General features: G+C 40.7%; 17 protein-coding genes across 27 annotated transcripts; 13 read left to right on the forward strand and 4 right to left on the reverse strand.

The window, feature by feature from the left end:
- The first annotated feature begins 24,844 nt into the window (after positions 1 to 24,844).
- On the forward strand, positions 24,845 to 34,395 carry hao2 (hydroxyacid oxidase 2 (long chain)). 2 transcript variants are annotated; one of them, XM_041057088.1, is made up of 9 exons: positions 24,845 to 24,898; positions 26,404 to 26,462; positions 30,205 to 30,357; positions 31,300 to 31,451; positions 31,849 to 32,132; positions 32,406 to 32,624; positions 33,152 to 33,310; positions 33,693 to 33,762; positions 33,880 to 34,395. In XM_041057088.1, exons 2-9 carry the CDS (start codon positions 26,446 to 26,448, stop codon positions 33,933 to 33,935), a joined length of 1,110 nt encoding a protein of 369 aa, XP_040913022.1. In that variant the 5' UTR covers positions 24,845 to 24,898; positions 26,404 to 26,445; the 3' UTR covers positions 33,936 to 34,395. The 2 variants fall into 2 exon arrangements, with proteins under 2 accessions (XP_040913022.1, XP_040913021.1); XM_041057087.1 differs by having other exon boundaries at positions 24,848 to 24,898; positions 32,403 to 32,624.
- A 567-nt stretch (positions 34,396 to 34,962) lies between these two features.
- On the forward strand, positions 34,963 to 44,531 carry si:rp71-68n21.9 (kelch-like protein 9). Its single transcript, XM_041057086.1, has 11 exons — positions 34,963 to 35,129; positions 36,496 to 36,549; positions 37,176 to 37,318; positions 37,639 to 37,832; positions 38,247 to 38,379; positions 39,000 to 39,196; positions 39,377 to 39,452; positions 39,735 to 40,286; positions 40,720 to 40,899; positions 41,203 to 41,316; positions 42,469 to 44,531. The coding sequence occupies exons 2-11, from the start codon at positions 36,545 to 36,547 to the stop codon at positions 42,963 to 42,965; spliced, it is 2,091 nt and encodes a 696-aa protein (XP_040913020.1). The 5' UTR covers positions 34,963 to 35,129; positions 36,496 to 36,544; the 3' UTR covers positions 42,966 to 44,531.
- A 2,315-nt stretch (positions 44,532 to 46,846) lies between these two features.
- Positions 46,847 to 48,449, forward strand: hsd3b1 (hydroxy-delta-5-steroid dehydrogenase, 3 beta- and steroid delta-isomerase 1). Its single transcript, XM_041057593.1, has 3 exons — positions 46,847 to 46,997; positions 47,355 to 47,519; positions 47,635 to 48,449. Exons 1-3 carry the CDS (start codon positions 46,847 to 46,849, stop codon positions 48,447 to 48,449), a joined length of 1,131 nt encoding a protein of 376 aa, XP_040913527.1.
- A 1,446-nt stretch (positions 48,450 to 49,895) lies between these two features.
- On the forward strand, positions 49,896 to 58,817 carry pla1a (phospholipase A1 member A). Of its 2 annotated transcripts, none has more exons than XM_041057704.1 (11): positions 49,896 to 50,363; positions 51,241 to 51,457; positions 52,078 to 52,255; positions 52,480 to 52,588; positions 53,713 to 53,814; positions 54,391 to 54,483; positions 54,738 to 54,920; positions 55,808 to 55,897; positions 56,232 to 56,337; positions 57,550 to 57,705; positions 58,320 to 58,817. In XM_041057704.1, exons 1-11 carry the CDS (start codon positions 50,297 to 50,299, stop codon positions 58,408 to 58,410), a joined length of 1,392 nt encoding a protein of 463 aa, XP_040913638.1. In that variant the 5' UTR covers positions 49,896 to 50,296; the 3' UTR covers positions 58,411 to 58,817. The 2 variants fall into 2 exon arrangements, with proteins under 2 accessions (XP_040913638.1, XP_040913639.1); XM_041057705.1 differs by having other exon boundaries at positions 49,897 to 50,363; positions 54,756 to 54,920.
- Positions 58,818 to 59,026: 209 nt separating this feature from the next.
- On the reverse strand, positions 59,027 to 67,963 carry popdc2 (popeye domain containing 2). 2 transcript variants are annotated; one of them, XM_041057707.1, is made up of 4 exons: positions 67,177 to 67,963; positions 64,305 to 64,413; positions 63,187 to 63,640; positions 59,027 to 60,694 (listed from the first exon to the last, which is right to left on the reverse strand). In XM_041057707.1, exons 1-4 carry the CDS (start codon positions 67,668 to 67,670, stop codon positions 60,612 to 60,614), a joined length of 1,140 nt encoding a protein of 379 aa, XP_040913641.1. In that variant the 5' UTR covers positions 67,671 to 67,963; the 3' UTR covers positions 59,027 to 60,611. The 2 variants fall into 2 exon arrangements, with proteins under 2 accessions (XP_040913641.1, XP_040913640.1); XM_041057706.1 differs by having other exon boundaries at positions 63,046 to 63,640.
- A 1,557-nt stretch (positions 67,964 to 69,520) lies between these two features.
- LOC121193959 (cytochrome c oxidase copper chaperone) lies at positions 69,521 to 72,444 on the reverse strand. Its single transcript, XM_041056394.1, has 4 exons — positions 72,354 to 72,444; positions 71,257 to 71,382; positions 71,056 to 71,165; positions 69,521 to 69,755 (listed from the first exon to the last, which is right to left on the reverse strand). Exons 2-3 carry the CDS (start codon positions 71,373 to 71,375, stop codon positions 71,081 to 71,083), a joined length of 204 nt encoding a protein of 67 aa, XP_040912328.1. The 5' UTR covers positions 71,376 to 71,382; positions 72,354 to 72,444; the 3' UTR covers positions 69,521 to 69,755; positions 71,056 to 71,080.
- Positions 72,445 to 75,518: 3,074 nt separating this feature from the next.
- On the forward strand, positions 75,519 to 82,800 carry hcn5 (hyperpolarization activated cyclic nucleotide-gated potassium channel 5). The gene is made up of 10 exons (XM_041057598.1): positions 75,519 to 75,667; positions 76,646 to 76,832; positions 77,457 to 77,561; positions 77,867 to 78,004; positions 79,049 to 79,210; positions 79,554 to 79,647; positions 79,764 to 79,891; positions 80,367 to 80,513; positions 80,701 to 80,938; positions 82,433 to 82,800. Exons 1-10 carry the CDS (start codon positions 75,519 to 75,521, stop codon positions 82,603 to 82,605), a joined length of 1,521 nt encoding a protein of 506 aa, XP_040913532.1. The 3' UTR covers positions 82,606 to 82,800.
- Positions 76,229 to 95,422, forward strand: ska3 (spindle and kinetochore associated complex subunit 3). 3 transcript variants are annotated; one of them, XM_041057456.1, is made up of 13 exons: positions 76,229 to 76,239; positions 85,200 to 85,202; positions 90,156 to 90,361; positions 90,467 to 90,528; positions 90,779 to 90,938; positions 91,145 to 91,592; positions 91,717 to 91,778; positions 92,228 to 92,427; positions 92,557 to 92,763; positions 92,857 to 93,048; positions 93,221 to 93,300; positions 93,619 to 93,746; positions 94,669 to 95,422. In XM_041057456.1, the coding sequence occupies exons 3-13, from the start codon at positions 90,247 to 90,249 to the stop codon at positions 94,824 to 94,826; spliced, it is 1,812 nt and encodes a 603-aa protein (XP_040913390.1). In that variant the 5' UTR covers positions 76,229 to 76,239; positions 85,200 to 85,202; positions 90,156 to 90,246; the 3' UTR covers positions 94,827 to 95,422. The 3 variants fall into 3 exon arrangements, with proteins under 3 accessions (XP_040913390.1, XP_040913391.1, XP_040913389.1); XM_041057457.1 differs by having other exon boundaries at positions 91,142 to 91,592; positions 92,231 to 92,427; positions 94,669 to 95,421; XM_041057455.1 differs by having other exon boundaries at positions 91,142 to 91,592; positions 94,669 to 95,419.
- Positions 95,423 to 96,436: 1,014 nt separating this feature from the next.
- LOC121193953 lies at positions 96,437 to 102,105 on the forward strand. Of its 2 annotated transcripts, none has more exons than XM_041056386.1 (2): positions 96,437 to 96,655; positions 97,463 to 102,105. In XM_041056386.1, exons 1-2 carry the CDS (start codon positions 96,478 to 96,480, stop codon positions 98,818 to 98,820), a joined length of 1,536 nt encoding a protein of 511 aa, XP_040912320.1. In that variant the 5' UTR covers positions 96,437 to 96,477; the 3' UTR covers positions 98,821 to 102,105. The 2 variants fall into 2 exon arrangements, with proteins under 2 accessions (XP_040912320.1, XP_040912321.1); XM_041056387.1 differs by having other exon boundaries at positions 97,535 to 102,105.
- A 1,119-nt stretch (positions 102,106 to 103,224) lies between these two features.
- On the forward strand, positions 103,225 to 128,931 carry lats2 (large tumor suppressor kinase 2). The gene is made up of 9 exons (XM_041056944.1): positions 103,225 to 103,417; positions 109,883 to 110,638; positions 120,169 to 120,301; positions 120,431 to 122,031; positions 122,613 to 122,840; positions 122,993 to 123,347; positions 123,892 to 124,074; positions 124,577 to 124,683; positions 124,952 to 128,931. Exons 2-9 carry the CDS (start codon positions 110,273 to 110,275, stop codon positions 125,510 to 125,512), a joined length of 3,534 nt encoding a protein of 1,177 aa, XP_040912878.1. The 5' UTR covers positions 103,225 to 103,417; positions 109,883 to 110,272; the 3' UTR covers positions 125,513 to 128,931.
- A 4,870-nt stretch (positions 128,932 to 133,801) lies between these two features.
- Positions 133,802 to 180,408, forward strand: xpo4 (exportin 4). Its single transcript, XM_041057776.1, has 24 exons — positions 133,802 to 133,921; positions 135,995 to 136,100; positions 136,453 to 136,594; positions 137,346 to 137,484; positions 139,462 to 139,578; positions 139,713 to 139,866; positions 149,440 to 149,552; positions 159,953 to 160,110; positions 167,453 to 167,627; positions 167,808 to 167,984; positions 168,219 to 168,361; positions 168,574 to 168,719; positions 169,682 to 169,859; positions 173,201 to 173,360; positions 173,538 to 173,707; positions 174,150 to 174,324; positions 175,516 to 175,722; positions 176,008 to 176,094; positions 176,222 to 176,402; positions 176,539 to 176,660; positions 176,769 to 176,899; positions 177,309 to 177,426; positions 177,986 to 178,078; positions 178,910 to 180,408. The coding sequence occupies exons 1-24, from the start codon at positions 133,832 to 133,834 to the stop codon at positions 179,105 to 179,107; spliced, it is 3,480 nt and encodes a 1,159-aa protein (XP_040913710.1). The 5' UTR covers positions 133,802 to 133,831; the 3' UTR covers positions 179,108 to 180,408.
- A 1,041-nt stretch (positions 180,409 to 181,449) lies between these two features.
- eef1akmt1 (EEF1A lysine methyltransferase 1) lies at positions 181,450 to 187,691 on the forward strand. The gene is made up of 5 exons (XM_041056397.1): positions 181,450 to 181,513; positions 183,308 to 183,521; positions 184,191 to 184,273; positions 184,875 to 185,164; positions 186,477 to 187,691. The coding sequence occupies exons 2-5, from the start codon at positions 183,372 to 183,374 to the stop codon at positions 186,608 to 186,610; spliced, it is 657 nt and encodes a 218-aa protein (XP_040912331.1). The 5' UTR covers positions 181,450 to 181,513; positions 183,308 to 183,371; the 3' UTR covers positions 186,611 to 187,691.
- Positions 187,692 to 210,262: 22,571 nt separating this feature from the next.
- On the reverse strand, positions 210,263 to 211,893 carry il17d (interleukin 17d). Its single transcript, XM_041056398.1, has 2 exons — positions 210,957 to 211,893; positions 210,263 to 210,704 (listed from the first exon to the last, which is right to left on the reverse strand). The coding sequence occupies exons 1-2, from the start codon at positions 211,265 to 211,267 to the stop codon at positions 210,383 to 210,385; spliced, it is 633 nt and encodes a 210-aa protein (XP_040912332.1). The 5' UTR covers positions 211,268 to 211,893; the 3' UTR covers positions 210,263 to 210,382.
- Positions 211,894 to 212,326: 433 nt separating this feature from the next.
- Positions 212,327 to 229,453, reverse strand: ift88 (intraflagellar transport 88 homolog). Of its 5 annotated transcripts, XM_041057938.1 has the most exons (27): positions 229,270 to 229,453; positions 228,969 to 229,031; positions 228,778 to 228,837; positions 228,058 to 228,111; positions 227,666 to 227,729; positions 227,400 to 227,469; positions 227,067 to 227,157; positions 226,839 to 226,943; positions 226,421 to 226,523; positions 225,492 to 225,838; positions 224,700 to 224,770; positions 224,409 to 224,495; positions 224,171 to 224,270; positions 223,610 to 223,615; positions 222,599 to 222,685; positions 222,277 to 222,463; positions 221,926 to 222,034; positions 221,601 to 221,751; positions 221,281 to 221,396; positions 220,835 to 220,887; positions 220,378 to 220,443; positions 220,161 to 220,267; positions 217,955 to 218,027; positions 217,389 to 217,436; positions 216,379 to 216,402; positions 213,610 to 213,717; positions 212,327 to 213,432 (listed from the first exon to the last, which is right to left on the reverse strand). In XM_041057938.1, exons 1-27 carry the CDS (start codon positions 229,348 to 229,350, stop codon positions 213,311 to 213,313), a joined length of 2,553 nt encoding a protein of 850 aa, XP_040913872.1. In that variant the 5' UTR covers positions 229,351 to 229,453; the 3' UTR covers positions 212,327 to 213,310. The 5 variants fall into 5 exon arrangements, with proteins under 5 accessions (XP_040913872.1, XP_040913873.1, XP_040913875.1 ...); XM_041057939.1 differs by lacking the exon at positions 223,610 to 223,615; XM_041057941.1 differs by lacking the exon at positions 217,389 to 217,436.
- A 333-nt stretch (positions 229,454 to 229,786) lies between these two features.
- Positions 229,787 to 244,466, forward strand: cryl1 (crystallin, lambda 1). Its single transcript, XM_041057304.1, has 9 exons — positions 229,787 to 229,905; positions 230,719 to 230,826; positions 232,015 to 232,141; positions 233,891 to 234,052; positions 234,545 to 234,640; positions 235,306 to 235,404; positions 240,821 to 240,929; positions 243,070 to 243,176; positions 243,916 to 244,466. The coding sequence occupies exons 1-9, from the start codon at positions 229,865 to 229,867 to the stop codon at positions 244,018 to 244,020; spliced, it is 954 nt and encodes a 317-aa protein (XP_040913238.1). The 5' UTR covers positions 229,787 to 229,864; the 3' UTR covers positions 244,021 to 244,466.
- Positions 244,467 to 245,728: 1,262 nt separating this feature from the next.
- On the forward strand, positions 245,729 to 248,895 carry gjb8 (gap junction protein beta 8). The gene is made up of 2 exons (XM_041057747.1): positions 245,729 to 245,906; positions 246,881 to 248,895. Exon 2 carries the CDS (start codon positions 246,914 to 246,916, stop codon positions 247,718 to 247,720), a length of 807 nt encoding a protein of 268 aa, XP_040913681.1. The 5' UTR covers positions 245,729 to 245,906; positions 246,881 to 246,913; the 3' UTR covers positions 247,721 to 248,895.
- Positions 248,896 to 252,870: 3,975 nt separating this feature from the next.
- Positions 252,871 to 254,307, forward strand: gja3 (gap junction protein, alpha 3). Its single transcript, XM_041056961.1, has one exon. It carries the CDS (start codon positions 252,871 to 252,873, stop codon positions 254,305 to 254,307), a length of 1,437 nt encoding a protein of 478 aa, XP_040912895.1.
- The last annotated feature ends 1,928 nt before the right edge of the window (positions 254,308 to 256,235 follow it).

Below are 256,235 nucleotides of genomic sequence, written 5' to 3' on the forward strand. Positions count from 1 at the left end.
ATTTAATATTGACTCAGGAATGAGAGCAGGACTGGAGTGATATTATCTGTATATGTGGATGTGGGCTATGGAGGCTTATTAAAAGACTAAAAGGAAAACTGATCCTCTAAATATTTTTCATTATTAAGTGTTTTTCTCCTTCATGGTTTGACACATAAAAATTATAAGAAGCGATATGAAAAAAAAGTTTCAGAAACATGGCTCCCAAAAATGAGAAGGAAAAAAATTAAAAACTAGATATTTTTTAGTGTTAACTTTCTGTGTATCCATGTAGATGTGTGTCTACATTAGACGTTTTGTGCTTGTGTGTGTGTTTGTGTCTTAACGTGTGTGCTCCCCAGCTGCAGCCCAGGCCGACGGGATCTGGCCCTGATGGATGTTGGGTCAACTCCTGCTGGAGCAGCAAACACACTAACGAGCATGAAGAGCCACAGTCAGGATCAGGTTCACCGAACACTGAGCCGTGCACACGTGTAGGCAGAGCCGAGCGACCGCTGTTTACACACTGCAAAAAATATGGAGGCCTGTAACAGCAAGGTGCCACGTGACATGAAAGGTTTGTTTGCAGAAGAAGAAGCAGAGAAAGTTTGGCAAACATTAAAGTGTATTTAAAAAATGAAATAAAAAAGTTTCATGCTAATGGAAGCTGAACTGGTTTAAACCACGTGACATGACCACACAACTCTCACTCACAGTTCTCACTCTCTACAGAGAAAGGTGTAGAAATCTGCATTTTCAAATAAAAGAAACTCCATCTTATCATTTTTAACAAGGCACTGACTCGAGACATATTGTGTTTAATTTCAACTACACAGATCAGCAGATGACTGACAGTTCTGTTCTCCATTCAGAACATTAACATGAAACCTGATTTACTCTACATGCTCTCAACAAATTCCTTTTGTTCTGTAGAATTTGGCTTTGCACATGTGTTTGATCAAATTTGTAAAAATAAAATATTTTCTTTTTGAAATACACAGCATTGGCAGGAAAAATGCACTGAAATAGTTGTCTAACCCATGTACTGAAAAAAAAACAAAACAAAACACAAAGACGTGTACAAAGACACATCTAAGTGTGTAGATCAGACAGGCCAGCTAGCTATAAAGTTATTTTTGAGTCCAACAGTGTGGCATTTTCCTCGTGGTTCCATCTGGAAACAACATCCGAAGACATGAAAAGACCTGAGTAATTCCTCACTGCCATGAGAGGAGACACAAGTGCTTCCCAGTAGACATGTTTATGAGCAGATACATGATTAAGAAGAGATGGTGTGACACAAAGATGCTGCTCATCTGTGAAATTATAGGTCATCCAACCGGAACTTCCTCTCATTTGTGTCTCTCTTCCCTCTCAAGTAGCATTCCCACTACAGACCTTCATGCCCAACTCCGAGCCAGTGTCACACTCTCTTTTATTTTCCCTGAATGCCTGTTGTATGGCAACTATTCTAGGACGTGACCAAAAACCAGCGATTAAAATATCTGCAGCAGTGACAATAACTGTTTATATGTGCAACAACACACAGTAGAGCACCAGGCGTATTCTTCATGTTCTCAAAAAACAAACGCCAGAGTATGTAGCTTTAACTTCTGCTGCAACGTCACCTTTTTCAGGCACATGAAAAACACTGCTACTGCACAACATCCACATCCCATTAGCTCAGCTGCACCTCAGTTGGATGAACAGTTTTTAACCTGCTGGGTTTCCACTTTGTTCCTGGTACATTTCAATGTTCACTCGATATTCTTTGATTTCTGGCCATATTAAGGAACGTCACCACGGTCCCCATCAAGTGTGATGTTCTACCATCTTTCCATTGTCGCATCAGCTTATGAAGTCACATTTAGCATTTTGTCACCACTGCCTGAATCAGTTTTGAGACTTCAAATACAAGCAGCGCACTGCATTTGTCCTGATACAAGTTTGCAAACAATACAAACAAATACAAAGTAAGGGTTTTTAAACAGGCTGTAACCTCGTTTGCAGAAAATAAGGATTAAATCAGACACTTTAAGCTGTCGTGTAAGCGCGGCCTGTCTGTTCGATTGATCTCTCTCCCCCTCTTCACCACCTGATTGATTCCTCAAACTCCTCGGCCGAATCAAAAGCTCCTACCGTTTCTGTTTTCCTCTTATCTTTAATAGTTGCTAGTTTACAGTTAAAACTGACCTTGTCTGGGAACATGGGACACGGAAATGAGCTTTGTACGGCTAAATATGCTCACAGATGGATGAGCAGGTAACCGCAGCACACTGGCTGATAAGATGTCTATTAGTGGTGATGGTGGGAGTCCTGAGTCCGCTAATGCTGATGTTAAACATGGAAACAGTTGGAGATCTGATTGGCTCTTTGATATCTGCAACTGCAACCGCTCACTTAAGGACCACAGAGGTTTCATTTTTCCTGTTTAAACTGAAGATTTGTCTTTTGTCTCCACCACCTCCTAATTCCAAAAACTTGCTGAAAAATAACTAACATTTTAAGTCTTTATACACATTTATCTCTCCTACTGTACTACAAAATACATAATATACATTCAGTTTTACTTAATATTTCCCTTTAGTTATTTAAATTTTATTTGTATTTCGTTGTGTAGTGAAATCATACATTATTTTAAAATGACTGATTTGTAGTGAAACATTCTTTATAGAAATGAAATAAAAAATTTTTTTAACTGCTATAATCTTGTTATTAATTAATCTAGTTAATCTAATCTTGTTACCTTTTATATAAGTGTTTAATCAATCTGATTTTTTACATAGATATAACAATATGCTAATATATAATATGTAAAATATTTTTACAGAAATTTGTTGTCAGTAATTTAAAAAAACACACTGGTGTCTCACAGAAATCATGGGACATGGGAAGAGTAAATTAAAAAAAAAAAATGTTTTATATATGGACGGACAGACAGAAAGACAGATATCTGTCCCACCTTGGAAAAGGTTAATGAGTTACTCTGCTGCCTGCCTCCACATTCCTCTGCTGGGTTTACTCAGCTGCCTTCATAGGCCTCGGCATCGAGGGATTCGCACCCGCAACTATCCGGGGGCAGACTGACGAGCCTCTGCTCAGTGTCCGAACTCACCGGCCTCCCACCCACCCACATTAATTATAATTACATTTCCAGCTTCCTCCTCCTCTTCTTCTCCTGCTTACATCTGTTCCAAACAGCTCACTGTCACTTCATACATTTGCCTGAATCATGCACCAATCTGTCATTAAAGACACTGATTTATTCCTGTCAGGGAGCTCCAGCATGAATAATGTGCAGTAACTGCTCATTGTTTTGTTTTAATTGAGTTTTTTTGGAAGGGGGACGGTGGGCAGCCACTTCTCGGCAGTGTTTTATTAGTTTTTATCGCCGCAAAGACAGGAACGTGTGGAGTGAGAGAAATATGACAGCACAGGTTCGAGCCAGGAATCGAACACACGCAGTCGGAGTACATTTTTCCAGGCGAGAGAGGGGGAGGAACAACACTTGTGCGGTCGAGTTTGGACTGACTGACTGACCAGGGAGTTTATCACTGGCTCATCAGTGTGTTTTTTTTGTCAAAGGTTGACCAAATCCAGCTGCAAGGTCGCCAGTGATGCACATTTGCTCGTGCACCGGACTGTAAATTTGTATATCTGCAAACTGCAAACACATGTTCTTCTGTAAATCTGTCAATGGTCAACATGGTGAGAGTGTTCTGAGCCCCCCGGGGCTCTATATTTGAATGATGAAGACAAATTATCCTTAATTTTCACTCCACCTATTTCCTCTTCAGGGATCGATAATGTCTACCTCAACTTCTGATTGTGCTCTGTGAGCCTTGTCTTATGATATATACAACAAAACACAATCTTACGTTGTTCACACTTAATTAAACCGATATTTTTACGTTGGCTTCACTTCTCCCCTGCACATATCCTGCGTCCTTTACCACAATATTTTAATTGACTTTTAATTTTTAATTTAAACAAGCTGTAAAGGCAACACTGATATATTATCACCTTTTAGGCTGATATAGTGAACTTGTTGCCTGTTTACACATCCAGCAGTTATGGGACAACATTAGCATGTATTTGGAGTCATGTTTCTAACCATGTGGCAAATGTAAGTCCAACACTGATTCTCCATTTGACTCTGTGTTTGCTCTCCACCAACTCCTGAGGAAAATATCTGGCTCTTTGGCTGATGAATGCTCCACCATGATCACCGGTCGTTTGATGTCTGGCTGCCGTTTGGTGCCTGTCTGGCTGCATGCAGTTAGTTTTAGAGGTGAGGTCTTTTACCTGAAAACAAGTTGTGGGCCGGAGAAGAAAAACAACGAGCTGAACTCTAATCCTGTGAATTAAGAATCAAGTGATTATTTTAAGGCGGTAATGAATAATATCCAACAATCCCCTGTGCTGCCTTTTGGTCATGTTGTTTGTTGTTACACACAAACGTCGTGTTACGTGTTGCATTACAGGTCAGTTCCGGCTCATTTACAATTTTCTTCTATTGATTAACTGACATCAAACCTGATAAATAAACTAATTAATGAAATTGCACAACCATGGTGGGCTGCAGTCAAAAAAAATCTTCATTCAAGCAGTCTTATTGGGCCACATTGGTATGAATTCCACAGGATTTTATAGCACATGCATCGTGATTAGAAAACAATTTTAAAATATGAACCGCTGCAAAAAGTGGCTGTTGGCACATTGGAATGATGGCCTTCACAAACCCGTATCAATCAAATCCTGCTTCTTACAACTGTTTATGCCCACACACACACACACACACACACACACACACACACACACACACACACACACACACACACACACACACACACACACACACACACACACACACACACACACGCAGTATACCTGGCAGCAACACAGCAACAAACTGTACTCAGAAAACACATACTTCCTGGAAAACGCCCAGGTCTTAACATCCTCCGACCTCTCTGTTTTTTTTCTTCCCTCCTTCGTCTCCCTCACTGTGCTAGAAATGGAAAGACGCATGAGGCGAGCAGCCTGAAGGGTTGACTCCCAGCCAGAAAGAAGAAGGGCAAGAAGACAGTGAGATTTGGCAGAAGCACAGAGAGATCTCCACAACTGTGGCAACTGACATCGACTACGACGGTACTCTACCTTCCCAGTTCAGATGGAAGGGAAAACATGACAGCTCTGAATCATTCTCATGAGGCTGAACGACCTTCAAGACCTTTTTTAGGGTTTCCGAGATGCTGTGTCCAGAGTCCACAGCTGACTAACCTTTGATAAACAAGCAAGAGATACTTCTGGCAGCTGAAATCCTCACAGGAATCCCCCTCCCTGCTACCAGCAACGAAAACTTATCTGTCAGTCGTATGTCCTTTGACCTCTTTTGTCCAGTGTGAGATCCCGCGGTCCCTGCAGCATGTGTCGGTGTGTTTCTATGTCACCACAGGTCGGCAGTATGCCCCCTGATCTCTTGAAAATGGCTAAGCAAAGCAGGAAGAGAGGATGTTAGCTGGTGGACAAGCAGCAGTGTTTTTTTTTTGTTGTTGTTGTTGTTGTTTTCCTCATGTTGATGTCTCCGCCTGCCGGAGAAAGTATGCCTGCAGTGTATGTCCTCATCCACCCAGCTGTTCATCTCTGAGCAGAAAAGACAACGAGAAACAATTAAGGGTCATGAACGAAGCAAACTATCCGTAACCGCACTGAGAGGGCTGAGGGGTAATGAGTCCCAAAAATTGTACCACAGCTCACGGGTGAACGAAGGGGAGCGAGCTACACTAATGGAAACGATGCACGCTGATCAGTGCATAATGCACGCCCAGCTTCAGGACTGAATATCATAAGGAAACCCATATGGGGTGAGGTGGGAGATGGGTGCGCTGGACTGACACCACATCTGTGCATCAGTAGCGTACTCTTCCACAAAAGAGATCCGTCTTCTTTGGATTCTGATCAAGACCTACTAATCAAGACCCGGGAAACAAAAAACAGAGGATTCAGGTCACTGAACCAGCGATTGTAAAGCAGAGCACTGTTGCCTTGGGAACCCGAACACAGCCGATGTAAATAATGTGATCTATTGGTGCCATCTGGAAAAGATTGGGCCGAAGTGTGCCTCATTCTTTGCCTCTTCTCTCTGCTATATGAGAGGGGATCCATTACCGTGTTTATTTGTGCAGCTAAGCCTTGGTCAGCGAATGGGATCATGTAGTGGCGGATTGAGAGTAGATCCTACACAAACAGTGCTGTTAAAGCTGGATTTCTGATGTATCCTGAACAATAATGGATTTACAAGGCAGGAGTTTTTTCCTCCTCTCCTTCTCACAACCTCTTCATTTTCCAGAAATTGAAACCAGACCCGCAGAGAGGAGCGCTGCTCTTCTGCTATGCTGTGCAGTGAGACAGAAAGGAAGCAGGCCAGATCAGTATTTATTATAGCTTTAAAACACGTATATATTGCAATGAGCAAGGGAGAGAGAGAGAGGCTGCACTGTCCACTGTTTAATAGCTCTTAAAATCCTACTTGTCGCAGCAAGAGAGCATGAAAGGAAGGCAGATGTGCGTGTCTGTGTCAAAGCCTAAAGCTGCTGCTATTTTGTATTTTTGTTTTTGTCGGCTAATCCGTGAAAAGACCAAACCAACAGTGCATTAGAATGTTTCTAAATACTTTCTGACTTTCCTAAACTATCTGTGGCTCTCAGCCTTAAGCCCATTGGTTCCTGCTGAAGACAAAAATCTTTAAAAACTGTTTACAAATAGTTTCATTTAGAAAAAAAAAAAAACCCAAAAAACGTTTATTACACAACTGACTCTCGTCAAACAGCTGGGCTCTGGTTTGATTCCAGCTGGGGAGCTTTGTTACAGACATGGTTGGATTAACCTGTCTGGGGGGCGACAGGGAAGTCTGTTGATGCCAGCTTATGTTTTAAACAGAGATCAAGAATATGATAAGCACTTAGTTACCGACAGGCACCATGTGAGCAGAAAATAATAAAACAATAAGACTAAATTTTGATTAGTAACACAGGATTAGTTGATATTGTACTTTAGGGATGCACATTCCCAGACAAATTTGCAATTAATCAAACACAGTGCACAGTGAACCTGGGGCTTTCGGGTCCCCTGGATGTCTGGGGCCCCCGATCAGCTGCATGATTTGCTCACTTAGTAATTAACTCTAATTCATATCCGTCCTACCTGCTCTGTCTTTCCACTTATTTCCTGTCATCTCTCTACTGTCCACCATTAAATAAAGGTGGAGAAGTCCAAAATGCTAAATTATCATACTCTCTGTGTGTGTGTGTTTGAGAGAGAAAGAGATGTAGGAGAGGTGTATGGTTTCTCCATTTCAGGCATGACCAAAGTCCTGCTGTAAACTGTTGCCCCAGTCCAGTCCCACAGAGCCCACAGGTCTCTCTCTCTCTCTCTCTCTCTCTCTCGCTCAAATCCCCTCATCTCTGTCATCGCCATGCTTACGTTTCTATATCATGTACAGCAGAAGCCAATGAAAAAGGCTCCCTCGTGTATTTCTCCTCCACTGTTCAGAGGAAGAACAAGGTCACTGCCCTGTTCATGTCTACAGTGTTTCAAAATGTATTTTTCTTATTTTAAGAATATCAAACTAAGAAATAATTACGTCAAACCACCAGGTGAAAATCAGACAAGAAAAACATCTCAGTATAAAATATACAGCAGACGTCCTGTTTTTTCACTACAGTCTGGCAACTCTTTCTAACTGTGCAGTGACAACATCACACACACACACACAAAGTTTAAATAGTTTTCTCGGTTAGATGAGTGAGTGCTAGAGTTTATTTGTCTTTAATTATAAGACCACTGGACCCACTACGTGTGTGTGTGTGTGTGTCCATTTTTGTGCTTGTTTAGACATCAAGTCAACAAATCTACTTTGTACGGACGGGAGTAATCATGTATTGGTTATTCCAGATAAGTCCAGATTAAGCAATCCTAAGAGCTGCTACACATTCTAAATAAAAATAAAGACTAAAAAAATAAGGAGGTGCTGTGAGGGGAGAGGCACTGCGCTCATTCAAGGCCAAACAGAAGCTTTACTTTAACAAGAACACAGTTTTTGTAATTCAACTATTTTCAGTTTTACTGCAACTATTCCAACCTTACATTTTATTTTCAGAATAATTTTTTTTTTTACTTTTCATTTACTTTACTGGCTGTTACCTTTGGTACTCTGTGTACTTCTCTGTGTAGTATATTCACAATGCTGCCGAATCACAGATTTTTAATAATTATCTTTGCACTAACCTTTGAATATTTCTTTATGTTTGTTACCTTGTTTTATATATTATATATATATGTGTGGTCTTTATTATCTAAAGCCTTGTTTTCTATTTCTGTATGTGAAACACCGATATCATCACGTAAATTATCAACATGACACTGCTGTTACATAGAACAGCAGTTAATCAGATCCATGTTTAGAAACACATTTAGGACCATGAGTCAGAAACTGACCGGGGTCTGGTCTGGATGGTCTTGCATAAAACGGCCTCAGGTATTATGTGACTTGATGGGTTGTGTTGATTTCTGCTCAAAGACATCATCCCCATGTTTGTGTCAACACCAGGAAAGACTGGTCATCAAGAGATGGAGACAAGCAAACTGTCAGCATCACACACACACACACACACACACACACACACACACACACACACACACACACACACACACACACACACACACACACAGACTGAAGACAGGGGAAATCAATGCGTCAATCAACTTTCATTATGTGAAACGGTTTTTGAGCCATTTAAATATAGTGACAGATACTAAAGGGAATATTTAGTGTGTATGTTGTTAGTGTTGTGGCTGTGCAGTGATGCACTGTGCGGCCATTAAAGTGAAATTCATTGAACTGAATCTATAGCCAATTATATGGGAAAACAGACAAAAGATAGTATGCTTAAAAATACTAACAACTGCATTTTTGTCAAGAAAAGGAGAAACTGATGTTATGTATTACCATATCAGAGGCTGGGGTGTTCACTGGCTCACTGGCACGTCTTACTGGAACGTCCATGACACTGTCACTAACGCCTGGGCTTTTCCTGCTGTGACAAAAAAATAAATAAAAATTTTTTTAGGAAGGTTCATTGCATTGAACTGGCATGTGAGTATATATATCATGGCACATTAAAAAAAAGCAGAATGGGGGTGGTACAGCCGTTTATTACACAACTAACAAGATCATGACAGAGGTTGTATTGCCCTCAGCTTTACCGAGGGCACTGCGCCCAGTCTGTAGCCAAAACACAACAATAAAAGCAGTCTAATCTAGGCCACAGTAAACTGTGACAATGACGTCTGTATGTGGGTGGCGGTACTGTGCGGTAGACATGAGTTGGCTGGGTGATAGTTATGGTTGTGAGAGTGGGCGATGGGGGGCAGGAAGATGACAGCTGTCATCTTTTAATAGGCCAGTCAATAATAACCTATGAATAAATGACACTACAAGCTTGATCAGAGGAAGTACGTTTATGGTACAGAGAATTCTGTGGTTCAAAGAATTCTTCACAAGAACATAAATGTCAAAATATGTAAAGAAATGCAATTGATAATTTAACTTATAGCACAACCAATAAATGGCTGTGCTGTTACTACCAGTAATTTTATAACATGCGCACTATATAATTTGTCTGCCAGAAATGATATAACATGGTCACAATGCGTAAACCAAAATGAAGGGTTCCTTAAATATAAAACATTTTAAATGAAGAAATAAAAGTATAAGAACAACATAGGAAAAAGTTATATGTTCAAGAATTTGAGCTGAGCTGAAAGGGAGTGAGCTGAAATGGTCCCAGAGAGCCGGGAGACTACACTGAGATAGATATGAAGTGTCTGAGTACACCGAAAGAGAAGAAGCAGCAACTGAATGAAAGAAAGAAACACAGAGAAAGTGGGAGAGAAAACACAAACCTGGAAACTGTCCATGACTCTGCAACTCTGTACGGAGGTTCGACCTGTCAGCAGCACCATCAGCCCACGAACCAGAGAGGGCTGCACAGGTCAGAGCTCCTCCATGAACATCAACCCCAACTGTGGAGAGCAGTGTAATCAAGACACGCACACACATACGCACACACAGATGATCAGGCCTGGTGGGATATGTTGTTAGCCATCATCTGGATTATATTTCTGCGCTGTAATCCGGTAGAAGGAGAGCAGGGGGAAGAAGGAATGGGGCTGAGGAGGGTTGAAGAGATACAGAGATAAAGAAGACAAAAAGCGTGAGAGATGAGAAGAGTATGACAGATGAGGCAAGGCTCCACTCTCCCTTTCTTTTTCTTTCTTTCTTTCTTTCTCTCTAATTTGGCTTCCACTGCCGAGCCAAGAGGAAGTGGAGCTGCCATGTCTCCTTTCCCTCACAATCCCTCACCTCAGCTGGCAGCGGACCGCCCGGGGCTGGGCCTCTTCCCCCCCGGAGCTCCCTCTGAGTGCGAGGTGCCAGCTTCAATCGCAGAGATTTCTCAGGGACCAAGACATGGGGAAGATTTTTTTTTTTCCAGCCAGGGGAACCAGGATTCTCACAGTGGCTATCCCTCCTTAGCAGTGGAAATGGTTGGGACTGACCTCCCTCCTGGTTTGCATCATACGCCGGCTCGTTAATTTGACACCTTTGTGCTGACAGAGAGAAAGACGATGCTAAAAGAGAGCTTCTCAGTATGTGCAGAGACTAGGATGTTAAGGTTTCCTCTAATCACATATCAAACATATGTTTCAACCCCATCAGTGACTATTCTGACTATTAATTATGGCTACAATGACTCATTCCATCAGCATTAAAAATAAATTGTTGTTTAAAACCCTTTCTATGTAAACAAACTTTTAACAACATAAAATAACTTAGATGAAGCTGTTGTTTGTTGTAATATCTATATTAAATTCCACTTCAGAGAAACTTTGTCATTTACAAAATGATGGAAATGTGTCTGATGTGGCTCACAATGAAAAACAGTACACACAATGAAGCCATGCTGAATAAAAAAAAAAAAAAAAAAAAAAAAAGTATGGCAAGATATAATAAAAATTAAATTAGCATGATGGTATTGCAGTGAATGGGATTACTTCTAATGCTTTCTTAATTCTTGATAATTCCTTGAATATGGAAACAAGACACCTGAGGAATGTTTGAACAGATAGTATCAATGACTATTTGATCAGATAAATTAAAGAGAGAAACATCAGTAATTACCTGTATTTTAGGTAAAATACAATATTATCGAACACATACACATACATAAAACACATGTATGCCTTGTTTCTTGGCCTCCTGTCATACTCCACCCGCCCACCAGATGGCCCCGGACTTTCTTCCTGTTCCCAGGTCCACCTGCTCACCTGTTTTCCATTTCCAATCACTGGAACTTCCGCACCTACCTACACCCCTGTTCCTCATTTCCCTTATCTGCTCACCGGGTTTGATACCGGCCTTTTTTTTCCAGGCAGCTATTATTTGTCTGTGTGTGTGTGTCTTTCCTTGTGTTTTGCTTGTGCTGTGGACTCCTAGTTACCTGTTGTCTGTACCTGCCTGCCGGCCTGTCCATACGTCTCTCTGTAAGTCTGGTCCTCATCACTTAATCTCTTAAAGCTCCTCCATTGCACCAGCCTGCCTGTGTGTCTGCGCTTGGCTCCTCCCTGCCTGTGCTCCTACCACCAGGCGTGACAACCCAATACATCTCACACACATGTGGAACAGACTTCTAAGGCAGATTGATGTTCCACATGTAGCAGAGTGCCCCTGATTCTCAACCTGCTCTACAGATGTATGGATGCTGGGGTGTCTGCGTAGCTAAAATACTGACAAACAGAACGAAGCGTGGACAATATTTCAGAACAACAAACTACAGTACAAAACAAGTCAAGCTGCGAGACTTTTTTTGGCCGCGATGCAGCATCTGATAGTTTTGTGAGCTTTTCAGTAAAAAACCTCAGACTGGGATACAAAAACAGATAAAGAGAAGATGTGAGAAAAGATCTGGGCTACATCAGAAGGCTGGCTCATAAACTCAGCTGCAAGCCTGTGTAGCAGCGTTATCCCATACAAACTACAGTGATGTGACTATTCTGCAGTATTTTGAAGTCAGTGGTACCACCTGGTTTTCCTTTGTTTTACTTGCCAGACAGAACCTCCTGTAAAGTGTTTAAAGGTTTTCAATTGGACATTCCGTCAGTATCCACGGGTGGCTGTTCAAGGTTCAACATTTTGGGGCACATTTGTCTTTGTTGCCTCTCCAAGAGTGATATGAAGAGATTGATATTAACGTCTCCTACCATCTCCTGTGCATGAAGTATGGAGTCAGGATATGTTTGGCCTAGCATACCACACAGAAGTGAGACAGGGGAAAATGCATTAGCTGTAGCAACATCTCAAAAGTGTAAAATTATGTCTCAAGCTCCATAATTCAGTAATGTCTTGTTTGTTTTATACTGTACAAAAACAGCAATTTCCCTGTCCCAGTCTTTATGATAAGCTATGCTAAGCACTTCCACAAGTCCATCTCTGTTCTTAAAGCATAGACGTGAGATCAAAATAAATCACGTCATCTCACTCTCATTTGAATATTTCCCAAAATGACCTATTTATTAAACTGGTGAGTAGATGACATGTTTATGAGAGGACAGTGATGGTAGGCAGGAATTAAATGCCATGGTTAGCTCGTCACAAAGCTGACTCCGTCTTCAAGTTAAATCCAATATAATTTGATAAAGTCACCTAAACTCAAACTAAACTCAAGGCTCACTTTTGTCTACAGACCTTTTTCCCAGCAGACATTTTGGCATGTCATGGCAGTTTGTAGTTACGAGTGCATTCCATTTAGGTGATTTCCAGGGCCCTGGTGTTTTGCATGCTGCCTCACTGCCATGGCCTACTGAAACACTCAGTGGAACTGAGCCATTGTTAAATTAACTTGTTTCACGTCCTCTACCTGCTTTGACAGGACAAAATTTCTGCCATGAAAAAGGTGAGACTGTCAAATTAAAAAAAAAAAAAATTGGCTGCCACTCACATTATTATCAGTTATATGTTCTATGTACTAGTTCTTCTAATGACAAGAATTTCCAATCATTTCCTCTTGGGGGCAGTGCAGCGGTTTGGTGGTAATTTCTTGCTCCTAACTGCTGGAGCTGTAAAATGTGGAACTTGTATGATGGCTACATCTGTAGTTAAAACAGCGTGAAAGCCTCAGTACTTCCCCCTGAAGCCTCCAAGGCTGGACCAGGTCCCAGCGAGGAGGAACCCTGAAGAGTCAGCTCCGTAACTCAGACAACAACTGGCACACAGGCAGCGCCGGCCCTTTGTCTGGCTTCTTTGTAGCATGCATATGCGAGATGGATTTCAGCGGTTACAACAATAACAACAGCAGCAACACATGGCTCAATCTTTTTCAAAGCTCTGACTCCACATCAAAACGTTGTCCGACACAAAGTGACAGTAATGTGACAGGAAGCACGCAAACAGAAAATTAGAACTTAAACGGCAACAGGACGCTGTGCTTTCTGCACTCTGAGCTGATCCTTTTGAATAAACATCCACTTCACACCTCTTGCTGTTTAATAATTGGATGAAGTCCTGACTGTCCAATAAGCGTTTTACAAGGCAGTTCCATGGGAATTTTTAGCGTCTTAACATTTTAATAGGGCAGAGCTTTTCAGCTCTTTCTCTCTCTTTTTACACACATGTGCACACACATAGAGCTTCAGAGGTTTCCAATATTGTTTGATGGGAAATAAAGATAGAGATGAAGAAGGGAAGAGGCAAGGGGTCAGGGACATGAGTACATCTCATCTTGGAGAGCACTCAATCAAAGCAGTTTTCCTTCCGCCCATAAATATCAGCTCAGTGAATAATACCCCCCCGCCCACCACACCGCAGGCGTCAAGTCAAAATCACGTATCTGGTCAACACATGAGAGACATGATCATTCAAGAAGAGCTCAATGGCCCATACAATATGTCTCATACAACTGTAGTTACAAAGCCCTGTTTTACTGCAACAAGGTGGCCTGATAGTTAAGATGAGGCTCAAACTGTCCATTCAAAACCTGCTGTTTTGAGTCTTTCCTGATAGCTCAAGTTAAAACAAGCACAAAAAAAAAAACTTTAAAAGAATAAAATGCAGTAAGAATCTGAGTTTACAAGATAAATCACACACATTCGACTATTTCAACTTAAACCTGCATTAACTAATTTTCTGAAGTGGAACGAAGTGTAAATACATATATTATCCCCTCATAAAGGTGTTATAGACATATAAGGTATAGTAAAACCAAAACAGTGAGCTGAAAGGGTTTGATCATTTTCTGTTGGTTCATCGCTAAGACCTCCACATTACACACAGGCATTTAATCAATTGGTAATATCAAAATGTTGATTAATGCAGCTTTAAAAGGCCACTCACTCACTATGTAATTTTAAGTTGTCACACCATGGCTATTTTTCCAGTCAGTCTCACACTGTCAGGTCACAACTGCTGGAACAGGTCAGGGGTTAAGTGATGTGCACAGAGGTACACTGACACCAAAACAGTGCAAGACATTCCCTTTCTTCTGTTTGGGGGAAAAAATAAAGCGTTTAACAAAGATTGTGGGTCAAGTTAGGATGATCTGCTTGTTGACAAGTGCATTGATTAGAGCTTTTACTGTGGTAAAGTTGTGATGATTTGTGATTTTTTTGTAAAAGCAGCATAAGGGGGCTTTTGTGGGTGAGGAGTGGCGACTGGCTGACTTCCAGCAAACTGTTGATTTGGAGGAAAAGAAATGTAAGAATTACGAAATTCGGGATTTAAAGATGGTCTGTGTAGTGCGGCAGCAAGAATGTGCAAGTGCCCAAATTATTCTTCTCTATGATTATACTTTCAAGCATTTTGACCAGAACAATTTACATAAATCTTTGAACCACAGGCTGTGGACAGATCTGTCAAATCTTTTTTATAATTTTTAATGTTTCTATGTCTTTTTATACAACAGGCTGGTGACTTGACACCAAAGAAGCTGTTGCTGGTAAGTCCTGACCAAAATGTCCCTGAGCATGTGGTACTGTATATATATATTTTTTGTGTTTGTTTTTTTAAAATCATACATTTCTTTAAAAGCTAAAATGCTTCCACAAGATCCACCTTGCTCACGGGCATCTCCACTAACTGCAGGCAGGGAACGTAGGAGGAGAACTTCTGCAGTTTTCCCCTCTGTGGGCAGGGAGAAGGGGATTCCTGAAGAGATTTTTACCAGGAAGCCACAAGTCTTAAATAGCCTGTTGGAGGATTACTGCAGGATCTCCTCAGAGCCAGGCTGACAGAGAAATATGGCTTCCAACACATCCATGCCTCTTTTATCAGCCATGGCAAGTAAGACAGGCATTTTGTATTTTTCCTCTTTTCTCTCTCTCTCTCTCTCTCTCTCTCTCTTTGGAAGAAGGGAAGGAAGATGAGGAGAGGCGGAGGGCAATGTTCCTTCTTTCCATCAGAGATGTGGAGCTGAGGACTTTTGCCAGCGAGCAGAGCTTTGAAAGTGAAACGTAAGAATGGCAGATCACAGAGGCCAAAGAAAAATGATATTCTCCTCGTTATGACTCCCTCGGCCAGAACCTTTGTTGTGGGGGCTTCTGCTTTTAACTGGAAACAGGTCCAGGCGCCTCCTGTGTTTCTGCAGTGTCCCATACACACACACACACGTATGCACACACGTGTACATATGCTTGGGTCTACAGTATGTTTGGGTACACTCACACACATGTTCAAACTCTCCATCATTTCTCCATCCCCTAAAGGCTGGTGACAGCTTGTTAAACCTGACGCCACGTGCAAAGCCTCACTCTCTGCAGGGTCTTTGTCTTCACCTGTCAGTGGAGACACCAGGTGGCCAGGTGAGGGCGTCCTACTGTAGACGGCAGGTGGAAACCAAGGGCCACGTTGCAGGTATGATAACAGGGTGCAGAGGGAGAGGAGTCTACAACATCCCTCCTGCGCCTATAAATCTGTCAACACCACCCTGTTCTCACTTTCTATCTCCTCCTGAAAAAATATTTCACAACCCGAAATCTGAATGCACGTCATCTGGTCACTGAGGTCTTACTCTTTCAGATTTGTTATTATATGTTTTTTTTTTTTTTTTGAAGAGAAGCGTGACAAAAACGCATAAGCTGATTAAAAATTTTGTTTTGAACCGAGTCTGGAGTGATCATAACCATTAAGATCAAAGAATAATTAGACTAAACTTAGAGTAAAATACCGTGCATGTTAAGTGTCACACGTCTCACTGGAAGTCTTCTGGGGACAACGTGGCAAAGTGGCCCCTTCGTTCTCTCTGTCTCATTTTCGTCCTTTGAGCTGCTGGTTCCCACAGAGTTGTTGTGCTAGCGCTGGAGCAGACTTTTATAGCTGAGACTGAGCCTGAATTCCTGGTTTGGATGTTTTCCCCATGCTGCAAAAGATCAAAATCATATTAACAGAGATTTAGTTTCATATTGAAAGTATACATTTTCTTTTTATCTCATTATGCCAATGTGGTCAGATAATGCCACTTCATTTCAACACCTGTTTTTACCTGTTGCAGGAATTTTATGCAAAAATATCAAAATTTGATCAGATCACTCCGGAGGACAATACTTGTAAAAAAAAAAAAAATTTTTCTTCTTCAATAAAGTAAAATTAAAGTTCTTTGTATTGGATTAAATGACTCAAATGGATACACCATGCTTAAATGAAACACCCCAGAGCCGACACAAGTACACACACAACATCTCACTTCATCCTTCGAGGGGTACCACACACACACACGCATATTCAACACTCATGCTTTCCATTTGCTATCTGATATGGCTTATTTTTGTGGATTTAATGCTTTGTTGAATCAAACATAAAATGTGTAAAACTAATGTGGCGCCACTTTCCATTTGGTAAATGTGCCTTTTGTGCCCGTCACCCTGCTTCCACATTTTGGGTGAGGGGGGAGACCAACAGGCTTTCAGAGGCAGTGCCAGAGCCTGTGGCGAGGTGGGCGTAGCTTTAGCATGTGGTCGCTCATCTTTTTGGAATTAAAAGAGGAGGTGATTGACAACTTTTAGTGATGCCCCGGGGGGGAGGGGGGGTTCAGAGACCTTGCATATGCATAGAAGAAAAGCCCACAATTTGTCCAGTTTTCATCAGAGTAGGAAAATGAGAGTTTAGCACACTGTCTGTAACACATAACAAATCCTTAGTTCCCTCTGCCAAACCATACAATCAAAGGCCCAGATCTGACAAAAACAACTGTAGTCTTTTTTGTTGTAAAACTCAGTTATTTGCAGATGAAGAATCGTGGGTTCATACATACAAGAGCCCCAGTAAAACATATTTAACCTTTAGCCTCTTTAATGCTAACTTGAAAGCCTGCTATTGTCTCTCACAGCTTTCATATTGGCGGTGACACAGTCAGTCAGTAAAGCGATTCCCATGCCTCTCGTCGTTCCACATCTGCTGCATATCATTAAATGGAAAAATCTAGTAAAAATATTTACTTCCCGCCTGGCTCTTTGAGCTAAATATACTTTTCCAGTTGTCTTTGGATTGATTGGGCTCTGAGAAATGGTGATGGTCTTTCTTTATGTGCAGCTGCCACAAATCAGGTGTCTGATTTTCATCAGTTGTGTCCATCCTGTGATAGATTACTGTTGCACAGCAGTCTATCGAAGGCACGGACCAACGTACAGATTAATGCCTTCTGCCGTTCAGAAATACACGCAGAGTTGAGAATATAATTTTTAAAAACTTAACTATTATCACTCATTTTAACATATTATGTGCTCACTCATCTCTGTCCTGTTCTTCCTTCCAGACGTGTAGGTGCTCGTATTACAATCTCACTTTCCGCAGAGTAATCCATTGTATTGTGGCTTTTACTATTTTTGACTCATTTCCTCAAACCCTCTCCTAAATGAGGCATATTACGCCTCCATCACTTCAGTAATGGAGTGGATACATTTGGCCAAAATGTCTTATTCTTTCCCCTGAGTTAACTCTGAAAATGCGTTTCCAAAGTAGCCTAATGTTGTGTGCGATTCCACAAGGAACAGATTACGCTGAGCGAATTCACAGCTGTAATATTTATTTGGTTTTTGCTTTTACATCAACAGATAATTAGTTACAGCGTAAAAGTACTTGAGTGTGGGTTTTTAATAGATGTGCATTGCAGTCTGCTGGAACTAATACTCCCAAAGTGGTGGTGATTGGGAAGGAAAGTACTCTATTAATAATATAAACACAACTAAAGTTAAAATACAAATAACCTACTAAAATTCAAGCAAAATACTTGGGTTGAAACAGTATCTCAACTTGCCAGATGCTTCAGCTCATTTCGGCATTTAAATTAACAAAGGATCTTTACAAGTATAATGGAGATTCTTCACTGACCGCTCTATTTACCATTTTACTGATTTGTTTTAGTGTTTCAAAGACTTTTGGTGTCCCACAAGGGTTTATAAAAAATGTGTTTCCCTCCTTTCAAGAACAAAACCAGGGCATTACACTGACTTGTAATTTAAATGGTAATTTTTTTTTTTTTTAAAAAGGCCTTTCACATCACCAAAATGTTGGATATTCAGTTTGGTGCTGGAAACCCATTTTAATTGAGACCAGCTCCATACTGCTAAATGTCCTTTAAAACATTCTCAGAACTGCCTGAGAAAGTTCAAACTTGTTTATAAAGACTTCAACAAGCTGTCATACATATTATTTTGTTATTTTTTCTATTTATTATGTTTTACCAAGCATCGCAGGTCCAATTTTCAATCCAGTACCTTTCAGCCTTGGGTTTAAACCATAAAACCAAACCCAGTGCTGTAATACTTCTGAAGCAAACCAGACCGTAAATGATAGACAGTTCCCTGACTTTTGCTTTAGATTATGAAATAAAAAAGAAATGGAGGATTTGCCCGTTAAATCCCAGACGACTTTGTTCTCCAAGGTAGACAGTAAAAATCTTAGACTTTTGTTACCAAAAGCTAAATCTCTGGCAGCTGCAAATTTTACACTGAAAAACAGAGTTCAGCCAGAACAGCCAACTTATCCCGCCAAGTGCAAGTGAATAGGTATTATTTGTATGTGTCTGCATGTTGCCATGGGTATACTCATGTATGTATCCACCCGCAACTGAACATACCTGCCTGTCCATTTTCAGCACCATCATTTTTTCAGCCCATAGAAGTAGTGAAGGTCAGAGACTCCACACAACTAGCAGATGCAGACAACCAGTTCGAATATTGGTAATGTAGACTCTTGCTCATCCCCTGAGCCATGTACACCGGTCTGGCTGTGTCCTCTTCCTCCCTTCAAGAAGGAAACAAAAAAACAGCAGGAGCAAGAACAAGTAAGGAGTTTGGTCTGATTCTAACTGGCCAGGTTATTACCTTGTGATTTGCATAATTTGTAAGAAGGAGGCCAGGACGATCGGAGAGAGATGATTAGAGAAAATGTCACAGTGGATTCACATTTCAGCAGCAACTGATTGGACATGAAGCTTTCCAAATGAGCCTCAAGGACACATGAAAGGTCTTCAGATGATGAGCTGGAATGAAGAGAAAACGTGGAAGAAAGAAAAGAAAGCGGTGAAGAGGGCAGCCTGGAGAGCATTGTTATCCCGTTATTATTTCATAGAGGCATTAAATCAAAGCTTGCTGGATTTTCAATGATCAGAAAGAATCATTCCAGAGTATTTATTACATATTATTAAGTAGAAGAGCTGCACACCATGAGTTTTATGTGTTTTTTTATGTGTCTTTTTTTTATTTTCATAAAGTCTTTGTGTCCCCAAGGCAAGTTCAAGTATTCACCCCAGTAAAAGGGTTCACACAGCCAGGCATGAGGACACAAAGTTTCAACTGGGTTATTAGTCACAAGTCGAGCTTTTTGCCCCCCAAACTTCAAAGGATTTCTTTTTTTTTTTTTTTTTTTTTTTTTTATTATGGAACATTATTTCCTCTTGGAGAAAATAAGTGATTATTCTGCAGAGTGTTTCACTGAAAGACAAAGAGAAACAGAATGACAACAACACACATGCGAACAGTCTCTGAAGCTGACAGACTCAAGTCCTTAGCAGGCACTTTCCTGGTCTGTGCCCACACTGAAAACACCCCAAAAACCAAGTTACTGGTCACACTACTTTCAACGGGGATTCAATGTGAATGTGGCAAAAGTCTTCCGATTTGCCCAGAATAAGCCAGAAATCGCAGTATAAACTGTGTGGTGGTAGGAAAAGGAAAAATAACAGTTGCTAGATTGCAGATACTTTTATACTTTTGCCTGCTTGGCTGCATATCAAGTTTAGTTTAGTTTTAAATCAGGTACAACCCTGCTTAAATAAATCTGTTGTTCTTGTTTTATCACCTAACAAAGTGCAAACGCTTGCAGGCAGGATCGGTAGCAGTTTCTTCACTTAATAACTTCAAGTGAAGGAGATTACTTATAAAAACATCAGTATCTGGTGAGGGGAAAAATAAGAAGCTCTTAAAGACGGCAAAAAAATCTAAACTTGTCAACTTTGTCCACTTGAACTCATTATCAAATTAAAACCATGGCCGACATGTTCCAACCACATTACCACGAGTCATCTGGACTTTTTTCTGGAGTATTTTATTAGTATTAGTATTAATACTCACAAATCTGTTATTTATTATTATGGCACTTTCCTTCACGCCATCTCTGCATGTTCTGATGCTGCAGTTAGATTAGCAATAAATTACAAACTAGATATAACGCATTGTTAATAAGAGATGACAGTAAACTGTAACCACACAGGGGTCGGCTACAGCAACACAAAGAACTGGCAGCTGTCTTGATGTTTGGCCGTTTGTCGCCACAGATTTCCAAACTAGATGTCAAGCCTGTCAAAACTCTGCTCCTCTTTGAAACTACAGCTACAGAACTAAATCTTCTGATGATGATTAATCAATTAACCCATTACTAGATTATCAGAAAACTAATCATTTTTAAATAAGAAAAACTGTTAGTGGGGACAAAATAATACACTTTAGGTTGTAAGGTAATGGACTTCATTAGAAAAAAACATAAATATAAAGTGCACAGCCAGCGTCATTCACTTTTTTGAGTGTATGGAAAAACATCCTGGATGGCATTTTGTGTTTTCTTGCAAAATAATAAACTGATCATTGGTCTGACACAGCACTTGATGTGTTGATGGGTAAATCACATCGAAGCAGATCCATCCTTTATCCACTGAAATGGATAAAACAAAGTACCCCTGAATACTGAGCTATCACAAAGCACGGCTTCATACACATACAAGCTGGGAACCAGAAAGGTTTTTTTTTTTTTTTAACCTACATCCAAATTCAAAGTCATATCTTCATGTCCTCCACACACTTCAAATGTAGCCCCATGAAATTTAGCAAAAATTAGCATCTTGTCAAAATACAAGACTAATATATTTTAGTTACAAAAAGTAACTAAAATAACCTGAGTCCGGGTTAAGTTTCCAGGCATGTTTAAAGAGGAACTTGAAAAATAAAAAAGCTGTCGTTAAGACATGAAAATGAAATGAAATCTGATTGAAATAAGTTAAATGTCTCCTCTCATCACACTGACTCCCTCACTCTTAGTTTTCACCAAGTCATTTTCCTTCCTGTCTCATGTCATGTCCAACTAACCCTTTTCCTGGAAAACACTGACTTGTACTATTGAGTTCTGCATGAAACATGCATTTGCGTTTGAAGACATCAGGTTCCTTTAACATAATTTCACTCCAATCTCTGTATGTACTGATAAAGAGAACACGCTGACATTTACACACAAAAAAAACAAAACTTAAACTAACTACAAAGAGAAAAAGTGGAGAGGAAATGGTGTATTTATGTGCAGTGAAAGTCTCAATGCACCTACAGCGGAGTTCACAGTCATCACTTTCGAGTTTTCAAAGCTTCCAGCACGCTTCAGGGAGGAATGAATCCTTCACTCAAATTATGATATGACCCTCCCACATTTAAGGGGAGAGACTGAGCAAAAATAATACTTTCACACAACACCACCGCCCCTTGGTAGATGTGAGCAAATCGTCAGCTGCCTGTGCGCATGGATTGAATCATAAGAGTCTGATATGGCGTGACTGCAGACTGTGAGTTAAGCTCAGATCTCTCCCAGACATCAAATGCTCTGGACATCCATCACTTAGCTGCTACATGATATTTCAAGCAAGTGATGTGTTCTCTCCTTTGCTTTTGTTTTGGCAATCTGAACAATGCTGACGCACAGAGATACTGCAACTACACTCTCCCTAAAGTAGAGATCTTTTCTAAGCCAGCTGCTGTATAAAAAGAAGGAATTAAAATACTCAGTTTTTCTGTATAAAACTGGATTCAACATCAAAACTATCAAAAGAGGTAAGAGAAAGTCTAAATCCATCCGTCTTGTGTTGAGGTAAAAAAAAAAAAAAAAAAAAAAAAAACTCTTCTGTTATGTGACCTGTTCTATGAGAGGCAATTAACTTCACAAAAATCTAAATAAAGACAAATTTCCAAAACTCTACATTACATTATAAGATTGACTCTGCCTTTAGAATAAACTGTCAGAGGTCTGATAATATCTCAGAAGGAAAAATTAGTTTGAAAGCTTGATATGTTCTTTGGATATTAAGTCCTCAGACAGACATGCTGTGAGTAAGCCAGAATATAATGGATTTATGGGACTAATTCAGTCTTGTAGCCAACATGAATTAATTTTCCCCTGTCATTTTCTAATGGCTTAAATTTTCTATTTGCATTTTCTACTTCAGAATCAAAACATTACTCATTTAATAAAATTGATTTTTATAAAATCAAGAGAAGACAATTTTGTTTACATAGCCCACATAATCATAAATTTGTCTCAGGGAGGTTTCCAATCAAAATAACATGATGTCACCATCTATCCTGAGACCCTCCCATCTGAAAATCAAGAGTCTAAGTACAAAGAGGTCCTATCCTTGTCCCTTTCAATCTGTTTGTCTTATTTGATCTTTTTTTTTTAAATCATTTTGTTGCTCCTTTGTCCTAACTGGTGTGGAAAAGCAGGAAACCTGCTGTAAACGTTTTTAATTGTGCAGGTAATATATTTTCTTTTAACCTTCCTTTGCTGTTTTTCCCACTTAAAAAACATGAATAATAAAAACTGCACCTCCCACTCCAGCCTGTGTGCAAAAAGTTAAAACCATGATGGACAGCCATCAGGTTAGGCCTCGCTGCTGAGGCAAATGAAAAGCTGCATGGATTTGCAACTCATGTCTGTGGACTTAGCTGTATTTAGTCTGATAATAAACCTGGGAGAGACAGACTTGGAGGAGCTCGGAGCCTTGCCAGGGCATGATAACACCTTGACAATTCAACACACATGTGCTGCGCCGTGCTAGGCCCCCGCCTCAGGGCAGAGCCTCAACCAGCATGTGGAAAAGGTTTTCCACTCAGCTGAACGTCCAATACCTCCAAAACGATGGCCCCAGAGCCAGACCTAACTCCGAGGTATTAGGCATCGAGGCCAGCTGTGGATTAACACAATTTGCACCTCCTCGCGGTGCAGATAACACCCACACCTCCCCATGGAGGTCCGGCTCGTCAGATTTGGCCCTTGGCTCCACCTTCACAGCCTTTTGTGTCAAAGCCAAAATAAAACATACATAAATTCAGACACGCATAGAAAGACAGACACGTCTTAAGAAGCCTGGTTTTGTTACAGAAGATATTATATTTACAAAGAGAAAATTCAATTCAACAGCCGTAATGAAATAAGAGCGAGAGAATCTAATTTAACATCACTGCAGCCCAGCGCTGTTTTAAAATGCTTGAACAACTTCTCGAGGCGTTTTGTTTCGTTCACGGTGAGCTGAGACACTGTGACATCGCCACTGATCCATCACTTACGGGTGGGGATCCTAACATAACAAGCTCATAATATCAAAGGATGGGACATCTGTCTTATATATGTGAGGACCCTCAAAACACCTGTCAAAGTTCACACTGCATTTGACAAGTTTGACATTTCCAGAAAGAGCCCTGGCACATCGTTGCTTGATTTGTTTTTCTAGCTTTTGTCTCTTAGATGTATTTGATCTGATTTGGATAAAGTCTAATACTTTCAGACTCCTTAATATTTTGATCTGTGAGTGACACTTAACGACTAGTGCGAATTCCTGCACACACAACTGAGATGTAAGTGCAGGGCATTCGCACCAAAAGGCTCTAAGGAAAAACAAGTAATGAGTAGCCAAAGTAAAAGCTGTCGTTTACTTAGCTGTTTTTGTTACTTGTGCAATGAAGATTAACTATTAACGAGGAAGAGTAATTCATTTGCTTTGGACGGATACTGACTGTTTCACGTAGACAATGTCATGGAGACAAACATAAACACATTTGTTCACATTCAAAACACTGACAGAAAAGGCCAAAGGATTGCAAGAAGGTAAGAAAACAAGGAGGGAAGGGGACAGCGGCAGGAAGGAAGGCGGATAGAATTTAAAGTGGAAGGAATAATGAGGGAGGATGGAACAAGGTGGAAGGGAGGAAGGATGGAAGTTAGGAGGGAAAAAACGAAGAAAGGACAGAAGGAGAATGGGAGGCGTGTGTTTCTCCTACAAATAATTGATCTGGACGACCTTTTGGTGTTTTTTGGCACAAAGAGAGGTCAGGGCCCAGAGTGCTGACGAGAGGCTTAGCTGGTGTTGAGCCACAGTGGGAGGAGCATCACAATGTGAGGGAGGGGGAGAGGTGGAGTGGGTGGGTGGTGCTGGGGGGTTGGTGGTGGTGGAGGCTGGAATGGGGGGTGGGGGGGCGGTGGACGGCCCTCTGACATGACCCTGTCACATGAGAGGGAAACCAGCACGTACTGTAAGCAAACCAAGCAGCACAGGTTAAGGTAAGACACTGATTTTATCCACTTCAGTAACTGTATTTATTTACACTGTTCTGCTTTGAATTCTATTTTCAGTTATTTACCTGCTACACAAATGTAAAAACACCTAGAGTTTTTCAACCAGATATATTAATGACATGAACAAGGTGTCAGGATGTGTGTATGTGCTGGTGAGGAGCAGCACTCCACACCAGTGGAACGTAAGCATGTCTGTATGACAAATAATCTGTAAGGGAAACTGGTTAAATCTAAACCTTGTTTAACATTGCACACTAAATACCAAACACCAGGTATTCTAGAAACTCACCTGGACAATGTGCTCTCAGCAGCCATTCAATGGGTCTAAATGCCCGACGCCTTTCACAGCCCAACACAGGACAGAGGCTCACGCTGATCTCACACACCCAGCCACACTGAAAAAAATTAAACCTACTGTAAAAATGTTATATTATATTCAAGTAAGAAAATAATAAATTATATTAGTGCTCTCTGGTGGGAAAATAAATATCAGGAAAATGTTCTAGAATTTATATTTCAGGAATTTAAAATGAGAGACAACAAAAAGCTTTTTCACAAAACGTTACGGTCTCAGACTTTTGGACCCCATTGAAATAAATATATAAATATGTATGAGTACTAAAGTATTAAACAGAACAAAAAATCCTGCATATGTTTTAATTTTTATAATTAAAACTACTTGCATGAGCTCACAAGCGTAATTATTTCAACATTAACAACTATGATGTCAGAGGTCATTTAGAGTTTTTTTCCATAGAGACACTGAGTGCGTACTGTGAACTACCAACACACATGCATGAAACCAGAGTCTGCTTGTGTTTACCTGCTTTACAGATGTTGAATGGCGTTTTAAGAATGGACTTTCATTCATTCAGTATTGCACTGCCCTCAAGTGTTCACAGTTGAAAGCTTATACAACAGGATTTGTGTTGGAAAGATTTTTCCCAGTGACTGTAAAAGCGTAGTTACTGCACAATAATTTAATTATATGAAAATAACAAACACACCTTGACGTTGTGGTGCAGTTTAAATACAGGCATTAAACTAAAGCTACAGGCTTTAACTTTGTCTTTGTTTTAGCTTTGCAACCACAAATAATTAATTCTTTAAATGACTGAGGGTCATTGCTTGTATTACTATTAGTTGTAATTGTTACTGTCATGCTACTAGCACTAGTTATGTAGGTAATTATATTTAACATAGCAGTACTTTGTTTTGTTTTTACTTACTTTATCTGACATAAGAAAAAATGAATAATAATAAGTAGTAGTATTGACAATATTAGAGGTATTAGTAGCAGTAAGTGTGGTAGTAGCAGCACTGTAACTGTAGCAGCACTGACATCCCTATTTGCTGTAGCAGTGGTAGTAGTAGTAACTGTAGTCAAAGTAGTAGCAGTAAAAGCAGAACTATCAGTATCCGTAGTAGGAGCAGCAGCAGTATCAGTATAGTCCGTAGCAGTAAGAATAACCACTGTGCTTTCTTCACAGGTTATGAGTCTGTCAGGAGAGAAGAAGCCCTGCTGAGAGAGAATGAACATTTGTAATCGGTGAGTAAACTGAACGCTGGCAAACATCATCTGCTGTTTATTCACTGTCTGCATGGACAGAGAGAAAACACTGAAAAACCCTTCTAAACTATTTATTTCATTATCTAGAAAAAAAAAGATAAAAAAAAAGATAGACTGTTATGTAATACCATTCTTTAAATTTTAATTTTTTTTTTTACACCTTGTTGCTATAATTGCTACTGAATTTTGATTTTTTTGTATAAATTATCATTAATTTATCTATAGCTTTTTGTATACATTAATAAATTAATTTAGCTAATTTGTTGATGAAATATCTGTCAGTGGATAGCTGAGTTGTACACATGGACCGTGACAATTTTGCAAACAACTAATTTAGGTTTTCCTAAAAAAGCTGAGAAACCTTCCTGAGAAACCTTTGGTATTCAATTTAGTACAGTACATGAGCTGTGTTTGTACATGTATACACAATTAGTTAGTATTTCTGATTTATATCATTTTTTGTCTTTTTTTAAAAGGACTTGTAAAGGAGGGTCCATCCAGGCAAATATGTAATTAAATCAGTGATCACTCTGAGCTGTGATAGGCTCTATAGCAGTAACTACAAATAACACCCACAGATTACAATCACACTAGCTGTGTCCCAAACACAACAAATCATGGACTGTGATTACAGAGCTCTAGGAACATCTCAGAAAACAAATATATAAGCTATTTTATTTTAGAACAAACATTTTTACCTACTAATTATTTCCTGGTGTCTTTTTTGCTGGTACATTAATAGCCATTGGCTTAAGGCTCGTCCTCTGCCATTTCCGGTTAGCACAAAATAGTAAAGTTTATTACAAATACTAATTTCTTGCATACTTTTAACTATAAAAATACAGTAGTGTGAATATTAGCATGACATGCCATTCAGTGCTGATATATTGTGTGGATGTGGGTTTAAAGCTGCCTCTAAACTGGATTTGTGAGATTTTTTTATATTTAAAATTGAGTAAATGCGCGTAACAACATTGAAGCATTCGAGGCCTGACACCGTGTAAACCCTCGGTTGTTGAGCTGAAAACAATAAATGTATTTAAATGAAAACGAAAATGCAATTATTTAACAAACATTAACAATTATTAACCCTAAAAGACAATGGAAGAGTTTAACTTAACTGCAGCTGCGAGTCTCGCCAAAGTCCGCGGGCAGCAGGAATCAGGAGTAATATCCACAGGCTAACGAGCTAACAGGCTAACGAGCTAACAGGCTAACAAGCAGAGAGTCGGCTAGCTCCGAGCACCCAGCCAGTCTCTTCGGCACTCTTCAGCGTACGGGCTGCAGTTCGGTTCAATCCGTATCGCAGAAATCCCTGTAGAAAATATACGGTCGTTCATTTTGGACCGGCATTAGTATCTGCTGCGCAGCTGTAAGAAGCTTAGCTAGCAAGGAGAGGACAGGTGCGTGAGGAGTTCAATCAGTTTGCGGTGCGTCACACGTGCGCCCTCTTCTCTTTCTGTCTTTACTTCGCCACCTTGACTTTTCCACCAGTGGAGATAATGGTTTTGAACCATCAGACTGTGAAAACCATAGACTGTATAAAACATGGACGTAGCACTCGTGACGTCACCTATTGGTTTCGGGGAGTCGGTTTTGTGACCAAACCATGGGCATTTGAGCTGCGCCATCTTGGATTTTAATGGGAGTGTACTTTCCATATTTGGCGGAGAGGCGGTTACTCTACCGGTCAGCCAGCCGAGAACCCGTCCACTTAGCTCGGAGCAATATTTAATATTTACCGGCTTTCACCGCTGCCTCCATCCATGATAATCCACTTACAGTTACAGCAGCACACAAACAACAGCAGCCGCTTACTGACGGAGCTGCTCTGTCCATGCAATGTCGGACTTTCTAAACAGAAAAATGAGACCAAATAAAATTGTAACCTAGTATTCCCGCAATAAACGGACTCTGAGAGCACGGAACACACCGCACCAGCGTCCCTAACATTAGCTGCTCCGGTCCTCTATCTGTATCAGCAGCGACCATAAATCGGCAATGAAGTCATAAGCCAGCGGCACAATATGCTAATACATGCTAATTAGTGCAAACATCCAGGTAAAATAGTGAGAAATTTACTTACCGAAAAAACTGCAACACAGACTCCTTCGACGGTCGGTTAGTACAGTCTACACTACAACAAGCCACATTGTCACAAAAACCTATCCGAACATTGGCTGTAAATATGTTTTTTTAGGCTGTAAAGTTGGCTATTTTAACATGGGGGTCAATGGAGAATTGCTCACTTCTGGAGCCCGCCCCCAGCGGCAGCCGAGGAACTGCAGCTTTTTGAACGCGGAAGTGATCCTCACTGCTGAAACCTACAACTGCCCCCTTGGTGAAAACCTGTGCCAGGTTTAAAACTCCAGTTTAACAAACGTCGTTTTTAACGAGCCATTTGAACTTTAAAGCTCCTCAAAGCTTCAGTTGTGGATAGTAAGAAAAATTACACACTGAACTGGAGAAAAAAATTGATTCACTTGTACTGTCTTTAATTTTCATTTTATGCTAATTTATACTTCTTTTGTACTTCACAGCATATAATACAAATCTTGCACTTTGGGCTCCAAACATGTGTTTGACAGATGTAGTAACTACTTTACTTATAAAATCTGCATATAAAATATTCTTCTTCTTTCAGGTCTGCGTACACTTGAAAAATGTTCAGCAATTTCAGCAGCTGTGGTTAATGAGAAACTTGTTCATTTATTCTTCAACAAAGACATGACTCAGCATGAACTTATGTTTTGCTCAAGGGCTTATAAAAAAAATTTACATTTTAAACTGTTACCAATGTGAACTAAAAGAGCTTACATGACAACAGTATCCCCTGTATGTATGTGTTAGCATGTAGGATTGTGTGTACACAGCGTGTATGTACTACTGTATGTACCATCTGGACAGCAGAGCACTGTGTCAGACGCCTCTTGTCCTCACTATAGTTTGCAGTCACCATCAGCACATTTCCAGCTTGTGTAAACACAATAAGAGCAGGGGTCGCTTTCAGGTCACACACGCTGTCAGTGGCATTCATAGTGGCTCTATGAAAGTTTGATTCTGACTGACACAAAAGCGACACTGTGGGCACAAGGACTGACACAGACACGAGGACTTAAACCTGTTTAAAAACAAAAAAAAAAAAAAAAAAAACAGTCGCTTTAGTTGCTCGGATGTCAAAGTGCAGAAGCCCGACTGAAGAGCTGTGGACTACGTGATTGCACTGCAGTTGCTGATATGAGGGGAATTTCAGTTTGAGCAGTGATGTTGCAACTTCAGTCTTCCATGGGGGCTGTGTCATGTGAGAGTGAGGGATTTTGTTTATGACAGATCGGTCGTTTGTGGTAAGTCTTGAAGCTGTAACTTTGTGCATGTACGCTGCTTCTTCATTCTGAATCTTTAGCGCCTGTTTTCTGTTGGTGCCTGTAGCTATTTGCCTGTTTCCAGAGACACTGGACAAGAACTGACTGGTTGTGGTCAACACAGAAAATAAATAACTGAGAACATTTAACAAGAGAAAAAATACATTATAGATATTATGAAGACATATTTTGGATTCTGTTTTAGTTATTATTCATGTGCATGTGGTGAAAAGCCTTATCTTAAAATATGTTATATTGATTATCTAATCAGAAGTAAGAATTGGTATCTCTTTCCTCTTTTCTGTTGCCAATATTAATAAGCATCGAAATGAAAATGTATGAACTCTGTTCGCCCACAGAGAGGGAGGTCGCTGCGCAGAGATGGCTATGGTATGCCTGACAGATTTTGAGGAGTATGCTAAGGAGCATCTCTCAAAGGCCACCTGGGATTATTACGCAGCTGGAGCAGACGAATGCTGCACCAGGGACGACAATCTACTGGCTTACAAAAGGTACAGTGGGGAAAATAAAGTCAAACCCAGACATTCAAGGTTATCACAAAGACACAGTTTTAGTGTATCAACATTGCTCTGCTACTGAACAAATGATTTCAGACGTTCAGTTACCGTGGAGCTTGTGCAGTGTCACAAACCCGCCCAAACTAATTTCCAGACTTTGACATGGTGAATGAAATGAAAATTCTTCTCTCGGGGCTGACAGAATTCATGTCTAAATTGATTTAATATCAAACAGCAGGTCATGCGAGGACACAGCCTGTAAAAAAGCCATAAATGAAAGTTCCTGTGGACTTTGGACTGCTGTAACTGATTTCTCTGAATACAGTATACATGTATTATTTGTGACTGTCATTTTTTTCTGCTCTTGTCATAACTTTTCCGTTGTGTGTCTCCTCATGCATTCCTGTCGGCTTTACTAATGTCTTTTATGAAAACTTATAGACAGCTGTTCCTCCGTGCAGTGATCTGTGCATGCGTGTTTTTGCTACAACAAGCCTATTACTAGGGATTTGTTTGCCGGTGCATTTGGGGTCAGGTTAGAAATTTTCCCCAGTTGGAATAAAGGTTGGGCTGTGTCCTGGAAAGATGATGTTAAGTCAGAGCTTTGGGAAAACAGATTCACAGAGTATCTTGTCTTTCTTTATTCAAAGAAATATGACCTGTCTAGCAAAAACAGCATGTTATCATGTCAAGAAGGATTTCTGTTGAAAGAATGGCTTTATTTGAACATAATGGATATTAAGATTTTGCTCTCCCTTAAAAACAGGTTGGTTTGGTCCCATGATTTTTTTTCTCTCCAAATGAGGAAAAAAAAGAAGAAAGTAACAGTACAAAAATCAAAAATCACAACTGATTTATTTGAGTGAACACCCTCACCTGCCTGAGCCCCCATCTCTACCGCCCCCCCAAACATGTTTGTCTGCACTGCACCCTCAGGATCCGTCTGAGGCCTCGTATCCTGCGGGACGTGTCAGTGAGCGACACACGGACGACAGTGCAGGGGACAGAAATCAGCTTTCCGGTCGGTATCGCACCTACTGCCTTTCATTGCCTGGCCTGGCATGAAGGAGAGATGGCCACAGCTCGGGGTGAGGACTGTGTTTGTGTGTGTGTGGGTCAGTGAGGGGTGTCACTTCATTTCACAGCTGACACCTGGTGGAAGTGAAGTATCGCAGCCTTCCTATTAGTCCAAATGCTTTACTGCAGAACTGCTCATTTTAGTACTGTGATTTCATTTGAAGGGTTTGGGAAGAGATCATGAGATTGTTTCATAAAAAATAGTTTGAACTGACAAACTTGTGTTCTAGAGACACAGGTTTCTTTTATCCAGTGATAGTAAAGCACTGGTGGTGCACTTTGGTGGGGCCAGTCTCAGGCACATACTCAGAAATGATGTAGCTTACTGTGACACTGCACTTCTCAGAACCACATGAAAATTTGATGTTCAGTGACCGCAGTGATATTGTCTCAATTTCCACCGCACAGCCACAGAGGCACTCAACACCTGCTACATCACCAGCACCTACTCTACTTGCTCAGTGGAGGAGATTGTGGCGGCAGCACCAAATGGTTACCGCTGGTTCCAGCTTTACGTGTACCGGGACCGCAAGGTGTCAGAACAAATCGTGCACCGTGTAGAGGCGCTGGGCTACAAGGCCCTGGTCCTCACTGTTGACGTGCCGTACACCGGCAAGCGCCGTGACGACATCCGCAACCAGTTCAAGCTACCACCTCACCTCAAGGTCAAGAACTTTGATGGAGTGTTCCAGGTAACAGTACATTTTTTTCAACATGCTCTTAAACCTAAATAAGAGCAGGTAAAACACAAAAGTCTTGTTATACAAGACTGCTTGATTCACTACTTCACTTTATATTCATTCCCCTGCCATATAATCACATTTCTATATAATTAAATTCAGACACAATAATTGCTTATCTATGTACCTATGTACTACTACAGAAACAGCCGAAGTCCAGAGCACTTTTAAATATCAAGTGGACACGTAAAGAGGTTGTATTTGTACTACATGCACTATAAGCAGGAGACTGCAGGCCCAGAAGAGTACGGCATCCCGGCAAACACCTTGGACCCTTCCATCAGCTGGAAAGACGTGTACTGGCTGCAGTCCATCACCCGCCTGCCTGTTATCATCAAGGGCATCCTGACCAAGGAGGACGCTGAGCTGGCCGTGGAGCATGGTGTCCAGGGTATCATTGTCTCAAACCATGGGGGTAGACAGCTGGACGGAGGCCCAGCTTCGGTACTCACTGACCATATCACCTCCTACATTATATATATAAGAACATCTTGTGTTTGAATTCATGCTTATAGAGGGGGTCCACGTCTATATCCATGTCATATAGCAACAGCAATGACACAGCCTAGTGATAGGAGTAGAAGTAGTAGTAATCAATACAGACATGTCATCTGGTTTTTGAACATGAGAGTGGAATCAATCGTCTCATCGACCTCTACACAAAAAAGCAAATTAGTGTATTTCTTAAAATGTGAAACTATTCCTCTTATGCCAGCAGTAGTAACAGTAATGCTAGTAGTATTAAAAGTATTTGACCATGACAAGCCTGATGTGTAGGTAACGTGAGGTTATTTCCTCAGCAAAGTCACACTTTGAGAAACCTCACGGGTTGTTTGTTAACATCATTTCTTTGCTAATCGTCTTTCAAAATACAAAGAGGAAATGTGGCTTATCCTGTGGTGACACACAGGGTTTAACTTTTTCTATAAAGTTTAATGGCCATGTTATATCTTCACCCCTGTTGCTAACAGATAGATGCGCTGTCTGAGATCGTGGACACGGTGCAGGGCAGGATCGAGGTCTATCTGGACGGAGGCATCAGGACAGGAAGCGATGTGTTGAAAGCGCTGGCCTTGGGGGCCAAGTGTGTTTTCATTGGCCGTCCAGCAGTGTGGGGCCTTGCATACAAGGTACAACAGCAGCACTGATATGACAGTGTGTGTGTGTGTGTCTGTGTCTGTGTGTCTTTTGAGATTGATTATAGCCACATTAAATTTTTTTTTACTGACAGCTATCAGCTATCAGGCTATCTTGACATATTTCTTCCTCTTTAACACATATGTACAAGCTCTACACACCAACCAATGTCCTTGACTTCTAATGTTTATCCTTGAAAGTCACTGACTTTGTTGGAGCTTGGGCCTTTGGTCTGCAACCTGCAGAGTTGTTATGCTCTCTAAAGTCAGTGAAGGCCTTCAAGTCAGAATTTAGATGCACTGTGTCTTTTGGATCAGAACAGAATCAAAATCTTTTGTCTTTTGCAATCATTATGGTTCCTGTGTGATCTTTCAGGGTGAGGAAGGAGTGAGGGAAGTCCTGCAAATCTTGAACGATGAGTTCCGTCTGTCCATGGCTTTGTCGGGTGAGTCAGGTCAAGTGATCAGTGTAGCCATGCTAATATTTTTTGTATTGTTCCAGAACAAGTACAACAGTATTCTGTCTCCACCAAAAACATATATTTTATGTTTGTCTCATTCAGGTTGCAGGAACGTGGCTGAAATCAACAGGAACCTCATTCAGTTCTCTAAACTCTAACTTGCCAGCAGAGGGCAGCACTGAGGACAAGGACAGCACCCACTGAACAGGACTCGCTACTGAATCACACCAGAAGTGTGGAACAAGGGCCAGAGACTGCACCATGACAAACTGAATGATGTTCACCTCGGAACTAAGGTCTTTGTCATGTCAGGCAAACACAACACAAATGCAAGCAGCTTCCATAATTTTGGAAATGACTTGTGTCTAACATCCAATATGTTTTCATACCGGAGTGTACAAGTGAGAGTGTGTCTTGGGAAAGCTGAGGGTCGGCGGCAGATTTAGCAAGTGAATAATGAAAGGGTTTTTGCTTTTGGAATGGAAGGGATGGAGGCACTTATCATGAAACCAACAAACGTCTTTTCAAAACGTCTGGTTTAACTCTGATGAATGCAACAGATAATGACATACACTACGCTTTGAAATGCTGCCAGTGCTTGTGGTTTAATAAACACCTGCTGAGGCAATGAAGATGTGTTGTTCTTTTTTTCTGGATCTGTTTGTTTCCCAGCTTTAAACTCAATGTGAACTAAATGGGCAATAACTCTGTTTTGATGGAGGGAAGATTCAGGTGCAGTAGTCTGATTGTGTTTTAAATCCCTAATGAAACTGCTTTAATCTGAGCAACCCAGTGAGCAGGACAGGAAAACTAACCTGATCAGTGCTTGAACCTTGTTGCAGCTACAGGCCCGATTTCCACCAGCATCTAGAAAACACAGTGAATTATGTAAAGCCTTTGCACTTTGTTGAGTATGTCTCATGTTTTCAGCTTTCATCCAACATGAAAATACAATTCAAAAAAAGCAGATGAAGAATGGTGTGCATAGTTGAATGGTTTTAGACAGCAGATTATCGTTCTTGGCTTATCTAGGTAATCAAAGGCCTGCTGGTGTGTCAACAAACCATCTTGTGAAACTGCTTATCTCACAAACAACGTTGCAAAGTGTGACACTGGGAGGGGAGAGCTGAGATGCGGAAAGAGGCCATGAGAAAGAGAAGTAGCATAGGAAGTGGCTGAGGTCTCACTTAAGCTAAACGGTGATGCTCGCTCAGACACTTCAGCTCTCCCACCAGCGGATGCAGCGCAGCAGACATTTTCTGCTCCGTCTTCCTCTCTAGAGTTCTGGTTGGATAGACGAACAGGCTGGAGGGAGGCCTCGGGTCCAGTCTGCTGAGGAAGATTTCTTCCCGGTAGGTCACCCAAAGATGTCTCTTTTGTGCATGTTATGATCCGGCTCCATGTGCAGCACCTGCAGGCACCGTACACGATAATGGCGTGCCACAAGTTCATATGTGGGTATTCATATGTTTCTGTTTCAGTTCTACACAAAGGTAAATTTAGCCTACCTTTTATTTGAATTCTAGCAAATGTGTAGTATATATGACACTGAGCTGTTGTGTCTCTGCATTACTGCACTTGTTAGCTGAGAAAGAGCTCGAGTGTGGCAAGTGTATGTCCCCATATATGCAAGTGGTGATTTAAGGTGGAAAACTGGTGGTAAGATGAAGTCAAAGTTCACTTAAGAGAAGTAAAACATCAATAAAGAGCTTTTGTTTTTTTGCTCAAATTTCACTCCTACATGTTATCAAAACATCCTCAGAGTCATTCTCACATTTGCAGCCTCCCACATTAATACCCTGGGTATTAACATGGGAGGCAGCAAGTGTCACTATTTTGGAAACACCATCAACTGTTGGTAATTATTTTATCAAAATCTATAAAAAAAAAACACCAAAAAAAAAAACCCAAAACAAAACTATGTATTATGGAAATTGCTTTTACCAGATTACATACTGGTTTTATTAACAATAAACATGGAGACATTTTTTAGAATTCATATTAATTCAACAATAAGTTCATGTACATGTTATGTTTGTTGCACATTATTACCAAATCTTGCTGGAGCTTGCATCATGCATGGAGTACACTTACAACATATTAAACTTTTAAAACAAACAACCACACAGCCTCTGACACGGCTGATATTATCTGATGATAAGCCCACTAAGCTTCTAATCGAAATACAGAGGATGCTTGTAATACTGTTTGTAATGCTTGGCAAACACAGTAATTGAAACCTCACAGCATTGTCACTGACTAATGAAATGTGGCATCATGAGACATTAATGCTGTTTGGTGAAGTAAAGTCACAGTTTTACCGGGAATTTTTCTGAGAAGGTTTGAAGTCAAGTTCACTGATGTTTGTACTGTCTGCCAACAAGTGAAGCCACATCAAACGCACAGAAATGATCACAGTCTGACGCGCTGCGAAAAAGATAATGTCACATCACAAAACCTTAAGACAATTCTGAGCAAACTGCTCAAAGGTGAGTCATCTTACAGGCGATGTGACAGTTTTGCATTTCACATGGAAGGATGAACTTGCCCAAAAGCAAAAGTATGATTGTAGTCAGATGAAGTCTAAATGTTTTCTGTAGAGCTTTTCTTCTGGGGCACAAGCAGCACATTCTATCCTACCAAACAATCTTGTGTAGCCCCAAAATGTATCTGAAAAATATTTCTGTCCACTAAAACTCTTCTTATGTCTATGTGTAGGAAGTCTCACCAGCGAAACAACAGTCCTCAGCCCCAAGAGGCCAATGATATGGGGTGAGGAAATTTTTGTTTGCTTTTTATAAAACTGAACATTTCTTTGCTTTCTGAATTTCAGTGATAACATAAGCTTTGTTTAATGGTTATCAAATTAATTGTTTTAAAAAATTAATAAGAGAAAAATGAATCTGGTTTTGTCAGGTCATTGTAGAATTAAAATCTTTTGCTAATTCCAGCAATCTTCTTCCTTTTTTTTAAATGTTACTTTAACCTGGACTTACTGAGCTTGTCAGGAAACAGTTTCAAGAGAAGAAGTAGTTTGGCTGAAAACAGTTCTTGTCAGGAAGCAGTTTCAAGAGAAGAAGTGGTTTAGCTGAAAACAGGTTCCTCCTTTTCAGGTGACAGGACAGAAAATACGAAACAGATTAGGGACTTAGTCAGCTGGACTAAAGAAGCAGGCAACAAGCTCCATTAATCAGATGCTGCAGATTAGAGATCTTTACACTGAATGCCATGAAAGGAGGTACAGTCTACCAGCTTTGCTGAAGAACAGGAAGTGTTAAGAGGCAGACTCTAAATAAATTGTGGCACATATCTCTGTGGTCACAACGGCAATTCCTTGGTAGAGCAAAATGATATAGTAAAGCACAACCTGTTCTTGCACCATGGTTTGCCCTCTGCAGGGGAAACGGCGATGACAGTGGGCCGGGGAGGCTGAGCCGCAGGCTGTCCCGCCTGGGCAGCAGGCATCAGTCCAGGGATCCACCGAGACCCCCGGCTCAGCCAGAGAGACCTCCTGCTCCAGCTGACGGAGCTGTTCAACAAGGTGTGTGATCATCTGGTACTTCAGTTTAATGTTGCTGCAAATTATTGATCCCATCTCACACAAGAAAGAGGAGAAATCCACACATTGTTGGGGAGATCTGTGTCTAAAGTGTTCCAGACAAACTAAAATAAATAAATGACATACGTGACGTACATGACAGGAGTAGCATATCAGTGTTGAAGTTATATAAGCATCAGGAGACCATCAAACAAACAGTCTTAAAGATTTTAGCTTAGCGCTCCATGTAACTGCAGAAAAGACAGCATCATAACTTTTCTCATCTCTCAATATCTGTTCTCCATCCATGTCTGGTACCATAGCTGGCAGGCCCTCTCCACCAGTCCCTGCCCCACCTGCCCCACCTGTTCCAGCTCCAGCACTGGCTCCTGCTCCTCTCGCCCTGCCCATGGAAACACCACCTAAACGCCCAGACAAAGCAACAAAGCCCAAACTTCCTCCTCGGCCACTGTCCAAAGTGTTCAGTAGCACCGAACACGGAGCGGCTGTGTTGCAGGTGTGTATTTGTGGTTATGGTTATGAGTTTATTTTATGGCACCGGCACAAAAATTTAAGTAAACAACTATTTTTTTCCTCCACAAAGTGAAATAATTTTTTCTGAAAATAAAGGCATTACACTTAAACACATTACACTCACTCTCAGCTGAGCTTGGTCAAATCCTTCTTTCTCTAGCTGTCCTCTCTGCACTGCCGGTGAAAGGAATGTGTCCTCCTGCTTGGTGCATAGTCTATAGCAATTTTACCCACCAAATACCTCACCACAATAAAGAGGCAGTGGGGAGTCTGAGGCCACCAAACCCCCTCAACAGTTTCTCAACATAATTATTAGTGATTTGCTAAAGTTAAAATCCAACATTCCAAGCGACTCATGACAAATATTGTTTTGTTTTGTTTTGTTTTTTCCTCACAGGGCTTTGAAACTTTTCGGGCACATGAGACTCTCTGTGATGTTGTCTTGGTTCCAGGGGACAGCAAGGAAACTTTCCCAGTCCACCGAGTTATCATGGCTTCATCCAGTGACTATTTCAAGGCAATGTTCACGGGTGAGTGGTCGGCTCAAGAGTTCCAGATATGCAACGACTGCATTTCACAATATAGTACAAGATAATGAAGCCAAACAGAACAGCAACAGAAACACATTTCAGCGCACGCCCCAAACTAAAATATCAAGAAGACTAAGTCATGCTCGTGGATCTGTGAGGCTGCACGTTGGTACAATGCTACTTTGAGCTGAATGCAAACACCCTCACAGACACAATTAAGTATCACAGTTGTGGACAAGTTGAAATTCACTATCAAGACAATTATTCTTTACAGGGCGCCACTACTCATGCTTTAACTTTTAGATAAATATTCAGAAATACTATAAGAAAAGAGGTAGTACATATCAGGAGTCAAAAACACTTCTGCATTGTACTTTCTTTCACTTGCATCTTCACAGATCATCAGCATTTGACTACAAAATCAGCCTTAGTGCTTTGATCAACCTCATGCAGTTCATGAATGAGCTGCTAGGCTTTACAGTGTCGGCTGCGTCTTTGTATCTTGCTGACTGTGCACTTTGGCACCACGCCTGCACAAGACAAATCTTCTGAAATTATGCAGAATCATTCTTTCACCTTGTCCTCGTCTCTTTTGTACTAATTTTTTCCCCTTTCTTCAGGAGGCATGAGGGAGCAGGAGATGAGAGAGATCAAGCTGCATGGGGTCACTAAGTTGGGTTTAAAGAACATTATAGACTTCATTTACACATCCAAAGTCAACCTCGATATGAGTAATCTCCAGGACACATTGGAGGCTGCAAACTTCCTGCAGGTCATGCCTGTGCTGAGGTTCTGTAATCAGCTTCTGAGCAGTGAGGTGAGACGTTTTTGTTTCAGTCACACTCTTTGCCAAGTCGTCTGAAGTGTTGTATCAGTTCCTTAATTATATTCAGATACACTAAAGGTCTATTTAAGCTGCCCTTCCCATCCATACTTTCTCAGTGTAAGTCAAAGGCCTGCAAAATCCATCTTTAATCTGTATCGTTCTTTGGTGCAGATCACTATTGATAACTGTGTGGAAGTCGAGCGCATCGCAACAGACTTGCTTCTGGAGGACGTTCAGCTGAATATAGGTGAGGAAACTGATCTAAGAACACAGAAACAAAGAAGTACACTCTTTATTCTATCTGTATAAATACATAGATGGGGTGGAAAGTGAGATTAGCATAGAGTTGTTAAGCTCTTACAGTCCTCAGACCTCCAGTCCATTATCTTCAGCAACTTATTAAAACATAAAGTATATAAGTAAGATCACAGAAATTTACTGTAGCAGGAATCCTTTGGGTTCAAAAACTAAAACAAACTGGGAGATTATTATTGTCATTGTCAATCCTCCTTTGTTCTATCAATCCTAGGTGAGTTTGTGAGCCAGAACCTCTCAGCCTTGGTGGAGTGTGGCCGTTACCTCCAGCTCTCCGAGACCAGTATGGCCAACGCTCTGGCCAGCAACTCGCTGGAAGGTTTCTCTGAACTGGAGCTGTACCACATTGCCAGAGGATGGCTGGACCATGACCCCCCAAAACGTCTCTCATCTGTCTATTACTTAATGCGCCACATCCGCTTCCCACTGATGAGTCCCAGCGAGCTGATTCAGATCTCCCAGGAAGAAGGAGGCGACTCCATGATGCGCTCTGAGACGGCCTGTGTCAACCTCCTGCTGGAGGCCAGCAACTACCAGATGATGCCTTTCATGCAGCCAGCCCTGCAAACTGAGCGGACGCAAATACGCTCCGACTCCACGCATATTCTAGCACTGGGCGGTGTGATGCGGCAGCAGCTGGTGGTGAGCCGGGAGCTGAGGCTCTATGATGAGAAGACTGGCCACTGGAAGGCCCTGAAGCCCATGGAGGTACCACGCTACCAACATGGTGTGGCTCTTCTAGGCGGCTTCCTCTTCATTGTTGGAGGTCAGTGCGTCCAGTGTACACTGTACACACTCTCAGGAAGATATTCAGCTCTTATTTAGGCAGCTTGTGTTCATGTGCCTTTTGTATTTGAGGGCAAACGCTGTTACACCAAAGAGAATTAGACTGAGAATCCAGAAATGCAAATTACAGGAAAAGGAGAAGTTCCCCACACTTGAAAACTAGAACAGCATAATTCAAAGCGAGACCTCATGTGTCACAGGTGGTTTGTGAACCTAAAGACACAAGACAAAAAAAAACAAAACTTCCATTTTGAGTGAGACTACACCCCTTGTTTGTTTGCACAATAGAGTTAAACCACATGGAGCTGAAGTCATGCACAATACTGTACAGTTATGTATAAGTTAAAAGTTATTTGGCACTTTTAACAATATTTTCAAATTAATTTTTTTACCACTCTAACTCTGGTCCTCAGGCCAGAGCACATACGACACCAAGGGTAAGACGGCCATAGACAGTGCCTACCGCTACGACCCCCGCTTCGACAAGTGGCTTCAGATCGCTTCACTCAACGAGAAGAGGACCTTCTTCCACCTCAGCGCTCTGAAGGGGAAACTGTTTGCAGTGGGAGGAAGGAATGCCTCAGGAGAGATCGGTGAGCCGCAGCTCATGCTTGTTCTGCTTCTGCTCTCAGAGCTGCTTTTACTTCTGTATATTAATAAAAAAATTTTACCATGAAGAACTGCACTTTAAATTACTTAAAAGTAGCACATCACATTTTTTTTTGAGGAAATCAATACTAAAAAACAAACTATGATAGGAAGCAGCTACTAAAGGAGTATTTTCATTGGACAAAAAAATAACAAATGTGAATCAGGGTTCATTTAATTGCTTTCGGAAAAACAGACTCATGCTTGAATAAAGTTTAACCCAAATGGTCCTCTGTCTCTCCGACCAGACACGGTGGAGTGCTACGACCTGAAGAAAAATGAGTGGACATTTGTGACCAGTATGATGGAGCCTCACTATGGACATGCTGGAACGGTTCACGGAGACCTCATGTACATCTCAGGTAAAATACCGTTGTTCAACGATGGAGTCCAACAGTCCAGTCCACCACAGAGCACAATGGACCTCTGAAAACATCCCTGAGTCTTGGGTGCATTCATTCACATCTAAACGTGTTTCGATAGAGTCGGAGAAGTTTTGTCTACAGGTGACAAAAGGTTCCACTTTAACAGGATGAATCATCGACAAAGCTTAGTCGATTGACCTATATGAAACCACTTCCTCTTTGGCTGCTCTTAGCCTGATCTCAGGCAGGTTTCTCAGCAGCCTTGGACAGGAAACCACCTCTCAGGAAACCACCTCTCTCACCTCTGAGAACAGAAATGTAAGCTTCACATGTAGGACTGAGAGGCAGGAAACACAAAGACCTGTGGCTGATTCAGGCCACAGTGCTTTACAGCTTACCATAACATTTACCATAACACCTTCTTTTTGCGGACACAACATCCTGTATTTACATCACATGTTCTCTTCATTTCAGTCCACAAGACAGTTTTTGAGTTTGTAACTCAGGCTCAGTAAAACCTAAACAAAACATCGAGTAATAAGTAAACAGTTTTAAGTTGCAGGGAACTTTATAAAAAATTGTGTTGTTATGCCTGACACAACAGCTGCCTACTCACACAGCCAACAGAAAAAAAAAAAAAACCTCAACATGACAGTTCCTGTGTGCATGTTTTTGTTCTCCTCCTGATTGTCGGTCTAGTATCTGTGGAGTTTTACATCTGCCCACTCCTGAGGGCCATGTCTGGTTCTCTGTGGGTTGTTAAATATTTGACTATCGTCATACGAACAGTGAGCTTGTGTGAGTTCCTGTAGTGGAAACAGCTGCCTTCTGGTTTATGTTGTTTTTCTTTTCTTAGTCTGAATGGGGCTGAAAATGCAAAGCAGTAAAACAGATAGCGATGGAGCTCGACAAACACCAGTCTTTTTGCCTGCAGCTTGCTGCAAATGTGCTGGAAGTGAAGTGAAAGAAAAAAAAAACCAAGAGATGGGACACAAAAAGCAACAGACTAGCTGCAGCCCCAAAATTACGAAAGAGGATTAGGGCCACATACAAACTTTAGGAAAAGCTTAGGCTTAACCTATAGTATTCTATTTGATAAAACATCTTTAACACACTGTAATATTTGTTGGATTGTCCTTGGTCACACAGGTGGCATCACACGTGACACCTTCCAGAAGGAGCTTTGGTGCTACGATCCTGCAGCCGACACATGGAGTCGACGTGCCGACATGACCGAGCTCCGTGGCCTGCACTGCATGTGCACCGTAGGGGACAGACTCTATGTCATGGGGGGCAATCACTTCCGAGGCAGCAGCGACTACGACGACGTCCTGGGCTGTGAATACTACAGCCCCGAGGCCGACCAGTGGACGGTGGTGGCGCCCATGCCTCGGGGCCAGAGTGATGTCGGCGTGACTGTGTTTAACGGGCAGATCTATGTGGTGGGGGGTTACTCCTGGAACAGCAGATGCATGGTTGACATTGTGCAGAGGTATGATCCAGAGCGGGATGCGTGGGACAGGGTGTTTAATGTACTGGAGCCTCTGGGGGGGATTCGCGCCTGTACGATGACGGTCCATCTGCCGGAGGGGTCAGTGGATGAGGCTCAGATACAGGAGTGCCTGCTGTTCACAGCCAAGAGTTGAGTGCGCACCACAGTCAAGGGGGAGGAGTTGACAAGACACAAATTTACCTACATGTGGCTTCGAAAAGAGGGCAAACAGGAAACAGTGTGGGTTGCAAACACAAGCTGCAGGTGCAAGCATGGCCAGCAAGCTTCTTCAGTTTGAAAATTCTGCATCTTTCTGTCAAACACTATCTTTAGTGCCATTTTCTGTTCTTGCATTTGCTGTCAGCCGTGCAGCTCCTCTCCTGCTCTGCTGCTCGTGTCCTTTCACTCAGCAGCTACAGTTTCTAAAAGAAAACACTCCTCATTAAGGACACTCTGCATCCTTCATGAAAGGTCAAACCCAATGAATTTCCTAGTTTCATGGGTCAAAGTCAAAAATCAAACAGAAAACTGAGGCAAGCAAGTCAGGATCAATTAGACAGAAGGCAAATTCATCTGCTCTCGGAAATGAAAGGAGAGTGAGTTTATCTTTAAGCTTGATCTTTTCATTGCTCTCTGCTGTTCTCACAAACAGAACAAAAACATGTCAGATCTTTCTTCTATCATGACGCATGAGCTGAGAGGAATAAAACTGAGCTGTGTGTCATAATGAAGGATGAAGGAAATGGTCCTACAGTGTGTAATTTGGAAGTTTCTGGACAATAATGGGGTCCTGTGGCACAGAGTCACAAGATTTGATATGATTTGGATCTTAATTAAGCAAGAAACTAACACAGAAGGCGTCTTCAGGGTCCAACAGAGATGTACAACAGGAGGAAATCACCTCAACGAAGGCTTAAACGATTAAAACAACAGCACCTTTTAATAGACCTCGATCTACAGGCTAATTTTGTTGTATGAATCAGGCACAGATAAAACACTCAGTGGTTCCTTTTGACACTTAAATGTAAGAACAGTGGAAGAAAAGTATTTTTGTAAATATGACATACAGTGCTGGGTAACAAAACAAACAAAACAAAACGAAACGGAACTGAAACAACCTTGTTCCTATTGTACAACTAAAGATATTATATTAAATATGTTCTATATTAAATATTAAGTCCTTTTTGATTAAACCATAAGAACAAGTTTGTTAACACAGAACAAAAACTTGAGTTTTGTTTCCCAGTACTGCATCACACAGGTGCCAAAACATTTTCCTCTTCATTTGCTCTAAAATGCCCAGCTGCTTCCTTATTCCCAATGGTCCTGTTTTCTTCCATTGTACCTTATGTACCAGCAGAAACCAGTACGTATTTTATTAGACACCGATTCATACAATATACAACTTATACTGCAAATCACAGGCTATACTGTAAGGTGTTACCAATATATTTTTTTTCTACCTACTGACACTGTTAATGCTTTCCACAAAGCCTGTAAAGACTGTACTGCGGTTTATTTTCCAATATCCCCATGTGAAGCTGCCTGAACTTTTACGATTAAGAAAGAAAGATGACAACGAGAAGCCTCTGGATTTAAATTGTTGTGCCAAGTTGCTATAACGCAAGCTCGGTCAGTTACTGCCTTGATATATGATTTGTATATTTATGTTGATAACAAGTTTTGTAAAGTGGAAATAAAATGTTGATTATGCTCTTCATGCTACACTTAGAATCACATCATTCACTGTCAGCCAAGGCCAAACTCCCATTGGCCATGAAGACGATGAGAAAACCTGAGCGTCCTTCAGCAGCTACCAGCAAATTAAACACACACACGAACACTCACAGACTCTTTGGTGCATCTGATGTTTGTAAATGACGATGAAACTACCCTTGAAAATTCATCCTTCACCTCCAGATAAGACAACACATATCTGTGACATTGACTGCTGTGCCAGGGACAACAAATACTGAAAAGAAGACAGATATGTCTACAAAACGTAACATTGAAATTACAAAATCAGTTTTATTTTTTGGGAGAAAAGTGCAGTTTAGCAATATTTTTTTTTACTATATGATAGGCTGTGAAACATAATTTAATCTTTACTTTGTTGTGCACTTGATTAAAGTAACAAATCATCAACAGAGTCTCTAAAGAAACTATCTGGTTCAGCATGAAGTTTGTCTTAGACTTCTGCCAAAACAATCGTGTACAGGGGTGTATGGGTTGAAAAAAAAAAAAAAGAAAAAAAACCACACTCCACTCCACAAATGTAATTCTGAATATTCATGTAGATGTGTTATTTTGATTAGAGAGAGTGCCTACAACCTGTGCCTACAAAAGACACAGCACTCAGAGTTTCCACCACACAGACCCAGCATATCATTTACTGAGTGAACCACGGCCAAGTGAAATTCATCACCGCGTGCACAGGAAAAACATATTTGGCCATCTGGCAGACACATGTCACCTTGAAATGTCAAAGCTTGTTTTATTTGGCTGGTCTGGCCTTGTAGTTTCCTCAGGGGTGGAAAGTGTTTAGGTATTTACTTAATGTGCTGGAGCACAGATCTGATTTACTCATCTTTCCCTTTAACAGAAAAAGAGAAAGAGAAACTGCTCATCTGAATCTCTAAACAAAGCAGTAACAGGGTCTCAGTTTGTGGAGTTAAATCACTGCACTTTAAAAGCATAAAAAAAGGGAATCAGCAGTGCTGCATAATGCTGATTTCTGATGAAAGGAAAGAAACAGACTAACTGCTGCAAAAGCAGGAAAGGTGTTCAATTGCAGCCAACTGGAACAAAAAAAAAAAAGGTTTCAAAGCCATTTTCTGTGCTAACCTACGAGATCAGTTCATCATTAGTGGTGGAAGAAAAATTCAGACCCTTTGCTGAAGTAAGGGGTTAGGGTCTTGTGAGGAAAATTGAAAACAAAAGTTCTTAAACTTGGCTGCTTTCAGAGTGTTAACCCTCAGCTCACATCTTATTTGTCACGATGGAGGGGCAAGGACTTGGACCCAAATGCAAAAAATCCCAAAGACAGGCAGAATCAGTGAACTAAAAGTCTTTTAATAAACCAAAATCACTGGAAGAGTCCAGGGCAAGGGAACAAAACACAAACAACCAAGAATCATCCACGTGGGAGAAAAATACTAAGGAACAAAACTAAACAAAAATACAAAAATCCTTACTTGAAACAAAAGAAACCAAGGTAAGTCAATGAGGGGGAAAACGCAAGACACAGGAACATGAACACAAGGACTTGACATGACTCAGACTCAAGCATGGATACAGACATGGAAACAGACGAACCAACAAGAGCTGGGAAACGACGAGACTTAAATACACAAGGCAATGGGCAACAGGTGAAACCAATTAGGGCGGGGCAGACAATCACAAAAGGAGGGAAACAAGACAAAGACAGGAAGTAGAACAAGACAAGATACACAAGGGTAATGACTTCAAAATAAAACAGGAACTATACACTTAACAAACTTAAACTTAACAAGCTAAACAAGAGTTCAAAAGTCCACAATAGAGTTCAAAACATAACAAAAGGGTTGTGAAAACAGCCCCCCTTAGGGTCCAGTCATGACATTATTCTTCTGTGTCTGCTCACCCCCTGAAACACAGTGACACTCATCTAAATCAAATGTTATATCATCCAACATAAACTGTCCTTGACATATAAAAACTTCCCTCCCCCATTTTGTCCCGGCTCACATTCCTTCCCAAACCAGCAAAGCCCATCTCGTTTTTTTTTTTTTCTTTTTTTTTTCACACTGCCTGGGAGCAAATAATTCGTTTTTTTCTAGAAACTCTTCTGGGCTTACAAAAAGTGGAAGGACTGAGAAGGTGCCGTCATTCTCCCACAGACAGAATCGAAAGCATCCACGAACACAAAAGTTGTATTCTTCTGTCCTCATTTGGAGCTTTTTCTTCTGAGAACCCTTTTCTAGAGGTCTCTGAAAGAAAAGCATTGGAAGAGAAGGATTTTTTTTTGTCTTTGTACCATTACAGAATTAGCCTGCGATGTCTCTGAGAGGTGATGTGTGTGTGGTGACCGGAGCCTGTGGATTTCTGGGAAAGACGCTGGTGAGGCTGCTGCTGGAGGAGGAGAAAATGGCTGAGATTCGACTGCTGGACAAACATGTACAGCCCCAACTTTTACAGACTCTGGAGGGTAAAATCTGTCTATTTTCCTCTTTGAAGCCCAGATGATTTTTTTGTGATAAAATGTGAAACATTAAATCTGCAGGAGGTTTGTCTCGTATATTTCATTAAAACAAAACTCATATCAATCTGAATATAAGCGTTTTAAACCTTTTGGTTTTTCCAACTGACAGCATGATACCACTGGGTTTATGTAATTAACATCCCATTGGATAAACTATTAAACACTCCAAGGTCAAATTACATTAACACTGACAACTTCACCACAGTTTTTCGTGGGACAGCAACTGTAGACATATTTAAGGACAAAAGACAAAAGGCCTTATATTAAGTTGTGACATTTTATTCTTGATTTATTTTATGTTAGACTGCAGAGGCGACACAAAGCTGAGCGTTTTTGAAGGGGACATCAGGGACAGTGATTTCGTGAGACAAGCCTGTCGAGGTGCATCAGTCATCTTCCACATCGCATCCATCATTGATGTTAAGGAGTCAGTGGAGTACAGTGAGATGTATGGGGTCAATGTCAAAGGTAAGGCTGTCACTTTAAACCAGCAAAGTCTCTACTGGACAACTTCTGCGATAAGAGAAAAAGAAAAACAGTTTTTCAGCGTAAATGAAATCAGGAGATTTTTTTTGTTTCGCAGGAACGCAGGTTCTTCTGGAGGCATGTATTCAGGAGAACGTGGTGTCCTTCATCTACACCAGCACAATCGAGGTGATGGGACCAAACCCAAAGGGTGAACCCATAATTAACGGCAGCGAGGACACAGTTTATGAATGCAGTCTAAAGTTTTCCTACAGCAAGACCAAAAAGGAGGCTGAGCAGAGAGCCCTGCAGGCCCACGGCGAGGTGCTCCAGAACGGAGGCCGACTGGCCACCTGCGCCCTGAGGCCTATGTACATCTTTGGGGAGGGCTGCCGCTTCCTGCTGGGCCACATGGGCGACGGGATAAAGAACAAAGATGTTCTGTTTCGACTGTCCCGACCAGAGGCCCGCGTGAATCCTGTCTACGTGGGCAACGTGGCCTGGGCTCACCTCCAAGCGGCTCGCAGCCTCAAAGACCCACAAAGAAGAAATGCTGTCGGAGGAAAGTTTTTCTTCATTTCTGACGACACGCCGCCTGTGAGCTACTCAGACTTCAACCATGTGGTGATGTCTCCTCTGGGCTTCACCATTCAAGAGAAACTCCTGCTGCCGCTCGGCCTCCTCTATATAATCTGTTTCTTCCTGGAGGTTCTGTGCACGATGCTCCGGCCTTTCATACGCATCGTCCCCCCAATGAACCGGCAGCTCCTCACCATGCTGAACACGCCGTTTACCTTCTCCTATCAGAGAGCCAAGAGGGACCTGGGGTACAGTCCCAGATACAGCTGGGAGGAAGCACGCAAACGCACCACTGAATGGCTCGCCTCACAGCTGCCGAAAGAGCGGGAACGAATAATCAGTGAAAGGTGGTGAGCACCATGTAAACCCTGTCTCCCAGAAATTACATTTATATGTAACTAATTTGCAGCAGCAAAAACAGAAAAATATAAAATAAGTATGTTTATACATTATCAGTTTATGCACAGGTTTTTAACTTTTAGGTTTGTTAACGCGATGCTTCCACTAGGAGTCGCCAAAGATTCCTGCACGTCAGGGGTTTAAATGTAGATCAGCTGCATTTGCTCTTTGCTTCTTCAGTACTTTCAGTTTTACATATATTTATCTCAAACTCAGGAAAGAGGGTTTACGTTACACATGTATCAGTGTGAACAGCGTGAGGGAAGGACTCAACACTCACTAAAAGATTAAAAACAAAAATTTAGATCTTTGTTCTTTGTTGTTTTGAGCTTTGGTTCCTCACAGTTCAGTATCACCTGTGCTTCCTGTTCTGTGTGGCGGTGAATTTATATGGTGTATGTATACTATTAAAGTTCATGGGAAAAATGAAAAATGTTTCTCGTTGTATGTTTTTATCTATATTTTGTTTGGTAAAACTTTATGATGAGAGAACTAAACACAGTAATGCATCATTCATGATGATTTTATTAATGAATGAATATGAATATCCAGTCACTATGAGTTTATTTTATTAGTTAAAGCTCCATGTATGATCAAATAATGATTATTAACTTCTTAGCAGCTGTTCATATCAAACTAGTGAGGCGAGATGCAAACACGCTGCTTTAGTGCACGTTCTCTTCTTTACCACACTTCTTTCTCCAGTAAAATAAATTGTAGCTCCTTTCAACTTAACTCTACTGCCTCCAAAGAAAAAAAATATCTTGCATAAGCAAACAAGCAAAAGAACAGGGAAACTTCCAGTAGCTGGTAGAGAATCTTTTTTTTTTTTTTTTACTGAGGTCATAAATATAACTAAGCTCTAAATCATCATGTGATTAACGCTGGGACAAACAAATCACTGCCAACTGTAGGAAAGATCCTTGACCCATTTTCCTTGTGAGGGATTACATTTTTGTGTAATTGCAACCTCACAACTAGAGGCAAGATAAACTGCAGCTAACTGAACAACTATTTGAGGATCCACACTTGTAATTAAGAAAGAAAACAGGAGGCAGTGAACTGAATTAACTGCTTGAAGCAGCGGAATAGATTAGAAGCTGCACAGAAGCGCTTTCAGTATGTTTACATAGAGCAATGATTACATAAAAGAGCATTGATTGTGGAACAATTGATCGACTGATGATTGATTTTCCTCAGACACAACAGGGTGTCCTCTCCTCACTTTCTCTGATTCTCTTGCTCTCTCTCTCTCTCTCTTGCGCACACACACACACACACACACACACACACAGTGGGCAGCCAGGCCAGAGTCCAGCATTTTAAACAAACAGCCATTGAACACCAATGAGGTCATGGATTCACCTCCAGGCAAAGGGCTTCAACCACTTGTTGGCCCAGTACAAACCCAGTCTGGGAAAAAAAAAAAAGAAAAAAAAAACCACCCACTGACAAATGTGATGACCGGGTGAATGGACAGGGGAGGGTTTGTTGTGGATTCAGGCTCAAAGTGGAGATTTACAGGAAAGGAAACATAGAAAACTCTGCTGAGACCACTGTTTTTGGACTCCTCTGGACTGTTTTATGTGAATTCCTGTCTTGCTTCATGCCTGTTGTTTGCCAATTAAAGGCTGAGTAGTCGTTCCCAAGCTGCAGCACTGCACAGAGCTGGGATTTTCTTAAGCCAAGAGCTGATCTCCATCCACCAGTCTGCGGCTGACGGGAACAGCTGAGCACCGTTCAGCACCAGCTAAAGCTCCCGGGCAGCTACTCTTCCCATTCTCTCCTCTGTTACTACAGAAATGCCTTGGGAACACAAAACAATCCTCCTTGGGGTTCTGACCGTCTACATCACATCACTGGTGCTGGGTAAGTGGCCTGCTCATGACGGATGTTTTATTCTCCTGCATCACTGTCACGGTATTTTTCATGCCTTAGTTTCAAACACGCACTCAAAGATGCTGGAGTGGAACAGATGGAGATCTGTTATAAAACTCGTGGGGCTTAATAACACTGTGTCAGTGATAAATACGCTGAAATAAAGACCTTGTAGTCTGAAGTAGGTTCTTTTTTTCCTGTAACGAGGATACAACATTTTATTTGCCCTCCAAGTTTGTTTCAGATAAACTTTAACAACAATCAAGTAGCTGTGTTTGTAAAAAGAAATATCAGGGTCATAAATGAGAATACTCGTCAGTCTTTCACTTCCTCCTGACTTCACCGTTTGCCCTGTGACCAATATGTTTTGTATATAACATCCTTAGATCATCATGTCTGTAGGCAGCGTTTTACTGTTGCATCTTGTTTGAGCTGAGCGTCTTTTAAGTACTTTATGGTTTTTACAGTCTGTCAAGTGGTTCCCAAACTAGAGGTCGTGGGCCCAGAGAAGATTATTTGAATCACTGTGAGAAGTTCAGAGGGGGTCTCAGTCTTTGGTGGGACAGCTAACAACTCAGAAACAGAGATTATCATATGTTTTTATGTTAAATTATAATGTTGAAAGTAACTAGAAACTCTAGCTGTCAGAAAAATGTAGTGCTGTCATGTAGAAATCTGACTCTGTGTTTTGAGTAACATTGTGTTGTGCCATCATCATCACTGTGGTGTCAAATACACAACAGATGAGTTTTTACTTATACTTTTCAATGTTTAATCTCATCATGTGAGGAGGGACTTAATAATGCACGAGACAAACGCGCAACATTAAGACTCGGTCACAGTGAAAAGTGTCTTTCTCATCGTGCAGGTGTGGAGGAAAGGCCGAGGGATGCTGAGTGCGCTGACCTCAACAACACCACGTGGCATGGGTACCGGGGGCAGAGAGTCAAACTGCAGGTCCAGTACCTGCTGCTGACGAGGAGGAACGTGGACTGTGCACAAATGTTCAACCAGGAGTCTCTCACCAAGGAGCCCTCCTACTTCAACAGCTCCCACCCGACCAAAGTCATCGTCCACGGATACAGGTGAGGAGAAAAAGAGTCTTAAGGGCCCTGAAAAACTTTTTTTACCCTGTGATCAGAGGGTGATTTTGCTTCCTTCACACCATCTACACCAGATCAGACCAAATATAGATCATAACCCACAATACCAAGACTTGTGAAATCTGGACTAGATTAAAAGAGAGAAGCTATTCACACTTTCAGATCTGTGCACTGCTCTGTCTTTGAAAACCTAGACCTGTCAAATCCAGACCAGAGTAACAGGGAGTCTGTAAAGACTGTGTAAAACACAGTTTCAGGTTTATTCTGTTTGTGAAAAAAAAAACAAAAATACACAAATCCATTGCACAAAGGACCTGTCTGTTCCACAAATTTGTTTTAAACAGTTACAGTTCACTTATCAATCAAGTCTGAGTGGTTTTAACTTTGATTGTTAAATATTCATATATATTATAAATATTAATATTTCTCAGGACCTTTAAAGTTTAAACCATACGTATCCTAAACTCAATCTCCCAATCTAAACTCACAAAAGTGAACTAAGTGAACCATTTTTGGAAATTCCCCCACAAAATGAAAACACTGGTCCGGTTCTCAGTTTTTATTCTCAGTACCCATCACACTCCCCACCCCCACTCCCACAGAGCCTTGGGCAGTAAGCCATCCTGGGTGAAGGAGCTGGCTCAGGCCCTGCTCAGGGTGCAGGATGTGAACGTGCTGGTGGTGGACTGGGTCTATGGCGCCTCCTTCGCCTACAACCTGGTGGTGGAGAATTACAAGGAGGTGGCTGTGCAGATCTCTGTCCTCATCAACCAGCTGCAGGTGAGAGAAACACTACAGAGAGGGTCACAATTTATTTTTATTATCATAGCGATGTACTCGTTTAGTACAGTTGCTTCTGCTCCTGTGAGAGAGATGAGAGATGAGATGCAGAGTCTTAATTTCACAGTAAAACAAAAGACAAACAGAGACACAGCTGAACACACGGTAACACAGCTGGAGGTGACAACAAACATGAATAAGATCGTCACCGTCTTGTCCAACAGAAACATGGGTGCAAGCTGGAGTCCTTCCACTTCATCGGGGTCAGCCTTGGGGCGCACGTCGCTGGTTTTGTGGGGACTCTTTTCGAGGGGAAGATAGGAAGAATCACAGGTGAGTTTGGATCCAGGACCACGTGACATGTGAGAGCGCAGTCTTTTCCAAAGACATATCATTTCTCACAATGTAAAGTTGAAATGGAAACAGTGTATATTTGTCTAATTGCAGATTTTCCTTCTGCTTGTGAAATGTGTGACAACAGAAATCATTTAGATCCTATAATTAAAAGCTTGGTGAGCAGCTCTCAGTCCTGCTCTACAATTTAAAGAATCGTCCGACTTTACTGAATAAACAACGAAACCATGAGGGAGAGCCTCTAAAATTTTGTTGGCAAACGGAAAAATAAAGCTGTGAAAAAGTGAGAACAACAACAGGCCTCCATGGCTCAGAAGTGTCTCACAGAGCCTCTCGCCTGTGGATGTGTGTCAGTGTGTCCTTGGCAGATCTGTGGGGCTCTTCAAAGAACAACGGCACTTTGATGAGAGACACACTGAAGCTGTGTGGAGACTCTCCTCCTCCCCAGAACACACCAGCCAACACAATACACCACTGTTCACTTGTTTATATCTGGTCTTTCTGTCTGAGAGGGGAGACTGGTGTAAGATTAGATGTTTAGTTGAGAGGAGCCGCTGGAAGTTTGTCACAACCAGAGCAAATTCTGGAAATTTTTACAGATCGAATATGGTTTGATTTGACTTTGTAGATTTAGTAGCATATGAAAATGTCTTCTGCACTTTGGATTCCTGTGGTTTCTGTATCTTTTATCTTTTTAATCATTTCTTTCTCTTGCAGCTGCAGCTTTTACTCTCACGAAGCGCTGCAACCTTGACCCCATTAGTTGTGGTCATTCATCAAATAACTGCCTAAGTCACAGAGGCTTTATTTAAGTTTCAACCTGTGAACATGAAACCAAAAGCGAAAACTAGGCCCCAGACATGAAAATGCAGCTTAAGTTCACTCTTTATAGAGAAAAACAATTGCTTTGATTTTGCATTGCACTTCACATCACACCACTGTCTACTTTAAGGCCACAATTTGAGTTTTTCAAAATAGAAATGACAAAATTAAAAGTGAGCTTCGCATAAAGTTCTCAACTGCCAGCAGATCCCTGAAATCCTTTTATTCCCAAAGATCTGTTTCATCTTTCAGACTGAGTTTTCCTTGTCCTTGTCGTCCAGGCCTCGACCCCGCTGGACCCATGTTTAAAGGAGCCGACACCTTTGACCGGTTGGACCCGTCCGACGCCCTGTTTGTCGATGCCATCCACACAGACTCTGACTGTGAGACAGCTTTGACTTGAGGCCTTAAAGCCTTAACATGCTCATTTCTTTTCATTACCACCAGGCTGCGAGAGGGCGAGGCCACACCATGTGCACTGCTGTTGTCTACAACAGAGGCCTTGAAAACCACGTTTTTACTTCATTTACTACTACATTTACTCAAGTACTGTACTGAAGTACAAAACTGAGGTGCTTGTACTTCACGAGTCTCTCTCAAACACAACGTATTTCTAAAATAGACATGAGTCGTTTCCTGCATTTGGCCGTGCTCCATTCCATCAGTCATGTCACCACAGACGATGGTTTTAAAGCCACTGACTCATGGGGATCTGAGGAAATTAAGGAAAGTCCACTGTGCAAATATCCTGAATTGTAGCCGTTGTTCAGCAGAAGCATCGGTCTGTTCAGCTAATGTTAGTTCAGTGCCCTTTGTATTTGCTGAGCGGAGGTATTGTGGTTGGAGAGGAGGGGTGTAATGTAAAATCACTGTTTAAGGGTGTTTACAGTTAAGAACGATAAGAAGTAAAGAGCAGTACTGTGGCGACTAAATGTTGACAAGGTTTTCTTCTGCATCAGATTTTGGCATCTCCATCCCTGTCGGTCACGTGGACTTCTTTCTGAACGGAGGGAAGGACCAGACTGGATGTGCCCGCTCCAGGTTTCCCTCAAGTAAGTTCAGCACTCACAGAAAGCGTGCTGTAGAACGTGCAGCCGTGTTTGCTGTTTTTACATTTGGCTGCTCTGTCCTCTAAAGTATAGCCCAGGCTACTTGCTTTTTCTTCAAGAAGTTATGAATAAAATAGAAATTATACATGAATGGATTTAACCCAATTTGACATCTAGACAGATTTTAAAATAACTATAATTTTGAAAATGATAGTCTTCAGACATCTGGCTCCCTTAGTGTTTCTGTGTGTTGTCAGTTCTTGTCTACTTTCCAGTGTACGGCTATGTGATATGTGACCACATGAGGGCGCTGCACGTCTACATGAGTGCGTTGGACGGCTCCTGCCCATTGAAAGGGATCCCATGCTTCAACTATGATGACTTCCTGAAGGGACACTGTGTGGACTGTGATGTCTTCAAGGGGACATGTCCAACTATAGGTGATAATACACCAATACTACTTTAATTAATCGCTTCAAACATACAATCCTTGTTTTATGCGCTGTAATTAGTTTATTTATTTAGTATTATCTGAAGTGCACTCAGAACATATACACAAGTTGTTCATGTCATCTGTCTTTATACAATAAAAATGACTTAGTTATGTGACACTGGACATTTTGAAAGACCTATTGTCAAACAGGTATTTCTCTTACTGCTTCTGCAACTCCTTCAAATATGACTCCTAATAATACAGTATAGTAAGCAAAACTTTTGGGGTTTATGTTTGTCATCTGTGTGCCAAATATACAGTTGCTGTGTGCTGAGAAAATCCACAGACTGTGAAAATATGTGGGGACCATCTCTGGACTTTTCTGGAAGAGTCTCATCAGGAGCACAAAAATAAAACAAAATAATATTTATTTTTTTAAGCCTGGAGTTCAGGCTAGTGTCAGTAAACACTTTGCTCTCAGCAGCACTGACAGCTGTAACACCAGCAGTAACAGATGTGGCTGTGATTGTAATATTATGGACAGTAGGAGTAATAGTGACAGCACCAGGGACAGACTGAGGGACGGGCAGATTGAGGGACAGACAGGATGACAAAGCATCGGCCCATGAAAGAATTTAAATCTAAACGGCGAAGCCTGTTTCGTTCTCTGTTAAGTCTCAGTATCACCGGCGGATTTAGCGTCAGGCCGCACTCATGCAGCAGCTCTGGTCTCGTCACACGGCAGCTTCTGGCAGCTTCTTATCATCTCAGTCCCTGATACGACAACACAGGCTGATACAGTGACACAGTTAATGTGCGTGCAGCCCTTTTGATTTGTGACGTACATACACTATGACCCTCACTCACTTGTGTGTGTGTGTGTGTGTGTTTCAGGGTTATCAGAAAACAGTGGGATTGCCATATCTCCAATTCCCAAAGAGCAGAAGCTATTCCTTCTCACGACTTCTTCGCCACCTTTTTGCAGTGAGTGTTTGTGTGTTCGTGACAGAGAAACTGTTTTATAAGCACAGAAAAAAAGTGGTTTCTCAGTGTTCAGACTGAGGTTGATGGGTAATGTCATCCGTTTCACAAGTACTTGGTGATAAACCAAAGTTTTGGATGAATTAGAATTTTAACTTTTGGTGTTTTAAAGTGATAATTTTCCAAGACAGCTGATTAAATCCCTCTGTTAATGTTTTTCTGTGTCCTACTTTCATGCCAACAATCAAGAGAATTGTTTTTCTATAAGTTAGATGGTGGTAATGTTGGTAGGTACAGAGTTCATGTTTCCCCAGTGTGTTGTCGCTTCTCTGCTCAGCTCATCACATCCTGCTGGAGCTGAAGGTTTCGCCCCTGGATAAAAGCGCTGAGGTGGAAGTGACGCTGAGGACTGGGAACCTGGGAACAGAGCAGAGGCTCAGGCTGTAGGTGCCACAGTTCTAACGCCACATTTCATTTCATTTTAACTTTTGGGGAAGGATGCAGCAGCCCAGGATGAAAACAAGGTTTTCAACTCTCAGCAAAATTTTGAGTGGCAGTGTTCTCACAGACTCTGAGGAGCCCCAGAGCTAGTGCTGTAGTCTCTTTTTTTTCTTTCTTCTTTTGAGGTCAGTGGGCAGCTTCTATTTTCAGAGCACAGGTACTGTATGTTCTACTGTAAAGGCCGGGCAGGTGCAGGATACTGAGCCAGAAATGCTGAGAGAGAAAAAGTGTCTTTGCACAGTTTCCCTTGAGTTCATCATTATTATGATTTTTTCTTTATTGCAAGATTAAATAAACCAATCTCTGGCTGTCTACTGTCACAGGGGAGGGCAAGGACTAGGACCCAAACGCAAAAACCCTCAAGACAGGCCAAAAGGGAGAACTAAAAGTCTTTTAACTAACCAAAAATCACTGGAAGAGTCCAGGGCCAAGAATCAAAACTCAAATAACCAAAAATACAAAAGTCCTGACTTGAAAACAGGAAACCAATGTAAGTCCATGAGGTGGGGAAAAAATGCAAGGCACAGGTACGGGATCAAACACGGGGAAGACACAGGCTCAGGTACAGACTTGGGTATCGACACAGGCATGAAAACAGGCAGGGAACAGGCATGGGACAAAGACAAACCAAAAAGGACACAGGGAAATAACGAGACTTAAATACACCAGGCAATGGGCAACAGGTGAAACCAATTAGGTCGGGGCAGACAATCACAAAAGGAGGGAAACAAGACAAAGACAGGAAGTAGAACAAAACAAGATACACAAGGGTCATGATTTCAAAATAAAACAGGAACAGTGAACAAAACTTAACAAACTAAACAAGAATCTGAAAAGGTCCAAATGTCCACAAAAGAGATCCAAACAAAACAAAAGGGTTCACAAAACAATGTGTGGATATTTAAATAAAATATATAACAAAGAGATACAAGACACTACAAAAAAAAGTTATGGACAACTGTGAATCTATGATCCACCTTGTTGATTCATAAAGTCGTCTGTTGCAGCTCTTTTCATTCTCAGTAATAAACACAAGAGGCAACAACTGTCCTCTGTGATGAATGCTGATTATGTGAAAGTGTGAACTCATCTTTCTTAGTTATGACAACATTATTTACGTGCACGCTGTGCTGGAAAATGTGTGTGTGTTTCAGTCAGACGTCCACGACAGTGTACAGGACGGTGCTGACTCATCCCGTGGCTCTGTGTGAGATCGAGTCCATCGAGATGAAGAACACCGGCGCTCTGTTCTACAGACAGGGAGAGATCCACTTCCAGTCGGTCTGTCTGTCTGAGTTCCCCGCTCTCAGGTATGGACAGCACTATGTGGACACAACATGCAAACACATAATGTACTGCACAAGCTCCCACACCCCCCTCCTGGTAGAGCTTATCCTTCTGTATACTCTAAGTCAATCCAACAGGTTCCAGGCCTGTTTCTACTGAACTGCCACATAAGGAGATGAAATATACAAGCAGTAGATCAGAAACAGCACATCATTTGAGTTCTTGTCTGCAGTGCTGATATACAGTCGCACAGAAAAAAATTGAAGTGCTACTTAAATACTGCACAGAAATGACAACGATTATTGTGCTACATGTTTGAGGAAATTAAGAAACATGGTTGATTTTACACGATTTGTCCACCACATTTGTCAGATGACTGTTGACTGTTAATAACTGCTGACAGAAAAAAACTGTTTCCTGTCTTATCTTAAAAAAAAAAAAAAGGCTGAAATGCCAAAAATAATAATAATTTTAAAAATAAAGGAAAAAAAAGTAGGGTCTCGACTTTGATCCAGAACCATTTAATCTGAAGTTCTTTTGTCCAAAACTCAGCCAATACTTGTTAGTTGTTTTTTTTTTTTCTCTTTAAAAGTTCAATATTTAAATCAAATTTATAGTGAGTGTGTTTCTGTTTCAGGCGAGAGGAGCCGCTGTGCGTGAACAACATCAATGTCAGACGAGGAGCTCTGTGGTCTCATGACTTTGTGCAGGTGTGTGGCATCTTCTGAAGAAAGCTGAAAAACACCCATGGATTCCAATATCCCGTCCGTTTCATGTTTTAACCACCTTGTTTGATTTTAGTGTTCGGGCTCAATCTTGGTGGCTGGAGCCAAAGAACCATATTTTATTTAGTCAAAATGCAGTCGAGTTAATTTTACAACATCATGTCACAACTGTGAAACAGTGTAAAAAGATTGATTTATATTTTTATTTCTTATCACCAGAGTTTTGTTTTTGGTTTACGTTTGTCTGTTAGGTTATTCCTTTCTGAAAAGTGTTTAAAGAATGAATCCTTTTCCTGTAATCTGGTTTTGCAACCAGGGTCTAACTTCTGAACCTTGTTCCAGGAAACCAGACTCAATAGTATTTTTTAGGGATTTTAGCAATAAACGGAGAAATAACTTCCTCATCAATATTTGGATGTTTATGTTTTCTATAACACAATGGAAAAAAATAAACTGTGAAAAAACAAACAGGAACTGGAAGAATCAGTGTGTTAGGATCTAACGGCACACAAAACACCCTCGATGCTATCAATGTAACACAGTAAATGAATTCCCAAGAAAGTAAATGCCCACAGTTTCATCAGAGTACAAACAGCCATTATTATGATGTGCAGTCGAAATGTGTTGTTTAATATCATGTAGCTACAAAATGATTTTTAACTTTTGTATCTTGATGAAGTGTGCCTTGGCTTTTTGGGTTTATTACATAAATAATTTTGAATATAATCAGGGTGATATAAGCTCAGTGTGAAGTGGAAGAACTGTAGACAGTCACAGAAAACACACTACATGTTCACTGCACACAAAGAGCTTTATGGAGAAATCTTGGCCCCACGAAAATCCTGTTTTTAAACCACCAACTTTTAGTCCCATCTCTGTACTTTGGAAGACAAAAACAGACAAGTAATGCAATTCACAGTATACATGTGTGTATTAAATATTCAATTAGTTACAAAAAAAATGGTCTAGTAACATCCAATATGTCGCCAAACAAGGAGTAAGAAGTCGTCCTTCAGATGAATTTGGCGTCTGACAGCAAACATTTCTGACACCGAACCAAGTTACGTTGCATTTAAATAAACTAAACAAGCCCAACAAAACATGAACGTGAAATAGAGAAAATCTACACTGCCAGCTTGCAGGTTTTGTACCGGAATTGTTCACGCACAGGTCTGGAAAATCCTTGAGAATTATGCAAAACTAAATATTTTCTTTTAATTTTATATTATCTTTCCCTTAAGTTTTACATCATATCAGTTCATACCACATGAAATTTCTGACTACATTTGTCTAAATTAGTCAGATCTAGAAAATGTGTAGTTAAATGTGTTTAGTTAAATCAAAACTCTTTGCAATGCTGACAATAAGTGATTTATGAAACAAACATCAAAAGTCAAATTTAACATGAAACCACGTGAAGTCGAGTCAAGATCAAACAGTCAAAGTTCCAACATCAAACATTAGTGAGATGAAAACCAAATTCATCTGTTTCAGAAACATCAAATCAGTTTTTATAACATAAAATAACGTTTCAGACATTAAACGTGCTGCTAAGTGACAAAGTGAAGGCTGCCTCTATTTCCTGTCTCAGTGCCAGTTAACATGGTGTGATAATTATTTAAATTAGCATTTGAGTGATTGTTGCCAGTTTATTACTTGTTGGATCAAGTCAACATGTCCATCTTTAAATGGACAGAGGTTTCTCTCTTATGACAGACACAGAAACGCAGCCTGTACCAACTAATGATCCTCCCCATTCTTAAATTCTAGATTTTATAAACTACATCTTCATTTAAATGCTAAAATATCCAGAACTTTCACATGAATTGAATAGATACGATGGGGATTCCTCTGCTTTTCAGAGCAGTCGAGAGATTTTGATGCAGATTTCAGAGCCTCATCGTCGCCTAAATGCTGCTTCAGAGCCTCCACATCACGCCAAGAAAACTTTTAGGCAACAAAAAACATTTGTCATTTTTGGGCATTAAACTGGCCTGCTATAAGATTAACACGTAGATAAAAATAAGCCCCAAATATTGATTGATGAAATCAATATCAGTATTGGCTTTAGTATCGCTCACACACGCTCGGAGGTGAGAACAGGGACAGAGATCGAGGAGGAGACAGTGTCATAACAAGTGACATGTGGCACGTTCATACTGCGATACTCTAAATAACATAGTGTTTCCCTGGAGAGGCTGTTCTCACAGTTTGGGAGTGTCGGTGGGAGCCAGCGGCGCTCTGCCCCTCTGAAATCGAGGTGGTAGATTCCCGTCACTGTCACCTCCTGCAGAGTCGACATTGAAGCTTCAGTTAGGAAAAATTACTCAGGTTTTTTACTTCAGTAAAAGCAGCAGAGTGAAAACACTAAGTCATGCACTGAGTAAAAGCACAAAAGTATGAGTAACAAAAATACATAAAGTACCAAAAGTACTCATTATGCAAAATGATATATTAAAATATAAGGATAAGTCATATTATTGGATTATAAATATTGATGCATTAATGTGTAAGAAGCATTTTTATGTTGTAGCTGATAAAGATGGAGCTAATTAGTGGCTTGATCTATAATACATATAACACATCATAAATTATTTGTATATTATATTTTCTTTTCATAATCTGAAACTGTAAAGTAACTAGTAGTAACCACGGATTTTAAAATGAATCCAGTGGAGAAAAAAGTAGTAGTAGAAAAAAGTAGATAGTAACAAGTATCTCAAAACTGTACATAAGTACAGAACTTGAGTGAATGTCTTCTCTGAGTTTTACAGGATTGCTGCTTGCTTTCAGTCTCCACTTCACGGAGCTTGGCACATGCTTGCAGGCAGTAAGAAGCCAAATATTAAATATCACCTCTGAACTCACTGTGTCCACTATAATAATTCTGTTCCACATGAGTGTGAGTGTTGAGTGTTGGTGCAGCATGGCGGCCGCCCTCTCTAATTCTGAGGGACAGTAGTTACGGATTGTATAATTCGGATTTTTGAAGTATTTTTCTGCTGAAATTGCTTCGCAACTGCTGACATTGTTGGTGACCCACACACATGGACCCAGAAACGCAAAGATTAACACAAATATCTGTTCAAGGGTTCAAAGTGGATTCATGTTTTGCAGATTGGAGAAATTTGTTGCCGTCTTGCGCAGAGCTACCATTTTCCGTCCACGGGGTCTGAGTTGTTGGCGTCCCGTGTCTGAAATGAAGTGGTTTCTACGGTCTGTGATAGATATGACCTACTGCTTCACAGCCGCCCTGCAACCCAAACCCAACAGCGACCCCCCTATCCAGCTATGAAATGTGATCCTCCACCTGTGACTGGGTGAGGGCTGCTTTTGGGATGGTAGGAGGGCAGGAGGGGTTGAGGTGGAGTGATGAACACATAAGCAGACAGTTAGCCAAGCGGCTGGACACAGCTGCTGCCCGGTCGACCTCACTACTGCTCTGTCACCAGTTACAGTGTAGTGACCCCCCCCCCCCCCCCCCCCTTACCCCACCCCCTATCCCCCAAATTCACTACACACACACACAAAGTACAGCCTGAACCCAAGATGAGCCCACTCTGCACTCATTTGCTGTTAAACAGTTTTCACTGAGCAGATCTTTTTTATCTGAGTGGACAAATTTAACTCTGCTACTGTACCAAACACGACTGTCAGCTTCTGAGAGGCAGAGCCAAAGCAAACACTAATGCAGAGCAGCTGGCACGGAGGGAATTTCAATCTCAAAGTATCGTTTGGAAAACAGATAAATAATCCATATCTCCCCAAAAGCTGAGGAGGCCTCCAGGGAACAGTTCTCGACACTTTTCAATATAGAGCAAGAAATAGTTTGGTATGTTCCCTAGAAAACTCTAGTTAATTTTTTATATTTAAATTAACATTTAAGAAAATGTCCCATCACAAGGTCTGTTTAAGAGCGGTTACGTAACATGAGCTTTTGATCATATCATATGATCCTCGTCAGCTGCTAAAATTTGTTCAGTTGCCGTGGAACTGTAGACGTTCAAATTTCCTTTTTTTAAAAATTTGCTGATGAGGATGTGATATGTGATATGATCAAAGTTTAGCAGACAAGCTGCTAAATGGATCTTATGTTGAGATTGTTTTCTCATCTACTGTTTCCAAGGTCAAGATTAAACTTTAAAACCACATCAGTTTGACTGTTTTATAAGGATCGGCACAGTACCTTTGTTCAGTGGTGGAGGAAGTACTATTACTGACTTATTATTATTGGTCCATAAACATGTAAGCAACATCATTTATCATATGTTTTTTAAGATGGTCATATGTTTTGTGTAACATCTAAGTCTTCAAAGTAACTGATAACTACAGCTGTCAAATAAATGTAGTGGAGTAAAAAGTACATTATTTCCCTCTGAAGTGTGGCAGAAATGGAAATGCCTCAACAAATGTACCACCTTATTTGAATAAATTCACCAGGAAAACTTCAACCATTGTAACTGCAATATTACGATAAATCTGTAAATCAATATCAGAAAAAAAATATTAATATTAATGCTGCACTTATCGCCCGGCCCTATGTCTCACTACAAAGCCAGGTTAGTAAGATCTGTGCACTGCAAGCCATCCATGCACACACCGCCCCCACGCCTCTCTCCGCCCAGGTGAGGTACTTACATGTAGCTTAAGTGGTGACCCAGTGTGTTAGCTCCAGCCCCCTGCCCCTCTACCTCAAATAATCCCTCTCACTGCCATAATCCATTAAGGAGCCCGCCACATCAGCAAAGTCCTCCAGGACGAGGCTGGTGGAGTCCTCACCAGAGGGCAGCTCCGGGTCTGACGCCCAGGGGTGCTGATAACGGTCGTGCTGGGGGGCCCGGGGTTCGTCCAGGTGGGTCTTCCTTGGTCCCTGCAGGTGCGGCTGGAGAGGATGAGACTGGACTGGATTGGACTTCTCATAGGCTGGTGCTTGGTCTTCGCCTTGCTGCTCGGGTTGTTGCTCCTTGGCGATGCCACCATCACTGCAGCTGCCGCCCTCACTGCCCTGCGATGAGGGGGCCAGCACGTGGTAGAGGCTGGGCAGGCGGATGTCCAGCAGCACGCCGCTCTTAATGTAGAGCTTGTTGTTGAGGTTGTAGAGCTTTTCTGCGATGTCGTAGCCTAGCATGATGGAGAAGAGGCGGGCGATGTAGCGCTCCTTGGATATCAGCATGTAAAGGCGCCGGCGACGCCATGAGACGTAGCGGGAGTCCTCCTCTGCTGTCAGGGTCACCTGGGGAGTACGAATGAAACACCTGAATATCAGTGTGCTAAAACTGAAACAGCTACAGTGGAACTGAGAAACACTGACATATCAGCACCGGCAGCATGTTCATGTCCACTAGATTAATGTAAGGCCAGTATTCACACTCTTTTAGCTCTGTTTTTGGTCTCTACCAACTCCTGTCTCTTCTGTGTTCAACAGCCAGCCAATATGGATGTAAACAATTATTTAAAATATTTTAGTAAACAACTCTGCAAATGTTTTATGAGGACTGACATGCACTGAACACGTTTCTTAGATGTCAAAGAAGAACAAAATGCATACTTTACTGGTCCCTGAAACCCTGATGGGTCTGGAGACAAACCTTGAATGCTATACATGACCTCCAGGGCCTGTTTCTACTTTAACAGAATGAATCTAAAGCAACAGGATATGTGAAAGACAAGAGGACAACTGCTTTCCCCTGTTCAGCCTATCGGTCAGATACTGAGTCTGATAAAAGGCAACAAAAGACGACTTGATATCCACGTCCGGTTTCTCCTTTCAACTCCTTCAATGACAGCACCTCAAGTTAATTTAGGGACTTTGAACCCCACATCCCCTGACTACATTTACTTTGCTGAAACACGGACACTACACCAGCGTCTCCTGAAATTAGCTGGACATACAGTACCTGGAACTTTCCCTCCTCGTTTGGTCTGAGAGACTCCCACTCTGGAGAGTCGAGGAACTGGTGACGGTGGATGTAGTGCAGGAACTGGCCCTCCAAAGATACGTTGATCCTGAGAAACAGAGGGAGAGGTAAGTCTAAAAAGAGAGACAGGGATTAGGAAGTGATAATAAGAGCAGAGAGACAAGTCGAGGTCACTTTGCAGGACCAGACTAAAACGTTGGAGGTAAATGTTAGCATAAATATCTCTGTTAGGGCCGCTATGGTTGGAGTGAACAGAGTACAGCTCCTTTAAACAGAACATTTTCAGATTAACTGATAATACCAAGTGTCCTAAATCATAATTTAAGACATCAAGACATTCCTCCTTCAGAGGGAAGCTTTATTTAAGAGAAAATATCTTCCGCAGAGTGAAATAATCCAGCACACTCAACATTAAGACTTCATTGGATTACGTCAAAAGTTTCTGTCAGGGTTTGTTTTATCCTTACTTCAGTGTGAGTTGAATGCAGTCACATCAGTGCTGCGAACAATCTGCTTCATATCAATCACCTGACATCTACAGAAAAAACATGGAAGTCTCCTCCAGGAAATAATTCTTAAAAAAAAAAAAAAAAAAAAAAAAAAAGCTGCTTCATCACAGCAGCTGGCACTGACAGAGAGTCAAAAATTTAAAGTTAATTTAAAAATCAAATTTTCAGTCACTATAAACTGATTTTAAATAATTAAATACATTTTAAAATACTGATGTAGTGAATCATAAATAGGCCACAAGTCTAAATAACACTGGTATTCTGTTTCAGCAGGTAAGTGTTTATTTGATTGTGTGTGTATGTTTAAAACTATTGAAGTCTTTATTTAGACTCATCACAACAAAGGGTGTTAATTAACAGCTATGTTGCTGTGTATTGTGGTATTAATTACCCTGAAAGGAACTTACACTGCCCAGGACAGGGATTTCCACCGTGGAGTCCCATGCTAAAAATGTCACTGTACTGTCCGTACTGTTCTCTGTGACCGATTGGATATGGCCAAAAGTATGTTGACACTGGTCTTTTGGTCTGGTCATGCACATTGATCAGTTCATGTTTTATTTTAGAGCCTGTATATTGTTTTAGATTTTAGATTTAACAGTATCCATCCAACTATGTTGCATGAGTTCACATGTTTTGGTGTCCACATACTTTTGGTCATGTAGTGTAGTTATACCAAACAGGAGACTGCTGATTTAGTAAAATCCTCTGGGCTAACACGATAAAAATCTTTAAATCTGAAAAATATAAGTACAACCTGTTAAATAAAGATCAGCAAGACAACAAACACGTCTAACATACCACCATTTTAAAAATGTGTAAATAAAAATCATCATCAGCTTTTTGCTCATTTGTTTGTTCTTCCAGATTTGGCTCGTACGCTCGGCTCTATCCACATTGCAGCCAACTTTTAATTCAAGGTAAGAGGAACAGTCAGCGTCCACTCTCCTGTCCTAAGTACAAAGATATCATTTAACCAGCTGGCACTCTGCAGGGGGACGGCACACTGGTGAGTCACAGACAAAAATACTCTGTTTACAACATTTCTCTTGTGTAGGCTCCAGGACTGTGAGATCTAATGCAGCTCTACTTTGAGGATGTTTGGATGAAGAGGATACATTTCCTGTAACTTCTACACGCTGCCAAAAACCCTGAAAGAGTCAAAAATAGAAATCCAGCTCTGGAGAAGCCAGTTAAAATAGGAGACTTATTATAATGTGTGTCAGTTTTTATATCACTACAAAATACATTAAACCAACAAATATAACAATATACAACTGTGGTACAACTGTGTGAGCACTTTCTGGTTTAGACTTAAATTCTGCGACACTAAGATCTGAAACAACATCTTATTAGGTTTGTATAAAATATGAAATGTTATCTAATGTAAAGGCAATAACTCTCAAACTGCACAGGAGCTGTGAACACATACAGTAGGTGGACAAAATAACATGAACACCTGTAAAATAATGCAAACCACTGATTGATAGAAGAAATAAATACTGATTAATACTGAAGGTTGTTTTGTTTAGTTTTTGTTCAGACTGTATCGGAAAAATGTTGGTTCAGAGAAAGAAAGTAACTAAGAACATTAACTCAAATACTAAAGCATAATTTTGAGTTACTTTAATTGCATATTTCCATTTACTTCTACTTCATACATTTCAGAGGGAAATTGCATTTTTTTTAAACAAAACTACTGTTATCTCACAGCTTATTAGTTTCTTAATTTGTGGGTTAGTGTTATACATATTAGTCTGATGCATTTTTAAAGAATAAACTACCCAAAATGATATGTGAAGTAGGTATAATTAGCTCTGACCCTGACCAGTTTGCATGTTTATAATATTCCAGTATATTAAGACAATGCTCTGAAAGGGGCCACTCTGCTCACCTTTGCTGCACTTTTACTTAAGATAGCTATAATCAGTATTTTCATATTAACAACTGATCAAACGATCATCATGTGTAATGTGAAAGGAGTCACATACAGGTAATTATCACCCACTCTGCAGATCACCTGAGCTCAACAAAGGGATTCAGCACTTTCATGCACATTGTTTTGGTTTTATAGGTCTAATATTACTGTTTTGGTTCAATATCACTGCTCCCAGAGCACAAAGACATCAGCTGTACCAGCTGGTACAGAGTATATATTATTCTTACATTCATAGAAGGGCCATAAGCATGAGGGTTAGGGTTGCTCCGTTACAGCTAACATGTTAGTTGTTATCTGTGGAGACAATTAATGGTGGTGGTTTGCACCACCATTAAGTGTTGCACAGGTGTGTAGATATGCACACGTGCCCAAACACACACACACATGCACACACACTCCCCACCTGCCAGACAGCAGGAAGGAGAGCTGGTCGATGGGCGTCTTGCCCTCCACAGCGTACGTCTCTCCTGCCTTCAGCTCCACCACCTTATTCTCAAAAGCACTCGCTATCTCCTTGAACACCTGGACAGGCACGCCCAGCGGCAGGTAGACCGCCTGGTAGAGGGAGGTCAGCTCTTCATTGCGTATGCCCTCCTGATGCAGCCGGTAAAGGAGGTGGCAGATTTGAGCAAGGCAGGCCAGCAGCAGAAGCAGGTTCCAGGTGAAGACGTCCAGGCCACACATGGTCATCCAACCCCACAAGGTCAGGCACACGAAGGCTGGAGTCAGGAAGCCAAAGATGAAGAGGCACCCATAGGCCCCACTGCCTCCCATGTAGCCCAGGAACAGGATGGTGTTACCCAAATGGTACATGGCTCCCTCTGTGTTGTTGCTCCAGCCATCGCACATAGGGGCAAACAACAAGTTGTCCAGCAGAGTCGAGTTGTCTGCGCTCATGTTTGAAACTCCTCAAATGACAAGTTCAAGAAGCTTTTGATGCACAAAACAAACAAACAGAACCAGAAAGACAAAAATGTCAGAAGCAAACGTTTGTTCCCTTGGCGTGCAGCGGAAAAATTCTTCAATGTGAAGAAGCTCTCACGGCTCTATTTGTGACAGAAACAGCTGGAATGAGTTTCTTCTTCTTCTCCTCTCATTATGTGTCCCCTTCCTCTCTCCTCTGGCTTTCTTGCCCCGTCTTTCCCCTCTGTGTCTTCCTGTCGTGTCCCCCCGCTTTGCTCTTCTGTCTATTTCTCTCACCCACTGGCCTGTACTGTAGAACCAACAGCTGGAAGAGAAGGGGTAATGGGGGGGTGGGCGTCGATAGAGCCCTAGAAGGATAACCATGTTTGGAATTGAAACCCAAGGAGGAAAGAGTGGTAGACGGAAAGCAGGCCTGCTACTTAACATAACAGCAAGAGAGAGAGAGAGAGACAGGAAACGGGAGGGAGGAGAGGAACTATAACAAATATCTCTAAGAGGCTCACACAGTGTCACAGACATTTTAAAAAAAGTTCCCCTAGAGCTGCAACACAGTTCAGCCAAACTCCATGAGTCCAGTCCACCACGAGGAGGGTGGCTCTGCTGGTGCATATTTAGAGACACTGAAATGAGTAGGATGGTAGTGCAGGTCAGATTTCAGGTATAAACACCCACCAGCACCACCAATGCCGCACATATCCGGCTGTCCTCTCAGCTCACAGGGACAATCATCTCTATCCATCTGAAATTCATCTTCTCCGCTTTATGTTTCCTTTTTTTTGTTTAATCAGTGCAAGACCCTAAACAGACAATAATAGAGTACACTCTATAAAAAAATTAAAGATGCAGCATTCTTCCTGTAACAAGTGAAGTTGGCAGAATTAAGAAATATTAAGGAGGAAATTATTTGTAGGGCAGTGTGATGTGGGAGAAATGGAACGTAAGACACATTTTAATCTGCAATGTGTTGGTTATTTCTGCAATAACTGCAGTGTATTTTTATTTTGTTTTGCAGACACTAAAAAGTAAACAAGATGAGCTATTAATGCCGGCTTTACAGATTTTGATGTAGAGAAATGGTATTCTTTACTTTGGGATTTTTGCTGAATCATTTGAAAACACATGCATGGCATTAAAGATCTGATGAAATTTGAGGTCTGAATTCATGTGGACTGGGTATATTTAGCATGAATGAAAAAAATATTAAAAACAAAGAACACAGGCTACAACATAAAAGTGTAACTTAGCTGATGTTGACAGGAGAGAACCTGAAATTTTGTCAAACCAGGTGATGGTTGAGCACAGATACTAGAAATATTTCCCCACAGACACTGAGAGAACAATCAGTGGTGTTAAGGGTTTAGACCACAGTGAGGACACTCTCTGGAAAAGGGATGAACATATCTACATAGAGCTAGCAACAAATAATTTCAAAAGCATGCAACTACAAACAAAGTGATGTATATGATGCAATTAATAACAACGATAATGTTTGGGAAAAAAAAAAAAAAAAAACACACTACTGTATCTTGTTTTCAGCAGGTTTTGCAAATGAAAGTGTCAAACTCTACGTCCCCTGCCAGGCACACTTGTGACACACTGTAGAGAAAGAATGCAGATATGGCAAGTATTGACTTTGCAGGGGCAAGAGTTATTTTTAAGCCTAAGTGCATACCAGGGACAGCAACTGTGGCAAGCAACCATTTTAACGGTGAGAAAGGACCTTCACTACAGGACCTTAAGATGACCACAATACTATTGATATTTCTTAATAACTACACATGCATGTAACCCACACCAAAACAATAAATTACAGACAATGCATCTTATTGCATAGGACTTTTATTCAATTTCAGACAGCATTTTAGATAATCAGAAATTTCTCAAATTCTGCACACATTTAAAAAAAAAAAAAAAAAAAAAACTTTCACACAGAAAGATCAAACCATCAGAGCCTCACAGCATCATATTCACACTTCCCTTCTCACTGAGGTATAAATAAGATGGGGAAAGAAGAAGAAAGGAATATCCAGGGTTGGTCTCCACTCGCACAGCAACACACTGCAGGAGAAATCAAAACGTACACAGTGAGCATTTCATGCTTTTCTTAAAATGTAAGTAAAACAGTACTCAAGAGCATGAACAACTGAGACCTAAGATTCATCTTTATTAATCTTTAGTTTCAAAACTGCGAAGTCAATTGAAAGTTAATAGAAACCAAAGATCAGATTAAAGGCTGAGCCCTGGATTTAGTGAAAAGAAATGTCCAGTGATTTAGCTAGGTACTACATCAAACAGGACCTACTACATAACAGCACAATCATTCTTCCTCCAGCCTTCTGACTAAAGACTTTTCAGTTACAAGAGAACGTGAGCATGAACGCTGAGCTGCTGAAACGTGAACTGAGCTGCACGGCTTCGGGCATGTTTCATGTGTAGTCATAACCACAGACGACACCTGCCCCCACCACCCTCCTCACCACACACCTCCCATCTCTAACCCCCACTCTGCCCCTGATACACGATGTCCTGGCCTGATACTGCAGTCAGTGCACAACAATGGATGAAATCAGCAATGGCCAAGAGACACAACTGACCCAGCAAGAGGAAGCTGAAGCTGTAAACAGCCTGGTAAATGCAAACACCTCCACTATTGCAAATATCAAGCTGCAAATTTAGATCTAAAACAATCAATTAAAAATGAGAGGACAGATTCATTATTTGTCAACTTTCAAGTTAAATAAATAAATAAAAATAAAAATCTAGGCATTCTCAGGTTCCACCTCCTCAAACGGCAGGATTTGCTCCTCATCAGATTTACACTCACTCTGCACTTGTAATGAGGAACATTACACTACAATTCTGTTTGCTCTCAAACAGCATTATCATGCTGGAAGTAGCCATTAGATTAAATTGTAGCCACATAAGCGAACCACATATTTAGCAGCAACACTCAGAGTCTGTGACATTACCCATCTGCCTCAAGGTTGGGCATGTTGTGAATTCTGAGAAACTTTTCTGATCGCAAACAGTGACTATCTAACTTTCTGCAGACTTTGTCGGCTTCAGGTGTACAGGTGTTCCTGTAGGGCGACTTCACTCGAAAGCACGCACTTGATCTGATCAGATCTCCACTAGCCAATTTTACTAGTCAGTTGAAGGTCAGGTTAATGTTTATAAGGTTAAGTGTGGAAATCTAACCTCAAAACTGATGTGATATGATTAAAATGGCAAATATCCAATGGATGAATCAGTAAATGACCTAGAATGAAGGAACTAGAGTTGCAAACAAATTGATGGGACACTATAACAAAGTTAACCATGAGTGTTGAAGCCTGTAATGGCTGAAACTGATACTTACCACACACACAAACAAAATGGAGTGGTTAAATCTTGAATCCAAGCGCCCTCATGCAATCTTTATGTGCCTCGATTAGGTGTGTGCAGTTTTCCTCTCCCTTTTCAATGATGCTGAGGGCAACAAAAAACAAAACATGGAGGCATTAATAAATATTTTCACTTGACACAAGTCGTGATTCAGTCTCAAAGGCAAAGTACTTACCAAGCATCTCTGACTTTCTTTGTTTCTGGACAAGCACAGCATGGTTTCAGTGGCTTCTTCTGCTCAGTGCTCTCAATAACAGGAGCAGACTCCAGGCTGGCAGCAGACAGAGTCGACATCTTTGGACTGAATATAAGAAATAAGGAGATGCATTCTTAATGCCGTGCAGCTGTGTCAGGATCCTGGTATTGTGCATAATGGCTCACTATCACAACCGTGCTTTTCCTAATATGACAGGTCAAGGTCAAAGTTATTGTGTGAAAAGGGCAGCGGAGACAATTTTATCATGACAAATGTTGAGCCAACAGAATCACAAGCATCTCATCTATCAAACTTATTTTCAAACACTGAGTCAATTAGTCAAAATTAAACTCAGATATTACAAAACGAAGTCATTTTTGTTATTAATTAAGCTGCCAATTATTCTCAAATAGAAAGTCAAGTTGCTTTCTTCTGCCATGCATGACAGTAAACTCAATATTATTAAATCGTTTAATCGACTAAATAATCTACATATTAAATTGATAGCGAAAATAATTGTTAGCTGCTGCTTTAGCATACACCACTCTGGGTATTAGATAACGTAACTGGGCCTGTTTCATTATTGGCGTTTTACAGAAGCTACTACTAACTGACGATTCGTAAAAGCAGTCTATATATTATTAGATAATGACAATAAACTTTGGTGCAGACTTATTTACACGCTTTACACCCACACAGTGAAACTGGATGAAGCTGAGGTGATGTAACATTAGCTAATATGAAATCATCAACTGGTCGGCACACAACAGGTCTCTAACACGCCGACAATTTCAATCTAGAAATATTTCATATTTTCAGCATGTGAGAATAGCGGATAAACTCTGAGCAAACCCAGGTGTCGTTGGTGTTACCAGCTTTAGCTACCTGTTTGGAGACATTGCATAACGCTCATGAAGTTAGCTAACGGTGGCTGCTGCGATGCCCACAAAAACATTAGCATAAACATTCGTTAGCCGTGTCACGGAAGATAAATGCCACGATTAAATCGAGAACAGAGCGTAGGTAAACACATCGTAGGATTTAACGCAGTGGTTAAACTGTGTTGTGTAACTTACTCGTATAGAGGCCGGCTAGTGAACGCTTCACCTTCAACGCGAACGATAAGAGAAAGCCCACATGCTCGCGTTTTATGCAAACTCACGTGACCAGAAGCGTCTGCGAAGGGTTCTGGGAAATGTAGTACTTTTTTTTTTTTGACAGAGGCAGGAAAAGAAAGAAACGCAACACTTTACAAGAAAGGTAAGAAAATTAGCTCAATAAATGTAAAGACCAGAGTATATCTATCAGTGTACTGTGAGTTTCTTAAGTTGTGAACTTATGTTGTGATATTTTATCGGCCAGAACTTTCTAGATTCGACAAAATGCTGTTTTTGTGTTGAGTAAAAGTTTGTGGGCGACATTAATTTGAGAAAACTAATTTTAATTCAGTGTCCACTCATGGCGGAATTAACCGCTGAAGGGCAAAACATTTGTCGTCATGCCCCCACTGACCTCTATTAAACCTGGCTGCTTCATTATTTCCCCCTGCACCCAGAAACCAACCAGTGCTGTAGAGCTTAAGTTTACAATGATGTAAAACAGAGGCAAATGTTTGGCTTTGTTTCTTTAAAAATAATAATTTATTAAATCAGGTACAGATTCATCAAATAATAAACAAGAAAGTGACCCTTGATTTGCATAATATGTGGTATTATCAACTTCAGTGACACAGCCACAAATTTTCCCTGACCTATAAAAAATTAATACAAGGAAAATTCATGCAGCTCAGAAAATGTGAAGTTGCTGTTGCACCATTATTCACATATCATTGTATAAAAATTCAGATAAACCTTTCTTAAATTGCCTGAACTGAGAGTGAATGTCTCTCACTCTCTTCCTCAGCAGCTGAAGCACCAACAGGAAGCTTCACATTCTTCTTGATACGTGTCTTAAATTATTGATTTGTTATCAGAATAATTGTCATTTGTTTGTTAATTGACTAATTGTTACAGCAAAACACTGATGTGTGCTCCTGTAAAACATCAAAATTTGTAACTGTACAGGTGCTTTTACCTTGTAGTGATAACAAAAAAAAAGAAAAAGAACTGTGTGAGTTGAAAATTAACACCATCCACCACACAATATTATTGTTTTTTCTACATGATCACATACTTGGGCAGATATTATATTTGGTTCTGTAAAAATATAGTTGCTGATGGGCACAATATACTGTGCACGACAGTGGCTTGGGAATTTTGTAATATGAAAAATGTTCATTTTCTTTTCAACAATACTGAAGGTATGTGTGTATTCGCATGTCTGCCGGGTCTACAGTGCGTCAGCACAGCAAAGCAGTGCGTAAGCAGAAGCACTGAGTCACTTACTCTAGTTTGAGGGCCAGCTGTGTGCTAGATAAATGAGCAAGTAAGCATTTTGTTCGTTTGCTCTGTGCTGTGTGATAGATATGCACCTCCATTTGAAACACAATCTGCTGCAGTCTGTGCTGTCCTGTCCACAGGATTAGAATCCATGTAGCACATATGGCACATTAGAAAAGTAAATGCTTTAAATACAAGTGACATTTAAATACCCTTCAGTTCACTCTCAGTGTTTTTTGAGGTCTCTGTTTGTTTTGGTGTTTCTTGTAGAAACTTTATTTTACTGGACAGCGAATGTCAGTCTGAAAATCTGAAACTTTCCCAGAGCAGCTGTTGTTTAGGATACTTAAGAGACTTTCTGTACGACAGCTTCGATCATTTGTCCAAACACTTAAATGGCCCATGATTATGTTTTCCCAACATGCTACCTCTTGTGGTCATGCGAGTAATGACAGGAGCCAAGACTCAAGTAGTAAGACGTCAAATCACCACAAAAACTCTTAGGGATGATGACTTGGTTCACAAAATGAGGTGGCAGAGCAGAAAACACATGAACTTACAGTGAACAGTGATGTGGGTTGTTTTGGAAGGCAATGAAAAACATATTTGTCAACCTGTTTTCAGGCCGAGTTGGTAGAGACGTTGGTCAGGTCCACACAGTCCTCTATCACTCAGCCAGATCTTGTTGCCAGAATGAGATTATTATGTTATTTGAAAAATGTAGTTTGGATTTAATGCTTAACGGTTACACATTACTAAAAGACAAACTACTGTAGATATGACATCCAACAATTTTCTAAACCGCTTTATCCTGTTCAGGGTCACAAGGGGTTGAGGCTTATTTCAGATCACACATCAGATGAGAGGCAGAGTGCACCTGGACAGGTTGGCAGTCTATCACAGTTTGTCACATCACATTGTGTTTTCCAGTAGCATTTCACTTATCCCGTAAACTAAACTGGTGTTTCCTGTACTTCTCTGCTATTATTCAAAGATGCACTGATAAAACAAGAATCTCATGAAATGTCGGTGACATTATTAGACACATCTCTTGCACTAAGCTGCCAGTAACTGACCTTACCCGCTGACTGACGTGACCCCTCGGTAAATCCCACCATGCTGCTACACCCTGTAATGTCAGGTGAATAAAATCCCAACTTTCTACTTTATAGTCCTCAGAATGAAATATTTCAGCCTGCGTTTTGTTTTGCCACTGATGTGAAATGTGCAAACAAACAACACAGGAGCTGGCTCAGAGCTGTGAGCATATGTACAGCATCAGGTAACACAGTACAGGGTTTAATTACATCCGTGGTAGAGATGGCCCAGACTGAACTTGTCCCTGCACACGCTGCCAGATGTCTAGTTCACATGACAATAATTGTGATCCCCTCCTCTCTCTCACACACACACGCACACACACATATGCCATTGTCTTCAGTATTAATGTGAGCTGGACCTTTCCCTCTTGACATGACTTGATTCATGTGGGGATGAGGCACAGATACTGAATAGTTGATGAGCTGGGAGAAAAAGAAAAGAAGTGGAGGGTTGGGTGGGGGCAGAAATAGAGAGAGGCTGACAGAGAGGGAGGGAGGGAGGGAGGGAGGGAGGAAACAGAAAGGCGGGTATCCACTCGCCTTGCTCCACAAAGCTTCAATAAGCCCTGAGGTTGGGAGCCTTGATGGAAAATTACCTTGTGACCAAGAGGGGAGGTCAGGACTGGTAGAGTCAGAACTCAGTCGTCCTGAGGAGAGGAAGCAGCAGCAGCAGCTGAGGGAGGATGGCCTGTGTATTCAGCTGTTCAGAGGGGACCAAGGTTGGACCATGGAGAAACTAAAAGGTCCCGCTGTGGGATGCACTATGGCCACCTGTGGATGGAGAGCCCTGCTTCTCCCGCAGCTGAACAGACAGTCGTTGTACGTGTACGGCAGCGAGGTGGCCGTGGAGCAGGAGTGCATCCGACAGCTGGAGAGCGGAGTCTTTGTCATTCACCCTTTCAGCCTCATGAGGTATTTAACATATCTGATAGATTCAGGCCAGTCCTCTACTGAGACACTACCCCCACTTTTAGTGTGAATGTGTCTTTTCATCTATATCATTTTTATCCATTTTAGAGCTGATATCATTAGTCCGTTACCAGATTTAGATTTTTTGACAGTTTTTTTGAATTTTGACAGTTAAACAAAAAATGCCAAACAGTTTCTAATTCCAGCTTCTCAGTTTCTGAGCATTTTAAGTGTTTAAGGAAAACAAGAAACCTAATGGCATCACCTGTGGTGTTAGGAAACTGTTAGGTTTCTGATATTTTCTTGAGAAAATAATCAGCAGATTAATCAATAATGAAAATAATCATTAGTCTGCTCTGTATTTTTGCATTACTAATTAGAATTAAATATTAAGTCATCAACACAACAGAAGTGACTACAAAAACAGAAAAATAGATGCAGTGTAAATGGTGTAAAATTAAAAGAAAAAGTAAACATCCAAGCAAAACAAGTCACCTAAAAGCGCAACTAAAGTTGGAACATCAGCAAAGGAGAATTCAAATGTCTACTACTCTTGAAATTCCAGTTTCTGTGAGGTGAATTCAGAGGATATAATGGAGGATTAGAAGTGGGGGGGTGGGCAGAGGGATCAAATGGCTTCTTTAAGAACTTGCTTTCGCAGATGGCTGGTTTTGCATTATCCGTGCAGCATTGTTTTTAATAGTCCATAAGGCGATCAGATGGAGTGAAAACCGAGAGCGAATGAAATAATTAGGATCAGAGAGCAGAGTTATTTGAGCCTGGCAATTGAATCCTGTGCAGTTATAGTATCAGAGAAAATCAGCTTGCCTGACAGTCATGACTGCACCATGACTGTCTAATGAGTCCTTCTGATAATGGAACTGAGACTTTCCGCTACAAACGTACATGGAAAAACAAGATCCGAGGGTTACTCAAAAGACACACGTGCTCACATATGTTTTTGTGATGTTGTTCCCACAGGAGTTACTACATCATGTGCATGATGGCCATCACATTTCTGAACCTGATTGGGATTCCCATGGAGATAGCTTTTCTGGATGGAAACAGTGGGCTGGCATGGGAAGGATTTAACGTGTTTTCAGACACGCTGTTCCTGATAGACGTGGCTCTGAATTTCCGGATGGGCATCATAGCAGAGGACGGCGAGGTGAGAGTGGCTGCACTCTATTTTCAGACACAATCTGGAAGACTATAATCCTTACGCAGACAAGCACATGCAATCCATCTCTGCCCCATCTGTAATCTACTCAATACACGAAAGGCTAGATTAACAAACCCCCCCCCCCCCCCGTCTTCTGGACATGGGTGAAATTGGCACCTGCTGTTTGATTTTATAACGGGGATTATTGTATTGGATGAATGAGAAGTAGAGCATTTCCAATATAAGTATTATGCAGACTATATCCTGTTTGTTTTCATCTGCTCTTGCTTTGTGACTTCTGTTTTGCCAATCACAAATGGCCCATCTGTGATGTTTACTCTGGACTGCACAAGCATCTGGTTTTGCCAGATTTATTCTCAGTCGGTCTCTGCCCGTTTGAAATATTCATGCGTGTGCTTCGGCAACAGTTCAACGACTGTGTCAAAGTAATTCAGATTTTCTTTGAGTCCACTGCTAATTTCATCTGACATCACTGTCTGCCTTAATTTTGGACAAACTCCCAAAATATTGTTTCTGTTCAAGTGTTAAATTATGCATCTGATCGTGGCACGTGCTGCACACGGCGTCTTCATCCATCTGCTCGATCTGCTGCTCTGCTCTCTTTCTCAGGAAGCTATTCTGGATATCAAGCGGATCCGAGTCAGTTACCTGAGGACATGGTTCATACCGGACGTTATAGCTGCTTTCCCAATCGGATACATTCTGCTGTTTGCGGTAATAATGAAAAGAGTGTTGAAGCATCAAAAAGCCAACAGAGTTCTGCAGTATTTGTCTGTTCACAAAACAATCACACACTTAAGTTTACATAGTTTGTTCATAGTTTATAATTAAAAGCGTATGCATCACTCAGACCGGTCAGAAAGTTCTTTACAAACCATAATGAATTAAGAAAAGGAAATAAAATCATGGGTTCAAAAACTTAAGACAATGATAATATGAATAAATATAAAAGAATAAAATTAAACCAGAAAAATACCTGAAAGGAAAGTAAATACAGATTTTTAATTTTGCTGTTCCAGGATTTACAATACCACAGTGAGGACAACCCCTCGAAGACCAACAAGATGATGAGGATCCTGATGTTTGTGCGGATCCTCAGCTTGATCCGACTTGCTCGAGTGTCCAGACTCGTCAGGTTCTTCAACGAGGTGGAGAAAGTGAGTTCAAACGGCAGACAGCCTTCAAAGCTCACCTCTGAAACTCAATCAGCCTTTCTCCTGTCTGCAGATACTTTACCACGCCGGGCTCCGATGACAAATCTGACTTTGATCACTTACAATGTCATTTGTAAAATGAGAGTTGACGCATAGCTCATCCATCAGCGGTTTACTTGTATATATATATATTTTTTTTTTTTTTGACTTTAGCTTTTTTCTACTTACCCAAATTTTAGTGCTCAAACAACAGAGGCCTGGAGAAACGTAAAAAGATGGGAGACCCCAAATTTGCTTCGTTAATGTTCATGGTCATCTCATAATGAAACACAATATATCGAGGCTCTCGTGACATTGCATAATGCACGCTGTCTGGAATTTGTGCGTAACTCTGAGCCTTTAATCGGCTATGAGTGGCTGAAATGAATAGTGTCTGGTGCATGTTTCTGTGTAGCAGAGGTTACTGCACCCTGTCTCTCTTTGGAAATTGAAATAAATGCTTTATATCCTCACTGATCTATTAATTTCACACAAATAAATCTGTTTACTTCCTTAATCCTCCTCATTCCTCTGGGGACAGTGAGGCCACAGTGAGCTCCCTCCATCGTTCCCTATCCTTGGCAACACGTTGAGCCTCGTACATTAGGATGGACTGAGTTTTAGCGTTGTTGGTGTTGTGACTTGTTTGCTTGGCAAATGTGTCAAGCTTCTCTGTCTTTTCTTGTGTGTTGTGGTAGATTTGTTTGGTGACTTCAATTTAATTAGCTGGTAGATTGGGTTAAATCATAAGTATTGTAGTAAGTAAGTATAGTAAGTATAAACTTGTTTCCAGCCTGTCTGGTCATCTGACTGCTCATGTTTCTTGTCCCTTTGGACTTTGTTGTAGTGATATCGTCATGTTCCCAGATCAGCATACTAAACCCAGTATGCTGCTGTAATATTGCACATACCGGAGCCACCTAAGCTACAGTGATGATCTGCAGTGTGCACGATTTGCTCACCAAGTCCCATGAAGTCACATATTTTAATGCCATCGCTCCCTGACAGGTATCAAATGCAAACCTGGAGGTGGTCCGCCTGTTCTTCCGCATCTTGTCTTTGTTCATGATGATTTTCCTGCTGTGTCACTGGAACGGCTGCATCCAGTACTTTGTCCCCATGCTGGAGGAGTTCCCCTCTGATTGCTGGGTCCGGAAAGAAAACCTGATGGTAAAAACTCATTTCACTAAACTTTCTGTAGACGAATAGAGTGCGAATGATGGTGGTTGTTGTTGTGGTGTTAAATATTTCTCGGCATTATAACTACAACATGTCAGATTGACCTTCCTCCCTCTCTCCATTCTTCTGTTCTGTGGCAGCAGAAACAATCTGACTTTAATATTAATTTTTCTTATGTGCATCACAAATCCATAATAATTTGTTAATCATTTCTGCAGTTATTCTAGTTGATATCTTGATAACCAGCTTTGAAACACCATTTATCCAGTACGGCTGATGTTCCAGGCCCCAGATCTACAAAAGGTATCGCTAACAATTAAAGTATTTCCTCCAGAATGCCACGGTGATCGTGAAGTATTCGTGGGGAGTTTTTCGGGCCCTCTCTCAGATGATCGCTCTGTCTTATGGCTCCATGGATGCTCCAACAAGTGAGAATCATTGGTTTTCTTTAAGTGCAGCTGTATCACATTCTCTCTCAGACCTATATACATAATACACCAAGCAATACACTAAATGAGCACGTGCCGCTATCATGCTACCCCAGATTATGTTGAAATGTGGATCGTCATGGTCAGCATGGTGTCTGGCTGTCTGATGTACACCGTCCTCGTGGCCAACGCTACAGCCATGATCGCCAACATCGACCCGGCGGCCAAGGAGTACAAGAGCAAGGTCCTCATGGGTGACAATTACTATCCTTCATCAGCATATACAGATCATTATATTATATTGTATTGTATTGTATTGTATTGTATTGTATTGTATTGTATTGTATTATATTAAAGATTCTGTGTAAATGATATCGCAAAAATTTGATATTCACAAAATATTTTACACGTACTATTGCAATAATTAAATTGATTTGGAGTGGAGAGTTAAAATGTATTGATTTATCACATACTTTTTAAAATAATTTAATAGTGTAGTCATTAAGTTCATTTATTAAGTTCATTATAGTTTTCATGTGATATTTCTCTATTATTAGTTTATATATTTTAATATTTGTTTTTACCGACATAGTCATTTATCTTAGAGTCCTCGGTAGGATAGGAGTAGCCAGTGGGAAAACAAATGCTAACTGTGATATGCAGTTATTCTAAATTGGGTTCTGTAAAGCTGTGTGTCGAAACACTGTCACTCTCCACAGATGAGCCGTTTGGAGCACTACATGGCCTTCATGAAGCTCCCGCCTGAACTGCAGCTTCGCATCAACAACTACTACCAGGCTCGCTACGGAGGGAAGTGGTTTGATGAAAAGGACGTCATAGACACAGTGTCCTCAGCACTTAAAGAGGTACAGTTTTCAACTAAAAAGACTGACTGGTTTGAGTGATACCTATATGAGGTGAAGTAAATATGGTTGTACATTATTCATAAATTTTTTAATGCCATACTTGGGTCTGCCTGATTGTTAGTTAGTTCCTACTGCTTCTTTATTGTGAATTAAACATGTTTTATAATCATTTCTATTTACTTTTTAGCAAATCCTGACGGTGATGTGCAGCCGGCTGCTGAGAAAAGTGCCGATGTTTCATAACAGAGACGAAAATTTCATCAGTGCTATCCTCCCCAAACTGGACTACGAGGTCTTCCAGGAGGGAGACGCCATCATCCGACAGAACGTCCCGGGCAACCGCATGTTTTTCATCGACCACGGTCAGGTCCTCATGGAGACTGATTCCTACGAGAGGGAACTGTGTGATGGAGACTTCTTTGGAGGTGGGTTGGATTTAGTCTGATTTTTGAATGTGTTTCACAAAGCTTCCAGCTAGATGAACTGGAAATCACATTGAGTACAGTACATATTAAGTACAGCACAATGCGGTTTGTTATATAATGAACATAATGAATGAACAGAAACAAGAAGTGCTACAAGCTAATTGGTGTTTCTACTGCTACGTTATGCATTAGGTGCAATTTGATCAGGTGGTGTGACAGTATGACTGTGTTGTTTCAAATACATTTACATAGGTTAATATAGGTTAATATTCTTAGGTTAGTATAAATGTGAATTTGGCATTTGCTCAATCATCACCATGGTGTTTGATTTCAGGGTTCAGTCTCATAATCTTAAAGTCTTAGTTCACTTGAACTAAAGAAAGCTGTGCTGTATATATAGTTTGTTTTATTTTCTTAGGTTTTCAGATATCTCTCTCTGAGGTATCTGCAGCAGCAACATGTCATTTTAGAGACAGTGTCCATAATAATGCACAGAATATATTGTCAGTTTTTATGGGATCACTTTTTTGGTGGCAAGTAGTTCCAGTAAAGCTGTTCTAAAGCCCTGCAACATTATAGTAGAAATTAATAATCCAGACTGTAAACAGTTATTTCATTATGCCAAACTCCATTTCAAAATCTGTCGATTTTGTTTCTCGTAAAAACAGTCACCCGTCACGCTCTGGATAATCCACAGACCCCACTGTGAACAGTTTTCACTGGAACTACTCTCTACCAGAGAAACAGCCCCTATGAAAACAGCTGACAGCTTGTTCTGTGGATTATCTACAATAACAGGGATCATGTTTCTAGGAAAAGATATTGCTGTTTTTTTAAGGTACTGGGAGCTCCACAAACAAAACACTCCTCTCCATTGCAATGGGAAAAAAAATCTCTATAAAACGTTGCATAACTTATACAAATAAAAATATATATTATGAATGAATATTAATTTACACAGTTTGTGTATATAAGCACAGTTTTTTTTCTACAAGAGGCTGGAACAGAGACAGGAAAAATAAAGCTTAAGCAACTGCCCTGTGGACATTTAGTTAATTAGTTCACATCAATTTATTTTGATTTACTGATAAAAATATGTTTTATTTAGGTTTTACTCACGTTTAGTGTGATTTTGAAAGTTCTGACAGATATACATTGACAAACTGGACATTTCTGCAAGCTTATATTTTCTTGCATAGATGAGCAAGAAGCCGTTTTTTTTTCTTTTTCTTTAAATCACTGTCCAACCAAAGTGAATAAATCTCTCTTTTTCCAATTTGGGGGATTTGTTTAATTCTCAGGCTTTAAGTGGGAGCGGGACCTAATCTTTTTGGCAGTGAACCTCAGCAGTGTTTAGAGCTAAGCAGGCTTCCCGAAACATCTCAGCTAAGTCTGGTTATTTAATTTAGGATTAATTGTCAGAGCTCATCCCCGTCATTAGGGTTTACTCGCTCATTAACCACGCTCTTGTGGTTCCCTCTGTGTGTACAACAGAGACGTGCGTGCTGACCAAAGGCAAACATCTGGCCACAGTGAAGGCGCTGACCGACTGCCAGTGCTTCTCTCTGTCCTATGACGACTTTCAGGAGGCGCTGAAGGGCTTCCCAGATGTCAAGAAGGACTTAGAAAAAATGGTTCAGCTCAACTCTGATGGTGGACTCGTGTAAGACCAAAAACAGTACTTGGACTTGTATGAAAAGGACGGGAGCCACGGAAATTTCCAGGACAATTTATTTTGTAATACGATGGACAGTAAGACTGTGGCTGATTCCTCACATGGACACGAGTCGGACACTGACGAGATGGACCGTTTTAGAGCACTGACTCTGACTGGGAATTATTCTGCCCTCTGATCCATCAGTTATCAGCAATAAACAATGACCTCAACAGTAAAGACGGGTCACACATTTGATCCTTGATGCTTTTTTTTTTTTTTTAAATGATGTTGCGATTTAGCATTGATGTTTGAAAAGTCAATGCACGTCTTAGGAACAAAACAAGAAAGATTCACCAAGCGTTAAAGGGACATTCTGGTTTCATACCATATCTTGTTTCTGTTGTTTTGGAGATGATTCCTATCAATAAAAACAACATTGTACTCACCAACTTAATCGCTGGGATCTGGGAACACTTCAACATTGCCGAAACACAAGCAGTCATACAATCATGCCATGTTCGCTAAACCGAACTCAGGTTCAGCTTTGATCTTTAATTTTACCTTCAAATAAACTTGGCTAAACTTGTAAACATCACTTGTCTGATTGTCTGACTCCTCGTGTTGCTTTAAAGGAAGCTAAAAACTCATGTATGGCATCTTTCCTTTTCTCTAAAATGACATTTATTTTGAAGTAATATTACACAAGACAAGTTAGTGCCAGTGTGAAAGCAACAAAAATAAAGCAGATACTGTAAAACGATAAAGAAACATCTGTGTGAGAACAGCAGCCCATTTCCTTCCCGTTTGCCTTTCATCCAAACACGCACACGGTGCCCGAGGCCAGCCGGTGTTTATACTCGTAGAGGTAGTAGGAGGCTGGAGGGAAGTTGCACTTCATCTCCATCCTGCCCGGCACCACGTGGATGGCCACACCAGATCCCAGCCCCTCCTGCAGCTTCTTCAGCATGCGTGATGCCAGGTAGCGCCGTGCCCTGCCCGGATCCTCCTCGATGGAAGCATACACCTCAGGGGGCGGGTTGGGGATCTTCCACTCTAGGTCCACGATGAGCTGGTGGATGCGGCTCTTGTCCAGCGAGGTGGGTGTGTCACGGTAGCACGCCACCACATGGGGGATTGGAGCTTCAGATGCCACAGAGAGGAAATTGTTGGACTGCTGTTCAGTCGGCTCGCCTTCCTTTTGTTCCTTCGTCTCCTCGTCTTTCTCGTCCTCCAAGGGTCCTATGGCAGGGTGGAGCATCACCGCCCAGCGTAGCCAATCGTAGTTCTTCTCCAGGGTCTTCAGGATGCCCGACGCCGCCTCCTCAGGAGGCGCGCGGTTCTGCACGGCTTCTAGGAGCTGTTGCCGAATGTCCCCTTCTGCCTGCTCCAGGAAGTATCCTAGGCAGCGGCTACCTGTGCTCTTCATCTTCCTGTAGAGTGCACCCATGCGGTCGGACCAGGTCTTCATCAGCAGAGCCTGATCTCTGCCCGTCAGAGAAGCCTGTGTGAAGAGGCACAGCAGACCAGTGCCCAGGACGAAGTTTATCTGTTGAAAGAAAGAGGAGGAAAAGGAGAAGGAATGTGCTTTGAAATAGTTGTTAAAAATCCTGTAATAAGCCTTCTTGACCTAATAATCCAAGAACCTACAGTAGGAACTAACAGCCCTTTTGGAAATGTTGCTGTTTGCCTTTTGGCCACATCTGTACAATAGCTGAAACTGTAAATTAGACCAGTAACAGACTGAGTTGTTAGTGTTTTTTGCACACAACGAGGCAACAACACAACTCTTTTTTATGAGAATGTGTTATGAATAAATTGGTGCTGGGAGGAGGAGGAGGTGCAAAGAAAATGGAAGGCGAAGGGGAAAATCACCAGAAAAGCCAGATTTCGATGTGTTTTTGTGTCGTTATTTTCCTGCACATACATACACACACACACACACACACACACACATACAGAAACAATTAGCAAAATAAAATAACAAATCTCTTTCATGAAGGCTGAATGAAACCAGCAGCATTACTGAGGCTTGTGTGTGATCACTCAGCAACTTTTTACTGTAGCTTGGCCTGTGATAGTTCCTGGGTCATCGGACTCCATTGGTCTGATACTCTGATACCAAACATATCAAGGTAAAAACAGCAGACCGAAACCTGAAATCCAGAAAGTTTGGATTTCAGGATTTGATTGTCACTTCCCATGAGCAGAGAAGTGGCTGTAAACATCTTTAGCAGCTCAGTTAACAAAAATGAAATGTTTTCCTCTGTTGCAGTCACATTTGCTCATTTTTATCATTGACAAAACAGGTTAAAATCTTGCCGAGCTCAGCTTTAATGAGGTGCCTATGACACTGCATTGTCTTTAGCAATACACCAATCCATCTGGGATTTTTGGCGACTACACTGACCTTAAAAGTGTTTCCAGATCTCATTGTTACAGCGGAACAGAGGCCGGTTATAACTGTTTTGGCTCATTCTCCCAAATCGAAGTAACCGCCGGGCCCCGTGAGACCGTCTGAGCTTATCTCTCGCCTCAAAATAAACCTCACAGATGTCACAGGTGTCAGGACACAGAGCCCGTCAGTGTCTTTTGGTGACTTTACAGAGGGTTTCTGATGTGAGAATGAACATATGCATGGTTATTTTAGTTTTGTATTTCTCATCCGATTTAAATTGTTCTTTAGATTTAGTCGGATTTACAAAAAAAAAAAAAAGCAGCAGAGAAAAACCAAGCATGAAAAATGAACTTATCACCTACAACATGTTTATATATGATAAGTTCTTCAAGGTTAAAGAAACAGAACTGTGGTTCCTTTGCTTAACAAGGTCAGGTTCTCCCGTCTGGATTCATGATTTACAGCGGTGACTTTGATCGCTGCAGTCAGCCATAGATGTTTCTGCCCTTGTCCCAGAGCACTGAATGTTCTTACGCCCATTACACAGAATAAAGTTAGGTTTGTCGAATCAAACTGTTCATTGGATAATTTCACTGAGATTCACTTAGACTGCAGTGTGAGGGCGAATTTAGCAATTCTTTGCGCCTCAGTGGAAACTCTGGGCTTTTATCTTACTCAGTGCATTTATGCAAATCAGGTCATAGTGTAAACAAGTCCTTGAAAAGAGCCGTGTACAAACAAATCACTCCTTCAGCATCAATTTCGGGCAGAAACTGCTTCAGCATTAAGTTTAATCCACTGAGGCTGGCTCCGTCACACCCTAAAGCCCCTTGATAAGTGGACTTCTAGGATGAAAACTCTGTCCTTACACCAGGGAAAAAAGAATAAACATACACTTTGTGTAGCCCTTACTCTGCCCTTAAAATGGTCAATAAGGGTACAATTATATTTATAAGAGAACTGCATAATTACTTTTAAATAACAAACAAGCCTGGAACAGTTGCAATGTCTACGGCCCATTTCCTCTCAGAGTGGACACTCATTATGTAGCAGGCGGGTTCTGTGTCTTGCTCGGGGGCACTACAGAATGACAGATGGGTCAATGGGCACACTGATTTTTTTATTTAAAAAAGCAAATGGAGCATCCAGTCTTATTTAGCTTTTTTCTTGTAAGAAATTGGAGTGAGAGCAAAAGAGGGGACTTGTGCTTTTGTGGTGCTCAAACTTGTGACATTTCAGTTATAACACAGTTGTGTAAAGTTGTTGGGTTTTTTTTGCAGTGAGTACAGTATCCAGGCTTTGAATCCCTGTTTTAATTTTAAGTTTAAAGCCTGCTCAGCCATCTCAGCATTCTGTTGTAGCTTCTTTTAGAGGATAAAAAAACAGTTTTTTACACCAGTGTAGGCAAAAGGGAATTTGCCAACTCAGCACACACGAAAGACACAGCTCTGCTGCATTAAATATTCAGTTTATTTTCATACCAAGAAGATAGATGCAGCACGCTTCATCCCCCGCAGGACCTCGATGTTTTTCTGTCACATTTATCTTTTTGGTCTGGAAACTGAATATTTAATCCTGTACAGCTGTTCTCCTCAATGTTTTTATTTTTTCTTATAAACTTGTCCTCTGGGAAATTAAGTATTTTTGCATTATTTTCATGAAATTCCATCTGAAATAGCCTCTTAATTCTGGGATCAGATGTCATTAGGACTACACGCAGATTACAGATCCGCTGCACTTCAGTTCCACTTTAAAAAAGTTTAAAAAGTGCAAATAACCTTTTTCTTTCTGTCATTTTTAATCCTTCCTACATTTGTGTACATGAGGATGTTAGATTGCTGTGTCACCTCGGGCTTCCTCCTGCTGTGGTTAAGCAGGAGAGCGTGCCTCTGTAAAATGACTTGTAAATTAAGAGAAAATTAAACTTTAACGACCCCTGTAGGGAGATGAGTTACACACAGAGACTCCCCACCCCTCCGTCCCCTGCACCTTCACCAACCTTGACACAGAACTCCCTCAGCTCCCAGCGTTTGGGCTTGCGGGTCAGTATGAGCTCCTCCAGCAGGGTGGGCTGGTCGGTCAGCGCCGACACTCCCATCAGGCGGTTGTAGAGCGCCGTCAGCTGCCGCTCCAGACGGTAGTCCTGCACATACTGCAGGAATACCTCCGTCTCCTTCTTGGTGAAGTCTGACTGGGCCCTCACCTGAAACAGGCAGGGATGAGAGTATTTTTCAATCAATCAGTCAATCAATAAATACATACGTATAAACTCCAAATAGCCTACAGTCATGGACAGATGATGAGACAATGGGCCCCTGCTAAAATTAGGTACAAGTGGGTTGATCTGAGTTGACTCAGATGGACTTATGTTGTTTCCTCTCTAGAATATGTCACAGTGACAGTGTTGATGATTGAAAGGGACCCAACGTGTAATACAAGTTTATTTTCTCAGGAAAAGGACAAATGCCAAAGTGTCATGAAAAGACATACACGGATTCTACCAGAATTTAATCCTCCACCCTGCTGTTCCACATTTTTTATTCCAGAGTCACATTTCCTTTAGCATTAAGTTCCATTAACATTTAGAAATGATTAAACAGAAAATAAAAGGGATAAGCCTGTTCATGCTAGATATGGTGGAATTAAACAGATGCTTCAGTCATACATCTGGTCACAGATCTACATTTACATAATACACTTAGTATGATGAAATTGGCAGAGTGCTAAAGGTCGGTGCCACCTTAAGGTCTTTTTATGGTGTTTGTTAAATGACCAAATCTAGTGCTGTGTTTAAATAAGTGACTGTATATAAGCCTCTTCTTCTCTCCAGCACACTGTTCAGCTTTAATTCAATCACTGCTACCAAATCCTTTACCCTGTGTTTTCTGTCCAGCTCAATGGGGAAAGGTAAGAGAGTCGATCTCAGCGCTGTTCAAGGACAGTTTCACCTCAGACGACCACAGCTCAAACTCGCACTGAAGCATCTATGTCTTTTAAACAAGTGGATTTTAAAAACAGAAATTCACATCATCCACCGGGGAGGAATAAAGTCCCTGATATGATGTGTTCCGCTGAGAAAAAGCCTGAAACCCCACCATTCCCATAGTTTCACATCAGAAAAGGTGAAATTTACAAATTTCAAAATACCCAGACAAGTAATTGTCTGTACTCAGTATAACATGTGTGGATCAAATTCAGGGACAGTTTCCTCACCGCTGTGCCCAGCTGATAGTAGACCACTGCCAGGTCGTCCTCCAGGCGGTGGACCTCCGGGTCTTCCAGCAGACCCTGACCCGATGCTCCCAGCTCCTGGTCAATGTGGTCCAGGTTCTTCTTGGCCACCTCGGTCTCCTCCGCTGTGGCACTGCCTCCTAAATAGGAGCAGATGCCCTGAACAAGGACCCTGAACAGCACACATACACACACAAACACACAGTCCATATTCACTTTGAACATGTGATATGAGCAGTGACATGTTATCATAGGGGAAAGAAATGGATCTAAAAAATATTTCATTTGCTTTTTAAACAGGACGTGAAAAACTCACCTCACAGTTTGCATGTAACCCACTGGCTCCAAAACTTTCCCAAACATCGCCATGGCTCCAGAGCTTTGTGCTGACAAATTAGCTTTTGAGAAAGTTAAACAATTACCCTCTCATTCCTAATGACTCATGAAAGAAATGTTAGAGACAAGTGAAATCAGTGTTCATAGTTCTGAAAACCTATTCATCAGACCAAACCTGGAAAAACTGCTGAGCTCTTTTTGTGACTCACCTCAGTCGTTCTGCGTGCAGGACAGGTTTGTATTGACCTTCACAGTTTGTCCAATATTTATACACTCTCCTTAACAAGCAGGATATCTGATAAGAGTTCTACACACCTGCTGTCTCCTTGAACTTGGCAGGATGATTGGAATCAAATAGAGAAATTCTACATGACAGGAGTAATTTATAGCTGGCTTTACTCTTCCAAATGTTAGGAGCATTTAATCTGTGGGGATTTAAGACAAAAAAAAACTGCAGTACCTCATGGTCAGACTTACTGTGCATTTTTATATTTTGACAAAATAAGTACATGAATAATGTTTGATTTGCTATGCTAAAATGCCAACTTATTTGTTGTTGTGTAGTGTAGATACAATTAGTCAATTAATCAGTTAGTAAATTGAGAGAAAATTCATCAATGACTTTTTTGATAACTGATTAATCCCTTCAGTCCTTTTCAAAGAAGAAATGCTTGCTGGTTCAGTTCTGTGACATTCCCACAGTTCTGTCATGGTGCTGTTCATTGTGCAGAGAGGTGGTATGTTCCTCTAAGGTCTAAGTGTGGCACGGCAAATATAAACATTAATTAATCTGACCTCTGCTGAAAAACAGCCCCATCTTCTGGAAAAAAGGGCCTCATCATTTAACCTCATAAAGTGTCCTGACATGTAGAGCCAATGAACACCAACACTGGCATTTAGGAAAAATCTGGAAAATGACTGAGACTGGCATAGTCAACACGATTCTGAGTAAGTGTCCATTTGAATGTACATCCAAATACCCAAATACAAACCATACCGACAACCTCCAAACAAAATGCATTGAAATCTGACTCAAAATACTGCAATTAAATTTATATATTTTCAATAATGAAGCCCTTTCCTATCCTAGAGATCATCTAATTATGATTATTTACACTGGAGTTTGTAAAGTCATTAATAGCTATCACCATCAGATATTTGTAATGAAGAACAATTTTTCTCTGAAATGTTATAAAGTATACTGTGGCATGAAAAGATAACAATCGAGTAAAGTACAAGTACCTCAAATTTTAAGTACAGTATTTGAGTAAATGTGCTTGAACAAGACATTTCAAAATGCTTTGAATAAGGAACAATGGCATTAAGATAAGATATAAAGAAACACAAGACAATATAAAAAGACAGAAATATTATTTAAACTGATTAAAACAAAGTAAAATAGAAGATAAAAACTAAACTAAAATTAAATGTTGAGTGAAATATTTTTTTCCACTCGTTTTTACTCAGTCCTAACTGTCAAGATAGGGGGCGCGATTGATACAATTTGGACGCCGAGTAGAACAAGAAGAAGAAGAAGAAGCTTCCGATTTAAGCCGGAAAAAGCCGAGGCGCCAAAATCGAAAAGTTGTTTCTGTCAGAGAGTAGGTAAACAGACGGCTGGCTCGGCCGTGTACTTGCATCACTTTATAATTGTTTGCATTTTTACGTAACTTAGACTCTTACCCGAAAATGGACACGACGACACGGTTCTTCACCAAGCTGAGAAAGCTGGCGGTGACTCTGGAATCAGAAACTGCCAAGCTCCAGCACTCCTTTGAGAACCGCAACAACGACGGTGACAGCGGTGAGTGACACACCGACAAACAAGCCTGTTGTCCGGCCACTTCAAGGCACGTATACGCCATTTAGCCAACTGCTAAATGCCAATACGAGTTCCCTCTGATTTCAGAAACCACTGCGAAAGCGATGCGAGCATACCACGAACTGAACTGCGAAGTCGGGAGCCTAAAGGTACGGCGTTGTCGTGATGGAGACTGTACACCAAACTTAGTTCATTAATCTCACATTTTAAGGCAGCGTCGTTCTAACGGCAAAGCAGCCACGTAGATCACATGCACAAACTACTACCGTGTTCAGTATGTCAAAGTTACAGTAATAAATACTTGCTTGGGTTCCACCGCTCGTTTTGTGAAGAATATTATCACATACACATACAGTGTAAATCTGTGGATCTGTGAACTTTTGATCTGTCCTCATGCAGGAGCAGATCCAGAACCAGTTGTGTCAGCAGAAAGCACAAAAGAATGAGGTGAGCAGCTTCATTAAAGCCTGCAGAGTGATGGAGCAGAGGGTCACTAAGGACATCCATATTCTGAGGGGACACTGGGAAAAATACGGTTACCAAGCTCCGAGACCAGCCAGTAAGTAACAGAACACAGCATATGGAGTTTAAGTGACCTTGTGGCTTTGAGCCAGACAACACAGGTTTAAACCCAAGTTTAACCTTAAACTACAGCTAAGCGAATGGCACAGCAACAGCCCCATCATGTCTACTGTTCTGGATTCACTAAAGGAGACAAGATGAACTAAAAACGTGTTTTTATTGTGACTTTCTCTGACACAGAAGACAAGGTTCAGGAGTCAGAGGCTGAAGATGAGGTAACAGATAAGAATGAAACTGAGTCAGCAGGAGAAGAGGAGGGAAGCCAGGAGGAGGCTGGAGATAATCCCGACTCATCATCTCCAAAAGTGGGACAGCCGCCTTTCGCTGACGCGCTGCGAACCCCGCAGCTTTCTGACTTCGGTCTGTCAGAGATGCAGCTGAAGAGAGCTTTGGCTGGGGCGGAGTGGTGCGCTGAAGTGCCCCCTATGCCTGAGATGAGCCTCCCTCACCCCTCACTCAACACACCCGCACCACCACCCATGCCCATAACTCCCAAATGCGCCCTGCGGATGGATGATGATGAGCTACAGACACCCCAGATGCATCACTTTGGCATCTCAGAGCACACCATGTGTCTGAACAATGACTTCACTATGGATTTGCTCCGGAAGAACGTTGAAAAGCCGCAAAGGTAGAACATCATTACATAATATGTACAGTATTTGACCTTTATTGACCTCTACTCTGCTAGAGGTCTCTCAAGAGTCTATAGTCACTGCTTATTGCTGCCTCATGAGTGTCTGCTGCTTTAACAGACCACCACAAGACAAACCAGTACCTCCAGTGGACTCTCTGAGGGAGAGTTTGCAGACAAAAGGTATGCAACTGCTTTGAATACAATCTTTAACTTACCTTTACCTCCGTTTTTCCTGCGGAGGGTTATTTTTTCCTTTCCTCTGTTGTATCTCATCCTCTTTTTTTCTTATATTTAGTTTTATCAAAGACCTGGTTTCTGACCAAGCATCCACAGGTTTAACCCTCTCCTCATTTCTTTTCTAACCACCTCGACAGCTTGGACCATATATCATTTGTAATTTTCCAACACTGGCAACAATTTCCTTTTCATTAAAAAAAGATAAGCTTATGGTCTCAAATCTGGAATGAAACAGGATGAAACAACCGTGTTAAGATGCTTTTTAAAAAACTTATACTTAAAGAATTAAACTACATAATACTACTAATAAATTTACAAAAACCATCTCTTTGCATGAAAATAACAGAAAGCACTGAAATGAAGTGTATTGCTGTTGTTTTTATTACCATCAGCAGAGAACTTAGAGTCCCCAGAACCACCTGTGTTTTGCACCCCGGGGTTCAAGATCAAAAAGACAAATGGTCACTGCTCCCCACCTGCGCAAGGCAGTGGTGACCCAGAATCCCCCACTCACCCTGGAATCCTGCCTACCACCCCTGAGGTCCCAGCATTTCAAACCCCATATGTGAATCGACTTGTCAGCACCAAAAAGGTATAAAGAATGACTGTGTGTCTGTGTGGAACATTTAATCAGTGATATTTCCAAAATTTCTCTTGCAACCTGACATCCAAAAATTGGTTTTAGCCAATAGCAGTGTGATGAGAATAAATGTGTTCACAGAGTGCGCAGCAGCCCGAGCCTATCAACATGAATGTTGACGATGACGGCCACACCTTCAAACTTCCAACGCCTACTCATAATGGAGTAACTGGCTCCAAACGCACCTGGGAGTACAATGTGCCAGACATATCCATCATGGGTGTGGAGGACAAGCAGATGCCAGAGATGCCGAACCTGGAGTCTGTTTTGGGAAATTCTCTACAAAGTGTAAGATTAGTAAAACAGCAGTTTGTTCAATATTTGCCTTTTTTCTTTCTTTCGTTTTTTTTTTTACCTGTCTCATGTTGACCTCTTTGCCAGCGAAGAGCAAAAATCCCAAAGAACACACATGAGCATGAAAAGGCGAGCAAGGAGCCCAATGTCAACCATCTGGAGCTGGATGGACCCACCCAGGAGTTCAGCTTGGGGACACCTCGCATCAGGATGGACTACCAAGAGCCCAGCACCCCTGAGATGCCCGACCTCAGCTCTGTTACACAGGACATCTGTAAAGTAAGTTGTGTATTCCCATTAATAGCACATCTGAGAACTGAAGACCATAGCTGTAGTGCTGTCGTAGCTGAATAACTAAAGGCTGACAGTTTTCTGTAATATGCAAAATTCAACCGTCCTGCCATGGTCTTCTTGTGTTCCTTTTTCATTTGTGGTTTCTTTTATTTTCTAGCTCGTGTCTCAGGCTCAGTTGAAAAAGGCCGATGTGGCAGTTGTGCACCCAAATGTGAGGCCAAAGAATGAAAAAAACAGGTAAAGTAAGAAAAGTTAGAAAAGTACTTACAGGCACTTTATAGGGAATCTCTATACTAAAGTAGCAGACCAGATGAGATCAGACTGCTGCTGAGTAGAAGAAACGATATTAGTTAAGAATATTGAGGGATGTAGTATCATTTTACATATATTTTCAATAGAATCTGAAGTTCTGAGGCGGTTAGTTTTGTCTGTCCTGTCTGTTTCTAATTGTGATTGTTTTTTTATTTCCTTCCATCTCCTTGCTTTAATTATTCTGCCCTTATATCATTCAGGCTTGTAGCTAAAGATTTTAATTGTAATGTGTCCTCTGTCCAGTGTTGTGAGTCTGCCTTTGGTGTCAGAGAGTGAGTTCCAGAGTTTACCCAGCTACCTGAGGCAGATGACTCTGTACAACCTCAACCAGGCAGTACACAGCATCAACAAATTCACAGCAGAGTCCCAAGGTCAGTGCCACAGTACACTTGATTGAAAAAGAAATTAAGATATTGTATCCATATCTTATTTACATTGTAGAAAAAACAAACTAACACAAACTAACCATACTAGCTTCCCATGACATCCGTGGTTTGGCCACAATCCCTCCCAAGAAATAACCATGCAAGTAGAATACACAGTATCTGATTCAGTTCATTAATTCAAAAGGGTCAGATAGCAACACATGACTATTTTATCTTAGGAGTTCATTTACACCACAAGGCTGTATTACACGGTATCTGTGATATCACACTGGCCTGTTTAAACTCACAGCTCTCATACGTGTGACCCCAGTTGCAGTAGCAGTCATTAACTGCATCAGCAGGATCAATAAGCTCTCCTATAACCACTGATCATGGAGCCACCTACACCAAGCTACAACCTTTGACCTTGTTTTGCTAACAAGCACTATGTGACCGCAAAAGCTGGATATGCATAGTGTGATGTAATAGGCTGCTTGTAAAGGCTCACATGGCAAGGTTATTTCACCTTGGGAGTTGGTTTACATCAAACATCCACAGCGCAGATGAATGCATGTGGTGTATTGCACTTATTTTTTCCAGATGCTGGATGTCATGTTGAGTATCATCTACGGTACGGTGCAAAGGTTTTAGTCTCTAAAAGTAAAGAGAGGATTCTTTCAAAAATAATTTCATGAGTAGTTTTTATTGATCAATTAACTTCACACACAGAGCAATAAACAATAAAAAACAAATCGGATAAATCACATAAAATATATCATGAAGCCACAGATTTAGCTTAAATTTGTTAGCTTTATCCCAGTGAATGATCATATGAACAAGGAGTAATGGGGAAGCAACACTGGACCCATTAGAAGCACTGTTTGGAGCATCTAATCATCCAGTTGCTGTGCTATGGTGCCCTCTGCAGGAGAAAAGACAGAGCTTCAGATGGAGGAGCTGAGGAGGATTACCAGCGTTGGAACCAAGACCCCCGTATACATCCTCTGTCTAACTGAGCTCAAGAGGCTGCAACATGTTGGAGGAGCCAGGAACACCTCTGTGTACAAACTGAGCACACACTGCTGAAGGTTGTCTGGATACCTTACACATTATCCAATAGGGAATCGAACTCTAGTCTCGTCTAGACTCAAAAACCTACTTGTCCATTTTTTTTTTAATTGCCATTATTCATACATAAATAAAACAAACAACAGAACATACAGCTGCAAAGGGGGGGGTTACAGTTTACAACTAGTAATGTAATTTACAGTAATGTTACTTATTAAAACTCTTATATAATACTATAGTTTATAATGTCAGTTAAAATAATAAATTCTTGATGTCTTTATATCTAAACTTAATCCATTTTTCCCATTTTCTGTTAAACTCGTCTTCTTTCACTCTTAGAGAATAAGTCATTTTCTCCATCACAAGTATTTGCTGAACTAAATCTGACCACTGTCCATGTCTGAGTGTTCTGTACTAAGCCAGCTTCTCATAATGGCCTTCCTAGCAGCTGTGAGTAGAATTTTGACCAAGTAATTATCTTCCTTCAGCACCTCTTTAGTTTTACTTCACAGCTATAAAATGGAACACTTCTCTGAGATTACATATCCTAATACCTCATTCAGCACTGAGTGCACTCTGCCCCAAAATGTCTCTGTCTTTGGGCAACTCCAGAATATATGTACCGGTATATGATTTGCATCTGTATGGCCACAGTGCCTCCAGCATGTTTGTTGCCTTAGGAGTCATTTGCTTCTCATATTAGATGTAATATAGAAACAAATTAGGTTTTCTAATTAAATTTTCTCCATTTATGTGAATTTGTGGATGTCTGTAGTATTGCACACAGACACGCCATTACTTCTTCTGAAATTGTGACATTCAGTTGTCAGTTTTCCCATTTAAGTTTTACATAGAATATAGTTTAAGCCTGACATTCAATTTACCAAGTATGGTACAGTTTAGATGGGCAGAAGGATGACATTGCCACAGACACAAAGCAGCCTTGGTGAAATGAAACGGAAACAAAGAGACGTAAAACCATTAAAGCCACGAATGCAACTACAAAAACTCAAAGAAACTCAAGCGACTGTGTCCTAGGGCTTATTTCATTATCCAACTTCAGTTGTCTAGTTCAGAACATGAGTAACTGCCCTAAACCAAAAGTTCACAGGACAGTTGTCCACATACTTCAGGCCGTGTAGTGTATGTGAAGTTTGGGCTTTAATAATGTGGGAGCATAATGGACATGATCCGAGGTCAACAAACTGTGCTCCAGGACGGTGACATTTTCGACCACCATATTATCACTGATTGTTGTTTAGCTAAAGGTCTTTGAGGAAACCAGGGTGACGTTAGTTATAAGTAGTTATTTATCTAAGCAAAGCCACTTTAACCGCAGTGCAAACGTTTTCTCCAGCGGCGACTTTTTGTTTCATCCGCCTGTAGTTGACTTTTTTTTATTACTAATATTTTATATTTATATTTATATTTTTATATTTAAATTTATTTGAGGACGTTAGCGTTTTTGTAGCACCGCGCGAGTAAAGATCACATTTCGGTGACGTCGCCTCAGAACAGTCCAATCAGATCGATGCATGCAAACGACCGTTAATGACGTTCCAACCGTTTTTTTCCCCTTTTTTTCCACCCTCTCGTCGTCCACCATTTTGGGAGTCAAAACACCCAACAAATAGCAGAGCACACCTCCACGCTTCTCCGTGGCCTTACTATGGTTCACACATGTGTGGTGGCCGGCTGTAGGAACAGAAGGACACCAGGCACCACCTTATCGTTCTACCGTTTCCCCCGGGACCCCGAGAGGAAGCAGCGCTGGATAGCTGCTGTGAACCGAGAGGGCTGGGTGCCGAACGACGGCAGTCGGCTGTGTAGTACTCACTTCATCTCAGGTATGAACGCAGTACAACTCCGAAACTAAAAGTACCCAATTGTTTGTTTGGATCCATGTCAGATTAATTTTGCTGGAATTCCACAGATTGAGAGGTGCAAAACGGAATTTTCTCAGAGTTTTGATGGTGGTGGATCATTGTTATGTCTAAACGATTAATGGTGTGATTAAATTTAGTGGATATAGTGTCATATTTGGTGCAATTACAAGGGGTAATGCACTTGATTTCGGCGTCAATGTAATTATTTTACACATCAAGTTATGTTCATTATCAATTATTGATAATGAACAAGTTATAGAAACCAAATTGATGTCTTTAAATAGACTTTTAGCTAAAACCCTCAGTTGCAATGATATTTAAAAGAAAAAAATAAAGGTATGTGCAACTATGAGGATAATTGAGATTAATTGATAATCAAACTTACCTGATTTATTGGAAAAGGTATACTAATACCAATACATTTTTTCCAGTTCATTTGGACAAGAGACTGTAACTAGTGCCGCAACTCAGGATTATTTTCGTTATTTATTAATCTGCAGGTTAATCTCCTGATTAATTGATTAGTTGTTGTCCTAAAATAATGAAAAATGTCTGTCGCCTTTTTTAGAGCCCAATGTATCATCTTCAGATGTTTTGTTTTGTCCTAACAAAAGCAAAAGTTTCACGACAAAGAAAAACATAAAATCTGTAAAGCTACTGACTGAAGAGGACTGTTACTGGGGAAAGCACTATAAACAGATACTTCTTGTTTTTCTACATTTTTCCTACTTTTCACAACCACCTATTTTGCTGCATCCTGCTTTTCAGGTAAACAGGTGAAGAATCCGCGTTCGCCAGATTATGTTCCCTCTGTATTCACGACAGCTCCCTTATCCCCAGAGATGAAGGAGCCAGGTGCCTTAGAGATTCTGGACAAGCAGGAAGCACGCGTGGAGGCGGCCAACGCCTTGTTGTTCCTGCAGGGCCAGGGCAGGTCTGCGGTGGGGGAACGGCACCAGGAAGAGCATCCTGAGGAGAGAGAGCAGGAGGCCATTGTGGAGGAAAGTGCATCCTCCTCCCTCAGCTCAGATGAAGATGATGATGAGGATGATGATGAATCCGTGAGTGACAGCAAGAAAGGAAAGTTTGCTCAGACGTCAGATGCACCTGTTAACTTTGATGACATCCTGAAAGCCTTGAAGAAGGAAAACCAGGCTCTTAGGGAGTCTGTGGAGAAAATGTCCCTCTCTGAGAACTCCTTGAGGAACGATGCAGAGAAAGTAAAGTTTTACACTGGTTTACCCAACTACTTTGTCTTAGAGACGGTCATGTGGCTGCTGGCACCTCACATGGATGGGATGAAGAACGTCAAGCTCTCCAAGTTCCAACAGCTGCTGCTGACACTGATGCGGCTTCGTCTGGACCTCCGCAATCAAGACCTGGCCTACCGCTTTGGTGTGAAAGTTGGCACTGTGACCAGAACAGTTCACCGGATGGTCAACATCATGTCCTCCACTCTGGTGCCAACAGCTGTCTTCTGGCCCTCTAGAGCCGAGCTCCGGAAAAACCTGCCGGCAGCTCTGCGCACCTCCCACCCTGACTGTGCTGTTATCATAGACTGTTTCACGGTGCATTTTGAGGAGCCGGTTTCCCGGGGCAACCAGCAGCAGCAGCAGCATAGGGTAGTACCAACCTCTCAGGGGGTGGGGACAAATTATAATGTGTTGAAGTATCTGATTGGTGTGGCTCCGCAAGGCGTTGTCACCTTTGTGTCCAGGGGCGTCCTGGGAAATGTCAGTGACAAGAGCCTGGCTGAGGGCTGCGGATTTCTGTGCAAGCTTCTCCCAGGTGACATCGTATTGGCGAGTCGCAATCTCGACATTGCTGATTCTGTGGCTGCCCGCGGAGCCCTGTTTAAAATTGCTGGTAGCTACCAGGGAGAGGAGTACGGGAGCTCAGAGGGCTCACCACTGGCGGATACTTCCTCTGAGACAATGAGTGTGCAGAGGCATGTGGAGAGGGTGATCTCCATGGTGAAGCAGAGGTACGCCATGCTCACGGGCCCAGTCGAGAGCCCCTTCACCACGGCCTGTGAGCGCACGTCGAACCTCTCAACCTTTGATAAGATTGTGCAAGTTGCCTGTGCCTTAAACAATCTGTGCATCTCTGCTGCTCCGCTAGAGTGATTTGTACAGAAATGCCTCGTGCCCACTTAAGTTCCCTTTACTGCTTTGGACCTCATTCCATGTTCTCCCACTACATCATTGTGTCAACACTACATGATTACTACAGAAAATTAATTTACACTTATCCACTTTAATTTTCACTTGGAGTACATGTGACTCCCTGTTATCTAGGTCAGTGTATACTTGGAAATGGGAGCACTTCTCCCAAATCCAGAAACCACATTGCTAAGATGTGATGTCATTAAGTTATGCAACTCAGCTGACAAAGAATTGCAGACTTGCAAAGGACATTATTTTTATTTTATTGTTATTATTTTTTTTAATTCAGGCTTTGAATGACAACTGTGTGAGAAAAATGTATCTTTGTCTTCATTAACCATTTGTAAATACTGAGATATCTAAACTGCAGTTTGGGTGCAGGCAGTGTTCCCACTAATCCAGTCCTGTGCCCTGCAAGAGTCTGCAAGTTTTTTTTTCATTCCCAGCAAACACTACAGCAGCTGACTTTACTGAATATTTTCTCCCTCTGTTGCAGAACAGGGGTTTGCTGGTTAAACCAGCTTTTCACAGGACAAAGAGATTTAAAAGGTTAAAATAACAAGAATAACATGCATAGTAATGGAACTCTTAGATAAGAGAGTCTCCTGCCCATTCACCTTCCAGGGATAGAAAAATGTCATGGTTAATGAGGGTTTTGATGGATTACTGGATGCAAACTAACTGTATTTTGGCATTTTCATGCATTTTTGCAAGCCAGCTAGTTTTTAACAATGGAACGCAATCACCATGGGAAGATGAGTCTGGCATTAATTTATGTGCTGTGCTCTCTGGCTTCCAAACACAGCTCACTTCTTGGGGGGTTTTGACCATGTCCTCTGGGTCCACACATGTTGGAATGGCAGATGTCTTCTGTAACAGAGACCTGTCGGTTTTGATGATTTTTTACACAGAATAAACATCCCTCCCTGCAGAAACTTAAACTGCTAGGTGGTAAAATAACCAAACAGTTTTCACCACAGTTAAGGATTATACAGCGCTCATGTATTAGGCAATGTGGATGCTTGTCCACTCAGTGGTTCCAGCGTGGGCTGTATAATTAACAATGATGTCAATATTTACCATGCAACGATAGTGTTTAACAAATTTGAGCAGGTAACTTTTTTAAAAATATTAAAATACAGTGTTTTTCCAAAATGGTTTAGCCTTTGTATTTAATACAAAGTTGGAGATTTCTAAGAATTCTCTTTGTGCTGGCGAGGAAGGAAAAATTAGTGTTTTTCCCATGGTTCCACGTTCTTTTTCCATAAATATGTGTTGCTCTAATTTCACATAGCATGGAACAGGACAAACCCATGATGCGGCCACTGACTGTTCACAAAGAAAAACTTCATAGGCAGGGACTTGTTTACTGAAATTAAATGCTGTTCTCTTTGACATGCTTCTGCAATTCTTTACTGTCATACTAAATCAATGATTAGAAGTAATGTGTTATGAAAGGAAAGATTTCCCAAAGGCGATCAGTGTTCGTTCTGAGTTCAACACAGAAGCGCTGCTGATGAGGTTTAATTAACACTTTGTTCAGCTGAGCATGTCAGATTCAGCACTCAGAGAATGTACGTTTAATTTGTGACAGATTAATTCTCATCGGCTCTGTTCAGCGTGTTCTGTTCTAATTGATTGTGACCATGTTGAAACATGAGTACATACCACAGAAATGTTTCTGTTAAAGTACAAGGCTGGGGGCTGTTTTCAGAAAAAGGTTACCAACCACTTTAATGCGTTTTTTGATGTTTTTAGTAGTTTGTCAGTTTAGGCTCAGATACGGGCTTACATGTAGTCATATAAACTGAAAAATCTGTTTTGATATACAGTATATCTGAAGGAAAAAAAATTCCTGTGTGAAACAAGACTCGTCCTGCATTGCTGGTGCCTTAGTTTGTAAAGCTGGTACTGCTGTTATAAATCAGCCTGCGTTTTCTACAGATATTTATTTTTGCATCATACAGCATGCTTTAGACCCCTCTCTGTTTTGGTTACTAAGCTAAATTTACATTAACAGTCAGCGCTCCAGTGTAAAGCCTCCTTTATCATTACTCACTCTGCTTTTTGTGTATCCAGTAAGACATGTTCCCGTTCATTTTTGTGGTATATTATTCCCTCTTCTGCCATTTATGTGTAAATTCCAAATGATGTCAAGTCTATATTATATTATAACTTCACTCTTAAGAGAAAGGTTTTGAGAGATTAAATACTACAGCAGTGATTCTTGTGCTTTGGCTCAGGGCCTAAAGTTAATTGGAGAAGGTTTTTCAAACAATGGGAAGCTTGCTCCAGCAACAGAGACTAAACTGGCCCAGTTCTGGTGCCAGGCTTTAAAAGGTGTTGGGTTCATAAGCAGTGTTGGGTGCAGATAGGCATGCTATGGTACCCCAATGTGGAATGTGCCTTCTGTTCTCAGGCCCCTGGATGTCCTCCTCCCCCTTGGATGGCTGTGTCTTTCCTGATCTGTTATGCTTTTCATGTACTCATAATGTATGCTGTTGGGGTTCCTTTAGCACATTAGACTGATTTTCTCTCTACCTTTTTTTTTTTGCTGGTGAGGTGGATTTCTTTTTTTTACTCTAAACAAAACCGAAACATGAAATTAATGAACGCTTCTGAAGATTTTTTTAGAATTCTGAAATAATAATTGATTTTGAGCAGTTTTATCCTCAGTGATACGTGTGCTTGTTTTGATGAACAGACATGGTTCCTTTCCAAAGGAAAGTCTTTGATTCACCACACAGATATCTGCAAACTGGTCAACTTGAATGCTTGTTGGTTAAAGGATAGAGAAGACAGCGTTTAGACTGCAGAGTTGCTGCTAGACTGAGAGTAATAATTTGAAAGGTGTATCAAGACATTTTAATGGGTACTATGACATCTTTATCCTCGGATTTTGTTATTTTATTTGTTGCTGTTGCTGCCTCTGAGAGCATAAAATGAAGCACTTCCTGTAGAGGAGTGGTATCAGGGGAGACCAGACACCAGTGTTAAGAATGGTTCATGGCAAAAGCTTTAATAAATGAACGTTAGTTGTATTTCTTTCAGCAGAAAGAACACAACTATTCATTTGGGTTTTATATAAGGGAGAGTAAGTTTGGCCAGTGGTCGATGGTTCACTTTTTATTTGTTCGCACTCTAAAATAAACAAAGCTTCTAAGTTGAGATGAAAGAAACGTGTTGACTGGTTAATGTCTGTTTTTTGTAAACCCAGTTTTTTTTTTTGTCTAAGCTATCCTATATGTTTATCTTCTCCCACTTCGCACTACACTTGTATTGCCATGCTGTTTGCCTTCTATTGTTATGGATGCATGTGCTTCCATCATGTGTAACCTCTAAAGGTTTCATTTCTTCAGTCTTCTCTTTGCCTCTGTGACTGAAAAATTAAAGTTTGGCAAATGCATCTAAGGGTTTTTTTCCCCCCCATTTTGTGTAAATGTGGAAACAGGTGCTGAAGTTTTGTGGCGCATGTGCTGTCCCCTGTTTGGTCCATGTGTTTGACATTATGATAAGAGAGCACAGACCTTTATTTGCTTTCACGATGATTCATGGTCTTTGGCTCATTAGTAAAGATTCCTTACAAAGCCAGAGAGGAGTGATTGAGTAATGTACTGATATTTTTTCATTTATCAAAGAGAGAAATGCTTTGGAGGAAGCCCCGCCTAGAATATGTGCAGTCAGAGAGGAGGAAAAAGCAAGACCTCTCACTCGGTTGCTTTTTGAAGTCACAAGAGTTCTGCCCCTGCCTCTCGATTTTCACTACATTGTCTAATTTTCTACAAACAGAAACTTGTGCAATTAGAATAATTTCAAAGATGCTAAATAGCCACATAAAAACTCTGCACATAGTGGCCTTAAACATGCCAGAGATGTCATCCATTACTACAGCGTGAACTCTGATTTTATTCAGAATAGAGCTGCAGCGATTTGTCTATTAATTGACTCAGTTAACAGGAAACTACTTATCAATCTATTTATTTATGATTTTAATCAAAATGTCTTGTACTTGCTGTTCTCAGACGTGAGCATTTGATGCTTTTCTCCACCACACACGGGAATTAAACTGGGTATATTTGTTTGACTTTGGACTCTTGTTTAGCGATTATTCTTAATTGCTGGAGTTTATAATGTGGTCGTTTGCTCTAAAAGATTTCATCGAATCGCTTACATTTTAAAGTGTGTCAAAGTAACGGTGTAGTGCCGAGATCCCGTGCGGCTCGGCGCCGGCTGTCCGGTGAGGCCGGAACAGCCGCTGGGCGAGTCGCTGTCGGTAATAGACGATCTTCGGAGGCCGTGCTGACGTGCGTCGGTCTGTCACGTGACCCGAGGAATGTTAACAATGCAGCGAGTGTCCAACTTTGTGCTGCATTTCTGATCCTGCCTGGAGTCTGGGGAGAAAATGGAGGCTCATTTCATCATATTCAGCCAGCTCCTCCGCCTTCGCTGAGCCCCCCTCGGCTGTATCTGCGAGGCTCGACAGTCGAGTAACGGACTTTCGCCGTTTGACTTGATTCTCGCTCCAATCTTGAGTTATTCTTGCTGCTTCTATCACATGGTAAGTTGATAGTTACCTTTTTTGGGGAGGGGAGTGGTGGTGTAACTTATTTCCACGACTTGTTGCTGAGGAAAAAGTTCCGTCAGGCGTGTGTTAAAGTGGAGGGGGGCGATACAGAAACCTGAATTGTTGTTTCTTAACCTCTCTTTGGGGTTAAAAGTCAAGTCTTTCTGCATAGGGGTTTTCTGGTGTTGCCCCTCTCAGCCGCCCCCACCCCCTCCCAGCTCCAGCCTGGGACACAGTTGAGAAGGCCACAGGACGTTAAAACAGGGATTTCCTATCGTTTTCATGTGGCCCCAATGCAAAGACTGCAAACAACACAGGCACCATTTTGTAACGGTTTTAAACCTTTGGCACAAATGCGGAGACTAAACCTCTAAACAGAACAGTAAGGTTTATTTTTTTTTCTCTTTTACATTAACCCCTGGTGATAATTTCTAGCAATTGCACTTATGATGAAACTTCCAGGTTTTTGCAGGGGACCCAAACTTTGGGGGACCTCTAACTCCGCTGAGTTACAGAGAAGGAAATCCAGGAGCTCTCCAGTTATTTATCTGTGGCTGAGATGTTGTGTGTCAGTGCATCCTGCGCTCATTTCAGTAGTGGAGTTTCAAGAGCACGACTGCATACGCAGCCCTGTGACATGTGGTTAAAAGGCCTGCCAAAGTAACTCTGAAATTATAGGGTCATATTTTATTTTTCACAGATAAAATGATGGGAGAAATATTACGAGTGTGTTGGCGTAAAGGGGGAAAATACACGGGGGAGGATGTGATTATGCAGATGTATAATAATTTGTTTTGAATGTGCTGTTTTCAGTCCTAAAGTCCTGCCTAGTTTGGCACTGTTGCAACCATGTGTTTCATTCAGGTGTGCTACTACTACGCTCAAACACACACACACTGTCTCTCTTTCTGCCTGACACACCTTTACCATATTTAAGTGTTTAGTCTTATCAGTTCAGGTGTTTTATTTGAATTTCAGTACCTCCTCTGAATGCAGCTCATAGCACCCAAGTTTTATTTAGACACTTTATGTCTGTTTCTCAAGGCGGAGGCTCACATTTGTTTTTTTATTTTTATTTTTTAAATAAACAATTAGCCCTGTTATACTCAGGCTATGGTGGTGCAACAGTGCCTTGTCAGGTATCAACCCACAGCTGGATTTAATTCTGTCAGGCAGTGCAGAGGCATCTGTCAGGGAAGTACCACAGGGATGATGTGGGAAATCACCACTGGACTACAAACAGATGCTGCCAGATGTTGGCTGTGGCAGTTTAAGCCGTGTCATGTGTTTTTATTGTGCATCGGCAGGCAACCAGGTCCCGCTCTTAAAATCAAAGAACAAACCGGGTGGCAGAGTAGTGAAAGGGCTTGGCGAAATTTGGGATGAGGCATGTGTGTCTGCTCTTGGAGATGGATGAAAACCATGAGTTGTAGAAGTATGTCCGAAGTTGTTGATGTTTTGCATATACACACTCTCTCTCAACTGCAGTGACTTTTCCTCAACTCTTCTTTGTCTGTATAAATGTGATATGTCTTGTGTGTGCTGTGGCAGTCCGTGCCAGCAGCTTTACCCTGAGCTCAACAGTATTCACTGTAAAATTTTTGTTATTACTTACAGTACCAGGCTCTACATGGTGGAGTTCCTGAGTCCATTTATGAATTGCTGTGTCCATATAGAGACTTAGAGTCCGAGAGCTCAACCTAAGATGAAGGGAGACAGATTATTCACTGCCTGTGTCCATAAACTTTGGAATAGTTTACCTTCTATTACCTATTACCTACCTCGCTTTTGAAATTGATATTTGTTGTTTTGTAAAATTAATTTGCTAGTTTTTGCTTTTTCCATTTGTTTTATGCACTATCGTGCTGTTTTTCATGCTTTTATTGTGAAGCACTTTGTAGCTTTTGTTTGAAAAGTTGTATTAATAAAGATGTACTTACTTCCTTATTTATCTCAGCTGTCCATCAAACCTGACGGCTATACCAGCTTCACAGTTGCCATTTAGGAAGTTCAGACTTTTTTTCCTCCTCCTCCATAATTTGCCAGAGAGAGCAGAGACATTACCATCCAGATTCTCTGAAATCTATCACAAATCAAATTTTAATCTCTGAACTGCTCACAACGGTAAAACTACAGTATACTTTGGCAAAGGGTTGGAAACCTGAATGGAGCTGAGGTAGAGTGAGCAACCAGCACAGCAGCCCTGTGTGATGGGACACAACCCCAAACATGCATCCCTTTTAAACTTTAAAATTCTCTAAAAGAGAATTCACCTACTATCTTTTCACACTGTGAAAAGATATTTTGATTCTTTTAGCTATTTAAAGCAAAAAGTCTTGTGGAAAATAAGCTGTCTGTTCCCAAAGAGATGTTTTTGTTTTTTTTGTTTTTTTTTCCTTGCACTTCAGTGGAGTCAAGTGGCCGTTAGAGGAACTGCACATTAAAGTGATCTTGTTGGCTTTGACGTTCATTTGAGTGGTTGTTTTCTGGAATAAAAAAAAAAGGTATGAAAACACCTGCTGAAGACAGAACAGAAGTATTTCTCTTATTTCCTGTGCAGGTCAACCTCTGTCATAGAGTTTTTGAAGTGACATTTTTGTGATGTTGTGTTTTATGTGAAAATGTCCCTAATTTAGGAGAATTGTCAAAAAAGTTGAATTATCTGTTCACTTATTTTACATAAATCAGTATTTTAAGACTCAGTGTCAAACGAAATGACACATGATAGAGGAAGATGGATTTTTCCTCAGTGCACAATTTTTGTGAATATTTTTTTGAACTCACCGAATGTTCCTGCCCAGATCCAGGTTGAATGTCGTCCAATTTAGATTCAGAGGTTAGGTTTAGAGTTAGGTCAAAGCAGAGATAAGGCTTAGGTATGTGCTGATGAAGAGGGTCAAGTATGTTGTGTATATGAGGAGTGGTTTTTAGCAGAGAAATATCTTTGCACATTTTTTTTTTCTGGTACATTTTTAAGGTTGGACCTGCCCCAGACACCCTCCTACAGCCTATTTCCAGACAGAGATCATCCATAGATCTTGTTTTTTGGTTTATTTTGGTCAGCGCAGACTGTCCCATGATTCAACGGTGGTATGAGTTTACTTGTAGATACTTGTGGAATGGCATGCTCATTGGTTGGACATGGCGCCTAAAGCATCACAGGAATGGAGGCAAGAGATCCCAGAGATGGGGCAACATTTATGCAGGGAGGCCCCACCCTACCCCACCTCCCAACAATATAAAAAAAAAACCCAACATGTTTTTGTCTATGCAAAGTTTTATCTGTACAAACAGTGAGTGCTGTGTCCTTCTTAGAAATGGCCCAAAGGGATGGAGACTGCCAGGGAGGAGGCGGGTGGGGGTGTAGTTCAACAGCTTCTTATGTTTGGCTAGTCTGGTGTGAATGCCATGGTCCCAGTCTTCCTCTGCCTCTACTGGATAGTAACTAAGAACATGTATATTTTTTTAAACATGTGTATACAGAATATTTAAAAATACATGGTCAGTTTATGCAAAATCTCATGAAATAATCAAACCCTCCACCGTTTGAATCTTCAGATGTGGTATTTTTCCTCATTCAAAGTTTTCTTTTAATATCATCCTCACTGTTGCTCAACACAGACACATGGGAATCCCCTGAATAATGTAATGATGCGAAGTTCATGCCATGACCCATCAATTTAAAGTATTTCAACTTGGTGGATAGATCTGAATACTACAATATCCACGAAGAAGCCCGACAGAGGCACGAATCAGAGCTGCAGCAAATCTCAAACACCTAATTGTTGAAGTTACACTGTGTAGTTTCCACATTCACTCAAAATTAACCTTGGAAAACAAAAGTGAATGGATTCATATTTTGTTTACTGTTAGCAGCTTTGAGTGACTTTTGCTTCCAGACTCTTGGACGCCCAAAATAACTCTTAGCACTCTTGAACTCTGTTGACCTTGTGCATTTTAGCAACAATGAAGTGACTCAACAGTGACTCTGTAAATTGGTCTCTACCTTGCACTTAGAGTTTTGATCGACCCACATATTGTAAAGTTTGAGACAGACCTTCACAGCACCACCAACAGTTACATAACCACGAGTTACACTGACTACAAACACATTTTTAAAACAACAAAACACAGCCTGTCTTTATGCCTGTGTTAAGTGGGTGTGGTATAAGCATGAATGGTGTCCTGACATACTGCTGGAGGAAACCCCTTCAGCTCATCAGTTACATGTGCCAGGATAATTGTTGGTCAAATAATCAGATGCATTTCTTCTACTCATATACCTGCCAGCCAGACTTTCTGAAATACAACCAGATCAATTAAAGGTTGATTGCTTAACAAAATGGCTGGAATAGCAGACAGGTTTTTAAAACCACAGCCAAGTAGAAACCTGCTAAAATGGGATTGTGTCTGTCAGTTTTTCCACGTTGGTAACAAACCGGTTTGGTATCTGGAGACTAGACATCACCTGCCAGCCGAAGGGAAATCTTCTCTAAAGACATTTGGAGCTTGTGAGCCGCTAGGTTGGACAGGAAACCGACCTGCCTGTCAGTCCTCTGTTAAGCGCTATTTGCTTGGCAAGTGAAAGTGAGACTTGAATTAAGTGGAACCCAAACGCATAAAAGAAAGTAAAACAAACCAATAAATGTAAAAACAGAAAGCAAAAATGAAATATTTGCTCTCCCTTAATCGTCTGGGCAGACCCACAGGGTTTGGTTTTGTCAGTTGTGTTCAAGCTTAGAAACTTAGAAATCAGAAAATTACATAATCTCCATTTTTGTTTTTCAGTTAACATATCAAACACATACTGTGAATTCAGCTGAAAGACGGACATGTCACATGTAGTTACTGGGGTCAGACAGATAAATCTAACAGCTGAGCAGAATAAACAAACAAACGAAATGGATTCTTTAGGCAGTTAATTGCCCCTTTAGCGCCACACGCAGCATGGCTATAGGGCAGTGTTGGTCTGTCGGTTCACCACAAGTATCTCAACAACTGTTTGATTGATTGCCATGAAAATTGACTCCGACATTCATGTCCCCCTCAGGAAGAACTGTAATAGCTTTGGTGGTCCCTTAACTTTTCACCAAGTGTGATCATCAGGTCAAAGTTTAAATTTGTCTCATTCTTTGGTTTATGACCTGACGCTTCCCATCAGCCTCTGTTGTGCTTTAGGGGTTAGTGCAAATTAGAAAATGTTAGCATGAGGTATTCAGGTAGCTGCATATGCCAGATGACATTTCACCGAGCAAACAGGCCTGTCTTTTCTGTCGGGTCTGATCTGAGGTCAGTTTGTTTTCGTAGACTTCTGGAAATTCAGAAACACAGTGGTGTCAGCGTGAGCTCTGGATTCACAAGTACAACCAAACACAAGTTGTGCCGCAGCCTGTGTTTGCTTGCTGTAAATGTTGTGCCTGTTGTCCTCAGTCTCGTCGTTTGTTGTCTTGTCGTCCTCTCTGGTCACCCCACTTCTCATTGTGTCTTCCCATTTGTACTGTACTGTGGATTGTCGGTCCTCACGTGAAGCTTCTGACAGGAACATGTGCATTTGTTCCACACGTCATCCCATCTGCCCTGGAGGAGTAATGCTGCTGTGGCAGAATGTGGAGTATGTTTCTCCAGATAGGGCTGTCGGATGGCGTTAAATGTCTGATCACAGGGGAGCATCACAGGCAGAGGGGCTAAGGCAGGGAGGTCTCCTGACTTGTTTTGACCCCACGTTGGAGCTCGGCGCTCTCGCAAGGGTGTTTACCGATGACCACGTAGCAGAAGTATGCAGTGACAGGGGCTGACTTGTGCAACCGCAGCTATGCATTGATGCCGTGCGGAGGGGGGGGGGGGGGGCAGGTGGGCATTTTACGACCCCTAGCATTCCTGAATTATGCATTAGGTATGCTCTAGTACTCACTACAGGCGTTGAATCTGACTTCCAGGTTATACCAGACTCAAACTGGTCCTGTGTGACGTTTTTACTGAAAGTCAAATCAGTTGATATTGAATTTTATGACATTAAAAATCATGAAATCGGGCTGGAATAGACCATTTTCAGTATTTGATAACAGCTGATTGTGTCAGCCACCTCTGAAGCGATGCCACGGAAAACTGACTAGTTGATCAACAGAAAATGAATCTGGAGTTGATTTTGTGATCGGATAATTGAGTCAGTGTCCAAGCAAAAAAGTTAAGTTGTACTTTTGGCTTTGAATTGCCAACATATTTCTCAAACTCCAAGGACTTACTTCAGTTATGGCCTTTTGTTTGTTTGTTTGTTTGTTTGTTTTACCTTTTGCAGTGTCCTTTCTGATGAGCTGTTTTCATTTCAGTTTAAAAGCCTTTTCCTTTTCTTATGATGTAAACTGCCCAGTGTTTGCTTTAATTTTAGAAAATAAGAAAAAAACATGAACACTATGCCTGACCACAGTCTTTTGTGCACTAAATGCATCCCTTCCTCCACAGGCGCAGATTGGCAGCATCATGGTTTGGCTCCGCGGTGCCCTCATGACCAGCTGCATTTCCTGGAATAAGCTGGAACCTGAGCCTTGAAAGCCACACCATGGAATGCCTGTAGTACCCCCCATATCACCTTCACCCACCCCACCAGCATCAGCAGGAATCAGAAACACTGAGAGAGAGACAAACAAATAAGGGACACACAGGACGACTCCCAGATCTGTGCCTCCAATCTGCTGCAGGAGACTCTTTATCTATTTAGGTCAGCCAACTTGAAAAGGATCTTTTGGAGGGTGCAGGGGAGTAGGTGTCAGTTTGTGTGTGTGCGCGCGCAACTGTGTGTGGTCCCGTGTGCTTCCCTTTTAAAGTAGGTGCCTGTCCGTGGGCACTGAGGCCATGAGGCCAAAGACTTTCCCAGCTGCCCCGTATGTGGGCAACACGCGGCAGAGGCTTCAGGAGATCAAGGAGGGCCTGAAGCAGCCGGCCAAGCTGGTGAGCCAGGCTCTGCACGGAGGCAGCTCCCGGACCGATGGCGGCAGAGGGGCCGACTGCAAGAGCGGGAAAGACACGGCCAGCAGACAGCAGCAGCTTCGACCCCCGCAGAAGTTCAACAACTACCAGAATGCACTGCGGGAAATCCGCAAGTCACTCATGCCCTTCGCCAATGAGTCGGGTCCATCCTCCGGGTCAGGGCACCCTGCAGGCGCTGGGGAGGTGAACCGGCAGATGCTGCAGGAGCTGGTCAACGCTGGCTGTGACCAGGTGAGCCAGAGAGAGGGGGAGTGTGTGTGTGTGTGTGTGTACATGTTCCGTATGTTCCTGTCCTGGTCGTGAGAATGTGCCTCAGTTGATGTAGTTGTCTTAGATTGTTTACACCGAGTTTAACCTTCCCCTTAGTATATCTGGTTGTGTTGGCGTCTTGCAGGCAACGTTGTAAATCAGTGACTGAGGCTGCTCTATGGTAATATTAGATTAACAGAATTCTTAACTGGATTAGCCACAAAAACAAAAACCCACTTGGATATTTTATCAATAAATGAAAAACTTACAACGTACTGAAAAAAATATCTAATGGAATTTACAAAAAAAAAAAATCCTGGAAAGATAAAGCTAGATGAATAGATGTATAAAAACATCTCTGCTGGCCACAAAGAAAACTTCACAAAATCTCATTTTAGGTTTAATATTTTGCCTTTTTCACATCTAGAATCGTAGGAAGGAGCTGAGTGCTGTGTTAATGGATGACATTTAATTCCTCCCAAAGCAAAAATGAGTATAATTTTATAACATGATGTGTGAGACATTCCTAAGAAGCACAGAGAGAGAGGATGTGTTGTGACGTGTGTTAGTACAGTTTATGAATATGTTAGTGTTGTGTGTGTCTGAGCAAGTGTTGCTCTTCGCTCAGATTTTTCAAAGCCGCTCTGCCTCCTTCAGTCAGGAATTCTTAATGAAAGCAGCCGAGAGGGCCATATGCTCTTAGATGCAATACAATACAAGTCTTCCCCGCCAAGTGTGCAGCGCTGCAATTACGTAACGCAGGCCTGACCGTTGAAGTGTTGAAATATCAGGTGGATTTCCCAACCGGGCTGTTTGGCGTTTACCCCGTCTGTCCCAGTTGAGGAATGCAAACGCGCCATCCAACGTCTCTGTGGAAGAGCGAGGAGGGAGAGTGTTTCCATGGGAAGTGAGGGTCTGCTTTAGGCCTCAGGAATCACAGAGCAAAGGAGTCATGTGGATTCTGTTAATCAGGGGTCACTCCCCTCGAGCCGAAGGAGAGTTGACCTCAGCATCAAACCACAATATTTTATCCACCAAACTTTTAGAACCACTTTATGAATCTCCCTTATTTACAAGCTGCAGTTAAGATCTGTAGGTAGGTGGACTACTATACCATTCATTATACACCCGTTACAAAGTTGTGTGTATAGCGACATAAATCGATTATGTTGCACATTGTTGTTGCGCCAGGAATCAAACTGAGGTCACTTTCAATTCGGTCATGATGCCAGGAGTGTTGAGTTGGTGTGGATTTGATGTGCAAATGTACTGTTAGAAGACAGAATATGAACCAGAAAGTCCAGTTTGAAAGCTTATTGAATGCCATGCCACAACATAGAGGTTTATCCTGGTGCAAGATTCACTGAAAATGAATGAGGAAGTCTCGATTTTTTTTCTGCATCACTGACAGAAAACCCCCTGAAACTATTGGAATGTGTTCTTGGAAATTTCTCTCTTAGTGAAGAAGATGGGGACGGTTTCAGGAGCAGCTAAGCCAAGTTATTAAATCACAGCGTGTCATTGCAAAATGCAGCTGGTCCAGTTTAGATTTGGTACATCAGTGGTTAAAGGGCTCGAGGACGGCCCCTGTGATGGAGCTCGGCATGTGAAGAATGCTCCGCTCAAGCCCATGCACAGCACTGTGAAGAAAACCTCCTCGCTACAGTGAAGCTATGAGGCTGCCCCCGCAGGGAGAGGCGGTGGGGCCGAGCCAAATCGATTTTAACTTATCTCAGCTAAAGACCCACTGTTTGTTGGGTGTTTGCTGATAGCGGGGGCCTTTGCTCTTCATCTTGTTTCCCTGTCTTACGTGTCTGGACTGAGTGTGTGCTGCATTTAGAGGGTCAGGGAAAAGTGTTGTGAGTTTTTCAGCATTTCACCTGTTGCTTTTATCTGTTTCACAGCACAAATGTGATTTGCTTTTAACTGCACTGGGATAATTTTTTCATACTTTCAGGCCCCAGGTTTCTGTAAGGACTGAGAAAAACCAGACTAAAGGACTGATTCAGTGATTTGCCCAGGAAGACTTAAGTCGTCCGGCAGTCACGTTTCTTTGTTGATTTCCCAAAAGGATGAATTATTGATGAAACCATCATTTGTTAATTGCTTATTTAATCTAAAAAATGTTCAGTGGTGAGATTACACATTCAGGCGTTAAGACAGGGGCAGAATTCATACTTGTAACTTCAGTGTCTCACACACTGTGGGAATTTTGAGCGCTGAATTTCACATGCGGGTTCCTGCTTTGTATCTGTCTTTTTTCTTCTTTTTTCACAGCATCTTTGTGAAATCTCACCCCTGATATCATCTATCCACAGATTTTATTCACCAAGTATTTTTTTTACTTACAGACGTTTACTTACGAACGTTTCTACACATGTACAAACTTGAATTTCTTGTGCAGATTGATTTGAGTTTACGAAGGCTGATTTACAACTGCAAAGTTATTTCTGATCATCATCATCAAAATTACATTTTCCCTGAGTCCTCGATGATGATATCAAATACTGGGAAAGGCTTGTGGGCTACAGTGGCAGCCATTTCCTCGGCTTCAGTGCCGGCTAGTTGACCTCCATCGCTGCCACCATTGTCAGTGGACCAGACCAGTGTGGGCCCAGTCAATACAAACAGGAAGTGAACATTCAATGGCAGCAGGGTGGAACAGTTCCTTCTGCTGCAGCCGAGTCGCCACCCGACATGTCGCCTCTGGTCCTCTGTCTGTGGTCTGTCTGTCACACTCTACCGAGTCTTTGTAGTTCTGTGTGTGTGTGTTTGCGTCATTCATACCAGAAATGCACATTTTGAATAATTGGTTTCATTGATCAATTACACTGAATGAATAATTAATTCATAACTGAAGAATCCTGCACTTACATTTGCTTCAATGATTTCACATTAGACCAAAATAGATGCCACAATGTGAGAGCACAGACCAGGGTTTGTTTGCAAGACTGTTAAATATCAACAGAAAAAGGGGTGGTCTATGGTAGGGGTGGTACAGAAAGTAAAAAAGAAAACATTTTATCACAGTTGTGAATTCAACAGTTTTACTGGGTGGAACTTTGGTTCAGCCGAATGTCATTGTTTGCCGACAATGTCTGTCTCAACCCAGTCGTCATATCTGCTTCACTAAACTTTTTTTCCCTGATAGTTTTTATACAGTTTAAAATTTAAGGCAGCTTTTAAAAAGGTTTTTAAAACTTTTTAATTTTAGGTGTGTGCTAGGCTGTTTCATCTTGACATGGTTTGCTTTCTTTCCCCTGACACTCCAAACATCATATATTCGAGTAGAGTCCAAGGTGGTGTCTTAAAATGTCTTGTTTTGTCCAACCAACAGCCCAAAAAACAAAGAGATTCAGTAGATTGTCATTTATGACAAAGAAAAGCATAAAGTTATAAAACCTGAGAAGCTGGAACCAGAGTTTTATCATATTGCTTAAAAAATGGTGGAAAGTTTTAACTGATTATCAGGGATACTTGGCAGTTAATCGTCTGTCAACCAGTCGATGAATTGACTATTTGTTGTAGCTCAACATCTAATTTTTTTTGTAGTTGAACTCAAGAATACCACAGCTAAAGGCCATCTTACCACCCACATTATGTGTGGATGCATGAGAGGAAGTAGCGTGTCAGTAGTCTGAGTCCAGAGAGCTGTCATTGGCTGCCTCTGATGCTGGTCCTGCATGTTGAATTCAGATAATAATGCGTCTTTATACAGCTCTTGACCTTTGCCCCAGCACCTGTACACACACTCGACTACACTAATGTTTGTGTGTCATTAATAATCCATTAGTACTGTTACTCTGGACATGTTGCCGTTCCAGAGCAACCACGGCTGTCGTACGCCAGCTACCCTGTCCTTGAACACCCCTCACCTAATTTCTCCTTCACTTCCTCTTGAGGCAACTCTACTTTTTTTGAGCCCAGCTCTTATCAGTCAGCCTCGTTTTCCCTCCTCCTCTTTGTCTTTCCCGTCTTCTCCAGCTGCAAATTACAGAGCAATGTGGCTCGTTACATAATCACTTTTTTTTTTTTTTAAAGGAGGAAATGTTTTGGAGGGGGAGCGAGGGGGGGGGGGGGGTTGCAGTGGCATGCCACGCATTGAGATGACAGGGAAAGAAAGGAAGTGAAGGGAGGGAGGGTGCGTTCAGCGTTTTCCCTCCCGGAGCTTCTCGGCGATCCTCACAGGCCCTCTACTGTATGTACAGGACAGACTGCGGCTGAGAAGGAATCTGGTGCACCCTAAGCCTAAAACGTGTGAGCAAGCAAACACGGCAGTGTTTATGTAACGACGAGGCCAACAGGACGTGACTTGGAATCAGTGTGTTTGTTAGTGTTCATGGTTTGTATGTTGGCTTTCTTCGGCTCACACTTTAATAATTTGAGAGTACGGCGTAATCCGCCTAAGCTTTGCCGTACACTTGTTTTGTCTGCGGAGCAGCTTTTAGCACATTGCTGCTGTGGATGAGGAAGAGGAGGGAGGAAGACAGCGGAGGTTTTATGGACCTCTGTGTGGAAATGATGCATGGACGTCCCTCTCGGCATGTCCGTCCAACTGCACTGTGCTCCTGAACGTCCTCCATGTGGCTTTGATTTGTAGGGAATGTGTTTCAGAATTGGGTCAAAGAGACAACTAATATACAAAAACCTATCTTTATAATGTAATGTTGTTGACCATCACGTTTGGGAGAAAAATAAAGAGTATATGTGTGTGTGTGTGTGTGTGTGTGTAGAGTTTGTAGGCTGGTGATTATGCGTTTGGGATAACTCGGCGGCTTTCAGCCCGCAACCTTTATGACATGAGTGTAAATGTGGCCTGGATATTTTCAACTGAGAGAGAGAGAGAGAGAGAGGGAGAGAGAGAGAGAGAGAGAGAGAGAGAGGGAGAGAGGGGAAGATCCAGATTGCAAATAACTTGAATTCCTGCTTCCTGGGCAGAGGAATGTGAGCAAGGAACATCTGTCGCCATGACAGCCAGGGTCACTGGACCCGCCTCCATGCACACACACACACAATAGAAGAGTATAATTGTGTTCTCAAAACCCCAAAATGTTCACTTTTCTGTCACATATGACAAAGATGTGTGCAGTGTCAGATCTTGGCATTTGAGAAGCTAGAACCAAGAAATGTTTAGAATTTTTGCATTAAAATAATTAAACAGTTATCAGAATAGTTGCCTACAATTTTTTTTTTTTGTATTGATGAGCTGTTGCAGGTCTAGTGAGTCTGGCTCAGGACAGTTGTTGTAAGTCATCCCCCATCAACCTCTGTCCTCATTTGCTTTCAGCTCTGCACTGTACCATCTAACAAAGGCAGAAATTCAGAAAAAGAATTTATGTATGACCGTACCCTAACAATATAAACCACGTACAGCTTGGCAGACTTGAACTTAATTACCGCTAATGCCTCTAAAGCAAAATATAATTTGAAAGGAAAAGAGATTTTCTGTGAGAAGCAGGAGGATAAATGTAGTAAGAAGTAAATGTGGTAGGAAGAAGGACGGAGTGAGAGAGGGACATAATGTGACATTACTGGGCGGCTCTGGCAGCCAGCACTCTCTGCTGGCTACGCAGGAATGCAACAGACACACATACACACACACACACACACGTACACACAGGAAACGTGTGTGTATAAACAGTGGTGTGTGTGTGTGTGTCTATGTGTCAGTGTGTGTGTGTGGGAATGGTCAGTCTTGGGCTCAGGGACATAGAGTTATTTATGTGTGTATGAGGACGTACATGCAGCGGGAGGGGACGAGAGCAAGCGTGTGCACGCTCCACGCTTTAGAGTATTTACAGTTATGGAGACGCACTGTGATGGGCACCACACACACACACATTGCAGAAGGCATAGAAAGTGTGTGGCCTTGGCATTTCCTGGCTTTGAGAACTGACTGTGCCCACGGTTGCTGCGCGGTCCTACTTTTAAACCATTTATGTTAGATTTAGTTTCCTCCTGACGAATAAGGGCGGCCAGTCTGTCTGAGAAACCACAGAAAGAAGGGGCACACAATGGCTACACAGGGACATGCACCAGAGAAAATTACTTAAAGGCAAAATAAAAGTTTTTGAATAGATTTTTTTACTTACTGCACGTTGAAGAGCATCACTGCTGTTCTTCCATCTGTGTGCAGCCTAGTAGCTAAATTACAGTTTTACCATTTTGGTTCTGACTCCTGGCACTTTTATCTGACTGCTGGGCCTGGCTGCTGACGGATTTATAAACTAGGAGCAGCACTTTAAAATCTTCTAAAATGATCTCGAAGCCATTGTAAAGATTTAAGAGTAGGAATAATGTGCTCAGTCCTCCTGGTTCCTGTTAGAAATCTGGCAGCCGCAGTCTGAATGTGCCGCAGGTGTTTAATGGTCTTCTTGAGAAGAGCAGTGGAGGGACCTTGGTAATAGTCCATAATTGATAATGCATGTGTTTTAATGGTGGTTTTTAGATTTATGGTGTAAAAATGCAACTAAATGTTTAAGATGCTGAGGATTGAGTTATTCACAGTCATCATATTATTGCTCTGATGTGAAGTTAATCCAGGAATCAGCAAAAATCAAATGAAATAAAAAAACATATTTTAATGACAGTGTAGTTAATAAATATTCATATTCGTCAGTTTTACATGGGAGGCAGCCTCAGCTAGTTAGTTTATGGCTGCTGTAATGTAATTTAATCAGTACAGTCATTTGTAAAAAGTTTGCGCAGCCCTGAGCCAGTCACATATTTTGTTGATTTATACTTTTTAATAAAAAATAATAATAATACATAAATACTGTGGAATGTCTGTTTAGTTTTTTTTTTCTGTTTTTAACGTTGAAATTAAATAAATGAAATTAAAAGCAGCAGTACTTCAGGATTTGAAAAAAAAGACTCATTTTTAGTGTCTGTTTGCTGCAGGAGTTGTATTTACTTCTTTTCATTTCATAAATCAAGAAAATATGTGATTTGTTCTGTAAAACCAGAATTTAACCCTGTCAGTGTTGGTGGTTCGGTTGAGGAGAACACTGTGCCCCCCCTCTCCAGTGGCCCTATGACTGAATAAATACATACACTGTCAGTACACTCACTTACTGTCATCTGTAAAAAGCAGACTTTAATTTGTGGCTGCTGTTACTGCGTGTGCCCAGCAGGGGTGCCTGAGTGGCCGGGCTGAGGTCTGAGTTGAAATGTCTTTGCAGTGAGGTCATATGCCATTCAAGGGGATTTCCTCATCTAGGTGTGGGTCGCTCCATCGCAGACGGGAAGACAGCTTTTCTGCTGTGTTTATCTTACACTTTGATGCCCATGTTTGTTTACCTGTTTACTAATGAAAACAAGACATTCGTGTAGTTTGTCGGCCTTGTCCCATCACTTGGAGGAATTTTAATTTGCAGGCAGGGTCATGTTATAGGAGCCTGTTTTCACTCGACACTAAAGAAAGGAATTCAAGTAAAATCTATTATTAGAGCGAATTCTCCCATTAAATCTGTATTATGTAAAAATCCATAAAATCCAACGCCACGGGAAGAGGTGGAGATAAACAGATGAAAAGTTTTGCTGGCTAATAATGGACAAACTTTGGTTGAAAGCTTGGTATTGTACAGTTACAGAAATCATCATCATCGTCATCATCATCTCTTCCTTATGCAACATACACAGTGGATAATTATATAAGTTGTTTCCCTACAACGACCTATTTGAGTCTTGTAATATTGTTAACTTAAGTCTGGGAAAATGTCTGTTTGGCTTTTGCTTCGCTTTGTTTTATTAATTTAATATAAAACCAAACATTTCCAAGTGTAAATCAGAACCACAATAGGTTACTGTGTCTTGCTCCGGCCTGAGTACGTGTCCAGACGTTTTGGTGTGGGTGGGGGACGTTGAGTTGATTTCTCATTTGAATTGCTTTTAAAATCTCCTGCTTCAAATTAACACAAAGAACCAAAGGAATGACTGGCATTGTTTAATAAATGAGGCCATAAACTGGAGAGGAATGCTCGGCGTGTTTCCTCCTTCGCATTTTTTTGCTGCAACATTTTTCACACCGGTGACCTACATACCAGTGGGCTTTTACTGTGACCCACCTGTTGGAGTGCAAGTCTCCAGGCATGGGATGAGCTCCACATGCCCCACCTGTGGGTATGAATGAGGAGGGAGACGAGCCAAAGGGCAAATAAAATGCAATTTTACATGAAGAAGCCAACTTGATCTTCAGGGAAAGTTTTCTAAGCTGGTTCTCCACAGAGTTAACTTAAATGCGGTTGAATATAAAACACAGTCTCAAGCTTATACTATGGTATTTTAGGTTTTTTTTAACATCTTATTCAAACAAAGTCAGACATTAATCATTTGGGTGGTGCGTTATTGATGACAGGAAAATCCAGTGTCTGAGATTGGAGAGCTGGCTGCCAAACAGGAATCTTTTTAATGCAGTTTGGTTGCAAAATCCCTTGATCCTTCTCACAGTGTCCATATACAGTATGAACTCTTGTTTTCTACGTTTGGTTTCCAGAGCACAGGTCAATGAACTAGATTATTAAACATACTGTAACTGTGACTAAAGGTCGAGAGGTGATGTGACATTCACTGTGATAGACTGATTATTCTCAAGTAGGTTTTTGAGTCTCTGTTGATTCTTAAATCATATTGAAATGAGCAAAACACAGTGAAGGAACAAAGGCTGCATTAAAAAATGTAAAATATTTCATTTGGATATATTGAGTTTATGCAGTTAGTGTTAAATTAGCCACAGAAACAGAAACTTTAAGTCCCTTAAAGGCAGTGCTTACTGGTCAGTTGTAGTGAAGCTTTTTCTGAGGTGCACACAGGACCACACCCTGTTGCTGGGCTACAGCTACTGAATCATTCACGTGAAATAATTGCAGCCATTACAAATGATCATGTGGCTTTACAATAATTGCCTTTGAATGCCAACTAAGAAACTGTTTGCTCTCCGTTTTTCCCCAACCACAACCACTTCAATTTCTCAAGTTTCAATTTTTTTCAGGTGTTTTTTTTAATAATGAAGTTACACGTCACCCTCCACGTGAATTATTCCTGTTTCCAGCAGTCATTTGGCCTCGTTTTGGTGGTATGTTTTTATGTGTGTGTGTGTGTTGTTTTGACAGGCACAGGAAGTCACTGGTATGTGACCCCAAGTGGAGAGGATGCAGGTGCTTGAGCACCTACTGGGGCGTTGTGTATTTTAAAGTTTGTGTTTTTTGTGTGGGGTTTCCACATTTTTTGGACTAGCCAACTTGTGTCACTACTTCAGTGTACCAAAAGCTGGCACTGAATGTCTGGCTAGATTCACTGTATTATTTAATTATTCCTTAATCAAATCGTTTCTGATCTGATTTAAATTTATTTATTTAAATAAATTATTATTCTTTATTTAGACAAATTTCTTGTGCAGCTACTTGTTTTTAGACGACATTAAACATCAAAAAGTAGACTTCTTCTGTTAAATGAAAGAAAGCAACGTACCTCAAAAGTTTCTCAGCATCTCGTTTTGTTTGTGTGTTGTACAGGAGATGGCAGTGCGGGCGCTGAAGCAGACAGGAAGCAGGAACATCGAAGCGGCCTTAGAGTACATCAGCAAAATGGGCTACCTTGACCCTCGCAATGAGCTCATCGTCCGTGTCATCAAGCAGACTTCACCAGGTACAAATACAAACTCAGTAACGGATTTTAAATGTGCTTCATTTCTCCTAACTACATATTCTACATAGTTAAGACTGAATTGCTGTTTTTGCTGCATGTATTGAGTGGTCTTATTCCTTGTCCTTACAGGAAAAGCCGGCATGCCAAACTCAATGGACCACCGGCCTGCGTTAGAGGCTTCAGGTGAGGTAGGTGCCATGCCTACATACCATCAGATGGGGGCTCCTATGTATGAGGGGGCAGCAGGATACAGCCCTGAGGGTGAGATGCCCCGACCCTATATGAGCGCTCCGCCTGTTATGAACTACATGATGCCCCCGTCTGGTGCAGCACCGGGCCCTGCCATGGGAAACCCAATGGGTCGACCTCCCAGTATGGGCACCTATCCACCAGTGATGGCCACCCAGAGCAACCCTGCCAACACCATGTACCCTCCAGGGGCCCAGCAGAAAGGTTACCCTGGGAGCATGGAGCAGCACGGGCCCATGATGAGCTACAATGTCCCTGGCCAGCCTCTGCAGCTCCAGCCACAACCACCAGGGGGCCCTGTCCCAGGTCCCCACTATGACTACGGTCATGCCAGGCCGCACATGATGGAGCCTGCAGGCTATGGTGTCAAGAGGACCCCCTCCTTCCAGAACAAGATGGCGCCACCCCCCATGGCACCACCTGACAACTACGTCAACATGCAGGGGAAAGGGGCCATGGGTCAGAACGGGCCAGGAGGAGGAGGGGGAGGCTACCCTGCTAACTTGTACCTTCCTCCTCACTCCCACCCCCGACAAGCCAGCCCCACCTCGCACCAGGTCCACATGATGTCCCGTTCGCCAGGTGGGGTGGCAGGCATGGGCCCCGACTTCTCAGATCTGCCGCAGGGCTTGATGACACCATCTAGGGCCAGCCTCAACCTGGACCTGTATGAGCACCACTGGGCGGGGCCTCCAGGCCCTGAAGGGGCCCCTCCAACCAGGCAACCCCAGCCCCAGGGCCCATTCAGAGGGGAGGTGCGTGTCCCCAGCAGAACCAACTCCTTCAACAGTCGCTCTGCAGGGCCCAATGGTGTCCGGCCTGCGATGGCTCCGCCCCCTACAGGTGGAAAACAGGAGCCCTCCTTGGGCCCCCCGAACACCATCACGGCTGTAACATCCCCACCCATTCAACAGCCAGTTAAAAGTATCCGTGTGATGAGGCCAGAGCCCAAGACAGCTGTAGGACCGTGTCACCCTGGCTGGATGACTGCTCAGGCCCAGGATGCAGGAGAGCCTCTGGTCTACGTGCCAGAGGAGACTTACCCCCTCGAGCCTGCTCAGGAGCCACGCTGCCCGCCTCCGCCTTATCCCAAAAACCTGCTCATGTCTGGGGCAGCTGGCGAGCCAGGGGCCCTGGAAGGAGCCGGAGTCATGTGTGGAGCTCAGGAGCTCAGCAACCCTACGGCCAGGAGCACACACAGTGGCAGCGGAGGGAGTGGAAAGGGAGAGGAGAGCCAGCAGGTGAAAGAGAAGACGAAGACGGGGAAGGGAGAAAAAACGGTGAAGGACAAGAAGCAGATCCAGACGTCACCTGTTCCGGTGAGGAAGAATGGACGCGACGAGGAGAAGAGGGAGTCGCGCATCAAGACTTACTCACCCTTTGCCTTCAAGTTCTACATGGAGCAGCACATAGAGAATGTGATGAAGACCTACCAGCAGAAACTCAACCGCAGGCTTCAGCTGGAACAAGAGATGTCCAAGGTAAGACGACATTTTACAACACCCCGTGCTCATAAACTGCTTTATGTTATTGCTATGTGATGATGGTATAAATGCCTTGTATATCTTGTGTATATATGTAAAATGGTCAGAAGTAATGCTTAAGCAATTTGTAGTTAATAAGCTAAAACCTGAAAACCCATTGGTAAAGCTCCTGGGTCTGTATAGGAGATGGGAATGACAAGGGGTTGTTTGGAGCAGTGATGTCCAAGAGGTTTTCATCCAGAAAATTCTCCCTCAGGATTTTGTTTTAGACAACAAAACCTTTGTCTTGGTATGAGGAGTCAGTGAGTTAATACTTGTGTTTGCATGAGCTTGTCCTGAACCATGACTTTGGCCTCTGCCCTTTTGACCCACTCAGAAGTGGCTGAAAGGCATTCTTAGAAGAGAGAAAATACCACAGCCAGACCCAGACAGTTAAATAACAGAATGAGTTAAATTTGACAACAAAGGTCAGAGTCCTGGGTTCAGCCCACAGCGCCACATTCCTAGGTCATTACTAATCATGAATGAAAAATGAACCCTCACCATCGCCGTCTTTCTCCATTTCAACTCTCGCCCAGGCCGGTCTGTCGGAGGCAGAGCAGGAGCAGATGAGGAAGATGCTGAACCAGAAAGAGTCCAACTACAACAGGCTACGCCGCGCTAAAATGGACAAGTCCATGTTTGTCAAAATCAAGACGTTGGGCATAGGTGCCTTTGGTGAAGTGTGTCTTACGCGTAAAGTGGACACCGGTGCACTTTACGCCATGAAAACACTTCGCAAGAAAGATGTCCTCAACCGCAACCAGGTGATTTAATACATTTTTATAAATATGGTACACAGTGTAAAGAAGGCGTCATGTGTTTGTGAGTATGTGCCTTTATGGGTATTATTGCTGTTATTGAAATTGGTGATGATAAGCTGTTATGCAGACTGGTTCAAATTCTTTCTTTGGTGCAGGTGGCTCACGTGAAAGCGGAGCGTGACATCCTGGCAGAGGCAGACAACGAGTGGGTGGTGCGTCTTTACTACTCTTTTCAGGACCGCGACAGCCTCTACTTCGTCATGGACTACATCCCCGGAGGAGACATGATGAGCCTGCTCATCCGAATGGGCGTCTTCCCCGAAACTCTGGCACGCTTCTACGTGGCGGAGTTGACGCTGGCCATCGAGAGTGTCCACAAGATGGGCTTCATCCACCGCGACATCAAGCCCGACAACATCCTCATTGACCTGGACGGACACATCAAGCTGACAGATTTTGGTCTGTGCACGGGCTTCCGCTGGACGCACAACTCCAAATACTACCAGAAAGGTGGGGCAGTTTATGATGACGGTTTATACGGTGCTACGTGGCCAGAATATCATAACAGACACATACACATATACATGCTTTAACAAAGGACCGAATGGATTTTTTTAAATACATGTAACCTTCATGTAATAATATACTGTGTAATTTGGTGCACTAATAAAAGGGATATTCACAGATTTTTTTTTTTTGTAGAACTACATCCTATTCTCACCGATCATCTGAGAATCATAGTTCATATAAATCAATAGTGACCTGCTGATGCCATCATAACATTATTAATCTGCCTGTTGTCTGCATATTTATGGCAAGATAAGGCAGGTGCATTGCCAGACAAATTCAGACTTTGCAGCTGCGAGGTTATTCAGTCATTATGTCCCCTTACTATGTGCAATATCATCGCATATACTGAAAATGAGCATGTGCCTGTATTAGGCACTTGCTCAAGGGAAACTCAGACCAGGTAATCCAGGCAGTGTGTCATTTTTTGTTTTCTTTGTGAAGTTCAACAACATCGATCCTCTTCTTCTTCTTCTTCTGTCTTTAGGAAGTCACATCAGACAGGACAGCATGGAGCCCAGTGACTTCTGGGATGATGTCTCCAACTGTCGCTGTGGCGATCGGCTGATGACACTGGAGCAGCGCGCCAACCGGCAGCACCAGCGCTGCCTGGCTCACTCCTTGGTGGGGACTCCTAACTACATTGCACCTGAGGTGCTGCTGCGCAAAGGTGGGTGAGAATAAGTTGAATAATTACTGTGAATACAGCCGAACAGTGTCTGAAATAAAAGCATCTGATGACTGAAAAACCTTCTGCCTGTTCATTTAACCGCCCAGATGTAAGACTTAAGATGCTGCTGACTTGTGTAGAGTCAGTTTCACATGGCGTGGTCCTTGTGCCAAGTATGTTTATATTTTACACATTTAGTTTAGTTTACATTTCTCTTGTAGAACATCAGAACAAGCTTTAACTCTAGGATTATGAAAATTCACCATCATAAGGAATGTAAAAAGGCTTCTACACTGTTGATCCAGCATCAGTGTGAACACTGTCATCCACCTTTGAAGGTGGAGTCAGTGTTTCCTTTATAAATGAATGCGCTGAAGCATAGAACCAGCACAACAGAAAATATGTGTCTGTACAGATACTCGTAGTGTTGGATTTTGCTGTATGTTTATCTCTAAAGTGAAAGCACTTATAGATTCATCTGATATCTGTTCCTTGTCTGCAGGTTACACCCAGCTGTGTGACTGGTGGAGCGTGGGAGTAATCCTGTTTGAGATGCTGGTGGGACAGCCGCCCTTCCTGGCCCCCACACCCACCGAGACCCAGATTAAGGTCAGTGAAGAAGAAGAATATCCCTACTTTGATTTCGAAATGAAATCACTGACGAGTGGACGAATGAATGTCAGCCTGGTGTCTCTGGATCAGTTCAGCTGAAGCCGGCCAGGCCAGTTAAACAGTTCTGCGTTTTATCTGTCCCCCTACATTCACACTTTTATGAACAACAAAGAATAATAGCTAAAGTTGCAGGGACTGAAATCAGAACAGTCCTTAGAGCTTGAAACTGTTGTAACCTTGCGTACTATGTCTGTCCCCCACACAGGTCATTAACTGGGAGAGCACACTGCAGGTGCCTGCTCAGGTCAAACTGAGCCCCGAGGCTGTCGATATCATTGGTCGCCTGTGCTGCTCTGCAGAGGATCGGCTGGGCGCCAATGGCGCCGGCGAGATCAAGGCCCACCCTTTCTTCACCCAGATAGACTTCTCCAGCAATCTACGGCAGCAGCCGGCGCCCTACAGGCCCAAGATCGCCCACCCAATGGACACGTCCAACTTTGACCCCGTGGAGGAGGAGGGCGGCCCCGGGGCGTGGAGTGACAGCGGGGACAGCACCCGGGCTTTGGACACGCTCTGCTCCCCGCATGGGAAGCACCCAGAGCACGCCTTCTACGAGTTCACCTTCCGCAGGTTCTTCGACGACAACGGCTGCCCCTTCCGCTACCCTAAACCGCTCGAGGCCTCCGAGGGGCCGCCAAGCATCACTGGAGCCAGTGACATGGGCCCAGAGGAGGAGGAGGAACAAGAGGAGGAGGAGGAGGAGGAAGAGGAAGATGAGGAGGAGGAGGGAGAGCAGGGGGAGGGATGTGAGCCGGTGTATGTCTAGATCTGCTGACTGACACTTTTCCCGAGCAGCATGTGCTTTTTTTTTGCCGATTAACGTTCGTCATTCAGCTCATGACCCTCCCACCTACCATTGCTCTTCATCTGTGTGTATGTGTCCGTGTGTGTTTATGCAAATCCGGCATGTGTGACTGTTAAGTTGCAGGAGTAGGATTGACAAACGTCGCCACCTTGTGGAATCTATAGTGCGTCCACTATGACTCCAAATACAGAACTCCCCTGATCCGGGACCAAGAAACAACATTCTGTATATGACTGACTGCACCAAGGGTGAAGAGTATGCGGTTAGCAGAGCAAGACTCAGAAACTGTTCAGGCTGAAGGGAGATAGTTAATATGCTTGGGAATGTAAGAATGTTAGAATGAATCTAATAGTTCTAGTTCGAGGACTGCTCCTGGTTCTTCCAGGGGTTTCTTGTCCCATTCCTTCCACCCTTGGTCTTACGGACGACTGAAACACCTTGATGGTGATTGTCTGACACAGGAACTACTTTCTTCCTGAGCTGCTTTACACTCAAATATTGGACACGGCAATGTGAAGAGTGGAACCAGTTTACTCGTTGATCACGCAGGGGTGGGGATGGTGTGGGGTGGGGTGGGTTTTGCGGGGATGGGTTGTGGGTGGGGAACTAGCAACACGCCTCTTTCACAGCTGCTGCAAAATAAGCTACAAAGACACATGCATGCACATGGGTGAAGAAGGCGTGAGTCCCTGCAGGGAGATCTCAGTTGTCTCAGAGTAGATGGATGAACAAATTCTCCCAGGTTTCTCTGTCACATTCACACAGAGAAAATGCGTCCCTTTTAGCAGCATCCAGTTTTCAAAATTTATATATTTCTGTGTCTTCAGTTTACATCTCTATATTTGTAACAGATCAAATTTTAAAAAATTTGTAACAAGTAGTTCAGATTCCTTCGCTTGTCGGCACAAGAAATCATTTCTCATGCTTTGTTTTTAGATAAAGAACTGATGAATAAAATGACACGAAAATTAAGAGACCTGGACAGGCCTCAGCCCGTCGCCTCAGGTGCGGCTGAGTTATTTTCAGACTGAGAATCAAAAGGTCTAACAAACACACATACACACAAATACTCACATTCGCCAAGATGCACAATTTTACAGCTGTTTTGCAAAGATCAGTCCCACAGTTATATTTTAACTTAACCAGCCTCGTCTGTCCTCTGGAGGCAGCCACAAAAACACAAAGCAGCATGTTCTTACAACAGCCAAACATGTGATAGTATGACTATGTGCAATACAAAAAAAATACATTATATATAGTTTTCTAAACACTTAATATCCTTTGGAACGTGTAGTACTGAAATGTACAAATATATTGTTTTTTTTTTCTTTATCAGTTACATCATGCTGCTTATTATTGTGGTTAATATTATTTACATTATTATTATAATTGTTATTACATGTACCTGTTTTCTTTTGTTGTGGCTTAAAGAAGTGTTTGCTTATTTGCCAAGTGTGCTTGGGTTTTGAAAGTAACGCGCTACGTGCCTTTCTAATTGAATGTTGGAGTGTGCGTTGCCGCTCGACAACGACGAAGATGATGATGATGATGATCAGTGTTTGCAGAACATTGTTGGCAGACTCTTCACTTCCTGCAGCCGGGCGGGTCCTGAATGCAGGCGGAGAGGTTTCTGATTTAGAAAGAGATGGAACAGAGTAGATAAAAGTTAGAGGAAGAGGAGGAGTGAGGCAGGTGGGGCTTCAGGAAATGTAATTGGAAAACAAGAATGAATAGCTTTCTCTATTTTACAAATGAACGGTTAAACTTCAACAAAGAGCTAGTGTTTGGTACATTTTCTTTATTTATCCAAAATGACCACAAGTTCCACAGACCTGTGCCTTTGTTCTGTAGTGGAGCCCTGTTGCCCAGCAGATGACACTGTCCTCCAGTACCTTCATGCTTATTGACAATCAGTAAACAGTAACTGCTATCTTTGAACTGAGCTGTTAATTAATACTCAACTGTCCCAACAGTATTGTGAATGACTGGGAATGCTAAAGAAGTCAGAACTTAACAGTGATTCTCTGATGCATAACTGGCAGAATGATGAAAAATGTGTGGATAAGATCTGTTACAGAAGATTCTGTTATCAATATTATTATTATTATTATTATTATTATTATTATTATTATTATCATTTTGCTTGACAATGTATTGAAAGTTTGTTTTTTTTCTGTAAACGTGCCTTGTGTTCTATGGTGAGCAGCACAATCTTAAAAGATTACCTTGTCATTATCATCTCTTTTTCACAGACCTCTTTTACCTGTCGTTACTCTTGATGTGGGGAAACTGACAGAGCACGCTCTGTGTCACATCCACACTGGCTTTGTTTACATGCACCAACGTTTTTGTGGCTTCTTCCCTTTAAAGTTACATGCAAACAGCACTAAGATGGCTTTTTCCAGTGTATTTACAGTTGCAATGTACTGTTTTAGGAAAGGGAAACAGGGTTTTCACGGCTGTATGATGTTGCAGCTGCTGGTTTTATTTGGAGTGGAATGTTCAAAATATAAATCTCATATCACAGACTGACAGATTTGTTGCATGAATACACAAAAAACTAATGTAATCATGATGGTAAAGAACTTTTTTTTTTTTTTGCTGTTTGTCATGACTGTGTTTGACTGAAGGCAGTATCCTGCATGTAAACACAGCCAGTGTCGCCTGTGAGCTGCCTAGATGAACCACAGTCTTTGGTTGCATTATGGATGACGTGCCTTGCTCAAGGGCACCATCATTGAGACTGATAAAGCAGACAGGCGCTGCTCTTTCACTCTTCCCCATCCAGTTTTTCTGTCAGCCGGTCCAGACGTCTGATCAGACGTGCTTCCATTTCTATGAACCTCTCGTTGACTGCGTTGCCAATCCACATCGACCAGGACAAAAAAAAAAAAAAAAAAAAAGCTTTATAAGGAGAGCTGCGGCTCTCTGCAGAGTGTGTGAATGCCACAGAGTGTGTGAGGTGTTTCCTGGATGTGTTTTTGTTTTCTGTTTCTAAGGTTAGAGAGTGATGACTGACAATCTTTGGCTGACTTGATCTGATTTCTTCACGAGACTTACTTGTGTATCCTCTTCATTTTGTATTTTTACTCTAAGGAGCCTCTGCTCGTCTTCAATGCTTCTTCATGTATGATACAATTCTGTTACCCTTGAATTTATATTTATACAGATATACATATTTTTTTGTATCTTTCGCCCTTTTATTTTCAATTTCCCTTGTGCTAATGTTCAGACATCCATGTCTACACAGTATTATAGATGATGTAATGTGGACACCTATCTCTTTTTTTTACATTTATGTATGAACTGAGAATTTGTAAAAATGCTTTCACAGTCCTTGTGTGTAAAATGTATGTATAAATTAAATTAACCAACTTGGACTTTGTGCTTTATTTCAGTGCATTTGATGTATGAACAAAAGTTGTATTACAATAAAGTAATCTGTAAATGTTATTTTGAGCCCTGCCATAGCTTGACAATCAGATCACATATTGAATTTGATTCTGTTTTATCTAATAAAATTCGACTCAAGCTAAAATCGGTTGTAAACCATGTAAATTAAATATAATAGATGAGGAAAGATTACATTTCTGTTGACTGCCATCCACTAAATCCACCTGAATTCAGTTTACTTGCACTTTAAAAGATAGTTAATCTACCTTTGATAAGTAAACAAACTGGAATGGTGCCAGTGGCGGTTGTTGGCACGGGCGAACCGAACTTTCTTCCGCTTCTCCATCTTTTCACGCTCAACACTATGAAACTGGCAGGGATCAGTGCAGAGAAAGGGGTGGGGCCGCTCTCGAAAGCTACTATATCCTGATTGGTTTAGTCCACTGTCTATATTGAAGATGGACCAATGGGCCACCCCGTCTAAATCGTGGGCTGGTCTCTAAGTTTAAAAAACAAACAAAAACAAACAAACAGCATCGGCCCCTAGGACTGTCGGCTCAATGCCCGGTATACCCGATTACCAGTCCAGACCTGATGTATCATATTACTGTGTGGGGAATTGGCAAATTGGCGCCGTCCCCATCTCCCAGCATGCACCACCAGCATATGCATGTAGAAACGGCACCCTGACTCAAGGTGGTGGTTAGGTTGGAAGAGTGTGGGAGTCGTCCGAATTAATGGTCCTCTAACACTCAAGGCTCCGACACATGCGCGGTAGCTCATGAGGCAGTTGTATTGAACCACTGTGCCGAGGTGTGGTTTGGTCACTGACGTTTGAAGCAGGTGCTTCGAACGTCATACGAATCACCTGATTGATTCGGTTTGTTATGTGAATCAGGTAGCGGGATTGAGTGTGTTCAGAGATAAAGTAGCTCTGTATAGTGGCGGTCATTTGCAGAGTAGGTCGGTTTGTTAGGTGTTTTGAGAGTTAGCAGTGTTGATAGTGTATTAGCAATAGATATATAGTATATAAATTAGATAGTTATAGATAGATTCGAGTTATATAGATAGGTATATAGATATATAATCTTAAATAACATTAGATATAGATAAGACATAGATTCATTACATATAAACACACACACCCCAGCCTCATAGAAAAACTGTTATTTCTTAATAAAAACTCATAAACAGTTACACAAGCTGACCCACTGCCCTGTTCTTCAAGCACACCCTCTTTACCCACGTGCACATAAACCTCTTTACCAACGAAGCCCAAAACATACCATGATATAATCTGTATTTGTACCAGTACCATGTGAAAATGACATCAGTCTGCATTTCTGACCGACGGCCAGGGTGTCTCATTGTATGGCTGTAGAAGGCGGCACCCTGACCGACGGCCAGGGTGTCTCATTGTATGGCTGTAGAAGGCGGCACCCTGACCGACGGCCAGGGTGTCTCATTGTATGGCTGTAGAAGGCGGCACCCTGACCGACGGCCAGGGTGTCTCATTGTATGGCTGTAGAAGGCGGCACCCTGACCGACGGCCAGGGTGTCTCATTGTATGGCTGTAGAAGGCGGCACCCTGACCGACGGCCAGGGTGTCTCATTGTATGGCTGTAGAAGGCGGCACCCTGACCGACGGCCAGGGTGTCTCATTGTATGGCTGTAGAAGGCGGCACCCTGACCGACGGCCAGGGTGTCTCATTGTATGGCTGTAGAAGGCGGCACCCTGACCGACGGCCAGGGTGTCTCATTGTATGGCTGTAGAAGGCGGCACCCTGACCGACGGCCAGGGTGTCTCATTGTATGGCTGTAGAAGGCGGCACCCTGACCGACGGCCAGGGTGTCTCATTGTATGGCTGTAGAAGGCGGCACCCTGACCGACGGCCAGGGTGTCTCATTGTATGGCTGTAGAAGGCGGCACCCTGACCGACGGCCAGGGTGTCTCATTGTATGGCTGTAGAAGGCGGCACCCTGACCGACGGCCAGGGTGTCTCATTGTATGGCTGTAGAAGGCGGCACCCTGACCGACGGCCAGGGTGTCTCATTGTATGGCTGTAGAAGGCGGCACCCTGACCGACGGCCAGGGTGTCTCATTGTATGGCTGTAGAAGGCGGCACCCTGACCGACGGCCAGGGTGTCTCATTGTATGGCTGTAGAAGGCGGCACCCTGACCGACGGCCAGGGTGTCTCATTGTATGGCTGTAGAAGGCGGCACCCTGACCGACGGCCAGGGTGTCTCATTGTATGGCTGTAGAAGGCGGCACCCTGACCGACGGCCAGGGTGTCTCATTGTATGGCTGTAGAAGGCGGCACCCTGACCGACGGCCAGGGTGTCTCATTGTATGGCTGTAGAAGGCGGCACCCTGACCGACGGCCAGGGTGTCTCATTGTATGGCTGTAGAAGGCGGCACCCTGACCGACGGCCAGGGTGTCTCATTGTATGGCTGTAGAAGGCGGCACCCTGACCGACGGCCAGGGTGTCTCATTGTATGGCTGTAGAAGGCGGCACCCTGACCGACGGCCAGGGTGTCTCATTGTATGGCTGTAGAAGGCGGCACCCTGACCGACGGCCAGGGTGTCTCATTGTATGGCTGTAGAAGGCGGCACCCTGACCGACGGCCAGGGTGTCTCATTGTATGGCTGTAGAAGGCGGCACCCTGACCGACGGCCAGGGTGTCTCATTGTATGGCTGTAGAAGGCGGCACCCTGACCGACGGCCAGGGTGTCTCATTGTATGGCTGTAGAAGGCGGCACCCTGACCGACGGCCAGGGTGTCTCATTGTATGGCTGTAGAAGGCGGCACCCTGACCGACGGCCAGGGTGTCTCATTGTATGGCTGTAGAAGGCGGCACCCTGACCGACGGCCAGGGTGTCTGAATTGCCGCAAGGGAAACTCACTCACTTTTCTACAGTTTGATTTGCAGAAATGCTCATAGGGATTATTATTTTGCTATGTATTAAAAAGGGACATGTTGATTCTAATGTCATTCAGTAAGTGCTCAGAATTTTACTAAAAAGTAGCATTACCATATACTGACAATTATTCTGTTAGAACTGTTCTGTTAAAAAAGACTCAGGTGTGTGGCAGTGTTGGGAGAGTGTGGGAGCCGTCCCCTCTCCCAGCATGTGAATGCATTGTGGAACCAGTACAGCAATGTATCTATATTAGAAAATGTACTTTGTAATTTGTACTTTTGAATACTTAAGTATGTTTCAAAGCAAATACTCCACAGTACTTAAAAATTAAAAATAAAAAAATTTTGACCAAGCAACTTTCATGTGTAGTTGAGTAATATTCAACAAGGACTATCTGTCCAGTGTTGGGATTGAGTATTTTTTTCAGAACTCGTGACACTTTACATTTTTCTAATTTTTGACTCTTTTTTACTTCTACAGCTTTCGCACAAACCTGTGTCAGTCGCCTTGATGACTAGGACATCTTCCAGCTTCTGTGGAGTATTGTGGTGGTTGATGAAATAATGTTATTTGCTCCAGGGCTGAACCATAGCAGGTTCATATGCACAGCTTTGGATTAAGATAGAGCCCTGCAGATTTTTACATTACAGGGACCTACATGCAGAAACTGGATTTTATGTATGTATGTATGTTGGTCTGGTGATTTGGTGATTTCTTCTCATTTAAATAGAAGAACACAGTGGTCTTTGTGGCATTTTGTGGTCAGTGTGTGGTCTCTTATGGTGTGTGTGTGCCATCCCTCTATGGTCCTTAGCCAGAGAACGTCACATTACAAGTTCACGCATACAGTGTTCTTCCTCTGTTTTTACAGGTTACCTTGAGAAGCACCCATCAAACAGACAAACGTTAAACTTGTTCTTTGGACTGCTGGGAGGCAACATCATCGCCATAACTGGCCACCGAAAAGGGTGTCACCATCAATATGATGCGGGAGGAGGTCGAGAATGCAGACAGAACCAAGACAAGTGACAGCATCATCCGTGTTAGTACAAACATGATAATAAAAATCAAAGTCACACAAGAGGCATATTCATTGTTTATTTAGTTGGTCAGGGAGGAATGCAGTATGTCATGGGGGGCGGCACAACCGCGTGAAAAAAAAAATCATCTGCGCCGCTAAGTTGTTTTCTATTATCTGTCATATTAGTGTGGGGATTTGGCAAATTGGAGACCCCTGCAGGTGCTCTTGCTTGCTGAGAAGGTGCCGTGCTCAGAAGCTGCGTGAGGACGGGGGTGCAGTTCACCTCTGGGTCTCTCTCAAACGGAATGGACAAGGGGGGGTCCAGTACAGTCGCCCAGGGAGTAATTCAATGTAGAACCGCCACTGAATGGTGCTTATACTGGAAAATGCTCCATCTCACAATTTTAAATAAAGCGATAAAAAAAAAGTTCTTCACTGACCCGTGCCCAAATCGTCCGCATGCATGTACATATCCTCCTTGGTGGAGTTAATGAGGTCAGGGAGCAATGATCAGGGAAGATATGATAAAATAAAAATGTATTTCAAGAACCAAAAGTACTCACTATTTAAAATGGCCCCTTTCAGACTGCCATTTTACTTCACTGTTTTGCATCTCTTTGCAGTCATTTTGATTCTTAATAACTTAATAACAATAACAGTCACTTCATTCAAAGGTTGGGGACCTTGAACCTGCAACTACAGGCCATTTTTGTTACATCCATGATTTCCAAGTACAATCAAATCAGTATCTAATGTGTCCCTTTTCATTATTACATTAAAAAAATAAAGCGTGCAGTACTTTACATTTATAGTAAAGTGCGTGTGGCAGTGGAGCGGAGGTTCCTCCGGTTGGCGGCTGCAGTACCCACCGCCTCCGCGCTGAGGATGACGGGGTTCAACCCTGCCGGGTACCAGCGCCGTAATCCCACAATGCAGAGCGCATGGCGCGTCATTGGAGAGGGACGATGATGGCGGCGGTCGGTGCACCAGAAGTGATCACACAGCTGGAAAGCGCTGCCAAAGTTTTAATGGTGAGAAATTCAGCATTACTTTAAAGCCACGGCGGAGAAGGTGCATGTGTCTTAACTTTGTCTCGGGTGGAGTTAGGCGGTCGGAGTCTCCCGGTGGTGTTTGTTTTTTCTCGGGTTTTTTTTGCTGTTAGATGTGTTCAGGTTTTTTTCCCCCTTTTTTTTTTAACCAGAGAAACGGTGCGTGGCGCAAAAATCCGCTCGTAACGGTACAGTTTCCCACTCTCTCTTCGTCTACACCCCTTCCCCACACAGACCACCACCACCCTTGGACATAACCCCACGTTTGGACACTTTCCGATGTGTCTCAGGTTTCCAGAAACTTCGCCCTTTCAGCTGTTAACGTTACATTAATCTTCACTGTACTCTCTGTACACAGTTGAAGTCCGCAGCTTTAGCTCATCCTCTACCTCCGAAAACACGCGTTTAAATCAAATGCCCCCCCACCCCAGCCCTCCACCCCTGTGCAGCCTCCTGCCTCCATTGGAACAAATGAACACACCAGCTAGGGGCAAGTGGCTAACCATGTGCATGTCCGGAGTCCGTGTGTGTTGGGTATAGCAGCTAGCTAGAGCCTGTTCTTGCTTTCTGCCATTTTGCTCGTCCATGTTATGGGCTTTAAAGTAAACGTGGTGCACCTTTTATTCCCGTGTAAACGTGATACTGACTGACTTGTGTGTCTGTTGGCTTGGATCACACGCTTCATGTGAGCAGACACACATGTCATGTCAGCAGGTGTCTTCTGAATTAGCGGTTGTTGGTCCTGCCCTTGTTTTGAACTGTCATGACTTATTATGTGTAGATTTTAGTGTTTAGATTAACCAGTGGTGTTTGGTATAAGCCTCTTCATGTTGTATTCAGTTGATAAACCACTGTAAGGTGTGGTCAAATTGTGAATTGTGTCTGGTGTTGCTTTAGATATTGTGAACCATAATGTGCATGTTCTCATGTCTAGATTAACCAGATGCATACCTGTATCTTACATTTGTTGCCTAATAAAAATGACTTTTATTGGGGTTATGTGAACATTCATTCAGAGTTGCGTTTCTGGCCACTTGTTGAATGTAAGTCACTCTCCTTTTACCTCTGTTTTGGTCTCCACCAAGTATTGAAGGAAATATCTGGCTCTTGAGCTGCTAAATGGTGTTAAAGCTGCTAAGTGTCCACCAGCAAGTCACTAACTTTGTGTGTCTGCTTTTTGTGCTTGTGATGCTGGACAAATAGTCCAGCTGCTTGCTGTAGCCGAAAATGATGAGAGTGATGAGACTGAACCAAAACAGTAAAGCTGTAAAATCAAAATAATGAACTGAAAGTCAGAAGCTTTGAGTCATAAAATAATTTCCTGTTGGTTCACCACCATGTGTGACACTTACCAACACCTTTCACATTACACACAGTAAAATTTTCCATCATTATTATAAAAATATTTGTTAGTGCAGCTTTAAAATTTCTTGTCATCAAGGCAAATATTAGCATGCCATTCAAATTCTGATTTAATTAATTTATTTCACTTTTCAGACAAATTATAATCCTTATTTATGGTATAAGTCTTGGTGTGTTGTGTGTCTGCCACTTCATCATAGTATGCTTTAAGTGTGTGTGTGTGCGATTTGCTCTCAGATAAAAGGGTCTTTCTTTCCTCTGCTGCCTTCAGCCGCAGCGTTGCTTTTGCAATTAAGCCTGGAATGTGACTTTCCTGCTGAGCTGTATCATGGCTATACTCCTCAATAAAAGAGTGCGTGTGTGTGTGCGTGTCGCACTTTCTCACTTTTATTTACAGAACATTTGGAGTTATGATGCCTTTTTAATTATTATGGAGGGTTTTCTGTTATTAGCTGTGTTGTTTGTACTTTGTAAAGTATTACTACAATATTAATATCACAGTGTGTGATGGGGATAGTTCTCTATGTTAGTGGTTTGATAATGAATTCTTTGTTCTCACTGACTTGATGTTTACTGTGCACTCAGGGTCAGAGTGCACCACCCAGGGTCCCCATCTGAGGGAACTCCTGCTCTCACTTCCAGAAAATTCAGCCTCATCTATAAAAGCTATATTTTTTTGTTTGTTGTTTACAGGCACCGCCGTCCATGGTCAGCACAGAACAGAGGCAGCATGCTGAACACGTGTTTCTCTCCTTCAGGAAGTCCAAATCCCCTTTTGCCATTTGCAAGCACATCTTAGGTAACTGCTGATGTAATCACTTATCCTGCATCACTTACTTTTAATGTAAATGTCATTGTTGTAGCCTACCACTACATTTCAGCCTGATATTTAATACAGTTATGGACTCTAATAATTCAGCTTTACCCAGGGTGAAACTCTGTCCCCGTCCACACAGGACGCGTTTCAGCCATTTCATCCGTCTTAGGTCTAACGATAGAGCTTTTCTATTGCTACATCTTTTCACATCAGAAATCATGAAACTTAAGGAAGGGAAACAATTAGGTGTATATATCGGAGTTTATATATATATATTCTCCTGTATCTTTCCTTATATTCATCCTCTCTCTCCCTTTACTCTTTGTCTCTCCAGAGACCAGTAAGGTGGACTATGTGCTGTTCCAGGCAGCCACAGCCATCATGGAGGCTGTTGTACGGGAGTGGATTCTGCTGGAGAAGAGCAGCATCGAGTCACTGAGGGCATTCCTGCTCACCTACGTCTTACAGAGACCCAAGTAAGTAAGAAAGAAAGAAAGAAGGAGGTATGATAAAAAACCTGTGTATGAACTTTATTTACATTCACTGGTGAGCGGTAAGATTCAGAAGAACATCAACATCTCCTCATCTCCTGTTACACAATTCCAGTGTAATTCAAGAGCCATTAATCAATAAACCTTTCAAATCTCTTAGAAAATCATCAGGGTATAGGATGGGCTTTTTAAATCTGGGTGGGATCACACCAAGCATGTGTGAGCATTTGTTTGTGCAGATACCCTGCTGTTCCTCATACATGGAAAACCAAGCATTTACAAAATGAAATCTGGGCTGTTCAGCTGCGTCTTCATGTTTCCACTGGTACAAACAGCACAGAAGAAGAGCACAGGTTAATCTGATATGTGTAGTACAAGTTACAAGTTACCCTGTAATCCACCAAAGTGTCTGACCTGATGCAGTGACAAGTTACAAAAAAATCTCTTCAACAAACAAGCTAGAAGGATTTCTGTTTGATTACACACTGTGATTAAAAAAAAAAACAAGCACAAAAATGCAATAAAGTAAAGTTTTTCATGTGACACAGGCCAAAGAAAACAAGCTGCAGCTGTGATTCCACCCTCAGACACAAAACTCCTCTTTCACTTTATTTTTCTTACTGTTCTCAACCCCTGCAGTGGTGAATGTTCACTTCACCTCACACAATCTCTGTTGCATTCACTGTAAGTTTCCAGTGAGAGCTTAAACCATCAGTCGCCTCCCTGTCTCCCTCAGCCTGCAGAAGTATGTCCGTGAGCAGATCCTGTTGGCCGTGGCGGTCATCGTGAAGAGAGGCTCTCTAGACAAGTCTATCAACTGTAAAAGCATCTTTCACGAGGTCGGACAGCTCATAAGCAGCGGGAACCCCACAGTGGTGAGAAAGACATACCTGCGTAGCTTTTAGTGATTCACATTTTACCGTACATAATGATTTTTTAATCCGTTAATAGGATAATTTTGGTTTTTGCCTGTACTAACCCAAAGAAAGCACAGCTTCACATGGTTCTAGGTGATATGCAGCTGTTTTGTGAACCATCTCTAACTCTAACTGCCAGAGATTATCTTGTGAAATAATCATACTGTCCATGGTAAGTTATCGCTGCTGTGTCAAACACCACATGTGTAGGTTTAGATTCAGGTAGGTGGAGGTGTGATAATGAGATTTGACTGTTCAAGTGGCTTCACCATTGTTGTTTCCTCTCACAGTAAATTGTATCTTAGATACAAGATCTTATCTCTGTTCAGACCCGTTCTTAGAGCCACAGAAGACGTATACAGGCTCAAAACAATTATCCAAAATACAGTTTGGGGTGAATGCCAGAAATTGCAGATGTCATTTCCGACACATTTAAAGAATTAGATTCATGCTTGTTAGCAAAACTGGGTTAAAGCTTTGATCATATTCATTACATTTGTACCCTGGTTACAGACATCTTGCATGGGATCTGGCTCAGATTACAGAGAGCTCAGTCTGAAAATAAAAAATGGCACAAAGGCTGTACTGGGCTAGAAGCCCCAGGCATGTTCGTGTGGTTAGAAGAAAGTATAATGTTGAGTGCCTGTTTTTTTTTGCTCGTGCACTTAAATCAGTTTGTGCATAAATCTTGTCAAAGAGCGTTTTCATGACAACATACTTTGTAGCCGGTGTTTTGAACTGAGTGACTGACTTTATGGAAAGACAATGAAGCCAAGTTGCAGAAACTTAGACTGAATGTGTAAGGTGTGATAAAACTTTTCTACACAAAGGCAAAATATTTGTCTCACATTTGTGAAAATATATTGGCATTATTTTGTCTCAGTTGCTGCTCTGTATCATGAAACAAACTGGACATCTCCTTTTAATCCAGTAGGTGGCACTCTTTCACTTGTTACCCTAACCAAACCCCAAACCAAAAAAAGGTTGGTGTGTACCATGGAGGGCAGAAAGTGCTGAAAGTTTGATTTTAATCACAGAGCGCAGCAAGTGATTTCACTGATAAGGACCCACAAAGCCAGACAGGACTGCTTAACTGCATCATCCCTCAGTTTTTATAATCTGGACCACAAAGGTCAAAATCCAGTTATAATTAGAAACTTAATGAAACTTGTCCTTCAAAAAGAATATGCTTTCATATTCTGCAAAAGTGTCCTTATTCAAATTCATCAGTTAATATGAGTGAGTTAGCTGGGGGGACAATGTCCCTCTCAATCAGCAGAACAAAAAAATGGAGGATGGGCTGTGATTGGTCAAAAAAAAAGCTCATTTTAATCTGGACTCTTCTGTCTAATTTTAAAAAGAAGAAACAAATGAGGCTGAAACATTTAGTGGTTTTATAAGTTACCAGGAGTCAAAGAGGTAATAAGGAAAAAAAAGAAAACAAATATATACCGTACTTTACTGTTTTGTACTGGGAACGATGCAGTTGGTGCACTGTCAGATTTCAGCCTGTGACTCTAGGTTCCCACTGCCAAGTAATCTTCACATAGAGAAAACAAAATGTTTTTCCAAAGGCTTCGTACTTATTTTTGTTTTCATAGATCTTCACTGAGCTGTCTAACCACCAACCACCACTTGTTGCAGTGTTTTGCAGCTGCTCCATTTCTTGCGTCCATTGCACTGTGGGACAGTAGTGTTCATCAGCAGCAAACTCAAAAATCAAACTGCATACCAACCTTTTTCCATATACTGTAATAGTATATTTATCATGGAGTATATATTTATTATTTATATATTTATTATTTCCGCCTGAAGCACATTCACGCTCCCTCCTTTTTGGGTCTTGACTGATAAATGCTTGCTCAAGTTTGACCTCAGTAATAACTCTTTGTATAACCTTTGACCTCTGTGATCAAACAACCCTCTCTGCTGCAGCAAACACTGGCCTGCTCCATCCTGACGGCTCTGCTCAGCGAGTTCTCCAGCTCCAGTAAGACCAGCAGCATCGGCCTCAGCATGGAGTTTCATGGCAGCTGCAAGCGTCTGTTCCAGGTTTGTTTGTTTTTTTTTTATTTCTCACCATCTAGTGACAGATAACTGCTTCTTCTTATATTCATCACTTTTTACTTCCTGAATCCATCCGTCTTTCTCTTCTTCTTCTTCTTCCATCCCTTCCTCGCTTCCAGGAGGACGGCCTGCGCCAGATCTTCATGCTGACCATGGAGGTGCTACAGGAGTTCAGCCGCCGAGAAAACCTCAGTGCCCAGATGTCGTCAGTCTTCCAGCGCTACTTGGCCCTGGCCAACCAGGTGCTCAGCTGGAACTTCCTGCCACCCAATCATATCCTTTCTTTGTCAGTGGCTAACCAGGAATATTACACCTGTCCTCTAAAGGTGGGTGTCATAAATTTGACAATTTTCTAAATCTTGAGACATTATTGGATAAATCCAGCGAGGGAATACAGGTCAGTCCCTGTTACTCACATTACTACACATTAAGTGCAATTTTTGGTCACATGTTGGAATATTTTTTTCTGGAGAGCAGGGTTATTTTACGCTGCCTGGTTAGGCACAGAATAAAATCTTTAAACTCACACAATCCCTAGTGGTGTTACGTTTGTAGTTTTAGCCACCACTTTTATTGGTTTGAGATAAATCTGGCACCATGACATAACTGCACACAGTTTTCCAACAGAGTTCAGTTGGGTAAACAACAAAAACAGTCAATTTGGAACTTAACTTTTTACCAGACGCCCCCTGTTTTTTCGTGCACAAGCCTGAAAGTAATGTACCCAAAATTAAAAGGTTACTGTTCTTCAGCCCTTTTGATTACAGTCATAATCATCGTCTCCTTTGAACCCTTTAAATTTTACAACCAAAGCATCAGAATGACATGACTCATACACGGTAGAAATTAAGTTATTTTGACTCTATTTTTTGGCATAAAAAGGGAATATAAGGCCTGTGGTAGGACCTTTCTGAGTGGAAAACACTTTGGAGCCATAGCCACAAGCCTGAACCAATTCTGTATCAACAGCTGTAGCAGTGATATGAGGATCCCAAAGCAATACAATCAGGAGACTTTCAAACCTAAACACCTAAAGTAGCGCTACCGAAGCAATTCACAGTTGGTTAGGTGTATTTTAAAAGTCTGGTAAACATCTTACATGTTAGCTTTTGTAGACCTGCTCCACTGTTTAACTGCAGTGCTACTTTTAAACAGTGTGTATAGTATGGCTGAACTGTGGGTTTGTTTATAATTTATCTGATCATCTCACAATTATTAGGTATATGCCAGTGCTGATGGCCAAAAATACAAAAATAAGACCCAAGTTGTAAAACTTTTGTCTGGGGAAATGGGAAAAAGTTTGAGACAGACATAAAGAGGAGTGATATGTCCCACTCACTCTGAACATTTGCCAGAACTGACAGTTTCAGTTTAAAACAAGATGTTAGGGTTAGAAAATGTAAACCAGTACAAGGTTACCTCCTTATTCTAGTACTTTGTGTGTTTGTCCACTTATAAGATACTTATCTGGGAGAATATACACAAGTTATTTTGTGTAGATGGGAATGATTTTTCTCTGTATAGGCTAATACAGCGTGTATATTTGTGTGTGTGTGTGTGTGGCTCTACAAATATGTGACACCCAGGAATGTATATCTGTCCATCAGTTCTGCTTTGTAGTTAGTCTCTTGTACACACATCCATATTATCTTTGCAGTTGGCCGCATTGTTGAGCAAACTTAGGCACTTGATGTGTGTGTGTGTGTCTGTGTGTGTCTGTATGTGTGTGTGTGTGTGTCCAGTCTCATTACGGCCTAAGTCCCAACCAGCCTGGCATCCTCTCTGCCTGTCTGAGCGGATCTGGAGTGGCGCTTGCTGCCAGCCAGGGCCATGTATCACTTTCAAAGAGGTGTCTGTGTGTCCATCCCCGTATCATTCCCGGCAGCACACCACCCCCGCCTTGGCTTGTTGAGGCTCCCCTTGGTATGCCTGGCACGCTCAGTTCAATATGTGTGTGTTCTTAGAGATGCACTTCTACACACTGTGTGTGTGTGTGTATTAGTTCTTGCGGTTCATTTTTACAGTTTTATTCTGTTGTAGTGTTTGTTGTTGTGTATATGAAACCGCCACAGCAGTTACTGTGACTGTAAGGGGCCGTTCACGTTGGCATTAAGCAGGATTCTCTAAGGGCTTTAACAGATTTTGACTACTGTACATCTAAACTTCAGTTTAGAAGAAGAGGAGAATGCCCTCACTAAATGCAGCCAAAGTTCAACTCCCTTATTTTTCTTTAAATAGATTTTACACTTGCAATTAAACTTTAAATGTAAAGTTTTGTTGTTTTTTATTTTTTTACTTTTCAAAGTTAGGTAGCATTAAGAATTTTTTAAAGTGTTGCTGTCTGCAATGTGAAGAGACCCTCACAAAATCATTCAGTAAAGTTAAATGATGGCTGGATAAATCATAAAATGAGGTCTCCCCTTGGTGCTAGTTACATGCAAATGGAGCTGTAGTTCTCTGGTTTCTTGCTGTTGAGTTGTCACAGTTGTTGAATGGATTGTCTCAGGCCATAGAAATAGCAAATAAATTCTTGAATCAAGTGGCGTTCTCCTTGAAATTCTGCGTGCATGTGAGTGTATGCGAAGCCTACAAGTGTCTGGGCTGTTGTTGAAAAGGAGAGCAGATTGATGAAGACCACTGGGAGGCCAGGATGAGTGTGGCCGCCTGTCTGCAAGTGTCACAACACGCCTGTGTGATCCGATGCGAACGTATGCCAGTATGGGTATCAGGGGGCCTCTCCTTAATTGCGTGGCTGACAGCGGCTGCCTTTCACACACATGAATACACACACACACACTCACTCCTCAACCAGCTCAAAGACACTTTTAAAAAAGCCTCCCTCCCTTAGACAAACCGAGCGGCATGCGTGTCATCTGTCCTCGCCGCCGTCTGAACCTCGGCCCTCAGGCTCTGGTGTCATCTGGTGGAGGCACGCTCCCCGGGCCTCGGTACGACACCGTGTCACTCCACACCGGGCTTGACTCTAGCCAGGGTCGTGGTCGGGGCTCGAGGCTGCAGCGGCAGTCAGGTGCTGTAAATGGCTGTCGGAGCTGACAGACAGATCACCCTCCATCCCCGCTGCCTCAGTGATCCTGCACTAACCAATGCATTTAGGTCCTTTCATGTTGTTTAGATGTCTTTGGCATGTGAAGCAATCTCTAAATTCATTCTCCGTCAGTTGTGTTGCTATAATAGCCAGCGAGGCTTTGTTCCGTTGCAATTTCTCATTTCATTTTCTCCCATCTGTTCGCTTCTTCACTCCAGAGGAATGTGTAGATTTCATGGTGTATTGGCTCACTTTAACTCAAGTTGTTTCAAATTAAGGCATGGCCCTCTCTGCCCGCCTCTTCCACCGGGGCACTGTTTTGTTCATTTCAGTTCTCTGAATTGTGTTGATATAGTTTGTCATAAGGGGAAGAAGCAGAGAGACCTCCGCTTTTGATTTTTTTTGCTTATTTTTAGCGAGGTGTTATAAAAGTGACATTAACTCCTGTGAGCAGCGGTTACCCCCAGCCACCTCATCAGGAGCTATTCTCGTGCTGAGGGGACGACTGTCATGTCCAACACTTGCCTCAGCCTGGCTCAGTATTCTCATTAGCTATGCAGAGGTCAATTTATGGGTGTTTTGGCCCTCAGGTTAAGGTTAGGATTTGGAGTGTGTAAGCTGATGCTGGATGTTTGCCGTGGCCCTGACCTGCGTGCAGAATCTTCAGCTACTGCTGTCTAAACACAGGCGGCAAGGTATATACAGCTGGCTGATATGCTGATGGACATTCAGCTGATGGACAGTATCTTCAGAGCTGAAATTTAAAGTAGTCCTCTACGACATATATGTTCATTTTACTACCGTACTGCTTCACTGATTTAAATGTGTCCAGTTCGTTAAGCTTTTTCCAAACACACTCTCTCCCTCTCCAGGAGCGTTTTAGTGCCTGTACAGGAGACGATGCACATTTTATTTCAACACAGTAGAACGCAGAACTTAAAACACCAGGCCCCAAACTATTCAGGTATTTGCAAAAACTCCTAATGTCCTTATTTCACTTCTTACAGCTCTTACCTGTTAATAAAATTAACACAACACAACTGAGACACACACTTATTACTATCTGATTCTAAAAGAAGCTGGCAGCATACACCCAGCAACATAATTTATATGCTATTGGTTTAATTCAGCAGAGTGAGAATTACTGACAACTGCTGTCCAAACAGATGAGGGCCAAACAGTAGAAGGAAATGGCAAAGGAAAGGGAGGGGGTGGGTCATTGAGGAGGTATTCCTGGACTGTTATTTCACATGGCGAGGCTGCAGGGGAGACTTAAGGAAGGATATATCACTTACACCCGACCACGCGCCTTAGCATAGCGCTGCGCTCTTTGCGCGGCCGCTGGCAGACGCTCAGCCAGGCTTCCTGTGCAGCGGGTCCATCCTCAGCGAGGATCAACTATAATGAATAGAGGATAGAGGAGAAGCTCGCTAATCCACGATCCTCGAGCGTGAAGGTCGTTCAGGCCTGCAAAATGTTCAGATTACTGAGATAGCCTGATTGTTGGCTATTTAAGGTAGTTATGAAAATACTGTTAGATTGATCGGTGAAGTGTTCTGTGCAGCGTCTGCAGATTGTTGATGAAAGTGGAGTTGGGAATGTGAAGGCGAGTCAGATTAGATCCAGACCCATTTATTACAAATGACACAAACTTTGCACCACTTAACCGTTTGTAAACCTCGCTGTTGTGTTTTTGATTGCGATTTGATTGTGATTGATGCGCTGTGGCTCCAGGGATGGCAGTTGTCCGGTCCACCACTGCATTTTACTGACTTCTCCTGGTGTTTCCTGTAGCGCCACCATAAGGTTGACATATTACGTTTTTAGTGAAGAGTCTTGAGTGCTGTCAGATGGATTGACATCTTTCATTAGCTTTTTCATTTTTCCGGTATCTGCAAAACTAACATTGTTCCCATCAGCCTCAGCATCACTTCATGTTAAGTGCTAGTAAGCGAATCACAGAGCTGCTAGTGAGGCTGTAAACCCGTTAATATAGACTTTAAGACAAAGTGACACAAATCAGATCACACAAAAATTTTTTTATCAAAATGTTCACCTTTAGACGTTTTGTTTGGTTTTCAGATCCACATTTCAGCTTCTCTTGTACATTCAGAAAAGACTCAGCCCACATTTTGCTGTTTTGTTTTGTAATCGTGTGGTTGGTTCATGCATAGCAACGCACGCTGAATTACAGCCCATGGAAGAAAGGGCGATGGCTTTTTATTGCTGCTATGTTCCCTCATGCTTTGAAGTGGAGAGCTGTACGTCGATGTACACTACCTGGACTAAGGTTCACATGCAAAACCATAAATACTGGATGGCCAAGTGTCAGTCACTGACGATGTGGAGCTGAAAAAAGGTCTCCTTGCTTTGGTTAAGTCATCGTAAATAGAATCAGGGCAGGAAATTAAACCTGAAATGTAGTTTGTTTATCTGCCAGAGTGACTGGAGGATCAGACAAACCTACCAGCAGCAGTTTTATTGGCATGTGACTGGTGGCTGGTGTTAATTAAGGCACTACAGTGTGCGTTTATGTGTCTGTGTGCCTGCAAATTTGGCAACTGCAAGTGAGAACTTGGGGTGTGTGAATCTCTTCACTTGTGTTTGATTTAAACTCTTGCGGTCACTGGTTGTGTATTCGGTCAGTCGAACGTGTTTATCTGTGCTTGTTGTGTGTCTGTGTATCTGTCAGTCCGTCTTATCTTTCCAGTGGAAAATTGACGTGTCACATTAGTTATTCTTGAGCCTGCTGGAAGGGTTGAGATAGTAGCAGGTGATGTCTTTTAAAAACCCACCAAACCACAGCCCACATGTCCTAGTCACTCTGCGTACATTACTCATCCCGGAGGCATGTACACACACACACACACACACAGTCCATCTTTTCTTTCTTTCCTTTTTTTTTTTTTTTAAGAGGAGGGAATAGCGTGGTTGCGGTTGTAAATTCACTTGTCAGCTCTGTAGATTTCCCTCTGAATTCAAGAGCTTGAACTTAAACTAAGTGAACACTTACAGCCACGGTCAGAAGTATTTTAAACTGTCGTTTCAGTTCATGTGAGATGTTTTCAGGACAGTACGTAAATGTTTTATGATAGTTCGGAGAGAACTGAAAAAAGCAGACATAATTTCTTTGTAATGTGTTCGGCAAGTAGTATATCTTTATTTAAGCCAAGGTAAAATGTTGAATATCTACATAAAAAAATAATTCAACTAGTTTCCAAAGAAACACCTAAAATTTACCGACACATTTTCAGTACGTCTTAAATGTAACAGTACACAATACTAGAATTTGGTTTTAGTCATTTTCTGTTTGTCTTATTCTTCTATGAGAGTAAACTGAGTATTTTTCAGATTTGTGTTGGGTGTCACCTCACTGTGACACCAAAAAATTAATCAGTTCATCAAGAGAATAATCAGAAGTTTAATCAGTAATGAAAATCATCATAATTTGCAGGCCTGTAGTTGTCATCCTATCTCTAATTCAGCTTCAGAAAACTTTTAACATTTTAGCTCTTATATTCTGCTCTTATATCTTACATATTTTTGAGTTTGTCTTGATGAAACTTTTAGGCATCCAGTTTTCCCCTTTTTGGCATCACAACCTGTCAGACCCATTTTATACCTCTGTCCATCTGTGGAACATAGTTGAAGTAGCTGTGTAGTTATCATTCCTGAGGTCTCTTATGAGTTTTGTCTCAGTCATATGATCTTTAGGCGGGTTTGTACAGCCTCTGTCACCCAGGTGGTCCCTCCCCTGAGGACACGGCCTCCGTCCGCAGGATGCAGGACTTGGTCAGTCTCACTTGTGTCCTTGCTCTTCTGTTTCTTCCCAGGGTTACATTTTATTCTGTCTTGTGTCGAAGGGATTTGCAGGGTAAAAGCCAGACAGGCTAAGTTTTCATTTTAATGTGGTTAATTTTGTGAAAACAAAAAGTTGCCAGTTGACCTAGGGAACTTTAAAGTGACTGAAAGAAGGAGCATTTAATGAACAAAGCAAAAGAGAGGAAATAAAATCAGGTCATTTTATAGTCAGAAACAAACAAAGTCACACCCTGACATACCAAAACAAACGTACATGAAGTCGCTCATATTGTAGCTCGCTCTTGACTTTTCCTGATCCTTTTCTCATTCTGTCTTTTTAGAAAGGTTCAGTTAGAGGTCCTCTGCTCCACCACGACTATTTTTAACAAGGCTTGAAAGCCAAGCATTAGACAGACACACATGCACACACACATACACAATCCCACAGACCCTTAGACAGGTGCCAACTTTTGTGCCGAAAAGTGTGTTGTGTTGTGGTGTGTTGTGGTGGGGTGTGTGCATGGGGAGGGACTGTGGGCTGGTGTCGGAGGAATGCGTGACCTCGCCGGCCTCTGCCGCTGTTTGGCTTTGATCGGACATTCCTCTGGAAGTTTCCTCCCTCTGCTGTCACCGAGCCGCAGGGCAGTGATACGGCCCTGTGTGTGCCTTTGTGTGTTTTGTGTGGGTGATGGAAAATTGAGAGAAAGAGAGTGTTTTTTTTTTGTTGTTTTTTTTAAATAAATATTTCAAGCAAGCAGTTGGGGACACACACAAAGCAACAAATGTTGAGATTAGTATTGGTGGTATTGGTGGTACTAGTAGTAGGTTGTAGTAGTAGTAGTTAATAGTTAAAGTACTGTTCTCCATCAAGCATCCTTGAACTGACTGGAAACTGCAAATGTTTCAAAGATGCCAAATAAGTCAGGTTAAAAGGCAGAGAAAATTATAAAACGATGCACACGATATTTTAAATATTTCCATTTAATGTAAAGAATGCAGCCATAAAAACGGGATTACAACTTGTGAATTGATTTGATTGATGATTTGGTGTTTTACTTTTGTAAACTTAATATACTGAATAACTGAATGTGAGTTCTAAACTGTTAACTGTTGATCGGACAAACCAGCGAAACATTTTAAGATGTTATCTTAGGCTTTAGGCAATTGTGATGGGCATTTTTCACAGTTTTCTGAAATTCTATAGCCCAAACAGTTAATGAATTTTATGAAAATAACTGGTGGTTTATCTTATAATGAAAATAATGTTTAGTTTCAGCCCTAGTTCGAATATAGAATATATATATGATACTGTTAGACAAAGTAAAAAAGAAATATTAAGGGTTTAAGAAACTGTTGTGGTGAATCTGAGGAAGTGTGTGTCTGGAATGTTGGAGAGAGTCTAAGAAGAGAGAAAAAAGATTTAGTTGGATATTCTTTGGTAAAGCAAGAATGAAGAGAGGTTGTGTATGTTTTGTATTTCCTAAAAACAAAATCAGGCATTATGACGACTGCAAAATTGTCTCCTCTCTCTTGTGCGGATCTTTTGGGCAACTTTATTTACACACAGTAGGTGAACAGATCTGTCTCCGGATGTCTGAACTCTTCATCTGGAGAATTGTATATGTTGTGAGGACAGGTTTTTTTCAGGAGAAAGTAAAAGCTTTTAAGGGTGGTTAAGAGAAGCAGGGAAATTTGATTGATGTCTGCAGAGAGTGTTGTGGCTTTGTAAGATGCTTTGATCGACCAGAATGTGTTTTGTAAGGGCGAGGAGTGAGAAAAGGCTAATTTGGGAGAGTGGAGGGAGTAATACAGGGGATTGTTCTTGATGAGCTAAGGAAAAAGCTTGTTGTGGGTGTGTTTAAGAGTCTTGAATAAGGACAGGAAGTGTTTGCGGCTGTGTAGGGAGAAAGTGTGTGTTGTGGGTTTGTGAAAAAGCTTGTTGTGGGTGTACAGAGAGTCTTATAATAAGGAGATACAGACTGTGTGTGTGTGTGTGTGTGTGTGTTGTGGGGGCATGGAGAAAGAAAGAAAGACTTGTTTCGCAGGGAAAAGAAGGGACACTAAGAAAGAAATGAAGATTGAAGCTTTTATAGCTTTTAGGTCAGTGTGTGTGAGTTGTGTTGTGGGTTTAGCTGAAGATGTAAATCAGGAGAAAGTGTGTTACATGGGCAAGAGAGGGCTGATAGTGTGAGAAGTTTTAAGTCAGGGGTATTTTTAATGGGGGCAAAAAAAAAGATCCTTGCTTTGGTCTTGGAAAGCAGTCAGGGGGAGAGATAAAGTGATTGGCTAAGGAGGGAGAGGGAGTGTTTCAGAGCAGTAAGGAGTCTCAAGTGCGTCTTGTAGAGGAGTGGACACAGGCAGAGTAACGCAGAGTCTCGATTGGCTGCGGTGAGAGTGAGTGTCTCATGTGTTTAAGATCTCGAGGAAGCCGGGGAGAGAAATCCGAGTGTGCAAAAGGAGGGAGTTCTGGTAGGAAGAGAGGTGAACAAGAGGACAAGAAGGGAAGAGGGTGTCAGGCGAGTCAGAGCGTAAAGTTTGGGAAAGATACAGTCGGATAAGACAGAGGAAGGAGGACAGGGAAAAGTGGACAAGAAAACAAGGCAAGAGTTTCTTTGTGGGTGAAAACTGTGGCGAGTGAAGAGCTGACGAAGGAGAAAAGAGGAGGAAGGGAGGACAAGAAAACAAAGCAGCCAAGGAGGGGGGAGGGTGAGAAAATAAAAAATAAAAACAATCTTTTGTGGAATAAAGACTGACAGGGTTAATGAGAGGAAGAGTCAGTTAACAAGTGACTAACGAGTCTCTGCTGCCAGCCACACGAAACCAAAGACTCACACACAGAGACCAAAATACCCATTGAGAGGGAGCTTAGTGACAGGAGCTGGTGTGTTTGTGTGTGCCGCTCTTCCTCCTCCTCCTCTTCCTTCTTCTCCTCCTCCTCCTCCTTCTTCTCCTCCTCCTCTTCCACATGCTGTTGTTGGCCTTAACTGGCGGCGGGTCACTGGGGCGCCACTACATCGCCATGTTCGAGGCCACGCAGAACGTCACGCTCAAGCCTACGGAGTCCTGGAGGGAAGCGCTGCTGGACACCCGCGTCATGGACCTCTTCTTCACCGTGAGTACATCACTGATGTGGTCATCTTTCTGCGGGTATCTTACAGTCCTGAGAAGGTTTTTAAAAATGTCTTGGATTACTTGCTTTGCATCTTAAAATTCTCAAAACACATCTGCTTGGTTTGGAAGTTGCGTGCTTTTGTTGTGCAGTTTCTTAAATATGAAATTTTCCAGGACACGCTGGTTTTAATTTTTTTTTTTTTTTTCACTGATGAAATTGGTCCTCCATTTTATTTGTCACGGCACTACTGAAAAGGAAAAGAGCTCAGTTAACTTGAGAAAACCTGCAGATGCCTTTTTCTCTGATACACTTTATATTTCACTTCGTCAGTTAATCTTAATGTGTCTGCGTCTGAATCTGTTTTCCATCCATCCGTCTCTTTCTGTCAGGGAGGTCACTGCTCGGGTTTTTGATGCAGTTAAGGTCTTCCCGTCTCATACATTCCCATTACAGTTTCCTCGTGTCCTGCTTTACCCTTTTCTTCTTCTTCATTTTTTTTCCCCTGACCTCTACGTGGTGGTTTATTTATGATAAACAAAGGGAGACAGTTTTCCTTTTTATGTTGGGGGGAAAAAAAATTTCACTTGACCTCGTCTTCTTGGCACAGCTTGAGTTTTTACCTACTTTCGCGGGTTTCTTTAACGCACCATTAAGTAGATTTATGGGTGCTTTGCAGTGGGGTCTTGTTATTGTGTTACTGTCCAGAGGACCGCCCGGTGAAGTAAATGTGTATTTTTGTGCAGTGACTTGTGTGTTTAAAGAGGCGGCCCACGCTGGCTAAGCAAACGGTGCAGAGGGGAAGTGTGGAACAAACCGGTCAGCTCTTCTTCCATTCAGCATCCGTCCAAACCCTGGGGCCTCCCATCGCCAAATACTGATCCACTACTCTGCCTTTTAGCCGCCTCTTGCCATATATTGCTCTCTTCTTTTAGTCTTTACCTGCCACTACCTGCTCCGCTGCCACAACCACCTGCCTGTCAGATACCCGTCCACTCTACAGTTGTACTTGTTGTTTTGGGTCGGGTTCACTACCAGATACTGTGTCACTACCCTGACCGTTAATTAGTATTGCACTAATTCATATTTCCAAATACTGCCCCATTACCCTAACATTTATCTGTCTGCTGCTGCAAAACAAATCAGAGTGATTTGGCATGTTGAGAGCTGTCTGACTTTGCCAAAATTGCCAAAATACTGCTTCCTGAGCACCATTTGTACCTGTAATTTCAATGAGGCCTAACACAGCATATTTCTTGCACAGAGTGGTAGTTCTGCTTTCTGTCAGTGTTGTAAAATGTTGTCTGGAGCTTCTTACAACTCCATTGCTGCCTCTGAAGCAGAGAGTAGTGGTAAATAATGGAGTTCTAGTTTTTGTGTTTATTCTATTTACAACTCATGTGTTTTAAGAGATGCTCAAGGGAAACTCTGGTTTTCCTTTCTGTGGTTGCTTTTGTAAGAGAACTTTGGAAAACCTGTTTATGCTATTGTGCAGTTCTATGACATTGTTTTATTTAACATGTGAGATGCAGGCAGATAGTTAATTATTTTCTCAGTGTTAGTAGCGTATATTTATTTTGTTGTGTGCTCTGTCTTGTCGGTTGAAGGCATGACATCCTGTGATTTGTGTAGGAGATCACAACTGGTGCTGTTTCTCTGTGGAGTATTTCCTTACAAGATTTCCTTCACCACAGTTGTTCTTTCTTTCAGCTTTAGGGACAGAAAAACAGCATCTAAATCCATGTTGCTGTCCTCTGACGCTGTTTGAAATTGTGGTTGCTGTTTGCTTCATGCATCCCGTCTGATTTAAAGTCAAAATAAACAAAACTGCAGTAAAAACAAACGTGTCGCAGAACCAAAGCTAAATGTTTGTCTTTTGATTAATTACTGTTTTGACTGTTTGCATACTTTGCCTTCAGGGGGACTTTAATTACTGTCTGTCCTTGTAAAGAAGAAAAAACTGTTGAACTAGTGAAACAATAATTCTCTTTTGTCGTACAGGCTGCAGATGCTTATTTGCAGTTCTTTCCACCACTGTGACTCATAATCAGCCTTTACTGACAGTCTAAATGTGAGCCCTTTTATTCACGCAGCTGAAAAAGTTTTCCGTCTGATTGTCATGATTGTCAATTCTCAGAGCGATCGCAAATGACTGTAATTGGCTCTGAGCAGCGAATGCAATCAGAGAATTAAAATACGAAGCACGGGAGCCTAATCAAGGATTTGATTAGCCAATCGCGGAAGTTTGGCGTGAATGAAAATGTCTGTCATTTTTCGGTGGGTTCTCTTTGCTGCCGGAATCTGCAGGATGTGTTTTGTGTTGGTTTCAGTTTTCAGGCCTCGCGTCTCATCTCTCGCTGTGGTATTTCTAGTAGCTCAACTGTTTGTTATTGTAAGGCTGCTGTGGCACTGTCAGCTGTCTGTCTGTCTGTGTGTGTGCGTGTGTGCGTGCGTGCGTGTGAGAGAGAATGTGTGTGTATATGTGTGTGTTACAGCATCGTCCTGGTTGCGTCGTGTGCATTTTTGTGTGTGTTGGCACATATCTGTCTCAGCGGGACCGTGTCAGTTTGAGCTTGTCTGGTGTATATTTGTCTGTACACTCTGCATGGAGCTGCGTTGCGGCCGTGTGTTTTCATGTAGTTTGTGTTTTGTATGTGTGTGTGTCTGTGTATTTATTCAGTTTAATGGGGTCCTCTGCTGTCTCAGCTGCTGCGTCTCCTCAGCTGTGAGAGGGGTAACAGGCTGACCAGGGTATGTATGTGTGTTGAGGGGGTGCGCACAGACACGTGCCATCGGGGTCACGGTCCGCAGCAGACCAGAGGCCGGATTAGTGCCCGGCCCCAGGATTAGGGGCCCCTGTTAACAACCGCAGTAACCCACCCATCACACACACACGTCACCCTGTTGAGGGGCTCTGTGGAGTCTCCGTCCCTCTGTGGGTGGGTGTCTGTCAGTCTCCCATTAACTGGCTCCAGTGCTCCCTCACCGATCAGTGTTATGTGCAAACAGGAGGCTGGTGTCAGTTTCTGTGATTAGACACGTCTCATCTCACATAATAATTTGTTTTCATTACAACTTGGGTCTTATTTTTGTAATTTTGCCCCTCATTCCTGTCTATGATCCAAAAACTTTTATTTTTAAAAACAAGAAGTAAATATAAACCTTGCAGCAAAAAAATGAGCCTTTCTTCAAATGTTTACTGTTTAATATGTTCACTCTTAGTTTTTATTTCATGGACTAAAAAAAAAAGTTAAGCAGTAATTATGGCCTGTGTAAAAGTTTGGAAATATTCTGCTTTGGGATTGTGTGGCAGCCAGTGGCACAGGAAACACTGCACACACACACACAGGGAGTAAATGGATTCTGCTAAATATTAACAAAATCTAGATGCAGATGTCCTGTAGTCAGTCAAGAAAGCGAAAGTGAAAAGAGGCTGGACAACGATCCAAAGTAAACATCAAAATCCACTGTGCACTACTACAAGAAACACAAGCTTGAAGCCTTTGGAACGGAACTGAAGTTAAACGGTGAGATCTGGGTTCACAGCAACATCACTGCTCAGGGAACACAAGCTGCCACAAGAGTTCAGACTTTGTGGTTAAACCTTTGACCTGCTGCACTTTCTATAGTTGTAGGTGTTCACAGTTTTTCTGTGTAATTAGATATTATATAATAATATTATTGCAGTACACAGTCAGTGCCTTAAACCTCAAGCCCATCAGGTGATGGCTGTGTTCCCAGATATCAGCAGTTAGAATGTGGAGTACAGTTTCATAAACAATAGAAATGATTATTAAATTAAGACCCAGGTTGTAATAAACTGGAGTTTCCTGTAAGTGGCAGGATAACAAAAAACATCGGAATGGTCCATTAAATATCAGACCTGATTAACAGCATAACGATGGTTCAAGTCGGTCTACAGTCTCACAGACAGTAATCACAATGAGAGGACACTGGAGCCAGGTCATTATTGACAGCCATGCCTGAGGTCGTGACCTCTTCTCCGAGTGTGACAGGGCAAACACATATTTTGGAAATGACCTCAATAATTACGCAGCGTGGAGCAGCCGTTTTGCTGCTGAAGAGATGCTGAAGTGTCAAATGTGATTCAGACCCCCAGCGTTCGTGTAGAAAAGCACTCGTCTCCTCTCTACTTCAGATGGTGACAGCCACACAGCTCCGAGATTCAGGGATGGGGCGATTGAAGATGGATGGAGCAATGACGGGAAAGAAATAAGAGGAAAAATAACTGTTGGGAGGCTGAGTGGAGTGGAGTGGAAGAGAAAGAGAATGAAACAAGGGATGCAGAAAAAGGGCAGGGTGTATAATTTTATGGGGGAGACAACGAAAAAAAGATGGAACAGAGAAATACAATTTAGAGTGAGAGTGAAATGTGGATGCAATTTTCAGGAGAGAGAGAGAGAGAGGGAGAGAGCTCTGAGGATAAATGGACCATAGGAGATTGAAAAGGAAGAAGACCCTGTTGATTGTTGGCCTCCTTCAAAAATAAGCCCACTCCGTTTTTGTCGATTTATCACCTCCTGATCACAGTGCACACCCCCACTCCAACCCTTCCCCACCTAAAAAAGAAAAAAAAAAAAAGAAGAAGAAGAAAAGGAGCGTGCACAAAGGCACACACAAACTGAGGCATCTGTAATTTTGGCCTCAGCTGTGTGTTTTTGTTTGTTTTTGTTTCTCTGGGTTTTTAATTTCAGTCTGGCTCTGAGTGATTAGAGAGGAGCATCAAATTGTGATTGAGTGTGTACCCGCATGCAAACACAAAACATACAGTACTGTCAGAGGCATCTGGTTTATTTCATTGCGTCAAACGGACATGTGCACAAACACACTGCAGCAGACACACGTGCATGCACACACTACCTCTGTATGTTATACGCTTTTTCACACGTTTATTCACACGTGTGTGGGGTGACGTTTGTCCTAACCTCACCCCACACACCTAAGCCTGAGTTTATAATTGTGAATCAAGGGGCTAAGCTGTATCCACAGTACAGTCTATGCACATCTCCATCTTCGTTACATCACTGCTGACCTGCACCTCCTCAAAAATTGAAAGTGAAGACGACATAAAACAAGGTGAAGGAAGACTCCAGTAATCGCTCATTTTCAGTTCACTCATGTCAACACACATCTAGCAAGACACCTACACTTCAGGCCTTCTGCTCCATGTAATCTTTGTTCTTTACTGCAGTGAAATTTGACAACGTAAATATGGCGACTGCCATAATCATTATAATGAGACGAGGTGGACCTTAACATCCTCGCTCATTTCACAAAGTAAATGAAACGATATAAACACAGTTGCTGCGGTGAATATAATTAAAGCATGATGCGGCCTGCAGGTGTCTACATTGGGATTCCTGTTAACCCCTTGTGTCAAGTGTTTAACACCAGCCCTACACCAAGCTTCATTCTAAGGTTCACCCAAACAAGCAAGTCTTAACCCTCAAACTGTCCTTTGAAAACAGTTTGAAGAAATAAGAAGTGGCCAAAAGGATGATAGGAAGCTGTAAGACGTGAGAGATTTTGCTCGATGATTGTGTGTTGCAAAGTGCCAATATTTAATGGCAGTGTGGACACACCTTGCATCCTTGTGAAACACTTTCATTTTTGTGATTTAATTTTACATAACGTTGGGGTAGAAGTAAAAGAGCGCACATGCTGAAGCGTTTCGTGTTTACCACGTAAACACAATCAGTGTGGAGTACAGGGACTGATGAGGCTGCTGCAGAGGCCTGCAGGCAGACAGTAACCCAATCTGAGAGGCAGAAAAGCAGAGAGAGAGAGAGAGAGAGAGAGAGTGAGAGTGCGATGGTGGAAAAGAGCGAGCGAAAGACAATAAGTTGGAAGCACAGTGTTGATTTGAAAAAACAGAAAGATGAGCCCCTGAGCCCCCAGAGGTAACAGACACCAGGCTTTGTCTCCTTCTATAAATATCATTCCTCATTCTCCCTGCCTTTCTCTTTCTCTGTCTCCGACTCCCCTCCTCTCTCTTTCCATCTCCTCCTCTGGCTCACTCTCGTCTCCTCCTTCATCCTCTTTTCCTCACTCTTTCCTTCACCTCACTGTCTACCTGTCATTCTCTCCTTCTCATCGCTGGTTAGCGTCGTCATTACCTATTGCCATTTCTTCTCTTCCCAGTTTTTCCTCTTTAATAGGGTTTGGTACTGAAACCCAGTGCTTTGGTACTGTCCAAAATGTGTCTTCAGTAAAGCTGAGCTTTGATAGAATTTTATTGAATCTGAATCCAGTGTCAGATCTGCTTTTCACATCCTTATCCATTCAAATCCCTCATCAAATGTATTTCGGTTCAGCTTTCAACATTTCTCAGTAACTAAAGTAATAAATAAACAAACAGAGAATCCGCTGGTCTGCAATCAGCTTTTTTGATGAGACATCATCAGCGCAGTGTATTTGTCATGAAGTATGATATTAAAGTTAATCAGTCAGCTGGATTGTTTCACAAGAGGGGAAACACAACTCTGGGTTTGTTGAACTGCAAAAACGCAAAGTCTACTCGTGATCAAACAGTGTAGCAACAGAGACGGGATTCTTCCTCTAACAAACTGACTTTCAGAAAGCTCTGTAATGTTTTTGGAAAAGTGCTTTAGGAATACACAGTATGTTAATGAGCTGCTGTTGATATAATATGCTCATAGCAACGGTTGTGTTTGCTAAGGAAGAAAGCAGATGAAGAAATAAAAGATTCAATAAGAGAGTTGTTAGCCTTGGAATTTGGTCTAAACATAAACAACAAACTGCTAAGTACCTGAAGTTTGCACTGAATTAGAGGTTCAATAATTCAGTTAATTAGGTAATTTAATCAATGATGCAAGCGAAAGAAGATTCGCCAGCAACTTTTTTCACAATGGATAAATCGCTTCAGTCATTTTTCAAGCAAAAATGCCAAGAGTTTGCCGGTTCCAGTTTCTGAAATGTGAAGATCTGACGCTTTTCTTTGTCATATCAATTTGAAGACATCAGTATCTGAATATTTGCCCATTTTTCCATATTAGTAACATGTTTTTTTAGGCCGCTTGTGTTTGGATAACAATCAGTTAACGTCAGTTTTGTTTTGGTATCGGCAAGAGCATCAAAACATTTTCAAAAACCCTTTACTGTACTCAGTTTTTATTTCCATATTCATGGTCTAATTATGCAGTGGTTTATTAGTATGAAGTAAAGTCCACTGCCAAAGCAAACATACTAAGAACTGAATTAGCATCTGTGACAGTGGCGTAAAGAACAGCGACTAATGCTTCACTGATACCAAATACATTGATTAATCGGTTTGCAAAATCTACTGTCATCTGATCCACATTCCCAGAATGTTTCTTATTGTTGTATCTTGTTCTCTCTCCTTCCATCCGTCCCACATGCTGACACACACACACACACACACACTCACACACACACACACACACACACACACACACACACACACACACACACACACACACACACACACACACACACACCCGCTGTGTATCTCTAACTATAGTCAGACTCAAGGCGACTGACATTACTGGCATCGCATGGATCATTCGCTGGTGCAGCTGCTTTTTCAGAGCTCGCGCTGTTCAATCCTTTGGCCTTGCGCTGCCTCTCCCACCCCTCCCTCTCTCTTTTTCTCTTGCTCACTCACTCGCCCCCCCCCCCCCCCCACCCCCCTCCCCCCACCCCCACCCCTTCTTCCTCTCCCGTCCTCTCGCTGAGCTCTTCCAGAGGATGACTTCACGCTCTGGAAGAGTGCAGCAGCAGCAGCAAAGACCACGGTGGCTATGCTACGTTAGCATCTGAGATCTCTTCCCAGCAGTGTGGCTTACGACCAGCCAGGCACCCCAGCTGGAGAGCAGACAGAGAGGAGTGGAGAAAAGGCTGTGAGAAAGAATTTTTGGGGGGAGGAAGTGAGAGGAGGAGGAGGAAGAAGCGACAGGGAGAGGGAGGTTGAAAGTTTGATTGCTTCAGCGATGGGGCCGTTCGCTGGCATAATGTGTGGAGCTGGTGAAGAAGCACTCACTCTGGATTTAAGAGGATGACAGTTCAAGGGACGGGAGAGGGAGAAGAAGAAAGAGGAACAGAGCTTAGGCTGGCTGAGAAGAAGGAGGAAGGCGGCTGAGCTCCAGACGTCTACATAGTACACAGTACCATCAGTGGAAACACATGTTGCTGAGAGGCTGTGATGACTCGCATTGCTATTACTGCTGCTACCTTACTCTGGTGTGTGCGGACAATTGGAACCAACAATGCCTTTTCTCTTGTCGGAGTGTGACAGCTCAGCGCGGACAAAGCCCAGGATCCCACATCTGAACAGCAGCTCTTGACTGAGATGAGACAGAGTCGAACACATCTTGTCCATAAGGAGCCGGATCTCTGCTCTCCGGGTTTGATTGAGGCGGTCTGTGGGCTCAGACGAGCTCAGTGATTGTTTTTGTTTGAGACCAGGGTCACAGTGTCTGAAGACAGACGTGCTGAAAATCATTTCGCCATTTTGCTGCGCCTCTGCTTGCTGGGTAGTGGGTTACACCAGTGAGTATTAATCCTGCTAGGTATCAGCTGATGTGTTTTCTGAATGTGGTGACAGATGAATGAGGCAGGTTCATCTTTTCATTCTTGGCCTACAACTTTTCTGTTTCAAAGTAATAGTCTGTGCAGTGCAGTTTAATTTAAATGATCACAGACAGAAAAAGCACGAAAGTATCACGGAAGCATCAGGGCAAAATCATAATAGTAAGTCTGCTTCCCACGCTGTATTAAGGGGACATGACCTAAATCACAGTTTCTCCTTTCAGAAAGGTAATATGAACAGACAGCGGGAAAAATCCCGGCTCATCTCAGGGTACAAAAGCACTGAGTGCAGTTCCCTGAAATAAAAGCCTCAGAAGCAGAAAAGTTTTTCTATATCTCTGACGACAAGTGACGCCGGTGCCACAGAGATTACAGGAGATTGTTTAATCAATCAGTTTTGTTTCAGTCAACACAATCAGCAAACACTACCACTGTCACGCACTGTCATTCTTTGACTGGTATGACTGAAATCTGTATTAAATTGCATGAAATGTGGCATTAAAAAGGTCTGAATAAGTCTAAAGTTTAATGTGGTGAGCACTGCCAGTGTTTTTTTAGAAGCTGATACAGGTGTTAAAAGCAGAGAGAACAAATCTGTTTGTTTTTCAAAGGCAGTTTGATTTTAATTTGCCAATCCTAAGCAAACTAATCCTACAAACTAAAAGCTTTGTAAAAATTTAATTCATTACCACGGCTTGTGTGCTCGAATGTTTCAGGGAAATTTGACTTTGACAGTAATGTTGACTTTTAGGTTATTTGAGGTGAATCTACACCTGAATGTTAAACAAGTTGGTGCACATTAATTTAGACAGTTTAGACATAAACACAAAATTATATTCCTGCCTCTGAATCCAAATTCAGGAACAAATTCACCTTAAATGTCTTCAAAAATCCAAAACACAAAATATAAATTGAGACACCATTTAGTACAACAGCAAATTCAACACTGATTTAGATTTTTTTAAATGGTGCAGTAAGCAGAGTTTAATATAATCATACATTACAAACAGAACAGGAGAGTCAAGGACAAAGGTGTAAACGACCTCACTGTCAAGTGTTGTTGCTGAATAGGTTGTTGCTCTGTCGGTGATCCTGACCTCTGACCTGCCAGTGGAGCCGCCATAGATGTTTGGTCACACCACATATGCCATAGCTGTCACCATTTTAAAAAAAGGACCCCGCTTGGTGTTTGTGGGTAATCTATAAACAAATCCTCTGTTTAACCTCAGCCCTGTAATTTCCTTTCAGCTGGTGTAAGCCGAGTGTTCTTGTATTAGCAATTTTGAGTTTTAAGCTTCTGCTGTTGTGTTTTATGTAAGTCTCTCTGGGTGAGATTGTCAGTTTAGATGCCTTACAGTCGTGCGGGTCCTCAGCCATGGACGGTTTGAGACACTGATTCCCTCGTGATTAAATATAGAAATCGGGAAAACTGAAGAAGGCTTTGATTTTGATTTTGATTTTTTTTTTTTTTTTTTTTTTCTCTTTCCATCCTTGTTGTCTCTTCATGTTGCAGGTGGGCGAGAATACAAGGCTGAAACAATCTGTGCTTTTTCCGTCAAATGTTAAAGGTGACAGACTGCAGGAGTTTTCCACATATTTTCAGGCCGTCTGTTCTTTTTCCCGCTCTGCTTATTTCCAACAGTGTTCAGATTTCCAAAGTACCAGCTGGTTTATTGTGGATCCAGAAGTTCTACCTTTTATTTTATTTTTTTTATTCTTCTTTCATACTTATGTAAACACAAAACAAACAAACAAAAAAAACAAAACAAAACAACACTAAATGAAACAGAAATCTTTTCTTGTGTCATCTTCAGGTACACAGGAAGATTCGTGAGGACTCGGACATGGCCCAGGACTCCCTGCAGTGCCTGGCCCAGCTGGCCTCTATGCACGGGCCCATCTTCCCCGACGAGAGCGCCCAGGTCTCCTACCTGGCTCACCTGGTGGAAGGCCTGCTGAGCATGATAAATGGGTAGGTGTCACTGTGCTGGAACAATCCAACATCATTCATTCCAGTAACAACTTTAATAGTAGTTTAAGTGCTGGCCTTCAGATAGTTACTAAATTTGGAATAGTAGCATAAACATATTGAAAACAATGGAGACGTTGTGGAAAGGGAAGAGGCTCGATAGCACTGGATCAAATCTGAATCCAGTTCCAAAACCCAATCTGGATCTTTTGGTGAGGAATGAAGACATCTTTTATTAAAAAACAAAACAAAACAAAACACTTGTTCTCTATAACAAAAAGATATATCCAATTACCAGGCAAGTATGAGACTAATAGAAACTACAGTAATTAACAATCAAAGCTAAACCATTGAGACTGTGCTGTGCTGAAGGGATTTCACCAAATATCTAGTCTCTGCACTGTGACATTCATTAACCCTGCCGTCACTCATTTTTTGCAGAAACAACCAAATTAACCCTGTGAGCCCGTACGTATCATATATGATACCCACATTTCTGGGACTCATTGCATCACCATCAAGCATAAACTTTGCATTTAACCCTTTTAGATGAACTCTTATGCTCGTATACTGACTCCTGGTAGACACTCCTCACTTTTCTAAATGTTTTGACATGTGTGATACAAACAAAAAATATACTTAGAATTTTTTTTTTTTTATTTTTTTTTTTTACATTTTGTCAAAGGGACAAATAAAGAGTTCATATTTGAAAAATTAGAATTTTCTGACCATTCTTTCATAGTTCAGGTCTCACAGGGTTAAGGAACTGAAAGCTCACAGCAGGGACCTGTTTGATTTCAGATGTAAATCCCCTCGGTAGAGCCTATTACTTTTCTTTTTTTCTTTTTTTTTTTTTTTGTTAAAGCAGCAGTTTTGTTCCAGTTGATACTGCGCGGCCGTGATGCCTTTGTTTCCACTACACTGACAGGCCGGGCTTTAGTCACAACAGATGGGTCTAATTCAAACCTGCCAATTGAAAGTGGCTCCCACACGGATGCAGGGTCTATTACACACCCACTACACTTCACCAAATTAGATTTCTCTTTGCTAAATGATTCTTATTTTGCAGGGATGTATTGACATATATAAAATCATTGGGGATATAAAGATCATGTGAATGCAAAGGGCAAAACTTCGACTAAACTTGAGGTTAATGCATGTAAAGGACATTTTCCTACATTGATTTCCCTCCTTAAATCTATAGCAATCGCACAGACGGAGCTGTAGAAGCAGATTAGTTAAAAATTTGTTTTAAATCTTTGAGACAGCTCAGACGTGGATTGTGTACTTAAACGCTGCAACTCTTTTGTACATTTGATCTAAATTTAGTGCTGTTCTAAAACCTCAGCTGTATGTATTGTAGCATCCAAAACGCAGGATCAGTGAGCACATTTTATGTTACATTATCCTTGGCTACAGACGCTGTAGGTGTTTTATCTTCCTCTAGTATCTCAAGGATTTCATGTTTCTTAAATTCCAAGACTCAACAAGTGATGGAGGCCAACGTCAGCAGGCTCGTGACTCATACTGTGCCATTTCAGCTTTATTTACAGGAAGTAATTGCTTGTTGAGTCTGTGTTTTTAATCGCCTCTGATTCTAGCATCTGCACAGTCTATGGGAAACCGGCTGGGGAGGGGAACAGTTTGTCTTCCAGTTCAGTAACAAATACAGTTAGCAGGGAACTTATGTTTCCTCTGAAGTTGCCTCTAAAATTACATTTATGTGAAATTGGATCAAGTTATGAATTTATTCTTCACACAGAGACATTGTTTTCTACCAGAGAGGAGAAAAACATCAACACTTGGTTGTGTTTTAAGTGCATCAGTTCTACAATCATTTAGTAGTTCTCCTGTAATCTAATATAGAACTGCCGAACCCTGATGATGAAACTGATGTGGACTGTTTCCCAATTCCAGCTGGGAGCTCTGCAGAGTTTAATGAACCTGAATCCAATTGAAACCCATTCAGAGTAACTCTGACTATAATTTAAAAACTATATTTCTCTTCAAATAACCTGTCATTTAGTGGAGCAGAAGCCATCTGTGGATTCTTGAAGACATGTCCACTGTCACAGGTTGCTCTGTACCTTTTTATACTGTGGTAGCTATAGCTGAGTAAACCATGCATTTTTTTTTCCAGATATTCTAATAAACATGGAAAATAGTGATAAACAAGTATAACATGAATACGGGTTGAAAACCTGGGCTTTAGGGAAATTTGAATGGAGAATTGTGGCCTGTTAACAAATAATAAAAAAAAAAGTTAGCTCATGCACTTGTTGTAGCATTACTGTGTCTTCATTACTCATAAAGCAGCAGATACATCAAAATTCGAATAGGTTTCCACTAAAATAAATTGTGTGTACTCTGGTCTTCAGCTCAATTTATCTTGCTGAAAATCCCTTTACTAAGCAGTACTGAGCCTGGGTGTTCTGAGAAAAGGAAATAAAGGTTTGTCATCCCTTAAGCTCAGCTCAGAGCCAAATTACATTCATACTTTTTCAGCCTTTCTTCCATAGCTGTTCCCTGTCACTTTCTGCAGAGGTGTCATTTTGGACTTAGGAGTCAAGAGTCTGTAATCAGAGCTTCCAGTCAGAAGTAAGCCTCTGTCCAGCAGAAATAATCTAACCCTCAGCTTTGACTCAGCTGTCCTGCCGCAGGGAATCATTACCTACAGACAGTATTTTTACCTTTAGATTAAATGAGGCCACATAAAACAAATAGAGGCCTGTGTGACTCCAGATATGGTCCACTGAATTTATTAACCAGATTTTATAAGTTGCACTCAAGTGGAGTCATAACTGACACGGTTTTACTGGCTTTAGGTTGGAATTGGTGTGGGCAGGTGTTTGAGTTGGTGTGAGGCGTTAAAGAAGCCACAGGGGCTCCTGGGTCTGTGATTCCTGTGTCGCTTTCTTGTTAGCAGAGGTCATGCGAAGAAATAGAGCTTGTAATCTTGTGGTGAGAAATATTAAGAGTTGTGTTATCTTGTGGCTGGTCTCGCAGGCGGCTGCTCGGAGGCTATTGATCGTTCCTGTGTGTGGTGCAGGGAATCAGAGTGTGCTCTGGGCTTCAGGAAGATGCATTAAAAGAGATTACTGCTCTGTTTTTAGCAGCAGGCAGTTACCTAGAGATTAAGAAAGAGGCTGTATTTTAGACTGAAAGAGACGCCATTTTGAGTCCTGTAGCTGCTTAAAATACATGCAAAAGGAAAAGTAACGTTTAAGTGTCTAAGGACAAGGATTAGAGACATGGATGCATTTAACCTTGTACAGAAGTTACTATGTCATACTGCAACAGTAATTTCTCTCAAATGTTTTGGGTGAGTTTGACTCTTAATGCAGCGATTTTATTGCTGGATTCTGGATGTGATCAGATTTCCTTCCTGTCACTGTGATCTCATGTTGTGTCTGTGTAGGTTTTGACCTACGAGGCTGTTTCAAACATGCTATGAAATCTTAGCTGCTGCCAATTCAAATTCTCTAATAACATCCGGTCCACCTTTACTCTCAGAAACTCCCAGGCTGGTTCAACCTTGAATTTTGACCTTGCATCTGTGTTTTAATTAATCCCCTTTTTTATTAATTCAACTTGAGTTGAGAACTGTACATTTTTAAATGGTTTCAATCAAACCTCGTTCCTCATTTCTTTTCACTCTTGATCCTCTATAAGAGAGTTTTGATGATTCCTAATTGGACTTCTGTTAAGAGAGTCACCTCTTAAAATGAAAGTATGCACATTTTCTGTAATATATACCTCATTCATACTAAAAAGAAAGATTCTTTTTTTTTTTTTTACACTAAGCAGATCAAAAATATTAGAAAACAAAAGACTTAAGTTGTTCACATTGCTTCAACACTTTGCTTGATAAATCTCCAATAAGGTTCAGGGGAATTATAGGCCCACAACTACAAAATATGCTTTTGTCTTTCGGCAGATGATACTCAGCTATATATCCTTGTCAGTCCTAAAGATGCTGGCAGCCTGATTGCCTCAACATTTCACTTTGAGGAAATTAAATGCTGGAAGTCTCATCATTTTTTCTGGCTCAGTGAGGATAAATTCTCTCTCAGCCTGACAGTGGAAGGTTATGAGAAACTAGCTTCTGTCAGAAACAGTTTTAGACTCAGGTTTTCACTTTCGAAAACAAGAGAAGGAGTGATTTCATGTTTTATTATCAGTTAAGTTAAAACTTCAGAAAATTAAATCATTTCTGCAGCAGACAGCAGTTTTCAGAGAGAAAGCTCTAAAAACCTAATGTTTAGGTGGTGAACATAGTGGAGCATTTAGCAGCTAAAGAGACAGATGTGTCCCTGTGGTAGAGACCAAAATCAGAGCTTAAAGACACGAAGTATGACCTACTTTTGCCAGGTGCATACAAACATGACTCAAAATGAATGATTATTTTGCTATGTAGCTGCTGGATATGTAAATAAGGAACTGTTTGCTAACAAGTTCATCATATCAAAATGTGAGGATATTGTATGTCAATATGTCACTTGTCACTTGTCGTCACTTGTTTTTATTTTTGTCAAAAAATAAGTTTAACAAAAGAAGCCAGATGTCCTCAGGTTAAACGTGAAAACTACGGCAGCTGTAGGGTTACGGTTAACCCTAACCCAGGTACCAAAGCCTAATAAAACTAGCACAAAAAGGATTTAGATCAGCGACTGATTGGTCAAACTATAAATAAATAAGCATGAACACAAATCTGACCAGACAAGCACTGAGATACTTGTACTGTAGTTAATGTCTAAGCACTTTGTAACTGTTAAAAAAAAAAGCAGTATAGAAAAAAATTATTCCATCAGAAATATTGGTGTTTATGGAAACCGTGTGTGTGAATGTGAGAGAGAGAGAGAGATGATTATCTCAGACCAGTAAGTACAGTAGAAGTATTTTACGTTTATTTGTGGGTATGTCTGTAGTCGGCGTGGTTCTGATCTGAATTAAGGGGCCATGTAAAAATAACTGAGACGCACCAGCTCGCTGTCAGACCATGTGATTCAGTGAGTAGGGGTCTCTCTCTCTCTATCTCTCTCTCCCCCCCCTCTCTCTCTCTCTCTCTCTCTTTCTTTCTTTCTCACTTTCCCTCTCACAGGCTCTCACTCACCCCCTCTCTCTTCCCTCCTCTCCTGCTCTGTCTGTAATCACCTATTCTTGGAGCTTTTTTCCAATTGCCTCATCGGAAAACCATGCGGAGAGGGATGGCCGATCTGCAGTGATTGAACAGTTCTGCTCGCAATTTAACTCCATCTGATAGGGGTTAGCTAGGCCTCACACACAATGTTCCTCTCTTACTGGGACTGACTGTGAAGAGGTGTGTCAGTTCAAATACAACATCAGGATTAAGAGTTTTTGCTGTGTTGGTGCAGCAAAGGCGACTCAAAAAAGAAAACTTCAGTTGTGGTGTTGGATTTTGTTGAGGGATTAAAACAGGGCTTTGATTTTTATTAACTAAGCTGAAATGTAGAAAATTTGTAGAGGCAAGACGCTGTGAGTGTTGAACATGTTTTGCGTTATTTATAAGGACTTAAGCATGTTCGGTTTTTGGCTGCGAGGAGAGGCTTCTACTCATGAGGAGAATTCAGCAGCCTGATGTTATCGGTACAGTTTCAGCTTATCGCAGGTGTATCTGTATCGTGGTGTATGTCGGCTGATTGCACAGAAATGTGCTTCAGGTCATTAGAAATGTTTCAAATTTAAAATACACATCAAAAATGTTTGTCTTGTTTTTATTTAAAAGCAAGTTAGCTTAAGCTTAATAATATTATCAGATATTTTTTAAACTTTTAAAGGTATTTTTTAAATATCAGTATCACTAAATTTAAACTATACTGCAGAATTAAGGTTTTTCTGTGCGACATCAGTTTAGGGAAACGATTATTTCATTAATGCTATTGCCTGTGTAAAGTTCTTTTGCCGATAACAGCACAATGGGTGTGGTGATATGAGATATGTGTGTGGTCTTGGAGAGCAGTTTTCTGGTAGTTTTTGTGGCCGTGATCGCTTAATTATAGGATAATGTCTTTAGTGGTGAGGTGGTTGTAAGAATTTGTGGACTTTCCCTGCAGCACTGCTTCTGTAGAGACACACACTGTTTGTAAAGTATGTTTTGAATTGGAAAATTCCACAAGTTTTGGATAAATTCCAAGTCTTTTCCAGCCTGATTTGCTTTGTTCTCAGTTTTCTTGTTCACTCTGGAGCTATTTTGTTCCTGTTCCGTCTCTATCGCACTCTGAATTCTGACATTTGTTTTTGTTTCTGCCTCCTCTGCCTGTTCATTATCATGTGGTGTAACACAGACCAATCAACTGCTGATGCATCTTAATTGTTTAACTTTTAGCCTATGCTTTGCTCTAGCGCCACCATCAGGTCAAATTTGTCCAGTTTGGTTGATGACCAAATATCTGCAGAAATAATGACATTCCCATCAGCCTCGGGCGTACTTTGTGTTTGCATGTTAGCATTTTAGCATTGTCGTTTTGAGTACTTAGCTCAAAGCACTGCACAGAGCTGATATTGAATTGTTTTTAAAAACATGGCTGCCTTACTTCCTCCTGTGATCCTTCAGCATCTCTTCACATTGATTGAACAGGCGCTGTGGTTAGATTTGTCCAGATGGCGTAGAATTCAGATTACAAGCAACTTTCACATCTGGTTTTAAAATCCATTCACATCTGAGCAAAATAGGATTTTTAGCATGTCCAGATCTGTCATTTCCAATGATCTGATGATAAAAGTCTCTTTTAAAATGAAAAGTGTAATTACAGCCATCCCTTCTCTCATCTCTTACTCTGTGCACTGTACCGTGAGGCAGAAATACCATAAAAATAACCTCAGATGCAGCTGTGGAAAACTGTACAGGGGTCAAGTTGCCCACGAGTTTTGGTTAAGGATCAATTTTCATGCCTGTTTCCAAACCTCAGTCACCAGCGGGTAAACTGGAAAGTGACCCCAGTTTAGCCTCAGCCTCACCCTGCAGAGTGGAAACTGTCCTTCCTCGGGCCAAAGCACACGTTTGGATTGAAAATGGAAAAGAGGGTGTTAGAAGTTTCTTAACCTTTTCTGTCAAGAGAAGGAAATTGGTTTATACCGCTGAACGTAGTATGGCCGATGGATTCTAAAATTCACATCATCACATACTGTAATGTGTTTTCTTTTGGTTGGTGTTTTTTTTTTTCTTTTTCCTCACCCTGATTTTCCCCACAGCCTTCATCATTTTAATGATGTCAAAAAACAAAAGTCTACTGTACAAAGTATTTGGAACTCTGTTCATTTATTTCAGGATCGAGAATCTTTCAGATCTTATCTTTAGATGTCACTTTATTATCTGCATTCCCAGGATTGAGATCGAGGACTCGGAGGCAGTGGGCATCTCCAATATCATCTCCAATCTGATCACCATGTTCCCACGAAGTATTTTAACAGCGCTGCCCAGCGATCTCTTCACCTCCTTCATCAACTGCCTCACTCTGCTCACCTGCTCGTTTGGACGCAGCGCTGCTCTGGAGGAGGTGGTGAGTAATAACCCCTTCATCTGCCTGTCATAGCTCAGGTCGTCTTCACTGCATTCAGTCACGTCATGTATTATGTGTTGGTACGTCCCGGACAACAAACCCAGAGCTGTTGGAATCCATGTTTGTGCAACCAGATCGCAAGTTGTTTTGCTAACGTCCATGTGCTCTCTTTTCCCTCAGCTGGACAAGGACGACATGGTTTACATGGAGGCCTACGACAAGCTGCTGGAGTCCTGGCTAACGCTCGTCCAGGACGAGGAACATTTTCCTCGTGGCTGTTTCGTCCAGCCGGCGATCCAGGTCTTCAACTCCTATATCCAGTGCCACTTGGCTGCTCCTGATGGCACACGCAACCTGGTGAGACTCTGCCTTGTTCTGCGTTTACAATTGTTTCACTGATTTATTTAATGATAAATTCTCTGATGCTCTTAATTTTACCTTTTTTTTTTTTTTATTGTATTGTGACGTATTGTAACCGTTGCCACGGTCACTCTCTATCCTCCTCCTCCTCCTCCTCACAGCTTAACTTGCTTTTTCTTTATCCTTGCAATTCATAAAACCCTGTACCACGCTCCCCTCCTCACCCCTCAGTCAGTGAATGGCATTTCGTCTCATGAAGAGGAAGAGATCAATGAGCTGCAGGAAGACGACAGGGAGCTGTTCTCAGACCAGCTGTCCAGCATTGGCATGCTGGGACGTGTGGCCGCTGACCACTGCATCCCCCTGCTCACAAGGTAAATGTATAACAACTCTTCAGGTACTTCATATTCATATGTCTTGCTGTGGACTGTATATGTGAAAATCTCTTGAGGCAAAGCTACAGTCAATAACTACAGTTTATTAAGTTAATCTCGTTAAATCTTGTCCTGGACACCGGAGACTTCCTTTGCATTTTAATGTTTGTGATTACTCCTTTTAACTTTTGTCTTCTGACCTCGTCCTGCAGCCTGCTAGAGGACCGGGTGACACGGCTGCACGGTCAACTCCAGAGGACACAGCAGCACCTCATGGCCTCATCTGACCCCGGATCAGTGGACCGCAAAGTCCTGGACGACCTCTATGAGGACATCCACTGGCTCATACTGGTCTCAGGTCAGCAGCAGGGCAAAACTTTGTTTGTGTCTTCTTTTATTTTTCAGGTCGTCTGATCTCAAAACCAGTTTCCTGGATTGACACCAGGAGATTCGGGACTTGCTCAGCACAACTGCCATTCATTTTTGAGGAAGACAATTGTTTCCTCGCTGTGTCGCATTATGTATGAGCTGCTTAGTGTGGTATATTTAAATATATAAATTTAAACTAACGATTTTAGTATGAACACACACACACGCAGAATGTGCTTCTTAGTGGCAGTAATGATTATAATTGTGAATTGAAGAGGCAAAAGCAGTATAATTGTACACTAATCTAAAAAAAAAGTATATCTATATATCTATCTATCTATATCTATATATATATACACACATACACACACACATTTAAACTGGACTTCACATGGTTTAGAAACAAAAGTACACACACTAATAAAGGTAGTTCATAAAAAGCCCTATGATGTTCTAAAATACTAGAATGTGGCTGTTTTATTGTGTTTGCAAAGGACTTTTCCAGTGCTGCATATTCCACTTGAATGATTTTATTTGTGAGCAAGACAGAAGAAGTGAACTCCACCCGGTTCTGTGGGTTTGAGTTAATGAAATATCGTCTGAATCAGCATCATTAAAGCGTGCACTGTGGATTCCTCACCATTCATTTATCATTTGAGCTGTGTGGGCCACTCTGCCAAACAAAGAGTTGCCTTTAAAGCTGAAATGTGTTTTAATTATTATTATTTTTTAAATATTCAATTTAGTATCATACAAGGCTAAGGCAAGCAAATATTCAAAAATAAGAAGGTGGAAACAGAAAATTTGTGGCTTTTTTGCTTTAAAAAGGATGAATTAATCGATAATCCAAAATTCTTGCTGACTGATTTTCTTTCAATCAAATAATCGTTTCAGCTTTAGATAATGATCTATTCTGTGAAAAACCTCTGCATCCACCTGTGCACTGTGCAGGGTATCTACTAGCAGACGACCCTCAGGGGGAAACGCCGTTGATCCCGTCAGAGGTGATGGAGTTCTCCATCAAACACTCGACGGAGGTGGACATCAACACAACGCTGCAGATCCTGGGCTCGCCGGGGGAGAAGGCCTCGTCCATACCGGGCTGCAACCGCACAGACTCAGTCATCAGGTGAGATGAACGTTAGACTGAATACTGTTTCCTGTTGTGTTAGACGTAGATGTAAGAACTGGTTTTTCAGATGCTGCTGAAAAATACGAATGTCCGAGTCTTATCCATTGCAAGGTTTTGAGACTTTTTAGGGAGTTAGACCGCTTCAGGTTCATGAGACTCTCACTATCAGAGAGCTGGAAGGTCAACACTTTGAATCTCCGAACCACTTAAGAAATTGTGTGTGGGAATTTGAGCCTCACTTGCTCTATCATACAGTAGCTACTTGTGCAATAACAACACAAGACCGCGGTTGAAGTGTGAAGGCCTCATGTTTGAATTTGCGTAGCAGAAGAAATGTGAAGCAAAGCATCTGTGGAAAACATTATACAGCATAGGATAGTTCACAGTGCTGCTGAATCAAGGACCAGACAGAGTGCAGTCAGATAGATTGTTGTATTGCATGTAATGGGACGTCTTTGTGTCCAGCAGTCCTTGGACGTTGTGTCAGTTTGTCTCATTTAACCAGCCAAACCCTCATAAAACTCACCCGGAATAGACTTTGTCACTGTCCGAGGCTGGTTGGATTTCCAACTATTGTCCCAGTTATTGTCCCGTAAAGCTAAAGGTGGGTCTGTCCCTTCACATTCACACTCAAACACCATCTGAATGTGCAGCCAGTAAAACGGAAAACCTCTCACTGTGGTTTCAGGCCAACTTTGCAATGCATTTGACTCGGGATGAGAAACTCTTAAACTTCCTTAAGCACACACACACACACACACACGCACATGTGATAAAACAGTGCCACTGCTATTGCAATTGCAAGCCCTCACTTACCCATAAACTGTGTGAGGATGAGACTCATGGAGATGCGTCCTTCAGACCTCTGAACCTGAGCTTCCTCCCCTGATAGGACAGTCTAACGTCACAGAGACCAAAAATAAAAGTGGATTCATCTGCCCAAAGGCTTTCGAGTAGGGCCAGAAGTAGTGATTATTTTCATTATTGATTCTATTGATCTCTATCAGTTGTTTGTCTGTGAAATGATGGGAAATAGTGAAAAATGGGACGGGCCATTTTGAGCTGTGGATTCAGCCTCTAAACACTGACGCTTAACTTCAGTTCAGTATCTGACAGAAAAGTATTTGACAGTTTTGATGATCCATAAATCATCAGCCCCTTTATTAATATTGATTACTTGTTATACAATAACTTTCGGTTTTGTACTCTTTCTCAGGCAGATTTGTTTTTTTTAACGCCTTTTTATAATTTTGTGATGATTTATAAGATAGATGGGTTAATGAATCTACCAAAAAAACAATATGAACATTAATCAGTAATGAAAATAATCACTTGCTGCTGCCCTACAGTTCAGCAGCCCGCAAACCCCACCCACTGCCATTGTAAGGCGATAAACAGAAAGGTCAGGTGCCAGGTGAGCTGACATTTACATTTCCTAGATACAGTTTATAGCTGTCACCATGAAAATGGACCTGGTTCTGTGTTGCTGTTGAAAAATCTTGACAAGGTTTTTCTGCTGCACCAGAGCTCAAAATGACAATCATGTGTCCGCAGGGCGGGTGAGAATGAGCTGCTGGTCAATAAAAGTTATTGAACGGTTATTTCTCCCGGGGCTCAGATTTCTGACTTTCAGAACTCATTTTCAGCCGGCGCTCCCTCTAAGAGCAGGAGTGTCTGTTTGTTATGACAGCCTGTCTCGTTTCTGCGTGGACCTGTGGTCTCTCTCTCTGCTACTGTGGGATTAGAAATTGCTCCCTTTGCACAACAGATTTCTCCCTCTCTCCTGTTGTTGTTGAACATCAGTACAAAATGATGGCTCTAAAAATACGCCAGATAACAAAACGGACCCTGCGATGTATCTCTTGTTGCTGTTATCACAGAGGATTTGTTTTTTTTTAACAACAATTAGTTGTGCAGCCCGACAGTCTGTGGCGGTGGCGTTGGAAACCTTGTGCGGTTCAGGGCTGTTGGCAGTCACGCTGGATGCTTTTTTGTTTCAAGGCATGTATGTGTTTGTGTGTGTGTGTGTGTGTACAGATAATCACAGTGACGACAATAGACAAAGCAGCCAGTGATATTGTCTGTTGAAGGTCATCGAGCCCCTGTGTTTTATAGATTGTTCATTATGTAGAGTTGTGTGTGTGTGTGTGTGTGTGTGTGTGTGTGCGTGCGAGCGAGCGTGTGTGCGTGTGTGTAAGGGGGCTGACAGCAGTGACAGAGGATTGCAGAGACGAGTGGCCAATGGCATCGGGTTTCCTAATAGCGAGCGGCCGACCCCGGCCCCGTAAATGTCAACGTGGTTTTGTTTTCTGCAAACAATGTGAAACTGTGCACTGTCCTCGACTGCGGGGGGGACGGACCCATAAGCTGCATTAAGCCCTCTGTCTCTCTGTCCTTTTATATACTGTGTAAGTGTGTGTGTGTGTATGTGTGTCGTTGACTTTGTGAACCACTCTTTGACACACACACACACACAGGGCTGCAAAACGATGATTGTCTGTTAAGGTTTGATCAATTTGTTGTTCGCCAGGTGACTTGAAATCAATATCACAATTAACTGTGACATTTCCCTCCATAACAATGAATGAAGTTGTCTTGTATTAGTTACACCTGAGCACTCTTTCGGCATCGTCGTTGTGGGTCAGCTCCTCATCAGTTGCACTTGAGCTCCCAGCTGCAGCTTCACCAGATTTCAGATTATTCTTCATTCACCCAAGACCATGGTAACCATCCCAGCAGGAATGAAGCGCGGTGTGAAAAGGAAAAAGTGGTGTTTTCCATGAACTCGTCATCCGGTTGTGTTGTGTGTGTGTGTGACCACACAAGAGTTAATACTGCAGAATGTCAGTAACATGCAGAAGGAGGTCTTGGGCACAAAGTGCACTCATGATAAATGGGAACATATGACTTGGTACAGTCATCCTCTGTCTGCACTCAGCATGGGCTCCCTAACCACAAGGACTTTTCTAACAGGTGCAAGGGTTCACCTGCTGGTCTTTGTCCCCAATTATCCCCCAAGTGCTGAGCTAAAATATTCAAAACACTGCAGATTGTCTGTGACATAACAGTTATTCCCAATCCATGCGCAGAGATCTGTCTGGCTCATTTCGAAAAGTCTTGGTCTTTGCTACCTTGCTGCCCAGGCACCACAGCATTTATAGCCTAAGTTAATTTCCAGTACTCCCTAGATGAGCCTTTAAATATGCAGAAAACACAAACATTTTACAATCAGTGATACAAGTACCATAAATGACAAGCACCAGATCATTCGTGCCTACATGACTGACTACACAGACTTTAAGTCCAGCTAATCTCACTGTTATATTCTCCGGTCTCAGGTTGCTGTCGGCGGTGTTGCGGACGTCAGAGGTTGAGTCTAGGGCGACCAGAGCGAGCCTGACAGAGCTGCTGAGCCCGCAGATGGGAAAGGACATCGTGTGGTTCCTCAGACGCTGGGCCAAGACGTACCTGCTGGTGGACGAGAAGCTCTATGAGCAGGTATGAAGCTTTCTGCGCCTCTAATGTTTCCTAACTCCCTGTGTGACCTCTGCACTCGTCCACAGACTCTTCTCAGCGCTAACCTCTGTATTTTCTTTACCCTGTAAAAGCAATAAACCAGATGTTTCTCTTCCATCTGTCTCACCTTAGTTTTTTTTTTTTCCTGTCTCTCCTCAGATCAGCATGCCCCTCAGCACAGCGTTTGGTGCAGACACAGAGGGGGCCCAGTGGATTGTGGGATATCTTCTGGAGAAGGTGATGAACAACCTGTCTGTGTGGAGCTCAGAGGCCGAGCTGGCCAACGACACCGTGGAGCTGCTGGTGACGCTGGTAGAGAAGAGGGAGAGGTGAGGACAGCGGTGAAGGCCTGCGACGATTCGTCCACTCATCAGAAACAGCCGCTGTTTTGATAATCAGTTTGTGTGTGATTGGCATTTGATATTTTAAAGAGCAAACAGTTAACTGAGAAAATAGTCGACAGATTAATTCATTATAAAAACGATCGTTAGTTGTTACTTCTTGGTTTTGTTTGGTTGGTCAACATGTCAGTATTCACTCTGTTCTTTGGTGAGTGGAAATTATTCAATTTAAGGGCAAGATTGTCAAAGGTTTTGGAGTGTTCAGAACATTTTGAGAAACATCTTTATTCCCAGTCAAAATGAAAACATGGAAACTGGAGTAAGAGACTGACATATGGTTGTTTTGAATTCTGAAGTTTTTGCAGAGTAATTACATCAAACACTCCACAGGCTCTGACGGGACTCTCTGCCTCCCTGTCTGTCTGTTCAGGGCGAACATCGTGGTGCAGTGTGAGAGCTGGTGGAACCTGGCAAAGCAGTTTGCCAGTCGCAGTCCACCTCTCCACCTCCTGTCCAGCTCCGTGCAGAGGTCTCTGATGAAGGCTCTGGTCCTCGGAGGCTTCGCACACATGGACTCTGACACCAAACAGCAATACTGGGCTGAGGTAACGTGTGCACAGGTGTACCAGTAAAGAATAAAGGCTGAATCCACAACAGGATCATCACCGACTCATTGTTTATGAATCATTTACCAAGAAAAAAACTCTAAACTCTCTCTGGTTCCTTCAAATGTAAGAATTTGATGCTTTTCCCTTTGTCTTGTCATTGTTCGTTTAATATATTTGGGTTTCTCAATACTGATCACACACAAAATTTAGCAGTAACACGGATCTCAGGGAGGCGGATAAGGGGGAAGCATCGTGTAAAAACTTTTCTGTAAACCCAAACTAATTAAAGTCAGTGTGTTAGAAGCTCCACGCCTCCTCCACAGCTGAAAGATTCAGGCAAACACAAAGTTCGTAAATGACATTAAATTCTATAAACAGACAAGAAGAATCAGGTTTTTCCATTCTGTGTTTCTGTAGCTGTGTTAAAAAAAAAAAGACTTGTGTCTTATTCTTTTGAGTTTTAGTAACGTTTTCACTCACAAAGTCAGAGAAACCAGGTTAACCAAACTGTGTGTGTGGACACAGGATAACCTCGGTGTCTCTGGTGCACTCACTTTCAGTCAGAACTGGACAGGACTAATTCATTTTTGTGTAAAATAAAACGCACAAAAAAGAGTTAGCCCTGCTCAGAGTTGCAGAGCCCCACAGACTCCGGTCAGATTAGGACAATTAGGAGTGATGGATGCGGTCGATAATATTCCCCCGTCGAGTCTTTCTCCCTCGTGTATAACATGATCCTCGTCTTGATCCTGGAGGCCTTTGTCTTAATAGCCTGACAGTAGTAAATGGGGGTGCAAAGCCACAATGACTCCAGAGTAATTATGGGGGGGTGTATGAGTGAGACAGCAGCTGTTGAATCATACAGCTGCTCAGTCTGAACTTGGATCTGACTGTTGGACGAGGAGGAGCAGAGATCAGACACTCCTTTGGTACATCTTTACATTACTGCTCTTTGCTTACAGGCACACAGAAACCAAGCGTTTGGTTTCGCACGTTTGTCATAACTGAGTTCGCTCAGTTTAAGGATAACGCCGCTCAGACGTTCAGGTCTGCTTTGCTGTGGGTCTGCCTAAAAAAAAGGCTGCCAGTGATTCAAATTGTCCAGTCGAATGTGTTAATTAGCTGCAAAAAAATTGTAAAAATTGTATTTGTAAATAAAGCTAAAACTCCCTGTTTCTCTCCATCCAGGTGCTTCACCCGCTTCAGCAGCGTTTCCTCAATCTCATAAACCAGGAGAACTTCGCCCAGATCAGCCAGGAAGAAGCTGTCAAGCAGGAAATCGTCGCCACGTTAGAGGCGCTGTGCGGCATCGCGGAGGCAACGCAGATCGACAACGTGGCCTCTCTCTTTTCTTTCCTCATGGACTTTTTGTCGAGCTGCATCGGCCTCATGGAGGTAAGAACACGGTGGACATCTCAGAGGGAGGCTCTGATTGGACTGATCTGATCTGACACAAAGCAAAAATAAAGCAACATAACTCAAAAGACGAGCCAACAAAACTCTCTTTACAGTTCATATGAATCTTATAATATCTTTACAGTCTTATTAAATAAAATTACTATGATGGAAGAAGACTTACAACAACCGCCACTGTGTTTACGTTTGCAATGAAACGGTCTGTAAGTAGATCGATGAAATTCAGGCTCAATCTGATTGTGTACTTTTGCTTTTGATGAGCAGGTTTACAGCAACACACCTGAGACAATCAACCTCATCATTGAGGTTTTTGTGGAAGTGGCTCACAAGCAGATCTGCTACCTGGGAGAGGTGAGTGATAACAACATCCCAAGTGTACTTCAGCTGTTACACCTGCAGAAAATATGTGTCAGATCATGGTACTGTACACATCACTGTGTGCACAGGGCTCAGAACATTTTCTCCTCTCCCTGTTCAGACCAAGTCCATGAAGCTGTACGAGGCGTGTCTGACGCTGCTGCAAGTCTACTCCAAAAACAACCAGAGCCGGAAGCGAAGCGACGCCACAGCCGAGGAGGACCAGTACCAGGACCTGCTGCTCATCATGGAGCTGCTCACCAACCTGCTCTCCAAAGAGTTCATCGACTTCAGCGACACAGGTGGGCTGTCTCCATGTTTTCAGTCTTTAAACAACAGTTAAAGGGAGAAATGAGAGTAGAAAACTTTTACTCATAGTTGTTTGTGTCTTGTTTACCTGAATTGTTTTGAAACTGCTGTTTTTTTTTTTTTTTTTAGATGACGTGTTTCGAAACCAAGACCAGGGAACACCAGCCTCCAGTAGGACAGTGTCAGCTGCAGATGTGGTTCTTTACGGTGTCAATATTGTTCTTCCACTCATGTCTCAGGACCTACTCAAGGTAAAACTACAACATGGACAACATTTTTTTTTTTATTGTTTTAACCTGTAACCCAGGTCACACATTTCCTCTGTGTTCTCATTCTGATCCCTCTTTGCTGTTTTCCAGTTCCCTTCTCTGTGTAACCAGTACTACAAGCTCATCACCTTCATCTGTGAGATCTTCCCAGAAAAGATCCCACAGCTGCCTGAAGATCTCTTCAAGAGCCTCATGTTCTCCCTGGAGCTGGGAATGACCTCGTATCCTCCCAATATCTGTGTTGCTTTTGATTTATGGCTGCATGTTGAGCCTCGGTAGTTTTTTGGTTTTGTCTCTACCACAGTTTTAAATGAAAAAAAAATGCTGAAATTTGGCATCAAATTTTTGCCCAAATGCTCATTAAGACAGACTTACTTAACACAAGATGTGTAAAGGTACATTTTTATAGCCCAAATCTCAAAGTGGGGCTACAGCAGAGAAGAGAATCGCATCCTGATGTTTTACGAGATCACTGGTCTCTGGTGCTCAGATTTGTCATACATTGCATCCTGCTTCCATCTGGAGCTGTCAATGTGCCTGGTGCAGCTGCAGAATTTCTCATGCTGGTCGTTAAAAAAAAAAAAAAAAAGCAGATTTTGCTGGTTTCTGCTCCTTAATGTCTGTTCTCAGGATGAGTTCAGAGATCAGCCAGCTGTGTTTGGAGGCTTTGTCTCCTCTGGCTGAACAGTGCGCCAAAAACCAGGAGAAGGACACGCCGCTCTTCATCGCCACCCGTCACTTCCTCAAGGTATATAGCACGCCAAAACAATATATACTCCACACAACACAGATTTAAAAGAGACAGATTTGAACAAATATATCAAAATAACAGAGTAAATGACCGATTCATAAATGACAAAGGAAATAAAGTGCACTGATGTTGTCTTGTCTTGAAGGACCAGTTTGTGTTCACATAACCCCCCTGAAAACTGCAGCATGTCAGTTTCACACTTTGGTTTTTGTACAGATCAAAGAAATGAGTCCCAGCATGGTCATTACTGAGCCTTAGAGGTGCTGATAGGTGGGATTTTGTAACCTGTGGACAGCTAAAGCAACGTTTGCTGGATGTAGATTCATAATTTTGGTCCAGACCAAGAGAGTTACTTCATCTAACTCTCGGCAGGAAAGCAAATAAGTGCATTTGCAAAAATGTGGAACGATCTTTAGAAACCTGGAGCAGCAACAAGTGAAAGATTAGGAGTTACGTGTTGGTGCTTTGTGCTGTTGAGCTATAAAATCCATTTTCTCGCCAAACTAATTTGGATGTACACTTCATTCACGCCCTGTCCTCCACCCTCTGTCTTCAGTTGGTGTTTGACATGCTGGTCCTGCAAAAACACAACACAGAGATGACTGTGGCAGCAGGTGAAGCTCTCTACACACTCGTGTGCCTGCACCAGGTGAGTGACTAACTGATAAAACACATGCTGGAGTCGGGATACTCCAGTGATTTATACTGTTAAGGCTCAAAGAAGAAATATTGAGAATAACCATAAAAAATAATGCATAGATATAATGTCACTACCGAGAGTTTGAGCTTGTAGAAAGAAGAAAAGTGTTCACCGATTAGTTCTTCAGAAACACTGGTCTCCACAAATGTTTGGACGTTAGTTTTCCCACTGGTTGTGTTGTTGCACGTTTTTTTTTTATCTCTAACTTTGCTGCTGTTGTTTAGTTGAAACTGTAAAGTCAACAAAACACAACATGCGAAATGTGTGTGTCCAGGCCTGAGCTGCTCACAGCAGAGAAGCAGAAAAGCTTTGGTAAATGACACCAGGCGCCCTCTAGTGTCTGCACAAACACAACCTGACAGTTCGTTAATTCAGTGATGTGTCTGAGTTTCAGCTGGTAATTATTCACTGGCTGTAAATCACTGTCAGCTTTGAGATGTGTTTGTGTTGATGGCTTTTTCCCCTTTATTTATTTTTTAATTTGCTGCTTTTCATTATTGAAAGATAAAATAAACAATGTTTTTAAGTTTTAGACGATTTTTATCAGAACAAGCAATTTGATGACCTCACACTGGACTTTGGGAAATTTTGACATGTATTTTTTATTTTCTGACACTTTATGTAATACTTTATATAATAATTGAGAAAATAATCAATAGTGAATAATATATAGGAATGATTTGTTGCAGTCCTTCAATTTGATCGTTGCAGTTTTTCGCTGAATCAGTCGAGCTTTTCTTCGTCTGACCCTGATATGACGCTGTCACTCTCCTCTGTCAGGTGGAGTACTCGGAGCTGGTGGAGACTCTTCTCTCCTCTCAAAGAGACGCCGTCATCTACCAGCGGTTGGCCGACGCGTTCAACAAGCTGACGGCCAGCAGCACGCCTCCCACCATGGACCGAAAACAGAAGGTCGCCTTCCTCAAGAGCCTGGAGGAGTTTGTGGCCAACGTTGGCGGCCTGCTCTGCGTGAAATAACCACTGGAAACCGCCTCCGCCTCGATTCATCATTTTGAAAAGCAACGAATCAAAGCCCCCACCCCTGCTTCATCCCTGTGAACTATGGGTAGAAGAGACAGCTCTGAGGACCTCGCTGCCTCTGCACCTTCTGGGGAATCCATCTCATGCCTGAATGTTTTCATCACCTCGGATTTTTTATCTTTTGTTCTCCTCCCCAGCCGTTACCTGCCCATCCCCATCCCGCCCCTGCAGCGTGATTGACAGACTTCATGATGATAATGATGCGGTAACCATGGAGACTGAACTGCAGAGCAGACAGACTCAGTTGGAGGATCCCGCCCTGTTGGGCCCAAGGGACGGAGCGCCGGCCATCAAGACGACAAGTGGCAGAGCAACGGCTGACGTTGACGGGGTTGTTCTCCCCCTCCACCTCCTCATGTGCCTGGAGGCCGCCAGAGCACACGCACACACACACACACAGTCACATTGAGGGTAAACATGAAGTGAAGAAGCTTTTCCCAGGGTGAGGTTTGTTGATGCAGGTATCAGAGGGGCCTTGGCAAGACACACACACACACACACATACATATTAATATGTGGCCCCAATCCTTCCTAGAGTGCCTTTGTTTTGTTGATTGGTGTGTGTGTGTGTGTGTGTGTGTGTGTGTGTGAGTGTGTGTGTGAGTGTGTGTGTGAGTGTGTGTGTGAGTGTGTGAGTGTGAGTGAATCACTTCAGACATCAACTGACAACAAATGTCAACTGTGCCTGCCACTTGCCAAAAAAAAACGCAGCGGATGCGCACACTCACAGACACGCACGAAATGTTGCCATGTCAACAAAGGTATGGCCGACCTGGCTGTCTTTGGACTTGCTGAACCACACAGCACAGGTTTGTTTGTTGGCAATGACAGAAAACCAAAATCGGATTGTTTCACTAATGGAGATGGACGAGGGCCCTGCGAGATCGGATCGGGCCTCTGATGTTTAGCAGATTAATTTCAGTAGTACTTTTTTTCTACAGCAGCCCATCCACCGTATCACTCTTCAGCACACACTGGATTGAAGCGGAGACTGTGGGAGTTGAAGGACAGCAATAACAAACCAAATAAAAAGGAGCAGAGCCACTTGTTGAAGCATTATGTTGGAGACAGATTCCTCCTCGTTCAGAGCACTATCCTGGTTATTGTAGAATGGCTGTTTTGTTAATGAAGTGTAAAAGTGTACATAAACTTATTGTATAAAATGTTCTGGCCTCTGCATTTTCCTTGATGTATGTCGTGTCTGTTTGCATTGTCTTTTATCTTCTTTAGTAATAAATAAAGTTATTGATTATACTTTTTATCGCTCAGTATTAGTCTAGCAGCTGTTCTTTAAGATATAATGATTCTGGATTTTGGAGGTAAAACATTTCTCTCTAGTACAATGAGGAACTGAGTTTCACAGACACATTAGACGCACAAAAGATCTGGATTTGCTCTGTGGATGTGAAACTTAATCTGTGTGTGGAAAGATTCACAAAATACCAAGTTTGATTCAGTATTCTAATGTCGGTGTCACAATTTTTGATTATGTTTTTTCTGCAGCAGAATGGGGTGAGTTACTTTTAGAAAAAACAAATATTTGGCAGAGAAAATCAATTTTAATGCTTTATAAATTAATATTTGCACAGTGGCACACACCAACACAGGAAAAATATCTATTTGTCTACACAGCTGAGATTGTTTAGACTGAAATTAAGATTTAATATTTGACTATTGCATACCTTAAAGTTAGGTAACATCCTGTCACTAATCTAACCTGCAGGGAATTACAACAAAGAGAAACTTGAGATTTGAGAAATACATTGAGAACACATTGAAATCAAGCGTTTTCAGAAATGTAGTTATAATGTTTTGCTGTGCTTGTGCTGAGTTTTATCAAATCTGTACAATCACAAACAGAAAATGTTGGTAATGTTATAGGGGCAAGAAAAAACCTTTTTGAGTAAAATTCTCTCATAAAAATAACAAATACCAAACAGAATCAGGATTCAATAAAGAGTTGTTTTTTTTGTTTTGTTTTTTAATCACAAGTTTATTGTGAAAGTGCGGTTTGTTTCCATTTCACCACAATCCAAGTTTTAAATGTTGCAGATGGAAATAACAATCATTCTTTATGAAATGACAATGATAAAATAATAATAAAATATTTATGTATGTAATAAAATATAGCAAATCACTAAAGCAATAGAACAATATAGCAAACACAACAACAGATGTGGCTACGATCGTTAAAACTAAATACATTTCATATATAGCTCTTTTGTCCCTCTGCAACACCCGTACTGTCTGTAATTACGTCATCACCCCGCGACTTGTAATTTGTCACATGGTCACACAACATCAGCATGTTATTTAGCGGGACTGGGGCCGGTTTCTGATCAGGTGTGTTCACCTTTGTTTCATGTTTGAAACTGTTTGACCTGTTTGTTAATCAGCTGATAAATAATCAATGAAGTTAATCAGCTTCAGTTGCGGTTGATTTACAGTCCAGCGGGAAACGATATTTAGTGTTATCGTGTGATTTTTTTTGCGGGTTTCTTGTTGGTGTTTTTGTTGTGTTGACGCGCGTGTTGTTGTTCTGTTGCTAAAGCAGAGTAAATAAATCAGAGCTGATTTCAACAGACGTTAAAACAGGGTCAGTTTGTCAGATATAAACAGTGGAGGTGGAGGAAGGATTCAGATGAAGTAAAAGTACTAATACAACAAATACAAGTAAAACATCCTGAACTGGAAATATTACATGATTTAAAGTATTTAAACTGAACAATGTTCGAAGTATGAAAAGTAAAAGTACTAAATGCAGAAAGATTCCCCGCTATGTTATTGTCACTCATGCATTGATGTGTAAGCAGCATTTTACTGTTGTAGCAGCTGATTTTAAAACACTCCCATATACAGTTATACGGAAATCTGTTTGTTTGCTTGTTTGCTTGCTTGTTTGTTTGCAATGAAAGGACGTAAATACAACACCTGAAGCAAATTCTATAAATGTTAATTCCATTGTTACTTTTTATGTCATGAATTTAAAAAAAAAACTGGAAAAATAGAAATCAAACAGTGCTTGTACCGTGTGTGAAAGTCTGGGCAGCTTCACGAGTCACTTCTCAGTTTATCAGCTTCACAGAGCTCAAGTTCAGATTCAGCCTAAAGAAACAGTCCTGTGATAAATCCTCCTTCATGAAGGTTGTAAGGTTGCAGTTTGTCCTGAAACTGATTCAGAGGGATGTTGATTCAGTTGGTGCTGTTTAGGATTCTTTGGGGATGAAGATGATACCGATTTCAGGGAGTATAAAAACATCACGTTATCAATAAATCAGTCGCTATTTCATATTGTGCTCAGCTGTGCTGCCTCCTCTGCTTCATGTGCTGCAAACAGTGCTGAGTATTGTAAACAGTGGAGTCAGAGCGCCCTCTGCTGGACATTTAAAGACATGTATACTGATAACAATTTATTGATCAATAAATCAGTCCGGCTCTGATTTCTGTCATTTTTTCCATCCCGTCTATATCAACAATTACAGGCTGAATAAGAGAAACCCCTCTGTGTGTAATACAGTGCAGTTCAACAGCAGCACAAATTTCATCCTCCAAAATGATCATACAGTTAAATCAGCACGTCCTGAAACAAGTTCAGTAAAATCTGAACATTATAACCTTCGTGAAGGAGGATTTATTACGGGACTATTGTAGAAGCTGAAACCCTGAAATGTGTGGCCTTTTTTTCTTAACATAATTAATCAGTTCTTAAAAATTTACACTTTTGAACAGTTTAAATTATAATAAAGCATCACATTTTATAAACTCTTCATGTTTTGTCTGCAAAATCTTAATTGGAACAGCAACTATGGTTCAATTAACAATATGTTGTATTTTATAAATTTTTATTTTAACATGAAATTTACAGATATATATACATACATACATACTGCTCTGAAATAGACCATTCTGCTTAAGGAGTACTTTTACTTGTGGTACTTGAAGTATATTTTGATGATAATACTTCTGTTCTTTTACTTAAGTGAAAGATGTGAGTCCTTCTTCCACCACTGACTCTGATACATCAGGACTGGAGTCCTCAGTTATGAGCTTGGATTCATTAAAACCATCCCCTTTAGCTTGAATGAACCAGTTAAACATATAATCAATAATCAGATTTCTCTTTTCTTTCATTTTCAGGTGTCCTGCTCCATCTTCATCCCTGAGGAGCAGCTGCTCTCCTCCTCCTCCTCGTCCATCAGCCATGAGCGACAGCGACGATGACGACGTTCCTACGCTGTCGGCTCACACTCTGGCCGCCCTGCAGGAGTTTTACAACGAGACCAGGACCGGTCCGGCTCACAGCACGTCTCCATCAGACCAGTTCACTGTGGGGGCGGTGGAGGAGGACTGGGTGAGTTCACTGGATTTAGGAACAGGAGACAGAAAAAGTGACTCTGCATGTGTGTGTCTGTTTTTACAGTTTATTCAGTAGTGATGCAGTAAAAGTGGAGATATGTTGTACTGGTGTAGATCTACAGCTCACGATGCAGTAGAGGCACCTAATTTAGACAGTGTCTTGACATTATTTACATTACAGTAGCTTGACAACAGACTCCACTATAGAGCTTCAGATAACATGTACAGGAGCCTGTTGTGGTCTAATTGATAAATCAACAATCGTTTGTCTTTTATAAAAAAAAAAAAGTAAAATTTTCAGTAATTCCAGCATCTTATTGGTGAAATAGGTGCTGTTTACTCCACAGTGAAAAAGACAAACTGTCCAAAAACCTTATCTGATTTTTTTTTAAGCTTTTGTAGACATTATTTTAACTAAACAATAAAATCCCTCAGAAATGTTTTTAAGGCCTTTTTAATTTTTTTTAAGCCTCTGAACATTTTTCACAATCAGTTTTTGATTTTAAATATTAGTTTTAAACTTTAAAATGTCAGCACAGATCAATGATCCATCATGGCTTAAATGTAAATGTTAATTTTACAGTCTCACTTTTTTATGTCAGCTCAATGTTCACAAACTAATGTTCATAAAGTGTGTGTGTGTGTGTTTCTCTCTCTCCACCAGAGGATGAGTCAGTTCTGGTACAGTGATGAAACAGCTGCTCAGTTAGTTGAAGAGGTCGTACGTGAAGCTGGAGAGGGAGGCAGGTAAAACCACACACACAGACACATTCTTTTTTCACTGTCCTCGTGAGGACACTCATTGACATAATAATATTCCCCAAACCTTAACCTCAAACGTCAAAATATCCTCACAATGATAGTTTCTAAACAAAATTTATCAACACAGTCACAGAAGGACACACACTTTGCATATCCTTCACTATCAAATGGAAAAAAAAAACAATGGAAACACATTTGTGTATCAGAACTTTATTTCCTTTCCCATCAATCATCTTTCGAACCCCTCAGATTCATCCGGTGATCCTCTGAAGGGGCGCAACCCCTAAGTTGGGAACAACTGGGCTAAACTAGCTTAACTGTATGTGAAGTATTAAAACTAGCTCCACCTCGAGCAGCTACAACAGTAAAATGCTGCTTTCACACTGATGCATCAGTGTTAAACATTCAAATAATGTTGCAGAGACAAAACAAGAACTTTTACTTTGATACGTGAAACTTTGCTGCCAGTACTTGTGTACTTTTACTTAAGCAGAATATTTAATGCAGGATTTGTACATAAGTAACAGATCTGTGTACTTCCTCCACCGGTGGTTTTAAGTGTTGCAATGTTTGTGTTCACTCTCAGGATAGCGTGTGTGAGTGCGCCCAGTGTGTACCAGAAGCTAAAGCAGGGTGCGGTGGATGGTTCAGACCGGGTGTCTGCTGTCGTGCTGGAGTACGACCGACGCTTCGCCACCTACGGAGATGACTTCATCTTCTACGACTACAACGAGCCGCTGTCTCTTCCGGCCGACGTGGCTCCTCAGAGCTTCGACATCGTCCTGGCCGATCCGCCCTACCTGTCCGAGGAGTGTCTGAGCAAAGTGGCCAAAACCATCAAGCACCTGAGTAAAGGCAAAGTGCTGCTGTGCACAGGTGAGAGGAGGACGAGGAGGAGGAGGAGGGGCTCTGGTGTTGGCTCATAACCTTCAGTCTGTGCTTCTCATGTATTATCATTATTTTATAGTCACTGAGATAAGCATGTGTTTTTCTGAGAGGGAAATCCCTGACAGCCTTCAAACAACCCACACAGTCGTTCAGTAACATTTACTGGAGTTTTGAATGTATTTCCAGAACTCTGAAAGACTCATCTGTCCATCTGGACATAAATATTCCATCTGCTGCATCATAAAATGAAGACTTCTCATCTGTTTCCAAAGCTGAAACTAGGGCTACAACTGAGGATTGTTTTTATCATCAGTTAATCTCCCATTTTATTTCTTTTGATAAACTTAACCAGTTGCTGATTAGTTTTCTGTCACTTGATTAATCGACTGGTTGTTGGAGTAAGGAGGTGTGTTAATAAGGAGTAAGGACATGTGTTAAGTTTAGCTACTGTGAATGTTTTATTACTGTTTATTCTCGATTAAGAAATAAAGTTGCAGTTTGGGAATTGGATTCAAAATCAAATTATAAACAAGTTTCTAAGATTATTGAGGGTCTCATAAAAAATGGATGGTTGTGACTGACGGCTGAATTAGAGAAATGGTTCATATCATGAGAGAAGAACAACAAGACAAAGTGCTGAGATATAAAATAACTTTGTAACTCAAACTACTTATCCGTTTCTCTTTCTTTGGTGTGCTTGTACAATGTTTAATGAACAAACCCTTTCTGCTGAGTTAGACACGTACCAGGTCTCCACTGGTGCTGGGGATCGGCACCGGTCCGTGGGTCAATTGCTACCGGGCTGCACCAAAAGAATACATAACTTACATTATTTATGTTTTATTTATTATCTGATTCTGAACGACATCTTGATGCATGTCAAGATGCTTGCCTCGGTCACATGTCTTACCTACATTACCTACGTGAAAATATTGTCTGACATTAAACCGGTCTGTGGCGCAAAAAAGGTTGGGGACCGCTGTTATAAATTATTCTTTTTTTTTTTTTTTTTTTTTAATTAGTTATAAAGGCAAAATGGGGAGAATTAGTGAAACATTAGCTGTAATTCTAATGACATTTTTTTTTGTATTAAGAAAAATGGGACGATCTCGGGGTAGCTGTCTGACATACTGTCTATTTTTTATCTCCAGTTTTCCAGTTCTACACAGTGTATTTAAACTAATATCACTCATGTTACATCTGAATTTCAGTGTAAAAAGTGAAGAACGACGGCTTATTTCCTGTTTTCTGAGCAGCTTTTTTTTTAACGTCAGATTCTTGTGTCCCGTTTGTTGTGCAGGAGCCATCATGGAGAATCTGGCCAAGGAGCTTCTGGATGTAAAAATGTGCAGCTTCCTGCCGAAGCACAACAGAAACTTGTCCAATGAGTTCCGCTGTTTTGTCAACTATCCGTCTCGCCTGCTGTCCAGCTGAGGAGCCGAACCCCTGTCCGATCAACATTCTGACTGTTCAGTCTGATGGACGGAGGACATTGTAGACATTTAAATCCATGGTTAATACTGAACGGCTACAAATGGACTTGGGACAGTTCGTTTATTGAATATAAATTATTTGATAACCTGCTGTTCGTGAACTGTAAGCTGGTCAGACATTTTATGAATCAATTAAAGGAGAACTCCACCAATTTAACATGTCACTTTTGGATTGTTTTGTGTGGAGTACTGCCTTTTAAAAACATCGGTATCCAACAGCCTTGTGTGAATTATGAGTTGTGAGCTAATGGAAGTCAAAGGAGATGTAGAGTGTGCGACCAAGGAAGTGAGGAAAGGAAAAACCCCTGAAACCTTAACGTGAGTCTCCTCACCCCTTCAGAGACTAAACTAGGGGTGGTTAATCGGTCCTGTTTCATTACGATTACTGAGGTCTCAAAACACCATAAATGTATTGCACCTTTTTTTTTTTACTCATTTTAGATGTAGTCTTTCACTCTGGTTAATTTTGTCATCACCTCGTGGAGAGGACGTTGATTTGGTGGAGTGAGGCTTCAGGCGGCTGTCTTTAGCCCACGCAGCCTCCTCTGGATGGAAGCGCGACATGTGAGCCCTCATCCATCCATCCATCCATTTTCTATACCGCTTGATCTATCAGGCTCGCGGGGGAGCTGGAGCCTATCCCAGCTGACTACGGCCGAGAGGCGGGGTACACCCTGGACTGGTCGCCAGTCAGTCGCAGGGCCGACACGCAGATAACTAACACAGATAACTACACACGCACGCACACACTCACCTAGGGACAATGTAAAGTAGCCAGTTAACCTAATGTGCATGTTTTTGGGATTGTGGGAGGAAGCCGGAGAACCTGGAAAAAACCCACGCAGGCACAGGGAGAACATGCAAACTCCGCACAGAAGAGCTCAGGCCGGTGTTCGAACCTGGAGCCCTCATGTTGCTAGTATTGCCACAGTCAGGGGCGCTGGGGTTGAAATTCATCCCAGGAGCTTGGTTTGGAGAGGCCTTACCTAAAGTAAGGTACATATGCTCACACATACTATGCATACTCAAACACTATGTTTATTTAAAAATTAAAACTACTGTGTGTGTGTGTGTGTGTGTGTGTGTGTGTGTGTGTGTGTGTGTGTGTGTGTGTGTGGAGAACAGAGGCAAAATTCTGTTCAATTTCTGCTTCATTTGGTAGCATGAAAACATGGAAAAGTGTGTGTTGCTTGTATGTGGTTTTGCTCAAATAAAAGCAATTAAGTTTGTGTGTGTGTCTGTGGCTTCTTTCTTAATTTACCCTGCTCTCTTTCTTGTTTTATTTTGACAGCTTGATGACTGACTGAGCGGCAGTAGAAACAGGGATCAGCTCAAATTGGGAGGGGCCGTTCGTATCCCCCCTTGAGAGGTAAAATATTAGTTTCACCCAGTCCAGCGGTGTGGAATCATCCCAGTCTAACATTAGGTTCATAGACTGTATAAAACATGGACATAGCACCAGTGACGTCACCCATTGGTTTCGGGGAGTCGGTTTTGTGACCAAACCATGGGCACTTGAGCTGCACCATCTTGGATTTTAGTGGGAGTGTACTTTCCATATTTGGCGGAGAGGTGGTTACTCTACGGGTCAGCCGGCCGAGAACCCGTCCACTTAGATTGGAGCAACTGAGCTAGCGTAATGCTAATCAGCTAAACAGCTAATAATTAATCTTTTATTGAGGTCATACTACATAAGAAAAAAGCCAAAACTCATCTTAAAAGTTAACAACGTTACAACTCTTTGAAATTACTATCTAAAATGATGTTAAGAATTTTTTTCAAGAACTTCAGTATTTGTTACAAGAAGTGGTGGATGACTGTTTCAGATAGAGAGGTTTTAGGTGGAGCTGCAAGGTTTGGTGGAGTTGTGGGGGAAAATTTATTTCTATCCTTTTATTTAACTGAAACAATCATTTCATATTAATAAAATATATTAAAACGTTAAAAAAACATTACTGTCATATTAATTATAACAATAAAAATAACGATAATTATAATAATAAAACGGCTTTCGCCTCTACCTCCATCCACTATCCACTATCCACTTACAGTTACAGCAGCGCACAAACAACAGCAGCCGTTTTTTATGTGATGTTTTTTTATGACATTTTGACGCCTTATTATAGTATGACGTTTTTTATGACATTTTGAGGTCAAAAATTTTTTGGACTTTTTTTGTCCGAAAAAAACGTCATACTATACTATGACTTTTTTATGACATTTTGAGGTCGAAAAAAATTTTGACTTTTTTTGCCCAAAAAAAACGCCATGCTATACTATGACGTTTTTTATGACATTTTGAGGTCGAATAAAATTTTGACTTTTTTTGCCCGAAAAAAACGCCATGCTATACTATGACGTTTTTTATGACATTTTGAGGTCGAATAAAATTTTGACTTTTTTTGCCCGAAAAAAACGCCATGCTATACTATGACGTTTTTTATGACATTTTGAGGTCAAAAATTTTTTTGACTTTTTTTGCCCGAAAAAAACGCCATGCTATACTATGACGTTTTTTATGACATTTTGAGGTCAAAAATTTTTTTGACTTTTTTTGTCCGAAAAAAATGTCATACTATACTATGACGTTTTTTATGACATTTTGAGGTCGAAAAAAATTTTGACTTTTTTTGCCCGAAAAAAAACGCCATGCTATACTATGACGTTTTTTATGACATTTTGAGGTCAAAAATTTTTTTGACTTTTTTTGTCCGAAAAAAACGTCATACTATACTATGACGTTTTTTATGACATTTTGAGGTCAAAAATTTTTTTGACTTTTTTTGGCCGATTTTGACGTCATACTATACTATGACGTTTTTTATGACATTTTGAGGTCAAAATTTTTTTTGACTTTTTTTGTCCGATTTTGACGCCATAGTATACTATGACGTTTTTTATGACATTTTGAGGTCAAAAATTGTTTTGACTTTTTTTGTCCGATTTTGACGCCATACTATACTATGACGTTTTTTATGACATTTTGAGGTCGAACATTTTTTTGACTTTTTTTGGCCGATTGTGACGCCTTACTATACTATGACGTTTTTTATGACATTTTGAGGTCGAAAAAAATTTTGACTTTTTTTGTCCGATTTTGACGCCTTACTATACTATGACGTTTTTTATGACATTTTGAGGTCAAAAAAGTTTTTGATTTTTTTTGTCCGATTTTGACTCCATACTATACTATGACGTTTTTTATGACAGTTTGAGGTCGAAAAAAATTTTGACTTTTTTTGCCCGAATAAAACGCCATACTATACTATGACGTTTTTTATGACATTTTGAGGTCGAAAAAAATTTTGACTTTTTTTGGCCGATTGTGACGCCTTACTATACTATGACGTTTTTTATGACATTTTGAGGTCGAAAAAATTTTTGACTTTTTTTGTCCGATTTTGACGCCTTACTATACTATGACTTTTTTATGACATTTTGAGGTCGAAAAAAATTTTGACTTTTTTTATCCGATTTTGACGCCTTACTATACTATGACGTTTTTTATGACATTTTGAGGTCGAAAAAAATTTTGACTTTTTTTGTCCGATTTTGACGCCTTACTATACTATGACGTTTTTTATGACATTTTGAGGTCAAAAAAAGTTTTTGATTTTTTTTTGTCCGATTTTGACTCCATACTATGCTATGACGTTTTTAATGACATTTTGAGGTCGAAAAAAATTTTGACTTTTTTTGCCCAAAAAAAACGCCATTCTATACTATGATGTTTTTCATGACATTTTGAGGTCGAAAAAAAATTTGACTTTTTTTGGCCGAAAAAAACGCCATACTATACTATGACGTTTTTTATGACATTTTGAGGTCAAAAATTTTTTTGACTTTTTTTGGCCGAAAAAAACGTCATGCTATACTATGACGTTTTTTATGACATTTTGAGGTCAAAAAAATTTTTGACTTTTTTTGGCCTATTTTGACGTCATACTATACTATGACGTTTTTTATGACATTTTGAGGTCGAAAAAATTTTTGACTTTTTTTGCCCGAATAAAACGCCATACTATACTATGACGTTTTTTATGACATTTTGAGGTCGAAAAAAATTTTGACTTTTTTTGGCCGATTTTGACGCCTTACTATACTATGACGTTTTTTATGACATTTTGAGGTCGAAAAAAATTTTGACTTTTTTTGTCCGATTTTGACGCCATACTATACTATGATGTTTTTTATGACATTTTGAGGTCGAAAAAAATGTTGACTTTTTTTGCCCAAAAAAAAACGCCATGCTATACTATGACGTTTTTTATGACATTTTGAGGTCAAAAATTTTTTTGACTTTTTTTGTCTGAAAAAAACGTGATGCTATACTATGACGTTTTTTATGACATTTTGAGGTCAAAAATTTTTTTGACTTTTTTTGTCCGATTTTGACGCCATACTATACTATGACGTTTTTTATGACATTTTGAGGTCGAAAAAAATTTTGACTTTTTATGTCCGATTTTGACACCTTACTATACTATGACGTTTTTTATGACATTTTGAAGTCAAACATTTTTTTGACTTTTTTTGTCCGATTTTGACGCCATGCTATACTATGACGTTTTTAATGACATTTTGAGGTCAAAAATTTTTTTGACTTTTTTTGTCCGATTTTGACGCCATACTATACTATGACGTTTTTTATGACATTTTGAGGTCGAAAAATTTTTTGACTTTTTTTGTCCGATTTTGACGTCATACTATACTATGACGTTTTTAATGACATTTTGAGGTCGAAAAAAATTTTGACCTTTTTTGCCCAAAAAAAACGCCATACTATACTATGACGTTTTTTATGACATTTTGAGGTAAAAATTTTTTTGGACTTTTTTTGGCCGATTTTGACGCCTTACTATACTATGACGTTTTTTATGACATTTTGAGGTCAAAAATTTTTTTGACTTTTTTTGGCCGAAAAAAACGCCATACTATACTATGACGTTTTTAATGACATTTTGAGGTCGAAAAAAATTTTGACTTTTTTTGCCCGAATAAAACGCCATACTATACTATGACGTTTTTTATGACATTTTGAGGTCGAAAAATATTTTGACTTTTTTTGGCCGATTTTGACGCCTTATTATAGTCTGACGTTTTTTATGACATTTTGAGGTCAAAATTTTTTTTGACTTTTTTCATCCGAAAAAAACGCCATACTATACTATGACGTTTTTTATGACATTTTGAGGTCGAAAAAAATTTTGACTTTTTTTGGCCGATTTTGACGCCATACTATACTATGACGTTTTTCATGACATTTTGAGGTCGAAAAAAATTTTGACTTTTTTCGGCCAATTTTGACGCCTTACTATACTATGATGTTTTTCATGACATTTTGAGGTCGAAAAAAATTTTGACTTTTTTTGCCCAAAAAAAACGCCATACTATACTATGACGTTTTTTATGACATTTTGAGGTCAAAATTTTTTTGGACTTTTTTTTGTCCGAAAAAAAACGACATACTATACTATGACGTTTTTTATGACACTTTGAGGTCGAAAAAAATTTTGACTTTTTTTGACCGATTTTGACGCCTTACTATACTATGACGTTTTTTATGACATTTTGAGGTCAAAAATTTTTTTGACTTTTTTTGTCCGATTTTGACGCCATACTATACTATGACGTTTTTTATGACATTTTGAGGTCGAAAAAATTTTTGACTTTTTTTGTCCGATTTTGACGCCTTACTATAGTATGACGTTTTTTATGACATTTTGAGGTCGAAAACTTTTTTGACTTTTTTTGTCCGATTTTGACGCCTTACTATACTATGACGTTTTTAATGACATTTTGAGGTCGAAAAAAATTTTGACTTTTTTTGCCCGAATAAAACGCCATGCTATACTATGACGTTTTTTATGACATTTTGAGGTCGAAAAAAATTTTGACTTTTTTTGACCGATTTTGACGCCTTACTATACTATGACGTTTTTTATGACATTTTGAGGTCAAAAATTTTTTTGACTTTTTTTGGCCGAAAAAAACGCCACACTATAGTATGACGTTTTTTATGACATTTTGAGGTCAAAAATTTTTTTGACTTTTTTTGGCCGATTTTGACGTCATACTATACTATGACGTTTTTTATGACATTTTGAGGTCAAAATTTTTTTGGACTTTTTTTGTCCGATTTTGACGCCATACTATACTATGACGTTTTTTATGACATTTTGAGGTCGAAAAAATTTTTGACTTTTTTTGTCCGATTTTGACGCCTTACTATAGTATGACGTTTTTTATGACATTTTGAGGTCGAAAACTTTTTTGACTTTTTTTGTCCGATTTTGACGCCTTACTATACTATGACGTTTTTTATGACATTTTGAGGTCAAAAATTTTTTTGACTTTTTTTGGCCGAAAAAAACACCATACTATACTATGACGTTTTTTATGACATTTTGAGGTCAAAAATTTTTTTGACTTTTTTTGGCCGAAAAAAACGTCATGCTATACTATGACGTTTTTTATGACATTTTGAGGTCAAAAAAATTTTTGACTTTTTTTGGCCCATTTTGACGCCATACTATACTATGACGTTTTTTATGACATTTTGAGGTCGAAAAAATTTTTGACTTTTTTTGCCCGAATAAAACGCCATACTATACTATGACGTTTTTTATGACATTTTGAGGTCAAAAATTTGTTTGACTTTTTTTGGCCGAAAAAAAACGCCATGCTATACTATGACGTTTTTAATGACATTTTGAGGTCGAAAAAAATTTTGACTTTTTTTGTCCGAAAAAAACGTCATGCTATACTATGACTTTTTATGACATTTTGAGGTCAAAATTTTTTTTGACTTTTTTTGTCCGATTTTGACGCCATACTATACTATGACGTTTTTTATGACATTTTGAGGTCAAAATTTTTTTTGACTTTTTTTGACCGATTTTGACGCCTTACTATACTATGACGTTTTTTATGACATTTTGAGGTCAAAATTTTTTTGACTTTTTTTGTCTGAAAAAAACGTGATGCTATACTATGACGTTTTTTATGACATTTTGAGGTCAAAAATTTTTTTGACTTTTTTTGTCCGATTTTGACGCCATACTATACTATGACGTTTTTTATGACATTTTGAGGTCGAAAAATTTTTTGACTTTTTTTGTCCGATTTTGACGTCATACTATACTATGACGTTTTTAATGACATTTTGAGGTCGAAAAAAATTTTGACCTTTTTTGCCCAAAAAAAACGCCATACTATACTATGACGTTTTTTATGACATTTTGAGGTCAAAAATTTTTTTGACTTTTTTTGTCCGATTTTGACGCCATACTATACTATGACGTTTTTTATGACATTTTGAGGTCGAAAAATTTTTTGACTTTTTTTGTCCGATTTTGACGTCATACTATACTATGACGTTTTTAATGACATTTTGAGGTCGAAAAAAATTTTGACCTTTTTTGCCCAAAAAAAACGCCATACTATACTATGACGTTTTTTATGACATTTTGAGGTAAAAATTTTTTTGGACTTTTTTTGTCCGATTTTGACGCCATACTATACTATGACGTTTTTAATGACATTTTGAGGTCGAAAAAAATTTTGACTTTTTTTGCCCGAATAAAACGCCATACTATACTATGACGTTTTTTATGACATTTTGAGGTCGAAAAAAATTTTGACTTTTTTTGGCCGATTTTGACGCCTTACTATAGTATGACGTTTTTTATGACATTTTGAGGTCAAAAATTTTTTTGACTTTTTTTGGCCGATTTTGACGTCATACTATACTATGACGTTTTTTATGACATTTTGAGGTCGAAAAAAATTTTGACTTTTTTTGGCCGATTTTGACGCCTTACTATACTATGACGTTTTTTTATGACATTTTGAGGTCAAAAATTTTTTGGACTTTTTTTTGTCCGAAAAAAACGACATACTATACTATGACGTTTTTTATGACACTTTGAGGTCGAAAAAAATTTTGACTTTTTTTGACCGATTTTGACGCCTTACTATACTATGACGTTTTTTATGACATTTTGAGGTCGAAAAAAATTTTGACTTTTTTTGTCCGATTTTGACGCCTTACTATAGTATGACGTTTTTTATGACATTTTGAGGTCGAAAACTTTTTTGACTTTTTTTGTCCGATTTTGACGCCTTACTATACTATGACGTTTTTAATGACATTTTGAGGTCGAAAAAAATTTTGACTTTTTTTGCCCAAATAAAACGCCATACTATACTATGACGTTTTTTATGACATTTTGAGGTCGAAAAAAATTTTGACTTTTTTTGACCGATTTTGACGCCTTACTATACTATGACGTTTTTTATGACATTTTGAGGTCGAAAAAAATTTTGACTTTTTTTGCCCGAATAAAATGCCATACTATACTATGACGTTTTTTATGACATTTTGAGGTCGAAAAAAATTTTGACTTTTTTTGGCCGATTTTGACGCCTTATTATAGTCTGACGTTTTTTATGACATTTTGAGGTCAAAATTTTTTTGACTTTTTTTGGCCGATTTTGACGTCATACTATACCATGACGTTTTTAATGACATTTTGAGGTCGAAAAAAATTTTGACCTTTTTTGCCCAAAAAAAACGCCATACTATACTATGACGTTTTTTATGACATTTTGAGGTCGAAAAAAATTTTGACTTTTTTTGGCCCATTTTGACGCCATACTATACTATGACGTTTTTCATGACATTTTGAGGTCGAAAAAAATTTTGACTTTTTTTGGCCAATTTTGACGCCTTACTATACTATGATGTTTTTCATGACATTTTGAGGTCGAAAAAAATTTTGACTTTTTTTGCCCAAAAAAAACGCCATACTATACTATGACGTTTTTTATGACATTTTGAGGTCAAAAATTTTTTTGACTTTTTTTGGCCGAAAAAAACGTCATGCTATACTATGACGTTTTTTATGACATTTTGAGGTCAAAATTTTTTTGACTTTTTTTGGCCGATTGTGACGCCTTACTATACTATGACGTTTTTTATGACATTTTGAGGTCGAAAAAAATTTTGACTTTTTTTGGCCGATTTTGACGCCTTACTATAGTATGACGTTTTTTATGACATTTTGAGGTGTAAAATTTTTTTGACTTTTTTTGGCCGATTTTGACGTCATACTATACTATGACGTTTTTTATGACATTTTGAGGTCAAAAATTTTTTTGGACTTTTTTTGTCCGATTTTGACGCCATACTATACTATGACGTTTTTAATGACATTTTGAGGTCGAAAAAAATTTTGACTTTTTTTGCCCGAATAAAACGCCATACTATACTATGACGTTTTTTATGACATTTTGAGGTCGAAAAAAATTTTGACTTTTTTTGGCCGATTTTGACGCCTTACTATAGTATGACGTTTTTTATGACATTTTGAGGTCAAAAATTTTTTTGACTTTTTTTGGCCGATTTTGACGTCATACTATACTATGACGTTTTTTATGACATTTTGAGGTCGAAAAAAATTTTGACTTTTTTTGGCCGATTTTGACGCCTTACTATACTATGACGTTTTTTTATGACATTTTGAGGTCAAAAATTTTTTGGACTTTTTTTTGTCCGAAAAAAACGACATACTATACTATGACGTTTTTTATGACACTTTGAGGTCGAAAAAAATTTTGACTTTTTTTGACCGATTTTGACGCCTTACTATACTATGACGTTTTTTATGACATTTTGAGGTCGAAAAAAATTTTGACTTTTTTTGTCCGATTTTGACGCCTTACTATACTATGACGTTTTTTATGACATTTTGAGGTCGAAAAAGTTTTTGACTTTTTTTGTCCGATTTTGACGCCATACTATACTATGACGTTTTTCATGACATTTTGAGGTCGAAAAAAATTTTGACTTTTTTTGGCCGATTTTGACGCCTTATTATAGTCTGACGTTTTTTATGACATTTTGAGGTCAAAAATTTTTTTGACTTTTTTTGGCCGAAAAAAACGCCATACTATACTATGACGTTTTTTATGACATTTTGAGGTCAAAAATTTTTTTGACTTTTTTTGGACGATTTTGACGCCTTACTATACTATGACGTTTTTCATGACATTTTGAGGTCAAAAATTTTTTTGACTTTTTTTGTCCGAAAAAAACGCCATACTATACTATGACGTTTTTTATGACATTTTGAGGTCGAAAAAAATTTTGACTTTTTTTGTCCGATTTTGACGTCATACTATACTATGACATTTTTTATGACATTTTGAGGTCAAAAACTTTTTTGACTTTATTTGGCCGATTTTGACGCCTTACTATACTATGACGTTTTTTATGACATTTTGAGGTCAAAAATTTTTTTGACTTTTTTTGTCCGAAAAAAACGTCATACTATACTATGACGTTTTTAATGACATTTTGAGGTCGAAAAAAATTTTGACTTTTTTTGTCTGAAAAAAACGTCATGCTATACTATGACGTTTTTTATGACATTTTGAAGTCAAAAATTTTTTTGACTTTTTTTGTCCGATTTTGATGCCATACTATACTATGACGTTTTTTATGACATTTTGAGGTTGAAAAAATTTTTGACTTTTTTTGGCCGATTTTGACGCCTTACTATACTATGACGTTTTTTATGACAGTTTGAGGTCGAAAAAAATTTTGACTTTTTTTGCCCAAAAAAAAGGCCATACTATACTATGACGTTTTTTATGACATTTTGAGGTCAAAATTTTTTTTTACTTTTTTTGGCCGATTTTGACGCCTTACTATACTATGACGTTTTTTATGACATTTTGAGGTCAAAAATTTTTTGCACTTTTTTTTGTCCGAAAAAAACGTCATACTATACTATGACGTTTTTTATGACATTTTGAGGTCGAAAAATTTTTTGATTTTTTTGCCCGAAAAAAATTTTTTTTGACTTTTTTTGTCCGAAAAAAACGCCATACTATACTATGACGTTTTTTATGACATTTTGAGGTCGAAAAAAATTTTGACTTTTTTTGTCCGATTTTGACGTCATACTATACTATGACATTTTTTATGACATTTTGAGGTCAAAAACTTTTTTGACTTTATTTGGCCGATTTTGACGCCTTACTATACTATGACGTTTTTTATGACATTTTGAGGTCAAAAATTTTTTTGACTTTTTTTGTCCGAAAAAAACGTCATACTATACTATGACGTTTTTAATGACATTTTGAGGTCGAAAAAAATTTTGACTTTTTTTGTCTGAAAAAAACGTCATGCTATACTATGACGTTTTTTATGACATTTTGAAGTCAAAAATTTTTTTGACTTTTTTTGTCCGATTTTGATGCCATACTATACTATGACGTTTTTTATGACATTTTGAGGTTGAAAAAATTTTTGACTTTTTTTGGCCGATTTTGACGCCTTACTATACTATGACGTTTTTTATGACAGTTTGAGGTCGAAAAAAATTTTGACTTTTTTTGCCCAAAAAAAAGGCCATACTATACTATGACGTTTTTTATGACATTTTGAGGTCAAAATTTTTTTTTACTTTTTTTGGCCGATTTTGACGCCTTACTATACTATGACGTTTTTTATGACATTTTGAGGTCAAAAATTTTTTGCACTTTTTTTTGTCCGAAAAAAACGTCATACTATACTATGACGTTTTTTATGACATTTTGAGGTCGAAAAATTTTTTGATTTTTTTGCCCGAAAAAAACGCCATGCTATACTATGACGTTTTTTATGACATTTTGAGGTCGAAAAAAAATTTGGCTTTTTTTGCCCAAAAAAAACGCCATACTATACTATGACGTTTTTTATGACATTTTGAGGTCGAAAAAAATTTTGACTTTTTTTGTCCGATTTTGACGCCATACTATACTATGACGTTTTTTATGACATTTTGAGGTCGAAAAAAATTTTGACTTTTTTTGTCCGATTTTGACGCCTTACTATACTATGACGTTTTTTATGACATTTTGAGGTCGAAAAAATTTTTGACTTTATTTGGCCGATTTTGACGCCTTACTATACTATGACGTTTTTTATGACATTTTGAGGTCGAAAAAATTTTTGACTTTTTTTGCCCGAAAAAGACGCCATACTATACTATGACGTTTTTTATGACATTTTGAGGTAAAAATTTTTTTTGACTTTTTTTGGCCGATTTTGACGCCTTACTATACTATGACGTTTTTTATGACATTTTGAGGTCAAAAATTTTTTGCACTTTTTTTTGTCCGAAAAATACGTCATACTATACTATGACGTTTTTTATGACAGTTTGAGGTCGAAAAAAATTTTGACTTTTTTTGCCCAAAAAAAACGCCATACTATACTATGACGTTTTTTATGACATTTTGAGGTCAAAATTTTTTTTGACTTTTTTTGGCCGATTTTGACGCCTTACTATACTATGACGTTTTTTATGACATTTTGAGGTCAAAAATTTTTTGCACTTTTTTTTGTCCGAAAAAAACGTCATACTATACTATGACGTTTTTTATGACATTTTGAGGTCGAAAAAAAATTTGACTTTTTTTGCCCAAAAAAAACGCCATACTATACTATGACGTTTTTTATGACATTTTGAGGTCAAAAATTTTTTGGACTTTTTTTGTCCGAAAAAAACGCCATACTATACTATGACGTTTTTTATGACACTTTGAGGTCGAAAAAAATTTTGACTTTTTTTGCCCAAATAAAACGCCATACTATACTATGACGTTTTTTATGACATTTTGAGGTCGAAAAAAATTTTGACTTTTTTTGGCCGATTTTGACGCCTTACTATAGTATGACGTTTTTTATGACATTTTGAGGTCAAAAATTTTTTTGACTTTTTTTGGCCGATTTTGACGTCATACTATACTATGACGTTTTTATGACATTTTGAGGTCAAAATTTTTTTGGACTTTTTTTGTCCGATTTTGACGCCATACTATACTATGACGTTTTTTATGACATTTTGAGGTCGAAAAAATTTTTGACTTTTTTTGTCCGATTTTGACGCCTTACTATAGTATGACGTTTTTTATGACATTTTGAGGTCGAAAACTTTTTTGACTTTTTTGTCCGATTTTGACGCCTTACTATACTATGACGTTTTTCATGAAATTTTGAGGTCAAAAATTTTTTTGACTTTTTTTGTCCGAAAAAAACGCCATACTATACTATGACGTTTTTTATGACATTTTGAGGTCAAAATTTTTTTTGACTTTTTTTGGCCGATTTTGACGCCTTACTATGCTATGACGTTTTTCATGACATTTTGAGGTCAAAAATTTTTTTGACTTTTTTTGTCCGAAAAAAACGTCATACGACGTTTTATGACGTTTTTTATGACATTTTGAGGTCGAAAAAAATTTTGACTTTTTTTGGCCGATTTTGACGCCATACTATACTATGACGTTTTTCATGACATTTTGAGGTCGAAAAAAATTTTGACTTTTTTTGGTCCGATTTTGACGCCTTACTATACTATGACGTTTTTTATGACATTTTGAGGTCGAAAAAAATTTTGACTTTTTTTGGCCAATTTTGACGCCTTACTATACTATGACGTTTTTTATGACATTTTGAGGTTGAAAAAATGTTGACTTTTTTTGCCTGAAAAAAACGCAATACTATAATATGACGTTTTTTATGACATTTTGAGGTAAAAAATTTTTTTGACTTTTTTTGGCCGATTTTGACGCCTTACTATACTATGACGTTTTTTATGACATTTTGAGGTCAAAAATTTTTTGCACTTTTTTTTGTCCGAAAAAAACGTCATACTATACTATGACGTTTTTTATGACAGTTTGAGGTCGAAAAAAAATTTGACTTTTTTTGCCCAAAAAAAACGCCATACTATACTATGACGTTTTTTATGACATTTTGAGGTCAAAAATTTTTTGGACTTTTTTTGTCCGAAAAAAACGCCATACTATACTATGACGTTTTTTATGACACTTTGAGGTCGAAAAAAATTTTGACTTTTTTTGCCCAAATAAAACGCCATACTATACTATGACGTTTTTTTATGACATTTTGAGGTCGAAAAAAATTTTGACTTTTTTTGGCCGATTTTGACGCCTTACTATAGTATGACGTTTTTTATGACATTTTGAGGTCAAAAATTTTTTTGACTTTTTTTGGCCGATTTTGACGTCATACTATACTATGACGTTTTTATGACATTTTGAGGTCAACATTTTTTTGGACTTTTTTTGTCCGATTTTGACGCCATACTATACTATGACGTTTTTTATGACATTTTGAGGTCGAAAAAATTTTTGACTTTTTATGTCCGATTTTGACGCCTTACTATAGTATGACGTTTTTTATGACATTTTGAGGTCGAAAACTTTTTTGACTTTTTTGTCCGATTTTGACGCCTTACTATACTATGACGTTTTTCATGAAATTTTGAGGTCAAAAATTTTTTTGACTTTTTTTGTCCGAAAAAAACGCCATACTATACTATGCCGTTTTTTATGACATTTTGAGGTCAAAATTTTTTTTGACTTTTTTTGGCCGATTTTGACGCCTTACTATGCTATGACGTTTTTCATGACATTTTGAGGTCAAAAATTTTTTTGACTTTTTTTGTCCGAAAAAAACGTCATACGACGTTTTATGACGTTTTTTATGACATTTTGAGGTCGAAAAAAATTTTGACTTTTTTTGGCCGATTTTGACGCCATACTATACTATGACGTTTTTCATGACATTTTGAGGTCGAAAAAAATTTTGACTTTTTTTGGCCGATTTTGACGCCTTACTATACTATGACGTTTTTTATGACATTTTGAGGTCGAAAAAAATTTTGACTTTTTTTGGCCAATTTTGACGCCTTACTATACTATGACGTTTTTTATGACATTTTGAGGTTGAAAAAATGTTGACTTTTTTTGCCTGAAAAAAACGCAATACTATAATATGACTTTTTTTATGACATTTTGAGGTCAAGAATTTTTTTGACTTTTTTTGGCCGAAAAAAAAACGCCATACTATACTATGACGTTTTTAATGACATTTTGAGGTCGAAAAAAATTTTGATTTTTTTTGTCCGAAAAAAACGTCATACTATACTATGACGTTTTTTTATGACATTTTGAGGTCAAAAATTTTTTGGACTTTTTTTGTCCGAAAAAAACGTCATACTATACTATGACGTTTTTTATGACATTTTGAGGTCGAAAAAATTTTTGACTTTTTTTGTCCGAAAAAAACGTCATGCTATACTATGACGTTTTTTATGACATTTTGAGGTCAAAAACTTTTTTGACTTTTTTTGGCCGATTTTGACGCCATACTATACTATGACGTTTTTTATGACATTTTGAGGTCAAACATTTTTTTGACTTTTTTTGTCCGATTTTGACGCCATACTATACTATGACGTTTTTAATGACATTTTGAGGTCGAAAAAAATTTTGACTTTTTTTGCCCAAAAAAAAAACGCCATACTATACTATGATGTTTTTTATGACGTTTTGAGGTCGAAAAAATTTTTGACTTTTTTTGGCCGAAAAAAACGCCATACTATACTATGACGTTTTTTATGACATTTTGAGGTAAAAATTTTTTTTGACTTTTTTTGGCCGATTTTGACGCCTTACTATACTATGACGTTTTTTATGACATTTTGAGGTCAAAAATTTTTTTTGACTTTTTTTGCCCGAAAAAAACGCCATACTATACTATGACGTTTTTTATGACATTTTGAGGTAAAATTTTTTTTTGACTTTTTTTGGCCGATTTTGACGCCTTACTATACTATGACGTTTTTTATGACATTTTGAGGTCAAAAATTTTTTTTGACTTTTTTTGGCCGATTTTGACGCCTTACTATACTATGACGTTTTTTATGACATTTTGAGGTCAAAAATTTTTGGGACTTTTTTTGCCCGAAAAAAACGCCATACTATACTATGACATTTTTAATGACATTTTGAGGTCGAAAAATTTTTTGACTTTTTTTGCCCGAAAAAAACGCCATGCTATACTATGATGTTTTTTATGACATTTTGAGGTCAAAAATTTTTTTGACTTTTTTTGTCCGATTTTGACGCCTTACTATACTATGACGTTTTTTATGACATTTTGAGGTCAAAAATTTTTTGGACTTTTTTTGTCCGAAAAAAACGTCATGCTATACTATGACGTTTTTTATGACATTTTGAGGTCAAAAATTTTTTTGACTTTTTTTGTCCGATTTTGACGCTATGCTATACTATGACGTTTTTTATGACATTTTGAGGTCGAAAAAAATGTTGACTTTTTTTGTCCGATTTTGACGCCTTACTATACTATGACGTTTTTTATGACATTTTGAGGTCAAAAATTTTTTTGACTTTTTTTGGCCGATTTTGACGTCATACTATACCATGACGTTTTTAATGACATTTTGAGGTCGAAAAAAATTTTGACTTTTTTTGCCCAAAAAAAACGCCATACTATACTATGACGTTTTTTATGACATTTTGAGGTCGAAAAAAATGTTGACTTTTTTTGTCCGATTTTGACGCCTTACTATACTATGACGTTTTTTATGACATTTTGAGGTCAAAAATTTTTTTGACTTTTTTTGGCCGATTTTGACGTCATACTATACTATGACGTTTTTTATGACATTTTGAGGTCAAAATTTTTTTGGACTTTTTTTGTCCGAAAAAAACGTCATACTATACTATGACGTTTTTTATGACATTTTGAGGTCGAAAAAATTTTTGACTTTTTTTGTCCGAAAAAAACGTCATGCTATACTATGACGTTTTTTATGACATTTTGAGGTCAAAAATTTTTTTGACTTTTTTTGGCCGAAAAAAACGCCATACTATACTATGACGTTTTTTATGACATTTTGAGGTCAAAAATTTTTTTGACTTTTTTTGGCCGAAAAAAACGTCATGCTATACTATGACGTTTTTTATGACATTTTGAGGTCGAAAAAAATTTTGACTTTTTTTGGCCGATTTTGACGTCATACTATACTATGACGTTTTTTATGACATTTTGAGGTCGAAAAAAATTTTGACTTTTTTTGTCCGATTTTGACGCCTTACTATACTATGACGTTTTTTATGACATTTTGAGGTCGAAAAAGTTTTTGATTTTTTTTGTCCGATTTTGACGCCATACTATACTATGATGTTTTTTATGACATTTTGAGGTCGAAAAAAATGTTGACTTTTTTTGCCCAAAAAAAAACGCCATGCTATACTATGACGTTTTTTATGACATTTTGAGGTCAAAAATTTTTTTGACTTTTTTTGTCTGAAAAAAACGTGATGCTATACTATGACGTTTTTTATGACATTTTGAGGTCAAAAATTTTTTTGACTTTTTTTGGCCGAAAAAAACGCCATACTATACTATGACGTTTTTTATGACATTTTGAGGTCAAAAATTTTTTTGACTTTTTTTGGCCGAAAAAAACGTCATGCTATACTATGACGTTTTTTATGACATTTTGAGGTCGAAAAAAATTTTGACTTTTTTTGGCCGATTTTGACGTCATACTATACTATGACGTTTTTTATGACATTTTGAGGTCGAAAAAATTTTTGACTTTTTTTGCCCGAATAAAACGCCATACTATACTATGACGTTTTTTATGACATTTTGAGGTCGAAAAAAATTTTGACTTTTTTTGGCCGATTTTGACGCCTTACTATACTATGACGTTTTTTATGACATTTTGAGGTCGAAAAAAATTTTGACTTTTTTTGTCCGATTTTGACGCCTTACTATACTATGACGTTTTTTATGACATTTTGAGGTCGAAAAAGTTTTTGATTTTTTTTGTCCGATTTTGACGCCATACTATACTATGATGTTTTTTATGACATTTTGAGGTCGAAAAAAATGTTGACTTTTTTTGCCCAAAAAAAAACGCCATGCTATACTATGACGTTTTTTATGACATTTTGAGGTCAAAAATTTTTTTGACTTTTTTTGTCTGAAAAAAACGTGATGCTATACTATGACGTTTTTTATGACATTTTGAGGTCAAAAATTTTTTTGACTTTTTTTGGCCCATTTTGACGTCATACTATACTATGACGTTTTTTATGACATTTTGAGGTCAAAAATTTTTTTGACTTTTTTTGTCCGATTTTGACGCCATACTATACTATGACGTTTTTTATGACATTTTGAGGTCGAAAAAAATTTTGACTTTTTTTGTCCGATTTTGACGTCTTACTATACTATGACGTTTTTTATGACATTTTGAGGTCAAAAATTTTTTTGACTTTTTTTGTCCGATTTTGACGCCATACTATACTATGACGTTTTTTATGACATTTTGAGGTCGAAAAAAATTTTGACTTTTTTTGTCCGATTTTGACGCCTTACTATACTATGACGTTTTTTATGACATTTTGAGGTAAAAATTTTTTTTGACTTTTTTTGGCCGATTTTGACGCCTTACTATACTATGACGTTTTTTATGACATTTTGAGGTCAAAAATTTTTTTTGACTTTTTTTGGCCGATTTTGACGCCTTACTATACTATGACGTTTTTTATGACATTTTGAGGTCAAAAATTTTTTGGACTTTTTTTGCCCGAAAAAAACGCCATACTATACTATGACATTTTTAATGACATTTTGAGGTCGAAAAAATTTTTGACTTTTTTTGCCCGAAAAAAACGCCATGCTATACTATGATGTTTTTTATGACATTTTGAGGTCAAAAATTTTTTTGACTTTTTTTGTCCGATTTTGACGCCACACTATACTATGACGTTTTTTATGACATTTTGAGGTAAAAAATTTTTTTGACTTTTTTTGGCCGATTTTGACGCCTTACTATACTATGACGTTTTTTATGACATTTTGAGGTCGAAAAAATTTTTGACTTTTTTTGCCCAAAAAAAACGCCATACTATACTATGACGTTTTTTATGACATTTTGAGGTCAAACATTTTTTTGACTTTTTTTGTCCGAAAAAAACGCCATACTATACTATGACGTTTTTTATGACATTTTGAGGTCAAAATTTTTTTTGACTTTTTTTGTCCGATTTTGACGCCATACTATACTATGACGTTTTTAATGACATTTTGAGGTCGAAAAAAATTTTGACTTTTTTTGTCCGAAAAAAACGTCATACTATACTATGACGTTTTTTATGACATTTTGAGGTCAAAAATTTTTTTGACTTTTTTTGGCCGATTTTGACGCCTTACTATACTATGACGTTTTTTATGACATTTTGAGGTCGAAAAAATTTTTGACTTTTTTTGCCCGAAAAAAACGCCATACTATACTATGACGTTTTTTATGACATTTTGAGGTAAAATTTTTTTTTGACTTTTTTTGGCCGATTTTGACGCCTTACTATACTATGACGTTTTTTATGACATTTTGAGGTCAAAAATTTTTTTTGACTTTTTTTGGCCGATTTTGACGCCTTACTATACTATGACGTTTTTTATGACATTTTGAGGTCAAAAATTTTTGGGACTTTTTTTGCCCGAAAAAAACGCCATACTATACTATGACATTTTTAATGACATTTTGAGGTCGAAAAATTTTTTGACTTTTTTTGCCCGAAAAAAACGCCATGCTATACTATGATGTTTTTTATGACATTTTGAGGTCAAAAATTTTTTTGACTTTTTTTGTCCGATTTTGACGCCTTACTATACTATGACGTTTTTTATGACATTTTGAGGTCAAAAATTTTTTGGACTTTTTTTGTCCGAAAAAAACGTCATGCTATACTATGACGTTTTTTATGACATTTTGAGGTCAAAAATTTTTTTGACTTTTTTTGTCCGATTTTGACGCTATGCTATACTATGACGTTTTTTATGACATTTTGAGGTCGAAAAAAATGTTGACTTTTTTTGTCCGATTTTGACGCCTTACTATACTATGACGTTTTTTATGACATTTTGAGGTCAAAAATTTTTTTGACTTTTTTTGGCCGATTTTGACGTCATACTATACCATGACGTTTTTAATGACATTTTGAGGTCGAAAAAAATTTTGACTTTTTTTGCCCAAAAAAAACGCCATACTATACTATGATGTTTTTTATGACAGTTTGAGGTCGAAAAAATTTTTGACTTTTTTTGCCCGAAAAAAACGCCATACTATACTATGACGTTTTTTATGACATTTTGAGGCAAAAATTTTTTTTGACTTTTTTTGGCCGATTTTGACGCCTTACTATACTATGACGTTTTTTATGACATTTTGAGGTCAAAAAATTTTTTGACTTTTTTTGGCTGATTTTGACGCCTTACTATAGTATGACATTTTTTATGACATTTTGATGTCAAAAAAATTTTAGAATTTTTTGGGCCGATTTTGACGCCTTACTATACTATGACGTTTTTTTATGAAATTTTGAGGTGAAAAATTTTTTGGACTTTTTTTGGCCGATTTTGACGCCTTACTATACTATGACGTTTGTTATGAAATTTTGAGGTCAAAAAAATTTTTGACTTTTTTTGGCCGAAAAAAACGCCATACTATACTATGACGTTTTTTATGACTTTTTGAGGTCAAAAAAATTTTGGACTTTTTTTGGCCGAAAAAAACGCCATACCATACTATGACGTTTTTTATGACATTTTGTGGTCAAAATTTTTTTTTGACTTTTTGTGGCCGATTTTTACTCCTTAGTATACTATGACGTTTTTTATGAAATTTTGAGGTCAAAATTTTTTTTGACTTTTTTTGTCCGATTTTGACACCTTACTATACTATGACCATTTTTATGACATTTTGAGGTCAAAATTTTTTTTGACTTTTTGTGGCCGATTTTGACGCCTTACTATACTCTGACCATTTTTATGACATTTTGAGGTCAAAAAAATTTTGGACTTTTTTTGGCCGATTTTGACACCTTACTATACTATGTCGTATTTTATGACATTTTGAGGTAAAAAAAAAAGTGACTTTTTTTGGCCGATTTTGACGCCTTACTATACTATGACACTTTTCATGACATTTTGAGGTCTTACTAAAATATTGATAGTAATATATTAAAATGTTTAATTTTTACCGGCTTTCACCGCTGCCTCCATCCATTATCCGCTTACAGCATCACACAAACAACAGCAGCCGCTTACTGACAGATTTGGTCTGTCCATGCAATGTCGGACTTCTTAAACAGAAAAATGAGTACAGTACAGTTAGTACAGTCTACACAATAACAAGCCATATTGTCACAAAAACCTTTTCGAACATTGGCAAACAAACACATATTTGCATATTTTGATGCCTTATTTTAATTGTCTTATTTTAATTTTTATCTTATGGCACTCTGCACTTTTATTGTAAAGCACTTTGTGATCTTTTATCTGTGAAAAGTGCTTTATAAAGTTTACTTACTTTCTATAGTAAGATGTTTTCTTTTTTACATTTCGAGGTTTTACAAAAACATGACTTTTTTGTAAAACCACAACCTTTTTAGTATTATTTAGGCTGATGTTAGGAACGCTGTTGCGGTGTGTTCTGTGCTCTCATAGTCCGTTTTTTGCGGGAATATTAGGCTACAATTTTATTTTGTTTCATCTCATTTTTCTGTTTAGAAAGTCCGACATTGCACTGAAACTAATATTTTGCATATTAAGGGGGGATATGAACGCACCTTCCCAATTTGAGCTGATCACTTTCTCTACTGAAATGTGATTGGCTCAGCCGCTCAGTCAGTCATCAAACTGTCAAATGAAAACAAGAAAGACGAACAGGGTAAATTAAGAAAGAAGCCACCTGTAGTTTTACTGGTCATCTTTATTCTCTATTTAATGATAGTATCACCTGCCAAGTTGATGTGCGACTTTACTGTTTACACAGCGGTTAGATTTTTGCAACACTCAGTGTCACTCAGTGTAAAAAAATGTTATTTGTAACAGTAAATTCTGTACAAAAACAGAATATTGTTAATACAATTTTTGTTATTTAATGTTCTATTTTCTCTGCTGAGTAAATAAAGAAACAAAGGGAAAATTGGTCAATGATAGGGTATTGCACTTTCAGGGTTTCTTGGACCTTACACATTCAGACAGAGCAGAAGAACACACAGAACAGGGCTGTTTAATAAGCAGGATTTGATGGCATTCGCATTCCTACACTTATAAAAAGCAATTCAATGTGGAAGTAATCCAAGTATTCAGAATACGTTACTCAGATTGAGTAATATAATGGAATACGTTACAAATTACTTTTTTGGGCATGTATTCTGTATTCTGTAACGGAATACATTTTGAAAGTAAACATAGATAAATAAACAAAGTGTTTGAGTATGCATAGTATGTGTGAGCATATGTAGCTTACTTTAGTACACTCTACTGAGTGTATAGCACTCCAAACCAAGCTTCCTGGCTGAATTTCAAACCTTTTCAACACCCTTTTCAACACTGATACTGCATTTTATAGGGTAAAAAAACGTCCCAACCACCGGCCGGGAACAGACCATTTGTTATGACTGTTAGTCAACAGCTCCGCCTTGCAGCTAAATTGTGTATGACAGCCAGTAACTGGAGAGTCATTGCAGTGTATTACAATTTTAAAAAATAAAAGCAATCTTTGGAAATTTAACAATCCACTCATAATCGTCCATAATATAATCACGATTAATCAATAATCTATTTTTTTCACCAACCCTAGAATAAACCCTTTTACATGTTTTGATTTCTCATGAGAGGAGGCAGAAACTGTTCATTAAGAAGAAAGAAGCAGAAAGAATTTTTTTTGAAAGATAATATTGTTTATAGTAGACATTTATTTTCTTACCCTCTTCAGTGATCTCATGCTCACACCAGCTGATAAACCACGACTGTTAAACCAGCTCCTGATCCTGAAAACGCAAAATGAGACTGAGAAATAAACAAGTGCATAACTTTCATTGTACAATTACAGAGAGGAAAGTTTACTCTCAGCGAAGGGGTGAACTTATTGTCTGGATTTTTTTTTCAACATTTTAAAAATGACAAATGAAATCATGTTCAATATTTGTTGTTTTAATAATAATCTGTTATTAAAGTGCCTCAGAATAACAATGAATGTGGTCTCTGGTTCCCGCTGGTGCACAATCTTTCTTTCCATCAATAGGTGGCAGCGTTGATCAGGTCATTAAAGACAATAATGAGGAATTTTATTCCATGGGTCAAGATTTGTTTCTTTGATTTTCAAAGTGTTGATTCGCCCACTTTACAAATAAACACGTTCTCATTTATTTCTAGTGCCATCTAGTGATGCAGATAGTTGTGGTTTAGTGGGTCGAGGTTTTGAGAAATCCGTCTCTGAGATTTGTGCCTCCGGCTCAATGCAGAGGAGGAAAGTGTAACAAAATTACACTTCCCTCCGCAAATAAACATAAAACAATCTGCATGGCTCGATTCCAGAGATTAAGTGAAAAACGTTTCGTGTTCTTTGGCTGGACCAACCCTTCAACTGTCATGGCGTACTTGAGAGTTTCATCTCGTCTCGTTCTCTCCAGTCCAACCAATACAACAGGTGCAGATTCAGTCTGCCGTACTTGTGATTTGGATCCTTGCACAACTGTAGTCAAGATGTCTTTGTCAAGTCCAGGTCAACTCCAAGTTTCGGTACAAAGCAAAGGTCAATTCAAGCCAAGAAGCAAAGGGTATCAAATTAAGTCCCCGTTTCTTTCCAGGAGCTTTTTTAAAAGATCAACAAATATGAAAATCAAATCGTCTGTCATCCAAACATTCAGTCCGCGCCAGTGGAAGAAAACAAGAAAACAACCAAACCAATGTGGATCCGGTGTAGAAAAACTTATCTGGAATACAACTGTCCCGCTGCCTTCACACTTTCTTCCCTGCAGACATACGCTGTCTGGCTTTGGGCTGCGCTCTCTCCAGGCTCTGGTTGCTGCTGTTACCGTCCCGCTGTTTCTCCAGCAGCGGCACACAGGTGCATCCCACTGCGACGGACACGTAGATCTCGGTGTAGGAGTGGCGGCCGCCCACGCAGGAGCCCGTTCTCCTTAGGATGACCGAGGGAGCGTAGACCGGAGTGCTGCGGTACCGGTCGCTCTCCTCACCGTACGGTCCGAGCAGGCAGCCTTTACACAGGCAGTAAGCCTCCGGAATGTAGCGGGGATACCTGGTCGGGTCGTACGAGATCCTGCAAAGATGAATTCAGCAGACTTTAGTAAAGAGTTTAATAAAGTATGTCTGCAACATTTCTGTAGGACACAAATGTTAGATGTTAACTTTCAGTGTTATTTCAAATCAGAAGCACAATTAAGTTTAATTTAATGACTATTAAGCAGAAAAGCTGCAGCTTCACCCACAATAACAGCTGCGTGAAAGAAACACTTGCATTAGCAACACATAATGTAAAATACTACTCCGTTTAAGTTCCACCTGCTCATACCTGTAGGCCCAGGGGGAGATGCTGAGCAGGTTGACCGGGAGGCGGGTCTTGCCGTCGGTCGTGGACCGTGTGGTGGCTGGGCAGGTTAGGTTCAGTTTGTCCTGCGGCTCCAGCTGCAGGGCGTGATGGAAAGCGCTCATCACTCCGACCGCGAGCCGCCCGAACATCTGCTCCAAGATCTCCTCCGGCAGGTCCAGGCAGGACCGGGTCCTGGTGGCCTTCTTGCGTACCCGGCCCGCCCCGGTCGACCAACCCAGCAGCAACACAGCCAGGTGCAGCAATAGCAGCAGGACGTGGATCCGACGCGGCATCGCTGTGAGCTTCTCGGTACGGCGTTGTGCTAAAACGCCTATCTACTGCCAAATGTTTCCCAGCGCGCTATCCTTTTCTTTCTTAAAAGATGGCAAGTATATTATCAAAGCACAAGTGACCCTTGTTAATGAGGCCGCTTCTACAGAAAACAGGTTACTTCCCTCAGTTATAATCCAGTGAAACGTTGGAAGCGCTGTAAAGCCAGCGGCAGGCGAACAGTCCACAGTTCTGGCGTGGAAACCGAGGCACAGGCGCGCCGCCAGGGAAACATTTTGGCACTACACGTTCAGAGTGTCGCCAAGAGTAATAATTGTCTTAGAGTTATAAGTTATTGCCGCACTGGGAGTTTTACACCTGCTGGGTTGTGCTTAAGACGAGAAAATGCCACCAAGAGCGTTTTCCTGTCGCTTTTCTGCAGCGACGCGTGCGTAAAATCCCATGGAAACGTCTGTGCGCGCAGAAACTGCGTGATCCACCATACAGCACCCAGAGCAACTCTGAATCAGACTGAAGCACTTGATAATTTCCCGTCTTAAATCTACAGCCCCGGTAATAAAAGAGCCCAGCCTTCATGAGAGCAGCTCCTGACGGGAGTGGGAAGTCCAGACTGTTGCCTGTGCACGCTCTGCTGCTGGATCCTGGCGTCACACCAGACTCTACTGAGCACTGGATCCAGCTACGAGTTAACCACATATGGCAAACTCTGGTTTCACACAGAAATGTCAAGGTCGAACAGTCACAAATGTATTAAAATCCCCTTTTTCTCACTTTTTTTAATTTTCGTTTCCATTGTCACTTAGTGTGATGTGTCCTGTGAGTTTATGTAACTGAGATTTATGTGAGCAAAACCTTTAAATTATATTATACTTATAAAAAGCAGTTAAAGTTTAATTCAGTACAGTTTACACTAAACTAAATCTTTGACTTGATCTGCTACCCTGCAGAGGAAAACTTCGTCTCGCTGTTTTCTGTATTACAAAAACTGTTTTCTTAATACAGAATGTTTTTATCTGCAAATGAAACACAACTTTTTTCTTGAGTAGATAAAATATTTTTCCTTTTAATTATATAATGAACAACAAAGAACTGAACGAACAAGAAAATAAATAAATATTATACTGCAGATAAACATTTTGGAATAAGTACAAAATGGAAAATGTCATGAAGCAGGGCCTGAAAAGGATGTATAACAGAAGTCTGGTATATAGTGTTGATAGACTTTCCAGAAGGTTCCCAGGCTGACACATGGAGACACACAGTGCAGTCCAAAAAAAATTTTTGGACAGTGATATGTTTCTCATTGTTTTTGGCTCTGTGCTCCAACACTGGATTTACAATGAAAAGGTGACGATGGGGTAAAGATGAAGACTTTCAGCCTTATCGGTTTTTGGTGAGTGTTCTCATCCATACTGGATGAACTGCACAGGAAGTCCTTTTACTCTTGAGAAGAACATTGTGTCCAAAAATGTCGCTGATTTCTACACACTTCATTCAAAATAAATGTAAGCACATTCAAATTAAAGTTAAACGTCAACACTCTTTGTAACTGTTCAGTTTCCGATTCATTGTGCTGGAGTACAGAGACTGCACTGTAATCAGCTTCCTCCTTTCATTCCATGTTTACAGGTATTACTGTATTAAATAAATATTCATATTTACCTTTAAAAAAAAAAAAAATCAGCACTACACCTTTCTGTTTTTTCATGCAAAGTGAGATGTAAGGCAAAGTTGACCAACCTCTTAAAGACAACTGACCCCTGGACTGCCGATGTAAACAGTAAACAGTAGTGGAATAACAGAGTCACTGTCTGTAATGTCCATGAAAAATAAAGTCTTTATCCTGTAATGTTTATGGGTTTTTTATGTAGAGCTGAGTTGAAATGTTTTGGTTTTGTGGTGAAGCTTTGTGTTCTTGCCTTGCAAAGCTGACAAAAGAGAAAACGTTCAGTTAGACTCAGCAGTGGGTGGGGCAGAGGGTGGGGCAGAGGGTGAGGCAGAGGGTGAGGCAGAGGGTGAGGCAGAGGGTGAGGAGATGGAAGCAACTACTCCGGCAGCAGGTCGTCTCCCAGCTCCTCATCTGCAAAGTCGTCATCGTCCATGCGCTTCTTGGCTCCCGTCTTTGGTCTCTCCATCTGGGGCCCCAGTGGGTCCACATAGGACGCATCTACACATGAGAGGAAAAGAAGGTTTACTCATTATAAAAACACTCTGGGCCCTTTTTCCTGATAACAGTCTAAGAAGTGACAAGCAGTTCTACAAACACTTAATTTGTATTTTCCAAATCAACACTTAAGAGCAGCAGTGGAAAAGGTTTTCAAAGTAAAAGAAGCAATGTCCTCACCTAGTTCTTTTGGGCTGCTGGCCTCGTAGGGCTCATTGGAGGCAGGAAGTGACCTCATCTTCGCGCTCAGCCGCTCTCCTTTAGTGCTGTTGCTGCTGTGGCTGCTGTCTGCACAAAACACATACCCACACTTGAATTGAAAACTGCACCATGTAATCGTTCAGCAGAAGACCACAGCTGACCGGTTTGACTTGTCATACATTCATGTACATTTTGTGGTTCTGTCTATGTTTATCTCGCTGTTACACGACAGTGTCAGACCTGGTACAACAAACTGCCATAACTCTTGGTATCCTAAACCCGACTGCATAAACTCAAAACAGCACAGAGCTCAAATTGAAACTAAGCTTGTTTTTCCCACATTCTGAAAAGTCAACATGATGGAGATGTGAGACTTTCATTTCACAGAGACAGGTTATGAAATGTGTGTGGGTCTGACGTTCCCCCACAGCACAACACAAATGTGTTAAACTGAACTGATCTTAACCGCAGAATTTTTTAAACACCTTTAAATATATAGAAGTCGACATTAGGCTGAATGTTTCAACCACCTGCTGATTCCTTTTAGCCATCTACAGCATTGTGAGTTCTCTACTTGCTCGTTAAAATGCACTGGGTTCAATCCCAGTGCATCCTTCTAGAGTGCCCTTTAGCAAGACATCGACTAACAGCACCAGCTCTGCTCCTAGCCATCTTAGACTCAGAGCTGGTACTCTTCCCAAGATGTAATGAATATGTTGGAGAATGTGTTTACGCTCAAAGCTCAGATGACAGACTGGCAAAGCGCTCTAGTGAGGTGAAGGACAGACGTGATTACAGACACCAGCAGCCCACATCTGGCTGCCAGGTAGCCTTGGACACGGACAAGAGCAATGGCAGAAAGCTGAAAAACAGGAAGGAGACGGAGGCCAGATATTCCACCTTCCCTCACAGACTCAAACATCTCCCACGAGGCCTCACAAACTGCTGGCAAACCAAAGCCTCTACTGGAAAACTGACTCTTTTCTCCATGTTTTTTTTTTCTTGGACACTCTCAGTGGCATTTTTCTTTTATAGTACACACCTGGGAGACATGTAAAAGAAGGATGACACGACAGGTTGAAAGCCAGACCTAAAATTAATAGTGTGCAACAGTTTCCACAAATAAAGTTGCAAAGAGGTAGTTTCATACACCTCCACAGCAAGAACCGCCAGAATATTTCTGCGAGGGGCTGATGGGTTGTTCATGTAGATCTATGTTTAGCAGTATTGATGAGTCAATGTTCTGGCTTTTGCAACGTACTTTCCTGCTCAAACCTATTTGGAAAAACCCTGAGATGAAGATTACATGAGCACAAAAAGGGTCAAATACAGCCTTCAAAAAAGGGTTTGGATGCGTGAGAAAAATAATCTTCTGGCTCCCCAGAGCACACACACAATGTACAGTGCCGCACGTATGCAGAATTTACAGAAACGAGGGAAAAGTCTCAGGTGCACTAGAGGTTTTCTCAAATATCTGAAAGAAGGTTCGGGCGATCTTTCCCTCTCTCCTCTGTGGGAGCGCTCAGTGCAAACACAGACCGCAATCCAACATCACAGCTGCCTGTCAGAAGATTTCTGAACCAGGTTCATGTGTTTGGCCTGTAACACTATAGCATAGTTTTTATCTTGTGTATTTACTTTTTGAGAAATCTGTTCTTAGGAAGTTACTTCTGTAGTGTCTGTTCACAGCTCAGAGGGTTTTAAGTAGCAGCAGGATTTGCAATTCTTTCTTTCACAGTACAACTGCTACTCATGCAGTACTTTTATGTATAATAACACTGGAATAAATAAAGGGAAGTGTTTTTCTAGTGGAACCTGGCACACCCAAAAAACAGAAGCAGAAGAACGTATGTTATTGCTGCGGTTAGAGGCCAGTTCAGCCCAGTTATTTTCACTTTTTAAATTTCCAGCGATCCTCAGCCTATTAAATTAAAAGTGAAAGAAGAGAGATATTACTGCTCCATGGAACAAAATAAGTTCTATATGCACAAAGTTTATGTGAGTTCCTGCTAATAGTTCAGGTAATCACTAATACTGTAGTTGGTAAAGTCCCAAAATGATGTATTGCCAATTTAAAATGAAGTTTTCATGGTCAATTCTTGTGGAACATAACACTGCAGAGCAAGATCCTGGTGTTTCTGCAGTGACACAAAGTGGGCACAATTAAATTTGTTTTCGCAAAGCAGACAAAAATATATAGTTAGAATAATTTCTAACTGAATCAACATAAAACCTAATCCAGTAAAGATTAAATACAAATTTCCAGTTTCATTCTTGAACAGTTCATTAAGCTGTGGATTTATCGCAGATGTTTTGAAGAAGGCAACAACTGAGAAATGATTGGAATGAAACTGGTGAGCTCTAGTTTTCTAGATCTCCTTGTCTAAGTCTCTTATGAACAAGAGGCTAGAAGTGCAATTTTATAGCCCCACAGGTTTCACTTAATTACCTTTGAGGAATAATCTTACATAACTCTCCCTGAGTCCAACAGTGGACTGAGTTGTTTAGACTCAGTATGTGAGTCCAAACTATCTCAGTCTATGAGATACTGGGCAGCAAAGAGGAAGCACAGTGAGAATACAGACGAAGATTGGAAGAGCCAAGGAAACAGACAGAAATAGACATTGGACTGAAAATTGTTGTACACAAAGAGAGAGAAAAAGATAAGCAGCACAGAGAGAGAGAGGCAATAAGTCTGCTTTATGAAATGAGAACTCTGCTGGTATCTTATAACCTTCCCTCTCTCACCTGTTTTCACATCCTCTGTGATGCCTTAAGAAAGTAAGAGAAGAGTTTGGGGTTTAGTTAAACATCTTAAAACTGTCATAACCAATATTCAGGGATACGAAAGCTTGAACATGTAAGGCAATGTTGAAAACCCTCCACTAACTGATCCAGTTACAGCTCTGGCACTACCAAACTAGTGGACAATCAAAACACACAAGTTTGAGGTTTTCTAATCTGATTTAATCAGGACACTGGGGAAAAATGGAAGTCTTGGCACAGGGGAGCAGCATACACATTAACAGGTGTCTCATATATATATTTAACTACATTACAGGACACCATGGACGTTCAGCTGCACAGCAGAGCAAAGCTGGGCCTCGTTACGGATTTTGGCTGCTTTCTAGTTTGTCTGGATTTCGTTTGGAAGTTAGTGATGAGCCAGCTTTCCAGTGCTGCAGCCAGTCTAGAGTATGTGCCTATATTTGCTGCGGATCTGTAGTATAGCACTGCCAAAACTGCACTCCTTCACTACTACATGTTGTTCATATAAATCATATGTAGCCTGTAGTGCTACCTTCATCCTGAAGCCAAGATGCACTAGCAGCAGTAACACTGGTCTGTATGCTTTGTGCCTTGTTAACTGCCAAAGGACTAAGTTTTACTTCTGAAACTTCATCAGTACTGAAATATTCAAGAAAACCTTTATGTGGAGGCACAATGAAATAATCTGAGTCACTTTATGAGTCTTTCAACCAAACGCTGACCAAAATGACTGCTCTGGAACAGCTTCTGTAAGACCCTGTCGTATTACGTAACATTCAAACACAGGATGCAGGAAATCAATCAACCGAGGTGGACTGTAAACCCGACCTGTAACCGTGTCTGACTTGTTAGTGATCCCTTTGGGATTAGAGGTGGGATTTGGGTGTGTAGCTGTAGCTTCTCAACGTTTCCTTTTAAGGATTTAAAAATGATGAAGGATTTGTAACAGAACATGGCTACTCAGGACCCAGTGTGGTGAAGAGGTATACCCATGATGCTGGCCTTCTTAGGAGAGGTGAGGATAGGTGTGGAGATGCCTAATGACCAGCAGCATGCGTGAACAGCAGATAGAAGAGAGAAGGAAGTGGTGATATACATGAACAAAAAACACTAAAAATAAGGATGAGCTGAACAGCATTGATTTTAGGCTTTGATTCTAATTAAAACCACCTGTATATAAATAATTGACCTCAACTCACCCTTGTGGCTGGGCATGTTTCAATACTATTGCTGATATAACACCTAGCTTCCTTACAGAGGCCAAAACATTAAGGAATATAAACTTCTGTAATGAAAAGTACTGGGGTTGGAAACATAGCCTTAGATAATACATGTACTCTGGATATGCAGTAGGTGTACATAAATGTTTCTACACATTGCTACAAGTTCCCACTTCTCCCAGATGTTTAATTTCCAAATTTTTTTTTTTTTTACTGTCAGATATCACAGGTCTAAAAAACATACAGTGTGTGGATATGGGTGCTCAGAATATTGGACCATGTGTTTCCACACCTACACACAATAGAAATCTTATGAGTTGTGGTGACTGACTCACCAGCACTCCCAGCGCTGCCCTCTCTGCCTTCTCTCCGACCTCTGGCACTGCCCTCCCGCCCCGACTTCACCCTCTGTAGGAAGAGAGAACAGGAATTACATTCATAAGAATTACATTTGCAGAAGCTATGAATTATAAAGAGAGATCTGTTTAACCTGAAATAAAAACATATATGCCTTAGCCATATACTGTTTTTAATCCGTTTAGGTTCCTAATGTGCACTCCGAACAAAAAGGCACAGACATTTCATGCTGGACTGTTGGATTGTGGTGACATGTTTTTCCAATGCTCAGCCGGTGTCGTTATTTGCTTCTCTCTTTATTCGTCTCTCCTTCTGTGTCTCATAAATTAAGTTTTACTGGCAGGAAAACTGTTTTTGAAACTAATACCATGTAACAAAAAGCTTAGTATAAACATTTAAATTAAAATTATTATAGAATTTGACATTTCGATATGAAAAACTGAGAATAAACGTCACAGTTGTAACTGAGTCTTACATTTCCAGTTTGCGGGGAATAAACTAGAATGGGAGTTGACTGCTGAAACCACAGCAACGAGCAGTCAACAGTAAAGAGACAATATTAAAAATACTAAAAACAAGGACAGGGGAATTACAATGAAAAAAATAACACTTGGCATAAACACACCATCAGACAGAACAGTGATTTCATCTTCTTCATATATTACTCTCTGGTTCCAATCATTCCCTCATTCATCATTTCTTAAACTATGCAGTTATATCAGTACGATCAGTTGTTTTTCGCTGTCACTCAGTCTGGAGAATTTTGGGATTAATGAGTCAGCCCTCTGGCTCGGTCTGTCTCTCTGTTTGTATCGTTTCTCTGGTCCAGCAGCGTCTCTGGGCTGATTTAAGAGCAGCTGGTTGTGATTTGACCAAGTCATCCATCTCATCTGTTCCTGGCTCTGATAAATATCTCCACACTGGCACACTGCTCCGTTACCCTGAATCTTCTTCGTAAAAAAAACTTGACTGACCCCAAACCACTCCCAGTTTTGTGAATCACAGGCCTGCCATGTTCTGCCATGCTTCATGATAAGGATGCAACGCAGAATTAATTTAAATTTTGTGTACATTTGGGGCTTTTGGGAGATTTTCTTACTCAGTTTTTATTCAGAGCGGAAAGGAATGAAAATCCTAAATCACAAATAAAACAACAGATGTTACAAAATATATTCCTGTCATCTTGGAATTACCATTTAAAGGGTTCAACTGATCACACACGTCAAACTTCTCAGGGGGTACTAATGAAGTGTGAAAAAAGTTGCATAAAGTCTTTTGTGTCCCCAGATGGAGCTGAGTGAAGTCTGGGAAATGAAACATGAGTTGTGGCTGAAGTCTACAAGTTTGAAAATGGAAAAATAAAAAAAAATCTGGGGCTGTGGAGATCATAAGAAGCAAGGTTACTAGACCCTAACATTACTACTAACATAGCACACCCCAAACTCCATTTAAGCTCATAGCTTGATGCTTTTTATGTCAACTGTTAATCATGAGTCCGACAGAGTTATATGCATCGGTCTCCAGATATTCTAGATTTACAAACACGCACTTCATTTCCAACATCAGAGAGGACAATAACCTTCCAGGATTCCTTCCATTCAGATGTTTCAGGTGATACTCAACAACCCAAACACCTGCATATAGCATTAGACCCGTGAATAATTCTCTAAACACAACAACAACTGTTTTAAATGACCCAGCACTAGTGTCAGCCAGGTGTTAAACAGCTGTAAAGCGCCTGCTCTCCTCTCAAGATGGTTTGATCTACGGAAAATCAACAGAGGAGAAAAACAGCTGTTTTTCATGCATTTCTGGAGCTGCGGTGACCACAGACCGACGTCGTGGCAAAAGGACAAGTGTATGTTTTCAATCCGCTTGTTCTTGTCCAGGAAAAGACGATGTGATGCCAAAACATTGGTGAGGAAAAGATTATTAATGAAAGCTCACAAAAGACCTGTACTGTATCACTGCAAAATAAAAAGGTCATTAATGAAGCTGCATCTGATCTATTACCAAATTCAATGCTATAAGTTCATATGCATCTGGACCCTTAAGTGATAATCCAGGATATTTTTAATCTCATCTCCATTGTCATTGCAGAGCAGATGTGTTTTTACACTAAAACACTGCAAACAACTATTTTAAAAGTAAACTGTAAAGATGTGAGAGCCAAGACAGACGTACTTGTTCTCTGATCTCTTTCATCTTCTCCACCTTCTTCAGCTTGGTGGCATATTCTTGGACTTCCTTCAATCCCATGTCTGTGCACAGCCTCACCAAGAAACGCAGACCTGAACACAGACAGACACGGTTTTTCATTTTGTTTACGCTCTGATCTGTGGATTATCTACTGTTTTTCAAGAGAGCTGTTCAACATTGTGTAACAAACAAAATGAATTACATTCCACATTTTCTGGAAACTGGCGGTGGATGTCTTTATACGTTTCCAGAGCTTTCTGGTAGTTTCCTGTTTAGAAAAAAAGAAAAGGATCTATGTTCACAACTTTAGCAAAGACAGGCTAAGTCAGTGGTTCTGAAACTATAAAGTTAAACAACCACTAGTCTTTCCCCACACTCAGGTTTTTGTTCCAATCAATGAAGAGCACACCAGACTTGACTCATTTAATCAACTGATCTCAGTCTTCAGACAGTTGATTGGTCAAACTGTGTGCTCTTCATTGGCTGGAACAAAAACCTGCAGCCACACGGCCCTTCGTGGAACAGTTTGGACACCACTGCCCTAGATCATAATCTGAGAGCCTACTCTTACATGATCTGCTTTTCAGTGTCAAACTGACAGAGAATACACAGTTATATGTTATTTTCCAGAGGCATGAAAAATGAGACTGCATTCTCACCACTTCTTCTGTAGCAGCTTGCCACCATTAGCTGCCACTTCACCTGTGTTGGTCTGAGAGGCACAGCAGAAAGACATCCACTCAGTATGAACACACAACTCCACACAGAACGTTTTTTTTTTTTTTACATTTTATTTTTTTTTTAATCAATTCTCAATTCAGCTGAAAGGCAAACAAACTCAAATTATCTGTCCTCTTTGTTCAAGTGAAAAAAATGCTTCCAGATGACAACAAGCTTTGAGGCTGATGAAAGAAAACTAACAAAACAAGCTAAACAAGATGAAATAAGACATGAATCACTTAATTTCCCAGTCAGAAAAGTGTAGAAAAACACTCTCTGCTGAAACTACCATCAGTGTTACACAGATCCATTTGGTTAGGGTTAGTGTTATCATGCTATTATTTTGTGAATTACTGTAATTGTAACTGAATTACTGGTTACTTACTGTATGAGTGTGGCTCTTTCAAAGTACTGAATGGCCTTTTCACAGAACTGAGTCTCGATGTAGTACGCCCCGAGCCACTCAATCACATCGATGTTGGAGGGGAAGTACCTGAAGGACTTAACAGCAACAAACCAACAACATCAGTGCACTGATATAAACCTTTTCCACTACAGAAACCTACAGACCGGTAACTGAAACTTCAGAGGTTACAGGTCGGTAAGTTCCTGTAGTGAAAGAAGCCTAATGGGTGACCAGTGCTGAAATTATTAATTAATAATTTAGTCTGTACACAGATAAGCATTCAATTATAATTCTAGTACCTCGTAGTAGTACTGGAAAGCCTGGGATTTGTCCCCCTCGCCATCGTGCAGCTCTCCCAGTTTGGCCAGTGCCTGGGGGTCGGTGGGAGCTACACTGATCATCTGCATCAACCACTCGATCGCCTGCTGGGGATCCTCCAGGAGCTCGTAGCTGAGACCAGTGTGTCAAGGACCAACAGATGCTCACATGGGAAGGGGTCGAGATGCAGGTTTGCATCCCTAAACAACAACTACTGAGGTACAATTGTTTGACAAGCACTTTCACAAATATATTTAAAAAAAACAAAAAACAAAAAAAAAAAAACGACACTTGTCGGTTGGATACAGGTGGGCCAGCTGGTACATGACTTGGGCACTGTTTCTCAGAATGGCATGGAGCTTCAGGAAGCAGTCCAGAGCCTCCTCCAGACGATTCAGTCTCTTATAGGTTAAACCTGACACAAGTGGGAGGGGAAAAAAACTGTCAATCGACTTACGGTCGATGGCAACTCTAGCCACTTTAAAGCAGATACACATAATACTGTAACAATAATAATGTATGAAAACAATGTGTCGTGGGCTCATCTCTAACGGCTGAACCATATTAAAACCATATCAGAGGTCGTATAAATCAGAGGTCCTGAGAGTTTATATGTACACTAATGTACTGTTACTATATTATGAAGGCAGGTGATACCCAGGTTGTAGAGGGCCTCAGTGCAGGAGGAATCATTCCTGAGTGCTTCTTTGAAGAACTCTGCAGCCTTTTCGTAGTCCTGTTTGACGAACACGGTGTTCCCCTTGTTGGTAAGTGCTGCTGGGTTGTAGCGATCAGCGCTCATGGCGAGATCAGCGTATCGGTCAGCATGGTCATAGTCCTTCTCCTGTTTGAGGTAAAGATCAGAGGGAAGCATCAACTGGTAGCAGGTTGAAACAGATAATAGAGGCTGTGATTCAGCCATCTTTACGACGGTCCTGTTTCTTTATGTTTGCGGTGTTTAGTCACTGAAGAGTCTTACCAGGAAGTAGAGGAAAGAGAGGTTGGTGGCTGCAGCGCTCTTCACTCTGCTGTCCTTCTTCTCAAACATTTTCAAGGTTTCAACTGCCTGATAAAATATTAAAGAAGCCATTTTACACAATTGGCTTTCCTCTAGTTTATTACTATAGTACTGTATTGACTGTGGTGAAAGCCAGTCTCCCCAGTATGTAAAACACCTCTGAATATATAAACCAATGTTCTTACCCAATTTGAACTCAAGAACTCCGTTTTCCAGATGCTAATTCAATTATGAGATTTGCGGTTACATATTCTTCTGATCAACAAGTATCAGAATCACAACACACAAAAAGAAAATCCAAACAACAGAAATTTAGGAATTCCAAAATAATAATTAAATAAAATTAAATTAATGTGCACCTGCTCAAACAAAGTTATGTCCAGCATTTATTATGCAAGATCATGACTATCCAAAAATATAATTTTTTAAACTTTTACCCCAGAAATTGGTTGTCATTCCAATGTTAGAACATTACGTACTAGGGAGATTTTCCAGCAGTGTTAGAATGTAAACATTTTGATTTAGACAAACCACCAGCTAGGCAACAGCTGCACTGATGCTGCAGCTTAAACCACCACCACCACCATCACTGTATGTGGACAGTCTAAAAGCACCACACACATGCATCAGGTGTAAAGCCCATGGGTACAAAACAGCTGGCTACTTCAGTGTAACTGGAGACACTATGGAGCTGCTCAGTGTCATCGGTCCTCTAATGTTGGCCACAGAACAGCTCCACTGGCACAGCTGTGTTTCCTTCCAGCTCACTGGTAAATTATTGGTTATAACTTCCTTCCTGTCCCCAGTTTTTCCTGTGGGTCTGTGGGGTTTAAACCAATAACTGCTGCTCCCAAGTCTCTTGGCAGTGCTGTTATATGGAAAAGGCATGCTTGAGTAGTAGAATGTCAAAGGGGGAAAAAACAAACAACAACATAATCTAAATGTGAACGTGGAAACAGAGGGCACACATACCTCAACCTTAGGCATGCAAATGGGAAGGAAACAAGACAAAAATCAAGAGAGAATGAAGGGCAATGATAAGGGGGAAATTTGAGTCTGATGCTGCTCTACTAAAGCAGCCTTAGCATGAGAAAACTGACATATATAAACAGCGAACACAATGTTGTTTAAAAAAAAAGAAACAAAATGGAAAAAACTATCATAAAAGGACAACAAAGATCAGATCATACATGTTACATATGTTCACAGGGAAATACCACTCACTTAATGAATTTATAAATGTAACTGCTACTCTGAATGAAAAGGTATTTTTCAGAGTTCCCTTTCAAGTTCAGAATTCATAAAACAATCGCACAACAATAAGCATAAAAAACAAGTGTGTACAACAAATGTATTCTGTGTGCAAAGTCAGTCCTTAATTTAACTGGAGGTAAAACATTAACAGTGGTAGGTTAATCTTGTAGTTCACCTTCCTCTGCTCCTGTTGTGGGCCCTAACTGCCACAGAACAAAGAAATGAGATGCTAAAATTGAGTGGTATTGCCCTTTATGCCATTGAGACCAACACACTCACCTGCTTGAAATCCTTTTGTCTGAGATAGGTGATGGCTTTGTTGATCTCTAGATCGTTGGCAAGCTCAACGTACTGAGAGCTCTTCACCATGTCCACGCACCTTAAATAAAAAACAAAAAAAAACATACATGCACAACACTTTATGTATCGTATTGCTGGTACTGTACTGTACTGAGGTACATTGTATGCCCTCTGGTGTTAACACTAAGATGAAAAAAACAGTACAACAGTAACAAACCAGTCAAATCCAGCAGCAAAAGAAGTCTCAATAGCTGGAGCAATGAGCTTGGCTGCGGTCATGATGTACTTCTCAGCCAGGGCTTTTCTGTGTACAGTGTACAGAGGAAGAACCGAACAAGAACTCAGGAAATGAATGGTACAAAACCACATATTAAATCAACAGTATGATCAGTCTAATAAAAACACAGAGTGCACTGGTGTTTTCAGTAAGGAGGAGAAAGTGTCAGTGGTTTGACAATAATTGGCTTTTGCTGAAGAGAAGTGTGTTTGTATGTGAGGTTTTTCTTACAGATCTCTCTCCATCTGGTGCAGCTTGTCATTCTTAATGGCCTCGATGACCATATTTGAATTGGTGTCATCCTGAAAGAGTCAACATGACAAAGTTTAATTTAGGATGCTGAACGATCACCAACACTGCATTGTGACTATTAGTACTTAGTATTAAGTATAACTAATATTTTTAAAATAAAATTGGATGAGCTGACATGTGGTTACTCCTGGTCAGTGTAAGGCTGGAGGAGAAAAAAAAAGATTACCTCCCTGCAGCCATCAACAGCCATCACCTAATAATAAGCAGCATTTTCAGCCACGTAACAACTGAATTGGAGTTTTTTTGGGGATATTATAATTAGTCTTTAGAAGATGTTATAAAATATGCCATTCCCAAGAATTGTTCTGTAATTGGTCTTGGGAATACTGAACTACAAGCATTACTTGCAGCCAGAAAAAAAAAATCTATGGTGAGAAGCTGATGTAAAGAGGATCTCCCAAAAAAAAAAAAAAAAAAAAAAAAAAAGAACAGCTTGAAATTGTTTGGGAAAATTATCCTACCTTTTGAGAGAAAAAGAACATATTTTAAAAATGTAATTTGGAAAGGATGTCCATTTAGATGAATAATTAGTGAACATACAATGAAAGATATCACAGTGCAACCCACAGTGACTGAAAAACAGGATGAGGACAGGCAAAGAAAACAGACATTCACACATAGCATACACAGACAGAAAAGGCGGATAACCTGTTAATGAAATACTATAAGTTTGGGTTGGTTTACAAGTATTTATATATTACTGTAACCCACATTGGATGGGATGTACTTGTCTTCGTCATCAATGCCTAGAGGGACTGAAATGAGCTTCTGAAATGCATTTTTCATCCCCTCCCTGTCACCGATGGCGTAGTAGCACAGGATGAGGTTGAAGCCTGTCTTGATGTTAGGGCTCTCGCTCATTATGTGTTCGAAAGACGTTTTGGCATCAGAGTATTGGCCCAGGCAGACAAAGACCACGCCGATATTCTGCATTATCTTGATCCTCATTTCCTTGTGAGCGTTGGAGATCTGATCCAGTGCCATTCGGTAGAACTTGATGGCTTTGGCGTAGTTTTTCTGTTTGAAGTAGATGTTGGCCATGTTGACTTTCAGTATGCCTGGAGGAACAGCACAGGTGTAGTTTGAGGGAAAACTAGTACAACTGATACAACAAACAATATATTCAAGTCAAAGTATTTGCCAAGTATTTGGGGCTATTTCAACCATTGATGGTGGAAAAACAAGAATACATTGACAGAAAAAAAACGCTAACTACTGATTAAAAGAAACTCCTAGTATCCAGAAAGCTGGAGGGCCAAAGGCTCTGTTCCAGTCACGTTTATACTTCTCATAAAACACTAAAAGCTAAAGTCGTTTGGATCTCTGTACAGTATACTAGTATTGGATCCTTGTTAGTTAGCAATCTTTTTTGTTTTCCTGTGTTTTTCTTATTCCTGTCCATATGCTACAGATCACAAAATATTTTAAGCAGCAAATGCAGAGGTATGCCTTTTATTAAAACAATTTTTTAATGATGTCATTACCACGATGATTTGTACTTCAGTGTTGCTGTGTCAGACAAGAAACACAGTAGGGAACATCCTCTCCAGTTTTATTGGCATATTAAACACATGTGCATTCACGAGAGCAGCCATAGTATAAACACATCTGTCATGAGTAAAACTAAGAAGTCGGCTCACCTGCATTGCTGAACATCTTATTCTTCACAATGACCTGGTAGCTGTTTAGGGCCTCTGGGTACATTTCATTGTTTGCATACTGGTTCGCGAGATTGAGCAAAACCTGGTAATGACAGAAATATTCAATATTTCTAACTCAAATAATTAAAAAAAAAAACAAACAAAACAACAAGGAACAAAGTCAGGAACTGATTTCATAGAAACTAACCAGCATGCAGTGCAAACAGTTAGATAGATATATTCTAGACAAACTCTTTTACGTTCATACTAAGAGACTAACCAGTAAAACCAGGCTTAAAGAATGGGTTTCCCAGAGATGGTACTTAAGCCGTCAGACATGTCATTTCTGAGTATAAATGATCCATCATTTCATTTTCAGACACTAGAACAGACACTGATATGTAGCAGACTTACTTACCGAGTAGGTGAGGTCTAAATTGATGTGGTCCACATTGCCAGACTGTTCCCTCTGTCTTACCAGTGCTCTCTCCTTCCTCCCTGCCTCTTTGGCTTTTTCAAGAGCCTGAAGGAACACAACACACTGATTGAATCAATCCAGTGAGCTGACATGATGAAAATCACATCACTGTTCACTGCCTTGCCAGCCATTATTACTAAACGCTATGTTAAACAATGACAGTCTGACCAGTTGTAAGGCTCCCATGCTCTGTGCCATGCAGCTCTCTTCTATCATGTCATTCACTTTCTTCTCCAGGATCTTGATCTTCTCCTCAGGCCTGCACAGACACAGAAATACAATGTGTGACAATGCTGACTGAAAACACAAAGATTTCTCCAAATCAATCAAAAGACATGCACAGTATATAAGACATATATAGACATGTTGGATTAATTCACGTACAGTTCAAAAATATGGTATATTTCTGCACAACTGCACATATGTAAAACTCTAAAACTATCTGAAACTCTTTGAAGAAAAGCTGAAAAAGAGAAATGAGTTTAAAGAGTGACAACTCACGTGTCCTCATTCTTTGCTTCAAGTGGAGGTGCAGGACCTCTGGACTGACCGAGAGGGTCAAAGGTTGAGCCTAAAGATACAAAATAATTAAAAAAACAAAACCAAAACAAAAAAAAAAACACTTCCACACTGCAGACACAGCAAAACGAGCAGATTCAATAGTTAATAACTGATCACACAGTAATTCAGATTTACATATGTAGAGAGACTGAATCACTAAAATGTCTGTGATAGACAATTTATGTTTTTGATTTCTTAAAACTCACCACGGATCAAGGAGGAGGTGTAACCTGCTGCTCTAACAGCACTCATTGGTCGGGCGGCTCCATCCTGTCACATTTTAAAACAAAACAAAACACAACACAATATATGTGAAATATATATATTTCAAAATTTTCTTCACAAAACAGAGCTATTATAAATGTTACGGGGTGTATAAGGTTAGTGAGCTCTAATTAAACATATTGGCCAGTTGCGAACATACAAAAGTTTGCAAAACCTCCTGTAAAACCTTAAAAAAATAAAATAAAATATTTGGGTCAAATTAAAATCACTGCACATAACATACTGAGTGAGTGAGATGAAGTGCTTTGAGCTAACACATAACAGAAACTATGCAGGACCTTAAATGAACACTTGAGCGGTCAATCCCTCTCACCTGCACAGCTCCAGTCATGGGTCTGCCCACTGAAGAGGTCATAGGGATCCGAGACTACATGAAACAACAGGTATGAGATAGGTGAGAATGATTTAAATGTGCTTCCCTGTCAATATCTTTTATCATGTAATATGGGACAAAAACAGGTCATTTCCCATGTGAAATAACCTGCCAATTATTTACTTTATTAACAAATTAATAGTTTTTTTTCTATAAAATGTCTGAAAACGGTGGAAAAAAATCATTTTCTGTCCGTTGACTACTCGATTATTTAACTGATCATTGCAGCTTTAGTAAAAGTGTATGTTTGAAGCACTCCTCATTGTTATCTCAATGTTGTTTCTTCAGATTTGCCATTTTTTATCTTGTGATTTGTTTTCGTGTAGATTTAAACCATTGCCTTCAGCTGCACTGACATTTAAGTGTTAAACTCCCATGATACACTGAGCACTCTTCTCCCTCTCCTCATGCATTTATATCACACTGCTGTATATCGTAAACGGTCTTCTCTCTCCCTGTGCATTGAACCTACCAGATAATTAATCTGTGAAACAGAGGTTACACAGGATTATCGAATTACTGTCAATTTATCAAAAACTTCATACCTTGCTGAAAGTCTGCAGAGACCAAAATGTGAGTCTGAGGTGCTGGTTTTAAAAAGTTTTACTCTCTTTAAAATCAAGTCTAGTTCAAAATGATTTTTTTTTTCACAATACTTACTCCAAAGGAAGAAGCTAAAGGCCGAGCTCCAATGGCAGTGCCAGGAAATTTGGCAGTCATCTGGAAAATTGAATTGAAGACATGACATCTTTACATGGGTATTAACAAATGAGTGTAGTTAGGATATATCACTCCTCTCCCTCGGTCTCTCTATCTCAGACACACATAATCAAAATGCAGTCGGTACTCACCGGGGGTCTTCTTCCATGACTTGTCCTCACTGCTTGCTGAAAGCCCACATCATTTTCCAACTCCTTGAAATTGGTAACAATTGGATGATTTGCTCATGTAAAGTAGTTTTTATTCTTTGCACACCAATTATTGAATGCAAACGTGGATTTGTCAGCGCACAAGTATATAAATAATTTCAAATTATATGTGTTATCTGTTGTTTCTAGCTCGTGGTGTGTTCAGCATTAATTGTGTAATTATTAGTTACACCTGGAAGCCAACGGCTTTGAGCTAGGCAATGTAGCATAGCTGCTAACTCACCTCGGAGTCAAATGTTGGATTATAGTCGTTGTAACCGGAATAAAGATCGTCCTCCTCCAGAGCCAGATGCACATTTTCCATTTCTCTTTCTCCAGTGAGGCGGTGTAACGAAATGTTTATGAATATGGAAAATAATCACTTAACTACGCGACCTAGCAGCAAAAACTGTTTGTTGCCGTTTAGAGATTCAATCCCACAACCAAGACGAGCGTAGGTGCGACGGTTTGCTTTCTAAGCTTCTCATTGGTTACGCACACGTCAATCATCATCTAGCGCTAACATAATTGGCTGCTGATTTCACCCGTTGCCAGGATACAGGTTTTTCGTTTACTCCCGTTTAACAGACAATTTCATTTCAATTTAGGTTTAAATGGGAATTTATAATTTACGCAAAAGATACGCAACTAACTGTTGACAGATGTGTGGTTTATGCCTTATATCAGCAAGGAAAACACACTTTATGGCACGCTTTTGAGGCTTTTTGGACTCTCTAGGTTACCGTACCGGGATTTAGCAGCGTGACTCGAGAGGGGGCGGTCCGTCAGTTTTGATAGAAATCCTGTTTACTCAGAGCTAAACGCGTAACATCTGAAAAATGAGTTCCTCTGACATGAAGATCATCACAGTAATCGGCAGGTGAGTAAGGAAATGTTATTATGCGGTAGTGTTAAGTTTTTCTCTCATGCTTTATGGTAATATTCAAGTAACTGTCGTGAAAGTGAAAGTCTAGTAAATTGCTGTTTTATTACTGCATTTGCAAATTTTAGGTTAACTAGTGATTTTGCATGTAAGTTTGGTTTAGTGATTGAATTATATAGTGTCACGCTGTACTATTCTGAATGCACGCGTAGATCTCTTGCAAGCCTGTTGTACTTTATATTGATACCTTGCAGATACCTATCACTGATAGGTATCAGCCTGGCTATTACATAGGCAAGCCTCAGCCCACTCTATGAAGTAGCCTAACAGTTGTTTTATGACTCCATTATTAGAGCTTATGTATAGGTTTACATTTAACCTGCTTCCTGTACCCTGTCCATTATTTCTACACACTCAGCTAAACTTTGCAGTCCTGTGAAGTGACCTCTCTTAAACCTGAAAAGTAAATACTGAATGTCAGTCAAATGTCCGCTCCTCTTTTCATAAGTTTTATTAACAAAACTGCAAAATTCTCCTTAATATGCAGCACAGAGATGATCAGAAGATCACACTGAGTGTCCTCTGTAGGAATTTGTGGACGCTTGGAAAAATCGGTGTATGCAGAAACCTGTGATGGGTTCATATGTAAAAACATGACAAGAAGGCATGAAAAAGCAGGAAGCTGAGATCAGCAGGTTTGAGTAATGAGTGCTCAGAGTGGACAACAAGCAGACCGTGGTTCAAATCTTGCTGACAACATAAACATTAACATCCTAAATGTCTGTGTGTGATTTTGTGTGCCTGTTTCAGTGGGCTGATTGGCCGCTCCTGGGCTATGGTGTTTGCCAGTGGAGGCTACAGTGTCAAGATCTATGACAACCTGCCAGGACAGGCTGCTAAGGCCATCACAGAGATCAGGTCAGCCCTGCTGCACAACACTGCAGTCTTTGTCCACCTTAAACCTTCATGTAGTGTAGTTTTAATTAATGTAATATTCAATCCACTTTTCAAAGTTAAAGACATACTGTCATGTTTTCTCTTGATACCATGGGCCTGTTATTACATGAGTTTATGCTCTAATGAGTCAAACTGTGCTTTGTGTTTTTCTTAGTTTTATTTTCTTTCAGTTTGAAAATAGTCTTATTAACTTACAATAATCTTACAATGTACGTTTAATCTACAGAGATATTGACAAGCTGGTCCTGTCACTGTAGTCCTGTATTGTTGCTAATATGACTTGGTAGTAGGTCAGATGCAGCTAGATTTTGCCATGTTTTCACAACATGAGGAAATCACACTATCATGGCTTTTTAGCCAACGGGGGTTAGTGTTTACCCTGAAAGGGGTTGTGGTTGCAACTCAGCTCATAACTTGCTTTTCCAAAATTAAATTCTTCAGCCTAACTGTTCTCAAGTCAGGTCAGTATGGCTGCAAAACATAAAAGAAACATTAACAATATAAACTGGCCTCAGTGCGCTCACCAGGGCCCTGTCTAAAATCTAACCTGTTCTTCCTCCCAGCACTTACAGAGAAGACACATGGACATTGCATGATCAGCGGCTTCTTCGTACTATAGGAAACTGGTTCAGGGCCCAGTCATCGCTGGTTAAACATTACTGTGGAATGACAAAGGACTTTTTGTAAAAGAACTGCAGTGTTAAAATACTGTCAGAAGAAAAGCAAGCAAATTAAAGAACTTTAGCCCTTGAAATGAATAGACAAACCCAGACTCTAGACCAAGATCTCTTTAATTTTACCTTGGTTGACCATATGGACAGTAGAGGGTGTCATTGTACTAGACTTTTCACCTCCTTTTCTTATGATTTCCTGCAGAGAAAACTGTGAGGACTGTCCCTAACCCAATGTCCTGTTTTTATAATTACAGTGGGTCACATTATTTTAATAATTAAATTAAGGTGTGTTGCTGACTCATCTGATACAATATTTGCTAAATAAAAGCTGACAGCTATTATTGAGGCCACCAGTTAGTTTCACATGTCTACCCACAAACATTTGAGATTATTCTTTTATTCAGTTTATTTTGATATTTTTGGAGAAAAACAAAGTGTGTGGGTGTTAACTGCCTCTTTCACTCTGTTGGCTCAGGAAGCAGCTGGAGGAGCTGGAGGAAGCCCACATGCTCAGAGGAGAGCTGACTGCCACACAGCAGCTGGCCCTGCTCAGCAGCTGCGATGACCTGGCTCAGGCACTGGAGGGAGCTTTCTTTGTCCAGGTAACACTCTGGACTACTCTCAGCACCAGAACATGCCATTCTGTCTGACAGACACTGGTTATCCTCAAGGTGGAGCAACATCATTGGCTCTTTTCTATGACATATTATTGGATACTTCGGAGACCAATGATTAAATTTTTAATACATTTTGCAAAGTGATATTAACTGACTCAGAAATGGTTATCCATTCATTTTGTGGGATTTAGACTGTTCTCCATAATAAACACTAATAGTATTTAAATAAACATGAAATATTCAAGGCTATGTTGCCTCCTTTTCCTTTGTCTTTATTTACTAATACTTCTTGTGGGTCAGCTGCAAGAAATGTCAGTTTTAAAGATGAGAAAGTTTATCAATATGAATTCAGAGCTATAGATTTTATGTGCAAATTTTGAAGGTAAGCTGAAATTTAACAAGTACTACATGTTATTTGTGACACAAAGCAGCTTTTTACCTTAGTCATTGTGACTTTTAACTGCATCTGCCTGATCAGATTTAAAGCTTTTGATTACAGCATGATCAGAGATTTCTGAAAAATAGTGTCACGTTTCATGAGTCGTTTTATGAGCTGTCTGCTACAACGACATAATAAAAGTTTGCTTTGAAAAAAGGTTCAGGATGAGGTTGTGTTACATTTTAACACCAAATCACTCATCTTGTCCTTGTTGCACTAAGAACGCAAACACACAATCACAGCGGACACTTGCTTATCTTAACTGTGTGTGACTCAGTCGCTTTAAATAAAACAAAAAGTAAGCAAAGAAAAGTTTCTTGTGTGTCTCTGTGACTCTGCTGTGGCAGACAATGGTGCTCTTCATCCCAGAGCACAGAGAGACAGTAAGGGACAAAATAAATCGATATCCTGGACTGAGTTCACTGCAAGAAGGAACAATAGAGGATTTATTAGATGCGGAAAAACCAGGTAGATTACTGCTGTTTTTATTTTCAGAAAGTCAGTCCCTCATTTCCTGATAGCATGACACTTCCTGACACAAGTTTCATCTTGTCATTGATCAGGATTTTTCCTAGAGGGAAGTGCAGAAGTTCTTCTCAGTCAGATTGGTTACAGAACACAGAACATATCAGTAACTCAATGATAGATAGCAAACTGTGCATGAAGTACCACCCACATTTTAGCATTCATGAAATAACTAAAATGAATTGTATAATGAACATAGAACAGAGAATATAAAACTAAAACAGATTGAAGACTTTTTGAAAGGACAAACAAGGAACTTGTTTGTCCTTTCAAACAAGTTAATAAGTGGAACATCATTATGCATGCTTTCGTCAGGTATGCGGCTCGCTCAGCCAGTTATTGCAGTTCTACACATCCGACGAATAACATTCAAGGAGCATATGAACTCTGCACTCCCACACTTAGAAGCCAATCCCTTCCGGCACTCTGTCAGGGCAGACGTAAGATCAATCCCTCAGCACATACAGCTGAGCTAGGTGAACAACATGGCCTTTAACTCAAACGGGCAAGAGTGTGACTCTTGTTCACCTTTGGTGTGATGTCTTGAAGAAAGTTTGACAAAGTGTGAAAGGATTGATTCACTCAAATTACAGAAAGAAAGTGCACACCCCAAGTAGTGTTTATGTATACAGATAGTTCTGGTTTTAATCTCTCCAGATTTTGAGATAGGTGTGTCCAGGAATTTGGTGCCATTTAATCAGTTATGGAAATTGGTTCCATCTGCCAGAGTGTGGTCTTTATTTTTCTGCGTGTGTGCGTGTGTTTTCCAGGAGTGTGTATTTGAGCACCTTGAGGTCAAGCAGAGCGTCTTCCAGGACATAGAGCGTCTTGTGGGAAAAGATGTCATCCTGAGCAGCTCCACCTCCTGTCTGGTGCCAAGCAACGTCTTCTCTAAAGTCCAGAACAGGAGTCGCTGCCTCGTCTCCCATCCAGTTAGTACCACCACTGTCCCAGTACCAGCAGAAGGAACTTCAGCCTAATAAACTACAGGATGGAGAAGCCAGCTTAGTTAATGTATTTGCATGACCACTACATCTAGTGGAAGCCATATTGGACGCTGAAAGCCCTTGAGCTGTAAAAACATCTGCTTACATTTCAAAAAATAGCAGCCAGACATCTGAGACTTTACTTCTTTTGAACTCACTTTTCCTCATCTGAACTATTTAGAAGACACTGTAATTTATTTATTGTGTTTTACTGAGAACTACATCGACTCTGTTAATAATTGTAACTAATATATTAGGTACATGCCCACATAAGACAGTTTATAACTAGAAATAGTTATAATTGTACAAAAGGCCAATATTTTAATGCAGTAACTCTAATATATTTACATACCAGCTTTTTACAAACCTGTGGTACTTACCTGAAGAAACGTCACGTAGTGCGAACTGCTTGATGTGTGATTGTCCTGTTCACCCCAGGTAAACCCACCCTACTATGTGAAACTGGTGGAGCTGGTACCTCACCCAGAGACAGCAGCAACTGTTATGGACACCACCCATGCTGTAATGACCAAGGTAAAGGTTGCAGATTGCGCAATCCTGGGATATCAGCTACTGGTATGTCAAAACATGTAGGGGAGCTGCATAAGATAAGTCAATATGGGCTGTAAAGGTCCATAATGTGATTGGAAGAGTCCTAAAACATACTGAAAAGTGAATGAAAGGAGGCCAGGACTGGAGTAATGAGGTATGTTTTATTCTAGGTTTGATTATCAGATATCTGGTTTTCTGTGATGTGTCACTACTCCATGGTACAACTGCATCACGATACAATGATAACAAAAAATAATGGCGGTGAACAGTTCGCTGTAAAGGATTATGCACTCCCAGAAAATTTCAAATCCTCACAGGTCTCTACAAGATGAATTTCACAACATGCTGAAAGCAAATCAGTTTAAATGTGTGAGTGTACTTGTACTATCCCCAGCTAATGACACGTTTTATTGTGTTACTTATTGTGTGTTCGCTCTTTCCATTTGTGTCTTTTTTTCTTCAACTAGCATCACTCCTTCTAAATAAAAGTACCAGCCCTTTAAATAAGCTAACCAGACAAAACTTATGAAATGAATAAATATGAACTTAAATGTGCTAGACCACACTAAATGTCATTCACAGCAGAGAGGCTGACTGTGATGTAGATCTGTTGCCACTCTTTGAATGACTGATTTTTCTTGATTCAGGTTGGCCAAGCGCCCGTCCGCCTGAAGAAAGAGATCGATGGCTTTGCCCTCAACAGAGTCCAAGCAGCCATTATCGCAGAGTCCTGGAGGCTGGTCCAGGTCAGTGTCTAGACTCTTATTTCTTATTTACTCTTATTTGATTAACACCACTTCAGAGTTAAGATTTGAATTATGCCTTAGAAATATACAATTTCAGTGAAAACAGCATGTAAAACTACACTTTCCCTAAAATAAAGCTAAAACCAATCCACAGTTGTGCCACAGAAAGACAGCCAACTACAGCTATACACAAGATTGTGTGCATACAACTTTTTTATTTCTGGACAACAGCTCCTCAGTCTCAGGGAGGCTTTGTGTGGCCGAGTGGTGCTGCCGATGGTTTTGTAACAGAAGCAGAAAAGAGGAAGCCTGTTGTCAGCTCACCTCTACTATAATCTCTGCAGTCTCCTTCCAAAAGGGAAAAGAATGAGAGTAAATGAGCTTCATCCCCTGATGACAGTCAGAATGATAATAAGGACCATGAGTGTGATGACAATTTTTACCTGAGCTGAACTCACATGAAGACTGTCATTTCATTGTGATTCGGACCTCAAATGTCACTGACATCAGAACTTCCTCAGTTTACCCGCTGCATTGAATAATAAGACAGGAGAAGATTTGTGATAAATGTTTGATGATAAACATTTATCACAAATCAGAGTGATTATAAAGGTACTCATATCATTAAGGATTTAAGTGTGATATCTTTATCAGCTTGTTAGCTAGCTCAGTATGGGCTAGTGATGTTGGAATAATCCATTCTCATTGCATGATACACTGACTGCATTTACACGATACGTTGGCATTAGTTAGCTAGCCAGCTTTATCAATCACTGTTTGTCTAGCTTCCATCAATTCGCTCAGCAATGTCAGTATAGTATTGAATAATAGTATTGGGTCCTTGCCATAGAAATCAGTCCACAGGCTGCTCAAGGCAACCGAGAAATAATAATAATAAATATAGATTTCAGCAACATCCCAATAGACTGGATTTCTGTGTTGTTAAATTTTCTATAGAAAAATCAAATTATGGAAACAGCACAACCATGAAATGAAAAGCGACTTATTTTCTGAGGAGATCATCTGATATAGTGACAGATTTCAAACCAAAGAGGCTGATGATCAGAGTGTTGCCGACTAGAGGAATGTACTCAAACTGTCTGAACAGGCTGGGCCACTGCATTAGCTGCTGTTACTGCATCCTCAGGGTAAATTTTGCATCACTATGGCTTGTGAGTTCTCTAAGTTTCGTTCTCCAAGCGTTTTTGATGTCAAGGCATCCTCCAGCGAAAACAATTAAACGTCAGAATGAAATGAAAATGACACACAGGCCCTAATGGGTTTGTGCAGTAGCCTGTGGAATTGGTGTCTGCTTGACATTTGTATGTTCGCAGAAGTGGAGCAAATTACACATGAGCACAGACAGCAAGGCAATGAAACTCAGTTAAGAATTTCTCTTTTCTTTTGTCTGTGTCACAGTTGATTTATGGTTATGCCTGCTTGAGTGAACACTCCCATACCTCTTAAGACATTTTTAAAATTTAGACAGCTACCAGAATATTTAATTGAACCTAGTACAATCCAGTACAATTACACTTGCAATAAACACCATCTTTAAGAAACGTTTTTGAGAATTGTTTTAAATGGATTGTCAATTGGATCTCAGCAACTTTTGGATATTAGGAAATTTAGTCGGGCATATTAGTTAAAACAGAGACCTGCTTCAGTCTCACCGGATCTTTATCAGGGTGTAACACAGCTGCAGACCCTTTTAAATATATTTATTTTATAATTTGTTCCGTCTCACCTCAAGCGATTCTGGATTCTTTGTTTCAAGAGGAACTTCTTGGTTCATACATTCCCCAAGTGGGCCTGCAATCAGGTGAGAGCACTTGTCAGTTCAGTCAGTGATGAACACAAAGGAACAACAACACGAGGAAGACGTCACTGACTTCCAGCAAAAGAGAAACAAGAAAGCAGAGGAAAGCAAAGGAAATCAAGCAGATACTGCTTGTGTTCAGGCTGTAATACAGGATTCATGCATCACCCATGTTATATTTGTGTCTTCGCACACGCCTGCGGAAACCCAGACTCATATCTACATCACATTCCATACTGTGCATAGATCACTCACTTGTGAGTTTTCTGTTGAGGAGTATTAACCCCGAGGGCACCCTTAGGTCCTAGCTGACAAAAATGCCACATTGCTGTTAAAGTGTCTGACTTTGCTGTGGAAGGAGTACACGTGAGCTCACCACTGAGCCTCATCACATCAGACCGTTCACAGTAAAACAGAAATGAAAATTAGGCTTTTACACATCCAAAGTGCCTTCACAAGATATATATAACAATAAAAACACAGCAACACAATGATGTTACATAAGCTTCTGTGTATAATGTAATGTGATGTGTCAGCTAAGTGTTTCTCCCAACTTACCTGGGTCAAAATAATGTGCAGTAGCAGAAATGGTTCATTATTGCCATGTTGAAACAGATATGTCTGATCTATTCTGCATTTAGTCCCTAAGCTGAGAAAAAACAAGGATGTGGCATCTCTAACGTCGCCCATAGGCAGTTCCAACCTTCTAGAAATGTTTGAGTTCACCACTCGCCATCATGCAGTCAAGTGCTAGAAGCCCAGCACGCACTGCACTTCAATCAAGAAAACATTCTGTGCCTCTTTAATCTTTGACATTTTTGTAGTGGAACATGTGTTTTCAAATCATCACAAATATTTACGTCTTGCATATTAATTTCTCTGTCCCAGCTGTTAAATTTAGACGTCAGTTGTGACTTTTGGACTTGACTTTCATGATGTTACATGCTTGCTGGATTCTGGACACATTTGCAAAACTTATTGAACATGAAGACATCCTTCCTCAATTCCTTATTCCAGTAGTTTCAGCTCACTGAATCCGCAGCACAGACTTAGACAACAGATATTTCTGGCTTGTCACAGTGTAAAGCGTGCATAGTTAATGACATTAATAATGCCTTCTAACATTTAGGTATTTCTTTTCAAAGGCTCTTCTGATGTGCGTGCAGGCGCCCTCACATTGCTTATTCAATTGTGACACTTGGATCAGAGCCGTGATTTATGCAAATACTCTGACATGTAAACATGTCTGTCATGAAGAATGTTCCGTAAACACATGTTTACAGCCATCATAAATCTTCTTGTGTAAGAATAGCTAACTAGTTTTTTCACAACTTTATGAGCAATCTGAAGGAAGTTTTCATTTAAAATCTTAAAATTTCTGGGCTTAATCCGCACAATCATATAAACCTGTAGAGAAATATTTTGTCAACAGAAGGTTTATTTTCTATATCCCTGGTACAAGCTTAATTAAGTAAATAAAATTCTCCTCAATGATGAGCACTGTCAACACAGTTTCAAAAACAAGGGCAAACCAGAGACAAAGACAGAATCTGTCATTTTAACAGTTCCTCTTGTCAAAGTTGATCAACAGGTAAATCTTGGTGAAGTCGATGAACCAGGTGACCTTCACCCACCTGCCCCTGGGAACAAGTAGGGCAAGTATAGGTACAGAATCATCTTGGGTGACAGCATTCTCCTGAGTTCAGTCACACCAGACTTCATTACAGCAAAAGTTGTCCCTAAAATCAGTTCATTTTAATGGAAGTGCAGCAATTAGTGGAGTAACTATCAGCAATTGTGAATTTTGATATGCAGATTTCCAGTGTTGACCAGTTGCAAGCTGTGTTGGCAGTGCTGACTCTTGAGGGAACAGAGAGAAACAGAATCCAGAATGAGGGAAACATTATGCCCTTGAATTAGGGGAATGGTGCAACTATTTCTTTTAGATTTAAATGAGCCCAAAACTACAGAAACGATAGTCTGACCAAAACACACAGGCAGTCTTCGAACAGTCGACACAAGTGACACAAGTGCTGAAATCACTCAAACAGATTTATGTCCTCTATGATTACTTTGAGCCAGTCCTTCTCAAATAGTGGGGCGATGCCGGGGGGGGGGGCGCGTGTGACCCCGGCATCGCACTGCTGAGACGGAGATAATGAGACAAACGAAAGTCACCCGAAAGCTAAGACGAGGAAATATGACGAAGCGTATGTAGCGTTTGGCTTCGTTATCTAGACCAGTTGTATTACAGAGGCTGTGCCAAATGAGGCGCAGTTCTAATGGGGCTTTCTTCTTCATGTCCATTTTCCCACAAATGTAACTAGCCACAAACAATGGTAGCCACTGCATGAACAACAAATATTCACCCCATCACCAATCATCTAGCAACACTTATTTTTCGAGGAAGTAAAAGTGAGCTTCTCTGTGCTGTTGCCTCTCATGACCAGACACTAATTTAAAAAAAAACATCTCAGCAACACTGGAAAAATCTTCTTCACTACAGAAGTAGATGGTCCAGCTCCCACAAAGCCCTGATCTCAACATCATAGAGTCAGTCTGAGATTACAAGAAGAGACAGAAGACACTGAGACAGCCTACTTCCAGAGAGGAACCGTGGCGAGTTCTCCTAGATGCTTGAAACAACTGTTCCACCCTTGAACTAGTTCAAACAGTAATCTGAAAAAGATCAAAACATCAGTAGTGACCTGAAGTTTGGCATTGAGCATCAAGGCCTGAGGTCTCAGAGTGGGCTTGTGATCCTTCTTACATAACAGGGACCCTCCCTCACCCTTCCAAACACACACACACGCGCGCACACACACACACACACACCCCGAAAATGGTCCTTGAGTCAGGGCCAGCGTTGGAAAGCAGAGTGGCTGAGAAAGCAGCTTGTTGGCCCCAGTGATTACAGTGGAGAAAAGACCCCACCCACCATCCAGCTCTGCTCAGATAACAGGCCCGTTGTTGGATGCAGGACCCAAACAAAGACGACCCTGTCCCTCTCCTCTTGTTCACCCTACTCTCTGTATCTGTATCAGAGCTTTGATTTTCTCTGTGGTTGGCCAACAGGTATCTCTAACCCAAAGATACCTGAACCACTCCCTCTGTCTCGCTTTCCATCCATCTCTCTATCCTCAGCCCCTCTCCTCCTTGTACTGCCTACATAATCCTGAGCACACAGAATTGGCTGATTTGGGAAACATTATATGGTGGGAGTAGTCTAATGGGATCAAAGGGAGTTTGGTTGGTCCAAAACCCTGGGGGTAAGAAGCTGTGACTTTGTTTGTTGAACTGCCAAGGAAAATATGTTCTTACATCCTCAGAATAAATTTTGGAAAATAGGTTATGTTTGTCTGTTAGGTGGTAGCATCAGCGCCATCGAATACTCCACCCAGGAACACGGGGAACTCAGTGGTTGAGTTGACCAGAGTTTAACCTGTACTGACTGACAAAGAAAATATTTGTCTTTAAAGCTGATGCAGGCAGATCTAGTCATACATTCACTGACTGAATTGTAATGAACACAGCTCAATAAAATGAGCCAAGCATATGTTTGAAACCCTTTTTTTTTTTACTCTCCTACTCTATCAGGATGGCGTTATCTCAGTCAAGGACATCGACCTGGTGATGTCAGAGGGGCTAGGAATGCGTTACGCCTTCATTGGTCCCATGGAAACAATGCACCTCAATGCACCTGAAGGTAACGTTCCTTCTTTGGACTTTTTGCTCACATATACAGAAGTACCACCTCCTAATACCTCTTGAAGCTCTGGCTTTGAGCGGTTTTCGCTTTGTTTGAGTGACCAGAAAAAAGAAGAGAAAAAAAGAGACAACAGGCAACAATAGTCTTGGGCACATTTGAAGGCGAGATGTACAGTTAAAGGGACACTCCACCACTTTTATACATGAAGTTACGTTTACCCATCATAAAGAGTACCACTCAGCCTGTGAAAACGCTCATATAATATCTTCTGCAGCTCTAGAGGAAGCTCTCCAAAGTCTGAAATGTAACCTGATGACAGAAAGCTTTCCTTACAAACTGGAGATGTGGAGTTTAAAATACGTGGGCATTTAGGAGGCAGAGCGGGGCTAATGAAAGACACTTTTGAGTTGCATGGGAACTGTAGGATCCCTGCTCAGAGGTTTTTGATGCCTTTAAAGTCAATTATCAAGCTTAAAATTCTGGTTTTCTAATTTAAAAAGCCGTACCAAACATCTTTGTTGAAATGTCTTTTTTGGTAGGGGACAACCCTGTCTCCTTGAATTCCTATCCACATGTCTCTTCACAACACACATGTACTGTACCACACTGTGACGCTCCTGTGAGTGTCGGAGAGAGACTGAGAGCGAAACCTCAGGGAGATGGAGAAAATCAAATGGGAGTGTGAAACCCAGAGAGCAGCCCTGACTGTGTACACACAGAGAAAAAGGTCGCTCTGGCCGAACAAAGCAGTCTTTTGATGGGTAGCGATGAATGCACTCCCTCACACCAGTAATCCAAAACTCACAGAGCCCACATCGCAGCCTTCAAACCAGGTGCCAAGTTCACCTGTAGCTACAGTGCTGAAGGTTTCTACTGATTTTTTTTTTTCCTGCTCAGGAAACAGTAGTATGATCATGTTCTCAAAAGATTGCTAAGACCGACTCCTGTAGTGACTTCCCGTCCTTAAATCATTCCAATCAGATACTGGAGCACTCAGGCTCTCTGTCTCTCTTTCTACTCTGCCTGAATGACTTGGCTTTTGTAAACCATGTACCTGCACAGGAGAGCATTATCCTTTAAAGGAAAACCCACTGCCTGTACTCTTGAAGGAGGCTCTGAAATGTTTGTAGCTTTCTACTTCATGTAGTCAGCTTGGATTCACAGCAGCTACACTGAGGGAGATCCAGTCTGACAGCAAAAAAGCATCAAGATGTCTGACTTTTCAAAACAATCTGGCTCTATAAGCAAATTAAGTTAATTACTGAAAACTTAATTGATCAAATTAAGGTCAAGTTGCATGGAAATGCATGGAAAACAAACATTTAAGAAAAATGTGCGAGTGGCAGCAAAAAAAAAAAAAAAAAAAAAGAATTACATCACAAGGGAAAAAAAAGCAAAAACAGATGCCTTGAAATGAGACTTGCATCTTCCTCCCACACAAAGTCTGTGTTTGGTTGAAGGTAGATGGTACTTATCACACTGCTGTGTCATTTATACGCATGTGTCCCACTATGTTTCATGTAAACATTCAAATTTCAGCTTCAGGATAAAACATGATTTTGAAGCTGTGTAAATGTTGAGTATTCAGCCTGAGTATCTACAGTAAGAGGAAAGATTAAAAACCTTTCCAGTATTTGATTGGATAATGTACAAGTGTCACACTTTTAAATCTTTGGTGTGAAACTTCATTTCAGTGTGACAAAACTATTTTAACAGAGCAGCCTCTGACCTGCCTTAATTAAAGTGCTGGTGTGAAGCAGTTTGTACATGTTGTTCCTTTTTTTCCCAGATTGCTCCACACATTATTATTTGAAAGATCTGGTTTCTTAACACATGTAAACACAGCGCTGTCCCTCTTTATCATATGTTTTGTCCAATCATTCGTTACAATGGGTTCCTGTGTTGCCATATAAATCATTAGCTCTGTTTTTTCTACATGCAAATAAAGGGATGTTTATATAAAAGGTGTTACACAGCATTTTGGCAACTAATCAGCTATCAGCATCCTGACATCTCATTTCAGAGACACATTCTGTGCCATGGTTTGGGACAGTGAGGCATGCTGTATGTTGTAACACATATGTGAACTGTTCTCCTTCCTGGCCTTCGCCCCTCTGATCATCTGTGGTCCCCACAGGTTTGGAGGACTATATGAAACGGTACGGAGAGGGCATAACAAGGGTCCTGAACTCCTTTGGACCTGTTCCAAACTTCTTCAGTGAGGGAGCCAAGAGCATCATTAACGTAAGTGCATAATTATTAAGTATTCATTTATCCAGATCAAAGGCTGGTATAGATAATGTTTCCTTATTTATGGTTTATTCCTACCGATTCGGTCAAATGAAGCGACTGCTTGTTGATGGTGTCTTTAGTTCTGCATGACTGAGAGTTAAGAGTTCCCTCTCACCACGGTACCATAAAGCTCCCTTCCTTGGTCACATGCAATCACAGGCTGTTAAAATGTTAGCCGTAGGCATAGAGGGTCATCATGTGAAGAAACCCTGAGCTAGAACAATAAATAGTTTAAGGTGAACTAGTTTAGGACTAAAATAGTTGCCGTTCTTGTTTTCTAAGGTGGTGCACGGATTTGGAGTTGTTGTTAAGAAATTCAACAGTTTTACACTTAGCAGCACAATTTTCTGGTCAGGTTTGAAAGGTGGCACCGAAAAGTGTGTTTACTTTCTGAAGGTTCACAGGTCAACTGTGTTTGCTAGAGCACATGACCAACACAGTGATACCATGCAAATCAAACCTCAACGCCTCTGCACGACCTGTGTTAGAACGCGCTCCCACTAAACACGCGTGTAACTAGTGTGTAAATCACGTGTTTACAGCAGAGAAGTCTGAAAGTGTCCCGTTAAAACTAATTATAATTAATCACTGTTCAGTCCTGTGATGACTATGGGGTATTTTTAGAAATGTAATTTACTGTTCTTATTCATTATTTTCCAATGTCTGAGAAACTCCTTCCCTGTGGCCACAGGAGATGTGCGAGCTGATTCCCAGCGACCAGCAGCATCTGTCGGCCAGGAGGGAGAGGAGGGACCAGCTCCTCATGGGTCTAGCTAAGCTGAAGAAGGACCACTGAGGTGCATGCAGGGCCCAAACTCAAGAAAAACTAATGATGACTGCTGACTGAGATTAGAAATCCTTAAAATAATTTGTGAAAAAAATTTAAAACTGCTTTGTGAAATATGGTAGACAGGAGTTAAATGGAGGAATTTGAGCAAATGTAAGAGACACACGCACAAACATATTTTACGTGATAATAACTGTTATATCTGAGTAAGAATTGTTCTGCTCAAAGTGTCTTTTTTATGGACATTTTTGGGACATTACTACCAACATTTACTGGGAACTGTGACTTGCTACCCATTGAGAAGCAGGGATCTACATTACATTTTATACATACTTATCTTTTTGTTTGCAACTTGATTTCAAGACTAACGTGTTAATTAAGAGACTGGATTAAAAGCAGGTGCTACACTTGATATAACAGATGATGTTTTGATTAATAAAAACAATGGAATCATACATTTATGTATGTTTTTTTAATTTCACACAACCATGAAAGAAAATGAAATTATGAAATTTTACTAAATATTTCTGGGCTGAGAACTGTAGTGGTCTCTGTTCCCTCCAGCAGAACTAATCGATGATGTGCATTGCGTTAAATGGTTACTGATAAACTCCTGAATCCCAGGAAACAATGAATGGAAACATGTCACGAGTGTTTCTTAGGTTTGCTGTTGCAGATTTCATTTCACAGTATATCAGGCCAGAGTGACTGCCACATGATTGTACTGTGTACATCCATGAAATGTGACAAGCTGTACTGTCCCCACAAAAACATAAACATCTAAATTGGGTATATATAGGTTATGTAGTGCAAAGGTATTTGTAAATCATAAGTTTGACAAATTTATGAAGCAGGTGTTTCAGAGGTACCAAAAATGTTTTAAACAAATGTCTTGCTGGACATTTTTTTAGAACAGTTTTGTGGCTGCTATTTATATATTTGTAGAAGGTTTTGAAGCGCTGATTACTTCGCCTGCTTTAGGATCAATATTGAGTCTGAAAAAGGTTAAATATGATGTGAATACAGGAGATTGTTGTGTCATGCAGACAGAAAAAGCAGCCAGATGTCATTGGTGAAAAGTAACTAAGGAGCATTTTGAGATACCTGTGCTTTTGAGTATTTCCATTCTCTGACTGTACTTTTTACTCCACTACATTAAACTGACAGCTTTAGTTGCATTACAGCTACACAGGAGGCCCAGACCCCCAAGGGCCCCCAGAAGCCTCACGTTTACTTTATCATTTCTGTCATCTTAATTTGATGAATGTGTCTCCTTGCCTTGTCTTGTCGAGGGACTCTGTCAAAATCTAGTTTTAAGACTTTTAACTGTTTTAGTTTATGTTGTGGTTGTTTGTTGTGAAGTTTGAAGGCAAAGCTTTTCTTTTTTTTTTGTAGTTCCATTTTTTCCTTAAAAATTACTTAAATAATCAGCTATCAGAATTGTGTCCAATTAATTTTCTGTCAATCGACTAATCAACGAATAATTTCAGCTGTAGAGTACTGATTGGTGTACGTGGGGGGAAAAAATCAAACTGATGTGTATAGTGGGGGTCGGTAGGCCTCCCCTGGGGTGATTCGCATTCTGCCGTTTATGAAACTTCAATTATCCTGCACAAAAAGATTTAAAGTTGGACTCACTCCCTCCCCGTTAATGACGGCCCCCTCCATGTCCGCACCCTCACTTGGCCCCTCCCCTCCCTGTCTGCAGGAGGGATGATGAAAAACTGGCAGGTGCGTCTCTGAGTCCATCAGACGAGACAAACCCTGATCCCGTAGGAGCGCGGGGGGACAGTTCTCTTCACATCGTAGAAACATAAAGGATTAATTATTTCAGCCTTCATGGAAAACTGTTGAATTTTTTTTTTTTCTTTTTTTTTTGAGATCCACAGAGACAGGTAAGTCCCTGACGTCAGAATTCCGGTGTAGCCGGTTTACATAGGTGAACTCGTGGCTTTTTTTAGTTTATCGGGATGACATCAACCACAACAACGTGGTTGTTACTATATTAACAAAATTAACAAATGTCACCCTTCATTTAGTAATTTCCTATCCCTACAGTTTATCGTGACTTGTGTTTGTTCGTCGCATCATCAAAATAGTTTTCAGTATAATTTACGCAAACAAAATGAATATGATTAATCCACATCTAAAAGCTCTGACTGCTTTTTAATACATCAGATGTTCGCATCTTTTTAAAAAAAATGACTTCGCTCCAAGGTAAGAAAGACGAGATTAAAGGAAAGATTAAAATAAAATAAAATCGCCTTAATTTCTTACGTATTTTCACTTCTGTACATTTAAGAAATCACTGTCATTAAACACATACCAAACTGTAGTAGAACAGTATCAGACGGATTATCATGCCAATTACAAGCCGAACACTTAAATAAATAATCACAGAGTTAATCGGCTGAAATCTTTGGGGGATGGCAGTGATGGTATTTCAGGCAGTGGGGTGCACAGGTCGTTGGGTGGCAATGGGACTTCTGCTTTGCAATCTCAGACTTGGGTGCAAAAGTGCTTTAAAAAATGACAATACCTTTTCTATGTTGCCTTTATCCTTATCACACTGGTATCAACAAAACGCTTAACATAAGACCCTGGTGACAGTGACAGTTTTATAAAGTCTGTTGCCTCAGCCTCCCTGGTCCTGAAAGTGGTTTAAAGCCCCGCTTTTTACTAGTGTCATTTATTGTTTGTCAAAACTCGTCTGACTCTCTACTGCACATTGTTCAGAAACATTAAAAGACCAAAGACCAGTCCACTAAGAAAGGAATTATAGGACAAGAACAGGCCCATCTCTGTACCTTCAGAAGTTCTGTAGGTTTTCTGGGCTGTTAACCGTCTGCTGATTTCCTGCCCTCTACAGGTTGTCTGAGCCTCCAGAGACCCCTTCGCCACAATGAGTTGGGGGGCGCTGTATGCCCAGCTGGGCGGTGTCAACAAACACTCCACCAGTCTGGGAAAGATCTGGCTTTCTGTCCTTTTCATCTTCCGCATTACAATCCTGGTTCTGGCTGCTGAGAGCGTCTGGGGGGATGAGCAGTCAGACTTCACGTGCAACACGCAGCAGCCTGGTTGCAAAAACGTCTGCTATGATCACTTCTTCCCCGTGTCGCACATCCGCTTGTGGTGCCTGCAGCTGATATTTGTATCCACACCAGCTCTACTGGTAGCCATGCACGTTGCCTATAGGAAACGTGGGGATAAGAGGACCATGCTGGCCTCCAACGGCACTGAGAAGATGACGGATACTGAACTGCAGACACTGAAGAGGAGGCGTCTGCCAATCACAGGCCCACTGTGGTGGACCTACACTTGCAGCTTGTTCTTCAGGCTCATCTTTGAGGGTGGGTTCATGTACGCACTGTACTTTGTCTACGATGGCTTCCAGATGCCCCGGCTGGTGAAGTGCGAGCAGTGGCCTTGCCCCAACAAGGTTGACTGCTTCATCTCCAGGCCAACAGAGAAGACCGTCTTCACCATCTTTATGGTGGCCTCATCGGCCATCTGCATGGTGCTGAACGTGGCCGAGCTGTGCTACCTCATCATCAAGGCGCTCATGAGGTGCTCTTCCAAGTCAAACAACAGGAAACACCATTACAGCCTCACAGACAGCGTGACACGTGATAATTCCCATGTGCAGAATAAGAAGAACGAGATGCTGCTGTCTTCCTCCACAGATTCGTCCAGCAACAAGACAAATTGAGGGGCAGCCAGGCATTAGTGGTGGAGCAAGATCAAAGAGGAGAAAACCAAAAACTGTAAATCCAACTCCCCTTTGGTCATTTGTAGGGAAGTCGCTGTATTGATATGCATATTTGATCTGTATTCCTACATGTGGCCTCACAATTTGCCGCTGGAGGCAGTCAAATGTTCATCACTAATTCAAGGTTATACATAATGGCAAAAAAAAGAAAAAAAAAAAGCCGCCAGGTAGCAGAGATTTTACATAAGTGTCCTTATATCTGTGGATTTTCCACATTATCATCTTTATCTTTCATACAGCGGATGGTCGATAATGTTGGATGATGGAGGCTTTAATTAATTGCTCAGAGTTTGAAGTTGAAGTTTGAATGTGCTCCACAGTGCAAAAGCGACTGGGTCAGGTTTTGGTCGAGAGAAGAATGAGTATACACTGACATCTGGTGGTGACAGTGGAAATCCTGAGAGCACAAACACCGTCCTCAAAGCCTGAAGGAGCTGCTTAGTGTTGAAGAACAAAGAGAGAGAACAAAGAAAATAATGAAAAGTGAAGCAGAAAAAAAAAAGGTCCAAGTGCCTTTTTGATTACATTTAGTGTGTAGTTTACAAGAGCTGACATTTTATTTTAAATGTTAAATACATGTTTTACAGCAACTGATAAAAGCCGGTGAGTTTTTATGATTCTGCTGTGTTGAATCAAGTGACTGTAGCACAAAGTTATGTTAGAAAATGTTAAATAATTTAACGTAAATAATGCTAGTTTTGTGTGTATGTGTGTGTGTGTGTGTGTGTTTAGAATTACTGATGAGTGTTTTGCACAGGATAAGATTATACTGATAAAAGAATTTATATAACTTGGTGAAATCTTATCTAAGACATTGCAGCGGTTTGACAGATCCGATGCTCTTTGCTGTTTTAGTCAAATCAGAATGTCTTTTGTCTTTTACTTGAACTGAAAGTGTTCCTTTACACAAGTTAGAGAAATAAACACAATGAGAATGTGTTGCACATCTTCACACGTGCACGCCAGGTGATACAAATCAAATATGCACAAGACTGTACAAGATGTTTTCAGTCTTCAGTGGGAAACCGCAGACAGATCATATTTCATAAACGTGAAATAATTGCTAAAAAAAAAGACAAAAACAAACGTCACATGACACAGAAATAGTAATTCAGCTATAGTAAGTCAGTGATGTTATAAATTCCAGTCAAGACGCTTGAGTTTTGTGAAGAAATCAAATTTGTCAGATATGAATGAACCAATTCACATTTAACTCAATATTTTTTGCTTTTTGTGACATTTGTTTTAGCCTCCTGATGATACTGTTAGCTCCCAAGAGTTTATTTCAAAAAGCAGGATAATCAAGTTAGATTGACAACTTACAACAGTTGTGGAATTGCTTCATCATTATTATTATTATTCGCTGTTATTATTATTCATTCTGATTATAATCGAGCGAAGTCCAGTATTCACATGTTCACAGTTACCATCTGGCTGATGCTCTTAATCCTGCTTTTTAAAACACTGATCAGAAGTTGTTCTGCTCAGTCCGGACCTGCTCCTGTGTTATTTGGACTTGTGTTGTTGTTGCGGTGTGTGCTGACCCCAGCTGGCCGTATCAGCTTTCAGGATGTGCCTTATTTTAGCCACGACACTAATCACTGCACGCCCTCTGAGGAACCGCGGCCAATCTCAACTTATGTGAACAAAGAATTGCAATTTGGTTTTGTTTAGAAACAATTAAGAAAGTGATGTGTGAGACAGGTTGATTGGATGTGTCAGTTCCAAAGTTATGAAGAGTAAATTGGATGAGTCCTGCATTGATGCTACACAACTTATGGAGCTGATGGAGTTTTTCAGTGGGTAACAAAAAGTTTTAATCCAAAGATCTCTATGCAGATTCTGAAAAAAAAAAAAATTTAAATATGTTTTGTATGTCAGCTCTACTTTGACCTTTGACCTCTTGCTTTTCTGTAACAGCCAAAAGACATATTGATGATGTGTAATGGACTTTATTTTTATTTTTAAGGGATGAGCATGATCACTCCGGTCCCGAGAAGTTGTTGTTCTTAACGCTTTTCAGTTCAGATTTCTAGGTTTATTTCTGTGCTTCTAACAACAATCAGCTTTTTTTAAGAAAGAAGAAATGAAATATTTGTGACTATGTTTTGTACCTATGATGTTTTTAATTACACTCGCACTTTGATCTATGAAGTCATTTTGCTCTGAAACTTTTTTTTTTTTCATAAATCAGTAAAACCAAAAACTGTGTGGTTCATTGTTTGTGTACAGTGTGTCTGTTAGTGTGTTTCACACTTCCTGCAGCCACCCATTGGATGGGACGTGGGGTGTCTTTGTTTCTTTTTTTAAATTATTATTTGCTGGGTGAAGCCCTAAAATTTTAGTTGATCAGGAAGCTCTGGATTATGCTCACTTTGTCTTTTTTCCACCGTCTGTTCCTTTCAAACATCAAACATTAGATTTAACGAATCTTTCACAGTAATGTTTCATCTGGAGAGAGTACAGTGCGTCCATAGCGCCAACCGTGATAGTAATCATTTGAAATATGGTAGCTGTTACTATTTTTTTTTATTATTATTAAATTATACATTGTTGCTGGAGTTTAAAGAGACTGGGGCAAACTTTTGGGATCGTTTTCAGCTGTTTTTTTCCGTTACAGAGGTTCAGAGCGTGATCGGTTTTTGGAACAAATTGTGCGAAAGTTTGGGGAAAGTTTTGGGCACATTTTCGGCGACTTTTGCGCACACGTTGGAGTGGTTTTGGGGAGGTTGGCAGGGGCGTGGACAGGCTGATGACTCTGTGGACTCACTCATGCATGGTCACACAATGTGACAGTCCAGACATGGCTGGAAACGGGAGGCAGCTCCGTTTAACCGAGCCCCATCTCCGACTCCAAGCCGCCTCCAAAAACTAACAGCAACAAAGGAAAACTTTTCTTTGCGCAAGTGAACGGGCCCGGGACAGGCTGCCAGACAGGTCGCACGTCTGGGGAAGTTTGTGCATGAAAGAGTTTGTGTGGCAGCTTGTTTTTTTTTCTTAAAAAAAAAAAAAAAAAAGTTTGTTGAACTGTCAGAGAGGCGACTGGTTGCTGGTTTGGGATCAGGGAGACAGAGAGGGGGTCGTCGCAGCCGCGGGAGGTCTACACGCTTTTCAACGCGCTCAGATGATGGCACCAATGATGGCAGATGGATTTGCTTTTCGTGTTTAAGTATGACATCTCGGTCTAAAGGTATGACGGATACACACTGCTGTGAATGTTCTCCTGTACTTAAATGGGAGTAAAGTAAACGAAGAACGGCGTGTTATCAGGTAATTAAGAGTGAGACAAAAGCCTGACAAAGCTTGTGTCGCTTAAAGAGAGTCTGGAGACTCTGGCACACTCTGTATTGTCAGCCTGGCAGGTATGGCTTTGTATTTGAACCTGGCTCTGTCTGTTACATTCACCACCATGCGACATAAATGCCACAAATACCTGACAAATACCCAATTAAGTCACCACAAGGTCAAATGTTACACGACTTTCTGACTCTCTGGGTCTAATCGCTGCAGTTTCCACATTACTCGTATCCCTGTGTTTCTCCCTGTGTTCAGAACATGTCATTGTTTTAGATTGTAGATTATTTACACGGATAATCAGTTTTTGTTTGTTGTATTGTTTAGATTAACAGAATATAAACAAGAGAAAAAAAATGAATTGATGTTTGATTAATGTTTTTCTCTTCCAGGTGTCATACATATTGTGAACCCTAGTCGATGGATTTATTACCTTTAATACAAGAATATTTTAGTAAGTTTATTCTGTGTGTGTGTGTGTGTGTGTGTGTGTGTGTGTGTGTGCTTTGAATTTGTTGTATGAACACTTTGCTAGATGTACATAACAGTCTAAAAGTAAAGAACAACAGCCACATCATCTTACACATTTATCACCTGTCTATCCCTTAAGACAGCTGAAGAAAGAATATCTGTATCTATGTATAAAAATTAGTTTCACTTAAAGTTTAAAATGTAGTTTTAAAAAGCCTCTAAACTTGGATTTAAATCTGACATCAAATAACAGGTGTAGAGTTTTAGTGACAGGATTAGTCAATCAACAAAAAAATAACTGACAACACTAACCATTTATCCTACATCTTCAGCTTTTAAATGTGAAATTGTGATGGTTATTTATCTGACAGTAAGACTAAACAATTTGATTAAAGAAAAAAAAAATAATTGAAAACACCATTATCTGTTCAAATCTTTCAAAATTGAAATCTTCACTTTGATACTTTTTTTAAACTTAAAAACAGGTTAACTGTTTAAAAAAAATTCACACATCTTATTATCTTTTGTAATTACAGTAACATCTGTCTATTTGCCTGGCTTTAGTGTTACAGTGGATGGAGAGAGAAGGGAGGGTAGTGTGTATGTGTCAGTATTTGTTTCTCTCTGTGTGTGTGTGTGTGTGTGTGTGTGTGTGTGTGTGTGTGTGTGTGTGTGTGTGTGTGTGTGTGTGTGTGTGTGTGTGTGTGTGTGTGTGTGTGTGTGCATGTGCCACACCAGAGCCCCATCTCTGCTAAATGCTGTTTTCGAACATTATAATGTTGATCTCAGCACATGCCTGCTGGGCAGTGGAGCGAGCAGGTGAGAGAGAGAGAGAGAGACAGAGAGAGAGACAGGCCTTACATAGAGGGAGAGAGAGAGAAAGGGAGAGTGAACCAGGGTTCAGTCAAACAGGTGGTCTATACAGTATACGAGCTGCTAAAAAGCGTCTGTGTTTGAAGCGAGTGCCGTGTTTTGATTTGTTATCGATATCTGACGCCTACGTGGCAGTTTTCTACAAAGGCCGTTTTCTGCTAGCCGTTTTATGAAAAAGGGAAATATGTCGGATTCTAGTCGACACCTCCACGCTCATCCGTGTCCTTGTGTCTTCTTGTGTGTGCGTACATGTAGAGTGTTTAACCTCAGGGTAAGGCCTTACGTGATACTCTTTGCAGTGACCAGTGTTCAGGCCAACTCTGAGCACTTTCAGCAGATTCACAAAAGTTTCTTTAACTCTGTCTGTTTCTCCTCTTTTTGTTTTGACGTTCCTCCTCCCGTCTTTGTCCACTCCAGCCTGTACTTTCTCCATAGGCTAGAAATCTTGAAGCATGGGCGACTGGAGCTTTCTGGGGCGGCTGCTGGAGAACGCTCAGGAGCACTCAACGGTCATCGGCAAAGTCTGGCTGACTGTCCTCTTCATCTTCAGGATCCTGGTGCTGGGGGCCGCGGCCGAAGAGGTCTGGGGCGACGAGCAGTCTGACTTCACCTGCAACACCCAACAGCCTGGTTGCGAGAACGTGTGCTACGACGAGGCCTTCCCCATTTCGCACATCCGCTTCTGGGTGCTGCAGATCATCTTCGTATCCACGCCCACTCTCATCTACCTGGGTCACGTGCTACACATCGTCCGCATGGAGGAGAAGCGGAAAGAGAAGGAGGAGGAGATGCGCAAAGCAAACAGGTTCCAAGAGGAGAAAGAACTCCTTTATAGAAACGGTGCAGATGCTGGAGGAGGAGGAGGCGGCGGCAAGAAGGAGAAGCCGCCAATCAGGGACGAGCATGGCAAAATCCGTATCAGAGGCGCATTGCTGCGTACCTATGTGTTCAACATTATTTTCAAGACCCTGTTTGAAGTGGGATTCATTTTGGGCCAGTATTTCCTCTATGGCTTCCAGCTGAGGCCCCTGTACAAGTGTGCACGTTGGCCCTGCCCCAACACCGTTGACTGCTTCATATCGAGGCCCACTGAAAAGACTATTTTTATTATATTTATGCTTGTGGTGGCTTGCGTGTCTCTTTTGCTGAATTTGTTAGAGATCTATCACCTTGGATGGAAGAAAGTTAAACAGGGCATGACAAACGAGTTTGCCCCCGACCACGAGTCGCTGCGCCACGTCGACATTGCGGAGCCTGAGTGTTTGGCCTCGGCCTCCAGAACTGCCCCATCCAGCCTCAGCTACCCTCCCAACTACACAGATGTTACGGCGGGAAGCGGGGCGTTCCTGCCGCCCATGGGGCCCACAGCCGTGCCCTCAGCAGCAGAGTTCAAGATGGACGACCTCCAGCAGGAGGAGTCCCTCCGCCAGCCCTCCCCCTCTTCCCACTACTACATCAGCAACAACAACAACCACAGGCTGGCCACGCAGCAGAACTGGGCCAATCTGGCCACCGAGCAGCAGACTCGGGAGATGAAGGCCACCTCCCCTTCCCCATCCTCCTCTTCTTCCACCAGCACCAACAAGGAGCAGCAGCAGGCTGTCGATGCTGCGCTGCTCCTTCCCACCAGCAACACCACCAGCAACACCAACATCACCAACACAACCGCCACTGCCGCCTCCAGCAGCAGCAGCAGCAGCAGCCCTGGCACTGCCTCCAATGCAGGCAGCTGGGGCGGGGGGAAGAGCGAGCAGGAGGAAGGTCACGTCACCACCACCACAGTGGAGATGCATGAGCCTCCAGTAACAGTCAGCACAGACCCTCGGCGGCTCAGTCGGGCCAGCAAGAGCAGCAGCATTAGGGCCAGGCCGAGCGACCTGGCTGTCTAAATCTCTTCAGCCCTTTCATGTCCCTAAACCCTCCCTGACCAACAGCCCGCTTCCCTCAACTGCACCCCTGAACACAGTGATTCTTAGACAAAAATCACACACATGCATAAGAAAAGAAAAAGAAAAAAAAAAAAAGAAAAAAAAAACAAAATAAAAACACAAAACAAAAAACAAAAGAGGGCAAGGCGACAAGTGACAGGAAAGCAGAGTAGCAAAAAAACATTGAGGCAAATGTGAAATGACTTGATCAGCAGCAGTTGTTGATTTTGTGCAATCGGTGAGCTGCAGAGTAGTTGAGGCAAAGTTTGTTTTTTCGGATGGTCTTAATTCATGCAAACAAAAGTGATCATGCAGCGCCATACAGTCAGAAGGCTCCGCTCACAGCGGTGGATGGAGCGAAGGACACTGTAATGTTATAATTTTGCATCAAAATGGACTCACCATCGTGTTTGGTTTTGAGGGGGAAGATCTCAAGGTGTTTCTCTATTTCTTCTTTTTGTTGAGCCTAAAGGACTAATTATTCCAAATGAAAATGATCATTTGTCATCATTTTTTTTTACTTTATCTGGAGGAAACACAGTTAGCTGGCATTGTTGTACAGATCAGTTCTTCGATGTGTAGCCAGACAGTTTGCTCCTATACCTTGTGCATGATTTTTATCTGGTTTCACAGTCAAACCTGCACTGCGTGTTGCACTACGTTAACCGCTTCTTCCAGCGTTTGACCTGTGACCTGGAAAGTCTTTTTGCTGCAGTACTTCCTGAATTTTACAAAACAAACACTTGGTCATCCGGGAAGTCATTTTATCATCACATATTATGCGTATTATGTCCCCTGTAGTCATGCATGTGTAGCCCTGCAACTCACCGATTCACTGACAATTTGCATGGCGAAGTTGGCTGGCTTAGTTTTACCCAGTGTTTCCTGCAGAGACAATAAATATTGCAACTGAGATGGAATGGACAGCAATGGACTGAAATTCCCAGAGTCCTCAGAATAAAGAGACATAGATGCAGAGTGGACGGGTCAAAACTGCTGGTAGAAGTCATCCCTGCAATGCCCAGAATGCACCTGGGTCTCTCCGAACACTACATTGTCAGTAACAGAGATCAAAATGTTCCCCATTACACTATCAATTTACAAAAGAGGAAAATAGGAGCGGAGTCCCTTACGCCTGCCTCTGTCAGTGTCGCCTTCAGTCAACATGTCTGAAAAGAAAAATGCTCTCCACTAACTGCACAAATGACAAGATACTGCCTTTAAAGAATCCTGAAAATATTACGCAAATACACGACAGCCACCAAAAAAAAAAAACCCAAAACAAAATACAACAATATTCTCCTTGTTCATTCAGACAAACAACTTCCCAAAGCTCTTTGGTTAGACCTGAATCAGCTATCTTTATATAGTTAGATTACTGGCAGATATTTGTGCCTTCAAACCCATGACCTCCTTTTTAATCATCACACCAAAGAGCAACCCTGGGAGTTAAACGATTCTCACCGTCACCCATTTCATGTGCTTCTTCATTGGTTTTCTTCTGAAAAGTGCTATTTTTTTAAAACTGAATTGAATTTTACTCATAAATTGCATAATTGTAGTAGTCAGTTTGTGATTGCTAAACAGCTACGATTTAAAAAAAAAAAAAAAAGACAAAATGACTGGCATTGTGAGTATTGAAACGCCATGGTGCAGTCGACCTTGACGGCTTCTATTTTGTTGTGTTCATCTTGATTCTTAGAGATCTTTAGAAACCCAAATCTTTAACTGAACTCATCAGCAGTCACAGTCCTCTGTCTCTGTTGTGTTACTGTGCTGTTTGGTTCATTCACAACCCAGGCACTCACTTTCAAATAGCTTTTTTCACTGTATTATCCTGTGAATTCACCTCTGGGGCAAGGTAACAAGTGCACGGTAACACTGTGTGA

The sequence above is a fragment of the Toxotes jaculatrix genome, chromosome 15 (assembly GCF_017976425.1).
Source record: "Toxotes jaculatrix isolate fToxJac2 chromosome 15, fToxJac2.pri, whole genome shotgun sequence".
In the NCBI taxonomy this organism is placed as follows: Eukaryota; Metazoa; Chordata; class Actinopteri; family Toxotidae; genus Toxotes; species Toxotes jaculatrix.

Excerpts from the sequence above, each read along its gene's own strand:
- si:rp71-68n21.9 (XM_041057086.1), top strand. Across the intron at positions 38,380-38,999 it reads TTTCAAGGCAATGTTCACGG|GAGGCATGAGGGAGCAGGAG; the intron begins GTGAGTGGTCGG and ends CCCTTTCTTCAG. Across the intron at positions 39,197-39,376 it reads ATCAGCTTCTGAGCAGTGAG|ATCACTATTGATAACTGTGT; the intron begins GTGAGACGTTTT and ends TCTTTGGTGCAG.
- lats2 (XM_041056944.1), top strand. The coding sequence starts at position 110,273 with ATGAGGCCAAAGACTTTCCCAGCTGCCCCGTATGTGGGCAACACGCGG. Across the intron at positions 120,302-120,430 it reads CATCAAGCAGACTTCACCAG|GAAAAGCCGGCATGCCAAAC; the intron begins GTACAAATACAA and ends TTGTCCTTACAG. Across the intron at positions 124,684-124,951 it reads CCACCGAGACCCAGATTAAG|GTCATTAACTGGGAGAGCAC; the intron begins GTCAGTGAAGAA and ends TCCCCCACACAG.
- LOC121193953 (XM_041056386.1), top strand. The coding sequence starts at position 96,478 with ATGGTTCACACATGTGTGGTGGCCGGCTGTAGGAACAGAAGGACACCA. Across the intron at positions 96,656-97,462 it reads TAGTACTCACTTCATCTCAG|GTAAACAGGTGAAGAATCCG; the intron begins GTATGAACGCAG and ends CCTGCTTTTCAG.
- xpo4 (XM_041057776.1), top strand. The coding sequence starts at position 133,832 with ATGGCGCGTCATTGGAGAGGGACGATGATGGCGGCGGTCGGTGCACCA. Across the intron at positions 136,595-137,345 it reads TACGTCTTACAGAGACCCAA|CCTGCAGAAGTATGTCCGTG; the intron begins GTAAGTAAGAAA and ends TGTCTCCCTCAG. Across the intron at positions 137,485-139,461 it reads GCAGCGGGAACCCCACAGTG|CAAACACTGGCCTGCTCCAT; the intron begins GTGAGAAAGACA and ends TCTCTGCTGCAG.
- cryl1 (XM_041057304.1), top strand. The coding sequence starts at position 229,865 with ATGAGTTCCTCTGACATGAAGATCATCACAGTAATCGGCAG. Across the intron at positions 232,142-233,890 it reads AGGGAGCTTTCTTTGTCCAG|GAGTGTGTATTTGAGCACCT; the intron begins GTAACACTCTGG and ends TGTGTTTTCCAG. Across the intron at positions 235,405-240,820 it reads AGTCCTGGAGGCTGGTCCAG|GATGGCGTTATCTCAGTCAA; the intron begins GTCAGTGTCTAG and ends CTACTCTATCAG.
- eef1akmt1 (XM_041056397.1), top strand. The coding sequence starts at position 183,372 with ATGAGCGACAGCGACGATGACGACGTTCCTACGCTGTCGGCTCACACT. Across the intron at positions 183,522-184,190 it reads GGGCGGTGGAGGAGGACTGG|AGGATGAGTCAGTTCTGGTA; the intron begins GTGAGTTCACTG and ends TCTCTCCACCAG. Across the intron at positions 185,165-186,476 it reads CAAAGTGCTGCTGTGCACAG|GAGCCATCATGGAGAATCTG; the intron begins GTGAGAGGAGGA and ends TTTGTTGTGCAG.
- ska3 (XM_041057455.1), top strand. The coding sequence starts at position 90,247 with ATGGACACGACGACACGGTTCTTCACCAAGCTGAGAAAGCTGGCGGTG. Across the intron at positions 92,428-92,556 it reads GACTTGTCAGCACCAAAAAG|AGTGCGCAGCAGCCCGAGCC; the intron begins GTATAAAGAATG and ends ATGTGTTCACAG. Across the intron at positions 93,049-93,220 it reads TTACACAGGACATCTGTAAA|CTCGTGTCTCAGGCTCAGTT; the intron begins GTAAGTTGTGTA and ends TTTATTTTCTAG.
- popdc2 (XM_041057706.1), bottom strand. The coding sequence starts at position 67,670 with ATGAGCGCAGACAACTCGACTCTGCTGGACAACTTGTTGTTTGCCCCT. Across the intron at positions 64,414-67,176 it reads TCCTTCCTGCTGTCTGGCAG|GATCAACGTATCTTTGGAGG; the intron begins GTGGGGAGTGTG and ends TCTGTTTCTCAG. Across the intron at positions 63,641-64,304 it reads ACGAGGAGGGAAAGTTCCAG|GTGACCCTGACAGCAGAGGA; the intron begins GTACTGTATGTC and ends CGTACTCCCCAG.
- pla1a (XM_041057704.1), top strand. The coding sequence starts at position 50,297 with ATGCCTTGGGAACACAAAACAATCCTCCTTGGGGTTCTGACCGTCTAC. Across the intron at positions 54,484-54,737 it reads CCGCTCCAGGTTTCCCTCAA|TTCTTGTCTACTTTCCAGTG; the intron begins GTAAGTTCAGCA and ends GTGTGTTGTCAG. Across the intron at positions 55,898-56,231 it reads TTCTTCGCCACCTTTTTGCA|CTCATCACATCCTGCTGGAG; the intron begins GTGAGTGTTTGT and ends TTCTCTGCTCAG.
- hcn5 (XM_041057598.1), top strand. The coding sequence starts at position 75,519 with ATGGCCACCTGTGGATGGAGAGCCCTGCTTCTCCCGCAGCTGAACAGA. Across the intron at positions 75,668-76,645 it reads CACCCTTTCAGCCTCATGAG|GAGTTACTACATCATGTGCA; the intron begins GTATTTAACATA and ends TTGTTCCCACAG. Across the intron at positions 77,562-77,866 it reads GATACATTCTGCTGTTTGCG|GATTTACAATACCACAGTGA; the intron begins GTAATAATGAAA and ends TTGCTGTTCCAG.
- hao2 (XM_041057087.1), top strand. Across the intron at positions 32,625-33,151 it reads TGGACGGAGGCCCAGCTTCG|ATAGATGCGCTGTCTGAGAT; the intron begins GTACTCACTGAC and ends TGTTGCTAACAG. Across the intron at positions 33,763-33,879 it reads TCTGTCCATGGCTTTGTCGG|GTTGCAGGAACGTGGCTGAA; the intron begins GTGAGTCAGGTC and ends TGTCTCATTCAG.
- hsd3b1 (XM_041057593.1), top strand. The coding sequence starts at position 46,847 with ATGTCTCTGAGAGGTGATGTGTGTGTGGTGACCGGAGCCTGTGGATTT. Across the intron at positions 46,998-47,354 it reads ACTTTTACAGACTCTGGAGG|ACTGCAGAGGCGACACAAAG; the intron begins GTAAAATCTGTC and ends ATTTTATGTTAG. Across the intron at positions 47,520-47,634 it reads GTATGGGGTCAATGTCAAAG|GAACGCAGGTTCTTCTGGAG; the intron begins GTAAGGCTGTCA and ends TTTGTTTCGCAG.
- LOC121193959 (XM_041056394.1), bottom strand. The coding sequence starts at position 71,375 with ATGTCGACTCTGTCTGCTGCCAGCCTGGAGTCTGCTCCTGTTATTGAG. Across the intron at positions 71,166-71,256 it reads AAGAAAGTCAGAGATGCTTG|CATCATTGAAAAGGGAGAGG; the intron begins GTAAGTACTTTG and ends TGTTGCCCTCAG.
- il17d (XM_041056398.1), bottom strand. The coding sequence starts at position 211,267 with ATGCCGCGTCGGATCCACGTCCTGCTGCTATTGCTGCACCTGGCTGTG. Across the intron at positions 210,705-210,956 it reads ATCTCCCCCTGGGCCTACAG|GATCTCGTACGACCCGACCA; the intron begins GTATGAGCAGGT and ends TCATCTTTGCAG.
- gja3 (XM_041056961.1), top strand. The coding sequence starts at position 252,871 with ATGGGCGACTGGAGCTTTCTGGGGCGGCTGCTGGAGAACGCTCAGGAG.
- ift88 (XM_041057938.1), bottom strand. The coding sequence starts at position 229,350 with ATGGAAAATGTGCATCTGGCTCTGGAGGAGGACGATCTTTATTCCGGT. Across the intron at positions 220,888-221,280 it reads GAAAGAGCCACACTCATACA|ACCAACACAGGTGAAGTGGC; the intron begins GTAAGTAACCAG and ends TGTGCCTCTCAG. Across the intron at positions 216,403-217,388 it reads TAAGAAGGCCAGCATCATGG|GCATCACAGAGGATGTGAAA; the intron begins GTATACCTCTTC and ends TACTTTCTTAAG.
- gjb8 (XM_041057747.1), top strand. The coding sequence starts at position 246,914 with ATGAGTTGGGGGGCGCTGTATGCCCAGCTGGGCGGTGTCAACAAACAC.